Source organism: Schistocerca cancellata, chromosome 1 (genome assembly GCF_023864275.1).
Source record: "Schistocerca cancellata isolate TAMUIC-IGC-003103 chromosome 1, iqSchCanc2.1, whole genome shotgun sequence".
Taxonomy (NCBI): Eukaryota; Metazoa; Arthropoda; class Insecta; order Orthoptera; family Acrididae; genus Schistocerca; species Schistocerca cancellata.
In genome coordinates, this window is record NC_064626.1 from 365,918,616 (window position 1) to 366,206,973 (window position 288,358).

The window sequence follows — 288,358 nt, forward strand, 5'->3', positions numbered from 1 at the left end:
CAACACTGAACAGGAGGGGGTACTATTGATCATGAATCCAAAAGTTACACTAATGAATGAAAAGGAAGTAATTAATGGTCGCCAGCCCAATAGGGCGAATTACATCTAAAATCCTGTACAAGATGATGGGAAAGAAAAACATGTATTATTAAACACTGACGTGGCAACTAAAGGTTGCCACTTCTTTTTACACTAATTTTAAGTGGGTTGTTGTTGTTATGGTCTTCAGTCCTGAGACTGGTTTGATGCAGCTCTCCATGCTACTCTATCCTGTGCAAGTTTCTTCATCTCCCAGTACCTACTGCAACCTACATCCTTCTGAATCTGCTTAGTGTATTCATCTCTTGGTCTCCCCCTACGATTTTTACCCTCCACGCTGCCCTCCAATACTAAATTGGTGATCCCTTGATGCCTCAAAACATGTCCTACCAACCGATCCCTTCTTCTGGTCAAGTTGTGCCACAAACTTCTCTTCTCCCCAATCCTATTCAATACTTCCTCATTAGTTATGTGATCTACCCATCTAATCTTCAGCATTCTTCTGTAGCACCACATTTCGAAAGCTTCTATTCTCTTCTTGTCCAAACTATTTACCGTCCTTGTTTCACTTCCATAAATGGCTACACTCCATACAAATACTTTCAGAAATGACTTCCTGACACTTAAATCTATACTCGATGTTAACAAATTTCTCTTCTTCAGAAACGCTTTCCTTGCCATTGCCAGTCTACATTTTATATCCTCTTTACTTCGACCATCATCAGTTATTTTGCTCCCCAAATAGCAAAACTCCTTTACTACTGTAAATGTCTCATTTCCTAATCTAATTCCCTCAGCATCACCCGACTTAATTCGACTACATTCCATTATCCTCGTTTTGCTTTTGTTCATATTCATCTTATATCCTCCCTTCAAGACACTATCCATTCCGTTCAACTGCTCTTCCAAGGCCTTTGCTGTCTCTGACAGAATTACAATGCCATCGTCAAAACTCAAAGTTTTTATTACTTCTCCATGGATTTTAATACCTACTTCAAATTTTTCTTTCGTTTCCTTCACTGCTTGTTCGATATAAAGATAGAATAACATTGCGGAAAGGCTACAACCCTGTCTGACTCCCGTCCCAACCACTGCTTCCCTTTAATGTCCCTCGACTCTTATAACTGCCATCTGGTTTCTGTACAAATTGTAAATAGCCTTTCGCTCCCTGTATTTTACCCCTCCCACCTTTAGAATTTGAAAGAGAGTATTCCAGTCAACATTGTCAAAAGCTTTCTCTAAGTCTACAAATGCTAGAAACGTAGGTTTGCCTTTCCTTAATCTTTCTTCTAAGATAAGTCGTAAGGTCAGTATTGCCTCACGGTTTTCCAACATTTCTACGGAATCCAAACTGATCTTCCCCGAGGGCGGCTTATACCAGTTTTTCCATTGGTCTGTAAAGAATTCGTGTTAGTATTTTGCAGCTGTGGCTTATTAAACTGATTGTTCGGTAATTTGCACATCTGTCAACACCTGCTTTCTTTGGGATTGGGATTATTATATTCTTCCTGAAGTCTGAGGGTATTTCGCCTGTCTCGTACATCCTGCTCACCAGATGGTAGAGTTTTGTCAGGACTGGCTCTCCCAAGGCCGTCAGTAGTTCCAATGGAATGTTGTCTACTCCCGGGGCCTTGTTTCGACTCAGGTCTTTCAGTGCTCTGTCAAACTCTTCACGCAGTATCGTATCTCCCATTTCGTCTTCATCTACGTCCTCTTCCATTTCCATAATATTGTCCTCAAGTTCATCGCCCTTGTATAGACCCTTTATATACTGCTTCCACCTTTCTGCTTTCCCTTCTTTGCTTAGAACTGGGTTTCCATCTGAGCTCTTGATGTTCATACAAGTGGTTCTCTTTTCTCCAAAGGTCTCTGTAGGCAGTCGCTATCTTACCCCTAGTGAGATACGCCTCTACATCCTTACATTTGTCCTCTAGCCATCCCTGCTTAGCCATTTTGCACTCTCTCTCTCTCTCTCTCTCTCTCTCCGCGCGCTCTGCGCAACAACTCCCTACCCAAAGACTTTACAGCGCACGAGCACTGCTATTATCGTTGCTAGTCGATGCAAAGAACTATTCCTTTGGCTTTTTCCCAGAGCTTATAAGTTTCATAGTAAAACACAGATAAATACAATGAAACGTCAACAGACTTCTACCTAAATATACACATACAGTGAAGCAATCTCCTTACTTATTAAAAGAAAGCATTTAAATTACAAATATTTACAAACAATTAAAAGAAAGTTATATATCGGTAGCAGGTGCCATGCATTCTGCATCTTCGGTGTTACAAAGTGAAAGGGACGAGCAGGGGTGCGTCCGCATCTCTTTCGCCCAGTGTCATCTATTCCACTAACTCCTCGCCCTGTCGCCTCAGGGTGAGGGGACAGATCGCCTGTAGCTGACAGCTGGCGGTGTGGCTATATGTGGTGGGGTTACGTCTCTCGCCCGGAGACGTCCTCCCTGCTGTGACGGTACGCCGGCAGCCGGGCCCAAGGTTGCACTACTACATCAGGCGGCTCCGCCAGCTGCATTGCAATATGGCTACCTGCACTCCGCTGAGCCTAGCCCAGCCATTGCCTGCTACTCGCTTTCCGTTTGTAGCGCCATAGCCCTCTGCACAATCTTTAGTGTACGTTTTACTGCTGTGTTTTTAGAATGAATGTTTACAAAACATATACATAGAAAATCATAACAAAAATATGAACTCATGGTCGTTAAACTTTACAGTATTATTAATGGAACACAGTGCTTACTGCTTTCTTTCATTTAAAATAATGCTCCAATCGTCGATTATTAATCACTTGTCTAAAATACATAAACTAATCATTTTCTAGTTGTGAAGCTGTGTTGCTGTTGTGACTGTTGTGTCATGTTAGATTCCCAACACCTGTCAAGCACGCCAATGTTCTAAGCCAGCACAGCCTGCACATTCATACTTCAAACACTCTCGCACGATGCAAAACTTACTTCTAATTATTCTACCATGTTTAGCTACTTTTTCTGCTTTACGCTAATCTGGACTTTTATACTCGTCCTGATGCCATCTTATTGGATGGTGACGCTGATGCTGATACCTGGTCAGAATCTGGATAGAACACCGCTCACCAGCCATCTGTACACTCCTCTCTGTGCTGTCAGCATAGATGAGATATCGTCACGAATTTACTTTCCTGTGAACTGACAAGGCCGTGGTGTTGCCAGTTGTTTCATGTTTATAAACGTCTCGTATAAATAGACAATAACAAGAAACCCACAGACTTGTTTTAGAGCTAATGATTCGATAAATATAGACGTTCAAAGTCGATAGCTTCTCACTAGAGTACCGAGAAAGAAACAGTAACATAAACAAAGGATTAGCCAAAGCGAAACAAATCCTATCACACACTGGCAGGAAGACATGTCCTAAAACAAAAAAGGGGTAACAAATGAAGCGGAGAACACAACGTCGCTTGCTACGATGCTGACAATGTACGCGTAAAATAAAGAAGAGGGGTAATACGGAAGTTACGTCATTCCACTGACAAACTGTTCGGAATTATTACGTAAAAAGTATGTCTCCTTCATCTCTTTCCACATCCTTCGGAAGTTGTGAAGCATTGGGGCAGTGGTCCCACTTGCGGTTTTCTTTCCTCTCTTCTTTATTGTGCGAGTTAATGGATTTTAGCTTCCTCTTTTCCCTCTTCCGACACAAATTTAATATCACTGAATATAATCGCATGTGCCTGATTATGAAGAATTTTCGCTACACATTTAGTGCGTGGAGGCTGCAGTATCATAGCACATAGTAAATAGAAAGGAACGAAAACGATTGAACTTCATATGATGGCAGCAACATGCTCTTATGGAGGCTAAGCACAGTACGTACGTATAACGGGGTGGTTGCTCTGGGGCTACAGTAGACCTGAACATGACCTACAATTGAATAAAAAGGAGAGCCATTATAAAAACAAAAAGTGTCTATAGAGTTAAATAAAACATTTTAGCATATGTTACTGTAATTCAACCTAATCTACTGTAATTAATATTGGCTGATTGTCGTCGTATAAGATGTTTAAGATAAATTTTTCTACTTTCATCAGCGCCGCAACACTCCTAGTGTTTTAGAAACGTAACTTTACTGGTGGGTGAATGATCGGGTGAAAAGTGCATTGAGTAACATTTTGAGTGGAGGGAAATGCGTTCTCATTAGCAACTAAACGAAGATTGTTTCCTGACACATGTTACTGCAGTTCTGTACCTGTGCGTTGCTGCAACTTACATTGCTCGGCTAATCTGAAGAGAAAATGCAATTCTTTCGTGTAGGATTCTGATTAGAATTTCGAGGCACCTTGACTTAGTGTCACCGTGTGACATTGAACTAGCCAGGTTGCGCCGAAGAATTTGTGTAACCTCTGCACAGTTTCACCGCCTTTTGATTCCGGAAAAATACCGCAGATTGAAGTAAACTATGAACTCCAACTCAGCCTCAAACAAAACAGTGAAAATGTGATTGCCAGCTGACCCCAAGTATCCGAGCTTTGTGTCCTGAGTACAATCAAAAAGACACGTAGTACCGAGGGCAGCGGCTGCATCCTGGACAAAGGACACTGTGAAAGACGTGTTGGTGGACAAAAGAAAAACAAAAACGGCGCGTCTCGCCGCTAAACGCCACCGTAATGACTTGATGCTAGGTGTCACACACAACAAAACTGACGCTGATGGTCTGGCGAGCCCACAAGGAATTCGCGAAGTCCTTGGGAAAGGAGGTGGAACGCAACAGCCAAGACAGTCATCACGAACGGAAGAGTACAAAGCAATAAGTAACGAATAGTGGCGCTGGGACGGACTAGTGAGAACTAGTCTCTGTGACGCGACTCGATATGCTTTATAAATCTTGAAATTAATAGGGATGGGTGAAGGTTAATTCGTCCACTGATTTCTAGCTAAATTGCTGTAGTCAGAGACCTAGCCAGAAACGAACGGGACAAATCACAGGAGACCGAAGATCTGCAGAAAGGCACCTGCTACAAACAAATTTACCCACATTCACCGAAGGTCCCATAGTACCATGAAAAGTGGCACACGAAATGTAACTCAACTCAAATAAGCAACGAAAGGCAATTCGTAAGTATCATTGATAGGTTGAAAATCAACCACGACTGCTACCGACAACACTTATATAGAAGCCACGTCATGCCACCAGCATAATGCGACTTTGGGGAGACCCACGGTGTCATGGACGTAAACTTTAGCTGCCCTAGATACAGCAGAGAGAGAATCAGTCTGGCTACTTACGGAGTTAATCCACATGAATCAAGAACTTCCATAGAATGTTTTAATACTCTTTAACAACAATGAATAAATTGCTTGTGGGACTCTTGTTAAAAGTTGGGATTAAATTGCAACAATGTAGTGCAGGCTTTTGTGTGTGTGTGTGTGTGTGTGTGTGTGTGTGTGTGTGTGTGTATGGTAGGAGTTTATTTCTCCTAATTAGATATTATTGACTATGCCAACGCGGTAATTTTGAATTACGCAATGTGAAGCAGCCAAGACAGACCATCCAAAATGAGTAAATATGTCGAGGTTCACTTTTCGTCATGTCATAGCAGAGAGAATGTGGCGAATTTTCTGACGTACGCAGGCAATTTTTAACGTTTATAGCTGATGATTTATGACACTGTCTTTGCCTTTTTTAATATTTCTTTTGCAGCCTGTCCCGAAAAATTCGTGTTGTTAGGCCATTATACACTGTCTAATCAAAAGTATTCTGACATGTGTTAGTGGACGTTAACATGGAGTGGGTCCACACCAGTGTGCGATTTGCAGGGGGGGATGGGGGGGATTTCCCCCCCTCTGCATCATACCATCCCCTCCTCTGGCTTTAGTTTATGCATCCCAACCTGGGACGTTTATTTCCCAAGCACTGGAGTAAAACCTTACATATAATTTAAATTTGTGGAGCCGAACACTGAAAGTTTTTAGTAAGTCTTACTATTAATACTATTAATAAGTTTCAGTTTTCTAACATCAGAATAAGTACAGCTTTTCACAAATGTGCCTCTACTGTTTGAATTCCTCTCGTATACCTGTATGTAGATGATTTTGTAAATAAGCTTTACCTATAATGTACTTTTAAAAATATAACAAGGGATGGCTTTTCTGATAGTGCATACGCGTGAATAGTGAGTTTCGGCATTAACATCTATTTATAAATAGCTGTTTAACCATGCGTAACACCACGGTCCAAGCTAGTAACATATATAATTCTACTAACCCCTTAAGACATCTCCCCCCCCCCCCCCCACTGGTAAAAGCAGAAATCGCACCCTGGTCCACACTTCGCGTTTATGACGGTTTTAACTTTGCTGGTAACACTTCCAGTGAGGTAACTGGATGTCTGTGCACGCATGGGAGCCCATTCTTCAAGACCCGAAACGAGAGAAGGTAGCAGCGTCTGACGCTGGGGTCAGCAGGAAGGTCGACGTCGTAACTCGCCCCTAGGGCACTCCAATGGGTTCAGCTAGGGACTCTGGGCAGGTTAGCCCATTTCACGCATGTCATTCTCGCGCAACGACCACCCCGCAGACGCAGTTTTATGCCAGAGTAGATTGTCATGTTGATACAAAGTAGTCATCATCTCCGAACTATTCCTCTACTGTACCCAGTACATAGTGATGTACAATATACAATGTACAATGTACAATGTTTCTGGATTGAAGAGTTTTTAGCAAACAGAACACAGCATGTTGTTATCAACGGAGAGACGTCTACAGACATTAAAGTAACCTCTGGCGTGCCACAGGGGAGTGTTATGGGACCATTGCTTTTCACAATATATATAAATGACCTAGTAGATAGTGTCGGAAGTTCCATGCGGCTTTTCGCGGATGATGCTGTAGTATACAGAGAAGTTGCAGCATTAGAAAATTGTAGCGAAATGCAGGAAGATCTGCAGCGGATAGGCACTTGGTGCAGGGAGTGGCAACTGACCCTTAACATAGACAAATGTAATGTATTGAGAATACATAGAAAGAAGGATCCTTTATTGTATGATTATATGATAGCGGAACAAACACTGGTAGCAGTTACTTCTGTAAAATATCTGGGAGTATGCGTGCGGAACGATTTGAAGTGGAATGATCATATAAAATTAATTGTTGGTAAGGCGGGTACCAGGTTGAGGTTCATTGGGAGAGTCCTTAGAAAATGTAGTCCATCAACAAAGGAGGTGGCTTACAAAACACTCGTTCGACCTATACTTGGGTATTGCTCATCAGTGTGGGATCCGTACCAGATCGGGTTGACGGAGGAGATAGAGAACATCCAAAGGAGAGCGGCGCGTTTCGTCACAGGGTTATTTGGTAACCGTGATAGCGTTACGGAGATGTTTAACAAACTCAAGTGGCAGACTCTGCAAGAGAGGCGCTCTGCATCGCGGTGTAGCTTGCTCGCCAGGTTTCGAGAGGGTGCGTTTCTGGATGAGGTATCGAATATATTGCTTCCCCCTACTTATACCTCCCGAGGAGATCACGAATGTAAAATTAGAGAGATTAGAGCGCGCACAGAGGCTTTCAGACAGTCGTTCTTCCCGCGAACCATACGCGACTGGAACAGGAAAGGGAGATAATGACAGTGGCACGTAAAGTGCCCTCCGCCACACACCGTTGGGTGGCTTGCGGAGTATAAATGTAGATGTAGATGTAGAATGTACCCATATTCTTCCACATTTAGCGTTTTCTTCAGCCCAGTCAGCCCCCCACCACACACTCACACACACAGACACACACACACACACACACACACACACACACACACACACATATACCGTAAAACCATCTCCCTCGAACTTAATTATTGGCGCTAATCGTGATTGCAGTTAAAGTTGTCGAGGCATTCGCTAAGCCAAATCCTTCCAGGCCACAGGGTAAAACGTGACTCATCACTCCAACTCACTTGTTTCCAGTCATCGAGTATCGCTCTTTCCGCCACCTCAACCGTCACTTAGCGCTGAATACAGAAATGTGTGGGTTATAAGGATCTGCTTGACCATTGTGCGCCATTGTTTTTGACTGCCTACGTGCCGTCCTAGCTGGACTGCTGGCAGCACTATGGTAGCCCTGAGTAATTCCTTCCTCTGATTTCATGCAGTTTTTTTTTAAATCTCCTATCTGAATACAATTTTGTGATACAATCCGGTTTTTTTTCCTTTGATGAATACGATTACAATAAATACGAAATATCAGACGGGTATTATCACAGGTGATGCAGGGAAATTCGAATTACGCACTGGATACATGAACATCTCTTTCAATGCTCACAGCGTTATCAGCAAGCGACACCCATTTCCAGTTGATTTCATGATTTATTTTATACAGCGTCCTCTAAAAGACTTAATATTCTGGCCGTGCGGTTAAAGGCGCTGCAGCCTGGGACCGCAAGACCGCTACGGTCGCAGGTTCGAATCCTGCCTCGGGCATGGATGTTTGTGATGTCCTTAGGTTAGTTAGGTTTAACTAGTTCTAAGTTCTAGGGGACTAATGACCTCAGCAGTTGAGTCCCGTAGTGCTCAGAGCCATTTGAACCATTTGAACTTAATATTGCAGTTCAGAGGCTCTGTGCCTGCAGTTTTTGCCAACGTTATTTGTGATCATTTGGCCCGAAAATAATTTTATGTAGTGGCGAGTCTGTACTAATCCGCCGAATGACTGACAGTCAGTGGTAAAGCTTCGTGGTAAACTCCGATTGTGAAATTACAATGAAATGAATACCCCTAGCTGCATCCAGGCGTTTATATAAGTCAACGGGGACAGTTGAAAATGTGTGCCCCGACCGGGACTGGAACCCGGGATCTCCTGCTTACATGGCAGACACTCTACCCATCTTTTTTTGTTGTTGATCTCATTTTGTTCGTTATAGTTTGTTCTGTGTGTTCGGGGTGACGTCTTATGACGTCCGTTCAAGTTCTTCGTTGTTCCACTCACTTAATTTTTTTATTGCAGAGGGCAGCTAACCCTCTGAGCGAGCACGCTGATCTAATATGCCGGCGATCCATCTGAGCCACCGAGGACACAGAGGATAGTGCGACTGCAGGGACTTATCTCTGGCATGCCTCCCGTGAGACCCACATTCGCAACTTATTGTCCCGCACTATACTCATAGTACCCCCGCCCATCGTACTCATTACTCGCGGCTTTAGTGTCGATTCCCGCAAGAGTTCGGGCACTGTTTGTGCATCCGCACAGAAGATGGTCAAATGGTCAGTGAGCTTTAACTACATATATATATGAAGATGGTATCTGTTCTTTCGGACACGTCCCAAAGAACAGATAACATCTTCATATACACTCCTGGAAATTGAAATAAGAACACCGTGAATTCATTGTCCCAGGAAGGGGAAACTTTATTGACACATTCCTGGGGTCAGATACATCACATGATCACACTGACAGGACCACAGTCACATAGACACAGGCAACGGAGCATGCACAATGTCGGCACTAGTACAGTGTATATCCACCTTTCGCAGCAATGCAGGCTGCTATTCTCCCATGGAGACGATCGTAGAGATGCTGGATGTAGTCCTGTGGAACGGCTTGCCATGCCATTTCCACCTGGCGCCTCAGTTGGACCAGCGTTCGTGCTGGACGTGCAGACCGCGTGAGACGACGCTTCATCCAGTCCCAAACATGCTCAATGGGGGACAGATCCGGAGATCTTGCTGGCCAGGGTAGTTGACTTACACCTTCTAGAGCACGTTGGGTGGCACGGGATACATGCGGACGTGCATTGTCCTGTTGGAACAGCAAGTTCCCTTGCCGGTCTAGGAATGGTAGAACGATGGGTTCGATGACGGTTTGGATGTACCGTGCACTATTCAGTGTCCCCTCGACGATCACCAGTGGTGTACGGCCAGTGTAGGAGATCGCTGCCCACACCATGATGCCGGGTGTTGGCCCTGTGTGCCTCGGTCGTATGCAGTCCTGATTGTGGCGCGCACCTGCACGGCGCCAAACACGCATACGACCATCATTGGCACCAAGGCAGAAGCGACTCTCATCGCTGAAGACGACACGTCTCCATTCGTCCCTCCATTCACGCCTGTCGCGACACCACTGGAGGCGGGCTGCACGATGTTGGGGCGTGAGCGGAAGACGGCCTAACGGTGTGCGGGACCGTAGCCCAGCTTCATGGAGACGGTTGCGAATGGTCCTCGCCGATACCCCAGGAGCAACAGTGTCCCTAATTTGCTGGGAAGTGGCGGTGCGGTCCCCTACGGCACTGCGTAGGATCCTACGGTCTTGGCGTGCATCCGTGCGTCGCTGCGGTCCGGTCCCAGGTCGACGGGCACGTGCACCTTCCGCCGACCACTGGCGACAACATCGATGTACTGTGGAGACCTCACGCCCCACGTGTTGAGCAATTCGGCGGTACGTCCACCCGGCCTCCCGCATGCCCACTATACGCCCTCGCTCAAAGTCCGTCAACTGCACATACGGTTCACGTCCACGCTGTTGCGGCATGCTACCAGTGTTAAAGACTGCGATGGAGCTCCGTATGCCACGGCAAACTGGCTGACACTGACGGCGGCGGTGCACAAATGCTGCGCAGCTAGCGCCATTCGACGGCCAACACCGCGGTTCCTGGTGTGTCCGCTGTGCCGTGCGTGTGATCATTGCTTGTACAGCCCTCTCGCAGTGTCCGGAGCAAGTATGGTGGGTCTGACACACCGGTGTCAATGTGTTCTTTTTTCCATTTCCAGGAGTGTATATGAACTCCGATCTTAAGTGGGTCCACCTAACCTTAGCCTATGTGGCAAAACTATAAGCTGCCTGATAAAATAACCAGCTAAATTGACATGCAAGCCGCCAACACTTATACCAGAGAGGAAGCAACACGATGTATATTTATTTATCATGTTGGACTTCAATCAGAGCACTCGGTCTTAAGGGTGAAAACTTTTGTGTGGGCCCTTTTACAGTCTCAGCTGCGTGGATGGGAACTATAAAACTCATTAAATTTATGCTACATTTACATAGATCCGTCGATAATTAATGCTTTCAAAATGCAATGCGGGAAAATGCATGTAATACTGATTAAAATACAGGAGTAGAAGTTTGTTCTATGTTACTTGAAATTGCACTTACATAACAGAAGTTTAATGGTGGCTGTTTGAAAAGATCAACAGACGAGACGTACCACATATGCAAATTTGTCTTAACGGCGTCTGCGGTTCTTCCCTTGCGTGCAATTGTCGGCAATATATCCCTTTCTCGGATTACTAGATTTATTCTACTTCGGTCCTAGACTATCATTTTCGGCTGAGCAGTTAACGAAACGTACCTTCAGTCGGTGGGCTATCCCGGTTTGCGGGTGCAGAAAAACGAATTCGCCTCAAACCACTCGCTCGTCTCGACTACCGCCGTCCGAATCTTTGTGGCCCGTTGCTATGCAACGTCTCATTGAGAAGGGCTGCTTCTATTTATTGCCGACGCTTTGCTTTTACTCTTTGCTACTTATTTAGAGCAGGAAGTACGCAAGTACCGGAAGCTTTTGTGATTATTACAATGCATGAAAACAGCAAGCTCCATATTACTCGGGTTTATGTGCACCCGAGAACACACGGGTACCTAACAAACACGGATGACCCAACATACAAGGGTAATCCCAAAAGTAAGGTCTTCTATTTTTTTATAAGTACATAGACCTGTTTATTTCTACAATGGTTTACATCAGTTTATAGCTTGAACATTTAGCTATTTTTCGACATGATCACCATTTCTGTCGATGCATTTTTGTAGACGCTGTGGCAGTTTTTGTATGCACATGTCACAACAGCTTGCCGCCATGCTGTTCAGAAAGTTATGAACCTCTTCTTTCACCTCGTCGTCGGAGTTGAATCGCTTATCGACCAAATGTTCTTTTAACCTAGGGAGCAGGTGATAGTCACTGAGGGCCAAGTCAGGACTATAGGGTGGGTGGGTAATTATGTTCCACTGAAACTGTTGCAGGAGAGCAACGGTTTGCCGAGCGATGTGTGGGCGAGTGTTGTCATGGAGAATGTGTATGCCCTTGCTCAACAATCCTCTTCTCCGGTTCTGAATTGCCCGTTTGTGTTTTTTCAGAGTCTCACAGTACCTGTCAGCGTTAATTGTGGTCCCAGCTATTCAGCTCCGACGACGAGGTGAAAGAAGAGGTTCATAACTTTCTGAACAGCGTGGTATGTCATGAGCATACAAAAACTGCCACCGCGTTTACAAAAATGCATCGAGAGAAATGGTGATTATATCAAAAAATAGCTAAATGGTCAAGCTGTAAACAGTTGTAAGCCATTGTAGAAATAAACAGGCCTATGTACTTATAAAAAATAGGAGACCTTACTTTTGAAATTACCCTCGTACATATTTTTTTCCCGGAAACCTATTGCTTGTACTTGCTACAAGTTGCATTGGAAAGCCCACTGCATTACTTACGCCTTAATTCTCACAAACGGACAACGTATTTTCAGAATCACACTTCAAACACACGTATTTCGTGCCACTTGCTTTCTGTTCCCCTTTCGGAGAGTAATCGCAAAGTTATTTACTGTTTTTGTTTTCCATTTTTTTCTGACAGTGGTCTTCATTTTCCACAGAAACAAAACACTGATATATCGGTAGTCAAACTAATTTCATCATAATATTTTAACAACAAATCAATGCGTATCAGAGTCTGGGTGTGCGTGATGGCGGATTCCTCGATCGGCTCGTCTTGGCTCTCACTTTAGCGGACGAACTTTTTTTTTCAATATCCGAGTCACTAAGCTGCTTACATTTCGGTTCATAAGCATCGTCGTTTAACTAGTCGCGTACAGTTTTTTTTCATCTATATCTTCACAACCAGCCATTTCTCTTCTACTAGAAAACATTCGTTATAATTGTGACAGATTTTTTTTCCTTTTTCAAAAATCGCTGAACTGTGCAGGGATTGTTTGCATGTCGGACAGCCCGCGCTCTTATGATTGGAAGCTTGATACGTTACTTAACGTGGTACGATTTGCGCAGTATGAAGCTGTCCTCAGCCCATAGGATGGGCTGAATGCCGCAGTGTTTTACTGGACATAGTTCTGTTAGCATGAATGGAGGAGGGGGTAGATGCACACCCTTGTAATTCTGCAGCCTTAGAACTTGTATTGCACCATCCCTCAAACAGGTTGTAGCGAGTCGGGACGCGCACGTATACGTTTGCGACAGGTCACCAACAAAGAAAGGACCCCAAAATGATTAAAATTCAGTACATTTTATTGAAGCTTACTGACCCATATAAATGACTGCCTCGTTAGTGAACTAGCCATCATGCTATTAATTTCGTCTCGAGGTTCTCCAGACATTAAATACAAATTTACCTCCGATTAAAAATTCATTGTGATAAGTGACTGTAACAGACAGATTCATGACGTACTGAGGAACAATATTTCGAAATCTGAATTCGAATGTGATCATTTTGAGTGGATTTAATTATTCACTCAAGATGGCGCCAACTGCCAAAGACAGACAAAAATGAAATCAGCAATTCTTTTTCCTTGAGGAGGCACAGTGGTTTAGAATACTGCTACGGAATCTTAAACTTCGCAGTTTTGTAGTCGTAAGCGTTCGGAGGTTAAAACTAAGGGAAATACCGTCACTGAAGCTACTATCCTCACAAAGCCAACAGCTTGAAAGGTGACTCTCGTTCTCCATATATCAAAAATACCAACCGATTTACTCACTCATTTTAAATTACTTCCATTTCATGTTAGGGTTTCCTTTGATTCGACGGGTGGAAGTGAAATCTCTGTGGACAGAAAACGTCATCTATTCTTTAAGTCCCAACATGCAGTCATCGGCCACTGCCCCTAGGAATTCACAGTACGAGTCATAAAACCTCACAGTGCTGCTGCTCCAGTCCTACTTTGCCAGTTCCCCTCCGGACCAGCGGTAGTAAATGGTTCAAATGGCTCTGAGCACTATGGGAGGTCATCAGTCCCCTAGAAGTTAGAACTACTTAAACCTAACTAACCTAAGGACATCACACACATCCATGCCCGAGGCAGGATTCGAACCTGCGACCGAAGCAGTCGCTCGGTTCAGGATTTCAGCGCCTAGAACCGCTCGGCCACAGCGGCCGGCAGCGGTAGTAGCAAGACCACTCCGACACGCAAGCGACACAGTCTTAGCATTACCCGCCTTGAGTCAGGTTACAGTTTGCCTGTTCGTTACTCAGAGCAGAAGATATAACGTCGCTCGTCTACAGCCGTCGCCGTTTTCAGTCGGTTAGCGAGGCTACTTCACGCTCTTGCCATACGATGACATCATTCGTCAAGTTGTAAGCCGCCATCACAACCACCTCCTTTGTCGTTTCGATAATTGCCTCGTGATTTCAGCTCTTTCTGTAACGGTTTAAGATTCTCACATGTATCCAACTCTCTCCAGCACTTTAAAATCACGCGGTCGTTTCAGTTATTTTAACAATTATGTATGTTTCTTCCTGGATTCCTTGGCCGTTGTATTTCTACTTCAGAGTTTTATCTTGACAGCGGAGGCTGTTCTCGGCTGTCTGCACTACTATAGAAAGACAAGACGTAGGTTAACGTTATTGCCAAATATCTTGAAAAGTTCTTGACGGAAAAACCTCTCATTAAAAATTTTTTACACAGCGATGTACAGGTTGTTAAAGCTGACTGCGAAAGAGGAAATGCTGTGCTGTGAAGGTGTGCGATTTACTTTTCTTTCCCGTAGTCAGTTTTAACTACAAGAGAGGGCACGGAGACCATAAGACAAATTTGTCTGTTAATCTATCTTGGATACGGAACATCGGCAGGTCACATGTTTACCAAAGAAAAGTCATCAAACAGCATTATGTTTCCAGAAGTTGTTTTATTTATACAACCAGTTTCGGCATCCCATTAATGCCGTCTTCACGCCCCTATGCATTCAATGCACAGACAATCAGATACCTCAATGGATGTGTGGCCTGACGATGCAGTTAGTGAGATGTCGAAACTGGTCGTGTAAATGAAATAACAGCTTCTGGAAACATACCCCTGGTTGGCGATTTTTCTTTGGTAAGTTACGGAAATTGTTTCCCTTTATGTTTTCCTTCAGCTTGAATACTATTTTAAACAAAAATTGTATACACAACAGTATGCTGTTCTGTTTTCTTTTAATGCAAAACAGTAAGCCGTTCGAAACTTTGTAATCGTACCCTTTCGTAGTTCAAATCTACGAGAAATGTTACCAACGAAGCTATTATACTATCCTCACAAAGCCAGCTGCAGAGTTCTTTCTCTCTCCCCGTGTACCAATGATCCCAACCAATTTATCCATTTATTTTAAGTTTGCAGTAACATCAAACAATACTCATGGTCAGAGAGAGGATGGAAGAGGGTATAGACAGGCAAGGGCAGGAAATGGACATAGACATGAAGTGATAGTGAGAGAGAGAGGGGGAGCAGAGATGGAGAGAGAGAGAAGGTAACAAGAGATGGACCGAGGGAGGGGGAGCAGGTGATGGACAGAGGGGGGGGGAGGTGGAGGGGGAGAAGAGATGGACAAAGAAAGAGAGAAGGAGAAGATGTCCAGAGAGAAGCGGGAGAGAAGTAGATCAGGACGTGTATCTATTTCCAATATACATTTGTTGCGAAGAATTACCGGGTTCGCTAGCACTTTTAGAAATATTTGTAATTAGTGATTTATCCTCTGTCCACTTTCTTCGGTCCCATAATTAACTGACGTCCCTGCAAGTAGGAGCGATGAAGATAACCGTCTGTGGCCGAGACTGAGGCAGACCTCAGCTGAACTCCTACCAACTTGAAAATTTCCACCCCAGAAGGTACAGCCAGTGCTACCGCCTGAGGACTCCGTGGAGAGCAGTTTACATCCGGCTGCCCTGCTTTAAAGGACACAGCATGTGGTAGGGGCTTACAAACTGACTAACCGAGCCAGTTAAAGCTGGACCTGCAATTTTCAGTTTAACTTCATAGTTTTCACTTTACGAATCATATCCAGATGTGAAAGAAGCGATAAATGGCAGAAAATATACTAGGCCCAACGGCGGGCCGAACCCTAGACCTCTGGATTTTTATTCCGATACTTAGCCAATACGGTATCAAGCCAAGATTTTTAATCGTTTTGATCAGCAATCACGCTCCCAAAGCATGGTGGATGAACAGAGGGAGCCTGATGGATCCTGTGTATCTAGGCTTCCTTAAATTATTTGACTGTTAAGTGCATGGACACCTAAACAAGAAATGCTTTCTTATTGAGATTACGAGACAGGTTTTGCGACTATATTCAGGACTTCTTGAGTTTCCGAACGCCTGCTGTTAGTACAATTCTTACGTGATCTACAGGTGATTACTGCTTCGAGCAATAAAGCCATAGGTAGCGCGTTCCGAAACTACACTACTGGCCATTAAAATTGCTACGCCAAGAAGAAATGCAGATGACAAACGGGTATTCATTCGACAAGTATATTATGCTAGGCTGACATATGATTACATTTTCAAGCAATCTTGGTGCATAGATCCTGAGAAATCAGTACCCAGAACAATCATATCTGACCGTAATATCGGCCTTGATACGCCTGTGCATTGAGTCAAACAGAGCTTGGATGGCGCGTACATGTATAGCTGCCCATGCAGCTTCAACACGATACCACAGTTCATCAAGAATAGTGACTGGCGTATTGTGACGAGCCAGCTGCTCGGCCACCATTGACCAGACGTTTTCAGTTGGTGAGAGGTCTGGAGAATGTGCTGGCCAGGGCAGCAGTCGAACATTTTCTACACTCCTGGAAATGGAAAAAAGAACACATTGACACCGGTGTGTCAGACCCACCATACTTGCTCCGGACACTGCGAGAGGGCTGTACAAGCAATGATCACACGCACGGCACAGCGGACACACCAGGAACCGCGGTGTTGGCCGTCGAATGGCGCTAGCTGCGCAGCATTTGTGCACCGCCGCCGTCAGTGTCAGCCAGTTTGCCGTGGCATACGGAGCTCCATCGCAGTCTTTAACACTGGTAGCATGCCGCGACAGCGTGGACGTGAACCGTATGTGCAGTTGACGGACTTCGAGTGAGGGCGTATAGTGGGCATGCGGGAGGCCAGGTGGACGTACCGCCGAATTGCTCAACACGTGGGGCGTGAGGTCTGCACAGTACATCGATGTTGTTGCCAGTGGTCGGCGGAAGGTGCACGTGCCCGTCGACCTGGGACCGGACCGCAGCGACGCACGGATGCACGCCAAGACCGTAGGATCCTACGCAGTGCCGTAGGGGACCGCACCGCCACTTCCCAGCAAATTAGGGACACTGTTGCTCCTGGGGTATCGGCGAGGACCATTCGCAACCGTCTCCATGAAGCTGGGCTACGGTCCCGCACACCGTTAGGCCGTCTTCCGCTCACGCCCCAACATCGTGCAGCCCGCCTCCAGTGGTGTCGCAACAGGCGTGTATGGAGGGACGAATGGAGACGTGTCGTCTTCAGCGATGAGAGTCGCTTCTGCCTTGGTGCCAATGATGGTCGTATGCGTGTTTGGCGCCGTGCAGGTGAGCGCCACAATCAGGACTGCATACGACCGAGGCACACAGGGCCAACACCCGGCATCATGGTGTGGGGAGCGATCTCCTACACTGGCCGTACACAACTGGTGATCGTCGAGGGGACACTGAATAGTGCACGGTACATCCAAACTGTCATCGAACCCATCGTTCTACCATTCCTAGACCGGCAAGGGAACTTGCTGTTCCAACAGGACAATGCACGTCCGCATGTATCCCGTGCCGCCCAACATGCTCTAGAAGGTGTAAGTCAACTACCCTGGCCAGCAAGATCTCCGGATCTGTCCCCCATTGAGCATGTTTGGGACTGGATGAAGCGTCGTCTCATGCGGTCTGCACGTCCAGCACGAACGCTGGTCCAACTGAGGCTCCAGGTAGAAATGGCATGGCAAGCCGTTCCACAGGACTACATCCAGCATCTCTACGATCGTCTCCATGGGAGAATAGCAGCCTGCATTGCTGCGAAAGGTGGATATACACTGTACTAGTGCCGACATTGTGCATGCTCTGTTGCCTGTGTCTATGTGCCTGTGGTTCTGTCAGTGTGATCATGTGATGTATCTGACCCCAGGAATGTGTCAATAAAGTTTCCCCTTCCTGGGACAATGAATTCACGGTGTTCTTATTTCAATTTCCAGGAGTGTATATCAGAAAGGCGCATACAGGACCTGCAACAAGCGGACGCGCATTATCCAGCTGAAATGTAGGGTTTCGCAGGGATCGAATGAAGGGTAGAGCCGCGGGTCGTAACACATCTGAAATGTGACGTCCACTGTTCAAAGTGCCGTCAATGCGTACAAGAGGTGACCGAGACGTGTAACCAATGGCACCCTATACCATCACGCCGTGTGATACGCCAATATGGTGATGACGAATACACACTTCCAATTTGCGTTCACCGCGATGTCGCCAAACACGGATGCGACCATCATGATGCTGTAAACTGAACCTGGATTCATACAAAAAAATGACTTTTTGCCATTCGTGCACCCAGGTTCGTCGTTGAGGTTCACCATCCTGCCTGTGATTTAGTGTCAAGGGTAACCGCATCCATGGTCTCCGAGCTGATAGTCCATGCTTCTGTAAACGTCGTCGAACTGTTCGTGCAGATGGTTGTTGTCTTGCAAACGTCCCCATCTGCTGACTCAGGGATCGGGACGTGGCTGCACGATCCGTTACAGCCATGCGGATAAGATGCCTGTCATCTCGACTGCTAGTGATACGAGGCCGTTGGGATCCAGCACGGCGTTCCGTATTAACCTCTTGAACCCACCGATTCCATATTCTGCTAACAGTCATTGGATCTCGACCAAAGCTAGCAGCAATGTCGCGATAGGATAAACCGCAATCGCAATAGGCTACAATCCGACCTTTATCAACGTCGAAAACGTGATGGTACGCATTTCTCCTCCTTACACGAGGCATCACGACAACGTTTCACCAGGCAACGCTGGTCAACTGCTGTTTGTGTATGAGAAATCGGTTGTAAACTTTCCTCATGTCAGCACGTTGTAGGTGTCGCCACCGGCGCCAACTTTGTGTGAATGCTCTGAAAAGCTAATCATTTGCATATCACAGCAGCTGCTTCCTGTCGGTTAAATTTCGCGTCTGTAGCACGTCATTTTTGTGGTGTAGCAATTTTAATGGCCAGTAGTGTAGTCGTGCAAATTAATATAGGAAGTAGAGAATGTCTAAACAAATATATTTCGGTAAGGAACATATGGTCTCTGAAGTGAGCTTGTAATGCTAGGGAACATTGTTAGTGCAGCTGGCGTAAGCTACTGTTACGGTGTAGCTGACTGGGAATGTGCTCAAATACTCATGCCTCTCCTGTACGGATGGCTGGCTGTACCGACTGAACATACTTCTGAATGTTAGACAAACTATGTACTTCAGACACAGTGGGGCGACTGCGCATTTCAGTATAGTTGTGGTGAATCATCTGGGAGCCACGTTCAAGAATCTATGGATCGCTGTGGTGGCCCTGTGTCCTGGCCACCATGGTCACTTGACCTCACGTGTCTGGATTTGTCCGTCTGAAGGCATAAGAAGCAGCTGGTGCACGAAACCGTTGTGGAAACAGAAAAAGACTACGTTGCTAGAACTGCTGTCGCTGTTAGTATCACTGCGGACATGCCGGGAATCTTCGAACAGACTCGACAACCAATGGTTCGACGATCGACGTACTGTGTGCGTCCAGTCCAGTAATCACGCATTCGAGCAGTTTTTGTGAATGCCACTGCTGTAATTAGCGTGCTAATCTACCTTCTGTGTAAATCGTCTCGTATCAGAAACAGACGTCGGGGGCCATATGCACAATAAATAAATATATTTATTTTGATGTTCTCTACCTCCTGTATTAATCTGAACGAATAATTTCGGAACATACTGTATATGAAGAATAGCAGTGCATTTGGTCAAGGGATTTTTTGACTCACAGGAGAATGTCATAGAGATGATGAAAGCTCTACAGCGACAAACAGTTGGCGAATGGTATCCAATATGGTAGGAAGACTGAAAATGTAATAAATAGGCCGTAACGGGGCCTGGGACAGACCTTTTCCCGGTATAAGAAGGAACGAGTGTAGAGGTCCACTCTCTTTTATCGCTATAGTTCTACATACTGTAAGTAGACGTATTTAATTACCTATAGAACCCAATAGATTCTCTTGTGAAATGATCCAGCTAAACGAAGAAAGAAAGCCAAATGTGTCAATATCGCGTTTAATTGTTAGAATTTGTCGCCGAGGCAGCGAGTCAGGCAAATCAGATGCACTGGGCGTAAGCGGTCATGTACATCACGACAATATACAGTACCGACTGAAGCTTCTACAGCACAATAGTCTCCTGTTCTTCCTACCGATAACTGCTCTTATTTGCCTCATATCAAATATATTGAATTTTGCGTATTTAAGTAAATTCTACACTAACAGAGAGCACTAATTACACAAAGCTTTAAATACTTTATAGTCGTCAATGAGAGCCCCATTGCTACTCTTACGTAGGCAGTAACCGCTGCAGAAATCTCTGGCAAACAGCACGTCGTAACATGCGTTCGTATAGAGTAGCACTGAATGCAATCTAAATATCTGACGGAACATTGACTCATGATCAATTGACACATATTTGGCAGCAACTTTAACATCCATAATAGCATTGGAAACAATAACAAAAACTGCGAGAAATACTAGATCCTACATAAGTATAGTAATCACGAAGATGCAGATTTCAATCGTAATGCAGTCTTTGTAGATGTGCGTTGTTTTGTTGATATTTAGGTGACGGCTGCTGGGTCCACTGGTTACTTATGTAAGTTTTATTTTGCAAATGTTTATTTAAAGCTCCTCATACAGAAATTAAAACCACGATATTTAGCTTCTTGAACTTCAAAAAAATTTCTGTTAATTGATAAATTTCAGTGAACAAGAATCACTATTCTGCAAATAATTAACGCATCGTTACATTTCATTGATCTGAAACCCCTGTCCCTGGAATGTAAGCAGTCTGCCTCTGTGCTAGGTATATTCAGAAAAACTCTTGACAGTTTTCCAATTTAGAATAACTCCACTTGTATGCCATGCATGGATTAGTTTAGTTTCTCTCTCGTTTCAAAATTTTGGTGATGGTGGTCAGTTTCTAACATACTCTACGAGGTGCATTCAAGTTCTAAGGCCTCCGATTTTTTTCTCCGGACTGGAAAGAGATAGAAACATGCGCATTGTTTTAAAATGAGGCCGCGTTCATTGTCAATACGTCCCAGAGATGGCAGCACCGTACAGCAGATGGAATTTTACCGCCAGCGGCGAGAACTGTTTTAAATACTTAAAATGGCGACGTTTTCCTTACTTGAACAGCGTGCAATCATTCGTTTTCTGAATTTGCGTGGTGTGAAACCAATTGAAATTCATCGACAGTTGAAGGAGACATGTGGTGATGGAGTTATGGATGTGTCAAAAGTGCGTTTGTGGGTACGATAGTTTAATGAAGGCAGAACATCGTGTGACAACAAACCGAAACAACCTCAGGCTCGCCCAAGCCGGTCTCGCGACATGATCGAGAAAGTGGAGAGAATTGTTTGGGGGATCGCCGAATGACTGTTGAACAGATCGCCTCCAGAGTTGGCATTTCTGTGGGTTCTGTGCACACAATCCTGCATGACGACCTGAAAATGCGAAAAGTGTCATCCAGGTGGGTGCCACGAATGCTGACAGACGCCCACATGGCTGCCCGTGTGGCGTGTTGCCAAGCAATGTTGACGCGCAACGACAGCATGAATGGGACTTTCTTTTCGTCAGTTGTGACAATGGATGAGACGTGGATGCCATTTTTCAATCCAGAAACAAAGCGCCAGTCAGCTCAATGGAAGCACACAGATTCACCGCCACCAAAAAAATTTCGGGTAACCGCCAGTGCTAAAAAAATGATGGTGTCCATGTTCTGGGACAGCGACGGCGTAATCCTTACCCATTGCGTTCCAAAGGGCACTACGGTAACAGGTGGATCCTACGAAAATGTTTTGAAGAACAAATTCCTTCCTGCACTGCAACAAAAACGTCCGGGAAGGGCTGCGCGTGTACTGTTTCACCAAGACAACGCACCCGCACATCGAGCTAACGTTACGCAACAGTTTCTTCGTGATAACAACTTTGAAGTGATTCCTCATGCTCCCTACTCACCTGACCTGGCTCCTAGTGACTTTTGGCTTTTTCAACAATGAAAGACACTCTCCGTGGCCACACATTCACCAGCCGTGCTGCTATTGCTTCAGCGATTTTCCAGTGGTCAAAACGGATTCCTAAAGAAGCCTTCGCCGCTGCCATGGAATCATGCGGTCAGCGTTGTGAAAAATGTGTACGTCTGCAGGGCGATTACGTATAGAAGTAACGCCAGTTTCATCGATTTCGGGTGAGTAGTTAACTAGAAAAAAAATCGGAGGCCTTAGAACTTGAATGCACCTCGTATTTACTAGGTTCTAGTTAAAAATGTTCGATTAATATACTCGTAGATTACGAGTCTGTGTTAAGTTCAGTGAAATCCTTGGAGTGTGTACTTGTCTTTTTGGTTTCGACGACTTTCCTCCTCAAATTCAACGTTATTTGGGGTGCGCAATATTAATTGTTCCACGGCATAAATCCCAGGAGTCAATGTGAAGAGCCGATGATATTAAATTATTTACACCAACATAGTTTGCATTTTGTGTCTATGTTTATATTGTTCCAGAACATTCGCACAGCGCACAGCTCAAAGAAATTGAATTTACAGATCATATACTCAAACTAACTGAAGACAACTACCACTCTACTGCCACTGTACTGCCGAGCTCTTAGGCTCGCAGCTTACATTGTTTCTTAACAGTACAAGTTCTTGGAAAATGTTGTTCAGCGAAGCCACATTAATTGAGTTAAAATTAAAATCAGTGGTTTGATACAAAATTACAATTACTGTTTTGAAGATGATAAACGACTGATTATAACAAATGTTATTTTTAAAATCGCTCTTCAAAGTTATTATCGAAATTCAGCTTGAGAAATGTGACTAACAATATTTGATACAAAATAATTAACACTTCGATAATTACAATAGGAATTTTGGTGATCACATATTTTGGAGTATTTTGCATAATGCTGGAATAGGTTTTAGTTCAAATTTTAAATAATAATATCGTTTTGTCCAAGTGATCGAAATAAGGGTTTGTTTATGTCGGAAAGTTCCAGAACTCGTAATTACAGAATTAATTATAATGAATCTGATTTGAGTTTTTATAGAAACATAGTCTCTTTCAGTGCACTAGTCAGCCAGAAATCTAGCCAAAACATTAATTTTCACGTTTTATGAAATAATCGAATTTGGCAATTAATTTCCGTTTAGTGACAGAATTTAACATTAATATTTCTACGTGATTATTGCCTGGTAATTCCACAAATTAGTTTTCCTGTAAATTTCGTAAAATTGATGATTGTAACAGGATACTTTTCCACTAATTAAAGATTCCTGTTAATTGTATTTAAATGAGCTGTAGTTGACTGGTTCGATGTGTCACATTTCGTATATCTCGTCTGCAGTGCTACTTGATGCAATACAGAGCACCAAAAGTCGTATTTTAAGATTTGCAATAATACATAAAGGCGTGGTACCGAATAGGCCAACTTCATATAAGGGTCACAGTAGTAGGACCTATCACAAGTTCAAATTAACTCTAACAAAGCGATGACTCTCCTACCTCTTCGCCGAATGGCAATACGCGAGCGATGATTTCCGGGACAGGCAAGGTGCCTGGATCTGTGTCTCTAATGTGGAAAGTGCCAAATTTACGATTACCAGCAGTGGAATAATTAAGTACGTCAAGCTCTCCAGTTCGATAAGGGCAAAAAATATGTATTCCGAAAAGTTCAAATAAAATTCTGAGCTGTGTTCGAAACTAGTTAACGACAGGGAAAGCATAATTCAACGCTTGAGCAACGACAGCGGTGTTTACTCCTTAGTTGCTCCCCGGGGCTTCGTATGTAGCAGCTAGCTCTTACTGTGGTGAGTGCGTACTTGCGTCAACGAGTCGTTCTGTCTATTCTTTTGTCATCTTTCGTTAGGCGGCAGATTCGTTCGCTTTATACGTGTGCATGACGTCCAGGGTGATTCCACGTCCAGGTAGAGTCAGTTCTGAGATTGAAAAGTCCACTCGTGATTTGTACTGTGTCGGATTTGACGTACATTAAAGGACGTTGTTCGCCTCCACATACGTGCTGTGGTATACGAGTTATAGTGAAGAAATACGAAGAGTTTTAATTTATTCATCTTGTAGTTGTTGCCTAAGCATTTTTGTATATATGTTGTAAATATCAAGATCAAGAAATGGCTGCAAAACCTATCAACTGTGCGGCAAAGCAGAGATTGGTCACTATATGACGTCCCGAGAGCTATTTTCTACAGTGTGAACATTATTGTGAAGTCAAAAAATCGCTGCATTTTGTCTGTGATTTGGTTCTTGGAGATTATGACACTGTCCCCGTTTTGCCATAGGGCGCAGCAGATCGTCCGACGGGAGATAAATGTTGGAAACAGTTTGCCTTGGTCCGTAAGCCTAACTGCTAAAAGGAGTCGCAGTTAGCTCGTTCCGAAATTTTTACGGTTTAGGAATTTTAGTAGTGTTCCTAACCGTGATGTTCCGCATGTTGGAACTTGATTAATTAAGCTGCGAATGCAGTTACTTGGATTAGGGAGATCGCCTGTTTGAAATAGGAGCTGGTGTAATAAGCCTTGTATTTGTGAGGCCGGATAATTCCAGTGGAAGTTTCTAACATTCTGCGTGGTGTCTGTCCGTTTTTCTATGTCGTGTCTCCCTACCACTTTCGCGCAACGACGCTCTGAGCGTGTTTTTTAGGGAATTGGCTAGTTTGAACCTGGGACCTGTTGCTGGTAAGGAGACGCCAGACCACACATGACATGTAGAGTTCAGAAGAGTTCAGTGAGATTAGCGATGATATAACCAAATACTTAATGATTTCAGCGTCAGCTCCATTGCACTCCCTGTAAAAGAATCTTAATACTAACCAAATTTAGTGGAAGGGGTTCAAGGCTTTCCTATTTCTAGGTAGCTGGTAAAATAACGTCGAAAACGCAGTTAAGTTTACCATTGGAAATTTTATTCTACTCACAAAACATTGTTTATAAATTGCACTATTGATAAAAGGAAATGTTTTAATGCAGGATGATAAAAACCAACTGCATTCAACAAAAATGTGAACGAATATTCCCTGAATGGGTTTCCAAGTTCTACAATGGATCGAAGGATGACCTAGGACATATCACATCTATAATCTAGGTTTAAATTAAGTTTCACAAAAGAGAAAACTATCAAAATGGTCTACAGTGACCCTCAATTATCTTTAATTACTTATCTAACTTGTCGTAAATTACAGTGGCTGATATGGCTTCTCAGTAATTATATAACAGAAAAATCATCGCGTTTCAGATTTTAACTTACGTAGCAAATGTGAATACCATGAGCTTTAATTGACGATCGACACTAGTATTACGCAAAAAGGGGGTGTAACAGATGAGACTTCTGCAGTTCTGAGTGAAGCCTTACGCGCTCAAAAATTCGGCATCGCGTGCGTTCATTACCTTGTCGTTGGTTATGCAGCGTCAGAGGGCGGCGGGCGACGCAGCTCCATACAGCTCGCCGTCTCGGAAGCAACTCTCTCCTAACTTCTCCTTACTACAATTTACCGAAGTTGGTTTAAAAAAAAAATTATCTGGCTGTGTTTTCACCTGACCAATCAGGGTCTCAATGTTAACCTTAAGCTCCGCCTACAAAAATTCTGTCCATCCAATGAGAAACGTTATACTTTTCGTGGTGGGGCAATGTTTTTAAAGTTTACAACGTAGCAGAGACGCGAAAAAGTCTCACGCTAAAACTTGCAGCTGGTGTGGCCCTTTTAGTGTTATCGTAAGATCTATACTGTTCTTCTGGAGGGCTCTATCTTTTATCATGGGCTTGGGGGTGGTCCAGGTGGTTAGCTGGCGACGTGGGTATCCGTCCCTTATCGTAGGGCCTTCTAGCTTAACATGGTTCTGCTCTCGGCTTCTGTTCTCGTTTCTCCCCTCGGAACTGCGTCTGTCACATGGTGGGAAGGTATGACATGCATTTAGGCGTCCTTGTGTTAGTCTGTGGTATTCCAATTGCTCACTCGTTACTCGTAATACTTTGGTTAATTTAATGTCACGATTTATTCGGAGCTATGTGACATTATACTGGATTTGCTTATCATGTCAGGGTTTTCATGGAAGGTATTGGATTTGCCTGACACGTTACAAGTTAGTGTATTTGGATTTTTCGGGTCCTACAGTTCCGTGAAAGGGTGTAAGTGACTCTGTAGGCCGACTCTGAGGTGATAGAGTTTGTGCTTATTTGGTGGTTGTTGGTTGTGGAATTATTGTGGTTTCCGAGCGGAGATCTCGTTGTAAGTTATATTTTGTTTGGCTTGGACTGGGAACTAGTCTTATTTTGCTACTGCACGCACCGTGTTATGTGAATTTTGTGATCTATCCTAAGGTGCAAAGAAAAGGAATTGAAGGTCAGAAAAGGTGGAACTATATTACGAGGCACTGTGTATTGAAGAGATCCGTGACGAGTGACTTTCGTAACTTGTTTGTAGTAGTAGGACCGCACATTGTCAACGCCTGAAGTGATTGAGCTTTGAATTACCGTTCAATTGCAGTATTTAAAACGGCGGTGACACGTAGGTTTCTTCTTTTTTTAATCCGTTCAAGTAGCCATAGTTTTCTTGTCACTCGATCAGACGTTTGTACGAAGTGTGTAAATGATAACTGAGCTTTTATCAATGAATAGAAAGGAAGATAGCCCAGACTGGCAAAAGATTTAAAATCTCGTCTTCTAATTTCGTGGCGTGAGTGTGTTAACGTGGGCTGTGACAAGCAACAAATTTTAAATAGTAGCTTCCAGACCCTTAGCAGACATCGGACTAATCCCCTGAGTGTCCGGAACTTCTGCGGGACTACCGGCGCACAGTTACCGTTCTTGTAAAACAGCTTTACCAGCAGCTCGAGATTCTATATGGAGACAGTCTCGGACGCGGACTCAGCACCAGCCGTGTGCAGCGAGTCTATTGATGTATTGATGCGCACGTTATGACGTTTACAGCGCCATCTGTTGTGGACTTTAATTACGGACGCCCTGAAGATTAAGTAGAACTTTCAGTTCATCTCCAGATTTGTGGTTGTGGGGTCTATGTTGTTTACAGTGGTGAGCTTGGGAAATTCTTCTTATGTAATGAGATTGGTCAGCAAAGTCTCAATTGTCCGAAGAAGGTTTTTGCTCTCAATAGTTCTCTCTAACAGTGGCTTGAATTGTCGGTAGCAGATCTCGTTCCGCCTCGTGCTAATTCTAGTGGCAAAGAACAGCCCGATTTTGATTTATCAGCGAGCGATTTTCCCTCGATATAACCGAAGACGGATTCTGTACAATCTGTTCCCCATACCAATGCTCAGTTGTTGCAGTATCAGCGACGTCGCACCCAGGATGCAGATGTTTCTGATGTGGGATCAACCATGTTACCCTTCCCTACGTCAAGTGTCTCTTTTGCTTATACAAACTGCACATAGCTTCCCGTTCTCCTGTGGAGGTTGTGGGAGCGGTAGATTCGGGCTCTCGTTCGGACTCTGGCGTTGATATTATGGACTCGTATCAGATATCCGGTACGTCTGATCCATACACCCCGCCACCCTCCTTCCCCCACTAAGATAATACAGTCTGACGAACAGCGAGGCATCCCTGGCTGCGTGTCGATCGCCATTGATGACGATTCGGCTACGCAATCTTCAGAGCTTCCGCCGATAAATCTTGCAGCGCAGGAGTATTCCCAGGTTGTTTCTTTCTTGTCGTCTGCTGAGCCTGTCGTTCCGTCCTTGTCTGTCATGCGAGATACTGCTCTATTTTATCGTGAAGATACTCCCGTCACTGACGTTGAAGGTCCCGAACCTGGACGTGGAACTGGTTGTCGTCTTTTTGACCTTACCCTGGTTGTGCTTCATGCACCGTCTGACATAGGTCAAACGGTGGCGCGCTCGAAATTTTACAGGGAGGAGCTCCCTTACCTTTTGCGTTAAGACTCCTCGGGACTTTGTGCCGGGTGCTAATTTCAACTGCATGTTGCATCACGTTAACTAGTCCCCTCATTTTAATTTTAGTCCTGATCTCCATGAATTGGTTCGTACGATGTGTTTGAGGGAAGACTGGGAACATAAATTTCCAACGTTGGTGAAATTCACGTTTTTGACTGCAGACTTGATAGGTTTTTTGGCTTCTACTTTTACTTCCATCTTGCGAGGGAGAGCTGTGTCTGCAAGCTTCAGACTGGGGAAAATGGTTCTCATACCGACTCGCCAAGGCCGTTCCACAGCAGCTGATTTTCGTCCCTCCACGGCATTCAGTTTGAACTAAAAAACCGTTGCACGGTCTGTGAACCAGCAGATCGTCATTATTGTTTGGTAGAGCGATTGACAAACATCAGTGTTACCTCCCTGCCCGTACACTTTTGACTCCAGTGGCAGAACATAGGGATGTAGTTTCTGTGGCTGCTGTTACATCTGTTCATTGTGCATTTCCCTTCTTAGATTTATCTAAGGCATTAGACCTTGTTACGATGATGACAGACAACTTGTTCAATGACTCACCATGCTTATGTTCACTGCCAGGCCCCCGTAGACATTCTGCAAGCGCCTATAAATATCTGCGATGCTCTGGTTTTCCTCCAAAAGAAACGCAGTGATAGCTCTCTGCTTGTAACGCAGCTCTGTTACAGACGCTAGTTTAAAAACTAACGCCGCCACTTACCTGAACTCCATGGAACTATATGGGCTGAAGAGAGAATATCGGTCGATGTCCCACAAGAAATATCGTGTTATTTTAGCAGAAACTGGCCGAGAAAAAAAGTCTTGCGTTTCTTATTAAACATCACTCGAAGATTTCCAGTACCTCTCGGCTTGGCATCAGCTACTCTTACAACTAGTTTTAAGTGGTCGTTTCACTTTGGATCGCTTCTAATGATCATTCCGCAGTATTTTACAGCGGTTATTGTTTCTAGTGATTTATTTCCAATACTGTAATCCAATGGCACTTGGTATTTCCACCTATCTATACGCAATGCATTAGATTTACGTTCAGGGTCAACTTCCTGGCTACAACATAAATCCTCAGCTCTCTGCAGACCTTCCTTCATTCCGCAACAGTCTTATGTCATTACAACCTTCTTTTATATGTGGTTTTTACTTTTTTTTTCGTTAAATTAAAATCGCAGTGAAAATCAGTTGAAGCTTTGCATATAAGTGTTGCGCAATGTCTCTAATACGCCCGTCGATCGCATCATGTCGCACTTTTCAGATGTTGTTGTGGTCTTCAGTCCTGAGACTGGTTAGATGCACCTCTCCACGCTACTCTATCCTGTGCAAACTTCTTCATCTCCCAGTACCTACTGCAACGTACACCCTTTTGAATCTGCTTAGTGTATTCATCTCTTGGTCTTCCTCTACGATTTTTGCCCTCCAATACAAAATTGGTGATCCCTTGATGCCTCAGAACATGTCCTACCAACCGATCCCTTCTTCTAGTCAAGTTGTGCCACAAACTCCTCTTCTCCCCAATCCTATTTAATACCTCCTCAGTAGTTATGTGATCTACCGATCTAACCTTCAGCATTCTTCTGTAGCACCACATTTCGAAAACTTCTATTCTCTTCTTGTCTACACTATTTATCGTCCATGTTTCACTTCCATAAATGGCTACACTTCCATACAAATACTTTCAGAAATGACTTCCTGACACTTAAATCTATATTCGATGTTAACAAATTTCTCTTCTTCAGGAACGCTTTCCTTGCCATTGCAAGCCTACATTTTATATCCTCACTACTTCGACCATCATCAGTTATTTTGCTCCCCAAATAGCAAAACTCCTTTACTACTGTAAATGTCTCATTTCCTAATCTAATTCCCTCAGCATCACCCGACTTAATTCGACTACATTCCATTATCCTCGTTTTGCTTTTGTTCATATTCATCTTATATCCTCCCTTCAAGACACTATCCATTCCGTTCAACTGCTCTTCCAAGGCCTTTGCTGTCTCTGACAGAATTACAATGTCATCGCCAAAACTCAAAGTTTTTATTACTTCTCCATGGATTTTAATACCTACTTCAAATTTTTCTTTCGTTTCCTTCACTGCTTGTTCAATATAAAGATAGAATAACATTGCGGAAAGGCTACAACCCTGTCTGACTCCCTTCCCAACCACTGCTTCCCTTTAATGTCCCTCGACTCTTATAACTGCCATCTGGTTTCTGTACAAATTGTAAATAGCCTTTCGCTCCCTGTATTTTACCCCTGCCACCTTCAGAATTTGAAAGAGAGTATTCCAGTCTACATGGTCAAACACTTTCTCTAAGTCTACAAATGCTAAAAAGGTTTGCCTTTCCTTAATCTAGCTTCTAAGATAAATCGTAGCGTCAGTATTGCCTCACGTGTCCAATATTTCTACGGAATCCAAACGGATCTTCCCCGAGGTTGGCTTCTACTAGTTTTTCCACTCGTCTGTAAAGAATTCGCGTTAGTATTTTGCAGCTGTGGCTTATTAAACTGATAGTTCGGAAATTTTCACATCTGTCAACACCTGCTTTCTTTGGGATTGGAATTATTATATTCTTCCTGAAGTCTGAGGGTATTTCGCCTGTCTCATACATCTTGCTCACCAGATGGTAGAGTTTTGTCAGGACTGGCTCTCCCAAGGCCGTCAGTAGCTCTAATGGAATGTTGTCTACTCCCGGGGCCTTGTTTCGACTCAGGTCTTTCAGTGCTCTGTCAAACTCTTTACGCAGTATCATATCTCCCATTTCATCTTCATCTACATCCTCTTCCATTTCCATAATATTGTCCTCAAGTACATCGCCCCTGTATAGACCCTCTATATACTCCTTCCACCTTTCTGCTTTCCTTCTTTGCTTAGAACTGGGTTTCCATCTGAGCTCTTGATATTCATACAAGTGGTTCTCTTTTCTCCAAAGGTCTCTTTAATTTTCCTGTAGGCAGTATCTATCTTACCCCTAATGAGATAAGCCTCTACACCCTTACATTTGTCCTCCAGCCATCCCTGCTTAGCCATTTTGCACTTCCTGTCGATCTCATTTTTGAGACGTTTGTATTCCTTTTTGCCTGCTTCATTTACTGCATTTTTATTTTTTCTCCTTTCATCAATTAAATTCAATATTTCTTCTGTTAGCCAAGGAGTTCTACTACCCCTTGTTTCGACTCAGGTCCTTCAGTGCTCTGTCAAACTCTTTACGCAGTATCATATCTCCCATTTCATCTTCATCTACATCCTCTTCCATTTCCATAATATTGGCATGCTACCTTCGCTACTTCATCCCTCAAAGCTACCCATTCTTCTTCTACTGTATTTCTTTCCCCCATTCTTGTCAATCGTTCCCTTATGCTCTCCCTGAAACTCTGTACAACCTCTGGTTTAGTCAGTTTATCCAGGTCCCATTTCCTTAAATTCTCACCTTTTTGCAGTTTCTTCAGTTTTAATCTACAGTTCATAACCAATAGGTTGTGGTCAGAGTCCACATCTGCCCTTGTAAATGTCTTACAATTTAAAACCTGGTTTCTAAATCTCTGTCTTACCATTACAGAATCTATCTGATACCTGTCAGTATCTCCAGCCTTCTTCCATGTATACAGCCTTCTTTTATGATTCTTGAACCAAGTGTTAGCTATGATTAAGTTGTGCTCTGTGCAAAATCCTACCAGGCGGCTTCCTCTTTCATTTCTTAGCCCCAATCCATATTCACCTACTACGTTTCCTTCTCTCCCTTTTCCTACTACCGAATTCCAGTCAACCATCACTATTAAATTTTCGTCTCCCTTCACTATCTGAATAATTTCTTTGATTTCATCATACATTTTTTCAATTTTTTCATCATCTGCAGAGCTAGTTGGCATATAAACTTGTACTACTGTAGTAAGCGTGGGCTTCGTTTCAGATATGGGCACGAAAATATGCCTAGAACAATAGCGCCTCCCACCAAGTGATAAAGTGTTTGCTGTCATTCGATTTCTTCATGCTGATGGGTTCCGCCTGATTTGATGCAGACGACATAATGTAACTGTCACGTGCGACAGCAAAGTGCGGCAATGACGCAGGAACTTCGAAGCAAGATGTGCAAACGTTTGTGATGCAGTCAGTAAGGGAAGGAATCGATTGCCAACCAATGATCTTGCTCGGGAGTGGATAAGGCGACTCAACAAATTATGTATTAAGAACAATTCAGAACAATCGAAGAGTAATGACGTCATCATACATTGTCCTTCTTCATGACAATGATCGGCTGCACACTGTAAAGCCTCTCATGTAGCGTTTCAGACGGGAAGTGTTTAATCACCCACCATACAGCCCATCTCATTTTCACGTCTTCACTCACATGAACCGCTGTTCACGAGGACAGCATTTCGGCGCAGACAACGAGCTGCAGACCAGCGTAGAGAACTGACGGAAAGCACAGGTGGCTGGCTGCCTTCTGTGACGAAGATACGACAAATGTCTTAACTCAGAGTGGCGACTCTGTAGATAGGTAGTTGGAAAATGTAGTTAAATGTTGCAAATAAGATATTTTTGATTTTCATTGTGGTTCTCATCTCGCAACCGATCGGACCTTTACATAAAGCTTTCATACAGTGCAGACAACTTTGTAGATGGGGCAACTGCAGCTGCGAGTATTCATCTTGGGCGTTAATAATCGCTTCAGCTGTATTTTGGTCCTTTATTATTGTCCACTACCGGTTTCGTGGGGTTAAATCTACATCTTCGGCCAAGCCCGCTCTTCATCAGCGCATGCGCCGAGGCGTCCGCAGGCAAGCTGTTTACTTTCTTGCCGTCAGCATGACACAACACGCTGCCGCGTCCCCAGTACGCGGTTCCATATAGACTGGAGAAGCGATCACTATGTACTATTTGTTTAGGACCCATACACTATATTGGAATTTGGCAGTTTTTAATCCATGACATAACCTCTTTTAGCGGTTTACTTGAAAAAAGAGACAGCATTGGTCGTATATTTTTTACTATCGGAAAATCGATTTTCTGTCACTGAGTGACCATCTTCAGTGCTATATTGTATAACTTAAATTAGGATGCACTGTTGTCACTAAGCTTACGGCAATCACATAGACTGAGAAATTTTGCGATAGTAAAAAATATACGACCAATGCTGTCTCTTTTTTCAAGTATACCTGTTATCTGGTCGTAGTGCACAAGACAACATGGAGTCGCCAATCAATAAAACTCTTTTAGCGGTGTTTTGTATTTGACAGACAATGAATTTTGGGAAAAAAGATTCCGAGCTTTCCCGCCCTAATGTTTTAATCATATGTCACCTGAAGATGTGGCTTTAACGCCACATAACCGGCAGTGGTACAGCAATAAAGGACCAAAATACAGCTGAAGCTATTATTAATGCCTAAGATACTTTCATACAGAACCTTAGTCTGCAAGTAGCCTCGCAAAGCTTCAGACGTAATGATGTAATCCACTAGAGCATTGTACGCATTGTAAATAATAAAAAAAATGGACCTGAACACTATGGGACTTAACATCTGAGGTCATCAGTGCCCTAGAACGTAGAACTACTTAAACCTAACTAACCTAAGGACATCACACACATCCACGCCCGAGGCAGGATTCAAACCTGCGACCGTAGCAGTCGCGCGGTTCCGGACTGAAACGCCTAGAACCGCTCGGCCACAGCGGCCGGCAATAATAAAACACTACAAAACTGCCTTGTAGTAGTCACGAAGTTAATTTTGCATCTATCAGTTTTGCCCTTTTAAGAAGTTAGGTTCCATCTGTCAGAAAGTCCTGAATCCACTGACTAATCTGAAACGATACTCGGTAATACGAATTTTGTTCGCTGAATGACAATGCAGAAATGTATCGATACATTGTGGAAGTTAAGGTACACGGCATAAAGCTGATTGCCGTTGTCTCAGCGTTGTTATATACACTACTGGCCATTAAAATTGCTACACCAAGAACAAATGCAGTTAATAAACGGGTATTTATTGGACAAATATATTATACTAGAACTGACATGTGAGTACATTTTCACGCAGTGTGGGTTCATAGATCCTGAGAAATCAGTACCCATAACAACCACCTCTGGCCGTAATAACGGCCTTGATACGCCTGGGCATTGAGTCAAACAGAGCTTGGATGGCGTGTACAGGTACAGCTGCCCATGCAGCTTCAACACGATACCACAGTTCATCAAGAGAATTGACTGGCGTATTGTGACGAGCCAGTTGCTCGGCCACCATTGACCAGACGATTTCAGTTGGTGAGAGATCTGGAGAATGTGCTGGCCAGGGCAGCAGTCGAACATTTTCTGTATCCACAAAGACCCATACAGGACCTGCAACATCCGTTCGTGCATTATCCTGCTGAAATGTAGGGTTTCGCTGGGATCGAATGAAGGGTAGAGCCACTGGTCGTAACACATCTGAAATGTAACGTCCACTGTTCAAAGTGCCCTCAATGCAAACAAGAGGTGACAGAGACGTGTAACAAATGGCACCCCATACCATCACGCCGGGTGATACGCCATTCTGGCGATGACGAATACACGCTTCCAATGTGCGTTCACCGCGATGTCGGCAAACACGGATGCGACCATCATGATGCTGTAAACAGAACCTGGATTCATCCGAAAAAATGACGTTTTGCCATTCGTTCACCCAGGTTCGTCGTTGAGTACACCATCGGTGGCGCTCCTGTCTGTGATGCAGCGTCAAGGGTAACCGCAGCCACGGTCTCCGAGCTGATAGTCCATGCTGCTGCAAACGTCGTTGAACTGTTCGTGCAGATGGTTGTTGTCTTGCAAACGTCCCCATCTGTTGACTCAGGGATCGAGACGTGGCTGCACGATCCGTTAGAGCCATGTGGATAAGATGCCTGTCATCTCGACTGCTAGTGATACGAGGCCGTTGGGATCCAGCACGGCGTTCCGTATTACCCTCCTGAACCCACTGATTCCATATTCTGCTAACAGTCATTTGATCTCGACCAACGCGAGCAGCAATGTCGCGATACGATAAACCGCAATCGCGATAGGCTACAATCCGACCTTTATCAAAGTCGGAAACGTGATGGTACACATTTCTCCTCTTTACACGAGGCATCACAACAACGTTTCACCAGGCAACGCCGGTCAACTGCTGTTTGTGTATGAGAAATCGGTTGGAAACTCTCCTCATGTCAGCACGTCGTAGGTGTCGCCACCGGCGCCAACCTTGTGTGAATGCTCTGAAAAGCTGGTCATTTGCATAACACAGCATCTTCTTCCTGTCGGTTAAATTTCGCGTCTGTAGCACGTCATCTTCGTGGTGAAGCACTTTTAATGGCCAGTAGTGTGTCTCATGCAGGAGCACTCTCCCTTATGCAAGATTTTCCACGCTTCATAACTACTTCAAGTACACATAAATTCGGTAATTATACTATTTTCATTCTCATGCAAGGGGTGTTCAATAAGTAACGCAATCCTTTTTTTCTTTCCCAGTTTCGGTGAAAACACACTGAATTTGTACTTACATACGGTGTCTGGTCTTTCAGACATGTCCGAAAGAACACACACCATATCAGTATAAGTATATAGTTCTGGCAATTCCGGCCATGACCTTCTTCTTCTGTGCGGATGCACACATATTACCCGAACTCTTACGGTACTTGGTAAGAATGTCTTCCACGAGTAATGAATGTGTAGTGTGTGGACATATAAGGTGAGAATGTGGGTCTCGCTGGAGGCGTGCGCAGGATACTCCTTGCAGTCGCACTATCCTGTGTGCCCTTGGCGGCTTAGATGGATGCCGGCACGGTAGCTCAGCGTGTTCGGTCAGAGAGCCGTTTGACCTCTGTATAAAAAAACTGAGTGGAAGGATCAACCACCGAACTTGAACAGGATGTCTTGCGACGTCCGCAATGACCAAACACAACGATCAATAACGAACAAAAACAAAAAAAAAGAAAACAAAAAACAAAAAAAGGAGGGTTGATGTCTTACGACGTCCGCTCCGAGCAAATGCAACGAACAAAAGCGAACAAAATGAGATTTAGAAAAAAAAAAGAAAAAAAGAAGGATAGATCGTCTGCCATGTAAGCAGGGGATCCCGGGTTGGGGTCCCGGTCGGGGCACACATTTTTACCTGTCCTCGCTGATATATATCAACGCCCATCAGCGGATGAAGGGATTAATATATAATTCTAATCACCGAATTTGTTGTGGGACATAGCGGAATATTCAAGCTTCAGCCCCTATAGTAACATGAAGTTCCGACAGGTCACGGCGGTGTACGCAGCCTTCAGAATAGTGTTTGCAACGGAGGTCTGCTCCAAGCAGCGAGCTGTCGTTGGGACCAGACCGTCGTAGATATTCATAGGCGCTCGCGGAATGTCTACGGAGACCTGGCAGTGAACAGCAGCACAGTGACTTAATTCTTAACATTTTTATGCAGCAACAGCAACTGATATTGTTTATATAAGAATATACAGCCTACAGTTGCAGGTTAACTTTATCGTTTACCTAGGTTTCACCGTTAGTAATAACGTCTTCTTCAGAACCTGCAACAAGTTAATATTATAATGCGCTACTAAATTATATTAGATATGGTCATCCTACAGGCTGCAACGTGTAGTACTTACATAAAACATTATTTAAATGTTTGCCTAAAGTAGGCCATGTCCTAAGTCAACTTTATAAAGTCAACTTTATAAAGTAAGTCAACTTTATAAAGTTGACTTAGGACATGGCCTATTTTAGGCAAACATTTAAATAATGTTTTATGTAAGTACTACACGTTGCAGCCTGTAGGATGACCATATCTAATATAATTTAGTAGCGCATTATAACATTAACTTGTTGCAGGTTCTGAAGAAGACGTTATTACTAACGTTGAAACCTAGGTAAACGATAAAGTTAACCTGCAACTGTAGGCTGTATATTCTTATGGAAGCAAAGTGACTCGTTGGGCGAGGCACCTGTCATCGCAACAAGGTCGTGCAAATCTGTCCAATCTTTCGCGTGCCGGACAGCCACACACAGCTGTGTCTCCTTCAGTGTTGGAACATGCGGACACTCTCATTCGAGGTGATCAAGGGATCACAGTCAAACACCTCGCTGCTCAACTGTGCTTTTCCGTTGTTAGTGCCGACACACTTGTCCACCAGTTAGCGTAATCAAAGGTGTGTGGCCGCTGGGTTCCTCGCCGCCTAACAGAAAACGAAGGGGGATGTGCGTGGAATTGCTTGCTGATCGTGACAATTCTTTGCCGAACATAGTCACAGGCGATGAAATATGGGTTCATCACTTCGAACCGGAAACAAAACGGCTGTCCTTGGCGTGGCGACAAACCACCTCCCCCCTGGAAAACGGTCCAAAGCAGCACTCTCAGCTCGTAAAGCCATGGCGACGGTATTCTGGCAGTCTGAATGGGTTATTCCCTCTGATATCCTCCCTCATGGTGCAACTGTCAACTCTGAAGTCTATTGTACTACTCTCAGGAAACTGAAGAAACGACTTCGGCGTGTTAGTCATCACAAAAATGCAAATGTCCTTCTTCTGGACCACAACAACGTGAGGCCTCAGACAAATCTGCGCACTCGAGAGCAGCTCGAAAAACTTTGTTGGACTGTTCACCTTCATTCACCGTACAGCCCGGACCTCGCATCTTCCGAATTGCATCTGTTTGGCCCGATGAAAGATGCACTCCTCGGGAATCAGTACTTCGATGCTGGGGAGGTCATTGGTGGATGATGGGGAGGTTATTGTTGCAGCAAGACGTTGGCCTCGATGTTTACCAGAAGAATGGTACCATGTGGGCAAACAGGCTCTACCTGTAAGGTGGCGCAAGGCCGTCGCGCTGAAGGGAGATCGTGTTGAAAAACGGGCTTTTGTAACCGAAAGAGTGGGGTATCACATAGTATATTGAAATACTGAATAGAACCAATCTGCTTTTACAAAAAAATGTGTAAAAATGTGTTACTTACTGAATGTCCCTCATATATCAGCAATATTGGGGCAGAAACCTAGTGGTCATAAACCGGACATCTCTCTTCGACCGAGGTTAGACTGGGTGAAGCCAAGCAAACGCAATATGGTGTTCATCAATCGTATAAGGCTGCGACACCGATGTTACCGTGCGAATTTACATCGTCCTTGCACGCCTGCAATATTTTCAAACTCATTATGACACTGGAAACATCAGTTTTTCTAGCGTTTGTTACGTAGGTCTTACTTCGTCCACAACACTATAGTTTTAGGCATTGGCTTTCTTCTATTGGTGCACCATGCCAATATGTTGATTACGTCACGTATTTTTAGGTATTGATTTTATATCTGCATTTGCATTTATGACCCTATAAAAGTACTTTCTACAAAATACTTGATTTGTGGTATACAGCTATAGATGTATACGCATATGTATTACCAGAACGCTATTTCTCTATTTCAATAATAAGTTATAATATTCTTATGCATAAAATGTGGTCTCCATCTTAAATATTGTGAGGACCATACATGGACCCCAGCCGCTTTCTATGGGATACGTCCGACTAAAACAATGAATTCAGGTGTTACGTTGATATGTGATGAAGCTAAGAATATTTAGCATCATAACAATGTGTAGAATATGAGGAGTTTAAGGTACTCGATGAAAACTGATTGGTACAGCAGTTCCCCAGTGGGCGGGGTCAGAGGTCAATGCTTTGAGTCATCTATCGAGAGTCGCTGTACCTCGCGGAAAGGTCAAGTAAACCTGCACAGTTCAAGGGGAAAATCCCACTGCAAGGCTCTTCAAAGGAAACCTTCTGTGTTTCCCATTTGCCTTCTAATCCCTGACACGAATAAGACTAGGCCACCAACGTCGTGGTAGTCCTGAGTGCTTAATTTCCTGGAAACCCTGCTGCTGCGAGAAATAACACTAATAGCTTTAGAGTATGAAAAGTTTGTGGATAGCATTTGGCTGTGTTCATACTCTAGGTAACTGGTAAACACTGTTTGCTTATGAGTTTGCACAACTTCATCTCCTGACGTTTACTTTCTGATGACAAAATAGCACACGTAAAGGAAAAGCTGAAATGTTGAGTAATTGTACTTGACAGCCACGTGGAAATAAGTGCCGTACGTTTGCCAAGATGACAACTCTACAAATATGAGTGCTGTTCTTTAGTAGTTCTAAAAGGTTCTAATTGTACTGAATATATTTTTGGGCCAGTGGACCAATAGGCACAATCACTGGACAAGAGCAGGCAGCGAGAACATTGGGTTGTGGTAATGACAGAACAAATTTTCCAAATAATGGCAGGTAGATTTGATTTGTCCAACTATAGTACGAACACCTTGTACTTTATTCAAGAATTCGTCCTGTGTAAGTTAGTGCAAGTTAGTGTAAGAAGCTGAAACTGAGATATGACGACCTGAAGTTTGTATCTCGCTTGCAGTAATTTTAACTCCAATACGTACGTTAGCTGCCAAGAAAAGATCATTTTCCTTGAATTGTAGTGTCAAAACATTTTACGAAAAAGTCGTCATGAAATTCATCGCCCAGAAAAACTGACCTATTTTCATACAAATAAGGTCCTGTAAAGACACAGAAGGAATGAATGAAACATTGTAACGGGGAATATGATAAAATCGCTGAAAGAGACAACTATGACTTGGTATCTCATTTACAAAGTTAAGTCTTCCAAGACATATTTTCGAAGTTTTCCGCTTGCAGTTTTCTTTTTATGTACGTATTACAGTTTGTTTTTGTATTATAAATAATGTATCGAAATAATTTAATAATAAATTCTATTTGGATGAAATGTAACTATTTGTCTGCTGCCTTCCATTGTTACTGAAACGTACAGCACTTCCCCGACACAGATTACCGCACACCACAGTCAAAACAACTCTAATAAGACAGATTCTGTGGTAAACTTATTTTATAAGCCTGGTAAGGAACTGAAGAGAAAAATATGTCTCAAATTATGATTCTTCCACTGTTCCTGAAGCGGATTATCTAGTATGAATCACATGCAAGCTCAATGGAACGACATCGCTGAAATAACGATGACGGCTATTAGTTTTCTCACGCTACCATGACGTCATAGACTTAAAAGTCGATGGCAAGAGGCCAATACGTCTGCAATATGGAACTAGTATTGTAGTGTGATTGAAGTGTGTCGCTGAAACCATTTTACTGCCGAGCACTATGTCTTTGACAATATTGCTCAACACTACAGTAAATAAGTGTTGTATAACTACTGGTAACTACTTGTTTGGAAATAAGACACCAATTTTTAAACTTCCAAAGGAGCCAGAACTAAAGAAGAAATAGACTCGGGGAATTCGGGCTGAACTTCAGGCCGTCATGCCATTCTGTGTTAAATACTTTATTCGTAACGTAAAACGCGAAGGTAATTTAAGTATGCATTGGGAGAGCCAGTCCTGACAAAACTCTATCATCTGGTGAGCAAGATTCATGCGACATACGGAAAACCCTCATACTTCAAGAACAATATAATAATTCCAACACCAAAGAAGGCAGGTGTTGACAGATGTGAAAATTATCGAACTATCAGTTTAATAAGTCACGGCTGCAAAATACTAACGTGAAATTTTTACACACGAATGGAAAAACTGGTAGAAGCCGACCTCGGGGAAGATCAGTTTGGATTCCGTAGAAATGTTGGAACACGTGAGCCAATACTGACCCTACAGCATATCTTAGAAGATAGATTAAGGAAAGGCAAACCTACGTTTCTATTATTTATAGACTTAGAGAAAGCTTTTGACAATGTTGACTGGAATACTCTCTTTCACATTCTGAAGGTGGCAGGGGTAAAATACAGGTAGCGAAAAGCTATTTACAATTTGTACAGAAACCATATGGCAGTTATAAGAGTCGAGGGACATGAAAGGGAAGCAGTGGTTGGGAAGGGAGTCATACAGGGTTGTAGCCTCTCCCCGATGTTGTTCAATCTGTATATTGAGCAAGCAGTAAAGGAAACAAAAGAAAAATTCGGAGTAGGCATTAAAATCTATGGAGACGAAATAAAAACTTTGAGGTTCACCGATGTCAGAGACAGCAAAGGACCTGGAAGAGCAGCTGAGCGGAATGGACAGTGTCTTGACAGGATATAAGATGAACATCAACAGAAGCAAAACGAGGATAATGGAATGTAGTCAAATTAAATCGGGTGATGCTGCGGGAATTAGATTAGGAAATGAGACACTTAAAGTAGTAAAGGAGTTTTGCTATTTGGGGAGCAAAATAACTGATGATGGTCGAAGTAGAGAGGATATAAAATGTAGACTGGCAATGGCAAGGAAAGCGTTTCTGAAGAAGGGAAATTTGTTAACATCGAGTATAGATTTAAGTGTCAGGAAGTCGTTTCTGAAAGTATTTGTATGGAGTGTGGCCATGTATGGAAGTGAAACGTGGACGATAAATAGTTTAGACAAGAAGAGAATAGAAGCTTTCGAAATGTGGTGCTACAGAAGAATGCTGAAGATTAGATAGGTAGATAATACAATTAATGAAGAGGTATTGAATAGAATTGGGGAGAAGAGAAATTTGTGGCTCAGCTTGACTAGAAGAAGGAATCGGTTGGTAGGACGTGTTCTGAGGCATCAAGGGTTCACCAATTTAGTATTTGGGTAAAAATCGTAGAGGGAGACCAAGAGATGAATACACTCAGCATTCAGAAGGATGTAGGCTGCAGTAGGTACTGGGAGATGAAGAAGCTTGCACATGATAGAGTAGCATGGAGAGCTGCAGCAAAACAGTCTCAGGACTGAAGACCACAACAACAACAACAATGTAAGTATCTATGTAGAGTTTGTTCAGCTAACGGCCTTGCTGCAGTGTTAACACAGGTTCCCGCCAGATCACCGAAGTTAAGCGCTGTCGGACTTGGCTAGCACTTGGATTGACGACCGTCCGGGTCTGCGCTGTTGTCTAGCGGAGTACACTCAGTCCTTGCGAGCACAACTGCAGAGCTACTTGACTGAGAAATAGCAGCTCCAGTCAAGAAAACTGACAACGTCCGGGAGGATGGTGGGGGACCACATGCTCTTCCATATCCAAATGACGCCTAACAGCCGAGGATGACACGGCGGTCGATCGGTACCCTTGGACATTCCGAGGCCTGTTCGGACAGAGTATGTACAGTTTGTACACAACGTTCTCAACGAGGACATCCTAGTTCTGTATCGGTCGATGCCGGTACAAGTCTGCCGATTTCGGGTCACTAGTGTTTCTCGTCCGGCCGCTGCCAATATATAACAATAAAGTACTGCGTAAACTGTAGCCGTTACGATATGACTGTCATGCCGCGCCAAACAAGAAGGGCGTCCCCCACCCCTACCGATTTCTGCCTCCCCTCCACCACCAGCCTCTCTGCCGCTGTTGACTTTGGTAGTGAGGGCTTGCTTCCTCCGCTCTCCCCTCAACCTACTAAAAATTCGTTCAAGATGTCGTGAACAAACTGTACAGCGCAGAGCAAAAATAGCAATAAAGGCTTTACTATCTACATACAGTTTCAGTTAACGTCAGACAAGATTCTTGTAGTTCGAGAGTTTAAGCACAATTTAAATAATACACAAGTTTAACGTAACACTAAAGTACAATATAACTGACTGAAAACAGCTGATGTCATTTTGTTTCGGTGAACCAATTTCCGTCTATATTGGTCTTCAGGTTTTTCGTGGATGATTCGTTCGCAGTGAACTGATTCAGCAAAGCACAGCAATTTACTGTGAAACAGGTAGAATGGTGACAGTGACTTTGGAGAGATTCAGATAGAAAAGAGGTGCAGTATTAGCAAATTGTGCCGTTTACTTGAGCTCAATTCAGTTTGGTGGCTAATAGGTAGCACCAAGTGAAAGAAGAGGAGTTGCAACAAATGTTTTGAGAACAGCAATATTTTAAAGTCTACAAACAGCTTCTGCACAAGCATAAACATCAAGCTTCTGTGATCATGAGAGCCGCGTGGGGTTAGCCGAGCGGTCTGAGCGCTGCAGTCATGGACTGTGCGGCTGGTCCCGGCAGAGGTTCGAGTCCTCCCTTGGGCATGGGGGTGTATGTTTGTCCTGAGTATAATTAAAGTTAGGTAGTGTGTAAGCTTATGAACTGATGACCTTAGCAGTTAAATCCCATAAGATTTCACACACATTTGAACATTTTTTGTGATCATGAGACTTTCGTAAAAAAATATGAAAAATGTTGCAGTGAAGGGTAACTGTGAAAAAAGACTGTCTAGCCTTCCTGCATTTTGACTAAATCACTTTACACTGTATATGAAACAGTTGCAGAAACCTCGTTGAGTACTGTAAGGATTGTTGATAAATCATTTTCAAGAGCAGTTTACATTATACATAAATTTGTAAATGATGTTAAGGTATGCATGGATTCAATTAGTGGAAAGAAGTGATTTTCACATAGCAGTTCTTCGCTCTGATCTTGAGACAAAGCAAGGTAAAGAGGATAAAGAGAAGATTGTTTCATTTCTTATTGCAAAAACTGTGCTTCGTGTTTACTCCAGCGCTCATCATATGCGTGACGCAGAGTTTCTTTCTTTGGTCATTATTGCTTACAATTTCTCTACACGCTTTGCAGTTTTTAATTGGACGTCACGCAAATTCTTTGATGGAGCTTAACTGCAATATAAAGGTAACTCAAGTAATAATTCTTTGTTCACTTGAAGGCTCAAGTGCCATGTTTGCGGCAGCATGAAATTTTTGTGACTATAATGTTAAATAAGTTGTACATCAAGCTCTACGCATATTATCCAAGATGCTACTCCAGGTGGGTGTAAAATGAATGTGCGCAACGGAAAATATTGAACGCGAAAACGAAGATTTGGCCCTGTCTGGCTACCCCCTGAAGCAGATCTCAGGATATCTTAATGATGATATTATCTCCTCCTTCTTTCTCTTTAACATATAAATTACAACACAAACAGAAATGAATGATTAAGGGAACTAGTAACAACAAAAATTATAAATTCTATATCTGCTTATACATTTATTGTAGATTAAAAAACCCTTTATATATTACAAATTTTTATATGCCAATGTCCAATGGACATAAAGAGATACAAATGAATTTTCTAACTAATATGATTGATCAATTTCCCAAATCTGCCCCTTTTTATGGCTACGCGATTTAATAGAAATAACGTGAGACAACCGACATCATCTACATACCAAACACTAGCAGACGCTACTGTCAAAGATGATCTACAGTGATGTGCAACCTCAGTGGAAACAAAATTTACGTGGTCACAGCTGTTTAAGCAATTAGCAATATCGCCGTATGTACTGCGTCCGGTGCGTCGGAGTGATGGTTCTCGTATATGTGTGCGACGATGGAAGAACTCCAGTCAGAAAATAAACTCTTTCAAACACTAGGTCCGCAGAAGGCGGTCCTCTGACTAGTATACTCTAATGCTGTCTTCTCCTCTCTGTGTTCTACAGACAACAAACACGAACTCCCTGCCACAAGGACGGAATTCAGTCTCTACATGAGTTTGGACAGAAGCAGTGCCCTCAGTCGCTGACCTAATCGTCCTAGCTATAAAATCTCCTGAGAGCAAAGACAGCAAGTTTGTCTGTACCAACAAAATCTGATACTGAGCGACCGTCAAACACGGGCGTTCACAACAGAAGACCTCTTTCTCTCCACCGCTGGCTTCCCAGCAAAGCTCGGCTCCCCTCCCTCGTAACTTCAGAAGAGGAATCATATTTTCGAAACCGCAGAATATTCTGTCTCTGTACAGATTCTTCCGAACGCCGGCCAACCATATTTTAGTCTTTTTTCGTCCAACGCGGAAAGTTTGCGAGGAAATACCTATCCCCGTTAACTAGGAATTCATACAATGGTACGCTTCTCAGAGTAAAAATCCTCGGAAATAACGCAGCCTGCGTGATTTCCAAGTAACGCTTCCTCGTTCCTCTCTACTGCGTCCAAGATTTTCAGAGTTTCCGGTTATCCTTCCGGCCTAGCTACAAAACCGGCCAACCGCCACTGTATTGTGCTTCACCGCTCAGGTTCCCCGGAGCAGGACCAACACACCCGTACGGGCTTTTCCACCCAGGGCCTGAGTTAAGCCTGCCTTTTCATTTCCACTGGCGTTCCAACCTCTGCTACTATAGGCAGTCATTCGCTACGTCGTTTTGATAATAAAGACGAGCCATCACCTTTCTTGCAATAAGCATTAACAACTATTTACAAGGTGTACGTGACAATGTCAGTTTTCTTTAAATATTCAAACATACGATGTACAACCTATCAAATGACACCTAAATCCGGTTGTAAATCACGGCAAAGTATGTAGATGAGCGCTTGTAAGGTGCGAAACAGTAGCCACCTTACAATTATAAAGGAGAAAGTGTTGCTGGAACAACAGAGCAGAACAGCAGACTACACATGAAGTTTGTTGCGAGGTATGCCGATGTTCAAGAACGATATGTTATCGCTAAAACATTTATACTGTCGAATGGAAATTGATATTCTTTTTTACCGTTTAACTGTTTTTCCAAGTGAAGCATGTATTAATACGCTATTAGACTGTGGAAGAAGTGCACCAAGGTCAGCAGAATTCTTGCCATCGATAAGGCAGGTGCAATAGTTATTATAACTGCCGCAATAATGCAAACATAACTGCTCTTTGTATTCTACATGGTCGTAAACATCAATATTTTATCAATGTGTCACCAAATAAATTACAATGAAGATTTCCTTTTGTAGTCGACGTTAGTTTTCTTTCAAAATAGCAAATTTTTGGATGAGGTGTCATTCAGCTTTTTTGGTTCTGCAAACTATCAGTCAAAAACCTGAAGTAATTCACATATTTCTTTCGTAAAATGACATTTTAACGTAATCTGTCGATTTTTTCCGTGTGGTTCCAAATCGAAAATCACATTTACTAGCAATTGTCGTATATTCGTCTTGAAATTAATGTCAAAACACGTAAATTATTATCTGTAACTACTGTTTCATTCGACATAAAAATTAAGAAAAGTACTGTGTGAAATGTACGATAATTTTTTCATAAAACAGAGAATCGTGCGTTATTTCTTAATGTTTTATTCAAATACGAGGCGGAAAGCGTCTGGCTTAAAAGAGATATGCATTTCAGCACATGAAAGGTAGCGTTATCTGTTGTAAGCAGCTCATGTAACTAAATCGGAAACGCTCGCGACTTGTGACTTCTTTCTCAGTCTTATCTTTAAACACAGTGTCATCACATTGGAATCATCCGCCTTTTCTTCCTCCCGATCATACGTTCTCTTTTTCCTCTCCAGCCTTGATTTTCTTTTGGGTTCATTCTAACAACTTTATCGCTTTGCTAATTCACATTCTGTTTCACAAAAGCAGCTATATCGCCACTGACATTGCGTGATCTTTGCTTTAGAGCTCATTCACATCCAGTAGGCTATCGAGGCTAATAAATTATAGCTGCTACGCCGCAGTATTGCCGGAATTTACAAACGATTTTTTTTTCCTAACAGAAAATTGCTTGGTTATTAATATTTGTTTCAGTGGTGAAAGGGATGGTTAAAATGGCGCTAAGCAGCATGGGACTTAACATCTGAGGTCATCAGTCCCGTAGACTTAGAACTACTTAAACCTAACTAACCTAAAGACATCACACACATCCATGCACGAGGCAGGATTCGAACCTGCGACCGTAGCAGCAGCGCGGTTCCGGACTGAAGCGCCTAGAACCGCTCGGCCACAGCGGCCGGCTGATGCAAGGGAATTTACAACGAAAAACTTGGAGAAGCGTAATTTATGAAGGGCCTTCCCCTCTTCTTTAGCGGAAGAACCGCTGCACTGCATAGAGGTGACAAATTACAATGTGCCAGACCAGAACTCGACTCTGGTACTTTGCCCTTCGTGGTACGTCAGTTACCAATTGCGCTACCCAGCTCAATGTTTCAAGTCGCCGCTTGTTTCCGTGCATAGCTTCCATGTTCCATAGGAATTCCCTTCACTAAAATGAACCGTAAATACCGCACAGAGAGAACAAGACAGCCAGTTAGATTCCAAATATGAGTTTGCGATTACTTTGAACTTTATGAATAATTCTGTCTGTCTGTTATTATCACTTTTTATTTATTGCATTATTTCATATAACGTGTTCAATTGCTGTCATCATTGGGACCTGTGATTATGAACAAGAATAAAATGAAAATGGTGCTACTGGGAATACGCTACCAGTTAACAAACGTTATTGAAGCGTAAGGGAAATTTGCCAAAATGGTAAAGAATTCTTTTTGGAGAGGTTAAACAGATAATGTGGAATTTCGAAATAATTGTTATACACTGCACTATGCAAAACTTTTCTAATAGTTAATAAACGAAAAAATAAAGACGAGGAGATGCTCGCCTCAATATCGCCACCGTACTTAATGTAGGGGACAATGTGACTACAAAGATGCCATCCGGGATGAGCAAACGCCAATCACGGGTGAATCTGCGAGACGACAGGAATCCATACGCAGCAGCTCTCACAAGAAAGGCCACCCATACAGACAAGAACAAAATCAGTCGTAACAAATGCGCTACTTGTTCCTCATACATGATGCCTTTATCCACGAGTCTCAAATGCTAACATGTAGAAATCATGAAGCGCAATTCATTCAAAATTATTAGTTTTTGCGTACATTTTGGGCTTCGCGGACGTACAGTTGTGTCAGTGGTTCATAGAAATATTGCAGTATAATGTTCCCAAGAGCCAGAGCCATTCATAAAGGGTAGCTTCCATAAAAAAAATCTTACATCTAACCGCAGTTCTCTTATGACCGGATAATAATTACTATCGACGCTGATGCATGAAGCTTCGTGTGTTCAATCAAACGACCGCAAGGCAACGCGACTGTTTTTATTTTAAAATGCAACAGCAAAAGACTGGAGACCGTCTTTTTTATTTCTTTACTGATGAGCTTCCTCGACGAAGAAATGTCATATGTGAGCGTAGATAATTACGCCTCACTTACAGCTTAACCTTCAGAACGAGTCAACACCTGGAGTCACGTGCCAAGTGTTCTTTCTTGGTGACCATGGAAGAGGTACATGAATATAACCACGCGTGGGACTGTATAAATATACTTAAGTAGTTCGTTGTCGCTGAGACACTGAATCTACTCGTAATCAGTCCATTGCGTCTCTTCCAGCAGCGGTTTAGTGTAGGTCGCTTGAGCAGGGAAGTATTCCTAGTTGTTGTAGAAAGGTGCAAGTCATTTTCGTTTTCAAGTAGGATCATTGAACAGATGCACAAAACTATTGCCCTCTACCTCTGACGTCTATCTACTGTAGAATTTTCGAACATGTTTTATGTTCTCGTATTATGACATGTCTGGAAACCTCTGAAGTAATCAACATGGACTTAGAAAACAACGATCGTGTGAAACCCAACTAGCTGTGTTCGACCACGAGACCCTAAAAGCAACGATACTGCCTTCTTCCTCGGCATCCTGAAGGCGTTCGCTGTAATATCGGGCTGTCTCCTAATGAAAAAAAAAGAGTGTACCGACTTTCATACTAGCTGTGTAATTGGACTGAAGAGTTTCTAGGAACCAGAATACAGCATGCCATTCTCGACGGAGAAAAATCTTCAAACTTAAAAGCTACTACCATTGTTCCAGAAGGGAGTGTTATAGGACGATGTCATGACCCAGTGGGTAGCATTAGCATCAGAAGTTCAATGAGGTTTTTCACAGATGGTGCTGTAGTGTACTGTACAGAGAAGTCGTAACAATTGGAAATAGTAGCGAAATACTTGGTGCAGGGACTGACGACTGACGCTAAGCAGAAACAGATGTAAAGTAATGCGCATAAACACGCTGGTAGACTCATTACCGGATGGTTACATTGTCGAAGAACAATCACTGGGAGCAGTCACATCTATATAATATGATGCAATAAGTGGACGGAGTGAGTTAAGGTGGGACGGCCACATAAAACTGTTCACAGGTAAGTCAGAGGCCAGACAGATTCAGTGGAAGAATTCTCAGGAAGTACAACACAGCCTCCTTACTGATCACTCTGTTTAATCAAAATGAAGCCGAAATCATGATCTAATATGCGCATTTCCTGATACATTTTATGACTCTGATGGTTTTCAGTTTATCAGTGGAAAACTGAATATAATATGCAGATCTTTCCCTTCCAGTGAAGATGATCACAACGTCAGAAACCGACAGAAAATAAATAATAAATTTCTACAGCAGTTTTTTAAATCCCAAACGGCTGTACAGACTCACCTCATTGAACTGTTAAAATCAGAGAAGTTCCAAAGAAGAACAGCGCGTTTCCTTACAGGTTCATACAGTAAGCACGAAAGAATCAAGGAGACGCTCTGTCAATTCCAGTAGCACACTCTAGGAGAGAGGTGAACCGCATCATGGAGTGGTGTACCGAGATTATACGTTTCCAGAAAAGTCGACCAATATATTTCTTGTTCTGACGTATATCTCATGGGAAGATTCTGAACGCAAAATTAAAGAAATTCAATTCACGCGGAGCGTTACCACTAATTGTTCTTCCTGTGAACCATTAGTGAGTGGAGTGGCAAAAGCGGGAAGGCATAGATGTACACGAAGCATCTGTAATGTGGCTTGCGGAATGTAGGTGTTGATGTGCTAGTGGCCATAACCTAAGGGGAAAAAAAAGAAATGATGAAAGTAGTATACAATATAATTCTTCGTAAACGCCGGGCTCATTAAAAGCGGAACAGTAGCTCTGTTGGAGAGAAGTGAAGGAGGAAATGATGGAGATCTTTTCAGGAAGCCATCCAGTACATGCCATGAAGTGGTTGAAGAAAATCACGGAAACCCTGAATTGCGATAGACAGAGACTGATTTGAATCCCGCTCCTTCCGAATGGGAATCCAGTGTTTTAACCATTGCTACAACTTTCTTAGCAGCAGTAGAAGCCAGCAACTGTTGTTTCGGTATTTGGAATTGAAACTGTTGTAAACGCATATAAAATGATTATCGAAGCACCATTCATTAGCATTTTCGTCATTGAGATGTTAATGTATCTAAATAGACTTCTGGTGTTGCACGCATTAGCAGAAACACATGGAAGGTAAAGTAGTTCGCGATGCTGCACCGTTGATGAATCTTGTGGTCGCCAAGAAAAGTTATTACTGTTCAGTAACGAGCTGTCAGCGCAAGAAGATTGTGGCGAAGGAGGTGTAACACGGAAGACTGTTACAATAAAAGCTGTGTACTCCATCATGCTCTCTGTTTTGTTAACCTTGACCAAATAAATTGTAGTTTTGACATAATTCATATAATTTGATGTACATTTAATAATTTAATTTTTTATTCATTTTGAACAAAATATATAGAATAAAACCAACATATGGATATAATCATTTTCGTTAAATGAAGACTTGATGTCAACATGCTTCTCAAGAGCATTGAATCGTGCATATCGTCACTGTATTTTACAATGAATCGCCAAAGAAACTGCTATTGGCATGCATATTCAAATACCGACTCCGGCATGTGACACGTACGTAAGCACCCTGTCTAATCACCTGCATCCGTTCATGTCCATTAGCGTTCCGACGCACTTGGGCAATTCCAACAGGACAATGCGACACCCACGCGTCCAGAATTTGTTACAGAGTGGCTCCAGGAACACTCTTCTGAGTTTAAACACTTGCGCTGGCCACCGAACTCCCCAGACATGAACATTATTGAGCATATCTGGGCTGCCTTGGAACGTGCTGTTCAGAAGAGATTTCCACCCCGTCATACTCTTACGGATTTAAGGACAGCCCTGTAGGATTCATGATGTCAGTTCCCTCCAGCCTTAGTTCAGGCATTCGTCGAGTCCATGCCACGTCGTGTTGCGGCACTTCTGCGTGCCCGCGGGGGTCCTACACGATATGAGGCAGGTGTACCAGTTTCTCTGGCCCTTCAGTGTAATACTGCATAAAATAGTACAATACGTCTCATACGATACAGGAGAGGTTCACGAAGATATGAAAATATTTTAATACGTTATTCTACAACCGAAACTAAAGAAAAAAGTTCATAGAAACATAGGTCCGCAAATGTTTTATTACGGAGTTACGGCTAATAAAGGATTTTGCCTGAAATTTAACAACTTCGCTAATATGAAGCCATCGCAAACTGTAAGAGGTTAAAGTAAAGCACGATTTCCATTTATTTTGTTGTTATTGGTGTGGTGAATCTAATAAAACATGTCCCAGGCGTGTATCTGTGGTAGTTTTCCAGAACATCCAGAGAAGCAAAGACGTAATTTCGTAAATTTTTTAATTTGTTAACTACTTGGCCCAATTCGTCTTTTATATTCCAGACAACTGCACAAAGTTTTCAACAGAAGTAGTAGAGAATTTAATTTTGAAAAAATTATGGTAATAACGTTAACTGAAACTCCATAAACGTGTCAGATAATCTGCTTTTATTAAAACCATAGCACACGTGAATTAATGTTAACCGAGAAAAAACAAATCTCACTGTTAAGGAAGTTCTACATTATACATACAGTTTCACAATACATTCACAATAAATGTTCAAAAATGTCTCCGCCAAGTTCAATGTATGTAGCTGCACATGTATGAACAGATTTTGTTGCTCGTTTCAGTTTCACAGGGTTGTCCTTAATTTCGTCTATTGCATTCATCATGCGAACACTGACCCTGTATACAATCGGCAACACACGACGTTAATACTTCTCTGCAAATATGATGAAACTGCCATAAGTGTTGGAAGCAAGTCGCACATTTAGCAGTTATTTAGAGTTTTGTTCAGAATTTAACGCGAATTCTCTTTAATTTATCGTAAACTGTATGTTTGCATTAAAGTTTGAAACTTTCAAAATCTTATTGCATTTTTGTGTGCTCTGTTTACGCTTAAACAACTAACGATCCCAGAGATAAATTACCGCCGGCCGCGGTGGCCGTGCGTTTCTAGGCGCTTCAGTCCGGAACCGCGTGACTGCTACGGTCGCAGGTTCGAATCCTGCCTCGGGCATGGATGTGTGTGATGTGCTTAGGTTAGTTAGGTTTAAGTAGTTCTAAGTTCTAGGAGACTGATGACCTAAGATGTTAAGTCCCATAGTGCTCAGAGCCATTTGATAAATTACCTGAACCGAAAACATATAGACGGCTATAGTTACATATTTGTATTATAGTTTTTATTGAAAGCATCTGAAAGGACTAAAAATGCCCATGGCTTGTAAAAATTCAGTCACTGAACATTTTCGATTAATGAATGTCACAAAACCACCACATAATTACAATGTTAAATAAACGTTCTTTTACTATAATTGTATATTATTTCCCATATTATTTCAAGTTTATGTACTTACGTATGAGAACTGAAATGTTGCTTGGTGCTTAGAACAGTGCTTATAGGTTTCCAGGCACTGCAAACTTTTTCAGTATACATTTCGAAGAGTTCCTCTCCATGTTTTTATGTGTCTACCTAACTGAAAATGATTCTCACAATTATAGCCAGGTAGTGGGTAGCATTTTAGTAGAATTCTATAGTCCACAGTGAGGCAGTTGTTCTAGTATGTCACGCTACAGAAAATTTCAAGTAATTTGTCCGCGATTAGCCCGTTTGCCACATGAACCAGTCATTGTTAACAGCTTGGGTAATACACTCACAAGTTACAACATACAGTGACATGCGGCACTGTTAAAGGCAATGTAAACAAGCTCCTTATACTGCGAACAACATTTTTCTTGAGAAGTTGCTCTCAAGTTCACACACGCCTGCTGACTTCGCATGCCTACCGTGGTAGCCGAGCGGTTCTAGGAGCTTCAGTCTGGAACCGAGCGGCTGCTGCGGTCGCAGGTTCGAATCCTGCCTTGGGCATGGATGTGTGTGATGTACGTAGATTTAAGTAGTTCTAAGTCTAGGGGACTGATGCCCTCCGATGTTAAGTCCCATAGAGCCTAGACCCATTTTTTTGACTTCGCATACATATCAGCTCCGCTAAGTCTCCAGCGTCAAGCCGTTGATAATATTATCCCTCCGGTAGCTGCAACAAGGGCAGACCAAAATTGTGATGGAAATCCGGAAACATTTTTTGAAGAAAAAAAAATAGTGATCATCGCTTCGCGTTAAAATCGAACCTGTCGTTAGAAACTGTTGCCACAAGAGGATGGCGAACACTAACCACCTCTTTCTCTGAGTTTGTCCTGCCAGTGACTGTGCATCAGGACTCGTCCAGTAAACGGTATCTCGGCGTCATGCGACAAAAGATAGTAACCCATTTGCGTCTCTATATCACAGCTTATAATGACCTACAGAATGAAATTTTCTTTCGAGATGGATTTCCCCGAGCTTCACAGACCGGCCGGCAATATCTAATCTCTGACCTCTCTTGCAATGACTGCTAGAACAGCCTGTGTGTTCAATGAGGCAGCTGATGTCTAGATGAAAAGGAAACTCTTCTCAGTTGGCTACATAGTGCGCACAAACTGTACAATCTGTCAGATGTCATGAATTCATGTGCGTAATTCTTATATGGACTGCGAAGTCCATCTGCTTTCACTCTCCTCCCGTGATTGGGAGAAGAAGGCCGTATGGTGCTACAAGGCAACATAAACTATGAACATCCTAAGAAACGATGCGTTGCGTATTCGAAAATAGTTGTTTCCTGAGAAAGGCTGAGCTATGCATACGATGACTCAAGCCTGCATTCAGAGTGAACCTAATGCCGCAAGTGTGTACACCGGTCGCTTTCGCAAGAGAACGCGTTGTTAATGAGATCACCGTGCGAACGCTGTGAGTTGCCGACAAAGAGGTTTTCCGTAAGCTGTAGCCGCCAGTAAATATTTTCTCGTTTGTTTAGCCGACCACTTTGCAACACGCCTTTCACGCATAAGTTACCGTATCGAACACCATCCTTCCGAGTCACGCTTTAGTAATGCCTACATACGTAACTACATTATCTAAATGCAATAAAAAAGGGGCTTTCCTGCCTCTTCGCTGGAGGCTACGGTTATGCGAATTGATATAAAAACTTTCTGGTAAATTAAAGACATAGTTCAAGACCATTACCCAGCCTTTACATTTTTGTTTTTCTAGATTATTCTCCTTTAGGAGACCGTGTGAACTTGAGCCAATCACAGCTTCACTTCCTTTCCTTCTTTGCTTTTCTTTCCAAAACCTCTTCATTAGTTCATTGTGTATTTTTTTCTTTTCGTCTGTCCATTTTTTCTATTTTCTTTTGTTGATACTAGTTCAAGTCTCTAGTTTTTGATTTTACTTCTGAACTGTTTTGCATCCTTAATTTCCTCTTTCAAAATTTTCAGTTGTTCCAGGTTGCTTGCCTTTCTTTTAAACAAAAGATTTTTAATTTTCTTTCCTTTGTGAGTCTGTTTTCATCGATCGTACATAGATGTCTGTAGAACTGTAGGAGTCCTTTCTTCAATTTGTCTGTGACGTTGTCTGTGGTTTGTAGAGTTCCCCTGACCTAACTTCCGTCTCGGAGACCAGCACCGTAGATTTTTCTAAGGATTTTTCTTCCATGTTTCTCTATGTCATGCATTTTTGTCATCCCTCTAAGAACTGTGCTTTCTGACTCATACAAGACCTCTGGCAAAACAACAGTGTTTTAGTGCTGCAGTTTTGCATTGCTGTGAAATTGCTCTTTGGTTGTAGTGATTCCGTGCGAGTTTGTACGCCTTTTGCAGTTTGAATATTCTTTCTGTGTTGGAGATTGTGTTCAGCCTTGTGGGTTGGGTGATTTGTTCTAAGTACTTGAAGTGAGTGACCTACGAGATTTTTTCATATTGTGTTTTCAGTGGAAGTTTTCCTGTTGATTTGATGTCCATATACTGAGTTTTCTCATACGAAATTTGGAATACGGGTTTGCAAGAGATTTCATGTAGTTTATTTAGCGCTAGTTTGGCTTCAACTCTGTTATTTGTTAATATATCCACGTCATCAGCAAAGACCAGGCATTTCACAGTGACCCACTATTTCTCTTTTTCAGTATGATTCCTTTGACATGCTTTTCCCATTCTCTCCTTTTCGGCCTCACGAATTTAGTCTAGCGACTGTTTGCACAACGAGTAATTCATTATGCAACGGGGTGAAAATTTTGATAGAACTCCCTAGTATATTAAATCTGTGTTCCAGACTCTACACTGGTTATTTACCTTCCTCGTGTCCGCCCCATTAGCTGAACGGTACCCGGCACGGGAGCTCAGCGTGTTCGGTCAGAGGGTTAGCTGCCCTCTGTAATAAAAAAAAAACTGAGTTAATGGATCAACGACGAACTTACACGGGTGTCTTACGACGTCCGTCTCGAGCAGATGCAACGAATCAGCGCGTTGGAATGCCACACCCGGGAGCCCTTGTTCGATTCCCGCCTGGTTGTTGTGCTGTCCTCATAATCATTACATCCCCATTGTCGACGTGCAGGTCGCCCAATGTGGCGTCGCACTCGATAAGACTTGCACTTGGCGGCCGAACTTCCCGCCTGGGAACTCCCGGCCTCTGACGCCATACGATCATCTCCATTTTCCATTTTGCCGGTCGCTCGTGGGCGAGCGGTTCTAGGCCCTTCAGTCTGGAACAGCGCACCGCTATGGTCGCACGGCCGAATCCTGCCTCGGGCATGGATGTGTGTGACGTCCTTAGGTTAATTAGGTTTAAGAAGTTCTAAGTTCTAGGGGACTGATGACCTGAGATGTTAAGTCCCATAGTTCTCAGAGCCATTTTGAACCATTTTCCATTTTACCTTTCTAGTGATCCACCTTTACCAACTGAGTTATCGGAACGTAGTCCGTTGCAGGTAGTGTGATTTCGGAATAAAGGCAAAGATTTCTGTTGGGCCATTCTTTCCCGTATCAGTCCTATTCGGTGTTAGTCCACGGAGGTACACAGAAGAGCTTCTATGGTATGTGAAACAAGAACTACTGTCAGACTGAAGCGGCTGTTAGTCTGACCACTCCACCTTCAAGTCACTTTATCGCAAGTTTTCAGCCACTTGCCATAGAGTCCGAGGCACTCGTTCTAGTTTAGTCAAGTTGGGGAGATTTCGGGTTGTGTTTATAGTAACCTAAATGAGTCGATCCGAGTCACAACTCGAGAAACATCTTGCCTCAGCTATACTCTGAAAAATACTGCGGGTTAAAGAGCCTATCGGGCCGTCGGTCATCTGGAATACGTTTGGAAAGAGATAAAATAGCGACTCGTTCACCACACTACAATAACTAATTGAACAGTTTCTGTGTTTCAGTGGAGAAATAACACAGCCAAACAGTTGCAAATAATTGTTTAACACAATCATCTTGGTTTCGATGCCGTTAAGAATATCTTCATCATAATGAAAATTTAAAAGCCCTATAAAATAATACGTAGAAAACAAGTTTGACAGAAACATTAACCAAGATGAAAAATGTAATAACATACAAAAGTTACTTACGTAAAGTTATATTGCGAGAAGGCAATATTGAAAGTTTAGAGCGCACATGTTCAAGTCAAAAAATTAAAAATGAAAGATGGTATTTAACCTTGCGGGGAACATCAGACTGAGCGACCCAGTGGCTTACATTGCTGCTACGAAAACAAGAAACAAGTTGTGCAGCCAATCGGGGCCGGACGTATGCCCATTTGAGACATCATAACAGAAATAATCGAATTAAACAACAGGTAATCATAAAACAAAACGAAATTCAAATGATGAGAGCTTAATGTACCTTAGAAAATACGAAGTACTCAAGTGAATGAAATACAACTAAGAGCCATCTATCAGGCTTTACTGAAATGCCCACTACGTAAAGTACAGAGTATTTTAGAATATTTAGACAAACAGATGCACAGTCCGCAGCTCGTGGTCGTGCGGTAGCGTTCTCGCTTCCCGCGCCCGGGTTCTCGGGTTCGATTCCCGGCGGGGTCAGAGATTTTCTCTGCCTCGTGATGACTGGGTGTTGTGTGCTGTCCTTAGGTTAGTTAGGTTTAAGTAGTTCTAAGTTCTAGGGGACTGATGACCATAGATGTTAAGTCCCATAGTGCTCAGAGCCATTTGAACCATTTTTTGAAACAGATGCACAGTCCAAAAACATCTTCATGATGGAAACTTTAGTAATACAAATCTATATGAAATTTGAAGAAAAAGATATTTCGTAACTATAGGGAGGAAAATACAGTACAAAATAAGAGAATGAAAAATTCACGAGTAGTGGATTAAAGATATTGACAAAATTTTTGTTAGCGAGTTGAAACTGTTCGTTGCGGATGAGGCCGTCGTTCTTACAAATATGCTTGAAAGTCTGCTGCTCTTCGAGCACGCCGAGCCTGTGACCTTTCTTTTACCTATGTAAAACTGAAATTTCTTCAACACTTTTCCGTTTGTGACCGGACATTAACAGATGATCAGCAGAAGTGGAATTATGTACATTAGTGCCTCTTTTTCCCAATAAACGTTCCTTATACCTCACATTGAAAGATCTTCCAGTATGTCCTATACAATAAACAGAAACGCATCAAAAGTGAATTTATAAATTACTGGACAGTCTATAGCTGGAGGTGAGGACATGAGATGCCAAATAAGATTTTTCAGCGTGTTATTGTTGGCAGAAAAGGTAGCTTTGTATCTGTACTTCTTGTAACTAGAACACGACAAATTCTATAAGAAATAGGGACTGTGTTTCTGTGTTGTTTGACCCACTGAATACGTGCTGCTTTACGTACCGCTGCGATCAGTGGCCTTTCGTGAGGTACCCGACTCTAAATGCCCACCGCATGGCGTTACATTTGCATTGTTCGCTGGCTGAGATGGGCCTGCATTCACTGACAGCAGTTGCTCCCCGCTGCCTTGATACCGATTGTCGTTGACAAACTGGCCCCTGTCAGCTATACTCTTATCACGACCACTGTTCGTCGCCGTGTTACATGGCTGCTGGTGGTACGGAATTCGTTATACATACGTCGGATATTCCGACTAAATATACACTCATGCTCATAAATTAAGGATAATGCTGATACATGGTGAAACAACGCTCTGGTGGGCGGTTTGCGGGTTTAAATCACCTCGGGTATGACCATGTGGTGCATTTGACCTGCGGTCGTCACACGATGGCGCTGGCAGCAGTCCACATACGCAGAGATGTGTTGGTGCATGTCAGAATACGGTGCAGCGAGTAAGTGTGCAGACGTTTTCAGATATGCTAATGGTGACTGTGTGTTGAAAATGGCTCAAAGAACACATATTGATGACGTTATGAGGGGTAGAATACTAGGCCGACTGGAGGCTGGTCAAACACAGCAGGTCGTAGCACGGACCCTCCGTGTGCCACAAAGTGTGATCTCAAGATTATGGCAACCATTTCAGCAGACAGGAAACGTGTCCATGCGCTACAGTATGGGACGTCCACAGTGTACAACAACACAATAAGACCGATATCTCACTATTAGTGCCTGCAGACGGCCACGGAGTACTGCAGGTATCCTTGCTCGGGACCTTCACTGGAACAGTTGTCTCCAGACACACAGTCTACAGACGACTGAACAGACATGGTTTATTCGCCCGGAGACGTGCAAGGTGCATTCCACTGACCCCTGGTCACAGAAGAGCTCGTAAAGCCTGGTGTCGAGAACACAGTACATTGTCATTGGAACAGTGGTCCCAGGTTATGTTCACGGAGGAGTCCAGGTGTAGTCTGAACAGTGATTCTCTCCGGGTTTTCATCTGGCGTGAACCAGGGACCAGATACCAACCCCTTAATGTTCTTGAAAGGGACCTGTATGGATGCCGTGGTTTGATGGTGTGGGGTGGGATTATGATTGGTGCACGTACACCCCTGCATGTCTTTGACAGAGGAACTGTGACAGGTCAGGTGTATCGGGACGTCATTTTGCACCAGAATGTCCTCCTTTTCATGGATGCAGTGGGTCCCACGTTCCTCCTTTTGGATGATAACGCACGGCCCCACCGAGCTGCCATCGTGGAGGAGTATCTTGAAACAGAAGGCCTGCCTGTTCTCCAGACCTAAACCCCATCGAGCACGTCTGGGATGCTCTCGGTCGACGTATCGCTGCACGTCTTCAAACCACTAGAACACTTCAGGAGCTCCGACAAGCACTGGTGCAAGAATGGGAGGCTGTACCCCAGCAGCTGCTCGACCACCTGATCCAGAGTATGCCAACCCTTTGTGCGGCCTCTGTACGTGTGCATGGTGATCATATCTCATATTGATGTCGGGGTACATGCGCAGAAAACAGTGGTGTTTTGAAGCGCATGTGTTTTGGGACTGTTTTCTCAACTTATCACCAATACCGTGGACTTACAGATCTGTGTCGTGTGTGTTCCCTATCTGCCTACGCTATTAGCGCCAGTTTTGTGCAGTGCCACTTTGTGTGGCACCACATTCTTCAGTGATCCTTAATTTACGAGAATGAGTGTATAAACAAATTGGGCAATTTATTTCACAGTGTAGTCATGCGCACGTCCAAAAATGCCTTTTTGTCATTCTGTCGCTTATCCACGTCGGCCCTCGTTACTACGCTCGTTCCACACAGCTGACTGCTACGTAAGCAAAACTTCACTGACATGACTTAGCAGCAGTGCAGGGTGGCGTGTCAGTCTGATAGCAGTTCTACACGTTCTCCAGCTCTCCAAATCGACCAGTGTGCTCTTAAGTGGGTGATTAACATTTTGTCTGCTGAGTTTATGTTTACATAGGGTGTAACGGATATAAGTACATATACTTCTGTTCAGACAGAGGACGGTGTACTGAACAAGCTTACATCAGTCTTTACGTCATTTGCAAACTAATAATTATGTTTATTTGGATAGTATGTTGTTAGGTTGATTAGTACATCCAATTACACGTGGCAGGAGCAAGCTTATTTTGCCCCGGACGTAGAGAAAAAAAAACAACCAAGACACTGAAGTGTGTCCATATATACCGCATATAAAAATATCTGCACTTATACCCACTACACCTTTTATAGTGTTGGACGTAAAGTTGAGATTCTCACCGATATGTTTCAGGTATGTGTGTGTGTGCGTGTGTGTGTGTGTGTGTGTGTGTGTGTGTGTGTGTGTGTGTGTGTGTACAAGATCAGATTAGGACACAGTGTTGACGAACATCATAACTTAGAGACTGACTGATAGAATGATATCCAAAGACCAAACGTAAAATAACTACAGTAGAACTAGATAAATCGGCATGCTTGGGGATCTGTGAAAGCCGGATTATGAAATACGCCGGATTATCAAGGTAATTTTTAAAAACTTGATTTAAAAAAAGGTAATATAAGAAAAAACCCATAGTTTTAACTACAAAAACAAGTGACTGTTATTTATTAAACACAAAAGGAAAGGTTACAGTATGAGAAAATTAAAACTATACTTAATTTTTCTGTAGACACAAAACTGCATTAAAACTCGAATACTGTACTGCTCTATAAAATCTGTTTAACACCCAAAATTTTAGAAACGTTCAATACACGTAAATACACTGCTGGAAATTAAAATTTATACATCACGAAGATGGCGTGCTGCAGACGCCAATTTTAACCGACAGGAAGAATATGGTGTAATATGCAAATGATTAGCTTTTCAGAGCATTCACACAAGGTTGGCGTCGGTGGCGACACCTAAAACGTGCTGACATGAGGAAAGTTTCCAACCGATTTCTCATACACAAACAGCAGTTGACCGGCGCTGCCTGGTGAAACGTTGTTGTGATGCCTCGTGTAAGGAGGAGAAATGCGTACCATCACGTTTCCGACTTTGATAAAGGTCGGATTGTAGCCTATCGCCATTGCGGTTTATCGTATCGCGACATTGCTACTCGCGTTGGTCGAGATCCAATGACTATTAGCAGAATATGGAATCGGTGGGTTCATGAGGGTAATATGGAACGGCCGTACTGGATCCCAATGGCCTCGTATCACTAGCAGTCGATATGACAGGCACCTTATCCACATGGCTGTAACGGATCGCGCAGCCACGTTTCGATCCCCGAGTCAACAGATGTAGACCTTTGCAAGACAACAACCATCTGCACGAACAGTTCAACGACGTTTGCAGCAGCATGGACTATGAGCTTGGAGACCGTGGCTGCGGTTACCCTTGACGCTGCATCACAGACAGGAGCGCCTGCGATGGTGTACTTAACAACGAACCTGGATGCACGAATGGAAATTCGGATGGATCCAAGTTCTGTTTACAGCATCATGATGGTCGCATCCGTGTTTGGCGACATCGCGGTGAACGCACATTGAAAGCGTGTATTCGTCATCGCCATACTGGCGTACCTCCCGGCGTGATGGTATGGGGTGCCATTGATTACACGTCTCGGTCACCTCATGTTCGCATTGACGTCACTTTGAACAGTGGACGTTACATTTCAGATGTTTTACTACCCGTGGCTCTACCCTTCATTCGATCCCTGCGAAACCCTACATTTCAGTAGGATAATGCCCGACCGCATGTTGCAGGTCCTGTACTGACCTTTGTGGATACAGAAAATGTTCGACTGCTGCCTTGGCCAGCGCGTTCTCCAGATCTCTCACGAATTGAAAACGTCTGGTCAATGGTGGCCGAGCAACTGTCTCGTCACAATACGCCAGTCACCACTCTTGATGAACTGTGGTATCGTGTTGATACTGCGCGGGCAGCTGTACATGTGCACGCCATCCAAGCTCTGTTTTACTCAATGGCCAGGCGTATGAAGGCCGTTATTACGGTCAGAGGTGGTTGTTCTGGGTACTGATTTCTCAGGATCTATGCACCCAAATTGCGTGAAGATGTATCAAGTGGTTCAAATGGCTCTGAGCACTCTGCGACGTAACTTCTGAGGTCATCAGTCGCCTAGAACTTAGAACTAATTAAACCTAACTAACCTAAGGACATCACACACATCCATGCCCGAGGCAGGATTTGAACCTGCGACCGTAGCGGTCGCTCATCTCCAGACTGTGGCGCCTAGAAAATGTAATCACATGTCAGTTCTAGTATAATATACACTCCTGGAAATTGAAATAAGAACACCGTGAATTCATTGCCCCAGGAAGGGGAAACTTTAGTGACACATTCCTGGGGTCAGATACATCACATGATCACACTGACAGAACAACAGGCACCTAGACACAGGCAACAGAGCATGCACAATGTCGGCACTAGTACAGTGTATATCCACCTTTCGCAGCAATGCAGGCTGCTATTCTCCCATGGAGACGATCGTAGAGATGCTGGATGTAGTCCTGTGGAACGGCTTGCCATGCCATTTGCACCTGGCGCCTCAGTTGGACCAGCGTTCGTGCTGGACGTGCAGACCGCGTGAGACGACGCTTCATCCAGTCCCAAACATGCTCAATGGGGGACAGATCCGGAGATCTTGCTGGCCAGGGTAGTTGACTTACACCTTCTAGAGCACGTTGGGTGGCACGGGATACATGCGGTCGTGCATTGTCCTGTTGGAACAGCAAGTTCCCTTGCCGGTCTAGGAATGGTAGAACGATGGGTTCGATGACGGTTTGGATGTACCGTGCACTATTCAGTGTCCCCTCGACGATCACCAGTGGTGTACGGCCAGTGTAGGAGATCGCTCCCCACACCATGATACCGGGTGTTGGCCCTGTGTGCCTCGGTCGTATGCAGTCCTGATTGTGGCGCTCACCTGCACGGCGCCAAACACGCATACGACCATCATTGGCACCAAGGCAGAAGCGACTCTCATCGCTGAAGACGACACGTCTCCATTCGTTCCTCCATTCATGCCTCTCGCGACACCACTGGAGGCGGGCTGCACGATGTTGGGGCGTGAGCGGAAGACGGCCTAACGGTGTGCGGGACCGTAGCCCAGCTTCTTGGAGACGGTTGCGAATGGTCCTCGCCGATACCCCAGGAGCAACAGTGTCCCTAATTTGCTGGGAAGTGGCGGTGCGGTCCCCTACGGCACTGCGTAGGATCCTACGGTCTTGGCGTGCATCCGTGCGTCGCTGCGGTCCGGTCCCAGGTCGACGGGCACGTGCACCTTCCGCCGACCACTGGCGACAACATCGATGTACTGTGGACACCTCACGCCCCACGTGTTGAGCAATTCGGCGGTACGTCCACCCGGCCTCCCGCATGCCCACTATACGCCCTCGCTCAAAGTCCGTCAACTGCACATACGGTTCACGTCCACGCTGTCGCGGCATGCTACCAGTGTTAAAGACTGCGATGGAGCTCCGTATGCCACGGCAAACTGGCTGACACTGACGGCGGCGGTGCACAAACGCTGCGCAGCTAGCGCCATTCGACGGCCAACACCGCGGTTCCTGGTGTGTCCGCTGTGCCGTGCGTGTGATCATTGCTTGTACAGCCCTCTCGCAGTGTCCGGAGCAAGTATGGTGGGTCTGACACACCGGTGTCAATGTGTTCTTTTTTCCATTTCCAGGAGTGTATTTGTCCAATGAATACCCGTATATCATTTGCATTTCTTCTTGGTGCTGGAATTCCTATGGCAAGTAGCGTAAGTTTTTGTACCGTTGCTACTAAATAAAAAGAGCACCACACACCTGAAAAGATCAAGAACAAGCTAATCAATTAAACTGTTACCAAGAATTTTTAGTAGTTTCATTGGTATCACTATCTTTAGGAATAACACAGATACCCGACGCTGTCGAGGACGTGGAATATGTCGAACTGATATCTACCACTGACTGTTTAGCTGAAATTTTCTCCTGAGTCCTCTGGAACATCGCAGAACTTGTTTCTTGGATTGAGCTCCTTTTCGACAGACATGACTTTGTATGACATTCAGATTCTTAACTTCAGAAACGTTGTTTTGTTGGCTACCCTCGACGAGATTGACAGAAGTGTTTAAGCCTCAGCACAAGAGATGAGAGGTGTAAGCATTTCTTCTTAGTTACTCTCAGTTTCTGGTGTCTCCTTTGGATTGAAAAAACTTTACAATATCACATCTTCAGTCAGCTAATTTTCTATCAATATAGATCGGTTCGTCAACATCTTCTGCTGAAAACGCACTCAGTTGCTGAAAACGCACTCAGTTCGTTAGTAGATGCAGAATTTATCAATCGTAGAATTTCAGAGCGATCATTTGTCTACTCATCATTATTTACATCGCTTTCCTCTCTCAGTTTAGGCCATAGTTTTCTCCAGGATCTGCACAATGTCGTCTTTTTCACAGAGATCCAATAAATTGGAGCCATGAAAATAGCGCCTTTAATGTTAAAGTTGCATTGAAATTCGTTGACGCTGCAATTTGAGTTTTGCAGCTTTTGCACAAACACGTCTCTGCACCGGAACCTGAAAATTTTTATGACCCCGTGGTCCATGGGTTGAATGAGTGAGATAATATTGGCAGGAAGCTATCTGTAGACCTCACGCAAGCTCCTATCCTGGATGATGAGTTTGACAGTTGTTAATGATGAGAACCGCCTTAGATTTTGTAAGTAGCATAGTTTTTCGAAATGGTAAGTAATGTAAATTTAGGTCTAGTGAACGAAGAATATTTGATGCTAGCACAAAGCTGACATTGCAACTGGCTTACCTTGACGAGAATATAATCGCTCAGTCAGGAAGACAATTTATTGTTACTGATCAATCGCCCCGCCGAAAGGTTGGGACGTATCTCGAAGGCGCCCGACTGTAGCGATCTTGTTGTAAAACTTACCCGTAGACAGCGTTCACTCTGTATGCGCCGTACAGAATTAATTATGCGCGACGTTGAATTACGAAGATACCATAACGTTTCTAATATTGTCGATTGACACTGCGGTCCAAGAATTTTTCTACGTCATAATTTTTTTTTTCCTCATTGCCTTAGGCCTGCCTGCAAATCTGCGTATCCATGTTCTTGTTTGCAAAATATATTCCCAGTGTGTTTCCTTTTTACCGTTTGTAACATTGACAACGCGCTTCTTCCGTTTTTGTGCCATTGCTCAATGTCTGTTAACCACAATGGACAGTCTTGTGAATCGGACAGGATGCTCACAGTGATTACGATTTTCCTTGACATTTACGGACCAATGACTCAAGTTAGAAGTTGTTCACATATAATTGCTGGTACCACGTGGATCTGTTTACTGGAAACTGGGAAAAAGCCACGATTTCTCGTCTCGGGTTTCCCCGACCTCAACTATTTTATTCGCTTGTTAAGTCCTTTTTTTGCAATTTAATTGGAAGAAGGAGGTGTAAAACATGTCAAGTGGTACTAATTAAAGAAGTTTATGTCGTGAGAAAATTCATCAAATGTATATAGTTTGCAACATGCTAATCAACGGAAGGCTGAGCAGCTGTATTTAAACGGCGCACTCACATAACGTAAATCATATTTAATATCAATTTTGTATTTATTTGCCGGCCCGGGGTGGCCGAGCGGTTCTAGGCGCTACAGTCGCAGGTTCGAATTCTGCCTCGGGCATGGATTTGTGTGATGTCATTAGGTTAATTAAGTTTAAGTAGTTCCTAGTTCTAGGGGACTGATGACCTCGGCAGTTAAATCCCATAGTACTCAGAGCCATTTGAACCATATATTTATCTCCTGATGATGACTGAGTGTACTCTTTGAAATATTATGTATTTACGTGTTTTATTTCTGTTTAATCATGTGGACATAATAAACTAACGGTTTCTTGAACACACTATCATGTGTTACACGATGTTCCTGATTAATACTGACCTGGCAGCAGATAGTTTATCTCTTCTACAGCATCATGAAATAGTGTACTTTGGATCACGTGACAAACGCGCAAAACTTCTGAGGAAATAAAAGAAACAGAAACAATCAGAATTGTTGCAACTAGTAATAAACAAATGAGAAAGACTCTCAGAAATAACACAACTAAATTAGGACCTCCAACCCTTTTCGTGCCAAAAGTCAGTTCCAAGAGAACAAGTATCACTCGTTCAGTTTTAATCAAACAATGGAAAATCCAGTACGGAATAATTACAATATTTTGAAGTGGATAGATTGCTGCTCACCGTACTGCACAGATGTTGAGTTGCAGACACGTGCAACAAAAAGACTACTAAACTCGTGACTTTCGGCCAGAAAGCCTTCTTCTGAATTAGAGAACATACGCACACATGTTCACGTAATCGCAGCTCACACACACATGACGACTGTCTGGCTCTTGATGCCAGACACTGTGAGGCATTTGTGTGAATGTGTTTGTGTATGTTTTCTATTTCAGAAGGCCTCTGGTCGAAAGTTCACGGGTTTAGCAGTCTTTTTGTTGTGCCTGTCTGCGACTCAGCATCTCCGCTATATGGTGAGGAGAAATCTACCCTTTTCATAATATTGTCATTCAGTTTTAATGAACATCTAATGGTTCAAATGGCTCTGAGCACTATGGGACTTAACTTCTAAGGTCATCAGTCCCCTAGAACTTAGAACTACTTAAACCTATCTAACCTTAGGACATCACACACATCCATGCCCGGGGCAGGATTCGAACCTGCGACCGTAGCGGTCGTGCGGTTCCAGACTGTAGCGCCTAGAGCCGCTCGGCCACTCGGGCCGGCAATGAACATCTGATACAGAAATTGTTACTGTGTCCCACGGCAGAAGAAAATAAAATGCTTTTCACTCATAACAAACTTGACGCCATTGTGCGAAATACCAGAAGACCAAATGAACCATCATGGACATACATCGTTACATGTATTTTCCATGTCTTCTGCTCTCTCGGGCAATTTGTACATCATAATCCGAGAACTGTTCTTACGCTTACACAAATAGTAGTGAATGTTGATGTTAATACTGTTATTGCTAATCTTGAATTGCTCCGATGTGTCTCGCCGATTTTTGCAGGCAACTGGTCATAACAATACCCTTAACACCGGTTTTCTGGGGACTAATTGAGCATGTTCTGAGTTCGAATATAATGAATTTCTTTGAGAGAGAAAGGCTTCTATTCACAAATCAACGCGGATTTAGAGAGCATCGCTCGTGCGAAACTCAACTTGCCTCTTCTCGCACAATGTTACGCGCTCTACAGATGAGGCGAAATTTGTATGTGTGCTGAAACTGTGTGTAACTGAATTTCTCGCCAAAAATCTGTAATCTGCCTCAGTTCTAAATTCCGATTACAGATTCTCATCTAGAATCGGCGTAGCTGCCATACTTTTAAACATGAACGTACTTATGCAAATTATTTTTAACAAATCTGGTTTTAATTAATCTGAATTGCAAATTTATGTTTGTAAATTAGATTGCATTACAAAGAATGATTCACAAGAATACCCATAATAACTAACTGTTACGTAATTTAAATGTGACCAATTACAAAAAATGCATCTCTGCAAGAATGGTGATCTGAAATAAATAACTGCGCGGCAGTTTGCCTTCTTATTTATTTTAACTTGGTGCAAATTAGTTGTTGCTTCTCTTTTCAAAAATATTAATTACTGTCCACGCAGACGTGGAACGTGTGACAGTGCAACTTATACCAGGCACAGTTTTCTTTGAACAGTCGGGCATGCGCTTTGTGAATTATTTGTGAATGACAAAACGGACTATTTTGAAATTATATTCATCTCTTTTAATGACACAAAAGTAAAGTCAAAGTAATATGAAAATCCCAATTGTCTTTCTCCGCATTGTCATACACCATAATTTTTGTTTCCAAACGTATTTCTATTAGAAAATATTACCAAAAAGTAATTAATGCAGAGTAATGAAATTTCGGGGAAACATTTGTGTAGGTAACATACTTAAGAGATTAACATTGTAAGATCACAGGTTAATGTAAACGCGAGATAAGTCAATGCAAATGCAAAATTCTGGCATATTAATAGCCGATGTAACACCAGAATGTTGAATGAAAGCTTGAAAACGTGCATGTATTGTGTTGTATACGTGCCGGATGTCAGTTTTTGGGATGGAGTTCCATGCCTGTTGCACCTGGACAATCAATACAGTGACGGTTAAGTGGTTGTGAATGACGCTGGTGTTGGCGGCCGATGATGTGCCTTGTGTGTTCGATTGGAGACAGATCTGGTATTCGAGTAGGTAAAAGGATATGTCGACACATGTTGGGTGTGAACAGCGCTATGTGGGCGAGCGTTATCCCATTGGAAGACATCCCCTTGAACGCTGTTCATGAATGGCTGCAGAGCAGGTAGAATCATCTGACTGGTGCACAAGTTTTTAGTCGGACGCATGGGATAACCAATACAGGCCAGGGTATCCGAGAGCGCTAATGCGCTGCTTCCTGGACTCGGGAAGGCGCGCCGGCCTAGGATCGAATCCGCCCAGCGGGTTAACGACGACGGCCGGTGCGCCGGCCAGCCTGGATATGGTTTTTAGGCGGTTTTCCACATCCTACTAGGTGAATACCGGGCTGGTCCCCACGACATGGCTCAGTTTCACGACTTGCAGACATTTGAAACACATTCACACTATTTCATGATTTACACTGGACGCAGACAGCTGGGGTACACTAATTCCGTCCCTGGGGGTATGGTGTGGCGGCAGGAAGGGCATCCAGCCACCCTTTAAAATGCACCATGCCAACTCTGTACTTAACCCTGCTGACCCTGTGCACAATGCGGGATAATGGCGGTAGCAAAAGAAAGAAAGAAAGAAAGATGGAATAACCACGCAAGTGTTCCTGCTGTCATGAGTAATCACATCTCAGACCATAGCTCTAGGTGCATGTCCATTGTGTCTACCACACAGACAGGTTAGTTGCAGGCCTTCAACTGACCTCCTTCTAACCGACACACGGCTATCACTGAGGCGGAACCAGCATTCATCTCAGAACACTACAGACTACGACCCTTCATTCCAACGAGCTCTCACGGTGGTTAGGGTCAGAGGACGCTGCGGGGCGTCTGGCTCGTTGCTGCCCACGAAGTAATCGATTTGTAACAGTTCGTTGTGTCACTGTGGTGCCAACTGCTGCTCAAATCGCTGCTGCAGATGCAGTTCGACGCGCCAGGCCCATACGCCGAACACAAAGTTCTTCCCTCTCGGTAGTGCCATGTGGTCGTCGGGACCTTGGTCTTCTTACGACAGTACATTCCCGTGACCACTGCTGCCAGCAATCACGTACAGTGGCTACACTGCTGGCAACTCTTTCTGTAATATCTCAGAAGAAACATCGAGCTCCTCGTAGCCCATTACACGACTTCGTTCAAACTCAGCTGAGGTGTTGATATGACGCCTTTGTCGCCTTAAGGGCATTCATGACTAACATCGACTCACCACATCCACTCTAAAGGATAACTAACGCTCACGATTTTTGACAGCACGTGTTTAAAGAAAACCTCGTTTACACCTTCATAGTGGTGCTACTTGCGCCAGTCTTATGCAACTAGCGCGAATTTGAAATAGAATCATCTTTCAGCTGTAGAAACACGCCTACCAACTTTCATTTTTGTCGCATAATTCCTTCTTGGCGATTTTTTCCATCAGTTTACTTAGGTAATGTAAATGAGTGTAGGCCAATTAGAATACTGAACACATGATTGGTAATTCTCTCTGATTATCAACACTTAGATATTATTAGACACAATGACGTCTTTGTACAGCAGTACTTTCGACCATACGCTTGCAGTTAAAAAACTCAAAATGACTTACTTTCTTCTGAAGTGGCGACTACTTATGCAGTCATCTTAAAAATCATCCTTCAATTTCAGGTTGCACATAATGGGACACCTCAAATATAAATCTCTGGGCGGCACATGCCCTGTCCAAGCTGCTCACTCTGCCATAATACAACACCCTCTCTCCACGACCCAACAAGTACTACTGCCTAGGGCTGCGACTCGACTCGACTGTTACGCTCTAGGGTAACGTCGGCTGCATCGGGTCAAAATTTGTTAGAATCTAAATAAAAGACATATTTCAAAATGAACATATTTTCATTCTAAATACTTAAGAACTATGTCCTTTCGCCTACAAATTCTAACATGTACCACACCACGTAGACGTTGTCCATAGTTTTACAGAAGTAATCAGAAGAATGAGCTGCATAAACCAGTTCGCCTTCTTCTACAAGGGCGAAACGGGTCATAAGCCCAGCGAATAGGATCAGTACAAAAATGTATGCACAACATTCAAACAGAAACCCATTTTCCATAACTGAAATTTTCCCACTTTGCCAACACAGTTCTCATGTTGCCATTCCTCGTCATTGCCTAGACACTGAAACCAGTCACCAAGTTTCGTCGATATTGGATCGATGCATTCAATCTCGCAGAGTTCACTAGATATGTCATTATCGTCATCCGTTTCTTCAGAGGATTCTGATGAACTTTACCCTGATGATTCATGCAGTAGCTGCTGTCTGTTCTTAACCTGGTGTTTTTTCAAACTATCCGACTGGAATGACTTTTTCTTTTCTTTTCCAGTCTTTTCTTTGTTGCATTTATATTTTCTGGGGATGTAAGAAGTAGTACTTTCCGTTCCATAGCAGAAGATTTTGCTGTAGTTGTCCTTTGAGACTACAACAAGTCGTGGAATGAAACAGAAGATGTTGGCGTGTTATTGTTTGAGAGAGAAACTGAAATTCAATTTCCTTTAGTGTATTTTCTTGGCTCGACGATATACTAGCAGGTAAAAACTCGGGTTCAGCCACTGCGTTTTCATTCAACAGAAAAACACCAGCTGAACGAAATCCATTTTCTGAACTTGCTGGTGTCGCTCTCATCCACGCAGCCTTGAAAATATTTCCAAACGTGAGCTTGTTGATCTTTCTTGTTTCTCCTGTGTTACAAATGAATTTCAAAACCTACAATCGTTGTCGTAATATGATTTTAGTGGCTTAAAATATGACCTGTCTAATGGCTGCAGGCGGTGAGTTATGTGGCTTGGTAGGCATGTCATACTTATGTTACTTTCTTTACAAAACTGGAGCACTTCAAAAGTTTTGTGAGGTGCATAACTATCCACAAGTAAAATGCAATACCTAGGAACCGGGTGTGATTGAAAATCTTCCAGCCATTTGACGAATGCTTCTTCATTAACCCATCCGGAATCTGTCATTGTTATCATGGACCCATTTATAAAACCGTCAGGAAATTCAGGTAAAAATATTTTACCTTACAATTTGGCCATAGGAGGGATAGGGTTTTCTGCGGAATTAGCACAAGCTAAGATGGTGACATGGTCTCCTCTTTCTACAGAAGTCTGTGCATCGAGAGCTCTACCCCCTTTTTCAAAAAATGGTTCAAATGGCTCTGAGCACTATGGAGCTTAACTTCTGAGTTCATCAGTCCCCTAGAACTTAGAACTACTTAAACCTAACTAACCTAAAGACATCACACATATCCATGCCCGAGGCAGTATTCGAACCTGCGACCGTAGCAGTCGCGCGGTTCCAGACTGAAGCGCCTAGAACTGCTCGGCCACACAGCTCTGCGCGCTCCCTTTTTCTGCAAAAACTTTTCTTGTGGGCTTGGTGTTCATTCGGCAACCTGATTCATCTGCATTATAAATCATCTAAGGTTTGTCCAGTAAATCAAGATCCTCCATAGTTTTCCTCAGCAAGGAAAAGAAGTGAGCCACATCCTCTTTATTCAAACCACTGGATTGGGAATACCCTTCCACTTTTCTCAAAGATAAATTTTGGTTTCGTTCATTGAACCCTTTTAGTCACTCTTTACTACCATATTGTTGGCGTCTGAAAATGTATGCTTTAGTTTGTTGGATTCTGCAAGCTCGTAGGCAGCTCTCCCTACAGTATCTGCTTCCAACGGGAAGCCACATGCACATAACCACAAGATTGATGCAACAGGTTCTTTTTCTCAACCCTTTTTAAATATTGTTTGACCGCCTTTTACCTTTCCCGGAGAATCTTCCACACTTGATAGACATCTTTGTAGACGTGAGTGCGACACCCCACATAATTCTGCTGCATGGCGCTGATTTCGACCCTCTGTTAAGACTTAATTGCATTTTGCATGGTATAGTCAGTCCAGAAAGTAACAGTTTTTCTTTTATGTTTTCCCATCTCCAACAAAAAACGGAAACAAAATATTAAAAAAGAAAAAATATAATAAATGCAACGAATAGAAATAAAAGTGTTGTCCCCTTTCATCCAGGTTGTATTGACCTGATTCGCCGAAAATGCAGAATATTTTTGCACTACATTGGCAGCCCTGCTCAAACATACTTGCGCACCCGTAACACTATATCGTCTCCTCCAGCATATAAATTTATTGTGTAACGAAAACTTAAAAAAATTACTAAACGAATTATCAGAGATGTACTAATTTGAATCAAATGCTATTTACAAAGCAGAATATTTTCAGAACTTTCCACAAAGAGCACACCTTTTTACACAACAGTCAATACACCAGACAATGTTTTCCACTTTCCATCTCATACACCGAGTTCCAACCATCACCGGTATATGGCAGCACTTCCTATACTACTCTGTACACTCCGTGTGTGACGATCAGACGAAAATTTGTAAAATCGACCCGTTTCATCTCCCAACCCGATTCGGCCGGCCTCACCTCAATAATGCAAGCTCTGCAAACCAGAGACTGGGTATCACTCCTGTGTTCACCATTCAAAGTCGTTTAAAGTGGGAATATTGCGAATAAACAGATCATTGTCACCGTAACTGCATTAAAAAACTCAGAAATTGTTAACGTACTAAACGAACTGTGATTTAATACCATTTCACTTCATGTATGAACCTTTAAAAGACAACCGGTAGATTGTATATTCCTAGATTTCTGGAAAGCGTTTCAAACAGTGCCACACTGCAGGCAGTTAACAATGGTCAGACTATTCGGCATAGGTACTGAGATATGTGTGAGGCTCGAAGACTTTTTAAATGATAGAACCCTGGGCGGTTGATTTTGGAGACAAAGGTATTGTGGGGCGGTAGGTGGAATGATTTTGTTATAAAAAATGTTCCTATTATTTTTCCTGTTGTTTATCGTCCTCAACACTGGCTCTCTAACTACAATATGTGCAACCAGAAAGTGATTAGCATAACGTGAAGCCTGTAATTAGAATTCCTGGTGCCCACTTCATCTGAGAAATACATTTATAGCTGCAGCTTGTAGCTCTGAGGAATTAGGAGATTGTCTGGGATTCATAATCAAAAACCATTTTCTCTAAAATATTCACTATATTCTGAAAGTCACAGACCAAAAAGAATCCACACAACCCAACTACCACAGCAGTTCAGAGTCTAATGCGCTGACGCAACTATAACTGTTCAAATTAAATGTTTAAGTGAATGCTCACCATAATTTGATGATAATGTGCATCAAACGCCACGCTAAATAATGGTAGAATGTCTGTCCCGCGGCGGCACGTGAAAATACGACATACGCAAACTGAAGATAGATCATTAAAGTCATCCCAGATTTAACACTTCACTCGAAAACGATTTCATGGTTACGTGTATCCCAAGTTACTTATTACGGCATCTGAGGCTGTTTATAGCAATGATACCGACGCGACGCGACTCCCTCACAGGTGGTGCGCTAATCAGCGTCTGTAGAGAACTGGGGCATTTTTCTCTCGCGCAGCGTTCTCATATATAAAGCCGAGGTGCGGACGGCTAAGGGAACGCCTGATCAAATCCGCTCTCCCGACTAGTTCTGGGCTAGTAATGCACCACTTTAAGTTATCGAATATATCATTGTTTCCTTTGCTGGTGGCCGAGGAAGCTCTCAATTTCAATGTGCAATCAGCACACAGGTAAGTAATCATAATAAAAGTCTGGCGTGGCTAAGTCAAATATTTTGGGCGAGAGAATTAATTTAATTACACTACACGCAGTAGACGAACTCTGAACTTGCCCTTTGGAGATACGCTATCGCTATAGTTTTATAGTTATTGAGTTGAAACTTCTCACATCTTTATGATTATAGCGGATCTCCCTTCTACTTAAATTTAAACATCCTAGCTTTATTTATTCGCCTACTGAATCTATCTTGCTTCCTTAATTTTTAAGACAAAAACCAGAAAACCATGAAGTTCAACTAAAATTTTAATTTGTGAGATCCAGAATACTGTTTCTACTAAATTATTATGAAAAAGGAATCCAGATATAAATTTTTAAGTTTCTAGCTCTCTTCTGTTGCGCCAATGATTTTTACAGAAAAACGTCCAAATTTCGAAAATGGTTAAAGTTATTGAACTGATATTCAACACATATTGATTTAGTATTACTCCTGACATGCTAGAAACGTTTCAGGTTATTTACTTGATTTTTAAAGTATTGCGCAACATTTATGACGTCAGAGCTAGTTACAGCGGACTAGGCTGGCACACAATGGAAAGACTGATGTGAATTTTATAAGGCGTGAGTAGGCTGCTTCCCCACAGTATCATCAGCAGTGCACCGTCACGGAAGTGTGACAGGACCGCTATTCTTATATATAAGCCATCTGAGATGTGGGTTATGCAGAAAACTGACTGTTTGCTATTGACGTTGTTGTGTAAGGAGAAGTGTTTTTGATTGATTGTAAAAGAGTACTCGATGACGTGACAGAATTTCTATTCGAAATGAAGAAGGTCAGATTGTTTTGGATGGGGAAAAATATAAATTAATGTAGATGAGTGGAAAACAATCCCGTAGTCTTCTAATACAGTCATGTCTATTAAATATTTGAACGTCACGCTGCAAAGCTGTATGAAACGAAAGATGCTCGTAATGTCCGTTGTACGGAGGACGACTTTGATTTGCTGGAATAGTTCTAGGGAAGTGTAGCTTATCTGTAAAGGACAATGCGTACATAACATTTGTGCGCCCTATGGGACTTAACTGCTGAGGTCATCAGTCCCCTAGAACTTAGAACTACTTAAACCTAATTAACCTAAGGACATCACACACATCCATGCCCGAGGCAGGATTCGAACCTGCGACCGTAGCCGTCGCACGGTTCCAGACTGTACCGCCTAGAACCGCTCGGCCACTCCGGTCGGCTCCGATGATCAGAGAATATATCAGTTCTAAGTGTGGAAGAGGTGGGGATCAACTCTTCATGACAGGAACACCCCAACTCTGTGTCAAGGAAGACGCTGCAAAGGAAAATGGAGAAATTGTCTGTATTCTGGATTGTGGACAACTGCACAATGGCGTTCATTAAGGAACTGCCAAAAATCAAGGATACATTTCTCGCCATCAGCAAACAAGTAGTGAGCTGCGTGTCCACAATTCCACATCATAGAGTTGATCTTCGCTTGCGGGAAGTATTCCGCGTCCGGAAAGAGAAGCAGTTGAGTAGGTATCTGATGAGGAGTCGTACGGGTAACTAGGGACAACATCTGTCGCACCCAGAACCAGACAACCCTTGCAGATCTGCACAACAGGGGGTGTTCGTCTGTGTCCAGAACACACAGGCGACAGAAAATGGGGTGTGTGCGAGGTGAATTCCGTGAAGGCGTGACCGGCCTATTTGCTTTCCATTGACAATGTCAAGGTAAGGAGGGCACACAGATCGCCAAACGGCACGCCAGTCGACCTGAGGACGCTCCCCCTCAACCACATTCGGTGACCTGTGCTGCTGAAGGAAACCATTGATCGCTGGCGTGAATGTCAAGTGCATTGGCAGTATCAGAGTACAGACATATCTCAGTTCGATGAAAAGTGGTGGAAGCAAAAGAAGGTCGGCGGGACTTCGGAAAGCTGGATAGATGCTGAGGAAGAGTGTGGTACAAGGGCAACCCTCGTCCAAGAACCCCTCTTACAATGATCGAACGCTAACCACTTGACCACAATTCCTTCTTACTGCCAGCACCTTCGCACAAATACATTGGTTACATAGTAGACGTGTAAAACTTCTCTTGCGATATTCGCGGAACTGACAGAGTAGAACACCTTACTAAGTGCACATTGCCGGCCGGAGTGGCCGAGTGGTTCTAGGCGCTACAGTCTGGAACCGCGCGACCGCTGCGGTCGCAGGTTCGAATCCTGCCTCGGGCATGGATGTGTGTGCTGTCCTTAGGTTAGTTAGGGTTAAGTAGTTCTAAGTTCTAGGGGACTGATAACCTCAGCAGTTAAGTCCCATAGTGCTCAGAGACATTTGAACCAAGTGCACATTATACTTGTGATGTTGATGCTTTAATTGGTTCTGAAAGCGGTGCTGATATTCAGGATAATAAAAGCGGATTAAAAGCTGTGAGATATCTGGGGAAGTTATCCTTGCATTACTGAGCAACTGTTTTTTTTAACAGGTATCCAGTTTAGTTTACCAAATTGCCAACCGAATTTAAATAAAAAGAAATAAATCAATTTATATTTGGACATTTATTTTAACATCGATCATTGTTCCGTTAAAATTTCAGCATATTAAACTTGATTCATAACTAACTGGTGCCTCATTTAGGATTGTGAAAATGTGAGTCTGTAATCTTACGGAGCACATCAAATATGGAGCCAAGAATGGGAGACTGCATACAACACTGCATTCATAAAATAACACAAGAAGAACGTTGAAACATATGTAAGAGGAAATTAACCACAACCAACCGAATCTCTTTTCACCTAAAGAAGTTACGTTCGTAGCGCAATCCTGTCCGTCATGAAATTACCACACACTGGTATACTAAATTCATACTAACTCTCTGTGAAATCTTCCCGAAAAGAATAGCTCAGGGCTACTTTGAGGATTACACCACATCCTTCACGTGGTCAACTTGGTTTACACAAGGAGTGTAACTCCACAATAATTCTGATAATTAAAATAAATTACTTCGAAACGCAATTTACAAAAGAAAAACCTCGAACTGGTTACTATCGTCTTACTATTAACCTGATGGGTCAAACAGTTGTATAAGCACGCGGTACTGGTCTCACAAAGTACACCCCATGTGGTTAAAAATAAAGAAAAGTTGCTATATTGAAAAATATTGTCAAGACGAGATGTTATAATCTCACGCACATTCGCATTTAAGATTGATGATCTTAGGTAGAGTTACAGATCCTCAACACGTGGTTCCACTTTACTCACAAAGTAGTGACAAAGCTACTACTGAAAGATATTATGAACTTCACACTCAAATTACATTGCGTTGCAATTTAAGATAACATTAGATATTTTAGATCATAACCTGAAATAAAGGTGATTAAATTTTCAGTTAGGCTGAACTTAAGAAATCTATTGTCCTACGGACTTAGCAGAGACGCGCTTAGCTGGAGATCTTACCACTTCAGACGCTCGCTGCAGACAGACTGACCTGGGCCCCTACCGAGAGTGCTTAACAGATATAAACGGAAGTGACCAGCGAGGCAGCTTCCTATACCAACATGACAAGGGACGGACAGGACCATACTAAGTATAGAAACCTCTCTGCTTTTAGAAAGCATAGCTACCTCTTCCGACGTTGGTACTACTGTTCTCTAGCAGACAGGCTTGTCTGCTACCATCAAGCATGCAACTAGAAATACATTTGCTCATTCATCCTCTCACACAGGCGGGAAGGGGAATGACAAAAAATGGTTCAAATGGCTCTGAGCACTATGGGACTTAACATCTGTGGTCATAAGTCCCCTAGAACTTAGAACTACTTAAACCTAACTAACCTAAGGACATCACACACATCTATGCCCGAGGCAGGATTCCAACCTGGGACCGTAGCAGTCGCGCGGCTCAGGACTGAGCGCCTAGAACCGCGAGACCACCGCGGCCGGCCGGGGAATGACAGTATCTTATCATACATATACAGTATATAAAAGAAAGCGGATGTAGGTTCCGTATGAGACTGTGTGACATGAATTACATTTAACTGTGTTTTAAAGTGTAGTAGTGTGACAGATCGTTCTTGTTTATGTGTAAAAGTAACACGTTCCACTGCTCAGTCTCCTCCCAGATAGTCACAAACACCACAGTAAATTTAGAAGAGGAATTTATGCTGTAAATGACAACAGATTTAAGAAATTAACATGGTAGGAATCCAACAGAGACCTGTCATACTATTTCAATGGCCCAATAAAAGAGTACAATGTTTGAAGTAAATCCATGGTCCCAACGTCGTGGCCTCCCCCTGTTAGTTAGGCCGTGGGTGTTCCTTCGCGCCATCCCTTCCTGTGCGTATGCGGTGCACATGTTTATATAGGTTACAATCCGCACAGTCACCGAAATGTTTAGACGGACCTCAGTAATACAAATGCTTAACGTCACAATGATTACGAAACAGTGTACTCCATGTACGTCTGACATTTGTAGTTAGGAACAACCCTGAAGTTGTTCTTGTTCATAGCTGCGTCATTTTGTTTCCGCAGTTATACCTGAGTACGTATGCAAGCTATTTAATGTTCCCGATGAAAATCTTGTAAACAGACGGCGGGGGAGGTGAAGTCCCTCTTCCCGGCCGGATGTTTCTTGTGATTAGCGGCCAGACGGCGCTAACACCTGGCGCGTCACGGGTATCCCTGGCAGCCAGTTGCAGCCCGTGACTCATATCAGAGACAGCTGGCCGCGATCTGTCAGGTTCAGCGCGCAGCTGACGTCATGGACGGCGGCTGACCCCGGAGCTGCAAACGGCAGTACGCAATAGTGACGTAGCAGCCCCCGCTTACCGGAACTCCGTCGCAGTCGGCGGCAGAGAACGCGGCCGGTTGCGAAAACTGATTTATCTGAGTACTCCGCCTGCGGCCGCAGTAACACAGATGTTTCTAAGCAGGCGTCATTACCTCTAACTACCTACCTTTCAGGGTAGCCGCTGACCGTAGAGAACTTCCCATGCCACAGTTATTCCAAAGGCGGTCAAGGAAAACACAAATCCATGCTTAGTTAAAATACTCTTCAGTAGATATTCAACATTTCTTTTTTAAAATTTTCTAACTGCAGCCCAGTGGGCGAAGCGACTTCTCGTCCTAATTGTCGACGTTTGGCATGGAAGTCTCCTAAATCAAACTGGAAAAGATGTGTAACTCAATTCATTTTTAATTGAGAATCAGACACTCATCCTTATGTCCTTACATGAGGATTCACTAGCAAGTTTTCTTGGTGTTTTCCTGTTTTATTATACGTTTGCAATGTAATAGGCAAGCGGGGAAAGAAGCTGACGTTTTGCCTCCTAATTTTGCTGATTTCCAGTATTTCCAGCAGGGTCATCTGTTTGCTTTTCTTAAGACAAAGGAAAACTTTACATTCTATGTCACACGAATGGTCTCATGTTAAAAGATGATTAGCACGGTTGAATCTTTTTTCATTAATCTCCAGTTTCTCTCGTGGTCAGAAAACCTAGTTGCCACATCTGTGCCTGGCTGACCAATACATACTGATGAGCCAAAACATTATGACCATCTCCTTTATAGCTTGTTTGTCTGTATTTGGAACGAAATACATCAGTGACTCTGTGTAACATTGATACGACAGTTTGTTGCTAGTTTTTTGGAGCTATGTGGCATTGATGCCTATGCACAGGTCATGAAATTCGGATAAATAACTGGCCCGGTAGCGATGCAGATGGGTTCCATAGGATTTACACCAGACGAATTTGATCACCGAGACGTCAACGTGAGTTCATTATAATGCTCCTCAAACCACTGTAGCACGGTTTCGGCTTCGAGACACAGACAGTTGTACTGCTGAAAGATGGCATCGCCTTGGGGGAAATCGCCGAGCGTCAAGGGATGCAGGTGGTTCGCAGCTATCAGCGTGTCTTCGATTACTGCCACATGTCCCATGCAAGTGCAGGAAAATGTCTCCCGTAGCATAATACAGCTTCCACCAGCGTGCATCCATGGCGAGCTGCACTTTTCGAGCCGCTGTCCACCGTGCTGAAGCCGTCTGGGGGGCGACCATCGATCTATTGTCTCATAGGTGGCCCACCCAAAGAGCTAGCACGTTTCCATTAATCGACCGTCAAATGCCGATGATCCCGTGCCCACTGCAGTCGTAACTCACGATGTTGTTGGTTCAACATATGAACACTGAAACACGTATGTAACATAGCAGCGATGGTGAGGCACGTTAAAATCTTTGACCAGAGAGCCTATAATCGTAGTTAGTCTGCGCTTGACCGCGCGAGTGTTGCGAGCAGTTCAGTGGTAGTCGTCGTGGAGTACAGTAGTAGTGCAGTTGAGCAGTACTCTGTTAGTTGTCGTTGAGAGCAGTTCTGTAGTAGCCGTCATGCAGAGCAGTCGGTCAGTAGTAGCAGCCCAGTGCGGTTGTGTGATGTAGTCTGTCGGCAACACTGGTCAAGATGCTGAATGAGGTATATTGTTAATTAAGGTAATCATCAGATAATTTAAAGTTCATTTATTGTAATTAATTTCCAACAAGTGCCCCAATAATAATTATGATTTCAAAAGCAATTTTATTGAACTAAATTTCGTTCCACTTCCCTTAAAGACATAGCAGCGATGGTGAGGCACGTTAAAATCTTTGACCAGAGAGCCTATAATCGTAGTTAGTCTGCGCTTGACCGCGCGAGTGTTGCGAGCAGTTCAGTGGTAGTCGTCGTGGAGTACAGTAGTAGTGCAGTTGAGCAGTACTCTGTTAGTTGTCGTTGAGAGCAGTTCTGTAGTAGCCGTCATGCAGAGCAGTCGGTCAGTAGTAGCAGCCCAGTGCGGTTGTGTGATGTAGTCTGTCGGCAACACTGGTCAAGATGCTGAATGAGGTATATTGTTAATTAAGGTAATCATCAGATAATTTAAAGTTCATTTATTGTAATTAATTTCCAACAAGTGCCCCAATAATAATTATGATTTCAAAAGCAATTTTATTGAACTAAATTTCGTTCCACTTCCCTTAAAGACAAATTTCACTTAAATTACAAAAAAAAAGGAATATTATTATTTGCAATGCAGTTCCTCCAAGCTGTGCGCAAGAATAAGAGCAGAAATTTGACTAGCAGTTACAATGAGGTAAGAATTTAATTCTGATTTTTGTACAGGGCCAAAGACCGATATTTCGGTTTAATTGAATTATCATTATCACTGAGATTTCATTAGCACTGAATTGTTTTTCATTATTTTTGCGGAAGCTTACACTAGAGTCAGATTGCGAATTTCACATTTTTGTTGCCTTTGTCAGTACATTTCATTGCAGGGTATCGGTCTTTGGCCCTGTACAAAAATCAGAATTAAATTCTTACCTCATTGTAACTGCTAGTCAAATTTCTGCTCTTATTCTTGCGCACAGCTTGGAGGAACTGCATTGCAAATAATAATATTCCTTTTTTTTTTGTAATTTAAGTGAAATTTGTCTTTAAGGGAAGTGGAACGAAATTTAGTTCAATAAAATTGCTTTTGAAATCATAATTATTATTGGGGCACTTGTTGGAAATTAATTACAATAAATGAACTTTAAATTATCTGATGATTACCTTAATTAACAATATACCTCATTCAGCATCTTGACCAGTGTTGCCGACAGACTACATCACACAACCGCACTGGGCTGCTACTACTGACCGACTGCTCTGCATGACGGCTACTACAGAACTGCTCTCAACGACAACTAACAGAGTACTGCTCAACTGCACTACTACTGTACTCCACGACGACTACCACTGAACTGCTCGCAACACTCGCGCGGTCAAGCGCAGACTAACTACGATTATAGGCTCTCTGGTCAAAGATTTTAACGTGCCTCACCATCGCTGCTATGTTACATACGTGTTTCATAACCCTCCACTGGGGGGGGGGCAAAAATTTGGCAGCGATGGTGAGTCATTTGGACTTGCCATCGCAAGAAATTTTTACAATTTACAGAATATTCAAATTTAGTACATAAATTAAATGTTGTGCACATGCACCAAGTACAAAACATTTCAGACAAAGACAAAGTGAGTACAAAACATAGTAGCAAATCAGAAAAATGTATATAAAAATTATTTGACAGATAAAGTGCACAGGCACTGAAAAAATTCTTTAGCATATTCAGAACAAATAAACAGACTGGCAAAAAAAAAAAAAAAATTATGTTGACAAGTGACATGAGTGCACATGCACTGCAGTTGAGAACATATCAGTAAATGATGAAATGTATATACAATTAGTAACAAATGACATAAGTGCATACGCACTGAAGTATTGAATATACAGAATGAGTACAAATCATATTGAAAAATGGGAAAAGTGCACAGGCACTGAAGTTCAGTAGAAAACATATTAACACACAACATAAGTGCACATGCACTGTAGTTCAGAACATATCATTAAAATAAAATACTAAAAAAAATGTATATACAATATAAAAGACAAGTGTGCACATACTGTACTTGAGAACAAATCGAAAAAATGTCTTAGGCATTTTTGCAATAAATAAACATAATGGCAAAAATCATATCGACAAGTGACATAACTGTACTCGCACTGGAGTTCAGCGAATCAAAAAAAAATGTATAGTCATGAACATAAATAATGTTAGCAAAAAATTATTTTCACTATGTGACAAGAATTAGGATAGGAAAGGGAAGGATTGCATCATGGTTGTAGCACTTTAGATTGCACACAGCTGTTCTGAAAGTCCATATCTTTCCACAGAAGTACAACACCAAGTGACACAATTTGCAGTTCTTTTCCCATCAGAATTCATCAGTGTAGCCAAGACACTGAACTCTCATAGTAATATTTCATGTTCTCATTTTGGCAGTACATTAGGTACACCAAACAGTGGGACCATAATAACGTCTTCATCGCTCATGGTGGTGGACAGCATGTCGTGTCAACACCACGCTTTTACAAGGCACACCAACGTAGAAGTAGTGCAAAACCAAATAGTGCTCCATGATCACTAGGATAGACAGGACAAATGGACATTGCAGTAATTCAGGGTAGTTAGCTCATGAGGTGAAGGACATTAAGTCACATAATATTGACAATTACAGTTTTCATTTGCGGCATTCATAGCCCAGTGTTGAACATTTCTGTACCAGAATGTAGTATTACAGAAAAATGTTCATTAATTGTTTTACATAGAATCAGTAACCTTCTTTTCCTAGTTACGAAGCATTATTAAATAATCGCATTCTTTTCCAGTTACAAAGTATACCATGGTTAATTAATCATTGGTCATTCCAATAGTATTAATTATTAGCCTTTTCCTAATTACAAAGCATTATGAAGCAATCGCATTCTTTTCCAGTTACAAAGTATGGCATCGTTAATTAATTATTTGTTATTCCAATATAGTAATAATCATTAGCCTTTTCCTAATTACAAAGCATTATTAAACAATCACATTCTTTCCCAATTATAAAGCACAGTTAATCATTTGTCATTTCAATATAGTAAGAATCATATTCTTTTCCAGTTACAAAGTACGGCATAGTTAATTAATCATTTGTCATTTCAATATAGTAAGAATAATTAGCCTTTTCCTAATTACAAAATATTATGAAACAATCATATTCTTTTCCAGTTACAAAGTATCAACATTGAAAACAAGAGCTAATTAATGGCATAATTAATAACCTAATTCATTGATTGTCATTAATTATTGGCACTCAGTGGCCATCAAGTATTGAATAGAATAAAACACTGTTCATCATTCAGTATTATTCAGATCATTAAGAAGTAATAACAATCCATTGAGTCACATTCAGATCATTATGAAGTCATTATTAAAAATCAGCTAATTACAGTCATAGCATTAATAATCATGGGCATTATAAGTAGTCTCATTACAATAAACAGTGGCAGTTATTAGCCAGTTACAAAGCATTATTTTATACATATATTTTTTTTGTATCATTACGAAGTCATTACTGAAGTGACATACTATTCAGAGTTGATCAGTATTATTCAGAACTTTCTCAAACTGGTATCACTATTTGGGACTGGTAATACATTTTTTTGTTAGCAATGCATTGCGTTTGGTAATTATAAGAGAAAGCAAGAAGAGAAAAAAGAAAAAAAAATTGGTAGTGGGTTGTTCCTGTAAATCAAAAATGTGTAACGTCATTCGTCATGAGTCAGCTGTAGCAAGGTTATGTAACAAGGCAGTATATGTGATCACATTTATAAATGATAAACACAAATGGGTTAAAAAATAAAAATGCAAGTACTAGAACAGGTATAATAAGTAATAGGTTTAGTATGTATCATGAAAAACTTCTCCTGGAAAAAGTACAAAATGGATTATTGACCTGAAAGAAGAAACGCACACTATGCTGAAAAGTAGTGAACTTCGAATTAACAAGTAGTGAAATGTGTATAAAATGTGTTCCATAGCTGTCCTTTCCAAAACTTTCCGTCATCCTACTATGCAATATAACACCTGCTGTCAAAACAAACTGCAACAAATACTTAAATAACTATGTAGCATAAATACATAACTTCAACATTATCCTCATCTGTAAAGAAAAAACTTCATTATTCATCACTTCATTATTCATAACTCCATCATTATCATCACCTGTAAAGAAAAACTTCATTATCCATATTAGCACACTCTTCATCATTATTCATCATCACTCATTATCATCTGCAAAAAATCACTTCATTACTCATTACACAACTATTCCTTGTCTCTAACATATTTCATCACTAAAACTAAGATGTGTAGTTCTGTCCGACAGCCTGCATCAATCACCTTGTATTCTGAAAGAAAAAATTAGTTAAGACTGCTATTCTACGATGAGTATAGTATATTCTTGTTAATGCTTGTTAATCCTGATCCATTTACTCTTCCTCATAAAGTTATTGCATCTTCTATCGTTTATTCCGTAGGTGAAATTCCCATTTCTGTTGAATTTATTTCTTACACGCATCATTTCTTTCTGAAATTGATGAATAGAGAATAACGTCTTGTATTTAAATCATATACCCACTAAGTAATTACTGATTAACGGTAATATAATTAAGCATACAGCATAACATGACAGAAAACGTAATATGTCGAAAGCACAGACAGTGTTCAAAGGCAAAAATGTACACGGAATATCACAATGCAGCAGCAAAAAAAATGTAAAAGTCACGATGTTGAGATGTCATAAGGCCAAAAAAAATGTCAAAGTCGACTGGTGTGTGTTATATCTTAACTATTTCACAGTGTATATAGACAAAACTGGAATACAATCGTACATAAAAAAGTGGAAAATGTGCATGGTCTGATGTGTAACGACAAGAAAAGCGACCTGCTAACCTTACCTTGCCGGGCACTTGCCAAGAAAAAATACGATAATCATCAGTAATTAGTCAGGTGAAATAATTGCATTAGTAAATGGCATCATAGCATGTTACATCATAAAGTGATTTCATTCAATAAACGGTTTAATGTTTGAGACATGGTGATTGCCTTTCGATTTTCTGGTTCTCAAAGTTTCGACGTGTACAACATTGGGGTGAGGGATGCTGCGAATCCGATATGGACCTGCGTATAGAAGTTCAAATTTACTGCACTTACCTTTTAATTTGCTGGATAAATAGTGTGTACGTACTAATATTTTCTGTCCAACGTGAAAGTCGCGGCGTGTACAAACCTGTTTTTGCTGTCTTCTCCGGCGCTCTGCGGCACATTTGATGTTGTTCAGCGCAATGTCGATTATTTCGTGGTGTCGTAAGCGACGAGATGTAGGAAAATTTACAAATTCTTTAATTTTGTTTGGTGGTTCAACGTTTTTCAGTATAACAGACGGAGATAGCATAGTGGATTCATTTGGAATGGAATTAATTACATCTTGGAATGAGAGTATGTGTGTATCCCAATTAATATGTCTTTTGTGGCAGTATATTCGGCACAGCTTACCAATTTCTTTCATTAACCGTTCACAGGGGTTCGAAGAAGCGTGGTACTTGGATATATAGATCGGAGAAATGTTTCTGGCTCGTAACATGCGTGTCCATATGCTACTACGAAATTGAGATCCATTGTCAGAAATTACTTTCATCACATGCCCTACATGAAATAGAAAATGTTTTACAAATGCTTTCGAAACAGTTTTAGCAGTAGCTTTGCGTAACGGAGTGAAAGTAACAAATTTCGAAGTGAGCTCAACAGCGACAAAGATGTAGCAAAAACCTCTGTTAGTTCTCGGAATCGGACCAAAAATATCTACTGCGGCCATGTGTCTTAATTTAAAAGGTACAATGGGATATAATGGAGGAATATGTGACGTTGTGTCTGACTTAGCTTTCTGGCAAATTTTACAAGACGCCAAAACTCGTCGTATACGTTTCTCCATGTTGTTAAAATAACAGTTCTGTCTCAGTATAAGAAAACATTTTCGTGCTCCGTAATGTGCGTAACTTAAATGAGTGTACCAGATTAATTTGTTAACCAGTTCGTCAGGAATACATAATAACCAATTGTTGGTGTCAGGGTGAGAGCGGCGAAACAAAATGTCATTGCGTACAGTGTAATGGTTTCTAATCGTAACATTATTCTTATCTTGCCAAAGGCGTTTAATTTCTTTCCACACGTTGTCTTTATTTTGTTCTTGTGCTATGTCCTGTAATGACGATGAAATAAAATTTTCAAATGCAACTTGCTGAATGTACATGACACTGAAATTTGTTTTGCAGAAGTTGGTTGCTACGTCTTGCTGATTGTTGCCGAGAGAACGCGATAGTGCGTCTGCTATAACATTTTGCGTACCGGGAATGTGAACTATTGTAAAATTAAATTCCTGTAAATATAGTTTCCATCTACTTAATCTGTCGTGCGTGAATTTGGCCGAAAGTAAAAATTGTATCGCTCTGTGGTCTGTGTAGACTGTGGTATGTCTGCCATAAAGAAAATGCCGAAATCTCGTAAAGGCCCATACAACACATAATGTTTCCAGTTCTGTAACGGAATAATTTCGTTCAGCAGGTGATAAAATGCGGCTTGCAAATGCGATGTTTTTAATTACTGTCGAACCATCTTCTTCAATTTCCTGGAAAATGTGTACGCCTAAAGCTGTGTTGGAACTGTCGGTAGCAATGGAAAAATTTCTAGTAAGATCTGGGTGCGATAAAAGTGGAGCATTCAACAAAGCATGTTTCAGGTTCACAAATTCAGAATGTGCTTGCTTATCCCAAGACCAAATACTGTTTTTACCTGTCAGTTGACATAATCTAGGTGTGTCTAAAGCAGAGTGATGAATAAATTTTCGAAAAAAGTTAATTAAACCCAAAAAACTGCGTAAGATTTTAACGTGCCTCACCATCGCTGCTATGTTACATACGTGTTTCAACACGTACAGGTGGTCCGCTGCGGAATGCACTGTTCAACAATATACGGTGAACGGAGTGTTCCGAAATACTTGTGCGTGCACCAGGATTGTGCTCTTCCGGTAGAGATACCACATATCACCATCTGTATTAATTTACGGAGCAGAAAAGTCTCCAAATACTCTGTGAAAAGTCGTGGACGTCCAACCATTTAGCGCCTAGTGATAGTTTCACTTCCTACCTCTTTCCGTAGATACTCACGACAGTAGCACGTGAACATCCGATACCAACTTCACCGTTTTCGAGATACTCATTCACAGCTTCTGCGTAATTATAATCTGCCTTTGTCAAAGTAGCTTAGTTGATTTCTCCGTCTGCCGCCCATATCTTCGCTCAAGTAACCCCCTGCCCGCGTATGTTTACATACTTCAGTTACCGCGTCATGTATCCACATCGCCACCAGACTGCATCCGACGCCGTGGTGGATACTGGTCATGATGTTTTGGCTGATCATTGTACCTGATAACCCAGGAGGCACGGACAATATTCAGGGATACAACAGGAACGATCAGTAGAAGTAAAACGTCTGGTAAATATGAGATCAAAAATGGATGTTTTAACTAGTATGAGCACTCATTCACTACAAGAAGATGAAGAACGGCTCATGCCTCTCAAGATATGTCCCTTAGAGCCCATACTTACCGGATTTTTGTTGTTTTGGTACATAATCCACCTCCTATATTGTGTAAACCAAAGAGCTTGCAATAGAAGAGATTTTTTCTTGTACTGAAAGATAAATTGAATGTCCCAGCAGGGGGCTGCTATAATGTTTGGTTGACTCTGAAGGTGGGTAAGTAAAATCGTAGTGTGTCTGGTCTCATACATGTATGAATGCGTGTTGCTACTGTTTAGTATGCTATTTCATCGAAGTCTCATGTAGTTTCCATTGTGTGATAGCGTGAATAAGCATTATCAGCAGGACGTGACAAACGTTTAGACCTGCAATAAGAGACACTAGTGTGATGGACATAACGCCTGGCTGACTCTTATATAGATTTTAGCCGAACAAAGACGAGTTTTTGACAAATCTAGATGTGGAAATGATGGAAATGACAGTGTTTACTTTGGTACAAATATCAAATTATTCACATCGATAAGTCCACTTTCAGCTGAAAGGTTGATCAGCATTTGTGTAGATACGTGTTTTTTAATGTTATAGAACAAATTTTATGTATTTTGATAAATTTAATGCGTGGCAGAGAGACTGAACTTAGCTCAACGACGAACATAAAGTTATATAAATAGTGCCCTTAAGCGAACCATGCTTATTTCGATAAACAATACAGGTCATTTAGAGGTGGAAACCCTCAAGTCCATTGTGCCTAAAAAGTGTGGTAGGGATACTGAACTTTCGTTGTTAATAAGTGCTGCATAACTTGTGAGTTAAAATCAATAGTGACAATATGTAAGCCCTATGTATTTCTTTAATCGTACAGAAGAATTAAGGTACAGCTCGTAATGTTACGTATTTTCATAAATAACACAATTTTCTTTTGGTGCAAAGTTCCAATTTTCTTCCATGATCAGAGGTATGTAAATGGACTTGCATATTACGATCATCAGCCAGTCTGTGTTGTATACCTGCATTTGTTGCACATTTTTATAAACAACTTTGTTTTGGTGTAAAGACAGTATTTTGGAGATATCGATCTTTCATCTCTGTCTTATTGCAGCATCGCCATTGGTCATGTTTGCATCTCGTATTTGGAATGCTATGAACTTATATTTGCGAATTATGATATATGCAGTTTAAGAGTTATTGCACCACAAAAACCTCGTCAAAAACACGTTCTTCTGTCCTAAAACTGTGCTTGGTCTGTTCGTTTGTCTTTGGCTATGTTGTGTTTTACATCTTGTATTTTGGGGCATTGCGAATACAATCTATAAACGTTTTAGAGAGTCTTCATACCATAGTTCCGACTGTTGAATGTTGCAGACTTCCTCGAATGTCTGTCTTAGTACATAACCTTAAGCAGGTCTCGTTTACATGTAATAAAAACAATACTAGCCAGTCAGTAACATTGATTATATGTTTCAAGTGTAGCACATGAAGCGTTATCGTCTTCCCCCTAAAATGATACTTCGTGAGGTGATGTCTTACTGAAAATTTTCTAGAGTTTTTTAATATTCATTTTAGACTTCGAAATACTGGCAGTTACATCACCCTTCATGTATTTTGATGGTCACTTTAAATATAAAAATAACATTGTGCACTTGACGTATTAATTTTGCGTGTTGTTATCTTCCCCCACCCCTAAAATAAAGCTTGTTCAGAATTGTTTTTGTTGATACTCTCATTTAGGCCTAAAATCTCATTAATTGCATTTCCAGTAGGTGGCAGTAATTTAGACTGTCTATTTATTTGTGCGGTTCCCTGCTTTGCAATGTATTTTAATCAATATGTGTTTTTTGCAGTTCTAGAATCTGTCAGCTTCTTTTTGGTAAATCACCTCATTTGGTCATGAAAACGAATGTCAACTACATGCTAAGGACGTTACTTTATAGCCATATGTGTTTTTTAACAGTTTAGGTTGAAACACCGAAGTCATGTTTTAGGCTTCAGTTGTGACACACTTACGCTCATAAACACATACACACGCACACTCACGTGTTGTCGATGTATTTTTTCAGTCATTTTATAACATGGTGACATTTGACAAGCCTCACATAGCAATGTGGAAACACAGGGTGATTCACGAAGATATGCAAATATTTTAATATGTTATTCTACATGTAAAAATAAAGAAAAAAGTTCATATAAACAGAGGTCCGAAAATGTTTTGTTACGGAGTTAAGGCTAATAAAAGATTTTGCCTGAAATTTAGCAACTTCGCTAACATGAAGCCGTCGCAAAATTGTATGAGGTTTAAAGTAAAGTACGATTCAATTTGTTTTGTTGTTATTCACCTGGTGAATCTAATAAAACATGTCACAGATGTGTATCTGCAGTAGTTTACCTAAACATCCGGAGAAGCGAAGAAGTAATTTCACAAAATTTTTAATTTGAACATCTATTGTGCCTTACATCAAGTATGCTATAGAAACTAAGTTATGGATGTTCACAAGTGCTGCATAACCAGTATATTCACTGCGTAAACGTTGTGTGTGTGTGTGTGTGTGTGTGTGTGTGTGTGTGTGTGTGTGTGATGTTTACATATGTTATATGTGGAAACATTGTCAGTTACACTCTTTACATAACTGGTGATAGGTAACTCAGGTCGACTGGATACTTCTGAACATGGTACAAAATTCAGATAGTTTGGATTCTTTTGAACATGGTGCAAAATTCTGATAGTACGGACATTTCTGATCATGGAGAAAAAAATTCAGATTATTCAGACACTTGTGGATATGGAGCAAATTTCAGTTCATTTGGATACGCTGGACCATGGTGTAAAGAAAATCATATCATTCAGATATTTCTGAAACTGATGCAAAATATTAATTTTGTTCAGAATCTTTGGACCTGTTGCAAATTTCAGATGATTCAGACAGTTTTGAACGTGGTTCCATATTGGTTGCTAACAGAAGTGACCTAGCTCGGTCATCTAGTTTTTTATTTTTTATTTATGGATTCAGTGACAGTGGCACCATAACCGCAGCGCCAACATGCGGCGGGTGCTTCAACTGTACGCTGGATAGTTGGTAGTCCTGCTATTTTCTCAATGGTTACCATTTGCGAAACAAGCTGTTGAGAAAAGGTAGGGTCATGAAAATATACGCAGATAAATTGTTTGCTATTTCGTATAGAAGTAGAATTGCAAGAACTGTTCAAAGTCCAAAATAAATGACTTTTACACAGTTAAACGCGCAGGTGTACAAGACTTAAAAAAAAGAAAAAGAAAAAAAAAACAGAAATGAAGAAAGTGAAAATAGAAACTCTGAATAATTGCTGTGAATGAGGTAGGTCAAAGATAAAAAAGTTTTTTAATCAAAGTGACTTATAATTTTTAAGAACTATCCTAAAATGATAACAAGAAGGCGTATGATCTATCATTTTTATTCACATTAAATATTTAAGAAATGCCTTTTTAACGATTTTAATGTTATGTAGTTCAGTATTTCAATTAATAGTATGAATTCGGTAGCAGTCCTAACTAGTATGACAAGTTCTTTGGCTCTTCATTTTTGCTTACTGCTGTTCGTTTTGTAGATGTTCTTAGTACAATAGGTAATCGTGTTTGTAAGAAATGACCTGACCGTTTTGGTACATTTATGGTGATTAAGAAAAATAATTTCGTAACACTGCTAATGAAACAATTTATGAAGGGCTTACACAAATATGGAGAATGTTTTGGGTATCTCTGCGGGAAGTTTCCTCATCTATCAGAGGTGAAACTGAAAGAAGGCGTTCCTTGGACCCGAAAATGATGCACTATTGAAACTTTGGGTCACAAATGACTGGGTAAGATGGAGGCTCTGGTATTCAAGCTGGTTGTTACTTAGTGCTTAGACAGTAAAAATGACACACATTATATTTCTGTTGTCGCTCCCACAAAATGGACTTATTCTGGCTGAAACAAAGCAATGCTTACGTTCCGTAATCTGTGAATTGTGCTTGCAGTTTTGTTGCTAACAGAGTGCTCAACCCAGCCAAGTAAAATACGTTTATCTATGAGGGAAGCACCGTGTCGAATTTTGCTTCCAATTGAGGCAGCAATAAATGGAAAACGGAGTGGTAACTGAAAACTTTCGTAGTTGGTTTTGTTCTCCAACTAACATGGAAAGAAGATTAAAGGTCTAACGCCCCGCGGACGACGAAGCACAAGCTAGGATTGGAGGAAGAGTGGGAACGAAACAGGACGCAGCATTTTTAAAGCAACCATCCGAAATCACGGGAAGTTTAAATCTGGCTGCCGGGACGCAGATTTGAATCACTGTCGTCCCGAATGCGAGGCAGTGCGCCGCTTCTCCCGGTTTACCGAGAAGGTACAAAGCCGTGAGAAATAAAGTCGTATTGGGAGTACTAACAAGGGAAGATCTCCTTCCCATCCCCCTCAGATTTAGTGTTGAGGTAGCCCAGTCGATAGCCCACCAAAAACAGAACACAGAGCAAATATTAAAACAGGAAGCAAGTGCAATGAACTGCGGAAAAAGAAGCAAAATAGAAACAGTGAACGGTCCAAACTCAAGAGGAGCAACTACGAGCGAATTTCGAGAATCCTGCCGTCTTGGTACTGTGGTCACAGTGTTGCACTGCAAACGGAGAGATCTGTGTTCTGATCTCCCTCGTGCATCTTATCCTTCTCACAAAATTGTAAACTGTCCATCAGTTGACGTGTATGTTCGCTGTATTCAAATTTGTGTCTGTGTCATGGTGTAACGTCCTTTTGCAACGGCGAGGTGTAAGGAAGGGACCCCCAGGCGCACGTACCCTCTGTTTGTTCTACACAAGTACCACGTGTTATGACTCTTACGTTTCGTTTTGGAAGTTTCGACTCTAGAATTCCTTTGTTGGAACATACCTCACACCCGTTTATTTGTTGTTTTCATTTGTGAGAGAGGTCTATGTGGCGTCTCTCCTGATCTCACTATACATCACGTTTACTTGCGGTCATATACAGGGTGAGTCACCTAACATTACCGCTGGATATATTTCGTAAACCACATCAAATACTGACAAATCGATTCCACAGACCGAACGTGAGGAGAGGGGCTAGTGTATTTGGTTAATACAAACCATAAAAAAATGCACGGAAGTATGTTTTTTAACACAAAACTACGTTTTTTTAAATGGAATCCCGTTAGTTTTGTTAGCACATCTGAACATATAAAGAAATACGTAATCAGTGCCGTTTGTTGCATTGTAAAATGGCAATTACATCCGGAGATATTGTAGCCTAAAGTTGACGCTTGAGTACCGCTCCTCCGCTGTTCGGTCGTGTGTATCGGTGAGCGCCGGATTACGTAGGGATCCAAAGGGAACGGCGATGGACCTTAGGTACAGAAGAGATTGGAACAGCACATTACGTCCACATGATAACACCTTTTTATTGGTCTTTTTCACTGACGCACATGTACATTACCATGAGGGGTGAGGTACACGTACACACGTGGTTTCCGTTTTCACTTACGGAGTGGAATAGAGTGTGTCCCGACATGTCAGGCCAATAGATGTTCAATGTGGTGGCCATCATTTGCTGCACACAGTTGCAATCTCTGGCGTAATGAATGTCGTACACGCCGCAGTACATCTCGTGTAATGTTGCCGCAGGCTGCCACAATACGTTGTTTCATATCCTCTGGGATTGTAGACACATCACAGTACACATTCTCCTTTAACGTACCCCACAGAAAGAAGTCCAGAGGTGTAAGATCAGGAGAACGGGCTGGCCAATTTATGCGTCCTCCACATCCTATGAAACGCCCGTCGAACATCCTGTTAAGGGTCAGCCTAGTGTTAATTGCGGAATGTGCAGGCGCACCATTATGCTGATACCACATACGTCGGCGCGTTTCCAATGGGACATTTTCGAGCAACGTTGGCAGATCATTCTGTAGAAACGCGATGTATGTTGCAGCTGTGTGGGCCCCTGCAATGTAGTGAGGACCAATGAGGTGGTCGCCAATGATTCCGCACCATACATTTACAGTCCACGGTCGCTGTCGCTCTACCTGGCTGAGCCAGCGAGGGTTGTCCACGGACCAGTAATGCATGTTCCGTAGATTCACTGCCCCGTGGTTTGTGAAACTCGCTTCATCGGTAAACAGGTAGAACTGCAACGCATTCTCTGTTAATGCCCATTGACAGAGTTGCACTCGATGATTAAAGTCATCACCATGTAATTGCTGATGTAGCGAAACATGAAACGGGTGAAAGCGGTGAGGATGCAGTATGCCCATGACACTACTTTGACTCAGTCCACCGGCTCTCGCAATGTCCCGTGTACTCATGTGTGGGTTCATGGCCACAGCAGCTAACACACCAACTGCACCCGCTTCTCCTGTGACGGGCCTGTTACGAACCCGTTTGCGTGATACGACCATACCTGTTGCATACAGTTGGCGGTAGATGTTTTGCAATGTGCGGCACGTTGGATGCTCTCTGTCCGGGTACCGTTCTGTATACACCCTGCAGGCTTCAGCTGCATTTCGTCGTCACTCGCCATAGATGAGTATCATCTCCGCCTTTTCAGAGTTCGAATACACCATGGTCACAGTTCCTACAACACTACACTATCACAGACGTCTGGTAACACGGTGTACTACAGTTGGTCTGCGTGCGGAGACGAATGCAGAATAACAATAGCAGCAAGCGCTACATGCGGACACTGCGACAGCTAGACCAAACCACAACAGTGCACTACAGCCACACTCGTAAACACGGTCGTCATCGTAAACATGTCCCTGCAGATGCTGCTCGCTGACCGTGGCCCGTGTTTGTTACAACACGCAACTGAACGTCGGAGGTTTCAAGCGTCAACTTTAGGTTACAATATCTCCGGATGTAATTAACATTTTACAATGCAACAAACGGCACTGATTACGTATTTGTTTATATGTTCCGATGTGCTAACAAAACTAACAGGGTTCCATTTAAAAAAAACGAAGGTTTGTGTTAAGAAACATTCTTTCGTGCATTTTTGTATGGTTTGTATTAAACAATTACACTAGCCCCTCTCCTCACGTTCGGTCTGTGGAATCGGTCGTCAGTAATTGATGTGGTTTACGAAATAATATCCAGCGGTAGCGTTAGGTGACTCACCCTGTATATTCTTATCACATGACTCATATTCTATAACCAATGTATAGTATAACAGCTGCAAATACAACGTTTTCAATTGGTGAGAGATCTGGAGAATGTGCTGGTCAGGGCAGCAGTCGAACATTTTCTGTACCCAGAAAGGCCCGTACAGGACCTGCAACATGCGGTCGTGCATTATCCTGCTGAAATGTAGTGTTTCGCAGGGATCGAATGAAGGGTAGAGCCACGGGTCGTAACACATCTGAAATGTAACGTTCACTGTTCAAAGTGTCGTCAATGCGAACAAGAGGTGACCGAGACGTGTAACCAATGGCACCCCATACCATCACGCCGGGTGATACGCCAGTATGGCGATGACGAATACACGCTTCCAATGCGCGTTCACCACGATGTCGTCAAACACGGATGCGACCATTGCGATGCTTAAACAGAACCTGGTTTCATCCGAAACAATGACGTTTTGCCATTCGTGCACCCAGGTTCGTCGTTGAGTGCACCATCGCAGGCGCTCCTGTCTGTGATGCAGCGTCAAGGGTAACCGCACCCATGGTCTCCGAGCTGATAGTCAATGCTGCTGCAAACGTCGTCGAACTGTTCGTGCAGATGGTTGTCGTCTTGCAAACGTCCCCATCTGTTGACTCAGGAATCGAGACGTGGCTGCACGATCCGTTACAGCCATGCGGATAAGATGCCTGTCATCTCGACTGCTAGTGATACGAGGCCGTTGGGTTCCACCGCGGCGTTCCGTATTACCCTCCTGAACCCACCGATTCCGTATTCTGCTAACAGTCGTTGGATCTCGACCACGCGAGAAGTAGGTTCGCGATACGATAAACCGCAATCGCGATAGGCTACAATCCGACCTTTATCAAAGTCGGAAACGTGATGGTACACATTTCTCTTCCTTACACGAGGCATCGCAACAACTTTTCAACAGGCAACGCCGGTCAACTGCTGTTTGTGTATGAGAAATCGGTTGGAAACTTTCCTCATGTCAGCACGTTGTAGGTGTCGCCACCGGCGCCAGCCTCGTGTGAATGCTCTGAAAAGCTAATCATTTGCATATCACAGCATCTTCTTCCTGTCGGTTAAATTTCGCATCTGTAGCACGTCATCTTCGTGGTGTAGCAATTTTAATGGCCAGTAGTGTATATCTTGAGCTTGGACCGTTCACTGTTTCTATTTTGCTTCTTCTCTCTGTTCAGTACACCTTGTTCCAGTTTTCATGCTTGATCTGTGTTCAGGTTTTGACGGACCGTCCACTGGGCCATCTTACCACTAAATCTGAGGGGGGTGCGATGTCGAGATTCTCTTGTGAGGACAATGAGTAAATTACTTATTAACAGAAAGTACTATTAGAACAAACAACTTTAAGAGGCGGACAGTAAACATTTTTAAATCACAAGTATTCGGTGGAAAAAAGTTGGCATTACACACAAAATAAAATAAAAATGCTTGATTTATGGGGAGAATTAGTAATGGAAGGGCACACAAATAATCACCAGAATGATTTGAACGCGTGACGTTAATCGCACCACAACCGATTACAGATGACCGCAGGAGTCCTACAGTTCATATTGCTAAGGTACTGTCCTGTAACCCAGTACCAGTTTCTGGTTGGCTATCTAACGGTTTCGAGGGGCGACAAAAATTTTATTTTCGATATTTCACGTAGTTATTTACCGAATTCAAAAATTTAAAATGCTGTCATAATCTACTCATTAAGAAGTATAATCTCATGTTACGTAATAAGACGAGTATTACAGTTAGAAACTGTGTGTTTGGCTTGAGTCAGTATAACTGACGGCGCGCAAATACGCAGACTCAATTCACCAGTGTTTGAGAATGTGACGGCTTAGTGCTTCCAACAAACTTTACATATAATTCCAAACCTTCCCGAAACTTTTCTGGCTGACACATCTCACAAACGATAAAAGGAAAAAAAGTTTATCGCTGATTACATTATCACTGTTCATGTAGTACAACTTGAGCATCAGGTATGACGTTTTATTCCTTGTTTACTACCTACTCTATTCGCAACACCATTTGTAGACGGTAGCCAGTATACCACTGAATGTGGCTGCAAAATTATATCATTGTACCACGCTAGATCAGGAGATATGACGTCATAGACATTTAGAAATGTAAATGACTAGCTTCTGTTTAAAATAGCGCTCAGTACGTCTTCAGCATCAAGCATGACATTTTCATTTATTACTTCTCTACTACTCGCTCTGCTCGCAACGCAGTTTGCACACAGTATCTACATGTATTACTGAACGGATCTGCAAAATTATATCAGTGTGCGACGCATAGTTTAGGAGATATGATTTCACGAACATTGAGATGCGTGAAAAACTTGGTTTGGCTTAGAATGGAGCGCAAATTACCCAGACTATATTGATCTATTATTTTATAACAAGAGCACTGAGTCCGCAGCTCGTGGTCGTGCGGTAGCGTTCTCGCTTCCCGCTCCCGGGTTCCCGGGTTCCCGGGTTCGATTCCCGGTGGGGTCAGGGATTTTCTCTGCCTCGTGATGACTGGGTGTTGTGTGCTGTCCTTAGGTTAGTTAGGTTTAAGTAGTTCTAAGTTCTAGGGGACTGATGACCACAGATGTTAAGTCCAATATTGCTCAGAGCCATTTGAACCAAGAGACTGAGCGACTTCCATCAAATTGTAATCATGATTTCAAACCTTTCCTAAACTATTTCTCTGTTACCTGTTTAACGTTAAATATTTACCTTATTAACTCATTTGCAAAGTAATAAAACGTTTGAATCTGTTTTATACATTAAGTTCGATTCTTCTCGGGTTTATTGCTCTATGTAGATGGTACCGCATGCATGTGTCGGTATGTCTCGTCGGCTGGCGACAAACTTTCAGTAGTTTAGTCGGTGTTCCCTTTAATAATAGAATAGATGCTGACGCTGTATAATATAAAAGGGCGGTTGTTCCTTGAACTGTACATATATTCTAATGGAAGCAGAGCCCGGGCTCCTGACTGTGGTCGGGCTAGGATAACAAGCCCCCGGTGGGCTACAATAATTTATATAATGAGGAGAACATGGCAAGTGTTATAACCGTTTCCTAGAAACACCGCTCAGTGGACGAATTGGTAAAATAAGCGAACACGTATCTCGGCTAATACGTAGATACTCGACCGTTTCTGAGAAAACGACGGTCAAAGTTTTCGAGGTACTTTATGAGACTTTTATAGAGTGAACACTACACCCGCAGCGGTGACACAGTAGCAACCGTCGTGGTTTCACGATTTCGCGCCCCGTGTTCGAAACACAATAACCATTTTCATTTTTCTTTCACCCAAGTCCGTAGAAGATTTCTACATGAATGTTCTCCAGTCTACATAGAAATAACGTTGTCCTTATTCGTCTGCTAACTGTATGTCTGGTGAATGAGTTAAAAAAAAATATATATGGGTTAGAAAATTAATTTGAAATTGTTTTCGGCGAAATTCCTGTAGTGTATATTGATTCATAATCAATTACAATGGCCAGTTTTCGATAAAGTGATCCGTTATGAGTGGTTTGCCTCGAAATTATTGCCAACACCGGAAACCTTTAGTAATGTTAACGACGTTTTCTTCGTGAGTGAGATTCTTATGCAGAAATGTCTCGGTGGGAAACATGCCTTCACGCGATGCTCGGGCCGTTCGTAGTTTCTATGTTTCGAATGTTTCTATGACGAGTATCATCCAAGGATTGCACCAAATATTTCTGAAGAATAGATATAAGAATAAAATATAAAAATTAATATAAGAATTGATATACGAATGGAATATAAGAATATAGAATTCAAAGAAATTGTAACCCGTCAAAATACCACATTCACATAAATTGTATAATAAATGTATGACACTTAATGTGAAGCCCTGTTGTAGTTTACAATTAATATGTCGTCCTCGTATCTCCTGACTTTATAAGAAACATTATATTAGTAACTTTCTACGGACATGGGAAGATAAACAAAATTAAATTAATGTAACATCAATAATCGAGCTTCGAACAAGGGACACCATTTTGAGAGGCTGCCACGCTAGCCACTGTGCCATCATTGCGTTTGACACTGTCACTCACTAAAAGCCATCTAAATTACATCGAAAACTTTTATTCTCGTTTTCTTAAAAACAGTCGAGTGTCTACAGATAGGCCGAGGCACGTATTCACTTAATTTGACTCGTTTTCCACAGAGGGAACCCTTGCCGCGTTCTCTTCGCAAGTGCGCAAGCAAATCACGTGGGACGAGGCATGAACCGGAGCAAGTGTTTGGTTACGAAGAATTTGGTGATAGATAACGAGAACAGTTAAGAAGTAAGGCGAATATTGTCCAGCTGTTCTAACATGCGACATAACTCTTTCAATATTTGTTGCCATAAAACGGCAAGGAATTAATGAGGAGTGCACGAAGTTGTGTGCATTTAACCTAACTTCTACTAGTTAATACTAGTTGTACTAAGCAGCGAACTTTCTGGTTATATTCACTGTATGTGATTGTTTAAGCTTAACCGTCAAAGAAGGGCAGGCTTTAGAATCTGCTTTGCCCTTCATGACCAATCCTAATTTCAGTTTATAATTCCACCAGTCATTGTGTAATACATCTACCAGACATGAAATATGGAACAAAGCAATGGCCCTATGGTTCTCTGCGTAAACGAACTAGGTACAGTGGTCTCGCACACAAACAAGACAATAACTAGGGTATAGCGATGCAGCAAAAATGGTTCAAATGGCTCTGAGCACTATGGGACTCGACATCTATGGTCATCAGTCCTCTAGAACTTAGAACTACTTAAACCTGACTAACCTAAGGACATCACACACATCCATGCCCGAGGCAGGATTCGAACCTGCGACCGTAGCGGTCGTGCGGTTCCAGACTGCAGCGCCTAGAAACGCTCGGCCACTCCGACCGGCAGCGATGCAGCAGTTTTCTTATTCCTAGTGATAAAATATTTCGGGCAGAAGTGTTTTAGTACAGTAAGACCGATAAGCGCTGGTACTCCACGTGGTTCGGCTTCAAGCCGATACTACGTTCTGTTTCACCGAATAAAGTTCTCACGATCAGAGAACAAAGTTCACATGATCGGACAAGTTCAATGGCCCGCTACGCTAACGACGTCGCAATTTTCGGAGGCTGTATCAGCCGTGATTTTATAGTGCTGGAGCTGGTATGGCAGGTCCATCCGGGGACTACTTCTCTAGTGAATTTGATGTCGATTACAAATCATTGCAGGTAAAAGCTAAGTGACTCCAACTACTTCCAATGTCAAGACACTACACCATCAACTTCTCCTTGGAGGCAGAGACTTGAAGTAATCTGCTGGAGTCAAATCACTATGTCTTTACAGACTCAGCGTACGTTGCCATAATTTCATTTCCAAATCAAAATTAATGGCTATCCATATCCTCTTCCTAGAGAAAACGGTTTAGCAAATAAAGACGAAGTGTTGATGCAGTGACGATTGAGATTTTCAGTCAGAAACTTTGTGTGTAGCTAAAGAAAATTCACGGGAAGTTCAGTGGTTGCAAAACAAAAGGCTACGTTGATCTCTGGTGGTTACCTGTACTTCCGTAAGACCGTATTTAGAGGGCATTTAGAGTAACAGCACTATAATCAAGAGCTTTAAATCTGATACTGCGAAAGATCACAGTTTCTAATATGTCGTCAGCTCTCTACACTAAGATCACCCAGATATTCAGTTAAATCTCAAATTTGTTGTATTCGTGTCCTGATAGGAAAAAGTCATAGCTTACCTACTTTATTTATGAACCTGAGTATTCACTGTCTGTTCATCAGTCCTTATCATTTCTTCTGAAAAACCGTACCAATTTTACGAAAGAAAATTTAACGAATGATAAATAAATAAACAGAGAACACAGTTAGATTCATAAATGCAATCTGTAAACGATCACTTATTACTTTAAAATGAATATAAACAGTCTCGACCGCAAATAATCTTTATTTTTGTGGTTACCGGTTTCGGTTTATGCTCGTTTTAAAGTACTAAGAAAAACCTCTGTCCTCCACTAGAAATTTTCTCGTTTATTGCCATTGTAGGAGATTCTGAAGTCAGATAAGAGTAGCACGATGTGGCGTCTGTAAGATTTAGTCACATGCAGCAGGTCGAGAAACGGAAGGGAACCTGCTGCCGTATGTTTGCCATCGATTTACTGATTGCCAGCTTTCTCTGACTCAAAGGGCAACAGACTGTGGTTTCTCCCAGAATTTCTAACACGGCGGTAACCACTGGGAACACATCGAACGTAAGCAAAGTTGCAAATGCATCTGTCCTGGAACTATACCGTCAGCGAGCTGTTAAGTCGGTTGTGGCACTAATGAGCAGCTGCTTAGTTCTCGGAACGAAAATAGCCAGTTGCCGGGAGAAGCAACGGCGAGTATATTAGATCCTAAAAGAATTAAGACAAAAAAAAGGAAATATGTGTACTGTATCGAAGTTCTGTGACAGGATACATTATGATTTTTAAAGTTCGTTAATTAAAAGTGAGTAATGATCAATATTCAATGCCGAAAAACAGGTGCACACTTAAACGGCACGACAAATATTGAGATAACAAAATCTATCTGAATATCTGCAATAAATTTAATTTACCCATTTAAGGCATGTCAGAAGAAGTAGAGATCGTTCACGGCGACGATAAACAATACCGGAGGAAGGAAATTAAATTTGTGATTTCTCATTTGAAGCACTCTCACCTACTCCTTAACCGTTCTGACACATGCATACACCTAGAAAGGCCAGACTTCGTTACCAGTTACGAACAGGTTAGAGAGCGTTAATGACGACCATCAGATTGCGCACATCTATCAGATAAATTAATGATTTGATTAATTTCTAGACTATACTTGATGATTCTCCAACAACGTGCGCCCTACCGCCACACGCCGAGCGAGGTGGTTCGTTTGTAAGTCACTGCATTCGTATTCGCGAGGACGGCAGTTCAGATCCCCGACAGGTCATCGTGATTTCGTTAAATCGCTCAAGACGCATACCGGGATGGTTCCTTTGAAAGAACGTGATCGATTTCCCACCCTTCGCCAATCCAAGCTTGTGTAATGTCTCCAACGACCTTGCCTTCAGTTGAATTTTAAAACCTAATCATCCTTTTATATCATCATACCACCACACTGAGAATCCATTTTGTCAATTAGAAGGTACAGTAGAGTGTTTGTTAATGCTCTGATCAGGAGTGGGTCCATACGCTTTTCAGGAAATACTTGTTCATGGGTAAAATCTGGCTGGGGCATTTTATTTGCTTGAGAGCTTTTGATTTAAGCTCTCAGTTTTTCTTTCGCTACTGAATGGGCCCCATCATATTGTTATGAAGCTTTGTAATTCTGTTGTCCACAGCAACTGTGACCGTAGTATAATAAGGATGGTAATCTCATGTTGCATGGTTTATGCCATGTGAAAGCTTTATTGTTTTCATTTTTTCGTCTTTGATGGTAAAAGACCGTAGCCGTCCGGGGTAAATACGAATTAACAACGACACAACACTGTGATATGCATTTTTTACGATATATTTCTGTTGTCGATTGTCGCTTAAAAAACCTGTCTGACCTCGTGCCCCGCAAAGCACAACAGACGATTACGACGTACCAACGGACAAACTTGAAGTTATCGAAATGTGTTGCTGCTATTTCGATGATCAGAAAATATGTTTCCTGGAACGTTATTGCAGTATTTAAAAGGGTGAAAACAGAGATAAGAAATGTTGTACCCGTGAAACTTCAGAGTATAGCGATAAGAAATGATTAACGGAGGAAATTAATATGAAGTATACATTAGAGGCTATCTTAACTAAGAGTGTTTACATGACCCGACCATTTCTAGGGAAGAATTATTAGATTATGAATAAGAAAATGACTTCAATAACTTAGAGAAACACTGAAGCACACTAAAAAGATTGAAAATTTTATGAGGCAGCAATGTTCTAATAACGCGAGTGTGACTATTGAGTTTCAGTTTTATGAAAAGTGATGAATCTGATTGACAAATTTTTTCAAAAGGTGAGGCTGAAATTTTAGAATAAGGTTTGAAGTACAATCTTAACCCCAAAGTCAACGATAAAAATATAAAAATATTAATTTCCAGCACTAAGTTGGCAACAGATCAGCTCAAAGGTTCCGTAGCACAGAAAAATTTGATACTTAGTAACGCAGCAAAATTTATGAAACAGCATTTTTAAGAAGGTAACAAGAAATGTAAGTGTAGTAGTCATAAGAATTCCTTCATTAAACTGATTGACGGACAAGCATTTCAGTTTGGATAGTTACTTACTATTTGTAAGAAATGTCATACATCATAATCGTTCAAAATCAGCGTTGTGTTTATTAGCAAACCCAAAACTACGTTAACTGATTCTTAGATTGGAAAAAGATGCGGGAATATGAACACCAAAAGCCAGTCTTATAAAGAAGTAGACTTTCGATTGTTGACTGACACATTTTGTGCTCTGAATTTCGTCCGTGAAATTTAGATTAGCTATTAAATACCGAATAAAACTAATTTTTCGTAGAACATTAAAGCTAAAGAATAACGATTGTAGCCTGCCAGCTGTTTAGCGAAAAGAAAGGCACGTTGAACAAAATACAGGTATTTACTTGAGGCGTGCATCTTCACTTAAGGATTCTAACTGGCAATAGAGGAATGTTTCGAGAAGCGTGATATTAAATCACAACTTTGTTCTTATTTGTATATATGGAGTCGTAACTACATCGTTTTATTCAAAATTCATTCCTTAGGACAAACGGTGAATGGATCTAAAAACACCTGAACTAAAAGAAAATGGAGGATTTGTTACCAAAGAAAACCTAGACGGGGATTTTTAAAAAAAAAAAAACAGAACTAAAAGAATGTGTACAATCATTATGAGATACGGTGAACCACTGTGTGCAGTGCTGGTCTATGATGTGTACAAAATGCTCTACTGGAGAAAAATTAGTGATATTTGTGAAGCTCTGTTGCTTGTATATTTATTAAAAATATGAATTTATTGGGAGAATATTACCTTCTAACTGGACATAGACTATAAAAACTTCAGAAACAGTCAAATATGATTACGAAAGTAAAGATGAATCGAGGAAAATTCTATAGAAAAACAAAGGAGATAATAAGTTGTTCTCCAAATGTTCCAACAAGAAAACTATGTTTGCTTTCTTTACTTCAACGCCCTATGATTTTCATCTCGTGCGAAATGTTAGTCACCACGCCAGAAAGGTTCCTGCTGTGAAAAATGCTTTTGCAGCCGTTGGTGCTCTTGATCCGATCTTCCTTGTTAACGCCATTCACGCTTCAAGCAGAAACGGCGCGCCAAAGGTCAAGGCTGTGTTTGGCTCACGGAGGAGGTAGCGCTCTGCTGGATAGCTACTCCACCATGACTTCCTAGCAGCCACGCCGCAGCTATTAGCACACAAAGGCCGACCTTCAGACAACACGAAGTGACCTGCAGGTCTGGATCCCACACGGCTACGTGTCTGAGATTCTGAGTCGTCTGCAGAAAGGAACCAGCTGTAGCCGTGGACAGGACATGACTGCAGTGACGGACACGAACCTGACACGGGTGCAGGTGCTCCTTTCGTCGTTAGATGGCGGACTAGTCGTTGAAAGTTGCCCGCTACCGTAGCGGCCTTTATCGTTTAGAGAGTCATCAGGCTTCCGAAGGCGTTATTTGGAGATGAAGTAGATGATTGTCAAATATAAATACAAATGTGCAGGGACCAGTCTGCAGTCGATCGTAGAATTTTGTCTACCTTCTGTTTTACCACTGGCAACGAGCTATTAACGTGAAAAATGCGAAGTTTCTTTACATGTCCATACAACTGGCGTGGTACGTCATTCAAAGTTTTGAGGAAAGGCAGCGGCTTTTATAGTAAAGTAATGCAGTGTTGAAGCCAGTTTTCGAGTGCCAACAAAGGCTCGTAGGTCTTAAGGTATGGATTTTAGAGTCCCTGTTTACTAGACTTGTTTTCTTGTTTTTGACCATACTAACAACCGTCAAAATATGGAATACTTTTTTTTTTAAGAACCCATGTGTGGATCATCTGTGTAGCGCTGGTACAGTTTTCCTTTCCTAACAACACAGACGTTTCAAATGTTGCAAGGTTCCTTCGGAAATAGTTTAATATTTTGTTTCTGTACACTGCATGGCGACTTGTAGCTCTAGTGAATACAAAAGCCTTTCCATCACATTATATTATCAGTCTCATGTGAGTTAAGGATTTGGGAAAGCGCTGAAAGTCCTAATTCGAAACAAGAATACTGGAGTAGACGGCATCCCACTACAACTATTGAGACCCGTGGGAGACATATCCATGAGAAAACTAATCCACCTGATGTTCAAAGATGTATGAGACAGGTCAGTGCGCTTAGATTTCAAAAATGGTCCAACAACTGCAACTTTAAATGAGACAAGTGCAGAGAAATGTGAATATTAGCGAACTATCAGTTTAATAAACCAAGGTTGCGAAATAGGGGCACGAGTTATTTACGAAAAACGGAAGACACAGTTCGAATCTCACATTGGGGACGACTGTTATCGTAGTAGACTCGAACTAGAGCAGCATTCCGAAATCGTCAACGATTTAAATAACACTCCTGCCGCATACAGAAGTAAACATAGGACATTGCAGTGTTCTATATGATATCTTAAATTATGAGTTTTTATGTTTGTATGTTGTATGTTAATTGGGGACCTAGAAACGACGGAGAGGCTCCGTCCCCGCACCGAACCCGGGGTTATTGTGCTGTTCGGCCCCCGGTGGACCCCCCAGGGAACGTTTCACACCAGACGAGTGTAGCCCCTATGTTTGCTTGGTAGAATAATGGTGGTGTACGCGTACGTGGAGAAATTGTTTGCGCAGCATTCGCCGGCATAGTGTAGCTGAGGCGGAATAAGGGGAACCAGTCCGCTTTCGCCGAGGCAGATGGAAAACCGCCTAAAAACCACCCACAAACTGGCCGGCTCGACATAAGTCCGCCGGGCGGATTCGTGCCGGGGACCAAGCGCTCCTTCCCGCTCCGGAAGTTTTTATGTTTACATTCGTATGTCACAACGTCAAGAGTGTTATTTAAATAGCTGACGAGTATGGAACGTTCTTCGCTTTCAAGTCTACTACAACAGCAGTTGTTCTTTAAATAACAGGTGTCCATGTTGTGAGCAAGCATTTGAAAATGACACATCGCCGAAGTCAGCTGATCGTTTGAAATAAACCAGTGTGATCGTAAATCAACGAAGGTGCAAAACGGAACTGTCTTAATAATTTTGTGGCTATGGCTTTCGACATGAAAAAATTTATTGACTTATTAATAATCATTAAAATTTTATCGTGAGTCTGAATTTCATTTGCAGCATAACGAGAGACAGGGAGGTGAAATACAGAATGGAAGGTGAAGTGAGTAAAGCACAGAAGTGTTTGGCTATAGTGGAGGTAAGAAGTCGATAGAGACAAAGGTCGTTATGTTATTACAGTGTATGACATCAGATCCTTTCCATAATGATTTCATTTGTTGTTTTGTCCAACAGTTACTTCGCCGCGTGCGCAGTGTGAAATTTGCACGTAACGACAATTGCTGTGTTGCGTCGTTGCAAAGCTGCATGTCACCTTTCGCGGAAAGGCGAGTGATAGATGGCAAGATAAGTGCCTCAAATTTTCTGAGCGTCAATAAACACTGGAACCACACCTTTAATATTTCTCGCTCAGCAAGGACGTCTACTCACTGCCAAGAGTCTCTTCTATACGGCTTCCGCTCGAATTTGGGATCGAAGAGAGGAAAGTGAGTTAATTTCGTGTGATTTTTGCGTTCCACGTTTCATCACCTCTAGGAGATTTGAATAGTGGGTTAAAAAAGAAACACCAGAAACTGTAAAAGAATTTCAGTGCTACAGTAACATTTAATTACTTCAGTCTTGCTAAAAGCCAAGTGAAGTTGGGATTCGGAACAATAAAACGCAATGTCCTTGCAGTTTTTAGCAGCTTTCAGTTTGTTGAAAGGGATCTATACTATAGAAGCATCGCGAGGACAACCCAATAAGAAATTATTTTCTGGTAACGTTTCTGTGCATAAAACCACTCGATACGGTTTTCACTATGCCGCAAGTAAGGTTCACTAGCATTTTTCGTTCGCTTTAAACTTCAGTGTTTGCTTGGCATCAGATTATTCCTCCATTGTAAAGTAATCTCCTGTAACGTAGCTGTCACACAGGTGTGGGCTTTCGAATGAAAAATGTGGCCCTCAACTATGTACCCTCAGAGTTGAAATATTAAAAGTTTTGGCTGGCTTCGTTGTCTGGGGGGTGGGATACGTAGTTGCCGCATTACATGCCAAATACTGCTGAGTCTACAGTGTACGATATGAATATACACATGAATCGAATAGTCAAAGGTTTCTATCACTCGGCAACTGCGAATTTTGAATGTAACATAGAAATTTATAAATGAAGGATTGCAATTAAATAAAATCTGCAGTTCCTATTTTAACGACTTTAAATGATGAGTACGATAGCAAAAGTAATTTTAGGAATGCCGTTTATTTCTGCGAAACGCTTATTGGTGTCGATGGTCCAGCAATTAAATAAAATATAAGTTGAATAACAGGGGAACAATAGATTCCTACTTCATGTAATTAATTATGAGCAACAACATAGCTCACGAGATATTCACTTCTAAATGCATACTACGTCTTCACTGCAGAAGGCACGGAAATCTCACAAGTGCACAAGTCGGCACTACGAAATATTTATATCTCTCGTGACCACGCGAAAACTGCGCAACACTCTCCAAGTATTTCCTGCGACCGTCCGTCGCACCTTCCCGTCCAGCACTCCTCGTGTCCTGTACGATCTGATGCTCCTCCCCCACTTCCATACAGTCTCTCCATTGACTTCAGTAGCCGCCTACTGTAGTAACGAGCGCTGTCATTGGCTAGAGCGCCCCCGCCATGTCTCCAAGCCAACGCACACTCACAAACATATTGAAACACGTACGAAATACTGGTTTACATTTAAATAACTTGAAATTAATTAAATATTCCTAAGGTTGGACCATAAACACGCTCTAACACACATTATTAAATACATAAACAAATCAAATAAACATATATCAAAGGAATAGAAACAAAAGTAGGCCACTAGCCTTATGTCTCTGTGCTTCCTAAAACACAATAAATGTTTGACCAATTTCCTCATGAATAGTAAATATCGGATATAAACAAAGACATAGACGAATGACTATTTATATGCATGCTGCTACCGTTTCTTTGTGATTGCGGATTACTGATGGCCTGATGTGATCAATAGTAATTGGCCACTTTGACTTTCAATAACTCATGTACTAACAAGTTATATGTCTGTAATTCATACCAATTTAGGTTTACTTCTAACGACACATTGATCGACAAAATCGGATGAAGCGTTTAGATTTTTTAAATTCATTGCTGGGTGTTATTTGTATAATTTACCATCAGATATTGAACTTTAAACTAATAAAGATATTGAAAATCTGATTACACCATCACAATTGTCATGCAAATAACGGTAATGTACATGTTCCTTTTTAAGGTATCATGATTCCTCTGCCTATTATTAATTTCTACATGAACTGTGAAATGTCTGCCATTATGGTTTCACAAACTCCGCCATCTTTGGCACTCCTGGCATACAAATCTCCTTCATCGACACAAAGCCCCATCCTCGCCACAGCGTCATTATGGAATTCCCATCCACACGTTAAGCCTGGACCATGCGCTGGGGCTACTGCTCTTGCTCCGGCTAATATACGACACCATGCGTTTGCTCCGAGCGGCCCGTGCAGCTATGCCAACTCTGATATTAGAATATTTTCAGGGCACCACAACTCGCCCGTTACCTCAAACACGGTGCTGTGACTTTTTAAATTGAGAATCTGGATACCTTTAATCTGCTTCTGTGCATGTCAAGGTCTGTCCTTGAACACACCTCTGGTAACAATATCAAAATGCGTGTTTAGTTAGCACCAAGAAATGTCGCTGAAGAAGGAAGGACAAACATAAGTTTTCCAAGTAATTATCTCTTAGGCTGTAAGTGAATTAGTGTTTCGAAGAAAATTCTTCACTAATTGGAGAAGATTAACCACACAGCTCTACCACACATATCTGGTCCAACCATTCTACAGGAAAAGCTTCAGCCTCGACAGCTCTCCCTATTTGGGTTACGAGTCTTCATCTGTCAATAGAGCGTGAGTTGCTGTAATGTCGAAAATTGTGAAGGAGAATTGTGACTTTCTGCCAGGAAGTGAAATCCATGGATTTGTTTGCGCCTACAGTACAGGTGAAGAATATATTTTCGTTCATTGTGGGCACCATACTAAGTGAGAGATTACATAACTTCGTATTTGGTGATTTAAATATATTCTCCACTAATCTGAGAGTGACACATGTCTTTTCGTTTTATTGTTATAACGCTGGTACAAACCGAGCTGTAAATTGAAAAGCTAGTATTTTGAGGTCAGAGAGCATCTATACCAATGTAAAAATTTTGGTCTATGTGTTGATGAATGTTTACTGTTTTTTCCACAGCAAATGAGTGCAGAAACATTCAGTGCTCGATTTTCAAAAAATATCACATAGGAACTAGTACATGGGGAAATTCCAGGTAAAAGTATCAAAGGCGATTAAAGTCGTCAATGTAAGATGTGGACCCAACTGTAATATCTCTTTGCAATGATATTTTAACAGACAGGTAATAAGTTCCATAGTCATAATTTAGTGGCAGAGTACTTCACGGTTCTTCAGTGTATCAAACATGGGATTATCTTTGGTTGAAAATCGCATACCATCATTTCACGATGCGTACGACCAGACATAAAGACACTCACAGAAGAAAAGTTTGATCATACTCTTACATTTTCTATTGCTGGCAGATGGTAGATATGTCAGTTGCTCACATATGAAGGGCTTATTTCAATAGTGGTACAAGTCCATTACCTCCACTTTTCTGCCTATAATGATTCTCAAATTAATGATCCAAACAAACAGAAAGAAAGGTTCATCTCTAGTAAGAAGCCATATGCTTGAATATTTCTGGTATCTCAACTGAAGATTTTTCAGCGCTCTTTTTACTTTAGGACTTTGTATCTAAAAATGAACAAAAAAGGACTTGTACCACTATTGAAATAAGCTCTTCATATTCACTGGGGAAAATAAACAAAATTTATTGCCTTTTTTGTAGTTATGTATCTATTTGGCTTCTTTATTATTTTCCCATTTAACTGCTGCTGATTTAAAAGACACAAGCTGACATTATCAGGAACAAGAGTGTGGAAATCTATGTACAACATATTTGCACGAATATCATCTGAAGATGAGAAACTGCTCAACCCTCCATGACTGGAATCTTGTGTCTATGGACGTAGGAGAAAAGGAAAGGGAATAATTAGTTTATATTCCTCGGTAAAAATGACAATTTGTTGAGTGATTTCGAGAGATGAAGGTATGCTCTAATTGTGGTGGGAATCGTTTAGAAAACTTGTCTTGCAAAGCTTTCTAACTGTATATGTGTTTGGGTTTATTATGTTGCAAATATTTAGTGTACATTTTACTGTTATCATGGAGTCTGGAGGATTTAGCTATTACAAAGGCGGAACAATGTTCTTGTACATAATACGAAGCATATATTTTGTGAATAAAGCCATTTTTTATTTATTATGCCATTTCAGGTACTGCTGTCATCAGATCTGTAATTAAATTAAAGGAACATAAAGAGCGATAAGCGTTTGTTATACAACATCAAGCTACAAAAGACAAAAATTAGAAAATTCAAAAAAGTTCACTTACTAAAACGTAGAACTTGTAAAACAATATTCTGTGACAGTATTAAAACTGTCAACTTGATTAAAAAATTGTACAAAGATGTAAGTTCTGGTCGACATTTTGCGCTAGTGTGGGGAACGTTGCCTTCAAATCTTTTCCTCACACACATAAGTTTTAAATTTAAATTTAATAATCAGTTTGCTTTATTCTTTGTAATCGGCTTTACAAGTCTACTGTTTAGTACATTGTTTAGCTAAGTTTTCCATTTTTTGAACACATGTAATTACAACAGCAACTAGCACTTTTATAATTCTAAAGTCATGTTAATCCAAAATGTATTTAATACCAAAGTTTATATGGCTGTTGTCTGCATATTAATGTGTCACAGTACAGTTGTTAAGTGAACTACACATGGGTTATTTTAACTATCTTAGCAGCTAGTATTGTGAGTATGGAGTTATACTCATGAATTCCTGGTTTTGTAATTTGACTTCGGCTGTTTTCAGTTTGGGAAAAAAAGAACATTTGAACGCAGTATCCCACACACTAGCGCCACTTGTCAACTGGAACATAAATATTTGTGAAATTTTTGGTACAAGTTGATAGCTTATAGCGCCAGTTAGGCGCTGATATGGAACCTTTGAACAAGTTCTAAGTTTTGGTGATTGAACTATTTAGAATGTTTTAATTTTTAATTTTTCACCTTCCATGTTTGATGTATCACTAACACATGTCACTCTTTATGATCCTGATGATGGTGGTAGCCACAATGGTATAATAAATAAAATATTAATTAAGTGATCTAGACAGTTTTATTCACAAAATATTCACAATGATTATGGAGAGAAATAGGCAAAACAATTCTTTTCAGAGATTGGATCAGAACTGTCCATTTGCAGGAATGAACTGGCTCTTTTTCATAACTGACCACCCACCATTCACCCACAAAAATAAATAAATGGAAGATACCTAGCCTATTTAATTCAGATCACTATACCTGAAATTCTAATCTTATTTGGTCCCCTTTTTGAAGAAACACAGAAGAAGGCATAATAGATTTGTTATATTTCTAATAGTTTTGAGATTTAAAAGCTCTACATTTTATCTGTCATAAAAATTGAAAATATCACAACAGAAGTCCAAATATTTTTTATCAGATGGAAAGATTTTAAATGTAAGACTGATTCTTATTATGTTCTCATACTTTTACTGTAGACAGAATACAGTACATGGATTTTAACATACTGTAATTAATTTGGATCAATACATGTACCCAAAAAGCAAAACTTAATCGATACTGCGAGTTGTAAATAAAATTTGACCTATTTTACTTGAAGCTATACAGTTTCTTTTCTTGGTGCATATTTGTCCTGATTTTGAAAAGATGAGTTCATAGGGCACTGATATACCTGGGATACAAAATATTTTCAGAACAGACTGGCAAAGCATTGGGTACAGTACGTTTCTGGTTTCCCATCAGTTTAAGGAATCTCTTTTTCTAGGCAAATATGTCTATCATAAATATTTTTCACGTCACATGTTGTGACTTCTTTGATGCTGAAAGCACACTCCAAAAAACGGTTCATATTTTATCTACAACAACTGAGATGCATAATATGTTTCTATCTGCAAACAAAATAGAAATTCTAACATTTAGGAGCCAGGATCCAATGCCCAGAAACATAATAATAAATGATTAGAAAATAAAAAGGAGTAACTTGTTCAGAATCTTAGAAAATACTCTCTCATAGCTGACAGAGATGACTATACAAAATAAAGTATAAAGATTTAATTAAATTATTGGAACAATCTATAGAACCCTCAGAAATAAAGTAAGAAAGGAAACTCCACCTAAGTTCTACAAAACGATGCAGTACCAACTATAACACTTGGAAGTGAGTCTTGGCCTGTAACAAAAGAAATGAACAAAGAATACAAGCACTGGTGATATGATTACTGACAGGGTAGCTAGGTACAACACATCTGACAGTAGGATGAATGCCGACACCAAAGAAGGAATCATCATGAAAACCCTAAATGGGTAGATTAAGGGACATAGGAACAATTTAAAGGACTATGTCATAAGAATGGAAGACTCCAGAATACCAGAATTAATGATGAATTTTTACATAGTTGGGCAGAAGATCTTGGAAGACTGATGGAAAGATAATTAAAGTCCAAGACATAACAGGGAAATGCTTAATACATACAGAAAGAAGAATACCCCTCATATGAAAAATATTATAACTTTTTAAGTAACTGTGATGTAGTAAGTCTAAAAATCTCTATCTATACTACTGCATAAAGACAAAAAAATTTTTACTTTTGTTACCAAAAATCTCGAAAAGATGTTGGTGGAATTACTTCAGATTTTCATATAATACTTTAAAGACTTTTGGACACACACACACACACACACACACACACACACACACACACACACACACACACACATATATATATATATATATATATATATATATATTACGTGTAGGGGGAACATTGTCAGTAAATGACATGAAAGGTTCTTGGCTAATTTACTTAAAATTTTTCACAGTACTCTAATAAACATTCAGATGGACAGACACTACATATTTTTTAATCAACAGTGTTCAAGTTTTCTGTTAAAACAGTGTGTGTGAAAGAAAATGCCGTATTGTAAAAATGTGCGGTTTCGGTTTCTCAAATTCAGCTTTAACTACTATAGCATTTCATTTAAACTATTACACAATTGTTTCTCCCGTATTTAATGTTTTTCTTACACATAATTTTAAACAAAAATTGCACACAGCAATACGCTGTATTGTTTTCTTTCTCATAATCGGTTTTAACAAAGTACAGGAAAGTTGTATTTATGGCTTCTGATATGAATACAATTATGGAATCTGAATCACGTGAAACTTTCTATCCAATGCATTTGCAGCGAGTAAACTGTGCAAAAAGTGTCATTGAAGGTTCTAGCCTCATAGTTCCAGCAGCTGGAGAAGTCTACCTCATATTCTGTATACTAATGAACCCAACCTATATACCCATTCATTTTAAGTGAATTCAGTTCCCAGGAAAGTTTCGTTGCAGTAACTGTAAACAGGGCTCATGGTCAGAAAGTGTGTGTAAGGATGGAAGGAGGAGGTGGACAGAGAAAAGGGGAACAGAAGATGGGGAAAGGGGGAGGAGGTGGTGGACAAAGAGAGGGGCAGGAAGAGAAGATGGACAAAGAGAGGGTTGAAGAGGAGATGGACAGAGAGGGATCGAAGGAGATTAGGATATAAATCCAATTCCCATACATATTTAGCTATAGTGGAGCATTGCCAGGTTCGCTAGTCACTTTCAAAATCCTGGACTGATATATGAGAGTTCTTGAAGGCATTGATCTGATCAGATTAACTAATTAATTAAATAAAAATAAACTATATATACGCACCATCATAAATTTAAAAATAGTTATGTAAATACATTCTCTTATTATTGTTGTTGTTGTTCTGGTCTTCAGTCCTGAGAATGGTTTGATGCAGCTCTCCATGCTACTCTATCCTGTGCAAGCTTCTTCATCTCCCAGTACCTACTGCAACCTATATCCTTCTGAATAACCATACAGTAAAGCTGCATGCTCGGGAAAAATTACGGCTGTAGTTTCCCCTTGCTTTCAGCCGTTCGCAGTACCAGCACAGCAAGGCCGTTTTGGTTAGTGTTATTATTATAAAAAAATATATCTAATAGAGCTGAACTTGGATGCAGAGGCGATTAGTCGAGAAAGTGAGCCACAGGCTAAATCAGTGAAAGAGCCAAGAGCGCAGGGAGAAGTGTGATTCCTGAGTCATTCTGTGATCTGCTCCATCTGAGCAGTAGTGAGCAGGATCATCCAGTGAGAGAGATCAGTCAGTGAGCTGGTGGAAAGGAGTCACTCCTGAGTTGCTTTTCTATCTGATCCACATGAGTGGTGGGTTAAGACCACTGCATCTTGTGACTCACATGGTCATCAACCACCTATTTCGAATATGATGCAACAGCAATGTATAAGAGGTAGCAGCTCTCTAAAATTTTATGCCCATCGCACCCTCCTCAGGTTTAGCGGTAAGATGGCCCAATGAATAGTCCGTCAAAAACTGAACACAGATCAAGCATGCATACAGGAACAAGGTGTACTGAACTGAGAAAAATGAAGCAAAATAGAAACAGTGAATGGTCCAAGCTCAAGGTATACATCATCGAGCGTGTTGAAAGAAGTGCGATGTCATGGCTGCGTGGTCATGATGTAGAACTGCAAAGCGGCAGGCCTGTCTTCAAATACTTCCCCCCCCCCACCACACACACACACACTTTTTTCTTTTTTTACAAATTTATGAACTGTCCGTCCAATCATTAACAAGTAAATTCTTCTGCTGTTGTATTTGCAGTTGTTATACTATACATTGAATACAGAATATGAATCATGTGATAAGAATGTATACGGCCGAAAGTAAACGTGGTAAATAATAATAAATGTCGTGTGCCCACGGCCTCTCGTCGGGTAGGCCATTCGCCGGGACAAGTTTTTCGATTTGACGTCACTTCGGCGACTTGCGCCTCGATGGGGATGAAATGATGATGATTATGACAACACAACACCCAGTCTCTGAGCGGAGAAAATCTCCGACCCAGCCGGGAATCGCACCCGGGCCCTTAGGGTTGACATTCTGTTACGTTGGCCACTCAGCTACCAGGGGCGGACAGTAAACGTGATGAATAATGACAGCAGGCGAAACACTACGTAGAACTCTTACACAAATAAAAACAACAAATAAACGGGTGTGAAGTATGTTAGAACAAAGGAATTCTAGAGTCTAAACTTCCAAAACGAAACGTAAGAGTCATAACATGTGGTACTTGTGTAGAACAAACAGAAGGAACGTGCGTCTGAAGGTCACTTCCTTACACCACAATGTTGCAAACGAACGTTACACCACGACACAGACACAAATTTGAATACAGCGAACACATACCTCAGTTGCCAGACGGGGAGTTCATAATTTTGTAAGAAGAAAAAAATGCACGAGGGAGATTCGAATATGGATATACCCGTTCACATTCCAACACAGTGACCACAGCACCAGGTATAGTGACCTGAATTAAATAGGCTAGGTATCTTCTTTTTATTTATTTTTCTGAGTGAATGGTGGGTGGTGGGTTGTGAAAAAGAGCCAGTTCATTCCTGCAAATGGATAGTTCTGATCCAATCTCTGAAAAGAATTGTTTTGCCTGTTTCTCTCCATAATCATTATGAATATTTTGTGAATAAAACTGTCTATGTCACTTAATTAATATTTTATTTACTACGCCATTATGGCTACTACTATCATCAGGAACATAAAGAGCGACATGAGTTAGTGATACATTAAACTAAGGTGAAAACTAAGAAGTTAAAACATTCTAAAAAGTTCAATTACCAAAACTTTGAATAAGTTCTAAGGTTCCATGTCAATATTAAAAACCTATGCCTAATTGGCGCTATAAGCTATCAACTTGTATCAAAAATTACACAAAGATTTATGTTACAGTTGACAAGTGGCGCTAGTGTGTGGGATATTGCGTTAAAATGTTCTTTTTTTCCCAAATTGAAAACAGCCAAAGTCAAATTACAAAACCTGGAATTCATGAGTATAACTACACTCATAATATTAGCTGCTAAGATAGTTAAAATAACCCATGTGTAGTTCACTTAACAACTGTATTGTGACACAATAATATGCAGACAACAACCATATAAACTTTGGTATTAAATACATTTTGGATTAACATGACTTTAGAATTATAACAATGTACTAAGGAGTAGACTTGTAAAACCGATTACAAAGAATAAAGCAAACTGATTATTAAAAAATGGTTCAAATGGCTCTGAGCACTATGGGACTTAACCTCTGAGGTAATTAGTCACCTAGAAGTTAGAATTACTTAAACCTAACTAACCTAAGGACATCACACACATCCTTGCCCGAGGCAGGATTCGAACCTGCGACCGTAGCGGTCGCGCGGGTCCAGACTGTAGCGCCTAGAACTGCTCGGCCAGCCCGACCGGCAAACTGATTATTAAATTTAAATTTAAAAATTATGTGTGTGGGGAAAAGATCTGAAGGCAAAGTTCCCCATACTAGCGCCAAATGTCGTCTAGAACTTACATCTTTGTACAATTTTTTAATCAAGTTGACAGTTTCAATACTGGTACAAAACATTGTTTTGCAAGTTCTACGTTTTGGTAAGTGAACTTTTTTGTATTTTTTAATTTTTTATCTTTTGTAGCTTGATGTTGTATAACAAACGCTTATCGCTCTTTATGTTCCTTTAATTTAATTACAGATCTGATGACAGCAGTACCCGAAATGGCGCAATAAATAAAACAATGGCTTTATTCACAAAATATATGCTTCATATTATGTACGAGAACATTGTTCCGCCTTTGTAATAGCTAAATCCTCCAGACTCCATGATAACAGTAAAATGTACACTAAATATATGCAACATAATAAACCCAAACACATATACAGTTAGAAAGCTTTGCAAGACAAGTTTTCTAAACGATTGCCACCACAATTAGAGCATACCTTCATCTCTCGAAATCACTCAACAAATTGTCATTTTCACCGAGGAATATAAACTAATTATTCCCTTTCCTTTTCTCCTACGTCCAGAGACACAAGATTCCAGTCATGGAGGGTTGAGCAGTTTCTCATCTTCAGATGATATTCGTGCAAATACGTTGTACATTGATTTCCACACTCTTGTTCCTGAAAATGTCAGATTGTGTCTTTTAAATCAACAAATGGGAAAATAATAAAGAAGCCAAACAGATACAGAACTACAAAAAAGGCAATAAATATTGTTTATTTTCCTCAGTGAATATGTTAGCAACTGACATATCTATCTTCTGCCAGCAATATAAAATATAAGAGTTTCATTTAAACTGTTTCTCTGTGAGTGTTTTTGCATCTGGTCGTAGGCAAACACTTCTCACAGATACAAATCTGGGCCCTTCGGTATCAATGGAAGTGACAGCTGGCATTGACGACTTCAGCGCATCATAATACTGAGGCACGTATCCGTTTGTTTAGATAGAGATTTTCTCCCTAACATACCCAAGAGTCCACAACCTAGTAACGAGTGCCATAGTGATCCATCAGGGTGTGCAACTTGCCCTACCTGTCAGCTTTCAGAGCGCTGTCAGCTGAGTCTAGCTCAAGTGACTTTGGAATCTTCATGCTGCTGCTGACTGGTGGTATGCCGTGCTGTCGACACTAGTCCGTTGGAGGAGATGGATTCGGCGTAGTACATATTGGGAAGACATGCTGTAGTCCGAAAAGTAGGGCAAGTGACAGACCATGCCCAGTGGTGGCTAAGGAACTGGCTGCTGGGGACTTCACCCACTGCAGTACTACCAGACCTCCGAGACAGTCAAATGAAATGTGTTGTAAAACACACGCTTTCTGTTGCCTGTGTACCACAGCGAATGACTTTTGTGCACGGTTAATTACAAAACGAACTTTAACTATCCTGTATGGAACTTTTCCAGCTTCAGTTGATTTCAGTGTCATGGCAGTGCGATCTGGCTCTGGCTTGCTTCTCATGATTTTTGCTTTCCATCAACAGTGCTAGGAGGGCTATAAAGCATTTCCATAGAGTTTAAGAAGAGTTTAATGTTTGTGCAGGTGAATGTGCTGTGGTATCAACCTTACAGTCTATTGGATTACTGGATGGTTCTTACATGTTAATGGCACTTTCACTTAATATTATCAGATTTTTATTAGTGTTTATGCAGAGCTCTGAAGACTATTCTTGTTTGTATAGGCTTGGTGTGTATTCTGCAGTAGCCTGTTCTCAAATTTTTATCATTGCACATCCATTATTCATTCGTATGATTAGTGAGAATTGCGTTGTGATTGTTGTAGCTAGCGTGTACGGTCAGTTTATTGCGTGAAATTGTCGAATGTGCCAGGCAGAGTGCACTAGAGTCTTGTTGACAAAAGCCAGTTCTCACTGCAGACTGCCTGCGCTAACATACTATGTTAGCATCGATTTGACACTTCATTAATTTCTTCTATCTATTGTTAAGCCTAACGAGAGTAAAATTATGCAGTTTTTATTGTTTTGGGCACTACTGTTGTTTTGATAAAACAGTTCTATGCGTGAAACCCTGCTCACCTAGTCGATACGCATGCTGAGTGTCTCAAAAAATAAAATTATTTGTTCCTTTGGAATAAATATTTTCTTGGCCGGCACTTCCACTCCCAGCTCGACGCTGTCTATGTTTCGAATACAAATGTATTGAACGATATGGAACGAGTGGTAACTCTATGAACTTCCAAGCCTAATAATTGTGTCAACTACTAAATACGCGATGTTAGATAAAAAAAACGAAGCACCACGAAGAAATTATCCGAATGTGACGGAAATCGCCAGTTGTGATGTACGCGCACAGACAAACAAACGAGGACAGTTTCAGAAAAATTCTGAAAAATTCAGGAGAAAAAGCTTCACAAACTGAGCAAGTCAATAACTGGTTGGTCCACATCTTGCCCTAATGCAAGCAGTTATACAGCTTGGGATTGATTGATAGAGTTGTTGGACGTCATCCTAAGGGATATCGTATCAAATTCCCTCCAATTAGCGAATTAGATTGTCAAAATGACGAGCTGGTTGGAGAGCCCATCTCATAATGCTCCTAACGTTCTCAACTAGGCGGAGATCCGGCGACTTTGCTGGCCAAGACAGGGTTTGGCAAACACGAAGACAGGATGTAGGAACTCTCTCCGTGTGCAGACGGGCATTATCTTGCTGAAATGTAAGCCCAAGATTGGTTGTCAGTAAGGGCAACAGAGCGAGGCATAGAATATCGCCGAAATAGCGCTGTCTGTAAGGGCTGCCGTGGACGACAATCAAAGAGGTCTTGTTGTGAAAAGAAATGGCATTTCCAACCATCAATCCTGGTTTTTGGGCCGCATGGTGGATGATAGGTTGGCATCCCACCGCTGTCCAGGGCGTCTCCAGACATATTCGCTGGTCATCGGGGCTCAGTTGGAAGCGGGAATAATCACTGGGCAGTTCTGCTCCAATCAAGAAGATCAAAGGCCGAAGGTGTGTCTGCAGACGCCCAGAACAGTGGTCGGATACAAACCTGACTGCCGCCCGCCATACGACCCAAGAACTAGTAGTGATGCTAGGGGTGCCATAGCAGAACGCCTTCGGTCGTCACCTTCGGCACCCTTGCAGCACAGAGGTACGCCGACAATATTCCACGTCCCGCTTTGGTACCTTTAATGACAAGCCATCCTGTACTTAACACTTCAGCAAGACATTGCTCTTGCGCAGACGGGGAGAGTTTCTACTGCTTGTCTTCGTGCTTCCCAAATCCTACCTTGGCCAGCAAGGTCGCCGAATCTCTCCCCAATTGAGAGCGTTTGGAGCATTGAGGGCAGCGCCCTCTAACCAGCTCAGGATTTTGATGATCTAACGTACCAATTGGATAGAATTTGGCACGATATGCCTGAGTAGGACATCAAGCAACTCTACTAAACATCGCAAAGCCAAATAACTGCTTGGATAAGGGCCCGGGATGGACCAACGCGTTACTGACCTGCTGAATTTGTGAAGCTCACTCATTTGAATAAGTCATTCAGTTTTTCTGAAACTTTAGTCATTTGTTTGTCTGTACATGTACATCAGATCTATCTATTTCTGTCCCTTGCTGTAGGTGTTTCCTTTTGTTTTCTTTCATTTCCTTTCATTTTACCCAGACCTCCAATCACAAGGATGGACATACTAAAGCACTGAGAGTCAATACGGACGCCGACTTTACAACACTTCTCGCTGGAAAGGTGTACAAGGCAAGATCCCTGCCTGATGTTACATGTCGGGTCGCGTGTCTGGAAGCTTCCAGAATATTGACGTATTAATACAGTCTGTGAATCCTTAGCATGTGGTGCAATTTCCCTGCAAGGACGCCCCTTCATTGCAAGTATGGGACCGTACGACAACCCGACTGGGGCGTGGACGCAAAACTGTGCGCAGCCTTTTAATATTTGTCAAGTACTCCTCTAAGAGTTGGAGGTAAGGAGTCATGGCAAGGATCTTAACACTTTCAACACTGCCCTCTTTACACTCGGCACTTGGCTGTGAACTGGCATATTTAATGGATGTTTGAAATTAGATTGCAAAGAACAGAATAATGATAGCTATATGGTTCTTGCATTATTTAAAAGGAACTAGTAAGAGCTTTACATGAATGTGAGTTTATTTTCCAATATAAAATACAAATGGATGTTACAATTAAAAAAATGAAAACACAAAAATGTCGTGGACAAAAAGGTTTTACATGATCTCTCTCTTGAGTAATGCCATTATACGGTATCTAAATTTTAGAAAAAATATCACTGGAATGTCTAACTGCAGGTACCTGTAAACTAGAGTATTTTAATAGTTCAGATGTAGTTAGGCTTTGTGTGAAAATCCTGGAAACACTGTGGGACGCCACACTCCTTGCACCACCATCTACTTTCCTTCCTGATGCGCTTACCCCTCTCTTTCTTCCCCCTGTCTGAACATACTTTGCAATACCTAGTAGTATTCACCTTGTTTGCAGTGGGTGGGACCTTCTCTGGAAAGTGCCTTGCAAATGTCCTCTCAATTTGTGAGGATGAAGAGGCTTGTTGCTGAAAAAATATTTCCGCCCGTCTACTTGAGATACATTCTTACTAGTCTTCTCTTTATATAACATAAAACTGTTGACAGTTGACATGATAAACAAATGGAAAAACAGCTTTTTCCACCACTTCAAAGTTTTTCGGACAAACGGATAATAGCTGAGAACTGATCTGCTCTGTCAACCCCAGCTTTATTCTTATTGTAATCAATAATAACGTCTGGCTTTACAATTTCTGCTATTCCACCTTTGGCCCTCACTGGAATACTAGTGTTGGTAGAATTATGCTTTGTGGAAAGACAAAAAACATCTCGTTTTGACTTCCACTTCACTGCCAAGAGATGGTGTTTTCTTTGAAAAACTATCTGACCTTTTTTTAGTTTTAGTGTTTTGAATATTCGTGGCAAACATTTCCTGTTTTTCATTACAGTTCCCACTCCAAGAGTTTTATTTTCCCACAACATGTCCAAACGAGATGGACTGGTGTAGTATCTATCCATATAAATGCAATATCCTTTGCCAAAGTACTGTGAACACAACCTTTTTACAAGGCCCTGGATACTATTGTCAACATTCCCTGCAGAACCTGTATATACATCACAGTTTAGCATATAACCAGTTGATGAATCGCAGAGAGCATACAGTTTTATCCCATTGGGTTTGTGTTTCATGTATACTCTGAAGCCTATTCTACCACGAAAGGGACACATTGCCTCATCTATTGTCAGATTCATGACTTGATGAAAACTACTTTTGCTTTTTTTCACAAAGAAATCGAAAAAAGGCCTCACTTTGTGAAGTGGGTCATGCTTTTCTTCGCCTCTGCTAATAACATAGCATTTTCATTTAAGTGTAACATCGACAATATAGCGTAAAATCGATCACGACTCAACAATTTACTCGCAAATACTGTCTGCAAAAACGGGTCTGTTGACCAATAATCACTGATTTTCGGCAATTTGACGACGCACATATGCAATATAATATTGAAAAACCAGTAAATCTCTTGCAGTTTTACTGCAGACCACTTATACCAAATACAGTTTATTTTCAGGCTACCTTTGCGTTTCATTGCCGTAATAACGTTACCAGCGTACCGATTCGTTTCACTTTTGATGAGTCGAATAATGTCGTCATCAAAGAAATAACTAAAATATTGAAACTCTTCAGTGGCATCTGAAAAATGCGACGCTACGCCGACTACTTCCTGGAAATCCAGCAGTACTGGCTGATCGTCTAGGTCCGACCAATCTTGCTCTTTGTGCTCAGTGAGGCACACACGACCAGGTACCACAGTTGGTGACTAATGGTCTGTACCACTGTCTGCATAGAAAAAAATAATGCTAAGATTGGTACTAAGAGGTACTAAATTCAAGTGAAGCAATGAACGCTATTCACAATACAAAATGCGGTAATGAACTCTTCACTATATAAACAATTGAGACACATACATACCTGAATCATCACTTGTACTTTCGTCTGGAGAATACGAATCCTCTTTGTCAGGATCGTCAATTTCAGGTCCTGCATCTCCATAAAGAATATCTAAGATCTCGGCCTCCGTCAACTCGCTGCGGGCAATTTTCACGATCGTAAACACCTGTGAATGAACTGCAGATAACTTCGTCTTTGCAGTGTTCACAACCGCTCCTGTGATGAGATAGCCGATAAATGCTGGCCTCTTGCGTAAGAAGAATGAACTATCTCCACATTAGTTGACGAAACTACTTCGGAAACCCACTAAGCGTGCTTACTGAGCCAAATAAAGGCTCGCCCGTACGGTATACGGGCGTCGTCGCCCGTGTGGCGTACGGGCACCGTGCTGTAAGTGTTAAATGAACTTTATTAAGCTTCCTAAGTAGTTACAGAAAAATGTTTATTCAAAATAATAATTGCTCATCACTTAACAGAAACTATAAGTAGTGGGGCCTTCTGGATTCTGGGGAGAAGGCGTAGCTATAGGGTACTGACAGCAATCTTTGTCGGGGTGATCGACAGAAAAACGACATGGCTCATATACTCGTACATACTTTGGAGCTGGTCCGAATAAGAGTTCCAGGGAAGCTTCCGTGTTATTTCTATGTTCTGTCACAGCGTATTATGCCGAGGGCAGTTCCAGCGTCGACGGAGAATTCTAGCAGCTGATGTAATGCCGTTCCTCGGTGTTTGCGACGGCTATGCAACTCCGCAGGTTACCTCAAGTCATAAGTTTGTCTTCGACGCACTAGCGCTTCGTGTTTACGTCTTCTTGGCGGTAACGCTTAAAAATAATCGCTGATGGCTGCTGGATTGCGATAAATAACGTCCCACAGAAAGTGCGTTGATATTTGATGAAATTTTATGAGTCTTGAAATAATATATGAGACCCGTGTGGCAGAACCAAGGTTAAAGTGAGCAACAACCTGAGTGGTCAGCGGATTCAGAGAAGTGCAAGTATTTATGGGTGTGGAACTTGTTGTGTATATTATATGTATAGCTGAAATACATTTGATAATCGGCTTCCAATTTAATTAGTGACGTAAAAATAAGGAAATGAATTGTCGTAAAGAAACAAGGTGTGTGAAGAAATTTCGACACTGATGCTCCAGTTGTATAGCTGAGGTGCTCAAAGACTTAAAAAAAAAAAAAAAAAGACAGAGTCCTTTGAAATATTTAAGACAGCTTCTGTTAAGTTCTTTGTGAACCACGCTACAACTTGCTTTAATCCCCATCTTTCTATCCTGTTTCACCTGCTCCTTTGTTTCTGGTACTGGTTCATTGAAATGCCGAAATAAGTCCTTCTATAAAGCCAAGACTGACTACCGGTTTCCTCCTCGTCAAACTAGAGCTGCAACTATGTAAATGCCAATACATATTAACCTCCTTTTGTTCTTAATATGTAATATTTTCAGTACCCCTGTAAAGGCGATATACCAATAAATAAAACCATTACTAATTCAAGAGTAGCGTACCTTCTAACGTACCATACAGCTACATCTATATATACACTGAGTAAAGCACTCTGAAGTGCATGGCAGAATGTTCTTCCCACTGTACCACTTATTAAGGATTTCTCCGTTCCATTCCCGTATGGAGCGCGGAAAGAATGACTGCTTAAACGCCTCTGTGCGCTATAAATTAGTCTAATCTCGTATTCACGATCCCTACGGGAGCGATACGTAGGGGGCTGTAGTATATTCCTAGATTCATAGCTTAAAGCTGCCACTTCAGTTCCTTTAGCACCTCTGTGGCACCCACACACGGATCAAACAAACGTTTGAGTTTCCGTGCTCCCCTTCTCTGTATACGTTAAAAGTCCTATGTCATTCCTATTTGGTATGGGTTCTAAACACTTGAGTAATATTCTAGGATGGATCGCACGAGTGTTTTGTAGACAATCTACGTTGCAAAATGGTTCAAATGGCTCTGAGCACTATGGGACTTACCTTCTGAGGTTCAAATGGTTCAAATGTCTCTGAGTACTGTGGGACTTAACTACTGAAGTCATCAGTCCCCTAGAACTTAGAACTACTTAAAGCTAACTAACCTAAGGACATCACACATATCCATGTCCGAGGCAGGATTCTAACCTGCGACCGTAGCAGTCGGACGGTTCCAGACTGTAGCGCCTACAACCGATCGGCCACCTCGGCCGGCTCTACGTTGCAGACTGATGGCATTTCTCTAGAACTCTACAAATAAATTGAATACAGCCACACGGAATACCTACAGTTGAGTCGATGTGATCGTTACATTTCATATCCCTTAGAATTACTGCAATCAGAATTTGTATGATTTAAGCGATTTCATTTTTGATTCACTGATACTGTAGTCAATGGATACTACGTGATTCGTTTTGTGAAGTTGGTAGGTTACTAGCTTATTGTTTGATATTCAATGAAAGTGATATGAGCTCTGTTTTTATTCGATGTGTCATATTTCGTATTTGTACGCTGGTAATGTTTCAAGTAGCAATGTTCAATAGTCGATATGTTACGCCACAGAGGTTCTGCGTCAAGCAGTGTGATGTTTGTTTGTTAAGCAGTGCGATGTTTGATTTCCAGTGCCACTGTCGTTGCCAGCAGAATTCAGTGAGAAGTGAGTGAGTTAGGTGTTGATCATGCTACTGTGCTGTCTGGAAATCTAGCAGAACACAGAGATGCAAATGCAGAGGATGATGAATTTTAGAAATATGATATTTTAAAGACTGGTTTGAGATTTTCAGCTAATGTAGTCGCTGTACTGCTTGCTGTCACATAACTTAACATGATATTGTGAAAGGTAAATTTTCGGTGATTCTTGTTTACTCGTTGGGTTAGTCAGCTTGATTGCACAGACTTGATCAAATGGAAGTATCTCTTCACATGGCTTGCACTCAAAGTTATAAATACACCACTCCTTTAGCATTCTGTTAACTATTTTCATGGCAAAGTAATGTTTATTAATTAGAAGTAATTGTTAAGGATTGAGAATGTTGCAGTACAGTTTTTGAATGAAAGTCTCTTTCAGTCATGTAATAAGCCAAGTTTCTTTCTCTACCTTCTCACGAAAATTTTGTTTTGTAAATGTGTATCGCTACACTACACTGAGCGGAACACAGTTATCCAAATGTAACGTATCACATGCTTAAGTTAGCTGCACGTCCTCGCATTAGACTTGCGCAAGGCTTTCTTTCCTTTAACTTCTTTGCAGCTACGCTCCGTTCTTATTTTCGCCGCTTTCGAGCAGTCCCCAGTTTCTGTTGCCACAGGTAAGTCACGAAAATTTGTTAGCGACAATTTGACATTACAGTCAGGACACGAAAAGATAATTTACAGTTGAGCTTTGGATTTCAAAGTTACTATAAAGTTCAATTTAGGTTAACTTCAGTACAGATCTTATTTCTCGATCAGGCATCTTATTCTTATAGTGCAATGTTACATGTTCGTGTGTATCATTTAATATTTGTTGGTTTTATGTAATAAGTTTGTGTATGTAAATTTACAGGGCATTTTATAGAAGCATTTTGGACATTTATTCTTTCAAAATTCGATTTGTGATTTTATGTAGAAGTCTTGCTCTGTTAGTTATGTGTGCTGGAACTGCAAGTCATGTATTGTGACGTCAGGCACTGTAGCAATGTTCAATACATTGCACAGCAGGGAGTTTCACAGAGTTGCTTATTTAGTACACAGCTTTACATATTCTAATTATTTTTGGTAAAAGTTAACTGCGACACAATTATATAGTTTGAATTGGATTTGGCAGCTCTTTCTGCGAGAAAGCGTTTGGGTAAGCACACTACATGTGCTGCTCAGGATCACAATACAGACACACACAAAAATTAAGGAATAGGAAACCAGTCCGCTCTAGTTTACAAATACAAAGATGCAATAAAGGACAACGCAAACTAAAACAAGTTGCAAAGTGCACAGCTCATCACTTTTGAACATTTAAAGAAAGTTGCCAATCTTTGTACGAATGTACACTACTGGTCATTAAAATTGCTACACCAAAAAGAAATGCACATGATAAACAGATATTCATTGGACAAATATATTATACTAGAACTGACATGCGATTACATTTTCACGCAATTTGTCTGCATAGATCCTGAGAAATCAGTACCCAGAATTACCACCTCTGGCCGTAATAACGGCCTTGATACGCCTGGGCATTGAGTGAAACAGAGCTTGGATGGCGTGTACAGGTACAGCTGCCCATGCAGCTTCAACACGATACCACGGTTCATCAAGAGTAGTGACTGGCGTACTGCGACGAGTCCATTGCTCGGCCACTATTGACCGGACGTTTTCAATTGGTGAGAGATCTGGAGAATGTGCTGGCCAGGGCAGCAGTGGAACATTTTCTGTATACAGAAAGGCCCGTACAGGACCTGCAATATGCGGTCGTGCACTATCCTGCTGAAATGTAGGGTTTCGCAGGGATCGAATGAAGGGTAGAGCCACGGGTCGTAACACATCTGAAATGTAACGTCCACTGTTCAAAGTGCCGTCAGTGCGAACAAGAGGTGACCGAGACGTGTAACCAATGGCACCCCTTACCATCACGCCGGGTGATACGCCAGCATGGCGATGACGAATACATGCTTCCAATGTGCGTTGACTGTTATGTCGCCAAACGCGGATGAGACCACCATGATGCTGTAAACAGAACCTGGATTCATCCGAAAAAATGAGGTTTTGCCATTTGTGCACCCAGGTTCGTCGTTGAGTACACCATCGCAGGCGCTCCTGTCTGTGATGCAGCGTCAAGGGTAACCGGAGCCATGGTCTCCGAGCTGATAGTCCATGCTGCTGCAAACGTCGTCGAACTGTTCGTGCAGATGCTTGTTGTCTTGCAAACGTCCCCATCTGTTGACTCAGGGATCGAGACGTGGCTGCACGATCCGTTACAGCCGTGCGGATAATATACCTGTCATCTCGAGTGCTAGTGATACGAGGCTGTTGGGATCCAGCACGGCGTTCCATATTACCCTCCTGAACCCACCGATTCCATATTCTGCTAACAGTCATTGGATCTCGACCAACGCGAGCAGCAGTGTCGCGATACGATAAACCGCAAGCGCGATAGGCTACAATCCGACCTTTCTCAAAGTCGGAAACGTGATGGTAAGCATTTCTCCTCCTTACACGAGGCATCACAACAACGTTTCAACAGACAACGCCGGTCAACTGCTGTTTGTGTATGAGAAATCGGTTGGAAACTTTCCTCATGTCAGCACGTTGTAGGTGTCGCCACCGGCACCAACCTTGCGTGAATGCTCTGAAAAGCTAATGATTTGCATATCACAGCATTTTCTTCCTGTCGGTTAAATTTCGCATCTGTAGCACGTCATCTTCGTGGTGTAGCAATTTTAATGGCCAGTAGTGTACTTTTTTCAGACAGCTCTTTATTATAGGTAACAGCATCATCTGCGAAGAGTCTGAGGTTGCTATGAATATTGTTCGCAAGGTCATTAATATAGAACACGAACAGCAACGGTCCTGACACACTTCCTTGAGAGACGCCTACATCGCCGGCCGTGGTGGCCGTGCGGTTCTAGGCGCTGCAGTCTAGAACCACGGGACTGCTACGGTCGCAGGTTCGAATCTTGCCTCGGGCATGGATGTGTGTGATGTCCTTAGGTTAGTTAGGTTTAATTAGTTCTAAGTTCTAGGGGACTGATGACCTAAGATGTTAAGTCCCATAGTGCTCAGAGCCATTTGAAGCCATTAGACGCCTACATCTGTCGACGACTCTGGATGCAAGATAACAAGCGTATTCCCGCTATACGACCGTCAAGTTCGTGGAAAGACCCGCCGGCGAATTCGGCAGGCGCCAGGGAGAGCGTAATGGGCAGCGGCGCCGCGGCCGTAAGCAGAACTGTTACAAGAGGCGTACCCTTGAGCGGGCGGCGAGGCTTCTCAGAAGGCACACATCACGGCTCTGTGGGCGGCCGCTGTCCGCCGGCCTCGGGCCCGCCTGGCGAGACGGCGCGGGCTTCCCTCTGACGGACCAGCGGCCGCGGCGGCAGAGCTATTTGCGGCGATGAATAGCAGGTAGCTGCATGGTCAACGTGCCGGCGTATCTGTTACTTGCAGACGCTCCGCGAAAAAAAAAAAGAAAACCAAAACACTACCCTGTGTTCTATGAATGTTATAAGTGCAACTTACGTAATTACGTAGATCATGGTATACGGAGACGAGTACTTCACTGTATGTGACAGCAAAGGTGGATGTGAGAAGTGGGAAACAACTGAAATAGAATGTTACAGAAAATATGTTCAGAGTCTTAACACTTCAGATCTCAGATAGGACGATAGATCATTGTTGAATTTGCGCCAGAGAATAATTTTCCGTTCACATAATAATAATTATTATTATTATTATTATTATTATTATTATTATTGTTATTATTACTATTACCGGAAAGCTGTACTCTAAAGTCGGTATGAGTGCCTATGCAATAAAGCATTACATGAATAGATTTTGCAGAGCACTGAAGGCAAAATACACTCATAAAAAAAGTTTTGCATCACCCCAGTTCCCAGAACTCCTGAACATAGACGTTGACTCTGGATATTGTATCACAGACACAGTCCCTTTGACTGTTCAGAGATGTCACTAAACCCGCCGAAAGATGTAAACAACCATGCGTGAGCAGGGCCTGTTAGACGTAGGGTGTCCATCAGCCGATCAGCTCCAGTCATTCCACCAGGAAGGAGGTACACGGCTCGTGTTGTCTGTAGTTCAACCATACCTAGACGGTCAATACCGCGGTTCGATCGTGCCCGCATTATTACTTTGTGCACGGAAGGACTCTCAGCAAGCGAACTGTCCAGGCGTCTCGGAGTGAACCAAAGAGATGTTGTTCGGACATGGAGGAGATACAAAGAGACAGGAACTCTCGATGACATGCCACGCTTAGGCTGCCCAATGGCTGCTACTGCAGTGGATGACCGCTACCTACGGATTATGGCTCGGAGGAACCCCGACAGCAACGCCACCATGTTGAATAATGCTTTTCGTGCAGACATAGGACGTCGTGCTACGACTCATAGTGTGCGCAATAGGCTGCATGATACGCAACCTCGCTCCCGACGTCCAAGGTGAGGAGCATCTTCGCAACCATGACACCGTACAACGTGGTCTAGATGGGCCCAACAACATTCCGAATGGACCGCTCAGGACTGGCATCACGTTCTCTTCACCGATGAGTGTCGCATATGCCTTCAACCAGACAATCGTCGGAGACGTGTTTAGAGGCAGCCTGGTCAGGTTGAACGCCTCAGACACACTGTCCAGCGAGTGCAGCAAGGTGGAGGTTCCCTACTGTTTTGGAGTGGCATTATGTGGGGCAGAATTATGCACGCTGGCGATCATGGAAGGCGACCGATAGCGCAACCATTTTAGCAGCACACTGGCGAAGCATTCGTCTTCATGGACGAAAATTCGCGCCCCCATCATGCCCATCTTGTGAATGACTTCCTTCTGGATAACGACATCGCTCGATTAGACTGGCCAGCATGTTATCCAGACATGAACCCTATCGAACATGCCTGGGATAGATTGAAAAGGGCTGTTTATGGACGACCCACCAACCACTCTGATGGATCTACGCCGAATCGCCGTTGAGGAGTGGGACAATCTGGATCAACAATGCCTTGATGAACTTGTGGATAGTATGCCACGACGAATTCAGGCATGCGTCAATGCAAGAGGACGTGCTCCTGGGTATTAGAGGTACCAGTGTGTACAGCAATCTGGACCACCATCTCTGAAGGTCCCGCAGTATGGTGGTATAACATGCAGTGTGAGGTTTTCATGAGCAATAAAAAGGGCAGAAATGATGGTTATGTTGATCTCTATTCCCATTTTCTGTACAGGTTCCGGAACTCTCGGAACCGAAGTGATGGAAAAGTTTTTTAGGTGTGTGCATGTAGAGAAAAGACCTGGTCTTTGATGACCAACGGAACCGAAAGAAGAAAACTGAAGGACTGTTTCTTGTTGTATAGGAACAAGCCATCATACTACTGGCATCAAATACAGGATATTGAAATCAGCATAAGTACTAAAGTGCAGACTCCGCACAGAAACTGACGAAACAATTCGTAATATATTGAACTGCTGCAAAAAGATCACTAACACTAATTTATTACTAGCAGTGGCACAATGATGTAGCACGAATCATCCACTGGGACTCATGTCAAAGTTACCATCTACCGGTCAAAGGGACGACACGCCAGAAAAAGTTGTCGAAAATCAACACCCAAAATTATTGTAAGACATCCGCTACAGACAGATCTAATGCTGGAACATGATACAGCAGACAACACAATGGGCTATGTTATTATGTTAAAAATATGGTTCGGAATGTCGTTATTCGGTGCGATTAGAACATTCAAATCGCATTTACGGCAGATATGCTCACAAAATATATCTTTTTTTTATGTAACTTAAGCTTAAAAAATCATTAAACATCAATAGTTGGTCACGTGATCGAAAACGCTCTGTTATTGGCTGAAGCACAGGCGACGTTACAGACTAGGAGTCAGGCGAAGCTACACCTATGTTGAAAGAGTGTTAACGGAAGTTTGTAGGTTTTTATGCACTTTTTCTGCCAATACTTTAATTATTTAGTGATGTAAACCCCAATTACGACTTTTAAGTACAGATAGAAAGGAATTCTGTGAACGTTGATGGTGGAAACCTTACGAAAATTGATGCATTTATGTTCAACTCATTTATAGTGGCGATATGTGCAAGGACAGACATTCATTTCCTTGCTTCCTGCAACATTATTAAATGCGCTCAAAACTGAGGAATTGTGGAACTTTTGTGCAAATGGTTCCCTATCTTGTATCTAGATTGTCGAGTATCGGTCATGAAATACGACTTAAAGCACAATAAAATTATTCTTCTAAATCTTAGTGATGATTTCCGCCAGAGAAGGTTCTCAGCAGAGATACCCCACTAGTGCGCGATCTGGGACGCAAGGGATAGCGTACGTGACTACGGATATGTAGAACACGGATTTAAATCCTGCGAGAATCGTAAGTTTTAAAATATGAAAATAGCGTTAGCAAGATTTTCTTGTAGCGGTTGTTTCGATGGTGGGATGTATTGTGCATAGCTTCCCATTAATATCAGTCAGAGAAATGAACAACAGTGGATAAATGCATCTCCTTTGTGTAGAAGCAATTACCTCTTTTGGAAAGCATTGCTAGTAGTGATGATATCACCATACTCCCACAGTACAAAGAGGTACACGGCGGTGAGGTTCTGTATCGGAGTGATATAAAGCATATACAAAATGCGAATAACACAGACGTAAAGGGTTTTTGCTGTTAGTGAGTGTAAACTAACGTCGGTGTCTGAAGTAGACCGAACTTCATCTTATGTAAGATGATGAAATTTCAAAAGCTTAAACAATAATGATTCTTGCTGGACAATATGAAGATTAAAAAAAAAGAAAATCTGATTTTTAGTAAAGTAAAAAGTGTGTGGTGTCATTTACTAGAAAATATCTTTTTGAATGTGACGTTTGTGAACAGATATTGCAAATGTAAGCGCATACGCCAAGGAAAACACATTAATACTCCGTTTCTATTCGGTGTGGTAAAGTTTTGTAATTGTTATTTGCTGTGCTGTGCAAGAAAGTGTGTATAACGAAAATTTTTACTAAGAGTTTAATTCCATCGACTCACGCTATCCTTCTTTGTAACAGTGGGAAAGCGTATCTCGGAGGTAAATTATTAATAGTTTCAGAGTATAAGACATTTTTAATTAAGTAAGGAAACTTGAATGGTGCATCGTGGTGCCATTTTTCCGGTATAGTGAAACCAATTTTTACGTACCTTCTCATTCTCTGAAACATTAAAAAATAATTTTTCAAGAGTTTTCATGGGTGTATTCGTACAGTGTGTTACTATACATCATTACTAATCAATTTTTCGAAACGTAAATTCCAAAACCAAAACAAGACATCACTGTGATCTAGCCTTATGACAGAAGAAGCAGCGAGCTAGCCAGTGAGGTCACAGGTATCATATGACTCGAAAGGAGCGTTTTAATTGACTTACAAATTATTTGAATTTTATTTCCATTTTTGTAAAAGAATACTGAAATTCAAGAAGGAGAAAAGCATGTTGCGAGCGTAAAATAACATCATCATCATTTTTCATTGGGCCTTTGTTCCACTTCAACGCGGGGTCGGCCTTGTTACCATGGATTTGGCGATGTTAGTGACAGGGAGTGGCCGGATGCTCTTCCTGTCGTCACCCCGTACCCCCTGGGATGGAATTAGTGGACCCTAGCTGTCTGCGTTTAGTGTAAGCCATGAAATAATGCAAACGTCTGCGAGCCGTGTAACTGAGGCGGGACGTGGGGACCAGCCCGATATTCACCTAGCGGGATGTGGAAAACCGCCTTAAAACCACATCCAGGCTGGTCGGCACTCCGGCCCTCGTCGCTAATCCGCCGTGCACATACGATCCGGGGCGGCGCACCTACCCGAGTCCAGGAAGCAGCGCATTTGCACTCTCCGCTAACCTGGCTGGTGAGTGTAAAATGACATAATTAATTATTTAATACGATTTCCAGAAAACGGTCAAATATCTTATTCTGGACAAAAAGAAAGAGCCGATCGCTGACACTGCAATTCCAGGCGACAACAGAATCAACGAGAAACAAATTGAAAAACTTGCCAGACACGAGGAAGTGAAAATCGGAGTAATGTGACTCTGGCGTAAACCAGTGAAAGTGGTCTCAGCGGTTCTCGGCCCCCTGGGAGCAGTCTCTCCAGCCATCAGGTGTCAACTGATTCTGTCTATAACTGGTTTCCACAGATAACCTGTAACCGCTTTGTTGTCTCTCCAGTCACCAACTATCAGTTTGAGTCAGTTGATAGTTGACGGTTGGAGAGACAACATCGCGTTTACACGTAATCTGCGAAAACCAGTTATAGATGTTGGTCTCTGAACCATCGTGTATGGGGGTGGTGTTAACCCCCTCTGCATCAGGTAAGGCTTGAAGATGGTGCACTGATTCACCGAAGCTGGTTGCCATGCAATGACCTCATAAGGACGGCTGTAGGTGTTTCATTTCCTTGTTGTTGTTGTGGTCTTCAGTCCTGAGACTGGTTTGATGCAGCTCTCCATGCTACTCTATCCTGTGCAAGCTTCTTCATCTCCCAGTATCTACTGCAACCTACATCCTTGTGAATCTGCTTAGTGTATTCATCTCTTGGTCTCCCTCTACGATTTTTACCCTCCACACTGCCCTCCAATGCTAAATTTGTGATCCCTTGATGCCTCAAAACATGCCCTACCAACCGATCCCTTCTTCTAGTCAAGTTGTGCCACAAACTTCTCTTCTCCCCAATCCTATTCAATACCTCCTCATTAGTTACGTGATCTACCCACCTTATCTTCAGCATTCTTCTGTAGCACCACATTTCGAAAGCTTCTATTCTCTTCTTGTCCAAACTAGTTATCGTCCATGTTTCACTTCCATACATGGCTACACTCCATACAAATACTTTCAGAAATGACTTCCTGACACTTAAATCTATACTCGATGTTAACAAATTCCTCTTCTTCAGAAACGCTTTCCTTGCCATTGCCAGTCTACATTTTATATCCTCTCTACTTCGACCATCATCGGTTATTTTACTCCCTAAATAGCAAAACTCCTTTACTACTTTAAGTGTCTCATTTCCTAATCTAATTCCCTCAGCATCACCTGACTTAATTTGACTACATTCCATTATCCTCGTTTTGCTTTTGTTGATGTTCATCTTATATCCTCCTTTCAAGACACTGTCCATTCCGTTCAACTGCTCTTCCAAGTCCTTTGCTGTCTCTGACAGAATTACAATGTCATCGGCGAACCTCAAAGTTTTTACTTCTTCTCCATGAATTTTAATACCTACTCCGAATTTTTCTTTTGTTTCCTTTACTGCTTGCTCAATATACAGATTGAATAACATCGGGGAGAGGCTACAACCCTGTCTTACTCCTTTCCCAACCACTGCTTCCCTTTCATGCCCCTCAACTCTTATAACTGCCATCTGGTTTCTGTACAAACTGTAAATAGCCTTTCGCTCCCTGTATTTTACCCCTGCCACCTTCAGAATTTGAAAGAGAGTATTCCAGTTAACATTGTCAAAAGCTTTCTCTAAGTCTACAAATGCTAGAAACGTAGGTTTGCCTTTTCTTAATCTTTCTTCTAAGATAAGTCGTAAGGTCAGTATTGCCTCACGTGTTCCAACATTTCTAAGGAATCCAAACTGATCTTCCCCGAGGTCGGCTTCTACCAGTTTTTCCATTCGTCTGTAAAGAATTCGCGTTAGTATTTTGCAGCTGTGACTTATTAAACTGATAGTTCGGTAATTTTCACATCTGTCAACACCTGCTTTCTTTGGGATTGGAATTATTATATTCTTCTTGAAGTCTGAGGGTATTTCTCCTGTCTCATACATCGTGCTCACCAGATGGTAGAGTTTTGTCATGACTGGCTCTCCCGAGGCCATCAGTAGTTCAAATGGAATGTTGTCTACTCCCGGGGCCTTGTTTCGACTCAGGTCTTTCAGTGCTCTGTCAAACTCTTCACGCAGTATCTTATCTCCCATTTCGTCTTCATCTACATCCTCTTCCATTTCCATAATATTGTTCTCAAGTACATCGCCCTTGTATAAACCCTCTATATACTCCTTCCACCTTTCTGCCTTCCCTTCTTTGCTTAGAACTGGGTTGCCATCTGAGCTCTTGATATTCATACAAGTGGGTCTCTTTCCTCCAAAGGTCTCTATAATTTTCCTGTAGGCAGTATCTATCTTACCCCTAGTGAGACAAGCCTCTACATCCTTACATTTGTCCTCTAGCCATCCCTGCTTAGCCATTTTGCACTTCCTGTCGATATCATTTTTGAGACGTTTGTATTTTTTTTTTGCCTGCTTCATTCACTGCATTTTTATATTTTCTCCTTTCATCAATTAAATTCAATATTTCTTCTGTTACCCAAGGATTTCTATTAGCCCTCGTCTTTTTACCTACTTGATCCTCTGCTGCCTTCACTACTTCATCCCTCAGAGCTACCCATTCTTCTTCTACTGTATTTCTTTCCCCCATTCCTGTCAATTGTTCCCTTATGCTCTTCCTGAAACTCTTTACAACCTCTGGTTTAGTCAGTTTATCCAGGTCCCATCTCCTTAAGTTCCCACCTTTTTGAAGTTTCTCCAGTTTTAATCTGCAGTTCATAACCAATAGATTGTGGTCATAATCCACATCTGCCCCAGGAAATGTCTTACAATTTAAAACCTGGTTCCTAAATCTCTGTCTTACCATTATATAATCTATCTGATACCTTTTAGTATCTCCAGGATTCTTCCAGGTATACAACCTTCTTTTATGATTCTTGAACCAAGTGTTGGCTATGATTAAGTTATGCTCTGTGCAAAATTCTACAAGGCGGCTTCCTCTTTCATTCCTTCCTCCCAATCCATATTCACCTACTATGTTTCCTTCTCTCCCTTTTCCTACTGACGAATTCCAATCACCCATGACTATTAAATTTTCGTCTCCCTTCACTACCTGAATAATTTCTTTTATCTCGTCATACATTTCATCTATTTCTTCATCATCTGCAGAGGTAGTTGGCATATAAACTTGTACTACTGTAGTAGGCATGGGCTTTGTGTCTATCTTGGCCACAATAATGCGTTCACTATGCTGTTTGTAGTAGCTAACCCGCACTCCTATATTTTTATTCATTATTAAACCTACTCCTGCATTACCCCTATTTGATTTTGTATTTATAACCCTGTAATCACCTGACCAAAAGTCTTGTTCGTCCTGCCACCGAACTTCACTAATTCCCACTATATCTAACTTTAACCTATCCATTTCCCTTTTTAAATTTTCTAACCTACCTGCCCGATTAAGGGATCTGACATTCCACGCTCCGATCCGTAGAACGTCAGTTTTCTTTCTCCTGATAACGACGTCCTCCTGAGTAGTCCCCGCCCGGAGATCCGAATGGGGGACTATTTCACCTCCGGAATATTTTACCCAAGAGGACGCCATCATCATTTAATCACACAGTAGAGCTGCATGTCCTCGGGAAAAATTACGGCTGTAGTTTCCCCTTGCTTTCAGCCGTTCGCAGTACCAGCACAGCAAGGCCGTTTTGGTTAATGTTACAAGGCCAGATCAGTCAATCATCCAGACTGTTGCCCCTGCAACTACTGAAAAGGCTGCTGCCCCTCTTCAGGAATCTCAACAGATACCCCTCCGTTGTGGTTGCACCTACGGTGCGGCCATCTGTATCGCTGAGGCACGCAAGCCTCCCCACCAACGGCAAGGTCCATGGTTCATGGGGGGTTCATTTCCTTACTCAGTGCTTTTCTTCATACACACACCTCTGCTGCATAATTCGCACTCACAGTAGCTTATGAAATCAATTACACACAAAGAGTTATTCAATAACTATTTCCTCCCACATCGTCTTTCATATCCAAATTACCATTCGCAGTTTAATTAATTATGTAATAACTGTCGTCAAGATGGAATGAGACGGAGTCCAAATCAGATCCACGCTACACGACCATGCTGCTTAAGTTTCTGCGATTTCCCTAAATCACGGTCACGGAATGTTTACCGTGCCTAATGCGTTCCCCTAAGCGAGGTTGTGTTCTGTGTAGACCCGATGCAACATTAAATCTTATGCTTACTACTTTTATTCCTCCGTCGCTTCTTATTAACGTTGTTTACTCGTTATTCGAATTCCATGGTAAATACTATGTACTCGGCATTTCAAAGTCCTACCCCTCAGTCATATCTACAGGGTGTTTAAAAAATGACCGGTATATTTGAAACGGCAATACAAACTAAACGAGCAGCGATAGAAATACACCGTTTGTTGCAATATGCTTGGGACAACAGTACATTTTCAGGCAGACAAACTTTCGAAATTACAGTAGTTACAATTGTCAACAACAGATGGCGCTGCGGTCTGGGAAACTCTATAGTACGATATTTTCCACATATCCACCATGCGTAGCAATAATATGGCGTAGTCTCTGAATGAAATTACCCGAAACCTTTGACAACGTGTCTGGCGGAATGGCTTCACATGCAGATGAGATGTACTGCTTCAGCTGTTCAATTGTTTCTGGATTCTGGCGGTACACCTGGTCTTTCAAGTGTCCCCACAGAAAGAAGTCACAGGGGTTCATGTCTGGCGAATAGGGAGGCCAATCCACGCCGCCTCCTGTATGTTTCGGATAGCCCAAAGCAATCACACGATCATCGAAATATTCATTCAGGAAATTAAAGACGTCGGCCGTGCGATGTGGCCGGGCACCATCTTGCATAAACCACGAGGTGTTCGCAGTGTCGTCTAAGGCAGTTTGTACCGCCACAAATTCACGAAGAATGTCCAGATAGCGTGATGCAGTAATCGTTTCGGATCTGAAAAATGGGCCAATGATTCCTTTGGAAGAAATGGCGGCCCAGACCAGTACTTTTTGAGGATGCAGGGACGATGGGACTGCAACATGGGGCTTTTCGGTTCCCCATATGCGCCAGTTCTGTTTATTGACGAAGCCGTCCAGGTAAAAATAAGCTTCGTCAGTAAACCAAATGCTGCCCACATGCATATCGCCGTCATCAATCCTGTGCACTATATCGTTAGCGAATGTGTCTCGTGCAGCAATGGTAGCGGCGCTGAGGGGTTGCCGCGTTTGAATTTTGTATGGATAGAGGTGTAAACTCTGGCGCATGAGACGATACGTGGACGTTGGCGTCATTTGGACCGCAGCTGCAACACAGCGAACGGAAACCCGAGGCCGCTGTTGGATCACCTGCTGCACTAGCTGCGCGTTGCCCTCTGTGGTTGCCGTACGCGGTCGCCCTACCTTTCCAGCACGTTCATCCGTCATGTTCCCAGTCCGTTGAAATTTTTCAAACAGATCCTTTATTGTATCGCTTTTCGGTCCTTTGGTTACATTAAACCTCCGTTGAAAACTTCGTCTTGTTGCAACAACACTGTGTTCTAGGTGGTGGAATTCCAACACCAGAAAAATCCTCTGTTCTAAGGAATAAACCATGTTGTCTACAGCACACGTGCACGTTGTGAACAGCACACGCTTACAGTAGAAAGACGACGTACAGAATGGCGCACCCACAGACTGCGTTGTCTTCTATATCTTTCACATCACTTGCAGCGCCATCTGTTGTTTGAAAATTGTAACTACTGTAATTTCGAAAGTTTGTCCGCCTGAAAATGTACTGTTGTCCCAAGCACATTGCAACAAACGGTGTATTTCTATCGCTGCTCGTTTAGTTTTTATTGTCGTTCCAAATATACCGGTCATTTTTGAAACACCCTGTATGTACTTGTATATACTGGAGACATCTTTGTTCCGAAGTCCTAAGTTTGAGTTTGTAATTGATAATGCTATTGTAGCAAGTATTGCTCGGCGGAGGAATAGGCCCATACGACGTTTACTTTAATGAAATTATTTTTCTTTCCCAATTAAGATTTGATAAAGAACAGAAACGCTTTATATTGCCAAAGAATACAGACCCCTTTTTTAGTTCTGTCCACAGCTCGGATTAACAACTAAAATGCAAGGGAAAACGTTGACAAATTCATTTTTTAATTGGATGTGGCGTTTTGCAGTACCATGCTATTGCAGTCCATCTTCATGACATAAACGGTAGAACAGATTTGTAATAAAAAACTGGGTGGGGAGGAGGGAAAAAAGGACGCTCGAGAAATGTGAAAGTGTAGCCTGTCATTGTGTACCCCCGTAAAGCGAGTAACGGCTTTGCGTGGAAAGGCGTGAATATACCCGTGTCAGACTCTGGAAGTGGACGCAGGTAGGTTCGCTGTAAGCAGTTACTTCTCAGAGGAAACACGTTCCCAGAACCACAAATCGATCGTCACGCGCCGATAGCGCGAGATGCGTCGGTTTGGACCACGGGAATAAGAGAATGCGGCCGTAGCTAAGAAACGTTCCAGTGGTATCTGCGTCATTGGTACAAGGTGTAGCAGCCGCCTGTACTTCAAACAGCGCTTCATCTCCTGCATACCACTTGGCGGACGCATTTCCGATCATTAAAATTTCCATGAACTGAGGAAAATTACAGCTAAACCGATACTCTATTCCACAGGCTATGTATCTAAATTTGATTTTTCTACATTTATATTCCGCTAGCCACTGTAAATTATACCGTGGAGGACACTTCGTACAACTATTCTGGATTTTCTGTCTCATCGTATTCGCGTACTGACTAATGGAAAAATGACTGCCTCTATGCATCTGTACGCATTCAAATCTCTCTTATTCTCAAGATTGCTGCGCGAGGTATCATAAGAACAGTCGCACATTACTTCTCGAACACAGGTCCTATAAGCATCACTAGGGCTTTCACGAGAACTAGGTCACCTTTCTTCCAAAGATTCTGACTTAGGTCACTTGCTAGTGAATCTACTTAAAAAATTCGAATTTTTTCCCGTCTAAAACCAATATTTAGAGTTTTGTGAACAACATGGTAGTTAAATGAATCGATTCGGACATCAGGAACATCTTTAAAAACAAATAATATATATGTTGGTATGCGACAACGACCGTGTTTCCACTGCGGTCATTATTATTTTGCCACTTCGAAAAAATGCACGGCGTAATCGTTTTTTGAGTTAGCAGCCCTGTTAGCACACACGCTTTCCGATGTTCCTTTGTTTTCCTTTGTACATCTATGGTTTTCGAGAGTTGTTTGTGTTCAAACTTCTGTACGTTGTTGAGTTGTTGGTGCTGTGTCATTCTCGGAAGTAGGTACGCCTCCAAAAAAGTGTTTTGAACAGGAAAACGTAAGTTTTATGGTAATCGGTGTACTTCATTTGAAAGTAGAGATCGTGTAATTACATCCACAAACCAACTGAATGTTATGTCGACTCAGGCAAGTGCCTCAAGACAGAAGCTAAAGTATTAGAGTACCCAGAGTGACATTTCTATAAAATGTGATCAAAACACTGTAGTGGAATGTGTTTCTATAATTGCTGAATTGACTGATTTATGTTTGCTTCTAAAGAATGCTGCTGTGTGTGCGCTTTGTGGAAAAGGTGGTATTAAAATCGTCGAAGATTTTGAAGGGAGGAAAGGTGTGAATAGTAAGTTACAAGTGTTTTGTGATTTCTGTGGGGTAAGTAAAACTGGATATTCTTCCGGACTGGGCAAAGGAAGAGTTTATAACACAAATATCAGACTTGCATATGGAATGAGGTGTATTGGGAAGGGTAGAAAGGCAGCTCAAACATTTTGTGCTGTCATAATTTGCCCCCACCTACAAAATTTGAGAAGTGCACACAGTTACTTCTTGAAACTCTTGGTCAACTAAGTGCTGTGTCAATGAAGAAAGCAGTAGAAGAAACTGTGTTATGCAATGAAGGTGACACTGATATAGCTGCAGCCTTTGATGGGACATGGCAGAAGCGTGGTCACCTATCATTGAATGGTGTTTGCACCGCAACATCCCTAGAAAATGGAAAGGTGATTGACATGATAATGATGATGATGTCCTCCTCGCCATGTCCGGCGACAGCGACTCCGTCAGTCTTCTCTGTCCTTGTTGTGGTAGGCTCGGATGTGGCTCGCGAATCCGAATTTCGCTTTGAATATCCTGTTGCATGAAGCACAGTGAAGTTGACCAGCAGAGTTGTAAGTATACGTGTGGACAGGCTTGAGCTGAGATTTTCGGAGCTCTCTTTTAGCATCCAGGTTCATTAAACGCTTTTGCTCGAATTGCTCGATGCTCTTATGTACAGTTGATCGCCACTCCGATCGGCGCAATGCTAGCTCCTCCCAACGATTGCTTGGAATGCCACAGGCTGCAAGGTGGCGCTTAATGGTGTCTTTATATCGCAGGTGTTGACCACCTTTCCTCCTCTTCCCGCACGAGAACTGCGAGTAGAACACCGCTTTAGGTAGCCTGCTGTCATCCATGCATACTATGTGACCACTCCATCTCAGTTGAGGTTTCATTATTAAAGCTTCAATACCAGCCAGTTTCACGCGGCGCAAAATCTCCGTGTTTGGGACACGGTCTTCCCATTTGATTCGCAGAATTGATCTCAGACATCGAATATGAAATTTATCTAGCTTCTTAATGTCAGCTTTGTAACAGCACCAGGTTTCCGAGGCATAGAGTAAGGTGGATAATACTACTGCTTTGTAGACTGCAATTTTTGTTTGTAGTTTGAGATCATGTGATTTCCATACTCGGTCATTAAGCTTACCGAAGGCTGAGGCTGCGCTGGCTATACGCGCTGCGATTTCCGTTGTCAGGCTGTTGTCACTTCTAATTTGGCTTCCCAGGTATTTGAAATTTGACACATTTTGCAAGGGTTTGTTATTTATCTCAATACTGGAGTCATCTGCATTAAGACCTCTAAGTGGCTGTTTGAGAACATGCGTCTTAGTGATGCTAATGGCTAAGCCAAATCTTCTGCAGGAGGCATTTAGCAGATTTAAGTAAGTCTGAAGAGTTTCGCAAGAATTAGCCATCATGCATACATCATCCGCGTAGAGAATCTCTAAGATGGATAGTTTGGTTACGCGACTTTTTGTTCTGAGGCGAGAGATGTTGAAGACACTTTTGTCTGTCCTTGTCTCGAGACTAATTTGATTACTACAGGCTTTGGTCGCGTCTCTCATAACAACTGCGAAGTAAAGTGAGAAGAGTGTGGGAGCCAGAACACAGCCTTGTTTTACACCACATGTCACGGGAAACTGTTCTGAGAGCTTGTCCTCATGGCGGATTTTTGCCATCATGTTTTCATGAAACTGCCGAATCAAATTGACAATTTTGTCAGGGCACCCAGTTTTCTTTAGTATGATCCAGAGAGCTTCCCGTGGGACACGATCAAAAGCTTTTTCCAGGTCTACAAAGCACATGAACAAAGGCCGATGTTGCTCTAAGCTTTTCTCTTGCATTTGTTTGACAACAAATATGGCATCCACTGTGCCTCTGTTTGGGCGAAAGCCACACTGGGTCTCTGGTAGCAGTTTTTCTGCAAAGTGTGTTAACCGGGTGTTAATTATGTGGGCAAGGACTTTTCCCGCTGCTGAGAGAAGAGAAATGCCCCTATGGGAGCTGCAGTCTGATATGTCACCCTTGCCTTTATAGATCTTGGAAATACAAGCATCTTTCCAGTCTTGTGAAATCATTTCATACTCCCAAATCCTTAAGATCAGAGCAAACAATGGTTTCTTGATGTTTGGCCCCCCATATTTATATAGCTCTGATGGCAAGTTTTCTAATCCTGCTGTTTTGTCATTTTTCAGCTTAGCCAGTGCTGAAATGAATTCACCGTAGGAAGGGGCATCCGCAAGTTGTTCCTCAACTGGCAGGTCTTCAAGTGCTTCTATGTATGGAATATCGGTTGTCTGATGGTCGGTATTAAGAACGTCATTAAAATGTTCCGCCCACCCAGACAGGATGTCACTCTGTTGCGGCAGCCGACAACTTTTATCTTTGTTATAGACTGGTGCTAACTTCCCAACTCTTGGACCAAAGATAGTTTTCAGGGACTCAAAGAATCTGCCCGTTTGGTGTGTGTCGGCATATAACTGTATTTCATTTGCTTTATTTGCCCACCAACTGTCTTTGAGAGCACGTACCTTCACTTTCAGATTGTAATGCGCTGTTCTACGCTTGTTATCATCAGGGGTGCGAAGAGAGGTCGCTAGCGTATGCACTCCACTGTTCATCCACAGGGGCAGATTCAGATATCAAAAGGCCATCGACACCAAATTTTTCATCCAGTTTTGCTCTCATAGTCTGATCATTGGCCAAGATTTTGCAGGACAATTTTGTCGGTATTTTGTGTGAAGCTCGGCGTGGTGCGTTCGAAGTTATCTTTAATTTGGACCTCACGAGTCGATGGTCTGTTCATCCCTGAGCGCCTCTCATTGCACGTGTGACCAGTGACCAGTACGTCACCAAGATCTTTTTTCCGTACTATCACATAATCCAGAAGGTGCCAGAGTTTAGATCGCGGATGCATCCATGTCGTTTTATATTTTTCAGGCAGACGAAAATATGTATTTTTCAGACAGAGTTCAAACTCGGCACATAGAGTTAGAAGATCCAAACCATTCGAGTTGCATTTTCCAATCCCATGGCGACCGAGGACTGACTCCATTCCAACACTGAAATCATTCCCAACACGAGCATTAAAATCACCAAGTAACAGAAGTTTATCTGCAGAAGGAATATCCCTAAGGACATGTCGGAGGCCTTGGTAGAACTTGTTCTTCTCTTCATCCGGAGATGGCAATGTAGGTGCGTATACATTGATCAAGTGAAGATATTTCTTGGATGCCAGGTGAAGTCTGAGTGTTATTATTCTGTCACTGATACCTTTTGGGAGTTCTGTTAGTGAGCATGCCAATTTATTGCGTATGGCAAAGCCTACCCCACTTTCCGCCCTTTCAGTGGATGATTTTCCACTCCAGTAATAGGTATAACCTCCGAGCGGTTCACATAACTGTCCAGAGTCACTAAGATGTGTTTCACTTATGGCGGTAATGTCGATGTTATATCTAGCCAATTCCCTTGCGATAAGTCCTGTCTTTCTCTCTGGGCACTGATTATGGTCGTTATCCTGTAAAGTACGGACGTTCCAGACTCCAATCATTAGATGTTTAAGGTAACTGTTTATTTTATTATTTTTTTGACCGCATATGTTAGTGAACAAGTGACCGCAGTTTGCCACTTGTGCTGGGTTGAGACGGGCTATGTTTAGGCCATCTTTTCTAGGCCCCTCCCTGGATTAGGGAAAGCAGAGCGATCCTAAATAGGGCTGCTTTGTCGTCTGACGAGCTGCCGAACCAGTCCTCCCGTCTCTCACGAGTAGCAGAACGACCATCACCGTCTGACCGCCTAACGTGCAGAGCACCAACTAAGGTTCAGGTACACCAAACCCTTGCCTCACCATCAGTACTCCATCGCCGCAGGACATTCAAAGCTCATAGTCCATTGAAACTTTGCCGGAGTCATCTGCGCGTGAAGGTATTTAAAGTGGACAAGCAGTTGCGCAGATGCAGATCCACTCTCTCGTCCTCTGCCTCTGGTTGGCAGTGGATCGTAGGGCCGATACGACTGGCAAGAGGCAGGGGATGCAGTGAATGGCCATATGCCACTGGAAGTATCCTGACATACGCCCTTAAGGCACGTCACAGGTGCCTTGCTTCGTCGGTACAGAAGCCGTAAGTGTTTACCTATCGATATTACCCGCCTCCTACACTGATGAAAAGACTGACAGAAGGGAAGAAGGAAAGGGAAGGGACTGGAAGGGAAAGGGAGGAAAGGACGATAGGTCGTTGTGAGGCACACTTCGTCTGGCTCCTCTGCTGAGACCTGACCGGCTAGGTTGAACCTGCCAGTAGCTACGCTACCACCGGTATAGCTCTCAGCATCACAGGAACACGCAAACTCTCCCACCCGCACGGACAGTGCTACGATAAGGTGGTGCCTACAGGGAGAGAAATAGAATGTATGACAAAGTACTGCCATGGATGCAAAGGAAATAACTAGGATCATACTTGTGTTAAGAATTTTTCTGGGTACAGTGGTGGAATGGAGCCAGAGGGAGTTCTCAGAATATTTCAAAGGTCAGAAGAGAATTATGGTGTACAATATGTGAAGTACCTTAGAGACGGAGACTCCAAAGGGTTTGCAAATGTGTTGGAAAAGATGCCTTATGGAAGAACTGTAAAATTGAAAACTCAGAGTGTGTTGGTCATGTCCAAAAGAAGATCGGCACACGTTTATGTAAGCTAATAAAATACACTCCTGGAAATGGAAAAAAGAACACATTGACACCGGTGTGTCAGACCCACCATACTTGCTCCGGACACTGAGAGAGGGCTGTACAAGCAATGATCACACGCACGGCACAGCGGACACACCAGGAACCGCGGTGTTGGCCGTCGAATGGCGCTAGCTGCGCAGCATTTGTGCACCGCCGCCGTCAGTGTCAGCCAGTTTGCCGTGGCATACGGAGCTCCATCGCAGTCTTTAACACTGGTAGCATGCCGCGACAGAATGGACGTGAACCGTATGTGCAGTTGACGGACTTTGAGCGAGGGCGTATAGTGGGCATGCGGGAGGCCGGGTGGACGTACCGCCGAATTGCTCAACACGTGGGGCGTGAGGTCTCCACAGTACATCGATGTTGTCGCCAGTGGTCGGCGGAAGGTGCACGTGCCCGTCGATCTGGGACCGGACCGCAGCGACGCACGGATGCACGCCAAGACCGTAGGATCCTACGCAGTGCCGTAGGGGACCGCACCGCCACTTCCCAGCAAATTAGGGACACTGTTGCTCCTGGGGTATCGGCGAGGACCATTCGCAACCGTCTCCATGAAGCTGGGCTACGGTCCCGCACACCGTTAGGCCGTCTTCCGCTCACGCCCCAACATCGTGCAGCCCGCCTCCAGTGGTGTCGCGACAGGCGTGAATGGAGGGACGAATGGAGACGTGTCGTCTTCAGCGATGAGAGTCGCTTCTGCCTTGGTGCCAATGATGGTCGTATGCGTGTTTGGCGCCGTGCAGGTGAGCGCCACAATCAGGACTGCATACAACCGAGGCACACAGGGCCAACACCCGGCATCATGGTGTGGGGAGCGATCTCCTACACTGGCCGTACACCACTGGTGATCGTCGAGGGGACACTGAATAGTGCACGGTACTTCCAAACCGTCATCGAACCCATCGTTCTACCATTCCTAGACCGGCAAGGGAACTTGCTGTTCCAACAGGACAATGCACGTCCGCATGTATCCCGTGCCACCCAACGTGCTCTAGAAGGTGTAAGTCAACTACCCTGGCCAGCAAGATCTCCGGATCTGTCCCCCATTGAGCATGTTTGGGACTGGATGAAGCGTCGTCTCACGCGGTCTGCACGTCCAGCACGAACGCTGGTCCAACTGAGGCGCCAGGTGGAAATGGCATGGCAAGCCGTTCCACAGGACTACATCCAGCATCTCTACGATCGTCTCCATGGGAGAATAGCAGCCTGCATTGCTGCGAAAGGTGGATATACACTGTACTAGTGCCGACATTGTGCATGCTCTGTTGCCTGTGTCTATGTGCCTGTGGTTCTGTCAGTGTGATCATGTGATGTATCTGACCCCAGGAATGTGTCAATAAAGTTTCCCCTTCCTGGGACAATGAATTCACGGTGTTCTTATTTCAATTTCCAGGAGTGTGTATGAAGGGGAAAAAGCTCAGTGATAGCAAATCAATTGGTGGTTGGGTTCTTCTTACTGAGGAAGAGGTGGACGAACAGCAGCTCTATTATGGCTTAGCCATAAGAAGGAACCGAGACAATATTGAGGTCATGAAGAAAGCAGTATGGGCTACCTTTTTCCATAAAGCTTCTAAAGATGAACATCCATAGCATGCTTTCTGCGACAGTGGTGTAGGCACATGGTGTGGAAACAAAAAATCAATCGCAAATGGTGAGACTTATGCATACTATCACTCCCTACCATTTGAGGTATTGCAAGCAATTAAGCCCATATACAGAGACCTAATCGACACTAAACTATTGTTACGGTGCTTACATGGAAAGACACATAATGTTATTGAATGTTTCAACCATGTTATATAGGAACACCTGCCCAAAACTGTGTTTCTTGGATTCAGTACAGTTGGATTAGGTGTATTAGATGCAGTTTTTTTTTAATGATGCGGCAGTTAGCATATGTGATGTTTTAGAGTTGTTGGGACTAACTCCTGGTTTCAATACGAGACAAGCACTGATAGCAATTGATTCCTTGAGAGTGGCCGTAGGCGAAGAATGGGTTCTTGAGACAAGTAATGGGCTAGAATAGCAAAGAGGAGCAAGAAAAGAAGAGAGAAGATGAGGAACACACAAACCAAGACTATTACGTAACTGGAGGGTTTTAAGAACAACAGAGGTGAGTAACAGTTGAAATGTACCTTTAAACTGAATTTCCCAAGAATCAAATTTTCTGACATGTTTATTTTATGCAATTAAAAAAAAACTATTTGAGCTAGACGTCTGAAATTTTTTGTGATATTTCGGGGCACCGTTTGGAGAAAAGTAGACTACAGACACCAGCTTACTATCACCAAGAGGAAAAATATACCCTTGTTAATTATAAAAAATTGCCTTAATTTTGATTGTCTAATCTATGTATTTATAGTATAAAAACTATTGATGGAAATCATTAGATTTTAGTCTAAATTTTAGATAACAAAGACATAAATTTGTGTACAAAGTTTTAAGCATCTAAGAAAAATAGTTAATAAGTCTATAGACTTCAAACGTAGACTGGCAGGAAAAGTTTTAAATTAGTGACCGACATAAATGTTTATATAATAAAGTTTATATCAAAGCTATTCTGATTATTCTTATACCAAAATCTTCATCCTTAAAACACTTTCGTTGTCCTAAAATTTCTTTGTATTCAGAGTTCACATTATGTAGTTAGACCCTCATAAACTTTATGAAAATTCTTACTGTTTTTCCAGCCATTCACTGGCAAGTTACCTTAAGTTCCCTAATAATTTCTGCTACACTTTCGTATGGGCTGTGTAGATCTGTTACGATACCATCAATGTGTCCTTGAATTCGTTTCATGCCTCTCGCTGTCCCTACTCAATAAGAACCAAAACACTGGAACAGCACTCTAAGAACGATCGCACAAACTACTTGTAAGCGATATCCGTCACAGATGCATTACACTTTCGCAGAAGCCGTCCAACCAATTACATCGCCTTCAGCTTAACTCAGTGAGTAGTCAGCCTTTTCTATCTACTGTCCGCTTTTATATCTCTGTTAACAGCACGATTTTCTAACCTCCCACCGGTTGCTCAGCAATGGTGATTTATAAAATTTATAAAACAGAGTTAGAGGAAGTTACAGCATATAATAATAATTATTTAGCAAATTGTTCATGTCAAAATTTTATGAAAAGCCGATGAAAATTTTTTCAAAACCTCAACCACCTATCACCCACTATGAAAGTTGGAACACCCACTAGTGGACGGTTAGGAGGACCATGTTCATAACCACTGCCTTAACTGGTACTAATGTTCCCCATTCATCCTATGTCATATTAGTTCGTAATATTAGTCCTACATACTTACATAAGAGACAGTCAAATGAAAGTTGACAGGTAAGAAAAGTAAGTAAACTGTTTATTATTTCAAAAGTAATTAAGATGTGTTAATACACTCATCCCACTGTAAGAGAAGATGGTCAGCGACGTTATGGAACAATGTTTTCGGTTGCATAGGGAACCACGATTGTACCCAGGCATGCACTCCTTCATCTGAAGAAAATCGACGGCCGTGAATGTCTTTCTTCAGGGCCCCAAAAATATGAAAATCGCATGGAGAGAGGTCGGGACTTTATCGAGGATGTGTAAGGGCTTCCCAGCGAAACTTCTGCAGCGTAGTCGAAACAACCTGAGCATTTTCCCATGAAGCAGGTGACCGGCTTGTCTCACAGTGGCATAAATATATCCACAGTTATGGTGATTAGTTTTGAAATAATCAACAGTCTATTTAGTTTTTCAATCCGTCTCATTTTCATTTGCCTGCCCGATATATGATATGGCGTAATCAAGAAGTTCACCAGTAATATTTCAATCGCATAATAGCAGGTTATTTTTCTTTGTTATGTGTAATATCTGTTACTTTTTTCACATAATAGAGCCACTCAGTGTAGTAACTGAGTGGAAATAAGTCGCTGGTATCTTAATACTCACATGACGATTTTCACTTAAAGCTAACAGTAACCACAGAGTTAGTTCAGAGATCCCATAAGGTGGTGTCAACTATGCTACTTTATTGCTGTTGTCGTTAGACTCATCGGTTATACAATTCACAGAAGATAACATACGAAATATAAAGTGGCCTTAAGGATGTTCAAGATTTAGAATCAGATGGGAGTTCTCTCTTAACATCAGGCATGTGCAAAGCTTAAGAGTGAATAAGTGCTGCCAAGTAACTTAGTTCGATGATACTTATATCATACATAGCTAGAATTATTACCATATGCTACAGAAGCTAAGTCCAAGAAACGTGCAATGAGAAAAAAAGGAATGTTCATACTAACATTGAGATCACTGCGATTCATGATGATCCCTTCAACATTACATAAAACGAGACATGGTCCTTAATAGGGTGTGTGGCCACCACGAGCGGCAACGCATACTCTGCAACGTGCTCGCAAGCCGGTCACAAATTTTATAAGGAGCTCTTGTGGTACGGCGTTCCATTCCGCCACTTGTGAGGCTGAAAGTACATGTGGACGTGCTAGGGTGCTCCTCCCTAACACTTTCCACCGTTGGAGGAAGCGGCAGGTCAGTTCTTTGGTGGAACAACCTCTCGTTCCAAGAGCTCCTCCACCTGTGCTATTCAATGCGGTCGCGCACTGCTGTCTGTAAAAATGTAGTCAAGACTGAAAAGACGCACGTGGGGAAGAAGCATAGCGTCACAATAAGACATTAAATGTATTCACAGTTGCGAATATGAGCCGCCTCCAACTGTATAAGGGAATGGTGACAGTGAAAATTAGTGCTGTGCGGAGCTCGAACCAGGATTTTCCGCTTTACGCGAGCTTCCACCTTAACCATCTTGGCTATCCGAGCATGACTCACTGCCAGACCAAAACATCAATATGTCGTGTCATACCTGTTCTAGTACATCCCATTAAAGTTATTCCCGTACAGGGGAGACAATTTACACTACTGGCCATTGAAAATGCTGCACCACGAAGATGACGTGCTACAGACGCGAAATTTAACCGACAGGAAGAAGATCCTGTGATATGCAAATGATTAGCTTTTCAGAGCATTCACACAAGGTTGGCACCGGTGGCGACACCTACAACGTGCTGACATGAGGGAAGTTTCCAACCCATTTCTCATACACAAACAGCAGTTGACCGGCGTTGCCTGGTGAAACGTTGTTGTGATGCCTCGTGTAAGGAGGAGAAATGTGTACCATCACGATTCCGACTTTGATAAAGGTCGGATTGTAGCCTATCGCGATTGCGGTTTATCGTATCGGGACATTGCTGCTCGCGTTCGTCGAGATCCAATGACTGTTAGCAGAATATGGAATCTGTGGGTTCAGGAGGGTAATACGGAACGCCGTGCTGGATCCCAACGGCCTCGTATCACTAGCAGTCGAGATGACAGGCATCTTATCCGCATGGCTGTAACGGATCGTGCAGCCACGTCTCGATCCCTGAGTCAACAGATGGGGACGTTTACAAGACAACAACCATCTCCACGAACAATTCGACGACGTTTGCAGCAGCAACTCGGAGACCATGGCTGCGGTTACCCTTGACGCTGCATCACAGACAAGAGCGCCTGCGATGGCGTACTCAACGACGAACCTGAGTGCACGAATGGCAAAACGTCATTTTTCCGGATGAATCAAGGTTCTGTTTACAGCATCATGGTGGTCGAATCCGCGATTGGCGACATCACAGTCAACGCACATTGGAAGCGTGTATTCGTCATCGCCATACTGGCGTATCACTCGGCGTGATGGTACGGGGTGCCATTGGTTAAACGTCTCGGTCACCTCTTGTTCGCATTGACTGCACTTTGAACAGTGGCCGTCACATTTCAGATGTGTTACGATCCTTGGCTCTACCCTTCATTCGATCCCTGCGAAGCCCTACATTTCAGCAGGATAATGCACGACCGCATGTTGCAGGTCCTGTAAGGGGCTTTCTGGATACAGAAAATGTTCGACTGCTGCCCTGGTTAGGACATTCTCCAGACCTCTCACCAATTGGAAACGTCTGGTCAATGGTGGCCGAGCAACTGGCTCGTCACAATACGCCAGTCACTACTCTTGATGAACTGTGGTATAGAGTTGAAGCTGCATGGGCAGCTGTACCTGTACACGCCATCCAATCTCTGTTTGACTCAATGCCCAGGCGTATCATGGCCGTTATTACTGCCAGAGGTAGTTGTTCTGGGTACTGATTTCTCAGGATCTATGCACTCAAATTGCATGAAAATGTAATCACATGTCAGTTCTAGCATAATATATTTGTCCAATGAATACCCGTTTATCATCTGCATTTCTTCTTGGTGTAGTAATTTTAATGGCCAGTAATGTATTTGTAAGTCGCAGGCCCAGTATTGGACAGTGAACTCGAAATTGCATGAATGTCAGAAGGAACATTGCATCGTACTTCTTCACAACACAGGCACGGCAATTTCGTGTCACAACAGCGTTGACCGATGAGACTACCGTGTACAAAGATTTGGAGGGAAGCACGCCCACGCAAGATTATGTCTCCCCACAGCGTAACATCTGGGCGACATCGTGTGCGACAATGTTGCTGGGTTTATTACATTCTTCCGCCTGTCACCATATGAGGGTACGTTCAGTAATGGCGTACTCGATCGTTTTGGTATTTCACGTGTGCATGGCAGTGCTGACCCCCAAATATTTGACAGGATACCCTCATCTGTCAACGCCATTGCCACACTCTACTCCCTAGGCATTTGTTCTTTTGATGGGTGCACTCGGATCTGACTTCATTTTTATGGGTGTGAATGCACTACCGCACCGAACACTGCAGGTGCAGGAGCTGTTGGAACGAGAGGACATTCGGCGAATGCACTGGCCTGCCCGTTTGCCAGTGAGTACGTGTAAGGTGCGCTTGGGAGGTGTACTGTAGCTCGCACACAAACACCTACAACCATCTAGCAGTGTTCAACTGCGCTGATGGGGGAATGTAACGCCATATCACAAAAACTCCTTAACAACCCTGTGGCCAACATTTGAGCACGTTGCAGACCGTGTGTTGTCGGTCATGGTGGCCACACACCCTATTAAGAACCATGTCACACCTTTTGTAATGTCCAGGGTACCATAATAAATGACGGTGGCTTCATCGTAATTATGGTCTTTGAATAAAAGTGTCGTTTCAGTTCGTCTCATTGTGTATGTGTTTCAGTTACCTTCTATACTATACTGTTGCAGCTCTTTCTACATCTAGCGAAGGTTACACTCGTCATTAAGTTTTGCACTCCACTGTGTTACAGAGTAAATCAATTGCTGTCGAGTTAAATATCAACACTGTCCAAACTAAGGAATTGAGAGATATCATCGTTGCTGAAAAACACTGTAGAAGAATTGAAGCTATAAAAAATTTAAATCAGAAGAAGACCTCATAACATGAAATCAGAAAACTAATTTCCGACTTTAGAAACTATGCAAATGTAATAACAACTCCAGAAGAAATAAGTATCTGAATATTCGATGGTAGTGTGAAACCTACCCTCCTTCGTCTTCAATAATTTCCAACTCCATGGAAGGTGAAGCTTTTGTCTTCCATGGTTTCGAAACATGGAACGGCATCAAATAAATCATGCAACAATTCTGTTGCCTCACAATCTGTTGTCTTTGGTAAATATTTCATGGCAGATCATTTTAAATAGTGCCCTATGAATGACTGCTGAATAAAGCCACGTATGAATAGAGCCAAAGAAGACATCCTACTCGTAGGATACACATTAAAAACACTAGACAGACCTGCTGAAGAGAAGTTTTAGGATTGGAATATAACATACTGTATAACAGGCAGAAGAAAGTATAGGAGAGAAGAAAGACCTGGAAATGCACCATGGCAGCAGATTTACGAATTGAAGGAAATATGAATAAATGTCTTTACTGAAATCGAAGCGAACTCAGAATCTTTGGGTGATAACACATTTTTCACAAGCGTTGTCAGAAATAGATGGTCGTTGTCTTAAACCATATTGTGTGAATTCCGAGACTGTTCCTAATTTAAGCAAACCACCGCTTTGTTGTCTCGCTCAGTTATGCTTCCTTTTCTACTGACCACGATGTCAAGAAACCATTAAATGTAACAGTGTTTTTCTAGATCTGACGCTACTGAGTGCGCCCGGTGCATTAATAAAGCTGCTACTGGAGCTGACAGCTCCTGCTTTGGACTCACGAGGTTTACAAGTGCGGACTAGACACGACTGTCAGAGGTTTTGATTCGTTTTCACGGGACTGCTGTATATCACTAATAAATGAGTTCAGTAGAGAGGTAATTACCACTTTTTTCTTTTTCTTGAGGAAACTGCATTTTGGGTTTTGGTGACAAATCTGGTCAAGGTATGATGGGAGCGATACTCATTGCAGAAGTAAAATTCTTTTGTTTATAAATGGAGTCTACAATCACATCGCTTTATGGGAATTTTATGTAGCTCGCGGTATTCCGCGCCAATTTTTGTGTTGTGAGCTGTTATCGGAGGCAATAAGGACTACACAGTCTGCTAACAGATACAGTAAATGTTGGAAACGCAAAAAGTTGAATGTTTTATTGCAGCTCGTATAACTGCTGCGTCACTGAAGAAAGAAAACACATTACTAACAATGATGACATCGCAGCTGAAAACATTACGAAAATTCGTTACACTATCGGCATAAAAAGGAATCTGTGCAGAAAAAGGAAACTGTACTGTATTTAGAAGACAGCATAAAAAACAGATCCCCAACTCTTTAATCACAATAGAATTACTGAAACGACGATATGTTACTCCGGCTATTTATAGAGACACTAAACACGTCACCAATTAAATTCGTCCGGTTCATGTACCTAATTAAGACATTGTCCATACCATAGTTCAAAATATCAAAATAAATTTTTCGATTACTTACAATATCGAAAGGTGCAAGAGTTGTTCTGTTATGACTGACACTTTTAATTTTTGTCCGCCAAAATATTACGTCTTTTTTCTGGAGTGGAACAATGTAGTCTTTCTAAAGGCAAATGAAAACTTTTGGAATTAATGTAGAGCAGTGCTTGCAGTAAAATTCTTAGAAAACTGTGCTGTAGGCACAGTTCAGATTCGCCAACTGTACAACAGAAAAATTGCAACAATACGAAAAATACCACTCAATCTTTATGTGACTATCATGGTCAAGGCGATTCTCAGTTATTTTTGCCAAAAGTCTCAGTGTAAACATTTAAAAGAATTACGTTACTGTAAGCCTTATTTGAAAAATTATCCAGTTCTGTTAAATCACATTCACTTAACTGATAACAGAACCTTAGCTACTTCTGTGATTTGATACATAAGCGAACTGCTTTTTTAATCATAATCTTACTCTGTTATACTCGTTCGAAAAGTTGTCTTAGTGACATGGAATGGCCGGCCTGGGCGGCAGAGCGGTTCTAGGCGTTACAGTCTGGAACCGCGCGACCGCTACGGTCGCAGGTTCGAATCCTGCCTCGGGCGTGGATGTGTGTGATGTCCTTAGGTTAGTTAGGTTTAAGTAGTTCTAAGTTCTAGGGGACTTATGACCTCAGAAGTTAAGTCCCATAGTGCTCAGAGCCATTTGAACCATTTGACATGTACTGTTTGTGAACTGCGTAACCTGTTACATTCTGTATCTAATTTCTTATATTGTATTAAAATATCATTTTAATTATGCTACAATCCAAAAAACATAAGAAATGGTGACCAACATCCTCGCTTATAGATAAATATCCTAAAGTTGTTCACAATAAGCACCAAATGGTCTGATTAGTTAAAAAAAAAAACATTCACCCAGAAAAAAGTCTCAGGACTCAAATATTCTAAAATTTTATCTTTCTTAAACAACATTTTCCAGCAATGTGATGGTCTGACAGTGGAATCAGTCATTTACTGGTAGCGAAAGACCTATTTTTAAACGAACTCAAATTATTGCTCTGAAGAAAGACTCAAGTAAATGTTACAATACTTTAAATACTTGAACATTTTAGGCAATATGAACGAGTCATACAATCTACACGAGAGCTATGGTTTTGATAAAGAAAGTCAATAAAATGCTGATACCTTGTATTAAGCCACCATAATAGAGCATATCTCAGTATTTTCAGCAACTAGAAACAGGATAAGTGTACCCAGATAACTGCAACTTTCGGTATCCTGTTGAAGGAAGTGTCAAATTAAGTTTACATAGGAGCCATATCAGGAAAAAATTACTTCATTAAGCTACTACAAATGAGGAATGGATATAAATAACAAGTAGTCAAAATGATGCTTAAGAGTGTCGAATGCGACAAGGTACACGGAAAATGATTAGATGACATTCAGTAATACAGTAAGATACAAAATTATTCAGAAGTAAAATCTATTAAAGAATTTCAGATCGTTAACTATGCATAACGTTAATGCTGTCTCTTTAAAAACTGGAACCATAACACTTTGTTCCTGAATTCTAAGATAACAAAGGTTTTTATTACTCATTTCCCATTTGGTCTCCAGAATGTGTCTGCTACCGTTCAGTCAAAAACACAATATAAACAGGGAAAACACTGTCGCAGGATTTCGACTGCTCCTGTCATTGCAACCACCTACTCTTAAAACATATATAAAACCTACCAAAAGTTAATTCGATAAATGCACGTACAAACAAAATTGTTTGTACTTGTTTGTCAGTTAAATTACATGAATCTTCGCTGGCTCTGTGTTAAACAGCAGTTGTGTGTATTATAATCTTGTTCGCGTATGTGACTGAGCACTTGGTACAACTATTAACGAAATACTAAAACCTCTCCACTCCGAGGACAGAGCGGGTTGATAGAGACTCGACCCACCGAACAGCATATTTCCTTTTTTCATCCAAATACCAGACTAGATGGTAGTGTGGTAAAGGGAGTCTCAGTCGGAACATTTGGAATGAAATTTACAGTTCCAGGACGTGTCTCCAAATGAAGGGAAATTTCCCGAATACATTGATTGTAACCTGGTGGTGAGAACTAATTTTAAAGTTCTGAAACCTCCTGACAATCTAAAACCGTGTGCTAGACTGGGACTCAAACCCTAAACCTTCGCCTTTCGCGGGGAAATGCTTTACCTACTATACTTTCCAGGCATGATTCATAGCTCGCCTTCACACCTTTACTAGGGTGGTTTGTTACATCTGGGAAATTTCCATGGAAGAATGGAACATTTTTGCTGTGCCTTCATGATTAGTAAGCGTGATTATTTCAAGGACGGTATAAGGAATTACAACTATGTTCATTGTTGACAGCCGTTTGATTTGGTCAACGTAACGACTGCGATTGAAAATGGAGTAAACCGAATTTCGTGCTCTTATTAAACATTTTCGTTTGAAGGTTTGGACTGCTGCACAAATCAGAACAGAAATGGATGAAGTTTGCGTGGATGGCACTATTACTGAAGACCGTTTAATTTTGGATAAATGAATTTAAACGTGGCAGGAAAAGCACTGAAGATGAAGCTCACTCTGGCCGTCCAATTGAGGTCACACCACAAGGAAAACTATTGACGAGATCCATGATACTGTAATGCAAGACCGCCGAATAAAAATTCCCAAGGAATAATCCTCATAGATTATTTGGAAAAAGGAAGACCAATCTGCACCCCATTATGCTTCATTGTCAGATCGTTTGAAACTTACGTTGGCTGATAAAAGACGAAAGTTGGCATGCAGAAAAATGCTCATTTACCAGGATAATGTACCACCGTACACATCAGCGATAACAATGGCGAAAGTGCATGAATTGGGCTTTGAGTTCGTTCCTCATGCAGCTTATTCACCAGACTTAGCCCCAGATGACTTCTTCCTGTCCCCTAACTTGAAACTTTGACTTGCAGGGAAGAAATTTCCATCAAATGAGAAAGTGGTAGTTGCAGTCAATGAGTATTTTGCAGAGTTTGAGAGAAGCTATTTTTCCGATGGGATGAAAGCGTTGGAGGATCGCTGAACCAGAAGTGTATCCATCAAAGGAGTCTATGTGGAGAAGTAAGGTGAGCTATCCATGAAACAAACATATTTCTTGCCTTTTTATTTGACTTATCAAACCACCCTTGTACTTCTGCCACTACCAATCGACAAGCTTCCAAACTCATAGATAGTTTCAAAAAAGTGGGCACGCCCTTGCAAAGTGTAAAATCGCTCTGGAAGCGATCTCCCCGGTCACGGCTAGGCTTTTTCTGCGCAATAATCTTTTTTCCAAAAGTGGTATTCCAGTGGGGCATGTGGGGGCGGGGCAGGGCCGGAGTTATTGTGGTTTTGTGTGGTGCGGACTGTTCTGGATTCACGCTTCAATCCAGCATCGTGTGCTCGCTGTTGAGTAGGTATTCAGTCCCTTGATATAAGTGTCTTTATGTGAGAATGTTTCACATACAAAACTATGTAGGCATATTAAGAGTGTGCGAACATGGTAGATGACATTTGGGGAGAGTCTACGTCTAATTAATTTCGTCCTTATCGCCCCTCCCTATAACAAAGGATCATATCGTGGTAATAGTTGTATTATCCTTGGTTGGATTGTTGAAAGTTAGCTGTAAGTAAGTTATGGTAAGTTATAGTAACTTATCTTACCGACTGCGAGAAATAAAGCAGAAGTCTTAAACTGGCGTTAACTTACACTGTTACACATAGGCTTGAGCTGTCAGTTAATTAACACAATAGTTGACATTCCGTGACGTGGCATGGTAGAAGACGAATGTTTCTTGGTCTTCTTATCTTGCGTTAAGACTCAGATGATGAAATGCAAAATTTTTGGGATCTCTGCAGCTCAGAACTCATTAAGGCGCAGACTGATTTCGTCAATTTATCTAATTCGTGGTTCCCAAAATTTAAGCTTACCTGGGCCACATGGTAAGACAGCAAGAAGACGAGTAATTTTGGGCCGCACGTAATATACTTAACACTAAATGCAGAAAAACCAATAAATAAATAAAAAGGGGATGTACCAATGGAAGAAAGGCTTTCTGTGGCTGGAGTTTCAAACTGAAAACATTCAGTTTGTCGCAACTTCACAGAAATTGAATTTTATGAATTTTTTTACCGATCGTGTGATAGATGCGCACTTCTTCAGCTGTATTCATACAGCATACGTCCCGCGGGTTGGACACGCATGATCTAAATTATTTCAAAAATTATTCCAGGCTCTTCAACTGTTCATAGGTCTACATAATAAGTTATCTGAAATAGTGGAAGCCTCATAGCGGTATCAGAGGTAATACGAGACAAGAAATACAATTATTTGATTCGCAAAGACATCGTTGCAGAACATTCGCGAGCTCCGTGTCACGTTTTCCGTCGCCTCAAGGTTAACTGTAAAGCGGAAACAGTAATGCTGAAACATATGACTTCTGCTCTTACATTAAATAGCTATCAAGTCAGAATTTTGCACCATTTATGCCAAATAACGTCGGTCCAGCATGAATATTCTCGTCATTCTTGGTTGCTTACTTTCAATGCATCAGTTGTACTCGCTTCCATATTTTTTCTTGACACCTAACAAGGTACTATATAACCAATTAGAATTATTCTTCCGTTGTTAACTATTTTAACTTCCTCTGTTCACAAAACTCCACCGTCCAACACAGAAGCCAGGCACAAACCAACGGAAAACAAATTTTCAACTGTTGCACAAAAAGATCTCTTTATTGACGTAACCATTCTACTCTGAACGATGCAAACTTTTCACGACATTCATACAAAATTGACATTCAGATTCATTTTCCTCATTCGTAAAAAGAAATGAAACATTGAACGAATATTACAAGATAACTTTATTACGAAAGCTGCCATATTTAGAAGTTAGCGACAACCAATGATTGTCTCTGTATGCCTAAGTTCAAAATTATATATAACTACCATTAAAAGCAGACAAAGTAACAAATACAGTGATGTATAAATTTAAATACGGTACATGTTGCTGTGGCATTTACTACGTTATAGCTGTTGAGAAGTTTAAAAATAGTTCTGAAGAGCACATCAAATAAATTTGCACCTGAAACTAAGTTGGATGAAATTGAAGGTCAAAATAAGCTATGGAGCCGTTAGAGATAGAAACACACCATATAGTAGAGGTAGCCACGTGTTATATGATTAAAATGACCACCTGCTACCTGAGTGCGTCGTTGAAAACTACATAGAACAGATAAGAGTTAACCAATTATATTGTCTCTAATGGAGTTCGCAGTTTCCCTCAGTTTTCTCTATTACATCATCCAGTGTTTGTGGCTTTGCGACGTATGATGTATTCATGACAGAACCCCAAATACTGAAGTCCAAAGGTATAAATCCAGTGATACTCCACAGAACTTCCGCATCGTCCGATCCATCTCGAAGGGAATGTACGATTGAGAAATTCCCTCACATCAAGTTGAAACTGAGGTGGCCCCTTACCCTTTTTAAAGTAATAATGTTCGTTGTCAAAAACCTCGATAAGATATGGAAGTATCAAGTGCAACTTTTCTAGATACGGGTCACCTGCGGCAGTCTCTTCAAAAGAAGCATGGCCCGATTAATCGTCTAGGCGGCAGACCACACTGGGTACTCCTGTTAGATAAACATACCTTTTTTCGATTATATATGGTTTTTCGTTGGCCCAGCACACTAAGTTATGGCGACTAATTGTTCCGTTAAATTTAAAGGTCGCCTCAACTGACCAGACAATTAGGTCTTAGATACGTTCATCTTCTTCACGCATGCTAATGAACCGCTCAGTAAATTTAATTCGTCTGTTGGTGTTATCTTCGTTCAGAGCATGGAGAATGGTCGGAGATGAAGGTTTCCATTTCTAGTCTGCAAAATTATGTGAAAACTAATGTTGCTGGTCCCAGTCTCACAATAGCATTGCCTCACAGACTTTCTCGGGGATTGCGTGTACGTCTGAATCAGTTCGTGAACAATTTCGTTGTTTGCTTAACGTTTCCTTTCTTCCGCTAGGTCCCTTTTTCACAACAATAATGGTTACACCGTTTTCAAGCTTATCTCGGATTATTGTAACTATTAACCGTGAAAGTGGCGGTGTTCCATATTCAACTGTCCAATATCGTCGAACATCACTCACATTCTCTGTAGTCCAGCAACACTTCAGCAACCACTACAGTCCTCAACAAACGAATGTGTTGCTAAGTTTTTCGCTACCTTCTGAAATAACACTCACAAAAATTATTTCTAATTTAATTGAAGAGATATTCGTTTCAAAGAGGGTATATATTATTTAGATATACACTCCTGGAAATGGAAAAAAGAACACATTGACACCGGTGTGTCAGACCCACCATACTTGCTCCGGACACTGAGAGAGGGCTGTACAAGCAATGATCACACGCACGGCACAGCGGACACACCAGGAACCGCGGTGTTGGCCGTCGAATGGCGCTAGCTGCGCAGCATTTGTGCACCGCCGCCGTCAGTGTCAGCCAGTTTGCCGTGCCATACGGAGCTCCATCGCAGTCTTTAACACTGGTAGCATGCCGCGACAGCGTGGACGTGAACCGTATGTGCAGTTGACGGACTTTGAGCGAGGGCGTATAGTGGGCATGCGGGAGGCCGGGTGGACGTACCGCCGAATTGCTCAACACGTGGGGCGTGAGGTCTCCACAGTACATCGATGTTGTCGCCAGTGGTCGGCGGAAGGTGCACGTGCCCGTCGACCTGGGACCGGACCGCAGCGACGCACGGATGCACGCCAAGACCGTAGGATCCTACGCAGTGCCGTAGGGAACCGCACCGCCACTTCCCAGCAAATTAGGGACACTGTTGCTTCTGGGGTATCGGCGAGGACCATTCGCAACCGTCTCCATGAAGCTGGGCTACGGTCCCGCACACCGTTAGGCCGTCTTCCGCTCACGCCCCAACATCGTGCAGCCCGCCTCCAGTGGTGTCGCGACAGGCGTGAATGGAGGGACGAATGGAGACGTGTCGTCTTCAGCGATGAGAGTCGCTTCTGCCTTGGTGCCAATGATGGTCGTGAGCGCCTTAATCAGGACTGCATACGACCGAGGCACACAAGGCCAACACCCGGCATCATGGTGTGGGGAGCGATCTCCTACACTGGCCGTACACCACTGGTGATCGTCGAGGGGACACTGAATAGTGCACGGTACATCCAAACCGTCATCGAACCCATCGTTCTACCATTCCTAGACCGGCAAGGGAACTTGCTGTTCCAACAGGACAATGCACGTCCGCATGTATCCCGTGCCACCCAACGTGCTCTAGAAGGTGTAAGTCAACTACCCTGGCCAGCAAGATCTCCGGATCTGTCCCCCATTGAGCATGTTTGGGACTGGATGAAGCGTCGTCTCACGCGGTCTGCACGTCCAGCACGAACGCTGGTCCAACTGAGGCGCCAGGTGGAAATGGCATGGCAAGCCGTTCCACAGGACTACATCCAGCATCTCTACGATCGTCTCCATGGGAGAATAGCAGCCTGCATTGCTGCGAAAGGTGGATATACACTGTACTAGTGCCGACATTGTGCATGCTCTGTTGCCTGTGTCTATGAGCCTGTGGTTCTGTCAGTGTGATCATGTGATGTATCTGACCCCAGGAATGTGTCAATAAAGTTTCCCCTTCCTGGGACAATGAATTCACGGTGTTCTTATTTCAATTTCCAGGAGTGTATCTTCTATTTGCTGATTGTGTTGAGCACAGTTTTACAGCGTAGTAGCATATAAGAGGCCACACTTTTAAGTCGGCGTAAATTTTTCAGTATGCTTCAACAACAGATCAATTATTATTTTCAGAGCTATTTTCATTTTACAATTTTACTGTTCTACTTTTTTATTCTGATATTTTCTTTTAATAATTTCTGGATTTATAAGGGTTTATTTTGCAACGCAATTTCATGCATTATCATCAGATGATTTAATTATCTTCTTCACAATTTAGAATTGTTATAGAAAATATTTATTTCCTGTAGACTAGAAACCACCGCGTGCACTGGACCCCCTTTCAATCCACTCAATCTTGCCTTTTCGCCATCTATTTCAAATTATAAATCTTCATTGGCTCCTTTGATCTCTTCCATTGACATGCTTGCTATTTATTATGATTTATTAATTTGTACTGCGAAATGACTGGAGATAATTTTCCAGCAAGCATTTAATTACTATATGTAGGACTTGTATCGTACGTGAACGATCAACTGACACCCCGTCTATTGGCGAGTGGCGATCTATTTCGCCCTGATGACGTTGAGAATATTTCGTTGTATGCTCACCGCAAGATTTCTGAAGAGTCAGAGAACTATGTTCATACATGACGAGTAACAACTATCCACAATTCTCAAGCGTCAGTTCAGTATCATCGAGGAAGTAGTATATGCTTACGTTTAGGCTAATGTCCTCACTTCCGGAAGGTGTTCATACAGGCCCACACTTTCGCCTAATGAAGAAAACAAGAACTCATCCAGCGTCAGACCAGTTTTACGATTCGGTTGAAAACTTCCTAGAAGTCAGCAAGGCGTATTTAACTGGATGAATCTTAAGATGTGAAAGTAACTGGGCGTACAAGGGAGCGTTATACGGCCATTACTGTGCAAGATTTATGTAGATGACCTAGATGATAGCTTTGAAAGCTCCGTAAGGCTGTTTGCGGGTGAAGATGCTGTGTACAGGGAAGTTACATCAACTAAAACTTGTAGAAGTGTACTGGAGGCCTGCAGACAATCGAGAGTTGTTGAAGGGACAGGCAGTTGAGATGTAACACAAACAATTACAACTTTTGTGTCAAAAAATGCAGAAAACCCGTTTTTTTATGTTATTCATTAAAATGTATAGTGAAAGTTTGTTACTGTAAAAACAATAGATTTGTTTGTTAATAAGTAAAATTTGCTGCTGCTGGTTACAATTTTCCTTAATTTATTTTCTGCATGACAAGTTATGGGAACTAATATCCATTGTCAAGGCGTTTTTCGTTTCTTATTGCACTTAAAGACGTGATATCAGCGATATGTGAACTCCTGTATTACTCCGCTGTTTTTACTGTAATATCAACAACTTGAGTTTTAAAACTGCTGATCTTTCTCTGTAAATAATGGTGAATTTGGAAGTAAATTTTAGTTACGGTTTTTGTTGTTGTTCTTTTATGCTAAGATATGTTTGTGACTGTTTGTTGTTGACACGGAGATAAAAATAAGGTAAGATGAAGTTACAGACTTACAGTACGCTACACGTTGTTTTGAAACCAGCGCCGCCATGTTAGATGCCCCAAAACATCAATAGTCTATTGTTTACACGAGACAGTCTGTGGCTGGCGTTTGTTCGTAATCTCTGTCGTGCGCATGCGACGGATGCTTCGAATAGTAAACGTTATAGTGTTTATGCTAATAATGTAGTGGCAGGAAAGCATTTTGAAACGTTTTTCTGGTCATAAATGCGTATTTGATTCAGTAACACTACGCATTGCCCTCTAAATGTAACTTTGTTTATACATGTAAAATAACCAAGAAGAGAAGTAAGTGATCAGAAAACGCTGACGAAGCTAAAACTTCGAAATAATTGCTGTTTGCTTACTGATACTGATTCTTCGCCTACTTGTTACATTTATAACTTCAAAATCATATGCATAGTATGTTCAATGTTCACGTTTACAAAAACTGACCTACGTTTTCTTTGTTACCAGATAAATTTGTAGAATGGGAAAAGAAGTAAACAAGGAATGCCATCATGACTTGTACATGTCAAAAAAGTGAAAGAAGTGAAGTGGTATACCACTACCCAGAACTGAGTTGTATTAGACTGTCAGAGCGTCAGTATCACGGTACTTCATTCATCTCGCTTTGAAATCTTAACTATAAAGTGTCACTCACTGTGTGACCAATAAGAGCAAAAAAGGTGAAGTCAGTTTTGAAAACATGTTGCACTAACTTGCGATCCAATAAATGTCTTCAGTAGGCAGTTCTGACGGTATGTATTAATGAGCATTTCAATTAATACTCCCTAAGTGACCAGTGCAAAAGACCGCACTGTGAATAAAGGAATGGTCTCAATAGCCGATAAAATGAACAATTATCTTCAACAAATATGCAACTCATTTTTAGTAATAATAGCCTAACCTCTGCAAAACGTACATTTTAAGACATATTTTAATAAAGATTTAACTAACAGCATGTAGTTTCACACTTGGTTTTCACAGTAAATTAGTGTATCTCTTTAATAGTAATCCATTTGATTCATTTCCCAGAATATTTGTTACCAGCACCTCTCTGTGTCAGATTTACACAAGAATAAACCTTTTTGATTTTAGTTCCGAATTTCATTTTGAGGTTTTCATAGTACAACAGCCTGCACCAAGCTTTGTGATAGACCGGTAACAATACTAGTATGCCTTGCAACTACTGAATTTATTTATTCTTTCATCCATCACGCAGGGGATAAAAGCTAGCACAATCTACTTGCCAGATATGGTCGCGAACATGTGTGAATAATATGAAGGGCTATGTATACATGATGGGTACATTGCAATAACGATCGAGGTCCACCAAACTCTAACATGTAGGTCAGCATGCCATCTTATAGAGGAACAGAAGATCTATAATGTGGCAAGATCTGCTTTCCGTAAAAACGGTCAAAGTGCTTGAAAATCTGTTCCTAAGTTTTGATGTACTTGAGACAAACGATCAAGGTCCATTTGCTGCCGAGGAAGAAGGATCAAGATCCATTTTCTACTTAGAGGTTTTTCTTCCCCTTTTATGTTTCATCTTACGATGCTGTATCATAATGTAGCTTTCCAACAATACCTGCCACACATTCACACATTGAAAACGAAGTTCGAACTGTTACGTTGTTCGGTAATAAAGCAAAGCTCGATATAAAACTGTGTCGCACTGTGTATTTATAATGAGCTGGAAAAGGAGTCTTTCTTGGTAAGTTGAGCAGAAACGCACATGTGTTACTGTTACCGAGATTGGGCACAGCCTTATTTCTGAAGTGAGATGAAGGCATCAGGAACGTCTGAGAACGAAACTGAACATTCCAGTCCTGCGCAGAATTCGAGTACAGGAAAAGAAAAGTGTTGATGCAAATTTCTCATTCTTCAAAAAGATTGCAGGCAATGAGTCATGCTGCAGGTGACGGTTGTAAGTATTTACGATTGGGATGTTTTCAGGGTGTTTCATTTATGGAAAGGAATAGATTAATGAAGGAATTCAACAAAATGGATTCCTATGTTACACAAAACCCACAAGACTGGGATTATAACTGTAAATCCTGTGATGCGAAGATGCTCAAAGAAAAGTCCAGATTAAGCTGCATGTTATTCAGGTCTGTCAACCATCATTTTTGGCGTCACCAACAGACGTTTTATGGCTGTTACAGTAGCATTGGATACAACAATGAAAGCGCATGCGGAGACCAGAGGAAAACACTAAACCAAATGGACTTAAAGGATAAACTGTATTTAAAGTGAATAGAGGCCGCAATTCACATTATAGAATTCACGGTAGCAAACGGTTATATTTACCAGAAGGACTTAATTTTAGAAATTTACACCTGTGTAGTCAGAGAAAAATCTTCCAAACCCTGTGTCATATGAACAGTACCGAATGATTTTTGTGACTAACTACAACATACGTTTTGGGTACCCCAGAACTGACACATATCCCGTGTGTGACAAATTTAGAGCCGACTGTTCTAAACTTACTTTACAGATAAACAACAAGAAAGATGCAACTCAGATACAAACCGAATAAGCATAAATAACATATACTGAACTACATAAGAGGAAAGCAGATAGGTTTTACAAGATTAAACGTTGCGAACGTTTGAAATCCAGAAAATCGGCGATTAAGAAAGCAATCTCTGTCGATTATCGGAAGAAAATCAGTACACATGGAAAGAGGAGGTCGACTTTGATCCTATGACGGCATATGACACCTGAGGGTGTGCTGATAATGGTTCCAACGCCTCCCACCAACAAATAACCTAGTGGCGTAGCTACCAGACAGCCATCTGTGCCTACCCTTTAATAGGGAGTGTTCACAGCCGTGGCACAGGGATGCACTCGTGCCTCATACAGCTAACTGAACGAGTTTGAAAGTGGTCAGTTTGTGGCCTTCGGAGTGGAGGGATGGTCCTACTGGAGAATTACTACACAAGTTGGACGTACTGTGTCCGTTGTGCAACGATGCTAGTATCAGTAGTCACATGAACATTCTCACACCAGTAGATGAGGTTCGGGACGTCCACGAAGCGCATAGGTCCGACAGTATTGGCAGATCGTACAGCTACCATAGCACACATAAGAGGGCTTGTGGAGCCAGAAGTCTCAAAACGAAAGTGTTGCGAGCCGGTTATTAGCAGTGAGACTACAGGAACTCACACCTCTATCCCGTATTTCACTCACGCCACAGAATTGGCGTGCATATCTCGACTGGGGTCGTCAGAGGATCACTATTAAGATGGAATGGCGCAACCGTGGTGTTTGTTCAGCGATGAAAGCAGACTCTGCCTGCCCGCAAATGCGCTGACGAGTATATCTAGTGAGTGCTGTCTCGTAGAGTACATTCGGCCAATAAACATTGGCCGCACCACATGCCTTATGGTCTGGGGTGCGAGAAGCTTCAACTCTCGTTCACCTTTGCTGTTTCTGGAGGGGACCTGCCCTCGGTACGTGCAGAATGTTGTTTGCCATTTTATTTTACTGTTCTTGCAACAGATGGGCAATATGTGGTTCCAACAGCATCATGCTCGCCCACACACTACCAGTGAAACTCAGCGTGCTCTGCAGGACATGCAACAACTTTCCTGGCCAGTGCATTTCCGGAGTAGTTTCCAAGCGAGTATGTGTGGGATGTGATGTGACGAGAAGTGACTCGTGCGACTCCTCAACCAACAACTCGTGCCGAGCTACGTGTCCCAGGACTGTATTCGCCTACTGTACAAACAACTGGATGCCAGAGTCAGCGCCTGCATTGTTGCCTAATATGGATATTTCTGCATGGGTCGGAGTCTGGTAGCTCAGAACCGCTTGTACTATTGATCAGTAAATGGTTGGTTGTTTTTGGGGAGAGGAGAACAGACAGCGAGGTCATCGGTCTCATCGGATTAGGGAAGGAAGGGGAAGGAAGTCGGCCGTGACCTTTTAAAGGAACCATCCCGGCATTTGCCTGAAGTGATTTAGGGAAATCACGGAAAACCTAAATCAGGATGACCGGACGCGGAATTGAACCGTCGTCCTCCCGCATGCGAGTCCAGTGTGCTAGCCACTGCGCTACCTCGCTTGGTATGATCGGTAAATGAAATCATTTCATGTACTCCATAGGCACTGTTGCAATAATAGATCTTGAGTGAACTGTAAACCTTCAAAAGGTGTACTAATTTTTTCCGGCGGTGTATTTCAACCAAAGGAAAATATTACCGCATGCAGCTATCATTTTATTCATTCAGTATTCATTTCCTTCTTCTGGAAAATGTGAATTTTATACATAAGACGAAGCACTTCCCAACAAAATCTTTGTACTACGATCAGAACGAATAGTTCACCCATGAACGACGCAAGCTGACATTTCTGATCACACAACGTTCAGGACTCGAAACAAGCAAAACAACAAATCAAGGTCATGTTTTGGGGCAACTAAGATGGCGAACGTCTGATTCAAGCTTTTGATGTCGTAACAGCTCCTGTTAAGTGTACCTCCCTTATAAATTATTGCTGTGCTCCACTTCCGAGAGAAAATTTTTACTGTACCGAGATAAGTGCAAGAATAGTTGAGGGCCACAGTTATACAGCTATACTAAGCATACAGAACAATGTCATTTCACAGTTAATCACCCTTTAGGTTATTCGCATTGTTTCAGGAATTAATTTCGTTCACTTACACTCTTCACTACACACACACACACACACACACACACACACTCACACACACACGCACACAGATGCATACAGTTGATAATTACACCATTCTTTAGCACATTTTTGGAGTGTTCGTATGTTTATTGTGTCAATGTAACTCAAACTACTTCCTCATTGAGACACACTGGTTTGATGATAAGGAACTTAGGTACTCCTGCAAGGCCTTGGTGGTCTCAAGGTAGACATATACGAGTGTCACTCCAAAAGAAATGCACACTATTTTTGTAAAAATACAGTTTTCATTCTGCATGTGTGAAAGTTTTACAGTGTGTAGATACATCCTTCCCGCTTGTTTTCAAACTTAGTTCAACCTGTTCCCGTGAGTGGCGCCGTCACAGCATCTCTTCAAGATGGCTGCTACACTTGACGTTCATCAGAAGCAAACGTGCTGTCATAGAATTCCTGTGCTGTGAAAACGAGACAGTGGGAAACATCCACAAGAGATTGAGAAAGGTGTATGGAGATGCTGCTATCGATCGCAGTACAGTTAGTCGATGGGCAAGCAGGTTACGTGATGAAAGCGGGCACAGCAGTATTGAGGATTGTCCTCGCAGCGGCAGGCCTCGTACTGCACACACACCAGACAATGTGCAGAGAGTTAACGAATTGGTGACTGCTGACAGACGCATCACAGTGAACGAATTGTCACGCTGCGCTGGGATAGGAGAAGGAAGTGTTTGCAGAATACTAAAAGTGTTGGCGTTGAAAAAGGTTTGCGCCAGATGGGTTCCAAGGATGGAAGCGATCACAAAACTCGGATGGACAACACTGAAACACTCGCCTTACTGTCCTGACCTGGCTCCATGTGACTATCACCTCTTTGGGAAACAGAAAGACTCTCTTCGTGGAACAAGGTTTTAAGATGATGAATCCCTTGTGCACGTTGCCAAACAGTGGCTCCAACAGGTTGGTCCAGAATTTTACCGAGGGGGTATACAGGTGCTGGTTTCAAGATGGCGTAAGGCAGTTGAGAGGGATGGAAATTATGTGGAGAAATGAAAATATTGTTCCTAAAGGATGTATCTACACACTGTAAAATTTTTCAAATACGTAGAATAAAAAGATGGATTAAAAAAAAGTGTACATTTCTTTTGGAGTGACCCTCGTATATTCAAGAACCAGAAATCTGTCTTACAGTTTATAAAAGAGAGCGCTCAAATTCGTTACTATCAAACCAGTGTGACGCAACAAGGAAGTTAAACTGGCACGTTGAACACATGGACATTCAAAAATTTGCTAAATAATGATGTAACTTTTCTGCTTTATATATATCTCTGTGTATAGTGCAGGGTGTACGTGCACGAAACTAATTTGTATGGATGCCGTGGCGAGAGCGGAAAACTGGTTAGAGGTGTGCGTGCCCATAGTTCCCCTGCTAATAGCCGGTTCGCAAAAGTTTGTGTTGACACGTCTGAGCTCACAAGTCCTCTTATCCGTGCTGTTATAGCTGCACGATCTGCGTCTGCTGTCCTTACAATGCGACGATCCTGACGGGATCGTGTGCTGCGTGGACATCCAGAACCTCGTCTAAGGGTGTGAGAATTTTCACGTGACCCCTGATACTAGCAATTATGAACCATGAGACAGTTTCCAGAGTACAGTGTGTAAGTGTATGCCTGATATCCCCTAACGCCTTACAGGAGCACTCTAGCCGGCCGCGTTGGTCTCGCGGTTCTAGGGATGTAGTCCGGAACCGCGCGACTGCTACGGTCGCAGGTTCGAATCCTGCCTCGGGCATGGATGTGTGTGATGTCCTTAGGTTAGTTAGGTTTAAGTAGTTCTAAGTTCTAGGGGACTGATGACCACAGCTGTTAAGTCCCATAGTGCTCAGAGCCATTTGAGCACTCAAATGCCTTACCATCAAACCAATGTGATGCAACAAGGAAGTAGTTCGTACTGCATTGGCACGCTGAATGTACGGACACACCAAAAATGTGGACTGTGAAATGTGTAATGTATAATGTGCGTGAATTTTCGAATAAGGAGACCCCAAGAAATTTGCAAGTAAAATCTACACTCCTGGAAATTGAAAAAAGAACACCGTGAATTCATTGTCCCAGGAAGGGGAAACTTTATTGACACATTCCTGGGGTCAGATACATCACATGATCACACTGACAGAACCACAGGCACATAGACACAGGCAACAGAGCATGCACAATGTCGGCACTAGTACAGTGTATATCCACTTTTCGCAGCAATGCAGGCTGCTATTCTCCCATGGAGACGATCGTAGAGATGCTGGATGTAGTCCTGTGGAACGGCTTGCCATGCCATTTCCACCTGGCGCCTCAGTTGGACCAGCGTTCGTGCTGGACGTGCAGACCGCGTGAGACGACGCTTCATCCAGTCCCAAACATGCTCAATGGGGGACAGATCCGGAGATCTTGCTGGCCAGGGTAGTTGACTTACACCTTCTAGAGCACGTTGGGTGGCACGGGATACATGCGGACGTGCATTGTCCTGTTGGAACAGCAAGTTCCCTTGCCGGTCTAGGAATGGTAGAACGATGCGTTCGATGACGGTTTGGATGTACCGTGCACTATTCAGTGTCCCCTCGACGATCACCAGTGGCGTACGGCCAGTGTAGGAGATCGCTCCCCACACCATGATGCCGGGTGTTGGCCCTGTGGGCCTCGGTCGTATGCAGTCCTGATTGTGGCGCTCACCTGCACGGCGCCAAACACGCATACGACCATCATTGGCACCAAGGCAGAAGCGACTCTCATCGCTGAAGACGACACGTCTCCATTCGTCCCTCCATTCACGCCTGTCGCGACACCACTGGAGGCGGGCTGCACGACGTTGGGGCGTGAGCGGAAGATGGCCTAACGGTGTGCGGGACCGTAGCCCAGCTTCATGGAGACGGTTGCGAATGGTCCTCGCTGATACCCCAGGAGCAACAGTGTCCCTAATTTGCTGGGAAGTGGCGGTGCTCCACCAACTGAGCTACCCAAGCACGACTCATCCCCCGTCCTGACAGCTTTAATTCCGACAGTACCTCGTCTCCTACCTTCCAAACTTCACAGAAGGTCTCCTGTTTTTGGAAGCTAGGAGACGAGGTACTGTCGGAATTAAAGCTGTCAGGACGGGGGATGAGTCATGCTTGGGTAGCTCAGTTGGTGGAGCACTTGCCCGCGAAAGGTAAAGGTCCCGAGTTTGAGTCTCGGTCTGGCACAGTTTTAATCTGCCAGGAAGTTTCATATCAGCGCACACTCCGCTGTAGGGTGAAAATTTCATTGTACCTTTAACTGATTAATTACTCAAAAATTTATCGCTGTGAGCAGTACTTGAGATAAATGCTTCAACCAAAACTCGGTGTGACAATTAATATTACTACAGAAAGATAAATACGCGCAATTATGTTAAGTTGAGAATTTACTTGAATCACAGTTTTTCACAAAACCCTTTTCAAAATCCATAAATACTCTCATCATCAACTTATTCAATCATTTCCAACAAATTCGAATTCAGTGCTTAGCAGCTCAATTCCAGATAAAAAATTCCTAACCATTAAGTTTCACATACGCTTCTCAACACACCGCGACTGATAATAATAATGGTAATTTTGAAGAATGATTGCGTATCGAACGCGCGTCGCTAACGATATATATGGAACATGAGGGTCTATGTACACCATATGACTATGGTGGTGCGTGGTATAGATACTGTTTACAGCTTTCACTAGCGCCGCAGTAAAAGACGAACGTTTACTTAGTTACAATTAATTACAAATGAAAGTAGTAACTTTACTTACTGGTACTTTATTCGTCAATCAAGTCTTCTTCAAGTGCTATTCTTCGTGTTGCATAAGATGGATAGCTTGGAACTGTCAAACCACGTGTTCTTTCTTATAGATGTTCTCTTGTGACGCTGGCCGCAGTATAATTGCATAAGAAAATCAACATCCACAACTTTCTTGCGAAATTTCACGGAGCTGAGTCCATTACACTCGACAGAATTCCTGCTATCCTCATTTGGAAGCAATCCGAAGTTACAACAAAATTTCAGATAACTTTCTACGCTGCATAACGGAGAAATTAGATTTTGCCATGTGAGACTGCAACGTTTTCACTCATTGTCATTCACGACAGAAAACGATAAATTATGTTCTCGTGGCAACGCACTAAACATTTACCAGAATTCGCGCCACCTGGGTCGTGTAGTCGACATACAGTCGCACTTTCGATGTCTTTCGATACATATCGTTAAGGGCCCTCGCGTTCGATAGACAATCATTCCTGTATTGCCATAATCTCTCTCTGTTCGATGTCACGCAGATACGATGTAACAACACGACCAAAGATCGCGGATCATCATGGCTTCCTTTCAGACATGTGGATATCGGTATATGACAGTAAGAAAATGTAATAACCAAGGCGAATCACACACCTCACGTAGTCTCCTCCTTCCCCCAAGTAGAATTTCGGTTATTTGCAAATGGCAGTGAGAAACAAGAAATTCTAAGAAAATGTAAAGAACTGTACTACAAAGTCCGATTTCAGAATAACATGAAGACATAACTCAAAAGTTTTGTTGATGCTAAATAAAATGACTTTACAAGAAATAGTAAGTAAAAATCTGACAAAGAAAAACCTACAGGTAAGACAGTATATGTAACAAGTAACCAGTAACCAGTACATGAATGAAATCTAATCTTCCTTACATATTTTGAAGTTATTGCCGTAAAAATTAATAGAGCACGGTTCTGCGTCACATGGGAAAAATGTATACACGTTATTCTGCACAGGGGTAAAGCGAGTACTTCACAACACAACTGGGCACACACAGCACTGTAAAAAACTGCGTAACAAATCTTGTTGTGTATAGAGATAGTAGGCAAACTAAGTGTTTGTTTGTTCGCACCGACAACCAACTATCACTGATGAGTGTAAGGTTCTTGTTTTGGTGAACAGACTCGTTGAGGTATACTGATGTTTTCATCTGACAACCCATTCACTTCTTGTAGAAAATGTTGATAAACATGGTATATTTTGTACAGCACTGAAAATCGTCGTAGCTTCATTATGTCTCCTTCGACTTTATCATAATATCCAAAGCATGCATGGAAAAATAAGTCTCTCCCTAGCAGATCTCAGTGATCAATATTGTGTGTTATGAAACAAAATACAGAAAAGATTACAATCTCTAACACTCACATTGTACAACGAAAGTTAATATCGTGAGAAGAAATGGTGATAAAAGCATGTAAACCATGAAGATGTACACCACATGCAGTATTTTTTAAAACATATAAGAAAAGAAAATCTACCCTCCAGGTTAGCCAGAGCGCTAATACACTGCTTCCTGGACTCGGGTAGGTGCGCCGGCCCCGGATCGAATCCGCCCAGCGGATTAACGACGGGGGCCAGTGTGCCAGCCAGCCTGGATGTGGTTTTTAGGGGTTTTTCCACATCCCACTGGGTGAATACCGGGCTGGTCCCCACGTCTCGCCTCAGTTACACGATTCACGGACATCTGAAACACATTCGCACTATTTCATGATTTACACTAGACACAGACAGCTGGGGTACACTGATTCTGTCTCGGGGGATACAGGATGGCGGCAGGAAAGGCATCCGGCCACCCCTTCATATTAACCTTGCCAAATCCGATTGTAACCACTGCGAAAACTGCGGGACAAAGGCGCAAGAAAAAAAAAGAAGAAGCTAGGAAAAGAAAATCTGATGATATGGTAATCTATGATGTTTAGAAGTATGATATAGCGAAGAACATAGTTCTGTGATAGACAAAACAGATAAAAATATCAAATACATTGCGTGATAAGAACATGAGAATTATTGAAAACTATAAAATCATTACCTACAATATCGTGTGCACATTATAGCATAAAAAGCTCCGTCTTTCCAATTAATTAGAACCTATAATATCAGCAATTACTAATTACAAATATACATAAGTGTAGGGAGCAATGGTGGCATAAACACATAAAGATAGGAAACACACATAAATGAGGAAAGCATAAACATGTAGTCAGGAGAAAACGTCAACACGTAAGGACAAGGGATAAAAGACAAATAAACGAGAAATCAATAAAAAAAGGGAATGTTTAAATGAGAGGGTAGCCATGGCTCACATAAATACAAAAAAGGGCTTGCTTGCACTTCAAGGAAGGGTTTCCCAAAGTCACATAGCCAATTTAGTCATAACACTAAAGATACCCAAAGACATTATCAATTAATATTTTTGTGGAGTACTGTCACTGCTGCTCTACAATAACACAATAAATCGGTGCAATGGAATCTCTATAGTAACTATAGTATAACAGAAATCAATATAGAATAAAATGTCAAGAAAAATGTATGTTATGGTCTGTACAAAATGTTTGTCATCTGAAAAGAGAATATCATTACATCATGCTTGTCCGCAGCTCGCGGTCGTGCGGTAGCGTTCTCGCTTCCCGCGCCCGGGTTCCTGGGTTCGATTCCCTGTGGGGTCAGGGATTTTCTCTGCCTCGTGATGACTGGGTGTTGTGTGATGTCCTTAGGTTAGTTAGGTTTAAGTAGTTCTAAGTTCTAGGGGACTGATGACCTTATATGTTAAGTCCCATAGTGCTCAGAGCCATTTTTGAACATCATGCTTAAAAATTGAAAGAAAATGTAAGAACAATATTTACATTCAGATAATTACAAACACAGAAATTCGTAAGTTAGTACAAGAATAATTATTCATGATAAAAGCTATGCTATATCCAAGACAATAAAAAATAAATAAATAAAATAAAACTAGAAGATACTGTGATAGAAAAATCTGGCAAAAAATTAGATGATGATGGTGAAAATATTTGTTAATGATCTTTGTTACTCCTGCTCTACTGTATGATCAGCTTGTATCACTTTAGTTTTTCTTTTTTCTCTAATTTTATTTCTGTGTCACTGAGTTGCTTATTATTCTTCAACATGTTCCTTAAATGTGTAGACACACAAAAAGAAAATTTTTACTATCAACTTTTGCCTTTTTGATTGTTTTATCGTCTGTTAAACAAAAAGTATCTGGTTAGTCTTACAGTATTCAACAAAATATGAAATTCTGAAACTACGTAACTAAACTTCATCACGATATGCTCGAAGAGAACTGATGCACCGAGAAAAAAAGAAATCTGTGTCATACAGATGTTCAGCAGGATAACACGTCTCTACACTTTGAAAATATCATTCGTCACCAAAATTAAGCACAAAAGCTTCAAAGAAACATTTCGTGCTCAGAAAAATTTTCATGGCAGCTGGGTGGCAACAAAATTCACTGCAATTCAACGAGACTCGTAACTGTAAAAACCGTTACTGAATTTTTGGTAATGAAAGAGAGAGGGTAAAAAAGCACATATTTTCTCAAAATTCCTCAACAGCGGTGTATAACATCATTTGATGGTGAACATTCTTTACTCCATTTAGTATTTTCAAGATTGTCGCTGTATCTATACCATTTGTACCTGATCTCACGAAAACTTGACGTAAAAATAATAATTGTGTTGTCTTTTATCTTATTGGTGTTACTTAACATTTCAGGTTTCTGCTGTGTTACTAACCAAGTAGTTGCTCATCACTTTTCTTTCACTACATACAAGTTAATGAAATACATTATATCCATGAAAAGAGAGAAATGAATTTCAACAAAAACAGCGCCCATTACCTGTTCATTCCCAACAAATACATTTCCTGTCATAGTATAATCATTCTCCTCATAATCATTATCATCAAGAACACTAATACTTACTGATCGAAATGCATGAGATAATTCTGTAAAACCTCGAATTTCTCTCCCTATAGAGCGCATCTTTGTAGCTCGTTCATTATCTAGGTATCCGCTCATGAATTCTAATTTGTGACAAAGTGACCAATTAGGAGGTAATGGAAATTCAGATTGTCAACCTAAGCTTTCGAGTGAATCTCGTTATCAAAATTTCAAAGTACTTTGAGTTTATAAATGTCAAGAAAAGTTTGTATTCGAAATTATCACTCTTCCTTGTTTTCCAATGTTTCTTACAGCACCACTGCGGTTGCCCACTATAATGCCTATGAAAGTAGTTTTGTTCTTTGGGGTAATCACACAGATGCCATAAATTTGCATGTTCCTCTACACTGTCTGAATGAGAATGAGCAAAATCACTAATATCATCCGGTAAGACGACGGTTCAATCCCGCGTCCGGCCATCCTGATTTAGATTTTCCGTGATTTCCCTAAATCACTCCAGGCAAATGCCGGGATGGTTCCTTTGAAAGGGCACGGCCGACTTCCTTTCCCGTCCTTCCCTAAACCGATGAGACCGATGACCTCGCTGTCTGGTCTCCTTCCAAACACAACCAACTAATATCATCGCTTCGAGTAAGCTTTCTTTCGATATTTGTGAGCTGATCACGTGCTGTGTTTACTTCTCGTTCCTGTCGTTGCTTTATTTTCATTTGACTGTCTGTCAATCGTTTCAAAGTACAGTATTCGTCTGATCCCGAAAAATGAACCGGTAAAGTATTGTTAGTATCCTTATCTGCGCTGGGTGTCAAGTTTGTCACTTTTGTGTTAAGTTCGTAAACTTTTTCAGAAATATCATCTAATTCATCGTTCTGTTGTTCTACCTGAGTGACCACAGCATTCGGCACTACATTGTTTATTCTTCCTAACAATTCCTTTTTATCCTGAAGTGGCTTTGTTTCAACATCTTCTGATATAATATTTTCTCCTTTTCTGAACGTACTTTATTCTGTTGACGCTGTTATTTTTCAGTACCGGTAGTACGAAACCTGGTCTGAGTTCTATTTATTACTGGCTGCAAGTCATTAAAGACCTCTTTCCTAATTTGAACTGACATTTTCTGCATCTATGAACCTGTCTCTTCCTGTGATTTATTGTTTTCTCCAGTTTCTTATTTTTCTCCTCCCGTGCCTTTTCGTGTGACCTTTTCACAGACAGCAACAATTCTGCGATATTCATGTTACTACTTTCAACATGAATGGCAACAGAAGTCGACGCGGGTATAGTTTGCACAAAAGAAGTTGACGCAAAAGCGGAATCTACCGTTGCGGTCTACGTTTGTTGCGAAATGTCATTGTGTTGCGGTGTCTCGTCCCTCATGGATTCTTCCTAAAAGACTAAACCTCCATTAGCGATGTCCTGTCCTATACTTCGACTCGACAACGTATTTATATAAGAAGCCAGCACGTCTGAGATGTTTTCAAGATTTTCGATCATGCTACTAATTTCTGGTAATTGTTCAAAAAGTTAATTTCCCTCGTGTAGAAGACTCATTTTGCACTTCTCTCCTTTCTCTTACACGATGACTGAAGTATTGCTAGCCATAACGCTAGTTCGAAACAAGAATGAAATACAACACAAAGATTTCTATTACCCACAAAAATGAAACTTCCTGTCACACGCTATTTGCAAAAACCGAAAATAAACGAGTCTAAAAATCTTGCATAATCCAATGGAAAATGCAAAATTACAACTACAGCAACTTCAGGTAGCACAACTACTATTTACCAAAACCGCGAAAAGTCACGCAAATACCAACAAATTCTCACAAAATAGCACATATCAGGACATACAAATAACAATACGGAAAGAGAAATACACAAAATTTCTTACACTATCTTTAGCCAGCAAAGCAGCGCATGCGCAAAAATGTTACCCAACGTGGTTGTCACTGCTTCAGTATCGAAACCATACCTGAATATGACTGCAAAGTACCAAACGTTTGTATGACCTCGCATCTAGGCAAAGTGTTTGCCAAGCATAACTTCTCTTCACTATAACACTGTGTGTTTGTAGTGTAGAGTGTAAGTGGACGAAACTACTTACTGAAAAATGTGGTTATTTAAGCCCTGTCTTGTGCAATCGAGTCAACAGTCACGTTTTGCCTGAAGTCACTGTGGACACTGTTCAACATCTCAAAAATATGCACACCTCTCAACGAGAGCACGTCATCTGACGTTTACTTCAAAGAGTCAAAAATAACGGAGGTTCCAGTTTATCAAACATAAACATGGCTTATACTAGGATACAACTACCACTTTTATAGGAAAAATCCATCGTGTGACTTCTGACACGTTCATAATCCTTTTGTCGACGTATATTAATATGTATCGTGACTTACGAGGTTAAATGAGTTTTCCAGGCGTTCGTGTGGTCATTTATTATATTCCGGAATATGTGCTACACTCTTTACGCTGTGATAGGCCTCTAAAAGAGAATCTAGGATGCAACAGCGAGTAATTGTAGCCGGATATAAGAGCTTGTTCTGGACGACCTGGATGATCAAGAGCTTTTGTTGTTCATTGATTTGACGAGTTAGACTATGGGTCGCTGACTAATGTGCATAACTGTAGCGATAGATCTCGGACTTCTGTTAGTTTAGATGACGTAGACAACACTTTAAAATACAGTTCACCATGTTTATTTCCTTAGTATTCGGTGGAGCCGGCAGCAGTGGCCTTGTGGTTCTAGGAGCTACAGTCTAGAACCGCGAGACCGCTACGGTCGCAGGTTCGAATCCTGCCTCGAGCATGGATGTGTGTGATGTCCTTAGGTTAGTTAGGTTTAAGTAGTCCTAAGTTCTAGGGGACTGATGACCTCAGAAGTTGAGTCCCATAGTTCTCAGAGCTATTTGAACCAGTATTCGGTGGTGTTTATAATACCACGATGTTATATGTATTGCCGGACGTTCCAAGTACCACGTCAGCTTTCCTCAAGATTTCGAGACAGAGTAATTTATTCTACATTAGCTGTTTCTTTTTTTCTGGTTTCAGCATATATACGACGAAAGAGAGTAGCCAGCATAAGCAATTTCTCTGCTTTATCGCTCACTGCTAATGCAAAAATAATTACCAGAACCGACTGAAACTTTTATTATTTTATTAAAATGGCAAAAGAACTTCCGCTGCTGCCGGTTGTGGTGTAGTGTTATAGAGGTCACGAGCAGAGCTGTTGCCGAGCAGCGGTGTCTTCAGCATCTTGATCAACGCCTGAATTCGTTCGGAAGCGATGACATTCCTTCGATTAAGGTAGGCCTACACACAGCAGACAACAGAAAGTAACAGCTGTGAGGAGTGATTGCACGTATTTGGCGATGAAATTTGCTGAGTGCCGATGATGTTGCCTCGGTTGAATCCACTGTGATCTTGTGTTAACCTAAACTGGACATTCGCCGAGGCTAATAGAGCACCATCTCTTCGAACTCGGCGTCGGTGAATCACGATTATTCTTTCAAAAGCTTTACATGGCAGCACAATTTTCAACAGCAAACGCATTCAAAGGCGTAGCGCGCATTGAATTTTCTTGTATTATAGTGATCCTGTTGTAAACTTTACCCTTCGATGCACTTTTTGTTATTTCTCTCTTTTCTGTTGTAAGAAATGAAGTTGCATACTGAAGTGACTCATAACTACAGACGCAAGAATTCTGCTTAAATCGAGTATTGTCCTCAATATACGCTGAAAACCGTGGTGTATTGAGACGCATAGTTCTGTTATGCTGTATTTGGTAATGAAATTTCTTACAACATAACGCTTAATAATCTTGCATAATCGATGGCTGATAACTGATATTTGTATGTATTATTTTTAATTCAGAACTTAATTAAGTAGTTCTTAATTGGGATACCATGAATCACATATAACCGGTTTATCGTGCACAATCCGTTATTACTAAAATGTGTTGTCTTTTAAGGCTATGAGAATGAACGGAACTGATGCTGAATTTTTACCTTTTCAGTTTCTGGCGAGGTCGGGCTTCGTGCATGCGAAATTTATTCCTAGCGATGACGTCGGAACAGATGAGAAACGAGCGTGAACGGAGGTGCGAAACGAGCGAACAAAGCATGCAAATAAGCAAGTTGGCGATTCGTTACGTGCGAGAAGCCGGACTGAAAAAACAGCCGCAGTCAGCGTCGCTTCTCCAGCTCCGAGTTTACAGGAGCCCTGCGTGGACGGTTACTTACGAATGTGCGAAGTTAGCAGGAACTCTAAAGAATAATTATGTGAGGGTATTGACAAGAAACTGAAAATATTTTATTTCATTTTTAAATAGTGGAATGTCCCAGCAATAATTACTGTGCGCTAGTGTCTTGGTGACAAACAATACTAACCACCGTTTTACTATAAAAGTTATTCAATTTTTGTTCGCGTGTAATTGGAGCGTATGTTTATGTTGTAAAACATGCTGTAGAACCACGAGTCACAAAACCTGTCACTGTGGACTGATTGAAAAGAAATGATGAACACTTCGATTAAATTTCGTCAAGGATGTCTTCGTTATCTCGTAGCCGAAATAATGGTGGAAAGCACGGCACTGTATTTGACCATAAGTGCACGCGCCGATTATGTTTCGGTTGAAACGTCCCCTTAGAAACATTAGTGAATTACTGTGCTGGTAAACCCCTTACGTTATTTGATCTTCAAACAGCTGAGCAAAACTGAACGTACTCAGACATTTCTCTCTTTACTTGTTCTGATCATCACTAAACTGACACACAATATTTTTTAGCGCAACGCAGTCTGACTTTCAATAATCCCTAAAACAGAATGGCCCTGACTAACAATAACCTATACCTTTCATGAATCACTTACCTCACAAAAATCTTCGTTACTCGAACTACTGCAATACAGCGAGCGCCAATACTGCCAGCTAAATAAAGGATTCTAACTACTGAAGGCACTAACTACTGATAGACATAGTTAGCAAATGAGTTTACTAAATGCTGAACAATGCTACATGATCTGCTAAGAACTTAATTTAACTTAGTAAATCTAGAACAAAGTCAGTGTAGTACCCATTCTATATATTTAAAATCTTAGTTTTGTTAATGAAAATACTGGCCCAAAATAGTTTTGATTTGTACTTAAAACCTCGTCAGTACTCCAAAAGTCGCCAGATAAGTCGCTAAATAATTTTTGTCGCTAAAATGTTTTTTTTGTCGCTAAGACGAAGGCAAACGTCGTCATTTCTAGCGACAAAGTCGCTACATTGGCAACACTGTGCGCAACGCTACGCGCTGTTAACAGCCAATTGCCCAACACTACAACAGCAAATTCCAACAATGCAAACCAGCCACAGACTGCGCACAGCATAGTCAGTGATTTTCATACAGAGCGCTACGTGACGTTACCAACATAAAAACCTAAGCAGCCTACTTACACAGTAGTGTTACTGCTCAGTTAACATTTGAGTGACACGTATTCGAAATAATACTTTGTTTTACTGACTTAGGCGCTGTCGACGCATATTAACGTTTGACTCATATCTAATGACATCGCTGTCGAGAAAATGTGCAACTCTTAAAGTCAAGCATCTAAGCCAATTCTCACTCTGTGAACAGTATTTAGTGAAATCTTCTTAGCAACACATAATCTTTAATGAACAGTTCAACTCCCAATAAATTCCTTCTCCGTGGGACTGCGTCACCCTTCCTCAACGTTCAAGAATGAGGGTAAAGTTCTGCTAACAATAATCAACCTTTCCTCGAGATACTCGCTGACTTATACTACGAAATCGTTATCAGATGGTGCCACTGCAGGATATCAAAGAAGTTTACTTGTAAAACTAAAGCTACTGTAGATAATTTATGACCACAAAGGATCCATTACAAAACAAATCGGCTCTTGTGCTTTCTTTCGGTTACTCAGCCGTGTCTCCAAAGAAAACGGACGCACGTTTAGCACTAACCGCTGAATGTCTTCTTTTTAAATATGTAGTGACTAATTTTGTGTTTACTGCTGCTTTCAAGTGACTTATTCCTTCGTTTCAAGCAATATTTTACCAGAAAACTTAAATTTATGAAAGACACTTATTAATAACGATTTGCTTTTGACAAGAGCCGTAAGAAACGATTTTCAAACTCATTTACAAAATTTGAAAATCTTATTTCTGCTTCGAAGAAGAAATAACAGACCTAGTCGATAGCTTTGAATCTTCCATGAGGCTGTTCGCGGATGATGCTGTTGTACATAGAGAAATCGCACTGTCAGAAAACTGTAGCGAAGTGCAGGACGATCTGCATGCAGAGAATCCAGACTTGATGCAGTGACTCGTAGTCGACCGTGGACATAAAAAAATGTAAAGTATCGGGATAAAAAGGCGGAAAGGCCAGTTATTGTACTGACCAATCACGTACAATTAATTGTAAGAAAGGCATTTGCAAGACACATTGATTGGAAGAATCCTCATGGAATGTAGTTCCCACACGAAGAAGATAGCAAACATTACTGTCGATCGACGATACTTGAATATTCATCGTCAGTCCGGAACCCTTACCAGATACGATTAACAGAGAAAATAGAAATGATCCAAACAAAAGCAGTGCATTTCGTCACAGTAACGTTTAGATAGTGCTCCTGCATCATAGCTCCGACTCCAGAGACAGACGTTACAAGAGAAACGTAGGGCATCACGGAGTGGTTTATTGGTAAACTTGGAGGCCATACAGTACAAGAAGAGTCGACAAATATATTTGTTGCTTCTATATATACTTCCCAGAAAGACCATGAAGGTAAAATTAGAGAGATATTCGACATCATACCGATCGTACATCCAGCACGCAATTCGGAACTGGAACAGGAAAGGGGGCAACTGATAGTGGTACACAAAGTACCCTCCGCCACACAGTAGAATGTGGCTTGCGGAGTGTATATGCAGGTGTAGTAGAATTCCTGAGCACTACATACACAAAAATGGGCATTCATTTTTAAGCCCCTTTGCTGGAATGTTACACAGAATTCTTTCTTCTTTCGTTGGTGCCTTGTCCCGCAGTTTCGCAGGCTCGGCATGGTTAGGACGGATTTGTCAAGGTTAGTTTTAAGGGGTGGCCAGATGCCCTTCCTGCCGCCACCCCGTACCCCCTGGGATGGAATTTGTGTACGCAAGCTGTCTGTGTGTAGTGTAATCCATGGAATAGTACGAAAGTATTTCAGATATCTGCGAGTCGTGTAACTGAGGCGGAACGTGGGGACCAGCCCAGTATTCACCTAGTGGGATGTGGAAAAACGCCTAATAACCACATCCAGGCAGACCGGCACACAGACCGACGTCGGTAATCCGCCAGGCTGATTCCCTCCTGCCCGAGTCCAGGAAGCAGTGCATTAGCGCTCTCGGCTAACCTGGCAGGTCTGGAATGTTATACGAAATATTTGGTTTAATATATTTTGTGGGCCTCTTGTCCGCAGCTCATGGTCTAGTAGCTAGTCTCTACATCACAAGACCACAGTGTTCTATTCCCTGCTGGGTCGGACATTTTCTTCGTCGGGAAACTGGGTGTTTGCGTTGTCCTAATTACACTCCTGGAAATGGAAAAAAGAACACATTGACACCGGTGTGTCAGACCCACCATACTTGCTCCGGACACTACGAGAGGGCTGTACAAGCAATGATCACATGCACGGCACAGCGTCGAATGGCGCTAGCTGCGCAGCATTTGTGCACCGCCGCCGTCAGTGTCAGCCAGTTTGCCGTGGCATACGGAGCTCCATCGCAGTCTTTAACACTGGTAGCATGCCGCGACAGCGTGGACGTGAACCGTATGTGCAGTTGACGGACTTTGAGCGAGGGCGTATAGTGGGCATGCGGGAGGCCGGGTGGACGTACCGCCGAATTGCTCAACACGTGGGGCGTGAGGTCTCCACAGTACATCGATGTTGTCGCCAATGGTCGGCGGAAGGTGCACGTGCCCGTCGACCTGGGACCGGACCGCAGCGACGCACGGATGCACGCCAAGACCGTAGGATCCTACGCGGTGCCGTAGGGGACCGCACCGCCACTTCCCAGCAAATTAGGGACACTGTTGCTCCTGGGGTATCGGCGAGGACCATTCGCAACCGTCTCCATGAAGCTGGGCTACGGTCCCGAACACCGTTAGGCCGTCTTCCGCTCACGCCCCAACATCGTGCAGCCCGCCTCCAGTGGTGTCGCGACAGGCGTGAATGGAGGGACGAATGGAGACGTGTCGTCTTCAGCGATGAGAGTCGCTTCTGCCTTGGTGCCAATGATGGTCGTATGCGTGTTTGGCGCCGTGCAGGTGAGCGCCACAATCAGGACTGCATACGACCGAGGCACACAGGGCCAACACCCGGCATCATGGTGTGGGGAGCGATCTCCTACACTGGCCGTACACCACTGGTGATCGTCGAGGGGACACTGAATAGTGCACGGTACATCCAAACCGTCATCGAACCCATCGTTCTACCATTCCTAGACCGGCAAGGGAACTTGCTGTTCCAACAGGACAATGCACGTCCGCATGTATCCCGTGCCACCCAACGTGCTCTAGAAGGTGTAAGTCAACTACCCTGGCCAGCAAGATCTCCGAATCTGTCCCCCATTGAGCATGTTTGGGACTGGATGAAGCGTCGTCTCACGCGGTCTGCACGTCCAGCACGAACGCTGGTCCAACTGAGGCGCCAGGTGGAAATGGCATGGCAAGCCGTTCCACAGGACTACATCCAGCATCTCTACGATCGTCTCCATGGGAGAATAGCAGCCTGCATTGCTGCGAAAGGTGGATATACACTGTACTAGTGCCGACATTGTGCATGCTCTGTTGCCTGTGTCTATGTGCCTGTGGTTCTGTCAGTGTGATCATGTGATGTATCTGACCCCACGAATGTGTCAATAAAGTTTCCCCTTCCTGGGACAATGAATTCACGGTGTTCTTATTTCAATTTCCAGGAGTGTATTTCATCTCATCTTCATAGACACATAAGCCGCCGAACTGGCGTCAAATAAAAACGGTTATACTAGGCGGCCTGACAGCGCTAGATGGGGCCTCCCGGTCATTAATGCCATACCATCATTTCATTCTTTTCACCTATGGAAAAGTTCCGATACTAAAAACTAAAATTCCTTATCGTCACAGGCAGTTTGGTTATATAAGGTTGTTACATAAGTTCGCAGCGTTTTTTATAAGTTTGATAAATGCACTAAATACACATAACAATACTTAAGTCATGAATAAGATATTCTCCTTCACTGTTAACAGCAATCTGTCAACGCTGGGGTAACTTTCCGATTCCGCGACTGTAGAAATCACGTGATTTTGAGGCGAAGAACTCGTCGAGCCATGTTCGGAGCTCATTTTCATCTGGAGCGCAAGTTCCTTAGCTGTTAGATAGAGAACGGAAAAGGTGAAAATCTGAGGGCGCAAGATCCACGAATACGTTGGGTGCGGAATGACTCCACAACCCAACTCCTGTGTAGTGTTTTTTGTCAGTCTAACAGCAATCGGGCGGGCGTTATCACGGAGTAGCATCACTTCACTCAATCTTCCTCTTCGTTTGGATTCCGGCTGCAAGATGTCTCAGCTGTCGACAGTGGTTACACTCCGGTGAAGGAATTCGTAGTCACCACACTGCCACTGTTCCGCCAGATGCGTAACATTTTCTTTTGTGGATGCGCGAAGGTCTTTGTACGGGGCGCTGCTGCTTTGTTTGGGTTCAACCATTAGTTTCTTTTTCTCGCATTAGCATAAAGACACCACACCTCGTCAGCAGTAACGATACTGGGTAGTAATGGTCGGTGCTGGTCACGAGAGAAATGAAGACGAGCAAGCAGAAATGCACATATGACCTCCCGTTAATTTTTGTGATTCTGGCTTAGAGCATGTGGTACCCATACACCCAATTTTTGAACCTCAACCATTGCATGCAAATGTCGCAGGGTGGTGGAATGATAACAATTCATCACATTTGCCAGTTCTCGAGTACGGTGACGTGGCTCATTGTGGATTAATGCGATTAAAATCATCAAACCCCGTAGGTCCTCCTGAATGTGGAGTCACTAATGTCAAAACTATCCTCTTTAAAACGAGAATATCGTTTTCTTGCCGTGTACTGTCCAATGGCATTATCCCCATACACGGCTGCTACCACCCCTCTATTGAACTGAAACTGAATAAGTGGGTTGGCTCAAATGGCTCTGAGCACTATGGGACTCAACTGCTGAGGTCATTAGTCCCCTAGAACTTAGAACTAGTTAAACCTAACTAACCTAAGGACATCACAAACACCCATGCCTGAGGCAGGATTCGAACCTGCGACCGTAGCGGTCACGCGGTTCCAGACTGCAGCGCCTTTAACCGCACGGCCACTTCGGCCGGCTATAAGTGGGAAATTATTCGATTTCTCCTCCTGGTACTCCATTTTCTAGCGTCCACAGCATTTGGGGGGGGGGGGGAGGGGGGTTGATTTGGAGGGAAGAGACCAAACTGCAAGGTCATCGGTCTCGTCAGATTAGGGAAGGATGGGGAAGGAAGTCAGCCGTGCCCTTTCAAAGCAACCATCCCGGCATTTGCCTGAAGCGATTTAGGGAAATCACCGAAAACCTAAATCAGGATGGCCGGACGCGTCCACAGCACTACTGTATAGATGTAGTGGAAATGAGAATTCATATCTGTCCCATTTTTCTTTCGAAGTCTGCAATTACATTCAGTCACGAAATGAGCACATATGCCTAATTAATACTGTGCTGTTTACTCGCGTAGCAATAATGACACCGTTTTTCTTACCTTGAAATACAAACCTCAAATTAGATTAACAAACCTTTAGTGAGTTCTCATCTTCCATACAAAATAAACAAGGTGCAAATGGGTCTAAGCACTATGGGAGTTACCATCTGAGATCATCAGTCCCCTAGACTTAGAACTACTTAAACCTAACTAACCTAAGGACAAAACACACATCCATGCCCGAGGCAGGATTCGAACCTACGACCGTAGCAGCAGCGCGGGTCCGGACTGTAGCGGCTAGAACCGCTCGGCCACAGCGGCCGCAGCGGCCACAGCGGTCGGCAATAAACAAGGAAAATATAAGTTAGATTCATCTCACAAATAAAACGAGAGACCAAATAAGGCAAGGAAGGAAACAGGAAGGCAATTAAGCCTTATTTTAGATCATTCAGTTCTACTGCTGTCTGTCAATTGGCGGGATGTCTTGTAGCTTAGATACATTTCATGTCATAAAGAACTGTTGTAAATTGAATGTGGCCTTCAGTTATAAAGGAAGTCTTTCGTCATTCATTCACAAATGTAGCAAATGACGCAAATGCAATCCACCTGTCTTCAGGTATAACATCGGTTGTTCATTAATTACGCACAACACGGAGTGATGGAGAGGTCACGGATACTCATTAGGTATCCTCGGAATGCTGCAATTGAAAGCAAACATTTCCAACAGTGACAGCGTATGTTCAGAGTGAGGAAATTGTCTGCGCTGAACAATGCGGCAGGAGCAATGAGGAGTGAGTGTGGAGCGTGTGGATTTATGGAGACTCGGCTCGCCGTGCTGCCGTGCCGTGTTATTACCATCCCCGCTGGCAAGGCAAATGCCCTGGGCGATGTTTATCGCCTGCACACCCGGCTCTGAGGACGGAACGCGTCTCACGTTCTGCTGCTGAGTCCAGGCGCTCAAGGACGAGTGTAGGGCAACCTGCGGCACGGTCCTGGAACTAGTGGAGGGAGCTGCTGGCGTCGTGACTCACCTCGGAAGACGCAACGTAAATCAGCGGGCCACTCTCTGCTGCGCTCCGTGACAGTCACGGGATGCGATAAATATTCGACGGGGGCAGCATTACCGGTACTCAACTAAATTTTTTCGCTATATCATGCACAACGTTACAGTCCTTATGTCGCCTGCCCAGTTAGCCGTGCGCTCTAACGCACAGCTTTCCGGGTTTGGTAGGAGTGCCTGGTCCCCGGCACGAATCCGCCCGGCAGACTTGTGTCGAGGTCCGGTGAGCCGGCCAGCCTTTGGATGGTTTTTAGGCGGTTTTCCATCTGCCTCGGCGAATGCTAGCTGGTTCCCCTTATTCCGCCTCAGCTACACTATGTCGGCGATTGCTGAGCAAACAAGTTCTCCACCTACGCGTACACCACCTTTACTCCACCACGCAAACATAAGGGTTACACTCGTCTGGTGTGTGACGTTCCCTGGGGGAGTGGTGGGGGGGGGGGCAGGAGGAGGAGGAGGCGGGGGAGGGGTTTCCACTGGGGACTGAACCGAACAGTACCCCTGAAAGAGTGGTTCGGTGTGGGGCGCCGGAGGGGTGAAGTGGACTGCGGTAGTCGTCGTGCGGTTGCGGACCACTGCGGCTGCGGCGGTGATGGAACCTATCCGCCGTTTCTAGGCCCCCACTTAACATACAATACGATACGAAATAAAGGGTGTTTCAAACACTTCCATTCGATTTTAACAGACGTCTTCGATATTGCAGAGCCTGTGTTGTTCACAATACGATGCAAACTTCCTTCGGACATGTGTGCATGTCCGAAGGAACAGGCATTGCGGCGACTACAGCCGTTATGGAATACATGAAATATGGGCAACCGTCAGCTTTATAGTGGAATAACGACAGAGAAAATTTGTGCCCCACCGGGACTCGAACCCGGATTTCCCGCTTATCGCCAGCTGTCGCCTTACTATTAGGTCACCTGAGCACGAACACGTCGTCAATCATGTGTCTTATTTATCATCCGACATTGGGCAAGCGACTTTCAGTTAAAATGTCTACTCTATACGGGAATATACGTAACAGATGGACGAGTTAAAATTTTTTGTTTATTTATAGACGCAATCACATTCTTATGACTGTCATAAGAATGTGATTGCGTCTATAAATAAACAAAAGATTTTTAATAAATAATCAACCACTCACTCCAGGCCAAAATGTCGTTTTTTCCAAAATGTACGAGTGCAGGTTGTAGACGCATGGTTGACGACGTCTGGATTTGTAAGTCTCGACATAGGCCGCGCGGGGTAGCCGTGCGGTCAGGGACGCCTTGCCACGGTTCGCGCGGCTCCCCCCCGTCGGAGGTTCGAGTCCTCACTTGGGCATGGGTATGTGTGTGTTGTCCTTAGCGTAAGTTAGTTTAAGTTAGATTAAGTAGGGGCCGATGACCTCAGCAGTTTGGTCCCATAGAACTTACCACAAATTTCCAAATTTCTCGCCATAGGTCGTGCTCGGAGTGCCCAATAGTATGCAACCGCTCGCAATAAGCGGGATATCTGGGTTCGTGTCCCAGTTCGACACAAAATTTCGTTACCATCATTCCATTATAAAGATGATGGTTTTCCATATACGCAACTGCTAACACATTTCATGGGCTACATCTTCTATTTGAACAAAGAAAGGAACTTGAGGTAAATTTTAAGTTGCATACAGGACTACAAAGCATTTATTTTCAAAAGTATAAATCGATTTTACAAGGCTTTGTACAGGGTGAGAAAGTTAAGATAGGTCACATCAAATATATCCAGAATAAATAAATATATCGAGGTGCAGTTTTCGCCAAGTTATAGCAGACAATATGGTGAATTTCCCAACGTCCGCAAGTAATTTATATCGTTCATAGTTGCCAAATTACATGACCGACTTTGTTTCTTCCTGATGGAATTAAATATTTGTTTCTATGGCATGTGAAAGAAGCTTCTTAGGGAACTTGGACCTAACATTTATGGTAATTGGTCAAATACTCTCAAGGTAACAGCGCCACAAATCATTGCCGCTCCATCATAGAGCTGCCACAAACTTCTTCCCAGTTATGCAAAATATAAATAAGCACCTTACCGAGGTACGGTTAATGTAGGTATTATTATAACTCCCATACCAAGTGCTCAATACTTTCACCTTGAGCACTGACACATGCTATAAAGTGATTCTGCAAAAATAACACTACACACCGAATTTCATCTGCTGTTAAGGGCATCACAGACTCCAGACCCATGTCATAAGGCATTTCATGCCTCCGGGAGTCGTCAATGTTTCCTAATAGAACTCTTGTTTTTAATTTTCGCCGCAGATTAAACTGTAGAGGTGTTAAGTTGGTTAGTGTGTAAACCATCTTCTGTTGCCTGAAAGACCACTCCGGTATTCTCCAAATGTTCTCTTATCGTTAACTATGTGGAATGGCAGGGACATCCGTCATGTTGGTACCATACTGGATGAAGTACGTCCAGTGGGATGCCTTCCAGCTGCGTATCTAACGAACTCGAGATACCTGAGTGTTGTTAGATACCCTTCAATTAAAAAAGGACCAATTATACGGATCCCGAAAACTATGCACCAAATCTTGGTAGACCAAGAACGTTCTTTTTATCCGATTCTTTGTGTCAGCGTGGATTTTTAGCTGGCGATTGGTGCATATTGCGAAAATTGACTTACATAGGGTTTGTAAACGATTTATCACCTTAAACCAAATTTAGCGGAAATATGTCACATTATTTTGCCCTTTCCTTAGATAAATTTCGGGGAACTGTAACCAGTTTTGGAGGTTATTGCTAAGTAGCTGTAGAGCAGAGAAGTGTGAAGAGGACGAAATGCGACGAAATGTACGTTCACAGAAAACGCGTTTGATTGATACGTCTCGTACTTCCGATATGTATCATAGTGACATTTGCATTGTGTCTTACTGCTGCTAAAATGATAGTTTCACTTCTTACATCAGTTGCTCTTCTTTTTCCTTGGCGTGTTTTACTCCTCGCGCTTCCAGCGTTTAGAACATTTTTTATGATGTTTCAGTGAACACGTAGTGTGTTGAGGGGCGATCACTGTGTTGTAGAAATAATTCAAAAGCCAAGATCGCTTAAATACTGATTACTGGATAACCGGTTTCAACACACTAAAGGTGCCATCATCGGACCCGAATGCAGCTTAACATTTACAAACCATTTGGATATAACGATACATGAGACAGACCAGCTGATATGAAATCATTGTCCCAGAAATAAAAAATGACAACAACTGCTTTCATCGTCATTCTATTCCATCAGATATATAAAACCGAAGTCACAAGATGCTCTTTTATATATCTGATGGAAGTTTTATCTTGTGACTTTGTTCCAATAGCCTGGCGACATTCGCCTTAAAGGATATTCACTTTTCTACTGTCGCATACAACAAGGTGACGAAAGGTATGGGATATCTTCGAATATCGTGTCGAACATCCTTGTGCCCGGCGTACACCTACATCATACTCCGCAAGACACCTAATGGTATGTGGCGGAGGGTACTTTCGGTACCACTATCTAATCCCTCCAACCCTGTTCCACTCGCGAATAGAGCGTGGGAAGAACGATTGTCTGTAAGCCTCTGTATTGGCTCTAATTTTTCGAATTTTCTCCTCGTGGTCAATACGCGAGATGTATGTCGGGGGGTGGGGGAAGGAAATTTCAATACTACATCTCTCCGTGATGCACAACGCCTCTCTTGTAACGTCTGCCAGTGGAGTAACACTCTCTCACCAGCTGAACGACCCTGTGACGGAACGCGCCGCTCTTCGTTGGATCTTCTCTTTCTCTTCTATCAGTCCTATCTGATAGGGATCCCAGATAGATGAACAATACTCAAGAATCGGGCGAACAAGTGCATTATAAGCCACTTCTTTCGTGGATGAGTTACATTTCCTTAAGATTCATCAGATGAATCAGAGTCTTGTGTCTGCTTTTCCCACTATCTGTTTTTTATGGTCATTCCACTTAAGGTCGCTCTGGATAGTTACGCTTGGATATTTAACGGTAGACACTGCCTCCAGCTGTTTGTCGTCAATAGTGTAGCTGTACAGTAGTGGATTTCTTTTCCTATGTACGCGAAATATGCTACATTCATTTACGTTCAGGGTCAACTGCTAGAGTCTGCACCATTCATCAATTCTCTGCTGGTCGTTCTGCAAATTTTTATTATCTTCTGGCGTTGCTACTTTGGTATAAACAACTGCATTTTCGAATAGCCTTAAAGAGCATCCGACGCTTTCTACTAGATCATTTATATACCAGGTGATCGAAAAGTCAGTATAAATTTGAAAACTTAATAAACCACGGAATAATGTAGATAGAGAGGTAAAAATTGACACACATGCTTGGAATGACGTGGGGTATTATTAGAACCAACCATATTGCTAGACGCGTGAAAGATCTCTTGCGCGCATCGTTTGGTGATGATCGTGTGCTCAGCCGCCACTTTACTTCATGTTTGGCCTCCGGGTCCCCAGACCTCAGTCGGTGCGATTATTGACTTTGGGGTTATCTGTAGTCGCAAGTGTATCGTGATCGACCGACATCTCTAGGGATGCTGAAAGACAACATCCGACGCCAACGCCTCACCATAACTCCGGACATGCTTTACAGTGCTGTTCACAACATTATCCATTATGCATTATTGAGGAATGATGGTGGACATATTGAGCATTTCCTGTAAAGAACATCATCTTTGCTTTGTCTTACTTTGTTATGCTAATTATTGCTATTCTGATCAGATGAAGCGCCATCTGTCGGACATTTTTTGAACTTTTGTATTTTTTTGGTTCTAATAAAACCCCATGTCATTCCAAGCATGTGTGTCAATTTGCACCTCTCTATCTACATTATTCCGTGATTTATTCAGTTTTCAAATTTATACTGACTTTTTGATCACCCGGTATATTGTGAACAGCAACGATCCTATCATATTTCCCTGTGGTACTCCGGATATTACCTTTACATCTGTCGATTTAGTTGACAGATGTAAAGGCTGAGTTATATGTGCAAGAAAGTCTTGAATCCAATCGCAAGTCTGCTCCGATACTCTGTAAGCAGGTGTTTTTTTCATCAAACGGCAGTGCGGGACAGTGTCAAATGCCTTACTGAAATCAAGGAACACGACACCAACCTGAGCGCCGTTGTCCACTGCGTTGTGGATCTCATGGAGGAACAGAGCGAGTTGAGTTTCGCGGATCTCTGTTTGACGAATCCATGTTGATGTTTATAGAGGAAATGTTCATTTTCCTAAAGAGTCATAATTCTTGAGCATAAGTCATGTAGCAACTCAACGTGGCATGGACTCCACGAGTTGCTGGAAGTCTCCAGTAAAATACTGCACCATGATGACTCAATAGCCCTCCATAACTGCGAAAGTGCAGTATTTGGTGCACGAACTGACCTCTCTATTGTTCGATGGGATTCTTGTCGATCAATCTGGGTGGCCAAGTCGCTCACTTGACCTGTCAAGAACGTTCCTCAAACCAGTCGCGAACAACTGTGGCCCGATGACATGGCGCATTGTCCCTCATTAAAATTTCATTGTTTTTTTTTTTTTGGAAACATCAAGTCAATGAATGGCCGCAATGGTCCTGAAGTAGCAGAATGTAGCTATTCCCAGTGTCAATGATTGGTTCTTTGGGCCAGAGGACTCAGTGTATTCACTGTAAAAACCACACACACAATTTTGGAGCCTTGTGGACAAATTGGGCCTATGGCTTCGTGGGATCTGCGCCACACTCGAACCCAACCACCAGCTGTTACCAACTGAGATCGGGACTCGTCTGACCAGGCCACGGTTTTCCAGTCATCTAGGGTCCAACCGATATGGTCACGAGCCCAAGAGAGGCGCTGCACGCAATGTCTGCTGTTGGGAAAGGCACTCACGTCAGTCGTGTGCTGCAATAGCCCATTAAAACCTAACGGATACGTTTTTCGAACGTCCCATATTGATTTCTGCTGTCATTTCAAGCATTGTGTCTTGTCTGTTAGCACTCACAACTCTACGTCACCGCCGCTGCTCTCGGTCGCTAAGTGAAATCTCTCGGCCACTGAATTATCCATGATAAGAAGTAATGTCTGAAATGCGGTTTCCTCGTCACACCCTTGGCACTGTGGATCTCGTACTGAATTCCCTAAAGATATCCGAAATGGAATGTACCAAGAGTCTAGCTCCAACTATCATTCTGCATTCAAAGGCTGTTAATTCCTGTCGTGCGTCCGTAATCACGCCGGGAATCTTTCCTCATGAATCACCTAAGTACAAATTACAGCTCCGCAGTTGCTGCCCTTCTATACCTTGCGCACGAAATACTACAGCCATCTGTATATATGCATATCGCTATCTCTTGATTTTTGTCACTTAAGTGTACAATGAGAACGTTTCAGTAGCCTTACGAGCAAGTTATCTGATTGCTGCAATAGCAGAACACAGACTGATGGGCTTCAAGCGCAGAGGTAACCACGAGAACCTCACCTGAATTACGTACTTGATTACATTTGGTTCGACAACACAGACGTTTGTGAAACTTCTTTTGACAGTGGGACAGTGGTATGTGGCACTGTTATCTTATTTGATTACGGCACGGCGAACAGTTTGAAAACTTAACCGTTCCAGAAATGCTTCCACCCTTGGCATGAAAACCAATGATCATCCACTTTTGGACGTCAGATAAATCGCTCCGTTTCCACAGAACGACAATGACTGCACAGGTCTTCGAGTCCTTGCCGGCCCCCAACACGCTTTATATACCTGTCACTGGCAGTGGTGCCACCTGCCGTCTGTGAGTATTTATTGGTCGTTGACGTCGAACATAGGCGGGAATGACTGGACCTTGTGTACGGTATCGAAAAAAGACGCTTTCTGTAAAACCAAGCACTGTGTCTCTGCCAAAACGTACAGTCAATTCCACAAGAAAGTGCAAGCCGTTGTCTGAATGAAATAAAAGAAACTATTATAAATATGTGTTTACACGAAAATACATGTTGTTACTAATTGCACAATTACCTAATGGTTAATCCAGTTGCCCTCATTATCGATTGTAGCATGGCCCTTAGCCCTCTCTCCGGTAAATCATCCACGATTCAAAACTCTAGATATCGTTTGACCTACTTGGCAAGGAACGTCATTGACTTTCTAATAATTTTACAGCAGCTCCATTTGAAAGCTTTGGTCCCTTTGGATGATTTACAAGAAACACTGCCTCGTGTCGCTTCAGATATTTTGCGTTCATTTAAAACTACAATCAACAAAACAAAACATTAACTATCACGCTGTTTATCTATACACTGTGCAAAATCACATTGATTACAGATTCGAGACCACTAACATTGATGTCGCTGCCGACGTTACATTTGAAATTATGGCATACACTTACTTGCCGAACTGACTGTACCTTTCCTGCTCAAAATATGTCCATAAACGTGAAGTATAATATCAGTCATGATTACCACCATTGTAGACGTCTATTGCAATGAGGAGATCGGAAAATTCTATAGCTCCAGATAGCCAAGTAACTCATTTCACATCAATTTATCTTGCACCAAATGCTGGGTACAAACCTACCTAATTCATTTATATAGGAAAATGAATGGCAAGGTCGATGATTGTAAAGAATGTTCAATTGTAAATTGATGTAAATGAGCTCAACAAAATGAATAAGTCATAATAATACAGGTGTAACTTGTATCTAGTGCTCACATGGCACACAGACAACGTGTAAGGAAATTTTACGAAGTATGGTGCAATACACATGGCAAAAAACTTTCAAAAGTTCACAATAAGGAGTGACTAAACTAGCTGCATCAACAGTCGGATCAGTTAATAGCAAGCAGATTTTGTGCCGAGTCTAGAAACGTAATCTCCTCAGAAATACACAAAGATCCGAGAACAACATGTGAGACGCAAGCCCAGCACGTGAAAGTTATAGCAATTCCGCGATGCAAACCAAGGAAAAGTTGAGCATGAAACAACCAAGCTACACTCCTGGAAATTGAAATAAGAACACCGTGAATTCATTGTCCCAGGAAGGCGAAACTTTATTGACACATTCCTGGGGTCAGATACATCACATGATCACACTGACAGAACCACAGGCACATAGACACAGGCAACAGAGCATGCACAATGTCGGCACTAGTACAGTGTATATCCACCTTTCGCAGCAATGCAGGCTGCTTTTCTCCCATGGAGACGATCGTAGAGATGCTGGATGTAGTCCTGTGGAACGGCTTGCCATGCCATTTCCACCTGGCGCCTCAGTTGGACCAGCGTTCGTGCTGGACGTGCAGACCGCGTGAGACGACGCTTCATCCAGTCCCAAACATGCTCAATGGGGGACAGATCCGGAGATCTTGCTGGCCAGGGTAGTTGACTTACACCTTCTAGAGCACGTTGGGTGGCACGGGATACATGCGGACGTGCATTGTCCTGTTGGAACAGCAAGTTCCCTTGCCGGTCTAGGAATGGTAGAACGATGGGTTCGATGACGGTTTGGATGTACCGTGCACTATTCAGTGTCCCCTCGATGATCACCAGTGGTGTACGGCCAGTGTAGGAGATCGCTCCACACACCATGATGCCGGGTGTTGGCCCTGTATGCCTCGGTCGTATGCAGTCCTGATTGTGGCGCTCACCTGCACGGCGCCAAACACGCATACGACCATCATTGGCACCAAGGCAGAAGCGACTCTCATCGCTGAAGACGACACGTCTCCATTCGTCCCTCCATTCACGCCTGTCGCGACACCACTGGAGGCGGGCTGCACGATGTTGGGGCGTGAGCGGAAGACGGCCTAACGGTGTGCGGGACCGTAGCCCAGCTTCATGGAGACGGTTTCGAATGGTCCTCGCCGATACCCCAGGAGCAACAGTGTCCCTAATTTGCTGGGAAGTGGCGGTGCGGTCCCCTACGGCACTGCGTAGGATCCTACGGTCTTGGCGTGCATCCGTGCGTCGCTGCGGTCCGGTCCCAGGTCGACGGGCACGTGCACCTTCCGCCGACCACTGGCGACAACATCGATGTACTGTGGAGACCTCACGCCCCACGTGTTGAGCAATTCGGCGGTACGTCCACCCGGCCTCCCGCATGCCCACTATACGCCCTCGCTCAAAGTCCGTCAACTGCACATACGGTTCACGTCCACGCTGTCGCGGCATGCTACCAGTGTTAAAGACTGCGATGGAGCTCCGTATGCCACGGCAAACTGGCTGACACTGACGGCGGCGGTGCAGAAATGCTGCGCAGCTAGCGCCATTCGACGGCCAACACCGCGGTTCCTGGTGTGTCCGCTGTGCCGTGCGTGTGATCATTGCTTGTACAGCCCTCTCGCAGTGTCCGGAGCAAGTATGGTGGGTCTGACACACCGGTGTCAATGTGTTCTTTTTTCCATTTCCAGGAGTGTACATGTTATTACCTCACCCTACAGCAACACAATAACACGCGGCACTGGACATTAAACACCTCTTCCTTCCACACGAGGGAACACAATAACAGCTATCCAAACCGAGACTCCAGCATTTTCAGTGAACAATCTCGTTTGTTCGCACACCTAGAACTCAAAGACGACTATCAGGTGCTTCACAGACCAGTCCCAAAGATAACTAGGTTGTTAGTAGAATAGCATCTCTGCTGTAACGTTGGGTTAATTAGCACGCGAAAACGATTGAATTGTAGAACAGCGTTACCTCCGCCTAGAGAGACCTTTTCTGGTTACGTACAATCTGAAATCGCGATTTTTTTTTGTTGAATCAAATTCTAAAATACTTAATCTTGAACGCGGTATGCCTACATTCATGGGACAGCTGATAGTTGCGTTCTAAATTATCATTCCCTGACAATTAACGAGACACCTGATCGTGATATTCTAAATTATCAGACTCCTCATACCATAAGCTATTACGCGAAGTCCTACTGCAATGAAAGCACTCGAGTATGGAATAACTTTGCCCGTAACATCATAGAACTTACACACTTCTTCATTTTGAGAAACAGTTTATCTCCTGAAACAACGATAGCTTCCCCTTACCTCTTAGTTGGTCCAAATACTTCACTAATCACAACCTCAATACTTTGCCCTAAGTATTAAGGAAGTTGGAATTCCATGTCTGCTCTTTTTCTTCTCTTTCTTCACTCTGTAAGTTTTGATTTTGTATGACAGTTACTGTAGTACAAATGCATGCACAAGTTCCAGTTCCCGTCTGTATCTGACAAAACGTGACTGCTATTGCACTGTATTTTCTCCACTCCCGTCCTAGGCTCTTGCGTCGTTGATGAAGACATATTGGCAGATGGAATACGCAAGATTAGCGCACTGCACATCTCTATTCACTGTTTCTCGGAACTAAATTTTTGTTACGACCTGCTTTCAGTTCTATATTTGCAATTTTGCCGCTTATTATGTTTGAACCGTCTGTTTGAGTATTCTTTGGCGCCATTTAGCGAGCTGTTCAACCTTCACACCTGCAACTTGTAGTGCCTCATGCTATGCCTGACTGCATCCTTGAAACGAAATCTTCAACTTCTCTTTCTGTAGCTCACTATACGAATATAACATCTTCTTACGCAGGCGATAATGCTGCATTCGAATCCTGTATCCGTTCATATGTGTTGGTTTTTCAACAAGAGTGTCTCGATAGATGACATGTTTATCGCCTTAAGCGTAGCTCAATTCCTGATATAATCACGATGTTTCTGAAACGTAAGGAAGACCAGGAGCGACAACGGCTCTGCGTACGGAGGGTTTCGTGCGTAATTGAAGGTGATATGCGATCAAGACACGTTTACGAAACATAGCGGCCATTAGCTTCAACGGCATGCTATTTTATTTTAGTTTTTTACATCAATAAGCTATTCGGGTTGTTAAATTTATCCACGAATGTAAGTTTCCTGACGTCATTGTGGACAACTACAGGTTGTTGAGTTTTAGTCCAAATCAGCTGTATGATTCATATAGTCTTTTACACTGCAGTTGTGGCATTATTAGATAACACCACTACGTTTATTTCTTCTAATTGAGTTTTCCTTCATTTACGAAGCTTTTGCAGATTAAAGAGATCTCGTTAACTGTATTTGAATAGAAGAGGCATTATAATATTTGAAATATCTTATAACAGATATCCTTTAGACATTTACACGCAACATCTTTAATTGTCAATTAATAATATGTAAGTCTGCTTTGTGAATTGTCTGATGAAAGCTCTGCTCAGCAACAAAGTACTATCCAAAGAGAGCTTCGACCCTCTGATTATCAATAGCCTTGGACCATATGGTAGAAATTAAATAAGGCAGCGTATTGGAGGTCATCCCACCGAGGACAAACCATGAATTGGGGACTACCACAACCAGGAGATGATCTTCCGTGTCAGAGGTATTAGTGTCCCACTTTTTGCGCTGGAGCTATAATCCTCCCCAAACACAAACTGAGAATGTTTTGACATGGACTTACATACAACGTAACTGATCAAACATCTCAAACACAAGTGATGAAATGATGCCATTGCTTCGAAAACAGAATTCAGCAGCGACCTGTCTGTAGCAAAACAATGTACACATTTTGTCTGTTGTTTTGCTTTGAATCCTAGCTCTTGAATTTTCAGTGTTCTGTTACGATACTGAAAATACACAGCACAATTTTAAAGAACGGCTGTAGAATGTGTCCATCAAGCTCTATCTGGTGTTCCAACCGTTTTAAAATAATGTAAATTAGAGATCTGATGTCCATGGCTATCAAATTTCCAATTTACCACAAACATCAGGACACAACGACATTGCGTGCCATCTATGCACACAAATTTAAGAATCCCTCAATAATGCACACTTTAGCTGCCGACTTCCAGGTTCGCAATTGCTTCCTACCACAGACCAGTCATACCATATTCACAGTTGGTGTTCAGTTATCGCCGGCCTAACACGATCCTATATAAAAAAAATCTAATAATACATTCGAAGAGTGAACACAACTAAATCGGCAAACTGTCAGACTACTTCTACTTTCAGAAATCTGTTAGGACATACATGATAATTATAAGTGGTTTGCTTCAACATTGACAACTGAACTTGGTTAATCTAGTCGAAGTTGCGTCAATCATTCATTTTTCCATCGACAAATCGTACTTCGTAAATACCATCATGAATAAGAATCTTATGAGATGTGAAACTGGCAGAGCTATACATTAAAGGGCAGAAGCAGACCATGCGGGTTAACTCAGTAAAGTATGCTAACAACAAATTATGATAAAAACTTTCTAAAGCCAAGATCGTATACATATTTATTCAGTTACAAACAAATGTTAAAGCTCATCTACTCACAGATTCCTTTAGATACATACATGTACATTAGCATGAAATCTGATACTTTGAAGAAAACCTACGATTCCTTCTCCTGTATTACTCTTCTTTCGACTGTGTTTGACTCTTCGAACAAAGCATTTGCGTAGCTTTTCACGGAGTAGTATCAGCAGTACTTGTAATGTCAAGATACGTTTAACACAAACATTGGAGTTATGCAAACTTGCTTCTCTGACGTCATATAATCTGATAAATTGTAGAAAGAGCAGACAACGAAGTAGCTAATTACTCAGTTTTTGATTATCTGGGTATATGCAGTTTTCTGCATGATGTCTGCTGGTAACTTGTTATAGACTTTAGTACAAAATTACATTCTGAGCCCTAGACAGGGATGCATAGTCTATATGGAAATTATTTTTACTTCTAGTATTGTAGTTGTGAATTGCACAGCTCATCACTAATTCACTTCTTGCTCCTAGCCACTAATACCATTATAGAGTATATGTACTGGCAATTTTGACACATAAGTGTATGAATTCTTAGATACCTGAAGGAGCTTCGGAAAGATGTATTCTTATTGCATGTTTCTGTAGAATAAATACTTTTTTGACCTTAACTGCATTGCTGTAAAAAATATTTGCCGAAGGAAAATACTGAGTAGAAGCATGCAAAGTGTGCCGGTTTGCAGGTGTGCATAACGAAAGAGATTTGTGAGCGCAGAGCAAACAAAATTGGTCCTTTTGGTGAACCCAGCCACGTATTGGTGCAGCCACAGTTACTTATAAATTTCTAGGAACTTCACTCGTGGTATCTCATTCACCTCTGCATCTGGTTGTTTGGAAGTAAATTATACGATTTTTTCTAAAATTAATGGTCAAGGTATCAGCTGTAAACCAGTTGTAAGCCTGCTCCATTATTCTTCTGCCTGTGTCTGTTACGAATGTGCTTGCTCCCTTTATCAATATACTTGTGTCATCAGTAGACAACACAGATGAATGTGAGATAAACGAGATATGTGCTTCAAAAGATACTGAAACCACGTGAAATGCAAAAAGAACACCTTTAAATACTTGAAGTAGAAATATTAGATTTGCACGGTCCGCTTTTAATGGGTTCTAAAGGCAGTCACCAAAGCGCAAATGTGTGTGCGACGTAGGACCAATGTAGTGAGCATGAAAACTCTGTGACCAGAAGAATGGTATGTGGTTTTCTGAAAGAATGATCTCTCTTTCCAAGTATCGTATTAGATTAATTAACATTTCAAACCTACTACAATGTTTTATAGGAGCATAATTTGTGCATGTAATTAAATTTGAGTGAGCTCTGAGGGATGTTGGATAGCCACTCCGAAAAATTGCCTGTAGCATTGGACATGTGTTTTCATATCTGCATCAGTGTTCGCGCTAGTGCTCCCAGGAAGATGCTGACGCTTATCGTCTTTGTTACGATACACGGCTGTATCCAGATACAGATATACGCCTGGACCGCAATGTCAGACTAATTCAAATCTGATTCAGAGACGGCAGCACAAATTGAGACTAAATTCAGCCACACTGTTACCAGGACCTATTTCCAAGAAGTTAAGATGCAATCCACAGCGCCAGTTTTCCTCTCACACCTCATTGTTATGTGGTTCTCCTCGAATGATATACACTGATGTGAAAAAGTCATTGGATAGCCAGATGCACGTATACAGATGCCGGTAGTATAGTGTGCACAAGGTATTTAAAACGGAGTGCATTTGTGGAGCTGTCTTTTGTACTCCAGTAATTCATGGGATCTGATGTGATTAAAGCCATAAGATGGGAATTAACAGATTTTGAACTCGGAATGGTAGTTGGGGCTTGATACAAGGGACATTCTATTTCGAAAATCATTAGGGAATTCAGTATTCCGAGACCCACAGTGTCAAGAGTGTGTCGAGAATACCAGATTTCAGGCAGTACCTCTCACTACGAACAAAGCAGTGGCCAGTGGCCTGCACTTAACGACCGAGAGCAGCGGCGTTTGCGTAGAGTTGTCAGTACTAACAGACAAGTGGCATCCGTGAAATAACGGCAGAAATAAATGTGGAGCAAACGACGAACGTATCCATTGCAACAATGCAGCGAAATTTGACGTTAATGGGCTATGGCAGTAGACGACCGACTCGAGTGCCTTTGCTTACAGCACGACATCGCCTGCAGTGGCTCTCCTGGGCTCGTGACTATACTGGTTGGATCCTAGATGACTGGAAAACCGTAGCCTGTTTAGATGAGTTCCGATTTCAGTTGTTAAGGGCTATTAGGGTTGGAGTGTGGCGCAGACCCCACGAAGCCATGAAGCCAGGTTATCAACAAGGCACTGTGAAAGCTGGTGATGGCTCCATGAAGATGTGAGCTGTGTTTATGTGGAATGGAGTAAGTCCTCTGGTCCAAATGAAAACTATCATTGACTGGAGTGTACCAACTGCAGCCAGTCAAGGAGTTCGTGTTCTCAAAAAAAGATGGAAATTTTATGGATGACCATGCGCCATGTCACAGAGTCACAACTGTTCACGATTGGCTTGAAGAAAATTCTGGACCATTTGAGCGAATGATACGGCCATCCACATCGATCGACTTAAATCCTATCGAACATTTATCGGACATAACCCAGAGGTCAGTTCGTAGACAGAATCCTACGTCGGAAACACTTTCGCAGCTATGGACGGTTGTGGAGGCAGTATGGCTCCATACTTCTGAGAGGATTTCCAACGACTTGTTGAGTCCATGCCGTGTCGAGGTGCGGCATTACACGGGGCAAAAAGAGGTCCGGCGCGATATTAGAAGGTCTCCCAGGACTTTTGTTACCTCAGTGCAGTGGCGGTATACACAATGCAAGAGTTCAACACGTTTAATGATGAGAATATTCTTTGGTCTCACTAATAATCGTCTGAGACTGCGACATCGATCAGGCAGATAAAGCAAGGTGGCGCAGTGGTAAATTCACTGGACTCATATTCGGGAGGCCGGCGGTTCAAATCTTCATACGTTCATTTATAATTGGGTTTCCTGTGATTTCTCCAAGTTATTTGAGGCCAATTTTTGGGTAGTTCCTTCGACAGAACATGGCTGACTTCCTGCCGAGGCCTTCCTCAATAAGAGTTTGTGCTAATGACCTTATCATTTGCAGGACGTTAAACAGTTCCCATCATTGTACGGCGTACAAAATAAAATAGGCGGGTTATGGTATGAAGAGACATAGACATACAATGAGTGCACACTTCCGGTGATTGTTGAGTTGACACTCGACAATGTAGGATTCATTAAGAGTATCATACACACCATCTCTAACTATTCCTACAACACTAAAAAGACATGCAGTTCCAGCTGGTCAGTAGCGCTCAATTTACATAATACATTCTCCAAGACGTGCAGTACGCTCATTATATTTATTCCCCAATAAGCATCTAAGGGAACTTGTGAGGCGTCTAGCCTAGTCTCAAATTCATTAGTATAACTTCACCAACCAACAACTGGAGGCTGCGTGGGGCACTACCACCCTGGCTACATTCGACATTTCTACGATAGTCTCTTTGTACTACTGCAAAACCGCTCTGTAGCAACAGAGGGTTACTGCAGACAATGGAATTTTTATCCGAGGTATCCCTGTGATTGTAATTACTACAAATAATTTATGCAGTATTTGGCACTTCCTCCTCCGTTATTCCATCTTCTCATCATCCAAACCCTAACATAATCTCGCAAATGGGCCCTGCTCAGTATTCTTCCTATAGTAGTGTAATGTTCAATGTAGCATAGTCAGTAGTGATTAGTCACGTATGTGTGTTGCAGAGTTCCCTTCCTGATGTTGCATTGAAGTCTCCAGAGCGTTGATAGACATCTCCGTACTACCTCCTCCCAAAATATGAAAACCAAAGAGTTTGCAGCAGAAGATGTCCACCGACAGAGGTATCGGAACAATTTTCACACACAACTGTCAACTCGGTCATATCCGGACCAGAGTCGAAGATCTGAAATGATACATCATCCCTGAAAGTCTGTAACATCGTCACCTGGACACACTATAAGTGAGAAAAATACGAGTCTGAGAAAAATTAGGTCCGTTGCTGACGACAGAGTTGTGCGGTGCAGCCCCCCTGGCCCCTTGACCTCCGGCAGCGGAAAGCCCGGTGTGCGGGCGCGGCCACTGAACTGAGGCGGGCGGCAGCGTCAGTGGCGGCGTCAGCGCCGTGTGTTCCCGGTAGCGGCGCTGCGCGGCCGCGGATATATAGGGCCGGCCGTGGCTGCAGTCGCCAGTCCACCGGCAACAGCACGATGGCCGCCAACGCTCACAGACTGCTAGCCGCGAGCGCAACTCTCCTGCTGCTGCTAGCCGCCGTCACGGCACGCCCAGAAGAAAAGGGTGAGTCCGACAGCAGCACCGTACTTCTCATACGTGACAGGACCGCAGTTCCATACTCCGGGATGTCAGTACTAAGTTACGCTTGTGGTCAGAGTGTTAGGAACATCGAATTTAGACTAACTGTCTCACAAACTGCCCAATTTCAAAAAGGGATCTACGATGACCTTCTTCTTGCCGACAAGAGTGAAAGATTGTGAGCGCACCGCTTTTACAACGGCTGCAATGCATGACATGTGTTCAGCTGCTTTACTCGGCTAGTTTATGTATTAACATATTTTAAATTCCGTTTTAGAGAAACAATACGCAAACCCGTAACAGAGAAAGACCCCAGAAAAGATGGGAACATCAGTTTCGAATCTTAATAAGTGTAATCGTTGATTACCATTACCTGTGTGGTGTCTGTTCTTTCGCGAATGGCGGAAAGAACAGACGCCACACGTAAAATAGTATCATCTAGGCCTTGGTGGCATTTCATGATATCTTCATTGTGGATGCATCCTAAGTCCGACCGCTCTGCGGGAAACATGCGAGATGCGAGCAATGAGGAAAGCGTACTGGGGGCGCTACGAAAGGAGTGTCCGACAAGTTGGGAATTCGGTTGGCCGTGAAGCGTGCTCGGATATCCGAAGCATTTAAGGCGCGTAGGCAAGAAATCCGGTTTGTAGTCCCGGTCCGGCGCCAATGTTCACTTGTCACCATTGAATATTTCGACGCCCTCATGCGACTGATATCTGTATTTCTCTTTCATCGTGTAATCGTCGATATTGATGATTAACACGACAGTAGTAATAGTGTAGATGTCTACAACCTTTAAAGAAAACGAACATATTGGAAGAGGGTATCATGAGATTGAAAAAAAAAAAAAACTGTTTACTAGAGTAAGGGAGACGGAAATTTAACTGTGGTGGGAGGCTGGAATTCGACACTAGGAAAAGGAGGAGAAGGAAGATTACTAGGGGAACATGGACTGATGGAAAGCAATGTACTGGGAAGGCACCTGGTAGAATTAAATACAAAGCAAGGTTTAATTCTTAACACTCAGTTTAAGAATCACGAATGATGGGTTGTACGTGGAGGACATCTGGAGCCACCGAAAGGTTCCAAATAGGTTATATAATCGCGAGAAACAGATTGAAAGAACAAATTTTAACGGGCAAACTGTTTACAAGAGAGGATGTGCACTCTGACCTAGTTTATGAGTTTCGAAATACAGATTAAAGACTTTCGAGTTGCACAGATTCCCTTATAGCACCTTGTGCATTGTAAAAATATTAAAACCTACCTGTCGTTAGTCATCACGATTTCCTTTTTTTCGTGCCTTTGTCAAGCATTTTCCCAGGCTCGGCATGGTTATGGTTGGATTTGGCAAGCGTAATTGAAGGGGGTGTCCGGATGCCCTACCTGTCGCCACCGAGTTAGATGAGATGATGATAGCCGAACACAACACCCAGTCCCTGAGCGGAGAAAATCTCCGACCTAGCAGGGAATCGAACCCGCCCCCTTCGTAAGGCATTCCGTCGTGCTAACCACTCAGCTATCAAGGCGGACTCGATTTCTAACATACATTGTATTTAATACCAGTTCAATCTCCTGGAAGTGAATGTTCCGATATCCGTCTCCAATACGATCCACGAAAACAAGTCGTTCTTGAATCTCATAGCATTTTTCATCTGTTGTGCTAGTTAACCGCCAGGTTTGTTTGTCTCAGTAATCCATTGCTAATGTACCTGCAGTTTAAAAATGTACGGCGTTCCGCTGAACCGATGGATGTATTGTATAAAACTTCGTTACCTGGAAAATCTTTCGTTTCTATCACAGCTCGTTTTTTTGCGATCATTTAATATTTAAAAAAATCTAATGTCTCTGCTTATCTCATTTCGAGGCTATGGCTAGCGGCTCATTTTGCTTACAAAAATCTCATTATCGATACTTCAGACACCTCTTCACTCGACCATTATTACCAATCGGCTTCAGTATTCCATTAAACTCCACTCCTGCATGTACGTTAAGAGACGCAACACATTCCATGCGTTTCATATCATCGATGAACTATCAGAGTAGTTGCTGCAGCGCCCAACTATCAAATAAACTGATGGGGACGCGTCTGGGAAATCGCTTTTTCAGTTACTACATTTCTGTACATTTGCTACTAATAACCGTTAAATCTCACATTATGGAAGTGGTTGCTCTCAACCTAGCCATTTCCAAGTGAAAATCCCGATCTACGAAATCTTTCTTCGCGAGTTCAAAACTTTTTGTAAGTACCTTTTTCACAAGTAACGCCACGTTCGTGCGGCTCGCTGTGTAGGGGGCAGTATTAGCGAATAAAAGAGCCCGATGACATCAGCCCATCTTCAGAGCTGCAATAAACAAGGTTCTGCACGTCATACGGAATGATTGTGCAACTCTATTACGAAAGGTCAGTCCACATGGGTGTCACTAGCAAAAGGACGACACGTGCCTCAGAAAAACACGGTTCTTTACCGTAGCAGAAACCTCTCTCGCAAGAAGACTAATTTAACGGGACTTGCAACGTCTACAGAACTGCGATCTATGTGACTTGCTTTCCGTTACACACTCAATATTTTCTCATTCATTGCTTCCCCCACATACACTCATTTTGAATATAAAGTGATTTATCGACGCGGTACTGGTCTTCCACAGAATGAAGCAAGCTCAGCGTACGTCCGCGCCTCTATGCAAATTTTCAGCACCGTAAAGGCGTTTAACACGTACTGTGAAATGTTGCTTCAATCTTGCAGAGACGTCATTTATCCAGTGTCAGGAGCAACGCGTATGTTATTAACAAAACTGCGTTCCTTAACAAGTGTAAAACACCATTTCACTACATACACTGTCCGAAGGACAATGCCGGAAATTAGAGGTAACAAACTCGCACAAGTTAATTTTATTCCGTTCTAATCACAGAATAGAAAACATTTTCCCAGTGCATAAAATTTCTGTCTGGTATCAATAATCCAGAAAACAAGTACAGACATAATTCTCTTTATAGTGAGCGGAAATATATCTCTTCCAAACTGGACGTTGAAACTAGAAATCATTTAGATTTTTTTGAAATAATTTCTTTATTTTAGTAAATGATTTCGAAAAGCGTCAGGATACTTGTGTTCTACTGAGGTCGCCACTAAGTAACCCGTATACTGTGTACACACTACACATAGTCTAAATCAAACTGAACCCACATGATGTTAATGTATGAGAAACCCACCGTCAATTGACTTGTATTTTATTTATTATGCACACTGCATTCTGAGGCCTGTGGTTTCATTATCCGGTACAGGTTGCTGAAATTATACGTTTCAATCCTCTGTGGGCGAACAGGTTTGTTAGCTCATGATATAAGATTACAGGTTGTCACAGATGAAATGTAATTAGATTAGTTACAGTACTTTACGGTGAAATGATACATCTGCCGTGACGTTTTACTGTACAGAAATTGAGGTAAGTGATATTTATAACGTACAGTTGCGTTATCTGAAAACGAAACTGAAGTCTATTGCGGAACGAGAGATATGGAATCTATTATCTGCCGCAGTGGTCTCGTGTAGCCTGATAATAAATTTTTAGTAATGCAATGTGATTTTCATTTATCGTGTGTTATTAACTTAAACAGAACGTATCTGAAACAGAATAATGTGTCATTTGAACTGAAAGAACTAGAAAGGAAAAACGAGATAAAAATTAATAATTCCTCTTGTGAAGATGCAAATGAGACACTTCGGTCATATGCACATGTCTTTATGCATTTATGCTTGTTATTACAAGCGGTAACATCGTGAAGCATCACAACCGACTGTAAATCCAAAAATGGAGGTGATTAGTAAACAACAACCTGTATGAACTGTCGATTTTCATACTCACTTGTGGTGCAAGAAATAAATAAAAAGTAAACTCGAAGTACTTAACCTCTGTCTTCTCTCACCATTGTCGTTTTCGATCGTTCACAATAGACACTGTCTCATCCAAGATTTCGTATTTGTGTCGCTTTACACCAGTTTTGTCACCACACCGTCGTTTGCCCTAGGTGTCCTAGGATAGAAGAAACAGTCATATATTAAAGCTGTATGTCAGTTGTGCAAATTTTCTCTTTTTGAGACAATGTTAGTGTCCTAGTCTGTTTTTTGGCTAGAAGGTTGAGGAGACTGCTTAAAAGTTCACACCCCTGCGGATCATTTTACAGAGACAACAGTTGTTAGTATGGTGAACGGTTTCAGTCCGGGTGTGGCTCACCTCCCTGTCTCGCTAGTTGGGCCACTGCTCTTTAAGTGTTCTGAAATACTCGAATTTCAGTAGTAATGGAGAAAGGGACTAATGGATGATTAAGAGCCCACTGGCAACGAGGTAGTTGGAGATAGAGTGCTATTTCAATTTGAGATAATAGGAGAAGTAATCTATTATGTCCATTTTCAAGGAACTATCTCATAATTGGTCTGCGATGATTTAGTAAAATCAGCAAACGAACAACTCAAAGAAACTCTGAAAGAGATTAGAACTCCGCTTCTCCGAATCTGAGTGTATTACAGGAAAAGCCGCCCCACCTCGCTTGATTACTAGTATTGTAAGTGAACGCACGGGACAAAAAGCGGATCACATCCAGGAGACATTACGCTGATACTTTGTAGCTCCGCGTCTAGTCAATAAAACCTCAAATTCAGTAACAAAGTATATCATACCAAGCTGAGCTCAATTGTTGAGCCGGCCGGAGTGGCCGAGCGGTTCTAGGAGTTACAGTATGGAACCGCGCGACCGCTACGGTCGCAGGTTCGAATCCAGCCTCGGGCATGGATGTGTGTGATGTTCTTAGGTTAGTTAGGTTTAAGTAGTTCTAAGTTCTAGGAGACTGCTGACCTGAGAAGTCAAGTGTCGTCGTGCTCAGAGCCATTTTGAACCATCAATTGTTGATGATAATATTTCTTAGCGCAACTACACTGCAGCGACATTGATTGCTAACTTTGACCCGTTGATTCAGGCAGGACCAGACATTTGCTGTGAAATTAAGATCGGGTGGCTTAGTGTGCCAATTCAAATGCGTTTTCGTCATACCAGGGACATGTGAATACGGCAGTTGTCCTCTTGGGAGACGGGAGTGGCCACAGCTATCGGTCTTGGAGAAGTAGAAGAAAAGGTAACAGTTATCCACAGAGAATGTTGAAGTAAACAAACCGGCTCACGTCCCGGTAATCTGTCGAGTTGGCCCAAGTAACGGCAGGAAAACATCCCCAAAAACCATTTCCGGCATGGATTAAAACCTCCACACATTGCACGCTAAACAGCCAAGATTTGCATCATTTGAAAAGTGCCAAAATGGCGACTAGTCGGCCCATGCTACACGCTTCCGCTCAGCAAGTAACCAGTTTCTTTGTTGGTTAACGCACTGACAACGTGTAGCATTATTTGTCGTTACTAGCATTGACCTTTCGCGAGGTACCCGAATGGTTTCACGCAGTACGCTTATCAGTGTCGTTTGATAGCTGGGTGAGCTGGATCACCACTGGGTGTCCACTGACAGGTGAAGTTAGTATTGGGTTTGAAACCGACTGTAATTGACAAACTACGATCTCTTAAGGAGCACTGTTCTTACACTGTGTTAGACGGATGGAAGTCGTAGACAATTTCTCGTAGATACGTAGGACTGTCTCCGTTGATACACCAAAAAATAGGGCAAAGTTGACGGTGTAGTCAAGCACGCTAGCTTCTTTCTACCGCCGGTCGGAGTGGCCGAGCGGTTCTAGGCGCTACAGTTTGGAACCGCGCGACAGCTACGGTCGCAGGTTCGAATCCTGCCTCGGGCATGAATGTGTGTGATGTCCTTAGGTCAGTTAGGTTTAAGTAGTTCTAAGTTCTAGGGGACTGATGACCATAGCAGTTAAGTCCCATAGCGCTCAGAGCCATTTGAACCATTCTTTCTACCATTGTGTCTCCATGTTCAACCGCCTAACGACGCTGATTCCATACAAGCAACTGACGCACTCAAGGGGGGAGATTTTGAAGATCCGCCTGGTAATAGTTATGCACCATCTACACCGGTTCAAAGCGACCATTTGTTCTTTTAACGAGATTTTGGCTGATAAGCTTAGGTCGCATGTCTGATAACACTTTTAGGCAAGCAAACAGCCGTCATAGCTGATTCTATGCAATGGGTCTTCAGCAAAGAGCAGAAATGCGTTCCGCTGAGAGACGTAGCGTCAGCAGCAAGTCATCGTGCTACAGGTGGTTACGCACTGCAGCCAGTTTCAAGCGAGCATCCGTCCTGTCAGACAAGGCCGCTTGCCCTCTCTCACGGTGTTTATTGCGAGGGATTAGCATGTGGCGCGGCCTTGCCAGTAGCACTGCGAGTGTGTGCCCCAGCGCTGGGATTCCCAGCAGCATTCAGCGAGTCGCTTGTGTCAAATGCACCAGTGACTCCGGCCGGCACGCAACAGTAATGGTAACACTTTCCATTTGTCGGTCAGCTGCAGCCGTCCCACAGTGCCTTTAAATTTATCTTGTAACGTTCTTTATGTACCGTACTTGTTTACGTTAAGACGTTAAATTATTGTAAAACGTTTACATCTGTGTTAGCTTCCCTATTGCTGGGATTACTCCTGTAAAAATGAATATCGTATTAAGTTTCCTTTACTTTACGTCTATGGTCACTAACTTTTTGTCAACAGTTTACCGGTTTCGGTCTATAACGACCATCATCAGATCTGTTTCGCCGGCGGGGGTGGCCGAGCGGTTCTAGACGCTACAGTCTGGAACCGCGCGACCGCTGCGGTCGCAGGTTCGAATCCTGCCTCGGACATGGATGTGTGTGATGTCCTTAGGTTAGTTAGGTTTAAGTCGTTCTACGTTCTAGGGGACTGATGTCTTCAGATGTTAAGCCCCATAGTTCTCAGAGCCATTTGAACCATTTTTTGAAGATCTGTTTCATAAAAACAAAGTCCTGATTCTGCGTTTAATATTGGACGATGCCACTATGGCTGCAGTACATTAGGACTTTGTTTTTATGAAACAGAACTGATGATGGTCATTACAGACCGAAACCGGTAATCTGTTAACAAAAAGTTCGTGACCATAGACGTAAAGTAAAGGAAATTTATTGCATATACAGGTCACTATTTTATTCGCAACAATGTCGCAACTTGTGAATACCGCACTGTTAGTTGATTCAAGGAGAGTAAAATTTGTAATGATAAACTACGCGTTGTAGAACTACAAACCTTTCTCAGGAAACTTGGCTAAATTCCGATAGAGAGAAACAGGGAATAGTCTTAATGTCACTTCGATGTTACAGCCGTTAGAGACACAGTTACAGCTCAGTCAAACCAGATCGTCTTGGCAGGGATGAAACTGCCGTTGCAATGTCAAAACCACCCCGGCGTTACCTGTGACGATGTTCACTCAGTCACAGGCATTCGATGTTAGGAAGGCAGACGGACTTCTGAATCTCACTTCTTTCGTATCTTAACCAGTGCTACACTTCACCTAGAAATTGCTCAACCGTATTGTTGGCCAAAAGAAATCTACTTGTATGAAACAAGTCCTTAATTTGAGGAAGAAGTATCTGAGAATGTACATTTGAAGCACAGCAGTGTATGGTAGTGAAATATGCACTGTGAAAAAAATCGAGGAGGAAGAGAATCGAAGCGTTTGAGACGTGGCGTAATAGAAGGATGCTGAAAGAAACTTATGGAGAACAGTGACAAGAAGAAGGGACGGGATAATAGGACGGGTGTCAAGACATCTGGGAATAACTTATAAGGTTGTAGAGGGAACTATAGAGGGCAACAACTTTAGAGGAAGACAGCGACTGAAATACATCCAGCAAATAATTGAGGACGTAGCTTGCAAGTGGTAGTCGGAGTACTCCGAGATAAAGAGGTTGCACAAGTGAGGGATTGATGAAGTGCTGTATTTGTTACTGGAGTAATATAGGGTAGATGCCCGTTCGGTTAGCCATGCGGTGTAACGCACCCCTTTCCGGATTGGGAAGGAGCGCCTGGTCCGCGGCACGAATCCGCCCGGCGGATTAGCGTTGAGGTCCGGTGAGCCGGCCAGTCTGTGGATGGTTTTTAAGGCGGTCTTTCATCCGACTCAGCGAATGCAGGCTGGTTCCCCTTATTCTGCTTCAGTTACACTATGTCGGCGATTGCAAACAAGTTCTCCACGTACGCATACACCATCATCACTCTACCCCGCAACTTGTCTAGTGTGAGACGTTCCCTGAGGGTCCCCCGGGGGCTGAACCGCACAATAACCCTGGAAGAGTGGTTTGGGGCGTCGGAGGAGTGAAGTGGGCTGTGGTACTTGTCGTGGGTTGTGGACCACTGCGGCTGCGGCGGGGACGGAGCCCCTCCGTCGTTTTTTAGGCCCCCGGTTAACATACAATACAATGTAGGGTAGATACTTCCAAAAGCTGCAACAAAGTATCTGTTTCATTTCAACTGCAATGCTCACGTATTGTATACTGAGGAAAGAATTGGCACATCGGCTCTAATAGACTGTCTCGCAAAAAGTTCAAATAACCAGGCCATGCCAGATCTTCGCGCCCATAATGCAAGACTAAAGTAAAACGACTGCCCAAGTAAATCCAACGCCGTTAACATTGCTCCCAGTGTCATATGTAACTTAATTTTATAGGAGAGAAGCGTTACAAACGCGCAACGAGAATAAAGCTAACAAAAAGTCGCTACTGACAGGTAAAGTTCATTGCAAAATACAAAATTCAGTACAGCTGTGCTTTAGTGTTTAAGTATTCCAGCGCGGAATACATCTGTTTATTCTTACTCTAGAAGCGCAGCACGTTTCTTGAACTAAGCGTGACGCAACTGCTCACGATCAGTTCTCTTCTGCTAAGTGCAGTGCTGCTGGCTGCTGTTTGACGGATGAAGTCACGAAGTGTGACGTCATTCGGTGGTCTTACAGCAAGGCCGACGGCGCCGAGGGAGCGCTGCTGCATTCGCTCTTGATGACGCAAAGGCCGGTTGTTGACGTTGTTGTTGTTCTGTTGTTCCAGGCGGTGTCAAGGGTGGCGTCAAGGGCGGCGACAAGGCCGGCGACAAGGCCAGCGCGGACGGATTGGGTGAACGCTTCGGAGGCGGGCCCTTTACTCCAGAAAGTAAGCATATACATACTCTGTCTTGCGTTGGAAAATAGTAAGATTCTGCTTTAAATCCATAGAAGCCTAGAGGAACAGATCCATACGACGCTAATCACATATCACGATTTGTATGTGTATTCCTGTAGGACGTCATGGTATGCACTCGTGAGGGCTCATATCAGGTATCCCTTTGCTGACGAACGTACATACCACCCAGAAATCTACCTTTATTTGGGTCTCATCAGTTCAATTCTTCTCATTTCCTAAGGCTGACGGCCATCTGGGGGGGGGGGGGGGGGGTCTGGAACTGTAGGTGAGAAGTAATGGTTGATTGAACGTTTTACGTGTGAGTGAGACGTTTTTTGGATAACTCAACTAATAACACAAGAAAAGAGATGAAACCTCCTGGCAGATTAAAACTGTGTGCCGGACCGAGACTCGAGCTCGAGTTCGAGTCTCGGTCGGGCACACAGTTTTAATCTGCCAGGAGGTTTCATATCAGCGCACACTCCGCTGCAGAGTGAAAATCTCATTCTGGAAACATCCTCCAGGCTGTGGCTAAGCCATGTCTCCGCAATATCCTTTCTTTCAGGAGTGCTAGTTCTGCAAGGTTCGCAGGAGAGCTTCTGTAAAGTTTGGAAGGTAGGAGACGAGGTACTGGCAGAAGTAAAGCTGTGAGTACGGGGCGTGAGTCGTGCTTGGGTAGCTCAGTTGGTAGAGCACTTGCCCGCGAAAGGCCAAGGTCCCGAGTTCGAGTCTCGGTCCGGCACGCAGTTTTAATCTGCCAGGAGGTTTCATATCAGCGCACACTCCGCTGCAGAGTGAAAATCTCATTCAAGAAAAGAGTTCCTCGGGTGACCTGCCGTAGGGGAGGTCATTATCATACTGAGAAGCTGCTTTGGATATGGCCAAAGAAGATGCTGCAGAGCTCTCATAGATGTCGTTATTATCTACAGTAGTATTAGATGAAAGGATTGCACGAATATTCAATAAACATTCACATTATTTCAACCTTCTGTGAGTTTGGCTAATGATCTGAATATAGGGAGTCATGCCAATACACACTTATGAATCTTAAAAATGTTTTAGCTTTTGATTATACTTTTCATGACACGCGAATAACACTCCGATAGGAGTAGCAACGTGTGATGCTACGGAATGGAATGTTCAGATTGGTTGAATAATGAGTGTAACAAGGAACTCTTTTCCATCCACCCAAAAATTCTAATCAAGCAGGAGCGTTCCGTTCCAGACTGAACTAACACAAAACTTCAGTCATATACAAACATGGACAGCATTAATTCGTGTACGTTTCTGTTCCTACAAGAGAGTGAAAAGCACTGAAAAATATGAATTGACCAATGCTCTACGGAAGATGACAATCATCTGGCAAAAATCTACTTATAAATTTTCAAGATTTCTGTTTTCCACACCTTGCAACAAAGAATATGCTATAGTCGGTATAGTACCTTACATTAAATACAACTCGCAACACATAAGCAGTGGACCACCTGAGGGTCTGAAGTTCGTGATTTATTAATAACAAAGTACTTAGAAAATTATTTCTCAAACTAAATCATTCATAGTATAACAATACCAAAGTATATATGAATATAAACACAGGCGAACAAATTACATCCTACTAGTGACGTTGATCTGAAGAGAATATTTAATATGTAAGCAGTCGTTCTTCCCATTTTCCATACATTTGTATGATACTTCAAAATGTACTGTGTCCTACGCACTTTCAAATCGGTGAGGTGTGAACGTTATGTACAATTTACCAGACTGCTTTCTGACTCTGTATAATGTTACAATCACTTTCCACAGTGTCAAAACAACGTTTGCTGCCATCTCCGAGGAAGTCCATGTGACTTGCAGGAGACTCGAATCTTCTTTCGATACTCCTATACTCGTGAAACTGTTTTGATAATGGTTTAGAGACTTAGTTTCACTCGGAAGACAAGTTATATTACTTAAAACTCCTTTAACACTGACTCGAGCCCTGTTTCTATGTAAACTGAAAATTACGCGCCGTTAACTGTCTCCACCTCATATCCTAAATTATTCGTAGAATATCAGAAAAGAAAAAGAGTAGGAGTAATATTAAAAAGTTTCGAGAGTTCAGTATTCAAAACTTACTTTAGTTCTCTTGGTAACATTAAAAATTATATGCACTTTTACAGACGCAGCCAAATCCACTCCTCAAGTCAAAAACTTCTCTATCTGTCCACGAGACTTATCATTTATCGCCTTGTTACCACAGAACAATCACTGTAAATTAGAGCCCGCTCTTTCAGTAATCAGAAGAGCCAAAATCATCTCCACTCCGCTCTGTTAAAGTTTACAACTGGCTCTCTGAAATATCGAGTTCATAGCAACTCTCAAAACTTAATCAACATTCGACCTATCAGGCAATTAATCCTTCACTCAGAAACTCAAAGTTTTGCCCCTATAATGGTTATTCTCATTATCTTCCCACTGGTTGGCATAAAGAAAACTCATCGTATTTGTAATGGATTCCATCGAAGGAAGCGCCCATCTGTTCAGTTTCGTCCGACTTGTCTTACGCGGATGGGCTATATAAATTATTGCCACCATCTCAGTGACAGAGAATTATGTTCATTCTACAGTGGTATCTCGTTCAACATATAGGGTCCGCAGACTGCAAAAAAATTCTATCTGTACCCTTTAGGTCAGAGCGAGTTGTTTGAGACCCAGTCCACTGCACGCATCAGTTCGTTTGGGCTAGGAGTGGAGTGGAGAGGGTCCCAATTAAGAATGTTAGGAGAGACTTACCAGCTCAGGTTTCTACCTTACAACTAAGGGAAGTCACTTCAAGACCTTGGTCAGAACCCAGGGATATCAGTTACGGTTTACTTATTTCTATGGTAATATATGCTCACCAAAATATTATGGTGTAGTGTACTTTCTCAAAAAAGAGCTCAGTCGGTGACTTACATGTGCTATGTATATAGCTTTTTAAAACGTGTGTTTTATTTTCTGTTGCAGTTGATATTTCTTTTCAACAAAATACCAGCAGAGCTTGTAGTTGCATAGAAAAGACTCAGTTCGGAATATTTGGAACAGATTTCAAATCTGGAATTTGCGTTAAAAACAATGGAAATCTACCACTAACCTAGGACAGAACTGCAGGAATGGATCAATTTAAATTATTTCCTCGACAATACGCCTCAGACATAATTACAGAGTCCTAGTGTGTGTTTGGATATCTGTATGTGTGTGAGAGAGTCAAGAATATAACTAGCTCCATTTATGCAGTCCTGCTGTCTTCCAATAACAATATGAACTTTCTCAAACCTAAAACCTGGACTAGACAGTTCAATACTGTGTAAGACTGTTTTCTACAGGGACGAGAACAATTTTAGAGTATCATAAGTGGAAATCAATTATTTTGGTTACTGATAATGTTTATTCCTTGTCTGCTGCAGGTTTCAAGTTCGGATTCGGCAACTTGGGCACTGGCTCGGGCAGCTTTTCTAAGTCGTCGTCGTCCTCGTGGTCGTCTGGCGGCGGCGGCGGCTCCGGAAGTGGCAGCCAGTCGGACAGCAGCTCAGGGTCCTTCGGCACTGGAGGCTCAGGCTCCGGCTCCAGCAGCGGGTCCTCTTCCTCTGCAGGCTCCCTCGGAGGTCTCGGCGGCTCAGGCTCTGGAAGCCACAGCTCCAGCCAGGCTGGATCCCTGTCCGGAGGAGGTGAGGGTACACTCTAGTACAGTGGCTCGTCGTTACGTCTTTATCTCGTGTTACATGAGTGACGGAATAGAGCGCGTGAGTGTAGTATTCCTAAGATTCTGCATAGCACCTGGCAAGTTCGATCACCAAGTATACTGCGCTAACAGTAGTTCGTTCGTCATGCAAAACGGGCTTCACACATTGCTCCAGGAGAACTGCAACTGTGCAACTTTCCGTAACTAGAAGCTTATTGGTGATACTTAATTCATAGTCACAGAGTCATAGGATGTTATGTATGAGACATATCTTCTGGTATCGAAATGTAATAGATAGGTTTTTATTGATCTCTGAGGAAAAATAATCACCCTCGTCCCTCCTGAAATACGGTCCACATCGTAACTATGAGACTCAGTCGTAGAAAGCCAACAAGTCATTGTTCTGCACAATTATGCAACTAGTTTGAGAGTATTTATACATACATCATCAGGTGAATAAAATCATTGGTAGCTGTTAATGAGGTGGATTTATCAGTAAAGAGTGACAGTATCGCCTTAATGATGATGGGACCGTCCATAGGATTGACATTTATGAGATACTAACAGTTCAATACGCCTTACGATGGAAGTATAAATACTCCAAAACTGCCACTGAAATCAGCTCATATAGTCACAGATCTAGTGTATAAAACTCATATTCAGAAACATTTTAAAAGGTGTTTGCAAATTACAAACACATGACATCTGTTTGTATCATGTTCATATGTCCTTACAACTTCACTGAAGCATGTGATCAAAACCACGAAAAAATTCAAAATGTCAAACGACATCTCACGAATTGGACACTTTTCAGCTTCCAAACACGTTGGTGTAGGTTTCTTGCTGCTACAATCTCGTTTCAATGGCAGAGTCAATTGGAAAAAATACCTTAACGCTTCACTCACATCATGGTTACGCACCTAGAGTGTTGCATAGAAGTTAGGTCGCCAGCCTCACATTTAGGAGGTCAGGGTTGATGTCTCCAACCCTTTCACAAATGAGACTTTCTGTTTCCTAAATTTATCAAGTTCATGGTAGCATGGTTCCTTTGAAAAAGGATGCAACCAATTTCCTTCCCTACTCTTTTCCTGACGACTGGGTGTTAAAGTCTGAAGCTAATTTTTATGGGCAACTAGAGGTGGAAAAGTAATTGATATGGATAAGAACAGACAAAAACAGATGGTGCTGAAAGCATAGTAATTTAGGGAAATCATACAAATTCTCAGCAGGAAGCTTTAATGTTGTTTAAGCGCTCACCTCTCCTCAAGAAAAAGGGTTTAGTATCCAAATCACGGTGCCACCTAATTTGGTAGACCATCTGAAATCTCGGATACTGAGGTTGTGAAATGTCCATTGAAGGGAAAGAGCAATAGAGTCGTGATTCCTGCTATAACTGGCCATGATATTTAATGTATTTTATAATTTATAATTTATTAATTTCTTAGTAACGATCACAGCCTGCAGATCAATGTTCACAAAATAAAATATTTATTCCATCCATATCTTACAGTCGGATTGGTTTCAGGCACAGTTAGAATTACATATCTTTCCATCACATGAAGGCAAAAAGACTTTTCTTTGAAGCACATTTGACAACAAAAACTATCTTAAACTCATTGCATTTGGATATTTCAATGAATACATATTTTAGCTCTGATGCATCAGATGCAGAATGTATCTGTAAGTAAATGCCCTACACAATATGTTTTTGATTTGATACTTTAATTACATCATTCAAAAATTTCGTTGCGTTCAGTCACAACACACAGAAAAATTGATACAAATATAGTGCAAAATAATGGCAAGAAAAACATTATATTTATTTTTTTCTATCTTTCAATCTTTCTTTCGTGTTAGTAGTCAATATTGTAGCACTGTGATTGTTCCAACAGGTGGCAGCAGCTCAGGGTCAAATTCGGATTCGGCAGCAGGCTCTTTGGGAGGCGTCATTGGTGGTGGTGACCTAGCTGGTTCAGGACCCTTTCCTGGACCTGGCTCAACTGGAATAGGAGGTGGATCAGCTGGTGGGCATGGTGGAGCCATTGGTGGTGGAATTGGAGGCGGACCTGGTGGCTTAGGTCATGGTGGACTAGGAGCAGGTGGTGTTGGAGGCGGCCCTGCATCTGGAGGAATTGAATTTGGAGGTCCTAGTGGACATGGAGGTATTGCAGGTGGACATGGTGGTGTAGGAGGAGGATATGGCGGTGTGGGAGGTGGACATGGTGGCTTAGGAGGTGGACATGGGGGTATAGCTGGTGGTCATGGAGGCCTAGGTGGTAGACCTGGAGGAATAGCTGGAGGACCTGGAGGCATAGTTGGTGGTCATGGTGGATCTGGTAGTTTTGGCGGTGGTAGCTCTGGCGCTGGAGGCTATGGCACGTCTGGATCTGGAGGTATTGGAGGAGGATTTGGATCTGGAGGTATTGGAAACAGTGCAGGTGCGTCATCTGGTGGATTTGGCACTGGTGGTGCAGTTGGTGGCACAGGAATCTCTGGGGGTCATGGTGGTGTAGGTGGCATCGGAGGCATTGGTGGACCTGGGCCAGTTGCTGGAGGACATGGAGCTGGAGCTGGTGGCCATGGAGCTGGATCTGATGGCCTAATATTTGGCAGTGGACCTGGAGGCTTTGGCCCAGGTGCTAGTGGCCCTGGAGGCTTTGGCCCAGGTGCTAGTGGACCAGGAGCCTTTGGCCCAGGTGCCGGTGGACATGGAGGCATTGGTTCTTCTGGTGCAAGTAGCTCTTCTGGTGGAAGTGCAGGAAGCCTTGGAGGAGCTGGCGGTATTGGAGGTGGGTCAGGATTTGGTGGCATTGGTCACAGTGGTGCTGGTGGAGCAGGAGGCGCTTTAGGACACTCTGGGTCTGTTGGAGCAGGACATGGTGTGGGAGCTGGTGGAGCAGGTGGTATTGGTGGCGCTCAAGGAGGATACTCAGGAAGTTCTAGTGGTGGTTCCTCTGGATCTGGCGCTCTGGGTGTTGGTGGAGGAAATTTGGGTCATACTGGATCTGGTGGAGTAGGTTTTGAACATGGAGTAGGTGGATCTATCGGTGGAACAGGAATTGGTGGCATAGGGGGCCCTGTAGGGGGTGGCTCCCTGGGTCATGGTTCTGCAGGTAGCCATGGTGGAGCTGGAAGTGGCAGTTTTGGTGGTAGTGCAGGTGACTTTGGCACTGGAATCGTAGGAGGTGGCCCTGGAGTTTCTGGGCCTGGCCTGATTGGTGGTGGGCCTGGCCTGATTGGTGGTGCTGGAGGTTATGGTGGATCTGCTGGAGGTGCTGGACTTGCTGGAGGCGCTGGACATGCTGGTGGCATTGGACATGGAGGTCTCGGAGGTGGTGCAATTGGGCATGGTGGCGGCACTGGCTTGGACTCTGGCTCCTTAGTCGGTGGTGGGGCAGGACATTCAGGAGCCGGTTCTTCATCTGGAAGCTCAGCTGATTCCAGTTCTGGTAGCTCTTCTGGAGGGCTCGGTGGCTCTGGTGGCAGCTCAGCTGGCTCTGAGGCAAGCTCTGGTAGCTCTGCAGGTGGTGGTGCTGGCGGTGGAGCAGGTTCTGGAGCGTCTTCGAGCAGCAAGGCCAGCTCCAGTGCAAGCTCTGGTAGTGGTTTTGGCCGAGATGTAGAGGAGCTGGGTGTTAAGGGCCACGGCCATAAAGGAGTCAAGGGTGGCTACCACTAGAAGTGTCTACCCTCTTATTTTTTGCACACATGTCAGAAAATGTTTTCTAAAGTGTTTGAGCAAGACATAAACACATGTGTGTAACTAAGTACTAGTACAGGCTCAGTATGATGTCATTTCATATACCCACTTCCCACTGTTTCATAACTCACCGTTGCATTTCAAAGAAATTCTCGAACTGTATCAGTTCTAAACTGCACAGATTGATATGAACAAAATGTCGAGGAAGTTTTGTAGTTGAATCAGCTGAATTTGTTGATCAGTGATTACATTACCGCATTGATCGCATATAATTGTTATTTAATTTGATCATACAGAATACTGATGTATGAATGTCGTTTGTGTGAGTTTAAAGATACAGAACATTGTTGAAAATACATTTTTGTTGTATGACATTGTTCTAAAATAAATTTTTTATTACATTTATGTCTATTTTTTATATTGTAGCCAATACTAACCTTTGAAGACACTAGTGTACATGATCCCTTCCAATAACACTTTCTTATGATATTCAGTCATTATTTCATTTATATTGCATAATGTTTCTAAATTATTAGTCTGTATCATCATTCGATTCTGTTTTTTAATGAAAGAACATAATATATAACGAAAAAGTGCTAACAATCACATAAAATACATTGGATAAATAAGAACATAGAACGCCATTATTGTCTTACAACATAAGTGCTTTGTCATATATACAATGAAAGTCTCATGCTGAAGAGTTAAAATAGACACCTAGAGTTTAGGTACACACAACAAACGGTAGGTATTGAGTAGTCTAACAATAATCATTACTATAATCTACAAGCCTGAGTAACTTCAGCCATGTGTACGTCAAATTGCAGGAACACAAACAGTGTGAATTTAGCTTAATCGACAAAACTTTGCGAGTTGCTCAGGAATGTTTTCTGAGTGTTTATGTATATGGAGACCTGGTTCCCAGCCGCCCTTTACAGAGCAATAACGTAATTATAACAGCACACATCAATAAATTTTTTCCGCGTGTGTGTGCCTGCTTCGTACGTTGTAAAATTACCGACGTATCGGCAGCTGTTGCAGGCAATGTTCATCATGGTGGTTAGTTGTGGCTAGCGTTTGCTGCTTCATATTTGTTATTTGAAAAGAGCAGAGCTTTATCACATACTGTGTTTTGACTGGGTGGCAAGGGCTGTCAGATGCTATTGCTTGGAAATTTGATGTGAGATTTTATCGATTGTCATTGGCAAATCTGGTGAAGGGTGGAGCGGTGCTTCACGTGTAGTGGGTTGTGGCGCCTGCAGACTCTCAGTGTTCGGGACTGCCTGTAGTGCGTTCCACCAGCAGCGTCGGCCCGCTGGCATATAATTACTGGTAACCATAATGACGAAAATATGTAGCCCTCCTTGCACTTAATGCTGGATGGATTCTTTGCTATCTCGACAGCCTCGCTAATATTCTGCTTAGTGTTAAGTGACTGTCTAGCTAAGACATGGGCTTCTTTGACTTGTATGGACACGTCATACTTGTCTGCTTGTTGTTCCTCCGCCTATTTAGTATGCCAACCAATCCACATGCACTGCTTGTGCTCTGCAATACGTGTTTTAGTGGGACATCCCGTCTCACAAATACAGATCAGTCCACAATCACAGCTAAGCTGATATACTGCTGGCATATGAAGTTGGTCCACACAGGTCTCTGAAAGCCCAACAGTATCTCAGCTGACAGGTAGCAGGGATTGCAGATATAAGGGGGCTGTGGTCAGCACTGAGTCTCCTGTCCGTTGTGAGTTTTCATGACCAGCCAGAGTCATTGTTTCTCAATCAAGTAGCTCCTCAATTGGCCCCACAAGGGCTGAGTGCGACCCGCTTGCCAATAGCACTTAGCAGATTCGGACAGTTACCCATTCCAGTGTCATGTGGCCAAGCCCGCTGGTACTTAACTTCAGTCATACGCAAGGCCGTTGGCAGTGGAAACGAGGAAGTCTCTTATTTTGTGTTGCTCGATAGGTCGGTTGGATTCCCTGCAGTGTTAGAAGCTTGTCCACCCCATCTAGAATTGTACATATGATAGGTGGGCAGTTTGCTGTGGTGGTGCTTTCTGGGTAGTCCTCATCTTGTCCCTTGTTATCACAGGTTTCCTTGTGGTACACTCGCTTATAATTTTCGCTGAAAATGGTAAGGTGATTGCTAAATTCACTTCTCAGACTGTCGGTATTGCTGATTCGGTGGGCTCTTGTGGGTTCTGTGTGAATTACAGAGTTCTTTTGATTGAAATGATGATGGGACGTGACCTTCAGGTATCTTTCCATGCTTGTTGGCTTCCGAAACACTGTACTAGTTCCTCTCCACATTTGCTAAACATCTCATCATACATAACAGGTAGAATATCGACCTTTTAGGTTTCCACAGTGAACTACATCTTGTCATGTTATTGTTGATTTAAATGCTAGTGGAAACAGTACGCTATGATTTCTCCATACTGTCTCATATCGAAACCTGAATTTGGTGGACGGTAGTGCGGACGGCAGCGCTGCATCCCGAAAGCTATCATAAAGAGATCCAATGCTATTGATGAGAGACTCCATGCCATTCTACACAGTCTGCCCGTTCATAAAACTTGCCTTTTCACTGGAAGGAAGTAGTCTTCAGACAACTGCATGTACCTGAAGCAGTGGTCTCCTGCAGAATATTCACGGCGTGCTGTACTGGCATTACGTTGGCAAACAAGTATTTGACTTCAAAGCTCACCGTTAAGTCTGTGGGGGAGATGGATAGGCCGATGAGGCGTTCAATGAGATGTGCAGAGTCTGAACATATTATTCTGTATGACCCATCGGATATCTCAGTTTGTTCAGAATTTCGACCGTAGGTGTGTGGTGGAGTTAACGTTGTTAGTTATGGATCTTAGTGCATTATCTCCCTTATGTGCCTCAGGTAGTCCATAGATGATCGCTGCTTTGGGAACTTGAAGGATAACTCTTTTTGCTATGTTGTTTTGTAATCTTGGGTTCTTAACTACAGATTGCGCCAACGACCTTGTCACAGTGGTAACACCGGTTCCCGTCAGATCACCGAAGTTAAGCGCTATCAGGTTGGGCAGGCACTTCGATGGGTGATCATCCGGTCTGCCGAGCGCTGTTGGCAAGTGGGGTGCACTGAGCCCTTGTGAGGTAAACTGAGGAACTGCTTGATTGAGAAGTAGCGGCTCTGGTCTCGTAAACTGACGTATGACCGGGATAGCGGTGTGCTGACCACATGCCCCTCCATATCCGCATCCAGTGACGTCTGTGGGCTGAGGATGACATGGCGGCCGGTCAGCCCATTGGGCCTTCAAGGCCTGTTTGGGCGGAATTTAGTTTAACTACAGATTTCGTCTGCCCAGTTATGTTGGCTGTACAGCCACTCGTGTGTTCTTTTCACACGGTGAACATTTATCTGAGACAACAAAATATTTCAAAACCTATACAACGGATTACAACACGAATAAATACGTGTTCAGTATTTTTAAATGTGCTATCTGGCGACACCGATGTTGATCTCCTCCTCTGTACCACCCCAAGCGGGTAGAGCGGATGGCAGCCTTGAAGTCTTAAACAGCAACATCCTATTTCTATTGCAGATTACGATTCTATGGAAAATATGTAACTTTTGTATGTCACACTTTTGTCAGTGGGCGATACACGGAGCTATAACACAATTGGAGTTCCAAAACGGTATTATTTCGATAAAAGTGCATTGGCTAAAAATAAAGGCAGACGTGTTCAGCAATTGTAATAAAAAGCTTGGCTGAGGTATGTCCTCTCACTTCTCATCAATGGGGTGCTGGTTTAAGGTGTGCTGTCTCACCTCTCGCCAATGAGGTGCTTGTTTGTAACAATTACTTCACAGAAAGTGCTCAAAAATGTCGCCCCTCATTTTGATACATTTGTATGTCCGCACATGGAATTATTCTACGCAAGTGCGAAGTGTTCCCGATGTAATTTGCTGACAAGCATTGGTGATTTGCTGAATAACGTTATCGGACATTGTTAGCAGCTCATTGCAAACTTCGCTCTCCGAGTAACACCACAAACAAAAGGTAGATGAAGTAAGATCTAGCGATCTTGCAGGTCAAGACACTGGACCACTTATTCCGATCCACCGACGATTGTTCAAGCGATCTAATACTTCCCCTGCTATTACAGAATGATTGCTGGGCAAGCAACATGTTGAAACCGGACTGGTTGTCCCAAGTGCAAGGGAAGCTCTGCAAGCAATACTGGAAGTTTGTCGTCCAAAAATGTTCGATATTTTCATCATTTAAGGCGCCATCGGTAAAGAATGGACCAATTAAATTTTCATCAGTTATGCCAGGCCAAACACTCGCATTCCATGGTTCAACTTTGCGAAACCACTGTGGGTTTTCCATATCCTAGTAACACATGTTGTGTCGATTAATCGTACCGTGGTTAGTGAAGGTCCACTCGCCGAGAACAATACTCCAGCAAAGAAACTGGGTTCTCTCGTAGTATTTGCTGAAGCTACCACCGGCAAAATGTTACTCGGTTCTGGATACTACTGCCATGAAGTTCCTGATAGAGGGGAATTTGAAAGAGATGATACTCGTATTTTCTACGTTTTAAAATTGGCAACAGTAGCTGACTAATTCCCGATTAACGACATAATCCCGAGTGCTAGTGTTGGAGTTATGATTCACTGCAACTTATATCGCAATTCTGTCCAGCAGCTGTTCTTCGACTGTTCCTTTTCCGTGGTTGTACAGTTCCCCCCCCCCCCTTTCCAGTGGAGGACTGCAAAATAATCCCGCAAAAAGAAGCGCGTTAGCGCACTATGTTTGGAAAACGTTGAGCATAGTGTTACAGTATTATTGACATTCGTGCCTTTTTTACTATGGCAATAGCGTACATTCTAACTAATAATGCAGTCAGGTTATGAAGTGCAACATTTAAGAAATGAGGGACGGAGTTCATGCAAATATATCATGCCATGTGATGAATGAATGAATGTTTCGAAACAGCTACACGGAGAAAACTGCGAGCGCTGAGTTGCTTTTCGCACGCGTCTGTTTTTCTTCCATTGTTTTTTCTGGAGATAATACCGGAGGAGCGGCAGGGAGGAAGATAAGAACACTGGTATCACCGGATAGCATTTAAAAAAATAATAAACGCGTATTTTCCCGTAATTCGTAGCGTAGTTTTTGAGATATACCGTTTTCTCCAGATACAGAATTCACCCTGTACAATATCTCATTTATGCCGTCCCTCAATCACTGCCCGTAATGTTCAGAAATGATGGACGTGTTTTTTGCCAGAATGTAACACCACAATATCGGGATTATACCTCAGTTCTAATTTCGCAGGTGAGGCTTCCCTCGAGGTATTAGCACATGGAGGCTTGGTCAAGCTGAGAAACGCTGCTAAAACGACGGTTGTTTTATCAGATATGGCGCAGAAACTCATTTACGAAATGTAATTATGATTCTATGACTTTTGAAGATAATTTCGTTTAGTTTCTGGGAAAACGTGTTGACAAAAGTGTAATATTCAAGCGCCGAAACGTACAGCAAAAAACACTAAGTAGTGCAAACAGCCTTCAAATGGTGGAGAATGTGATGTGGCCGCTGTAGCTGCGGGAACACTCCACCGTAGTGTCGAGGCACAAGTCTTCCATTACCTTCAGTTAACCCATGCATGAGATTCATATCTGTCAACTCTTCATCAGTAAAACTACCCATTCTCCTTTGCATCACTGTTTACGTGCAGCTAATACTGTCGGAATGGAATAGTCTCTAGGCGGAACCGAGCAGTACTGAATGCAAGCTTAAGGAAGAAGAGTAAAGTGGACATTACCGTTCTCAACAACAAGTAGTGTGAGTGAATAAAACGAGTTTGTTTCTAAACAAGACACACAGTGTGTACCGTCCGTATTTGCTCTCCTTGGATGATATTTTCAGTGCAGTATGGATAAAAACATAAATGGACATACGAAATCAAGCTAAATGTTGTCATTTTGTAACGAGCCACGCGCCTCTTATACCAAAATCATAAAAAGATCGAACTTCAGGCTCACCCTGTACAGTGAGAAGATCTTCAACAACGTGGAACGTGTTACAAAAGCAAAAACAAAAAACATATAATACATATGTATAGAAGAACAGATAATCTAACGTTCCTTCTACAAATCTTAAGTGAAATGATACCCAACGAAGTGGGATATGTAAAAAATGTGAAATTGTTTCGTTTAAAAATTAATGGCGTTTTTTTTACCAACATCAAAATGATACCCTGTTAATATTGTAGTTTTGAGCGGGTCTGTTGCTGCCTGTCGATGGCGCTAGTTTCATGTATTCTATGAAATACATTCTTCTTGTATCATCATACACTGCGCATCAGGATTAGATGATCTCTAATTCGAAATCCCGTAAGTCCCACACAATGCGAGGCCTAAGTTTCAAATTTGGCTCAAAGGTGTGTACAACCTTTCTCTATAATGGTACAAAAGCATGTCGCCCTGCAACGTCACCCACGGACCCTATGACGCTTCAGACAGCAAGGGGTCCACACATACGGAAAAACGGCCACAGCTCAGAAGTTCAAGTGACGTGTAAGGTGGGGTAATGACGTCACACTGGCACCAGATTTCACCACAACTCTGTCCAGTTCCACAGTGGACGTGTCACATCATTTGAATGTCGTCTCACCGCCCCCCTGCCCCCTCTCACTCACATTTCATTCTTTCTTAGACGGCTTTGGCGTTGGAGTTCCTAACCGTAACACCCAGCTATGAAGTCATGTGATTTTCTTACGATTGGCCAAGGAAAACATTTGCGACACACCGCTTCTCAGAATCGGCACCAGAAGGCCACAGGGAGTGGCATAAAGGGCATAAATGAAGCTAGACTCTTCCCAAGGGCGTTGATTCCCACACATTTCGCGGTCGAAAATGGCAGTTCGCAGTGTGATGAGCAACACGAAGACTTTCTTCACACTCTTTGACACTAATGACACTCTCGGGCGTTTCGGCCTTTCTCTAAGGACATTGTGGTGCTGCGTACCCATCGCACGCGGCCGTATCCATTTGTAGCATAGCGCGACCACAGCTTTTGTTCTCGAGTACAGGTTGGAGCCACTACCGGTCGTTCAAAAACCATTCGACGAAATATGAACTTGATCCAAAGCAGCTAAACATGCTTATGATATTCCAGCGCTGCTACTTTGTGTCGTCCTGTGGCTGATCACAGGGGTTTGCGACGTTGACACATATGTGAATAAAACTGATGAGGGTCGATTTAAGACCCCACCGTTCGGCTAAACCCTCGATGGCACCCGTCCACCTCTACTGAGAATTTTAAAAATGAGCCTGCACAGACAGAAGCATTGATGAGAGTGCCCGGCGCCTGCAGGCAGGCTGCGCTGCTGCGCTCTCGCTCGCAGCCACAATGCTGCTCTCGCTCCTGATGGTACGTCATGCGGAGCTGCCAACCTGCAGACTGCTGAAACGTCGAGCTGATACGAGCTGATACCGAATTGCGGCCTGTGTGGAATTCACTCCTCGGCCACAACTTGAAAATCCTTGTGATTGCGACACTGTGCGTCGCGGCTCAGACCTCATCGCAGCCGCTCCAAGAGAGGGGGCGAAATTTGAGTAAGAATGGTTGTGACGATCCTCCGATCGTACAACGTCGTATTATTTCCCCACACTACACGTCACACGAACTCCTGAGCCGTGGCCATTCTTACGCAGGTGTCGATACCCTGCTGTCGGAAGCACCGTCGAGCCGGAGCGTGACGTCGCAATGGAACCCCGATTTCTCGCTGCCACGCCATAACCAGATTTGGCAACCCGTGCACGATTCGCAGCCAGACTCAAACATCCGTATGTCGTCCTTCCTGGGTCACAAAGTGTATTCGTACACAAATTATGCAATTCCCATTCAGGGGAGGACATTTTAATTGAAAGTTTCTGCCTGGTATCGGCGGATGAATACGATATTGTGGTGTCTGTGTTGTTAAGAACGACGACATAGTGTTCCTTCGAACAAGCATGCAGGAAGAGAAGTGCAATATGGTATTGCGGAGGAAGATTTTATACACTTTTGAGTCAAATTTCAAACTTGAGTATCGTGATGGGCGAGAATTACGGGCTTTCGAAAAAGTGACATGCATGAATGTCCGAAAACAGTGAATCATTCTCCTTAACAGCATAGGCACTACAAGCCGTATTACAGAGGAAAGTTGTACGCACGTTTGAGCCAGATTTGAAACGTAAGCGCAATGTAGTGTTCCTTGTGTTAGAATACAGCGTAAAGCAATTGTCCTGCATGCAGAGATGTTAAAATGAGAAATTAAAATTACTGTACAATTATTATTTAAAAAGGCGCTAAATATGATCCTGCAACTCCCCATACTAACATAAGCGTAACATTAAAAGACCAATTTATTAATAAAAAAAACAGTTCTCGTAGTGTAACAACTAGCCATTGCCAGGTTACATGATCTCTAATTAGGAGACGACAAGGGCATAATACAAGTTACAACAATAAAGCTACTCCAGTGACTAGTGCATCAGTATATAGATGCTGTATTTTGTCTTCACAGGTTACACATCAAGTTCCTTAGGACCAAATTTAGGACCAAATCTCCAAGGACATGGAACATGTCAGTACATGAAATTACAACATTAAAGTAATAACAGATACAAATAAAATGTATAAGAAACCGACAAAAGTCGATCCATAAGTTTAAGTAAACGCAATCAACAATACAACCAGAATTAGCTTAATTTTTCAAGAAACACCTCGACAAAATAGAACCAGTGACCCATGAGGAAACTCTTCAGTTACCATTTCAAATATCCTTTTAGAATCGGAAGAGTTACCCCAAAATATAATACGATACGACACAAGTGGATTAAAATAAGAAAGTAGACTAATTTTCTTGTCGAACGATCACTCACTTCAGATACCGTTCGAATAGTAAAAATGGTAGCATTTAGTCTTTGAACAAGATCCTGAACGTGGGCTTTCCACAACAGTTTACTATCTGAACACCTAGAAATTAGAACTGTTCAGTTTCACTAATCATATGCCCATTCTGTGAAATTAAAACGTCAGGTTCAGTTGTATTGTGTGTTAGAAACTGTAAAAACTGAGTATTACTGTGATTTAGCGTTAGTTTATTTTCTACAATCCATAAACTCAGGTCATGTACTGCACTATTTGAAACCAGACCAATGTTGTACACATCTTTTACTACAAAGCGAGCGAAAACAAAAATATTTTAGAGTTACCCATAATAGTAGAGAGCATATCCTTTATATAAATAAGGAACAGTAGTGGCCCCAACACTGATCGCTGGGGCACCCCCCACTTGACTGTATCCCACTCAGACCCCACATCACAGCCATTCTCGACATTGCGAATAATGGCCTTTTGCTGTCTGTTGCTAATAAAGTAAGAGGTGAACCAGTTGTGTGCTACTTCCCGTATTCCGTAATGGTCCAACTTCTGGAGCAATATTTTGTGATCAACGCAATCAAACGTCTTAGTTAAATTAAAATACAATCCTAGCGTTCGAAACCTTTTGTTTAACCCATCCAGTACCTCACCACATTTTCAGTTGTTAAACGACTTCTCAAGTCAAACTGTACATTTGATAGCAAATCGTGAGATACAAAATGATCAATTATCCTTACATACACAGCCTTTTCAATAACTTTTGCAAACACTGATGGTATAGAAATAGGTCTAAAATTGTCTGCATTATCCTTTACCCCCTTTTTATAAAGCGATTTTAGTACTAAGTACTTTAATCGCTCAAGAAACTGACAATTCCTAAAGGAAAAATTACAAATATGGCTAAACACAGGGCTAACATGCAAAGCACAGTACTTTAATATTCTGCTAGGCACTGCATCATATCCATGAAAGTCATTAGTCTTCAGTGATTTAATTATTGACTCAATCTCCTCCTTGTCTGTAACACAGGGGAGTATTTCAGACATCAATCTCGGAAAGGCATTCTCCAAGACAGTTATATGATTCCTTGCAGAAAGGAAATATTTATTTAATTCACCAGCAATGTTCAGAAAATGATTGTTGAATACTGTACATACATCTGATTTATCAGTAACAGAAACATTTTTACTACAAACTGATTTTATACCTTCGACCCTGCTGCTGACCAGTCACTTCCTTCACAACTGTCCATGTGGTTTTAATTTTATCCTGTGAACAAGCTATTCTACTTGCATACCACATATTCTTTGTCTTCCTAATAACATTTTTAAGCACCTTACGATACTGTTTGTAATGGTACACTGTAGCTCGATTTTGACATTTTGATACAATTCCCTCTTTGTTCTATATGATACCCTTATCCCACTTGTCAGCCACCTGGGCTGCCTATTACTGCTAGTACCCCGTTTAGAACGTTCTAATGGAAAGCAAATCTCAAAGAGCATGAGAAATGTGTTAAGCAAAGCATTATATGTATCATCTATGTTATCAGCACTATAAACATCTGCCACTCTTGTTCCTTGACAAGGTTTAAAAAACCCTCTATTGATGTTGGATTAACTTTCCCACATATTTTGTAATTATATGACATTTGTTACAGTATAAAAGCCTTTTAGTGTTAAAATTTGTGCATCATGGTATGAAAGGCAATTCACCCTTTTTCTAACTGAATGCCCATCTGTGCACGTGTGGTTTCGCCAGCAGCCAGTGTACACTGCCCTAGACCATATTGTTTAGCGGTTGATGCACATGAAAATCTACATGTTATTTTGTTAGCACACATATCATAGTATTCATAATTTCATTTTCGTTTTAATTACTATTACACTGGGAACTCCTTTTCGAACGCAGAGCAATAGTCTTGGGAATTTTTTTGTTCCAGTGGTGACTGGTGGGCTTGCCCTATCGAAAGTTTGATTCCTTATTCAATTTTTTCATACCTCATTAATATTGATAATTCCCTTCCTTATTACTGATTCGTTAATATCGATTTAATTAATGCGAGACTCACTTACCCAACTTACGTCTTATCCCTAATAGCGACCATGACTTCTAATTGAATTTTGACTATATGTTTTGACACAGAGCTGCAGCATAGCTCCACGCGTCAGAGAAATAATGCAGCAGCCTCAGGATGAACGTCCAACAAGCTGCTGATGGCTCAGTCTACCGGCTATCAAGTGAATGAATCGGGGTGCATCCAGGACGTTACATGAACGGTATCACAAAGTAGCAGAAGACAAAAAAGAAGATAAAAACAAAACACTTTGATTCATGTTTACTGTAATATCTGTTTCTGAGGATATTCTTTTGTAAAAGTTTGCAAAGATGCTGCAAATAGTTAACGTAGTAACTGTCATGATCCAGAGAGTGTTTCTTTATACTGGTTTCACTAAGCAAAACATTTCCACCTTCCACATTGGTTATCTATTATAGTTGCAATTTCTCGTAATACTGTTGGGAATAGAAAGCACTAAAGCTCAAATCACCATAGATTTTGAAAGCTGGCTAAAGATGTTGACAAGTGCAGACGATGGTTTTACCAAGGACGTGATGGTGTTCAGAAGTGACAGATTAAATTCGGTTGGTAGTGGCGTGTTTCTAGCTGTTAGACGTAGTTTATCTTGTAGTGAAACTGAAATAGATAGTAGCTGCCAGTCAGTATAGGTAGAGATTATACGTGACAACCGGAATATATTAATGATTGGTTCCTTTTACCGATCTCCGACTAAGATGATAAAGTTGCTGAACGGTTCAAGGAAACTTTGAGTCTCATCTCGAACAGGGAGCCTACTCGTGGAATTATAGTTGGTGGTGACTTCAATTTTCTCTCGATATGTTGGTGAAAACACATGTTTCAGGTTCATGGTAGATATAGAACGTCGTCCGAAATCGTGCTAAATGAAATCTCCGAAAAATATGTTGAATAATGAGTTCAGGAGCCCACTCCAATTGTAAATACTTGCGATCACGTACTAGATCTCTTAGCAACAAATAATTCCGAGCAAATAGCAAGCACCATGGAGGACACAAGGTTGTTGTAGCGAGACTGAATACCATAACATCGAAATCCACCAAACATGCTCGAAAAATGTATCTATTTAGAAAAGCAGATAAAAATTCACTTGGCACCTTCCGAAGAGGCAGTCTCCATTCCTTCTAACGAAGGACTACAGTTGTTTCTGCTCTTGTAAATCAAATATATCCCTGTTGCTATTTAAATAATTTTGGGAAGGGAAGCCATGTATCATACAAAGCTGCGGCTTAATTTGTCTGCTGTGACAAGAATAACAAGCGCAAACGTTATCTCACTAAACCATGGCCTGTAGAGCCATGTATTACATAACATACACAGTTGTCTTCTCTCTATACACAAATTCAAGTCGTCTCGTGTCCATCTGTACGTGCAAGCTAATTTCAGACACTGATTTAGGGATTTTGATTCGGTTTTCACTTATAATATTCTGATTTACGAGAAAGGTTTCCGAATACAATTTGTAAGTATTTCGTACAAATTGTCTGATTTATTATGAATTAAAATTAAATTGTGAAACGATGCCATGCCACACAGCGAACAGCCATCAAAAATCAGAGAGTTACGGTGCCTTAAAGCAGCAGAAACGTGACCAAATTTGCATCTGGTGTACTGTTCTAGTGGTAGAACGTTTGGCTAAAAAGTGAAAGGCTGTAGGATCGAATTCTTGCAAGGGCACTTCCTTTCACTGTGCCTCTCAACATAGCAGCCACCTCTTATTGTGTGAAGACACGCCAAAAACGAAATATAACTCGGGATATCACGTTAAATTGTAGCTGCCCTTTTCCTAGTTGGACCACTGGCAAGAGACATGCAAGTCGCCTAAGTGATATTCAGTTGTTGCAGTCGTTTCAGAACAGCTGCATAGCTAAAAACATGTTAGTTCAAAACACGTAATGTTCAGTTATTTATGCGAACAGTGAAACACAGTACCGGATGCTGCTTTTCTTCGTTTACATAAAGTAAGTTCTGCAGCAGCGTTGCAGGTGACTCAGGTTTCAGCTTTTGGCTTTCCTTGAGTTCAACAGAGATGTGAACACCATTCTCTGCATAGTGGGGCAAAGTTATTATTTTTTTGAACACTTTCCATTGGCGAGAAAAAGATTTAGGCTTTTTAAAGATCATAAGACATGAGAGCGATTATCTTGAATGGGGTTCAGAAATTTCTTGCTGATGAATACACAAGAATTCGAAATACTTGTACAGATAGCTGAGAGACACACTTCGAAATATGACGGCAATTTCAGACCGCCAATTTCTGCTTCCCTCAATTTGAAAAAATCAAATATTTTTAACCAGTAGTTTCCCCTGTCATTGTTCGAGAACAATTGGAAAACTAAAACATATGCGAATGTAAAATATGTGGCGTTTTATTTTTTGTGGTTCATTTAAAGCGTTTTTCGGTAAAGTAATTCTACAACTTTGCTTCATTTGTATACGACACATTCTTTCAGCAGCTAGCAGAACTCAGCTTTCTGCTTTCCTTGAGTCAACCCTACATGTGGACACAATTCCTTGCGCGCTACGGCGAAAGAGTCCACGCAAAGAATTGTGGCAACGAGTCCCAACAGTGCATCACAGTGCGTACTAAGCTTCACAAGAGGTATGCTGTAACACGAGCCAAACATGTAAATTATGCGTGTTTTTCTTATTTTTTCTTTTATTTTTGCAACCTCGCCTCCGATGCATTGCTTACATGATGACGTGATAAAAAAAAGTGGTTCAAATGGCTCTGAGCACTTTGGGACTTAACTTCTGAGGTCATCATTCCCCTAGAACTACTTAAACCTAACTAACCTAAGGACATCACACACAGCCATGCCCGAGGCAGGATTCGAACCTGCGACCGTAGCGATCGCGCGGTTCCAGACTGTAGCGCCTAGAACCGCTCGGCCACCCCGGCCGGCTCACGACGTGATCCCATCATTGCCATCAGAGTGACTCAAACGACAATCCAATATGGAACACGGAACATTCATGGCTCCAGACATCTTTCCTGGCATGGGGTGGTTACATCGCGCAATTTGTATGAAGGTCATGACATTCAAAATACGCTACGCCAGTCAAGTTATCTGGCCGTACATACCTAATGCTACCCGTTCGAAGCTGGGCCGGGTCACTAGTAGCTTAATAAGTCTGTGTTTCAAATCAGGTTTCATCTTATAGTCCCAGTGCGGAAAGTTATAAATACCTAGAAAATTTTGTGACAGTTTGTTGTATTTAATGTGGCCGCGTTTCCCATTAAATCTGACAGCGTTTTATACATCTGACTGCGTTTCGTAACTGAGTGTAGCTGCAAACTAAAGTTATTTATAGTTCCTGCACTACGAAAACACCTTAGATACAATCAATGTATCTTGAAACATTGCACCCTCCGCCTGGAAAAGGTTGTACCAACTACTACAAAGTACTTTATCTATGCGTTGGTTGGTTGCCTTGTGATGATTTGTCGCTGTGATGCGTTGCGTCTTTTCTATCTGTGTGTTAATTATTTGTCAATGGGCTGGATTGAAAAACAATAAATAGCGGTAATCACTTCCTTTTATTACCCCCATTCTGATTCCACTTTAGTTGTAACACAAGCTATCAGCTGACACTTTATTAATTGATTGTACAATTCTTGTTCACTCAGTCAAAAATAAACTCGTTCAGACCACTACAGGCACTCGTCAGTTCCCTTTTATCGTTCCCTTAATTTGTCTTGGCAATATCAGTTAACGCCTTCATTCAAAGCAAATTAACCACTAATAATCCGCCGTATCTACCGCCCTCTCCCGCCCCTGTGACCCATAGTCCGCCCTCCCAGCGTCGCCACTCAGTGTACCCTTATGGTAGTGTCGTAATGCTATCCACGTCGCATGCCACGTCTTGCACAATATATGCCCATATCATTCAACGCTACGTTAATTACGTTTTGATATTAACTGTCTTTTTGGATTGATGCAATATTTAACAGCAATTTCTACGTCATGTGAGGTTTGATTTCCTTTGTGTTATATACCCTACTTCACACACGCAAAGTTCTATTTCTTTTAATAGATAAACCACACAGCATAGCGAGAAAGCAGAATTTATCGAAGACGTTTACACGTTACAGTTCCGAATTAACTATGTAGGCGAACATCAGACATGCCTTAATTTAAAAGGACTAGTATTGTTGGTGCCAACGGTCTTGCTGCAGTGGTAACAACGGTTTCCGCCAGATCACCGAAGTTAAGCGCTGTCGGGCTGGACTAGCACTTGGATGGGTGATCATCTGGTCTGCTACTTGATTGGGAAGTAGCGGCTCCGGTCTCGGAAACTGACATACGGCCGGGAGAGCGGTGTGCTGACCACATGCCCCTCCATATCTCATCCAGTGACGCCTGTGGGCTGAGAATGACACGGCGGCCAGTCGATACCGTTGGGCTTTACAAGGCCTATTCGCACGTAGTAGCGGTATTGATGGCAGTAGAGATATTTATACCAAATAAGAGACGAAACAAAAAAACTGGTCAGAACATTGTAGCAGAAGCAAAGAAAAAAGCTTGTCAGATTTAGAAGAACGAAAAATCTTCTAGACTGGCGATGTCTTACAGAAGCTCGAAATTTAGCTTTTAGTACTTGCCACAGCGGAACACTCTCTCCAAATCTGGCAGAAAATCCAAAGAGATACTGGTCATATGTAAATTACACCAGCGCCAAAACATAATCAGCATTTCCGCTGTACGAGAACAGTGGAAATGTTACCGACGACTGTGCCACTACAGTGGAGCTACTTAAACGAAGCCTTTTCAGAATTCGAATCAAGAACAGCTGCCAACGTAAGTAGCTTAGAAGTAGATCCCCTTACGTGACAATGCAGCTTAAATTATTCAAAGAAGGCAAGTCTTCCAACCCAGACTGCAATGTTTCTTTCATTGTTGATGTAGCAATAACTGCTCGATGAAAGACCCGTACCTAAGAATCGGAATGTTGCGCAGGTCACACCAGTATACAAGATATGAACTGCAGTACAACACCAATTATCTAGATGATATATTTGAATAATTGGATAAATCATGAAAGCAGGTCACTTTACAGTGTCAGTTCTCGAACATTTTGGTCAGAGTCAGTTGTTTTGCTGTTTTCAATCGCTGTCGTGTAGCCAAGTCTCACATCTCCCGTCCACTTGATGGTGAGCAGCTGCTTGATGGTGAACAGCTGAATATGGGCTCACTTGAGCTGCCGCTCCATCCATTTTAGCGCAGAGTCAAGACACTCCCGTCTTTATTCTCAATGACAGGCACACAATTTAAATCTGAGGTCTTGTTTTTTATGACCGAAATCGTTGATGTTTCCACGCTAAACATCTCAGCTAACTGCTTACCACTCACGTCTTTGTCTAATTGTTCAAGGACTTTTATTTGGTCTTACAGTGATAAGACAATGCGTTTCCTTTTAGAATACATATGCCACACAGAAAGTTGAAACAAACGCGCGCAAAAAAGCACTGAAGACAGAACGCAAAGTGACAAATCAGTGGACACGTTAACTTCATGACACTGATGTAGCCCGCTCTGAATGTGGGACACCACAAATGCAGTATTGCGCATAGTGCATGAGACATCCTGCATGGGAGCCCAGATGAACTCAAACGCACATTGACAGAACTTGCAGGAGTTAAGACTGGTATTGGTACTTTTAAAAATTTGATGTATAAATTTAGGGTCAGGAGAATAATAAGATTTTCATGAGGCCATATACTATTCTACAAAGAGCTCGTGGAGTAACAAATCAAGAAGTTATTGAAAGGGCAAGCAGTAGCCACAGCAGCCGTCTTCTTATCGTGCCAAAGAAGGATGAAACGATCACACAGGTGTCCGAATCTCGCCAAATCATTGTGCCAAAAACAGATCGTCTCGTCAAACTTTCTGCTTGAAAGCCAGTATTGACGCTGTAGGGGGACACCTTGCGCTGCATAGAAAGTGTGTGTGGGGGGAGGGGGGGGGGTCGGGGAGGGGAAGGGGGAGGGAGGGGCAGTTCATTTTTCAGCAGCGCATGATTGCTGACAGAAACTACACATTTTGCATCTACATATTTAAGGTATAAAATCAAGTATCGCATTCGGGAGGACGACGGTTCAATCCCGCGTCCGGCCATCCTGATTTAGGTTTTCCGTGATTTCCCTAAATCGCTCCAGGCAAATGCCGGGATGGTTCCTTTGAAAGGGCACGGCCGACTTCCTTCCCTGTCCTTCCCTAATCCGATGAGACCGATGACCTCGCTGTTCGGTCTCTTCCCCCAAAAGACCTAACCCAACCCCAAATCAAATATTTTTACGTGGAAAACAAAATAATTTATTGGAACTATATCCATTTTTGTGAAGGCTTACACAATTACCCATTTTCCGTAACTAATTGGCTACTGTGGCCAGTGCCGTCGTTACAGGATCCCATGTTTGTTTTCCTGATTTCGGGGTACATTTTCTAGTATTTAAATGAATATCAAGTGGCTGTAGCAGACCGCTTACATTCGGGCATTTGTATTGCGCCAAACAGAAGAGAGACAGTTTTAAATAACTTACTTAATTCAGAATTGTCGCCATGACGTGGAAAGGCAGATGACAACTTTGTCTATAAAAGGGTTCATAAGTCAGTTTTATCTGTTGTATTATTCGTTTTTTTTTTTTTTTTTTTTTTTGGAAGTAACTAACTGTTATCCGCCGCTCGTGGTCTAGCGATAGCTTTCTCTCTTGCCGAACACGAAGTCCCGGGTTCGATTCCCGGTTGGGTCAGGGATTTTCACCTGCCCCGAGATGACTGTGTGTTGTTGTCTCGTCTTCATCATCATCGTTCATCCCCGTTACGGTCGGAGGAAGGCAATGGCAAACCACCTCCATTAGCACCATGCCTAGTACAGCGGTGCGGGTCTCCCGCATCGCTCACCTACGCTCTGTCAGGAAGCATGGGACTTCATTTCCATTTCCAACTAACTGTTATTGGAGTGAACACCTCGGCCACTTTTCCCGATCGGACACCATGTTGGCATTAGTGATTCACAGAAGAAACTTCCAAACTGAAGTAAGTAAGAAGAAATTATATTTACAGGTGGAAGGAACGTTGTTTAAACATTGATATAGTAAAAAATTATTACTCTCCAAACAAGTGAGGTATCAAGATTGATATAAATGACTTACTTGACATCAGACGACCAAAAGGTTTTATTAAAAAATAACGGAACAAGCTTTCTCTGTCAGTCTCATTGACACCAACGACGTGTATTAGACCTACACTGAGCGCCAAAGAAAGTGGTATAGGCATATTCAAATACAGAGATATGTAAACAGGCAGAATACGGCGCTGCGGTCGGCAACGCATATATAAGACAACAAGTATCTGGCGCGGAGTAGCCGAGCTGTTCCAGGCGCTACAGTCTGGAACCACGTGACTGCTCCGGTCGCAGGTTCGAATCCTGCCTCGGGCATGGATGTGTGTGATGTCCTTAAGTTAGTTAGGTTTAAGTAGTTCTAAGTTCTAGGGGACTGATGACCTCAGCAGTTAAGTCCCATAGTGCTCAGAGCCATTTTTTTTTCAAGTGTCTGGCGCAGTTGTCAGATCCCTAACTGCTGCTACAGTGACAGGTTATCAAGATTTAAGTGAGTTTCTGCGTAATACTATAGTCGGCGAACGAGCGATGGGACGTAGCATCTCCGAGGTAGCGATGAAGTGGGGATTTTCCCGTATGACCATTTCACGATTGTACTGTGAATATCAGGATTCCGGTAAAACATCAAACCTCCGTCATCGCTGCGGCCGAAAAAAGATCCTGCAAGAACGGAACTAACTACGAGTGAAGAGAATCGTTCAACGAGAGAGGAGTGCAACCCTTCCGCAAATTGCTGCAGAATTCATTGCTGGACCATCAACAAGTGTCAGCTTGTGAACCACACAACGAAAAGTCACCGATATGGGCTTTCGGATCCGAAGGTCCACTCGTATTCCCTTGATGACTGCACAACACAAAGCTTTACACCTCTCCCGGGCCCGTCTACTTCGACATTGGCTGTTGATGACTGGAAACACGTTTCCTGGTCGGACGAGTCTCGTTTCAAATTATATCGAGCGGATGGAAACAATCTCATGATTCCATGGATCCTGCATGTCAGCAGGGGACTGTTCAAGCTGGTGGAGGCTCTGTAATGTTGTGGAGCGTATGCTGTTGGAGTGATATTGGCCTCTTGATACAGCTAGAGACGTCTCTGACAGGTGACACGTAGTTAAGCGTGCTGTCCGATCGCGTGTATCCATTCCTGTCCATTGTGCATTCCGGCCGACTTGGACGATTCCAGCAGGAGAATACGACACTCCACAGAGTAGTTCGAGAAACACTGTATTGAGTTTAAACACTTCCGTTGGTCACCAATCGACCAGACATGAACGTTATTGAGCATATCTGGGATGCCTTGCAACGTGCTGTTCGGAAGAGATCTCGACTCCCTCCGTACTCTTAACGGATTTATGGACAGCCCTGTGTCATTTCCCTCCAACACTACTTCAGACATTAGTCGAGTCCATGCCACGTCGTGTTGCGGCACTTCAGCGAGCTCGTGGGGGCCCTAGACGATATTCGGCAGGTGTGCCAGTTTCTTTGGCTCTTCAGTCTAGTTTGACCACTTCTCGGCATACAGCAGTGCTGTTCAGAGCAAAACATACGGAATGGCCGCTTTTCCCGTCCTGGGCACTTTGCCATACAGTCTCCTACCGATGTTACTGTCAATTGATAACCTCCATAAATTAATATATTATATTAATTAATAAGAGTAATTGCAATATGAGACACCCTCATAAACATTGGAATGACTTTTTTTTTCTCATTGCCTTGTATTAAATCAACCTTAATTTAATTGTGTATTACTTACTACAAATATGTACCATATTTTAATATGACCGTCTCTATAACTGCCGGGTATTCACGATTGCGTTACTTCTGTTTGACATCTGTATCACAGCAGCTGATCGTTTGTAGTTGCGCACGCTCTTGAGTTGTCAGCATTGGAAGACAATCAGTAAAACATTCTTCGTCTCCCTTCTGTTAGCCCTTCAGTGGCCGCGCTACGTGCCATTCTGCACCTGAGGTAAGTGGCAAACTTTACATAGCTCACGGCCGAATTCACAACCGTCAATTAAAATCAAGCACATTTTTGTTTGTTACTGAGCAAGAAAAAGACATTCTTAAGAATTCCTTAATGTTGGTTGACGTTTTCGGATTCGGGTGTTAGTTGCTTGATGCGTATTATATAATACGGTTCGCGGCCGCATGACTGCTTGATTCAGGGCACATGCTGCCTGCCGGCCGCAGCTTGACGACCACTGCATTAGAAGAGTTTGTAATATTAGTAATTTTCGCATCACAAACATTAATATACGCTCAATAGTAAATGCCTGATGGCCTAAAGTTATCGAACAATTGTAAAGTAAATGAACCATCGCATAGCAGCGACAGAGTCTATTATTCTTTATCTTTGCCGTTCTTGCGCGGTGCCTGTAAATCTCTATGTACATGTATCGATTAATGGTATAAAAAAGAATTCTGTTGTTTCAAGACAAATGAGGCTTTTGGCGCCTCACCTTTTACTGTTTGTATTCTATGAAAGGCGGACGCGGACTTGCTGCGTTCCGCAACTGTATTTTATATTCTATGTGAAAATATTGAGTGAATATGCTAAATGTTATTTTTTTTCAATCAGAAAACATGTAGTTTCTTGTAACTGATTACGAACAGACAGCATCAAGAGGACATTTTGACTGTTATGTATAAAGTATTTAACCACAATGGTTCAAATGGCTCTGAGCACTATGGGACTTAACATCTGAGGTCATCAGTCCCCTAGAACTTAGAACTACTTAAACCTAACCTAAGGACATCACACACATCCATGCCCGGGGCAGGATTCGAACCTGCGATCGTAGCGGTCGCTCAGTTCCAGACTGAACCGCTTGGCCACACTGGCCGGCTAACCGCAATGGTCATCTATTGTAATTTAATATGAAAAGGTACATAGCATTAAAAAAAAGGTGTGTTACAGATAAGTGTGCTTATTTTAGTAAATTAACCTTGATGATAATCTTTCTTCCGAACGATCTCAAATGTATATATCAATATGCTGCTCTTATTCAGGTATTTAATGCTCAACGTCTGTTATTATAATAGTGTAATCAATCCCTGATTCTGTTGCCAAGTGCTCACCAAAATATTCACTTTTTCGACATTTTTCAAAAAAAAATATAAATAACAATTCTTTTTCTTTTCGTCCCCCAAGAGCAACGCTACACCTGGCGCCCGAACAGGGACTTGATCAAAAATCATTTCATGTATGTGTCTAAAAAAATTTTCAGTGCTTGTTCTAATAATTGTTTCATTTTTTCATGTGGATGCAATTCAACCGAGAAAGAGAAGTGGGAAAACCTTTTAATTAATTCAGAAGAACGATTGATGAAATTACCAAAAAACGCGAGTATCCAGCCGTATCACCATCAAGACAGCCATAGTAAGTCAAATTTTTATACGCAGTACCCAAGCTTTCGTAGTGACGTTGCATCTTTCGAGTTGATCAGAACGTAAACCTGTCTTTCCTTGACTTGAAACAGCTTTATTTCAATTTGTCCATAGTCCATTCTTATGTAGTTAAATTCAGTGAAAGTGTACCACTGTCGTCAGTGCATACAAAAAATTACGATATGGCGGATAACTACGCTCAAAACTGGTAAAACGTGTGATACTTCATTTGTTTGTAATTAGTAGGCTCCATCTTGTCTTCTTGGCGTACATGAACGTCAGTTGTTACCCAGAGTTAAAATTTCATCTTAGGTCCCAGTAAGCCATAGCACTACGTCAGAGACAAACGACTGACGGCAGTGACAAACAATATCTGTAGCATTTTGACGTTTGACAAATAATTCATGAACATGGCTGACGGTAAACAGCGGACACAAACAAAAGCAGACGATAGCGGTGATGCGAATGGACCTCACTATCCATTACGATCACGCGCGATAGGTACACGGGCGGAGGCAGAAGCAGCCTCGACCGAAGTTTTAGAAGCCGGTCCTAGTGTGCAAACTATTCCCGCTTTTGAAAAAAAATGACTTGGCCGCAATGATCGAAGCAATAATGGAACGCAAGTTCGAAAGTCAAAGACAGAGAGAAGCGCAAAGACAGGAACGTGAAAAGCAGGAAAAATTAGAAGAAAAGGCCCGCGAAGAAAAAGAGAAGGCCGGAAGACGGCATAATAAAAATCAGGTCCTTACAAATTTGTGCAATTCAGTAAAAGCAGACATAAATTCAGTAAAAACAGATCTGCAAACGGAGATAAATGACCTAAATACACGTTTAAATTCGGTAAAGGCCGAACTAAAGGCAGACATAACAGCTGATTTAAATACCCTGTTGGGTAATGTCCAAAGCCAAATCAGTAGTCAGATCACGACCATGAGGCTAGAAACTGACACACAAGTAGAGTCAAAAATAGAGGATATTTCAAAACGGTTAGATGAAAAAATCGAAGCAGCCAAGGGAGAGATAAATTCAAAAGTGATGGAATATCAAAAACAAGCTGCGACCTTAAAAGAAGATTATACTGCAATCTCTGATGAAGTCAAAGGAGTTAAAACCGCAGTAGACACGATCGAGAATGTTGTTGATGATCTTTCCAAACAGATTGAGACTCTTAATGTAGAGGATCAAATAAAGAATACTGTTAGGGCCCATGCTGAAGCATTGTCCGACCACTACCAAGAGTGGATCAAAAACAAAGACGGATTCATAGAAAACAAGGTCAAGAACGAACTCAGGGAAACTGTCAAAAACGTGACCTTTGAAATATAAGCAGCCCCTGGAAAAACAGGAGACACGGTGATGTCAAAATTAGGCCAGATAAGACGAACGTTAGCTCAAGATTTACCTGAATGGCGTCAACAGATAGTTGATGAAGTTCGTACACTAAAATGTCAAGTTGAAAATTCCCCATCTCCCGTGTCAGGAGAGTGGAATAATTCACCACGATGTAATGAACAACAGCAGGTACATTACCGTTCACCATTTGATAACGCTCAAACTCATAGTTCTATAGAAGCACAATTTAACCACAGTACCAGCCCACCCACTTTTGTCAGTTTGATGCAGGAGGAAAACGTGATCAAACATCGTGTTTTTCCGACCTTTCACACACAGAAAAGAGAAATTCATCCTATAGTGTTCTTCCGAAATTTTTCAGGAATTTTCCCGAATAGCTGGAGTGACCGCCAGCGAATTCAATTAGTTACTGGATTTATCGTAGGCGATGCTGCCTTATGGGGAACCGAAATGGTCGACTCTTGTAAAAGTTACAAATAGTTTGAACACATGTTTTTAGCTAAATTCTGGAGTTCTGGTGTGCAGCAGCGCCTGAGAAAAGAGGTTTACACCACCGAAGTGTTTAACAGTAAGCGCGGTAGTTTGAGAAGATATTTTGAAAAGTATTTAGCGAAAATCAAGTTCTGGGATTTGCTGATCACCGCCAAAGACGTTATTATGATTTTAAAAACTAAGCTACCGATTGCGATCGGAGAAAAGTTAGTAAACGTGTCTGATGGCGATACGGACACTTTCCTGTGTTAGACTCGTTAGATCTGATTTACGACGACGCTAGAGTTGATGTTGGCAACGCCCAAAGTGCAGGCGGCCAGCACAATACAGAATACGCAGGCAACAATGGTGGCCGAGCGAAAGCGCGTCACAGCGACGGCCAGTACCAACGCCGCAACGGTTTCAAAAATAAACACACTACGTACTCCAACAATAAATACAAAAATAAGTACAATAACGGCCAGAGATACAATCCAATATATAATTCGTCACCACCTCAGTACGGAAATGCACTTTATAATACACAGCCCCAGCAATATGGAAACACGCAACCGATCAACGGTAATTATCAAAACGACCAGTCTTAACGATTCAAATCGTCAGTGGAAAGGAAATAAATGGCATAATCAAGGTGGAGACCAACGTACACCTTTCTGTAACGGTTACAATCAACACAAGCCACAGCAAAATATCTTTCAGCCACAAAATATACACTTCACGCAACAAGCGAACGGACCTTCGGGAAGTCTGAAGCCTAAACACCCGCATAATACGCAAATTTATTATGCGCAAGCGAATACGCCCAACAAGATCCATTTCCAACCGAGTTCGTACCACAAAACCAACACCAGTTCCAGACGGAAGAAACTTTAAGAAATATAAATCAGCAGGAAAGTAAGCGTCGATCGGAAAATTAAAAGCAGCGCCTTTGAGCCTCCTAGAGGATGCTGCAGGTTTGAATGGGGGCACGCTGTCCCTTAGTCCACACGAAACTAAAGCAATTAGGTATGACAAAGAGACAAACTTACGGGATGATCTAGTAGCAGACACTGAGACGAAAGACGATGATGACGTATGGGACGAACAAGTTCAAGCTTCCGTAAGAGTATAAATTGCCAACATACCAGTAACAGCCATTGTAGATACAGGAGCTAATATAAATGTCTTATCTTTATGTTTATTTAAGCAAATATCCTCTGTATGCAAAGTTTTATCCTTCCAATTCAAGGTTGCACCGTTTCGGGAGCAATTGGTCCACTAACACAACGTGTAAATCTTCAGACTCAGCTTCAAATCCAGATAGAGTCTATTTCAGTAACGTGCATTTTTCTTATTGTTAAAAACCTATCAGTGCCATGTATCTTGAGTATGGGATTCTTCAGGCAGACGAAAGCTAAAATTGACATCGAGTGTGGAATCTGTACTCTAGTAGCGATAGCGAGCCAGCAACAAGTAACTGTAAATTTGTTAAGAAGTAAGGTGAAGACAAACTTTGGGGTGCTTCAAATAGCAGTACGGCCATGGACTAAAAGACAACAGTACAGTCAGACAGAAGACATGACAGATCTTGCAAGTGTTAATGACGATGAGTATAAAGATCTAATTCCCGGTCAGAATGAATTATACGGTAAAGGTAGTGAGTCCACTGAATTATCCAAACAACAGAAGAATGAGCTTTACAATTTGTTAACAGATTACGTTCCAGTATTTTCTAAGAAACCTGGACTAATAAAAGGCTTTGAATATCGAATGGATGTCCTGCCCTATTCAACCTACTGTAGAGCAAGCTATTCCATTCCATATGCGAGACGCGAAGCTGTCAAGTGCGAGATCAGGAAAATGTTACGCTGGAATGGGATAGAAGTATCTCATTCACCTTATTCGAGTCCTTTGTTGTCTGTACTAAAATCAGATGGTAGCGTAAGGCTAGTCCTAGATGCAAGATTAATCAATAAAATTATAGTACCCATAAGAACGAGACCAGAGGCTCTTGAAGAGCATCTGCAGAAGTTTCTTGGAGTTAGATATTAGTCAGGACTCACTTTAAACCATCCCGGTTGTTAAAGAAGAATCGTAAGTGGCAACACATTTATGAAGGTCCCTTTGTGATAATGAGGAAACCACACATTGGTAGCTATTTGTTATCTGACCCTGCCACGAATAAAATCAAAGGCTTGTTCCACCATCATGATTTAAGAAAATTTTATAACGCCTGGAATTAAGTTAATTTAAGCTGTAAGAAAATTCTAAGGTATTGGAGATCAGGATTAACCAATGAGTAACAAAAACTGAACTGAACTGACTACGGACGTTAACCGGTGCTAAAAGGAAACCTTATGTATTAAAACAATGCGTCCGGAAAATAAAATACAGAATAAGTTGTAGACAAGTATTTACATGCATAATCTTTATGTAAACAGGAGGACATGTCCTAGAGGCGATTTTCAATTTTAGTTATAAGTAAGAAAAATGATGTACTCGAGAGGTATTAATTAGCTTCGAGGTACTAAAATGAGGAAAGAGGAAGGAGCGAATAATGCACTTCTCTCGCTAAATAGTAATTTGAAAATGAGCAGGAAGGAGCGAATAATGCACTTCTCTCGCTAAATAGTAATATGAAAATGATGATTATATGTGCTTAGTATTAGTAAGTGAAATTTAATCGAGGACAAATTAATGACCTGTTTTGAAAGAAAATACTTAACGTCCAGACAAAAGAGGAAAGTAGTATGAAAAGATTCGATTCCATGAGGCTATTCCCTATTTTCAAATGTGACATAAATAAGGCACCACCTGTTAGCGCAAAACAGTCAGTAGATTTAACTTGTAAGTTCCAGCACAGTGCTGTGCCCGAGATAAAATAACATCTCTTTGAAGTACCTAGGATTAAGCATGAACAGATTGATAACGCACTGCAATTGTTCTAAAAAGGCCTGACGTTAGCCTTAAGTAAAAGCGTGATGGAATAAAAAGGAAGTTTATTATATAACGCAAAGTAAGATGAGTCCAGACTATAAACAAGCTGAGTAAAAACATATGAGTAACATGGTTTAGTATGGCAACTTCGCGGTACTATTGAGCATTAGCGATACTGCAAATTCACAAGCTTGCAGCAAATAAAATAAGAATCTCGCCCAAGATTCACAGGTCGCGACAGCAGCAAACAACAACACTCTAGTGAGAGGCTTATATATACAAATGATAATTAATACCCAAATGCGTAATGCATAAACTTGACTTAGTCTAAGAAATGAACAAAGAGCAGTAAGCAAGCTGCAGCGAGATACATATAAGATATACATGGTTGAAGTGATAGATTTTATTTTAAGTGCGTACTGCAATATTTATTGTTTTCTCTGTGATTATGTGATTATTGTACCCCTTTCCTAAGTGCAAATCCTTTAAGATCCTTGATCCTATCCATTCCCCAGGATCAACTTGTAATGATGCACATGTGCTTGGGAAGTGAGGCACTACGTATAAAAATGAGTAGGTTCGCGACGCGCATATTGCTTTTGTAATGCGCAATGTAAATTAAATTTTCGACCTGGTTGAGGAGTAGTTTAAATTCTGTCGACGATCCGCGAGTAGGCCTGCTTTGCCCACTTTTCTTTTTCGACTGTTTGTATTTCTACACGAAATCCAGAGGCGGAATTCATATTTTCAAATCTGTCCTCGAACTTTATTTACAGACAAGCCCATACGAGAGAAACTTTGACATAAATGAAGCTCCCCTCAACTCAAGTCACTAAATAAGATGAGCATTAAAAAAATGTTTTGGGCCTACAAAATGAATAAGCAAGCGTGATAAAGATTACTATGAATGAAATTAATTTGTAAAGGAGATTGGAATGAAGTTGGTCAAAGAAAAAGGACTTACAATAGCTTACCTGTGACCGTAGGCATAAATAGTAAAAAAAAGACTAATTAAGAAACAATTGTTCTGATTCAAAGTGGTCAATTAGATTATTTCTCGATTTATATGAACTCTTGTAAATATTAGTATGTAAACCAATTTGCAAACACCGTGTGATGTTATGAAGCGAGAATTTCTTTTAATACACCGTTCACGCAGACGCTCACCACAGTGCAAGGGAAGTTTTAAAGTTCGACGATTTTCAGTGGCAGTATTCTACTGCACCATATGTGTGAAAAACTCATTGACGTGTGCAGTGTGTAATAACCAGTGTCGTTCCGCACATGCAGTTGCAGCGGTAGCTACCACTTACCTGTGAATCCGTAATTGGATAGTGGACAGGAAGTGATGTGAGGCAGTTTCGGTGGCAGAAGCTCCCTCCAGCAATCTAAAAAGCACAAAGCCACGATCTGCCGAACAAAAGCGACGCACGGCTCCTCAAACGCGAAATCAACGCTCTGCAAGTAAGCTCCGGTCACGTGCGCGCGCACAGACTGAATTTCAAGATTGCTCGCAACAGTGGAGGCGGACAGCCACCATGTGACGAAATAATGTAAACGTTCAACCGCCAACAGCAGTTGCTGTGCGCTATATTCTGTAGCAAAAACATTCACATCCAGTACTGAAAACATTTTTGTATGTATCATAAACCTTCTGAGAGACTCTAAGACAGACAAGTTAGCGTAATTAGTATAATGACTGATTGTACACAGAGATAAGTCGCAAGATCACCTCTGAACACTGTTGAAATGTAAACTTTAACGAGAGGTCACGATACGAATGAAAATAAGCACACGAAAATACGTCAAAGGATCCGATCCTTCCTATATCCCATCCCACATGTATATAAAATTAGTTTTGTAAGCTATTCTAATATAAGATATTTTATCTGTTTCATATGTGAAATAATTCGGAGAGCCACACTCGAGCCATGAAAGTGAAAGATATGGCCTTCCTTGTCAAAACCATCACCAGTGGCCGCTCTACAATCCAAGTCTATCATAAATAGTGTATGTGCGACGAAAATAAATGTATAATTAAGTGCGACAACGGACAAGGCGATCAATCGACAAGACGATGACAATATAATGAATACAGTCAAAAAACAGAAAGTTGTGTACCAGTTGTGATAGTCAAATTACTTTTGCAACGATGAAAAATGAAGTGTGACTCTATTTCCTTATAAATTTTGTAAATATGTGTACTTATTGCCTTAATTTTAAGAATCATCAAGAAAGACTGAATCCATGCAAACACTGATAGAAACACAGAACAAATTCACAATGATCCACCGTCACTAATTACAAATTGAAACGTTAATTCTTTTATTATGGAATGAATGTGAAATGAAACTTTTAATAACCTGTATGTTACACCCGAAAATTACAAATATTCCAATGGGCATGAGGATGAAAGTAATACCTTCGATATTCCTTCCCTCCTCATGGGAGGCAGTGTAATATTAGTAATTTTCGCATCACAAACATTAACATACGCTCAATAGTAAATGCCTGATGGCCTAAAGTTATCGAACAATTGTAAAGTAAAAGAAATGAACCATCGCATAGCAGCGACAGAGTCTATTATTCTTTATCTTTGCCGTTCTTGCGCGGTGCCTGTAAATCTCTATGTACATGTATCGATTAATGGTATAAAAAAGAATTCTGTTGTTTCAAGACAAATGAGGCTTTTGGCGCCTCACCTTTTACTGTTTGTATTCTATGAAAGGTGGACGCGGACTTGCTGCGTTCCGCAACTGTATTTTATATTCTATGTGAAAATATTGAGTGAATATGCTAAATGTTATTTTTTTTTTCAATCAGAAAACATGTAGTTTCTTGTAACTGATTACGAACAGACAGCATCAAGAGGACATTTTGACTGTTATTTATAAAGTATTTAACCACAATGGTCATCTATTGTAATTTAATATGAAAAGGTACGTAGCACTAAAAAAAAGGTGTGTTAAAGATAAGTGTGCTTATTTTGGTAAATTAACCTTGATGGTTTCCATCTCCTCATTTACTTGCATTATAATTATTTTGTGTTACTTCGTCACCAGAAATTACGATCACGCTGATGGGCCGAACGCAGCATGAGGCAGAAGGAATATTATCGTTTTCCTATTATTTCTGAAGCAACTTTTTGTGTAGTGTTGCATTTCTTTTAAAGTCTATAAATCTTCTGGTCCCTTAGTGTTGATCCGGGTATGACTACATCGCGACTATAAAAATGCACAGAAATGATAATGTTTCTTCCGGACGATCTCAAATATATATATCAATATGCTGCTCTTATTCAGGTATTTAATGCTCAACGTATGTTATTATAATAGTGTAATCAACCCATGATTCTGTTGCTAAGTGGCCCACCAAAATATTCACTTTTTCGACATTTTTAAAAAAATATATAAAATAAACAATTCTTTTTCTTTTCGTCCCCCAAGAGCAACGCTACAAGTTGTTTCAAAAATTTAAAGGCAAAAGTATCCTTTCGGCAGTGGCAGTGGATTTGCAGATGAGCCTTTTGCAGTCCAAACTAGACCCCCGTTGTCGACAGTATACTGCGTTTTTATGCTATGATAAACGTTACCAGTTTAACAAGGTACCTTGTTCTATGTTACATCTTCGTGCATATTAGTTCAGGTCCTAAATATAGAATTCAAGGAGAACGTTGAGAGTTTTGTCACCAAATATACTGATGACATAATGTTTGTTATGGATTACAAAGATGGACACTATTATTGTGGGCAGAAGTTGTTGCAGGCACTGAAGGTGGCCAGACTGGGCGTGAACTTAAATAAGTCTAGTTTCGGAAAGAAGGACATTGAGTTTCTGCGTTATGGAATCCGTTCTGACGGTGCAAAATCAAAAGCTGTACAGGAGTGCAACCCACAATGGCCAAGAAGCAGATAAGGAGTTTCCTTCGCCTATTAAATTTCTGCTGAAGATTTCTGGGGACAAGATCTTTGCGTCGCCCAGACTGTGCGCCCACACAGGAAAGAACTCGCTCTGGAGGTGGGATGAGGACGCAATTAAAGAATCCATAGGTCTAAAGTGAGCTTTAGCGAAAAGACTCATTATGGCTACCCTAACCTGAGCCTTACATACTGTGTTGTCTCGGACTGGGGTTAGGGTGGAGGTGACCCAGGTGGTGAATGTGAATGGTGTAAAGCAACCTAAAGCAATCACGTTTGTCAGCCGTGTCCTAAACAACAGTGAACATTATTCCGTTACGGAACTGGAGACATGCATTCCAGAAATTCTGGAACTACTTGCGTGGAAAAATTACAGTCGTGTTCATGGACCAGAAGGTCTTGGAATTTATGACCGCAAAACTCACAAACAGACAGCTATCATATTGGGCACTATACTTAAAGGTATCCTTTTTTAAAACCAAACACATCTCCGGTAAAGAAAAGTCGTTATCAGTTGGCTACTGGGTTCGTCCATTGTATTAACTCGTGGCACGATGCAGGAAATCTGCAAGAACGGATTTGAAGTCATGTTCTTGAAAGATGTGCTGCATGAGAAGTTCATTGGTGATGCCCTGCAAAATATGGGGAAGGAACAAAAAAAATGTTCAAATATGTGTGAAATCTTACGGGACTTAACTGCTACGGTCATCAGTCCCTAAGCTTACACACTGCTTAACCTAAATTATCCTAAGGACAAACACACACACCCATGGCCGAGGGAGGACCCGAACCTCCGCCGGGACCAGCCGCACAGCCCATGACTGCAGCGCTCTAGACCGCTCGGCTAATCCCGCGCGGTGGGGATGGAACAAGATGGACGACCAGTGCTAGATGAAGTAAAAGAGAGGATGAGTAACAAGGATTTCCCAGCCTTGAGACAGGTTTCTTGGCTAAGAAAAAATACATCAATCTGTTGTAGGAATGTTCTATCGTAGGGATCCGAACACATTAGGATGGGTGCCATATATGCCGCAGGAGCTGATCAATAAGTTGATCATGTCACCCACTAGAGCTACGCTTATTTTGGTCCAACCAAGTCCATTAAGAAAGTGAAAGAAACGACATATTTTATCAGCGTGGACTAGCGAGTGAGAAAGATATTGGCACTTTGCGTGAAGTACCAGAGAGCAAAACCTTCTTCCACAAACGCAAGCCATTCCCTTGTACCTTATTATACCTACGAAATTACGTGAGTATGCGACATTCCATTTGTAGGGTCAGATTGTGAGGACAAAAGTGTTAGACTGATACCACTGAAAAAGACTACCAAGAGCTCTGTCATGAAGGCGTTCGTTAGGGACTACCTAATTGTGGTTGGGAATGTGATACATATGATTTCAGACAATGGGAAACAATTCATTTTGAAGACGTGAAAGGGTGAAGGAAGACAACGGGAATTTACACTGCCGAGTACCACCCACAAACAAACCTAGCAGGCAGAATCATGAGGGAACTGGGAAAGCTTTCCAGGACCTACTGCAACGAAAGACATGACATTTGGGGTGAGGACGTCAAGGATTTCGAGTTTGTGATGAATCAACTCCGTCATGACTCAAATAAGGTATCACTGACTAAACTTCTGATGAATCAGGAACCGGAGAACAGAATCAGCGAAGTGGTTGCGTTTCCGCCAAAGTAGCTGGTCAGCGACAGGCAGGTGATTGGCGAAGCAACTGCAAACGTCAGGAAAGCAAGATTTCTACAACACAGAAAGAATGCGAAGAATGTGAAGCAACGTTTCTTCTAAAAGGGTAGAAGCTACTGGTGAGAAACCACCACGTCTCCTACAAGGCGAAGAATAAATCACAGAAGTTACTCTCCCTGTACATTCAGTCATTCTAGATTAAATTCTGGTCGTCTCAGTTGCATCCATCGTAGAGATGTTACGGACGAAGAAGGAAACTGGGAAATACTACTTCTCAAATCTGAAGGCATTCATACGTTACGGTTATTTTAGTTAACGTGGTATAACTTGTTTTAATTATGTGGATTGCTTCGTTTAATCACGTTCTTCCTACCCATAAGTTCTTGTTTGTGTTTAGCAGTAAGTTTTGATGTTACCTTTTTATCCCTTCTGGTTTCTGTAGTTTGTGTAGATTTGTGCCTTCTGGGGAAATTCAGTGTCGCTTTGCAGAGGGAATCGCAGCTAGACACAACACAAAGGTTACATTTCTTTGTTAAACATGAGCACCAATATGTCCACATTTGCCAGTCTCAAAATCGAATGGTACCATGAGCCCACTTTGCATGAACGTAATGCCTGCTTTGCACGGGCTGAGGTAATAAAGTGTCGCTACCGTCAGCGAGAATCGTCGGTGTATCCTGACCATACGCATGATTTTTGTGTTTCAGAAGCGACGAAGATGTAAACTAACAAAATCTATTGTATCGTTTCTCTAAAACTGTATTTTGTGTCATGATGCTTTGCCTCATTTTCCTTTGGTTTTCAGTCCATGTGGTCATGTAGTGTGTTAGGTTTTGTTGTGAGTTGGTATACCTTTCTTTGAGGGAACCATTGGTTTCCGGCAGTTTAGAGTTCTAAAGGTCACAGCGAATCGTGCTGTGACGTGAGAGGTGACTTTTGTGTGTGACATGAGGCGTATTTAGCAATTTTCTGTTCTGCTTGGTCACTGAATGCATTGCACATATTACGAGATTATTTTTGGCCTACCGCCATCTGCAAATTGTGCGCTGTGGCGTGCATCTTTATGTTTTCGTAGCGTAATGATTGCTCCATTAAATTTTCGGAGAGCAACTACATAGATTCCGCTTCTTCTTCTAATATTTCAGCTGCATATCGTTCAGCAATCAGCGAGCCGAAAGCCTTTCAGATCACTCTGAATATGGCTGAATGGTATACAGCTGTAATATTAGATAAAAAAGCGGAATTTCTGCGTCTTCATGATAGAAATGTATGGAGTAAGCCATGTGGTATTTGCAAAGTCGTTTTGAGGATTTGTCAGATGCTATGTTTGCCAATTATAGCACTAAGCGATCCCGACCGCCGGCCGCTGTGGCCGAGCGGTTCTAGACACTTCAGTCCGGTACCGCGCTGCTGCTACGGTCGCAGGTTCGAATCCTGCCTCGGGCATGGATGCGTGTGATGTCCTTAGGTTAGTTAGGTTTAAGTAGTCCTAAGTCTAGGGGACTGATGACCTCAGATGTTAAGTGCTTAGAGCCATTTGAACCATTTTTTTGATCCTTTCCATACCTGTGTTAGGAACTGAGTCTTCTTGTGTATCATTTTCGTACGTTTTCTAGCCTTCATTACTGGAACATGTTGTCTAATTAGGATTACGCCACCCTCTCAGAACTTATTATGGATAGCACAAGTCCCACTTAGGCCACCGCACAGGCAGACATATAGCGGAGCACCGGTATTTTGTTAAACTTATGTTTTTGGGGGTAACGAGATTTCAGAATGATAAAAAGTAACGAGTTTGTCTCTGTTAGGATTTTCACTTAATTTTTGCAGTAGAAAACATATTTTGATAAGCTTTGGATTTTTAGTGAATAAATGGAACTGGATCATCAAGCCAAAGTACTTTCACTTTACATTTTTACACGGTTACATAGTGTCATTCACTCTGAGAACCAGTCATTGCAAACTGTCAGTACAGGATTACCATGACCTGTGTTACGTTGTGCACAGTTGCAAAATTTGCTGATTGAGTCATTTTAGGGGCGGACATACTGCAGTAAGTCGTGAGAAGTGGACCAGGCAGCAGATGTAGCGGAGGGCTGCCCTCCTCTCCTGCGAAGCTGCTGAGGTCTAGCAGTCCGCCTCAACCACTGCCCCACTTCCCCAGCCAGCCCCACCACCTCGCTGAGAGGTTTGTCGAACCATCTGACCATGTGTGGATGTTTGGGCACACTGCGTCTACGTGGCAGATGCTCCCTACCTGTGCCCAGTCATGTGGCGGCTTTCACCATGCCAAAACAGGAGGGAAAAGGATGGAGGGTGGGGTGGTAGGTAGCGGTCGGAGCTAACAAGTAACAGGGCGCTGGTGGAGCCACTGCACCCAAACCGTGGACCGACGAGTATAATATCGCCCACACGAATGGGCAGAAGTACTCTGTGGGGAGGGGGATTTAGCCACAAAAGCAGCTGTCCCCTCAAAGAAGTGCAGCTACACACAACGTTATTATGAAGCTGAGTTGCATCTGAGATAAAAACTTTTATTGTTTACCGTAATTTTGTGAAGGGCAGTTTTACGTAAAACCACAAAAGACGATGTAATTTTTCACACTCATTTGCTTTGCATTGTATACACGTGCCAGATGCCATCTTTTGGCAAAGAAACACGTTTTCACTCACTGGGTCATTATTACCAGATTTCATTAAAAAAATATTTCATTTATTTTCTATCATTTTGCTGTCAGGTCAATACATGACATAACTTCCAAGCAGTAAAATTTAAACCAACAGTTTTTCTCCACTGTAAGGCACATCAGATGTTGTGTTGGTTGATATTAATTCTTGGATTTTCTTGCCCATAAGAACGTCTTCTGACACAAATTTTTAGGGCATAAGCCTTCCCTGTGTCATTTTATGCAAACGGTCTATCTTACTGCTGTAATTTTGAGATTCCATTTTGGGATAACATAATTGCGTGCTTTTTCTGGACATCGTTTTGTTGTGGTAATCGCGTAGCGGAATGCGTAAGTCACACACAGATCTTACATTATCTAACATAAAATTTTTTGATTAATCACTTCAGTTCGGATTATTCTCATAGTATCAAGTCCCGACGGCGAAACCAGGCTAAAAGACAATTTTATAGTTAATCTAAATGGAACAAAGATTCCTAGTATTATACAAGGCAACCTAAAAGTCAGTTAAATGTTCAAATGTGTGTGAAATCTTAGGGGCTTAACTGCTAAGGTCATCAGTCCCTAATCTTACACACTACTTAACCTAAAATATCCTAAGGACAAACACACACACCCGTGCCCGAGAGAGGATTCGAACCTCCACCAGGACCAGCCGCACAGTCCATGACTGCAGCGCCTCAGACCGCTCTGCTAATCCCGGGTGGCAAAAGTCAGTTAACATTGAAAATACACTAATCACTAATTAATGTAGATGGAGAGGTAAAAATTGAAAAACATGCCTGAAATGATATGGGATTTTCTTGAAACCAAAAAACGAGTGCAAAAACTGTCCAACAGACGGCGCTGGACAGCAAAACTCTGCATGAAAATCGTGTGTAACATGAACTGTAGTGAGAGCGGGAGTCATATCATCCGTAATCTGGCTGATAAACACCTGCTGGATGGTACGACTTTCATGCAGGATGGCGCTCCATCCACACTGCTACACATGTGAAAGATCTAGTGCACACAACGTTTAGCGAGGATCATGTGCTGACCCGCCAAGTCTATCATGCTTAGCCTCCCAGACCTCAATCTGTGTGATAATTGGTTGTGAGTCTTCCTGAAGTTGTAAATCTAGCGCAATCGTCTGACCTCATTAGGGATGCTAAAAAACAACATCCGACGGCAATTTCTCAACATAGCTACTGACATGCTGTAGAGCAGGGATTCCCAACAAAATTTTCTCGAGGACCCCCTCATTGAGCATGATTGGTACCTTGTCATATCATAGTATCAAGTGCCTAAAAAGCCAAATTAAGAGTCTTTTTATACGTTTTCTAGTTTTGGTACTTAGAAAAAACATTGACATATTCATTATTGAAAAAATATTGAGAGGCCAAAACAAAAATCTGTTGTCGTACGAAATATATTTAATATATTTTTTATTCTAATAGCATCTTACGGACCCCTGTGGCATTGCTCGCGGACCCCTGCGGGTCCGCGGACCACCTCTTTGGAACCACTGGTGTAGAGTGTTGTTCACAACATTGTCCCTCGACTACAGTTATTAGTGACGAATGGCACCCGAAATGCTGAGCGTTTGTTATAAAGAACATCGTCTTTACTAAGAATCAAATGTTTTGCTAGGTATTGCTTTAGTATCATATGAAGCATTATTTGTTGGATATTTTATGCACTTTTTTTTATTTCAATAAAACTTCATGTCATTTCAACCATCTGTGACAATTTTTATCTCTCTACCTACACTATTCCGCGACGTTTTTTGTTTCTTTTAATACAAACTATCTATGCATAAGTAGGAGCTACTATAGTTTTTTCACATGATAATGTTACAAGTAATCAAACAGGTAATCAAACACGCCATATAATGTCTTGCCACATTCTGTATCATGATGGAAAACTATACGCAGTCATTTTCTAATTCCATACGTTGTGTGAATTAATTTATTTGTGGGATATCTAAACCGCGTGGCAAACGACAATTGCATTCTGTGGAGCATTTTGTTCCGGTTGAAAGAAGTATGAAGGGGTATATGACATTACCATTACATAGCACTAAATGATTCTGTTTCATTTCTGGTCATCATCATCAGTTATCTGCTATATTAGCAGGTCCTTTGCCTCTCCATTTTCTGCGATCCATTGCTTCCTTCTTAAGGCTGCTGTATGTTGTACCGTCCATCATGTCATCCAGTATCTGGAATCTCTTCCTTCCTCGCTTCCTTTTCCCTTCTACATAACCTTCTAAAACTGTTTTTATCAGTCCGTCATTCTTTCTTAATATATGCCCAATCCAATTTCTTTTTCTTTTCTTTATTACATCTAGTAACTGTCTTTTCTCTCCCACTCTTCTCAGTACCTCTTCATTTTTTACTCTGTCCATCCAACGTATTCTTTCCATCTTCCGCCATGTCCAGATCTCAAAAGCCTCCAGCCTTTCTCTGTCTTTTTTCCTCATAGTCCATGTTTCAGCGCCATATAGAAGAACACTCCATACAAGACATTTTATGAGTCTCTTTCTGAGTTCTCTGTCCAGACCGCTGCAGAAGATTCTCCTTTTCTTATAAAACGCCTCTTTTGCCATTGCTATCCTTGTTTTAATTTCTGTGGTGCACTTCCAGTTGGTGTCTATCCTGCTTCCAAGATACTTAAAATTTAGAACTTGTTCTAGTGTTTCTCCATTCAGCACAATTTTTATTTCCTTATTTCCTCCTATTGCCAATACTTTTGTTTTATTTGTGTTAATTTTCATTCCATATTTTTTTCCGTTAGTTGCATTGGTGTCCACCAAATCCTGTAATTCTTTTTCCCCTGTGGCTAGAAGGACCATGTCATCAGCAAATCTCAAGCATCCTACTCTTCTTCCTCCAATTTCTACTCCTTTGTCATCTAATGAGCATTGGTCAATCATATTTTCCAAGTACAGGTTGAAAAGAGTAGGTGATAAACAGCATCCTTGTCTTACTCCTTTCCCTAGTCTGATCCAGTTTGTACTTTCTCCTCTCACTTTAACTGAAACTTTTTGATTAAGGTATAATGAGTTTATAAGTCTTCTGGTTTTCCAGTCCACTCTATTTTCCCTCATAATAGTCGCCAGCTTGTCCCAAACCACATTGTCAAATGCCTTTTCTAAATCGATGAAGCACATATATAGGTCTCTTCCTTTTTCAATAAACCTTTCTCCCAAGATTCGTAGGAGCCCTATTGCATCTCTGGTGCCCGTATTCCGTCTAAAGCCAAACTGTTCCTCTCCGAGATTCTCCTCCATTACATATTCAAGTCTTTTATTAATTATTCTTAACATCACTTTGGCTGCATGTGAAATGAGGCTGATAGTCCTGTGCTCGCCGCATTTCTTGGTTCCTTGTTTTTTCGGTAATGGAATCATTACTGTTGTCAAAAAGTCCTCAGGCCATTCACCACTGTCATATATTTTATTACATAACTTCAATATTTCTCTTATTCCATTGTGGTTCAAGCATTTTAGTATTTCTCCCGGTATTGTATCTGTACCTACTGCTTTGCCATTTTTCATTGCAGCAATGGCAGACTTTACTTCTTCCATTATGATGGTCGGTCCTTTCTCTTCATCACTTACACTGTTGTGTGATTCAAGTTCCAGAGTTTCTGGTTTGCTATTTGTGTCATATAGCTCTTTTATATATTCTTCCCATCTCTGGAGGACATCGTCACGATCTTTGTACACTACCTCTTCGTCTTTACTAAAAATTTCCATAGTAGCACTTCCTGCTCTGTTTTGTTCCCATGTCATAGTCTTTACTCTGTTGTATAGTAAGTCGTATCTTCCCTTCCTGTCCAGTTCTTCAATTTCATCACATTCCTCTTTTAGCCATTTCTCCTAGCCTGCTCTGTTTCTCTTCGCAGTTCATTATTTAACCTTCGGTATATCTTTCTTGCATCTTCAGTGTTCTTGTTTTTCAATTTTCTTCTCTCCTCCATCTTGGAAATCATTTCTTGTGTGACCCATGGTTTTTTTGACCTTTTCCCTTTTACATATCCTATATTTTTCTGTCCTGCTTTAATGATTCCTTCTTTCAGCATATTCCAGTACTCGTTGGCATTATCAGGTGCTTCTTTGTCTCGTAATGTGTTTAGAAAGTCCCGAGACAGCATTTCTGTAATTTGTTCTTTGTTGGACCTTATCTTCTCTAGATCCCACTTCTTCACCATTGTCGCCTTTTTCAGTTTTTTCATTCTTATTTCTATTTCTGCCATAAGTAAGTTGTGGTCACTATTAATATCTGCACCTGGTAATGTGTGCACCTTCTTGATTCCATTCCTGTATCTTTCTTCTACCAGTATAAAATCTATTTGGTTTCTGTATTTATCCCCTGGTGATTTCCAAGTGTAGAGCCTCCTCTTATGGTTCTTGAACCATGTGTTTGCCGCTATCAGCTGTATTTCCTTGCAGAAGTCAATTAACCACTCACCTCTGTCATTTCTCTTTCCAAGACCATGACTGCCTACTATGTTTCCCTCTTTCCCTTCTCCCACAATGGCGTTCCAGTCCCCCGTTACTATTTTGCAGCATTTTTTATTTTCGTCCATTATTCTCTCTATTACATTGTACGTTTCCTCTACAATTTGGTCATCATGATCTGAAGTTGGCATATACACCTGGACAATCAGTAAATCTTTTTGTGCTCCTTTCAGCCTTACACCAATAACCCGGTCATTTGCATAGTCTACATATTCCACACATTTAGCCAATTCCTTTGTCATAATCATTCCTACTCCATTAATTCCTTTTATTTCTCCTCCTGAGTAGTAGAATACATATTCATCTGACTGCAACTCTCCATGTCCATTCCATCTTACCTCAGCAACTCCTACGAGGTCCATATGATTCTTTTCCATCTCTCTTTTAAGGTTTTCTAGTTTTCCTGCGTGCAGCAGAGTTCTGACATTCCAAGTACCAATTCTCGTTTTGGTTTTTTGCCTCCTTTCAAGTTGTCCCCCCGGAGATCCGAATGGGGGACTATTTTACCTCCGGACACTGATTTAACATGAGAGGAAGCCATTTTTTGTGCATAAAATGGAGACTGCATTATGCAGGGAAGACAATCTGCGGTGGTATTCCGTTGCCTTCCGCAGTTCTGGAGGCCGCCCCTAACATGGGATACAGACGCCTTTTGCAGCCGCCCGCTCCGGGTCAGACGCTGCATGAGAAGTATAGGTTGGAAAATGAAAGACCCCTAGCCCTCGAAACCTAATAGCGTCAGGGTCGGAAAAGAAAAAGAGCTGGCCGAGGGTGGCCAGATAGGAAAGATAAAAGTGAGGAGCCCGGCATAAGTAAGTGGAAGCAATGCCAGGACTCAGCTCGGGACCCCGTGGTCGCCAGCCACGTATCACTAGGTGTGACTCCCTGAGGAGTCTGGTACATGATTATTATTTTATGGGTATTGGATCAATGTGCTTGCGAAATAAGCTTTGCTTCTTCGCGCTGAGACATTGCACTACTGTGTGATCCCAGATTTCTTTTGTAGGTAGAAGGCATTCAGTGAATCTTATTAGGAGAGACGAGAAACTTTGTAATTTGATTACCTCGAAGAGAACTGTCTATTAACACAAAGTCAACCAGAATTTAGAAAACATCGTTCTCCTGAAACACAGCTAGCTCTTCACTCACACGAGTTGTTGAGCACTACCGACAAGGAATTTCAAACTGTTTCCGTATTTTTAGATTTCCAGAAGACGTTTGACACCGTACCTCACAAGCGACATGTAATCAAATTACGTGCTTATGGAAAATCGTCTCAGTTATACGACTGTATTTGTGATATCCTTTCAGAGAGTTCACAGTTCGTAGTAATTGACGACAAGTCATGGAGTAAAAGAGAAGTGATTTCTGGCGTTCCTCAAGGTGGTGTTATAGGCCCTTTGCTGTTCCTTTTCTATATAAACGATTTAGGAGACAATCTGAGCAGCCGTTCTTTGCAAATGATGCTGTTGTTTATCGTCTAGTAAAGTCATCAGAAGACTAAACCAAAATGCAAAACGATGCAGAGAAGACACCTGTATGGGCCGAAAATTGGCAGTTGACTCTAAATAATAAAAAGTATGAGGCCATCCACACGAGTGCTAAAAGGAACCCCTTTAACTTCGGTTACGAAAGCAATCAATCAAATCTAAAGGCCGCAAATTCAGCTAAATACCTAGGAATTACAATGAGAAACATCTTAAATTGGAAAGAACACACAGAAAATTTTGTGGGGAAGGCCACGAGTAGACAGTATTTTATTGCCAAAACACTTAGATGTAACAGTTCTACAAAAGAGACTGCCTACACTACGCTTGCCGTCCTCTTTTGGAGTAATGGAGCGCGGTATGAGGTCCTTACCAGGTAGGATAAACAGTGTACATCGAGAAAGTCCAAACAAGGGAAGCACTTTTTGTATTATCGAGAAATAGGGGAGAGAGTGTCATGGACATGATACAGGATTGATGGGGTGACCTACAAATAATAGAGATAACCTACTGCACTTTTTTTATTATCGAGAAATAGGGGAGAGAGTATCATGGACATGATACAGGGTTGATAGGGTGACCTACAAATAATAGAGATAACCTATTGCACCATCAGTTTCTTGTTCTCGTGGAGGCGATGTTTGCGTTGAGTGCAGTGGCCAAACTCTATTGTTCAGTTGAATCGCTGAGAACCGTAAGTGCTAAAGCACACAGTCAACGATTTTGAATTTATAGCACGTATGCATGAAACTGATATTTGTTGATCTTTCTTGCGAAGCAGATTTATCTATATCTGTAGCCCCACAGTGTATATTTGAACGTTCACGAAAAGCTGTCTCACCGATTTCCCGGACATTCATTTCCGTATGAGCCCAAGCACAAATAATTATTTTGTTACAATGCGCTACTCGATTGTTATCCACGACTGGCAACGTAATTTAGTGTCTATGTTAGCTACGTAGTAGTAATACTTCACTATTGGACGTATATCAGCAGTTTTATCTCATCCTGAGCTCACAGAATGTGCTTAACCCTATGGTACAGTTGTCCACTCCAATGGATACTCCCTAAGGGGTCTATGCCCTGCGCGCATTTGCAGCCTCGATACTATGAAAATAATTATAATAACGAGGTCCATGAAATGTAGGAATACCTCATAACTATGTGGGTGTGTGTGTGTGTGTGTGTGTGTGTGTGTGTGTGTGTGTGTGTGTGTGTATGTGTGTGGTGCATTTAGTATCTGTTCTTTATGTTCTGAACCAGTTTCATGTTAATTACAAACTTTATAGCTGTCAAGAGACGCTATTGTCATCAGCCCCTATACTGAAACCTCGTGAGTTAAAATTAATAATGAATATAATTTTAAATATTAACCAATATTTCGTAACAAAGTGGTTACATAATTTTTTCGTAGGAAGTATAGAATGTTGAGACTGGGTTAAAAACTATACAGACATATGAAGCTGAAGAATTGTTTCGAAAAATTATGTTACATTCTTATTTCATTTATCTAATCAGTTTAAAGCTAAATTTATTATATTGTCATTAATTTCACTATATCTCTGCACTGATTCGACTGTTATTAATTGGTAATTGAACATAAGACATGAACAGTTCTCATTTTGTAATTCCAAAATACTTTACACAAGAAGTGAAACTAGCTTTTCGTTAGTATTTATGTAAGAAATATATGCGTATGTTAGAAAAGTTTTTCAACTATTAACTTTAGGACATAAGCAGCTTCGTAAAAACGTTTGACGAACTGATTTTATTCATTTCAACATCAAAAGCTAAAGTGTGTAAAACATTATGTTGCAATGTAAGAGGTATGAATTAATACTTAATTCAGTGATGTCGCTCTGTATACATCAGCACGTTTTTTTTGTGACCGATAAAAAATCTGTTTTTAATAATGGATACCGCAACCAGTGATTGTTAAAATAATAGATAAGCACTGGTGGATCAGCCAGCTGGGTCTCAGTCTACCGACAGTTTTTGTGAGGCTGTTTTGTTAATGTTTTGTAGACGTATTACTCAATAAACGTGTAATTATGAAACAGACACATCCTGACAACTTGAATTTCTTTAAATTTCCCTTGGTACTAGCAAACCATTAGCTACACTGTCAAGAACTCAACAAGTTGCAGCAAATTTTGTTGGAGCAGATAATCGCCGCTAATTCTTTTGCAGCCACACCAACATCAGAGATCGCCTAGAAACGAGATGAGTCTTTGTTACTAACTGTTACGGCCTGTTACATTTCATTTGTGATGAATGATTCTGGAATAAAAGCTGTCATCCTAATGAGGTTTTTCTAACATTATTTTGAATTTCAGGTAGATTTGTCCAGTAATGGACGCTGATACAATGGAAATCTTAAAAGAAAGCAGTGGCATGGGATCTGAAATGGACTGTAACTACTGACGCAAAAAGGAGGTTATAGAGACAATAACTAGAAAATGGACTCAAAACAAAAAAAAGTTGTTTATGGCAGAGAAATACGTCGTCATGAAAACTGAGATAAGTACTTGGATTGTTTATTCCTTTCGTCTGTGTCGCAAAAAATTTCGTGTGATGGCTAGAATTTTATCATAAAGACTGTAATTTTCATTTAAAGTTTTATAACTTTGTTTATAAATCGGCGAACAATAGTAACAAAGACTATATATCAGTAGAGAATCAGGATCAGGTACTAGAAAATATTGAGAGTTTAAACAGCCGCATTACCGGTAATAAAAGTGAAGCCGATGTACACAGTGAGATAGTACCAGATTTGTGACAATGAATCAGTAGGAAGTTTTAATGCGAATAATTGTTCACCATTCCTTCGTTTTGGCAAAACTGAAGCAGGAGGTTCGAACAGTGGAATTGTAGAATTATTGCCAAGCTTATTAGCTGAAACAGCTAATACTTTAATTAGTACTTGTGGAGGCAGACTTACTGAAACAGCTAATGCTTTAACTAGTATCTTCTGTAGCCAAATTACTGAAGTAAAGAATACTTTGAAGTGCCTTAAAACACAACTGGAAAATGGTAGTAGAAGAACAACGTAGAGGAGATACCAAGTCTTAGAAATGAGGTAGAAACAGATGGGAAACTGACTGATACTCAAGTTGTGTCTGTGGAAACTAACTATGGTGTTTTGGAAACAAAGCTCAATCTAGAAACTGCAGGTACTAAACGCAATTTGAAGGTTGTTCATAAAAAATGTAGCAGATGGTTCTGATGTGTTGAAAAATGTAATAAATAACAAGTCACATCTAGATATTGAAATTCAAAATTTAGAAGATCATTGTCATAACAGATGATCAGAGTTAGACTCCAGAGTCACTAACTTAGAAAAACTTTTAACTACCAATATGAATGCATGTAGCAGTGAAATGAATAATATGAACAAGAAATTTATTCATCTGCAGAAAAATTGTGTAGCTAAAAGTTTTAGACATAACTTTGTTCTCTAGTGGGCGGCGATATTTCAATTACGCAATTTCCAGGTGACTGTAAAGTCCACAGTGTTGATTTTTTGCATCAATGTAGGAACATCTTTGTTAGCAGTATGACTAATAATTTAAAAACCAGATTTGTAAAGAAGCTTTTCGACGGGGAGACTTACCATGGGCAAACCAAAATGTTAGTACTGAAATGTCTTATGAGGAATCTGTGAGGTGTTTATTAAATAACTTTTGGTCTGGAACATTGCAAGTAAGAATAAAGAGTTGATTTTTGTATGGACTGATTTATGATTTATAGAGAAAGGCAAATAGGCATGAAGACATTTTGCAAAAAAATAAAAAAAATAGGAAACTAATTAATTTGAACAAACAATTTGATGAACTCACTAGGAATGATGCCTTGTAAAGGAGACTTCTAAGTAAAGTGCCAAGGGGCTTATGTTTTGACTGGATGAATATGTAGTGGAATTCATAGAATAGTAGACAAACTTGACAGAAACCTAGAACAGAATGGAAATAAAGACAGTAAATTAAGTACAAGTAATAGATATCAACCAAATGGATGGAATGAGATTAATAACTGGGATAATCACATGGAGAGAGAAGGGAATAACTTCACAGATGATTATTATAGGGGATGAAATAGAAAGGATAATCAATGGAGAGATCGAGACAGGAATAGAAACAGAGAAAAAGAGAACAGAAACAGACCCTGGAAGAGAAGGAATAGGGAATACTGTAAGTTGAGAAAAAGCAAAACAGGCAATGATCAGGAAAACTGAAGGTCGCCTTAACAGGTGACTATCACTTTGAGGTGAGGGAAAACCACTGGAAACGCTACAGGATTAGAGAAGGTAATGCAAAATACCACAGACTCACCAATTTGGCAGATTACGTTTCGATAGAAAATTTTGGAGAGTACTGAAGTTTGATGAACACAATAGGAGAGAATTAGAATCTGAGGAAAGATGCGAATGTAGGCTGGATGCAGAAACTTTTCATAATCAATGTAGTCAAGAAAATGATAAGAATGTGGAAGTGGAAGCGTTAATGACGATGATGACAACTTTGATCTTTATGGTATAAATAATCTAATAATTAATGAAGGTATGAGAAGTTGAATGAATCTGTTTGTTCTCATGTTGAAACCAGTGAACGTGGTGATCTTATGCCAAAAGCGGAAACAAAGAGTGTTAATTGTAGTACTGAGACTGAGAAGATGTCAGCTACATTACTGGCACCTTAGTACTGCCATAGACAATGACAGACTTCCTTTGATATTTTCCGAAAAGTCACTAACGCAGATAAGGTTGTGGCCCTTGTTCAGTCCATTCTCGTTCCCATAAAAAATAATTTTTTCCATTCAGCCATTCATCTTGCATTTTCTGTACCTTTGGCACGAGAAAGTATTAAGGATTAGACGAATTTAATAAAGACTATTGTAGTCAATAACGGTTATGATACCTCGTTAGTTGGAAACATTATCAGAGTGAAAACTGACGCTAAAGTTACTGGTCTAGGCATCAGTCTTGTTTCTGACAGTAACGAGGGTAGAAAAGTCTTTCCGATTTCATTTTTAAGCACTATTTCTTACAGAATGCATTGTCTTCTAGTTAAAAAATATGGATGCAAAGTTGCCTTTTCTACTAACAATAACTCGCAGGAAAATCTTATTGACAATCTCAAGTCAACAGATGCTCCCATACACAGTTCATAAATTCATTAAATCACTTGTCATACGTGTCCTGTTTATTATATAAGACAAATTTGAAGATCTTTCAGTATCAGGTATAAGGAATATTAACTGGGAAAAACAGGCACTAACATACATAATTGCACTTTTGCTGATCATCTGTCAATCTCCAACCGAAAAGGGTTGAAGAAATTTCCGTTTTGTATAGAGGAAAGAAAGGTCGCAGGCTTGATGTACTCGAAGAGCAGGAGCTTTTGAAGAATATTTCTAAGAACAATGGCCTCAACATCAAGGAACAGTTAAAATTACGTAACAAAAACTTTTCAAATGGTATTCGCAAAATTTTGGTTCCTTTATTTTTTACTACGTTTTCCTGCCTGTAGTTACGAAACTACTTTTTCCTCATATCTTATATACATATGTACTACTAAAGTTCCCTTCATGCAGTTGTTTAATTCGATTATTTCTGTCATACTGTCTCAAATTCCCATATGTAACTGTCCACACTCGATAGGCTGTGCAACTTGTATCCTGTTTTAGTGCAGCTACGTAAGCCACTAGGCCATTCAGCCTGATGTTGCTCATTACAAGGTATACATTCAAAACGCTGGAAGATCTTTAATTTTTATGAGGGTCACTCCAAAAGAAATATACATAATTTTTTTAAAGTCCTTTTATTCTACAAGTTTTACAATGTGTAGATACATCCCTTACGAACAATATTTTCATTTATCCACATAATTCCATTCCGCTCAACTGCCTTACGCCATCTTGGAACCAGCGCCTGTATACCCGCACGGTAAAATTCTGGACCAACCTGTTGGAGCCAATGTTTGGCAGTGCACAAGGGAGTCATCATCTTCAAACCTTGTTCCACGAAGAGAGTCTTTCAGTTTCCCAAAGAGATGATAGTGACATGGAGCCAGGTCAGGACTGTAAGGCGGGTGTTTCAGTGTTGTCCATCCGAGTTTTGTAATCGCTTCCACGGTTTTTTGACTGACATGTGGCCGTGCATTTCTTGCAACGGCAAAACATCCTGCTTTTGCCGATGTGGTCGAACACGACTCAGTTGAGCTTCAAGTTTCTTCAGTGTCGTCACATATGCATCAGAATTTATGGTGGTTCCACTTGGAATGATGTCCACAAGCAAGAGTCCTTCGCAATCGAAAAAGGTGTGGTTTTGAATTTTTTTTTCTTGGGTGGATTTGCATGAGGTCACTCCATTGATTGTCTCTTCGTCTCTGGTGAAAAATGATGGAGCCATGTTTCATCAACTGTCACAATTCTTCCAAGAAATTCATCTCCACCATTCTCGTACCGTTCCAAAAGTTCGCTGCATACCGTTTTTGTTGTTTCTTTGTGAGTCACTGTCAACATCCTGGGAACCCACCTGGGACAAACCTTTTTTAACGCCAACACTTTCAGTATTCTGCAGACACTTTCTTCCCATATCCCAACGTAGTGTGACAATTCGTTCACTGTGATACGTCTGTCAGCTGTCACCAATTCGTTAACACCCTGCAGATTGTCTGGGGTGTGTGCAGTACGAGGCCTGCAGCTGCGAGGACAATCCTCAATATTGCCGTGCCCGCTTCTGTCACGTAACCTGCTTGCCCACCGACTAACTGTACTGCGATCGACAGCAGCATCTCCATACACCTTTTTCAACCACTTGTGGATGTTTCCCAATGTATCCTTTTCACAGCACAGGAATTCTATGAGAGCACCTTGCTTCTGACGAACGTCAAGTGTAGCAGCCATCTTGAAGACATGCTATGATGGCGACACTCACGGGAACAGGTTGAACTAAGTTTGAAAACAACCGGGAAGGATGTATCTACACACTGCAAAACTTACACACATGCAGAATGAAAACTGTATTTTTACAACAATAGTGTGGATTTCTTTTGGAGTGACCCTCGTAATTTTTGATTTGAGCATGTTTACTTGTAATTTTGACTACTGCCTACTCACAAGGTAACTGCACATACATAAATTTTATGCAATGAAATTTTCATCTTTGTTAATTTGTTTGCCACACTGATTTTTCTATGTATTTTGTAGGGTTATTAAAAGTTCATTCTGATAAAGACATTCGTTAAAGGTGTCAAAACCTAGGTCAATGTATTAAAAATTATTTGCAACCGGTTGTCTGAGTAATTTCTCCAATGAAACTTGTATACAGCTACTGAGTGACAGCTATGTTCAGAACTATTAGATGAAATGATTCATGTGGAGAAGGAAAATGTGGAAGTGCTGATCGTAAGTAAGAGGGAAGATTAGTTTGCATTGATCATGAGATTTTAAAAGTTTTTTGGAATCATTACATAAATGTGGATGATAATGTTAATGTTGTTGAGAAAAGAGAACACTTCTAATATTGTGAAAAGAGAAAAATGAGGGAAATTTAGAAGAACATAATATGTCTATAGGAGTTTTGCAACCAGTGTCTCATAATGAATGTGATAATAATCTAGGTGAGCATTGCAGTAGGTATGACGAAGTAGAAAACGATTTTTTATTTGAAAAAGAATGCAGAGATGATATCGAGTTATGGGGCGTCCTTACATCTTCGTTAAAACTGATAACTGGGAAGGGAACGGTTTGGTAGACACTGGCAGTCCAGTCTGTGGAATTTCTGAGGAATTGAGAGACAGGATTATAAATACAGCAAGGCATTAATTCAATTACCTGTTGTTGGTGTCAAGATTAAGAGAGCTATTTAGAGGTACAGTAAACAGTGAATTTCAAGTAAGGTTAGATCTGAGGTTGATGGTATACTCCTTCTGTAAGGATACCTTGTTATTCCCGAGCTTAATGAGGATTTAATTTTGCGGATTGATTGGTTTATTAAAGCAAAGATATTTTTTACTTGGGAAACTGAGGAGCTCAAATTCTTACAGACTAGTTTATCCTAAAACAAGAAAAATATATTGGTTTCGTACTGTAGCACAACTGAAGGCGTAGAGGCACAGAAAGACACAGTAAATTGATACGTGATGTGGAGCGCAAAAGTTAGAACTCTCTTACATATTTTTTCGAAAGTACACAAAGAGAGATAAATGACTTTGTTTTACAACAGTGTTAACATTCTCTCAGACAAATATGTTTACTTTGCACATTAAGATTGTGGCAACCTCTACAGACCCAGCCCTGTACCATTTCCTTCTGTAATTTAGACTTCTGATGGTACAGTTATTCTCTGACTATTCTTTTATTCTGTCCTCGCTGCTGATGACTGACGTGTGAATGTCAATTATCACTTTACTAATGTTGTGAAACTACGCTCATTTTGAATACTTAAAAAAACTTAAGTCATGTAGAAAAGTAACTCAGTAAAAAAAGATGAAATGTTAATTTTACAAACAATGTTAGTCTGTGTGCTGAAATTTTATTTTCTTTCCTTATCGATTTCATCTTATTGTATTTTGTGAGCTTGTAATCTACACAAGCACATATGAAAGTTTTCCCAGAAGTAAAATTATATGTCTGAGGCACGTTTTCCTTGATACTGGAACAGATTGTATGAAAATGAAGTCTTTCGCGAAGGCAATGTTAAATAAAACATCCTCAGACGTCACGCTGCGTCACTTCAGGGTAACACCTCGAACTTTCAACGATTTCCACTACCGTCTTCGTCAGGATCAACTGACTGTTTTACACTACTGGATGAGGTTGTTGAATGAATGGATTTTACGCACTTAGTAACCCACATATAGACACTGTTTAAAACTAAACTGTGCTGAGTTATTTTGATGTGAGTACTCAGTCACAGACACAGAATTTTATACTTGAAATCAGTCAGTTGTATTAACAACTTTAAGAAAGAGGCCACATACATGAATTATTGTTGATACTTATTTCCTTAGGTTATTAAGAGATAAGGGAGCTACTTTGTTTATTCAGTTACTATGTGAGAATTATTTTGATGCAAGACTCTATATTATAGTGAGAATATAGCTGTAAATTCATGTTATGTACCTTTCATAGATATTCTGGATAACTTTGTGGTTCAGTTCTAAAGAGTAAGAAGGAGATTGATAGCGTTTTGAACCAGTGTACACATATTTCCTTTGAAGTTACTTTTTAGATACATATTGTCTTTATATGCTATTTCATATGAAAAGGAAAATGAAGTCAGTAACACACAATGAGTGTGATCAGTATTATCTTACGCTATTGTCCTTCCCATCTGCTATCTAGCTATGCAGGAAAAATGTTTCAAATATGTCACATGAAAGGGTTCTACGTTGCTTATGCTACACACTACTAAAAACTGGTTATAACTGAACTGAAAGAACACGCCCTATTATGTTACTGGAAATATGTTATTGCCAAAACATGAATTATCTATGTTTCATGGTATACACACAGAATGTATGCAAAGGCATATTGAATAGTATGCAGAAAAGATTGTCTGAGTAATGTGAGTCACAGGATTTTATGACTTCATTTAGTCAATACTCTTGTCAGGCACACACATTCTTATTTCCTTGTATTTGTGAATTGTTCACATATAGTAAGATCAATAGTCAAGGACCAGTATGATTGCAGAGTTTTGTTGTCCGTTATGGTACTTTGGTACACTTATATTTCATATTTTACCATGGAAGAGGCACTTAGCCCTAGTGGCACGCTTGTAAACTTACAATTGAGTTCACTAGTTTGTCGACGTATACATTTGTATGGAAAAATTTCACTTCTATTGCATTTTGACAGGTACATTATGTGATCAAAAGCATCCGGACCTCTCAAAAACAAACATTTTTCATATTAGGTGTATCATGCTACCACCTACTGCCAGGTGCTCCATATCAGCGACTTCAGTAGTAATTAGACATTGTAAGAAAGAATGGGGCTCTCCGCGGAACTCACGGACTTCGAACGTGGTCAGGTAATTGGGTGTCACTTGTGTCATACGTCTATACGTGAGATTTCCACACTCCTAAACATCCCTAGGTCTACTGTTTCCGATGTGATAGTGAAGCAGAAACGTGAAGGGACACGTACAGCAGAAAAGCGTACAGCCGGATCTCGTCTGTTGACTGACAGAGACCGCCGGGAGTTGAAGAGGGTCGTAATGTGTAATAGCCAGACATCTATCCAGACCATCAAACAGGAATTCCAAACTGCATCAGGATCCACTGCAAGTACTATGACAGTTAGGCGGGTGGTGAGAAAACTGGGATTTCACGTCGAGCGGCTGCTCATAAGCCACACATCACGCCTGTAAATGCCATACGACGCCTCGCTTGGACGATTGAACGGTGGAAAAATGTTGTGTGTCGCCGATGGCAGGATGTGGATATGGCGAATGCCCGGTGAACGTCATCTGCCAGTGTGTGTAGTGCCAACAGTAAAATTCGTAGGCAGTGGTGTTATGGTGTGGTCGTGTTTCTCACGGATGGGGCTTGCAACCCTTGTTGTTTTGCGTGGCACTATCACAGCACAGGCCTACATTGATGTTTTGAGCACCTTCTTGCTTCCCACTGCTGAAGAGCAATTCGGGGATGGTGATTAAATCTTTCAACACGAGCGAACACCTGTTCATAATGCACGGCCTGTGGCGGAGTCGTTACATCACAATAACATCCCTGTAATGGACTGACCTGCACAGAGTCCTGACCTGAATCCTATATTACACCTTTGGGACGTTTTGGAACGCTGACTTCGTGTCAGGCCTCACCGACCGACATCGATACCTCTCCTCAGTGCAGCACTCCGTGAAGAATGTGCTGCCATTCCCCAAGAAACGTTCCAGCACCTGACTGAACGTACGCCTGCGAGAGTGGAAGCTGTCATAAAGGCTTAGGGTGGGCCAACACCATAGTGAATTGCAGCATTGCCGATGGAGGGTGCCACGAACTCTTAATTCATTTTCAACCAGGTGTCTGGATACTTTTGATCACATAGTGTATGTAATTGCACAACTTATGTGAATAACATAAGGATGATCACAGAGGTGTTGGTATGCAATTTTACTACTGAGCCACGGTGTGCACATTTTCAGCATATAACGTCAAAAGAGTGTTTGTATTACAGATGTAATGAATATTATTTACAAAGTACACTTAAAGTAATTCGAAAGGAGCGTTACTTTGGGTGAGCTATGGTAATACACTGTAATGCAACTTTAATCAAACAATGGAAAATTCGGGATGGAATGTAACAATATTATGAAAAGGAAAGTTGCTACTCACCATATAGCGGAGATGCTGAGTCACAGTTAGGCACAACAAAAAGGATGTTACAAATAATGCTTTCGACCATTAAGGCCTTCATCAACAATAAACGTACACACCCACCCACCCACCCATCCACCCATCCACACACACACACACACACACACACACAAACACAAACCCATACGCAAACAAGCACGCAAACGCAACTCACATAGACGACTGCAGTCTCAGGCAACTGAAACCACACTAATTTTGCTAGATCAGAAAAGGAGTTGAGCTAACAGACTTTGCATATAATTTATCACTTGTAGAGACTCAGCTGACTGAATTAGTAAATGTAAGTCTATAATCTGGACGCTGAATGTAACAATTTGTCATTATATGACGCTTTATCACATATCACTTGCACAAAAGCATATGCCTGTACAGTGTTCCTTACCTTAGCTGATCGAAACTGTGTGGTACCGAGAACCTGAAGGAAGGAATTTATTAATTGCACATTACTTTGCTGACGTGTAAGGGACTCTAGCACAAAAGCTTGTACCTGCATAGTGTCTCCCTCTAATGAACAAAAATAAATTTGTTATTATTTTGATGATGTATAAGTTTTGCAGTACACTACAGAGAGAGCAAGTGCAATACCAAAACGAATATAGAAACATGCAATGAAACTGCAAACAACTTATTTCAGTGGAAACACAAACTAATTATCGTGCTATCTACAAGCTGTTTCAGCTTGTATTCTCTCCTGGTGGTGGTACTTGACCATGAATGTCATTTAGGCAGTCATGAACCCATACTAGTAGAACTGACAAAACATATCTTGCTAGAAAGCTATTGTTTATGAAACCATATTTATATAATGATAATGAAACTATAGACTATTTAATATAAACACTATATCAGGATACTTGAGCATCAGCTGTGTGTAATTATTTCCTATTCTGTTTCCTTGGACTCTGTGTTATGTATGTTGGAGTGGTGAATAGTGACTAAAAGTCAAATGTATGTATTTGCAGAAGTTACTGAACACAGGGACTGTGTACCTGGGAGCATCAGAGGACTATAAAGGGACTGGAATGAGATATTACCATAAATGGACTGGAATCTTCTCAGCACTGAAGAATGCACGCGCCTTTTATTTTTTGTGTAATTGATTCTTTTATTTCTTTTCCAAATTACATTGAAATGGTCAAAGTTCAAATTTGAATATTTTTGCTAAGCTATACTTTGAACATGTACTCACAGTTCCTACATGTCTGATTTACTACACTCACTCTTATATTTTATGTTCACTGATACCTGAAATCAACTTCATGCTGTGTTGAACGGTAACTTTTGGTGAATATTGTACTGTGTTTCTAGAAATTGGTTGACGTTATATTTTTTGACGAAGTATCATCTCTGATTCTCATCTACCTCACTCTGGGGAGAAGGGGGGTGTTGAAACGTACATATAGATGATCATTAGGATAAATATGAATGAAGTGTTGACCTCAGCTATCAGGCTGGCATAATTACAGGTCTATAAACTTTTGTTATTTTCCTGTTTCATTTATCTCATCGCTTTTCAGCTGAATACATTATACTATCATTAATTTCATTACATCTCTGCTCTGGTTCGACTGTTATTGATCGATAATTGAACAAAAACATAAACAGTTTTCATTCTGTAATTGCAGAATATTTTTCATAGGAAGTGAAGCTAGCTTTCCGTTAGTATTTATACAATAAATGTACATGTTAAAACATTTACCAACTACTACCCTTTATGATATAAACAACACTATAAAAAAGCCTTATTGACCAACTGATTTTACGAGTATCAATACTAAAAGCTAAATTCTTTGTAAAACATTATATTAACATTATATATATACATATTAAGAACGAATTAATATACAATTCCATGTCAGTCAGTATACACCAGCAAATTATTGATTGTAATCCGTAAATAACATTTGTAATAATGGATGACATAACTATTGATTGTTAAAACAATGTATAAGCAGTAGTGAATCAGCGATCAGGATCCCTGTTTTCTGTCAGTTTTGTGAGGCAGTTTTATTACAGATTTGTAGCCGTATTATGCAATAAACATGTAATTCTGAAAAAGAAACATCGTGTCATCTTGAATTTCTTGAAATTTCTCTTGGCACTACCAAACCATTAGCTACACTGTCAAGAACTCAGAAAGTTGCAGCACACTTTCGTGAAGCAGATACTCGCAAATTATTTTTACAACCACTGCAGCATCGAAGATCTCCGAGAAACGAAGGTAAGTAATTGCTATTAAATTTATGCCATATTGCATTTCAAACTATAAACGTGATTTTCATAAACTTCCACGTTTCTCAAAACTTTGTTCTCCCATTTCGGTGACTTATAAGCACAACTCTGAGGTAACGATCCTATTTGTTTGATATATTGGACAAGTGTCTCATCTGAACCTGGGAAAACTGCTGAAAAGCCTGGACAAATTCTCCATAATGACCTATTCATGTAAATCTCTCAGTGTGACCACTTTATGCAAATCCTAAGCAACCATTGTGCACAAACTACCTTGAGATAAGGGTTATGTTACTTGATGAATAACTTATTGAGAAATATTAATTACACCAACATGGTGTTCTAAACAAGAAACACAAGGCATATACGCTGGACACCACTAAACGGGGAACATGCCTTGAGAGTGAGACACTAGCTAGTTGTAATACCGGTCGTTGCTAGGTTACAGTGTTGTAAGAAATAATAGAGAGAAGGCCTCTATTAAAAATAGTTCATGAGCCAATAGATGGCGCAGTTAACTAAATACTTACGGATTACAATTAGGAACCTTGAATTACAATATGTATTGAATGTATAGTGCAAAAAGCGAACCAAGAACTATACTTTATTGTTGGAACAATTGCATCCACAAACATACTACACAAATCATCATACCATGCTTGGTGGATGGCTCCTGGTACCATTTCCAGTCGTTGCCTTCGTTTTCCAGTGGCAAATAGAACGAGGGAAAAACCACTGTCTGTATTCCGAGGAACGGGCCTTAATTTCTCTGACCTCGTTTTCGTTGCCCTTAAGCGAAATTTTTGTTGACCGCAAAAGAATCGTGATGCAGTCAGCTGCAATTGCCTGTTCTCTAAATTTTCTGAATAGTGATTCGCAAAACGTACGTCTATAAAAGAGCTGCTCTTTTCTAAAACTCTCCCATCAAACAGAAATTGACCATTCGCCGTCCCTAACGCTGTTCTTGTGTGATCGTTACATTTCATATTGCTTTGCAACGTCTCTCCTAGATACTTAATCGATGTGACTGTGTTACGCAGTACACCACTAATACTTTATTTCCACGTTTCAGAATTCCTTTTCCCACTCATCTGCTTTAACTTATATTTTTCTACATTTAGAGCAAGCTGCAATGCATGAAACCAAATAGAAATTTTATCTAAGTCATCCTGTACCCTTTTACAGACACTTAATAACGATACTTCCTCGTACACTACAGCATCTTCACAAACAGTCGCAGACTACTGTTAGCTCTATCCGTCAGACCATCTACACACATAATGAACAAGAGTGAAACGATCTTATTTTTTACAAAATGCGTAACATTGTGCTATCTGTGCTAATGCTATTTATTCTGCTACCGGTTTCTGTTCTAAACCATCATCAGCGGCAGCTTTACAACAAACACAAGTGTACAGTTGCCGTTGATGATGGTTTAGAACAGAAACCGGTAGCATAATAAATAGCATTAGCACAGGCAGCACAGTCTCAAACATTCTGTAAAATTTGTAAATACTGCTCACCATCGCGTTTGCAAGATGTAACTATCTTACTTTCCTGGATTAATCCTGATGATATGTCTGTCTCTGATGAACACTCTCTGTCGACGACAACGTACTGGACTATATTACTTAAGAAGTACTTCGGCCGCTCACATTTCTGAGGATCTAATCCGTATAATCAGATCTTCGCTAGCAGTCTGCAGTGGAGCGCCATGTTAAACGTTTCCCTGAAATCTAAGAATATGAAATCCAACTATTGCTCATCATTCATGGTTTAAGATGCCAGCCAAACTAGCAACTACTGAATTCAAAGTCGTGGTCCAATTTCACCTCATCTTATTACAGTGATTGAAAGTAAGCACTTATACAATCAAGAATGCAGTAATTAGGCATTAATGTTGTAAGTAGGCTGTTTAGGTTTTTATGTTGGTAACGCCACGTAGTGCTCTGTATGAAAATCACTGACTGCGCTGTGTGCAGTGTGTAGCTGGTTGGACTCGTTGTTGGAATATTCGCTTGTGCAGTGTTGGGCAGTTGGATGTGAACTGCGCGTAGCGTTGTGCAGTTGGAGGTGAGTCGCCAGCAGTGGTGGCTGTGGAGAGAGAGATGCCAGAGCTTTGAGAGGTTACTATGAGCGGACGATCTGGACATGTGTCCGTCAGAAAAAAGAAATTTGTTTAATTGGATGTCACAAAATTACACACACGCACACACACACACATATATATATATATACACAGGGTGTTACAAAAAGGTACGGGCAAACTTTCAGGAAACATTCTTCACACACAAAGAAAGAAAATATGTTATGTGGACATGTGTTCGGAAACGCTTACTTTCCATGTTAGAGCTCATTTTCTTACTTCTCTTCAAATCACATTACTCATGGAGTGGAAACACACAGCAACAGAACGTACCAGCGTGACTTCAAACACTTTGTTACAGGAAATGTTCAAAATGTCCTCCGTTAGCGAGGATACATGCATCCACACTCCGTCGCATGGAATCCCTGATGCGCTGATGCAGCCCTGGAGAATGGCGTATTGTATCACAGCCGTCCACAATACGAGCACGAAGAGTCTCTACATTTGGTACCGGGGTTGCGTAGACAAGAGCTTTCAAATGCTCCCATAAATGAAAGTCAAGAGGGTTGAGGTCAGGAGAGCGTGGAAGCCATGGAATTGGTCCGCCTCTACCAATCCATCGGTCACCGAATCTGTTGTTGAGAAGCGTACGAACACTTCGACTGAAATGTGCAGGAGCTCCATCGTGCATGAACCACATGTTGTGTCGCACTTGTAAAGGCACATGTTCTAGCAGCACAGGTAGATTGTCCCGTATGAAATCATGATAACGTGCTCCATAGAGTGTAGGTAGAAGAACATGGGGCCCGATCAAGACATCACCAACGATGCCTGCCCAAACGTTCACAGAAAATCTGTGTTGAAGACGTGATTGCACAATTGCGTGGGGATTCTCGTCAGCCCACACATGTTGATTGTAAAAATTTACAATTTGATCACGTTGGAATGAAGCCTCATCCGTAAAGAGAACATTTGCACTGAAATGAGGATTGACACATTGTTAGCTAAACCATTAGCAGAAATGTACCCGTGGAGGCCAATCAGCTGCTGATAGTGCCCGCACACGCTATACATGGTACGGAAACAACTGGTTCTCCCGTAGCACTCTCCATACAGTGACGAGTGACGTGGTCAACGTTACCTTGTACAGCAGCAACTTCTCTGACGCTGACATTAGGGTTATCGTCAACTGTACGAAGAATTGCCTCGTCCATTGCAGGTGTCCTCGTCGTTCTAGGTCTTCCCCAGTCGCGAGCCATAGGCTTGAATGTTCCGTGCTCCCTAAGATGCTGATCAATTGCTTTGAACGTCTTCCTGTCGGGACACCTTCGTTCTGGAAATCTGTCTCGATACAAACGTACCGCGCCACGGCTATTTCCCCGTGCTAATCCATACATCAAATGGACATCTGCCAACTCCGCATTTGTAAACATTGCACTGACTGCAAAACCAGGTTCGTGATGAACACTAACCTGTTGATGCTACGTACTGATGTGCTTGATGCTAGTACTGTAGAGCAATGAGTCGCATGTCAACACAAGCACCGAAGTCAACATTACCTCCCTTCAATTGGGCCAACTGGCGGTGAATCGAGGAAGTACAGTACATACTGATGAAACTAAAATGAGATCAAACATGGAAATTAAGCGTTTCCGGACACATGTCCACATAACATCTTTTCTTTATTTGTGTGTGAGGAATGTTCCCTGAAAGTCTGCCGTACCTTTTTGTAACACCGTATATATATATATATATATATATATATATATATATATATATATATATATATACTCCTGGAAATGGAAAAAAGAACACATTGACACCGGTGTGTCAGACCCACCATACTTGCTCCGGACACTGCGAGAGGGCTGTACAAGCAATGATCACACGCACGGCACAGCGGACACACCAGGAACCGCGGTGTTGGCCGTCGAATGGCGCTAGCTGCGCAGCATTTGTGCACCGCCGCCGTCAGTGTCAGCCAGTTTGCCGTGGCATACGGAGCTCCATCGCAGTCTTTAACACTGGTAGCATGCCGCGACAGCGTGGACGTGAACCGTATGTGCAGTTGACGGACTTTGAGCGAGGGCGTATAGTGGGCATGCGGGAGGCCGGGTGGACGTACCGCCGAATTGCTCAACACGTGGGGCGTGAGGTCTCCACAGTACATCGATGTTGTCGCCAGTGGTCGGCGGAAGGTGCATGTGCCCGTCGACCTGGGACCGGACCGCAGCGACGCACGGATGCACGCCAAGACCGTAGGATCCTACGCAGTGCCGTAGGGGACCGCACCGCCACTTCCCAGCAAATTAGGGACACTTGCTCCTGCGGTATCGGCGAGGACCATTCGCAACCGTCTCCATGAAGCTGGGCTACGGTCCCGCACACCGTTAGGCCGTCTTCCGCTCACGCCCCAACATCGTGCAGCCCGCCTCCAGTGGTGTCGCGACAGGCGTGAATGGAGGGACGAATGGAGACGTGTCGTCTTCAGCGATGAGAGTCGCTTCTGCCTTGGTGCCAATGATGGTCGTATGCGTGTTTGGCGCCGTGCAGGTGAGCGCCACAATCAGGACTGCATACGACCGAGGCACACAGGGCCAACACCCGGCATCATGGTGTGGGGAGCGATCTCCTACACTGGCCGTACACCACTGGTGATCGTCGAGGGGACACTGAATAGTGCACGGTACATCCAAACCGTCATCGAACCCATCGTTCTACCATTCCTAGACCGGCAAGGGAACTTGCTGTTCCAACAGGACAATGCACGTCCGCATGTATCCCGTGCCACCCAACGTGCTCTAGAAGGTGTAAGTCAACTACCCTGGCCAGCAAGATCTCCGGATCTGTCCCCCATTGAGCATGTTTGGGACTGGATGAAGCGTCGTCTCACGCGGTCTGCACGTCCAGCACGAACGCTGGTCCAACTGAGGCGCCAGGTGGAAATGGCATGGCAAGCCGTTCCACAGGACTACATCCAGCATCTCTACGATCGTCTCCATGGGAGAATAGCAGCCTGCATTGCTGCGAAAGGTGGATATACACTGTACTAGTGCCGACATTGTGCATGCTCTGTTGCCTGTGTCTATGTGCCTGTGGTTCTGTCAGTGTGATCATGTGATGTATCTGACCCCAGGAATGTGTCAATAAAGTTTCCCCTTCCTGAGACAATGAATTCACGGTGTTTTTATTTCAATTTCCAGGAGTGTATATATATATATATATATATATATATATATATATATATATATATATATATACTTTTGAACGCTATTAAGGTAAATACATTGTTTGTTCTCTATCAAAATCTTTCATTTGCTATGTCTATCAGTAGTTTGTGCCTTCAGTAGTTAGAATCTTTTATGTAGCTGCCAGTATTGGCGCTCGCTGTATTGCAGGAGTTCGAGTAACGAAGATTTTTGTGAGGTAAGTGATTCATGAAAGGTATGGGTTATTGTTAGTCAGGGCCATTCTTTTGTAAGGATTATTGAAAGTCAGACTGTGTTGCGCTAAAAATATTGTGAGTCAGTTAAGTGATGATCAGAATAAGTAAAGAGAGAACTGCCTTAGTACGTTCAGTTTTGCTTAGCTGTTTGATAATCAAATAACGTAAGAGTTTTTCCAGCACTGTGATTCATTACATTCAAAGGGGAAGTTTCAATGTGAGCAATTAATTACAAAGTGAGGGGAATTACCAATATGAATGTTGAAATGTGCTTAAAATGGAGGTAGACTGATTTATTAAAGTCTACAAGGAACAAGTGGGATGGCAGCGACCATGGTCTCAACAGGTCATTCTCGAAAATACATTATCATGGATGATGGATGTGCAGCGATCAGCTCAACTGTACCAGAAAACCCATGCAAAAAAAAAAGAAAAGTGCTCCACCAATTAGAAGGCTAGACAAAAATCGGCCAACCAGATATATTGTGAAACAGTGATCCAACATGCCAAGTAGAAAATGCTATATAATTCATTCAACTTCTGGCACATAAAATTTCTGAGAAAACTGAGCTACAAACTCCCTTTTTTCAGCTATCTGTTTTACATCACCCAACGGTCTGTTTTCCGCATCCTGAAATCACACAGATATTGTTGTATACTATTCAACAAGGCCCCAGGGGTAGACAATATTCCATTAGAACTACTGACGGCCTTGGGAGAGCCAGCCCTGACAAAACTGTACCATCTGGTGAGCAAGATGTATGAGACAGGCGAAATACCCTCAGACTTCAAGAAGAATACAATAATTCCAATCACGAAGAAAGCAGGCGTTGACAAATGTGAAAATTACCGAACTATCAGTTTAATAAGTCACGGCTGCAAAATACTAACGCGAATTTTTTACAGACGAATGGAAAAACTAGCAGAGGCCGACCTAGGGGAAGATCAGTTTGGATTCCGTAGAAATATTGGAACACGTGAGGCAATACTGACCCTACGACTTATCTTAGAAGCTAGATTAAGGAAAGGCAAACTTTTTTAGCATTTGTAGACTTAGAGAAAGCTTTTGACAATGTTGACTGGAATACTCGCTTTCAAATTCTGAAGGTGGCAGGGGTAAAATACAGGGAGCGAAAGGTTATTTACAATTTGTACAGAAACCAGATGGCAGTTATAAGAGTCGAGGGACATGAAAGGGAAGCAGTGGTTGGGAATGGAGTGAGACAGGGTTGTAGCCTCTCCCCGATGTTATTCAATCTGCATATTGAGCAAGCAGTGAAGGAAACAAAAGAAAAATTCGGAGTAGGTATTAAAATCCATGGAGAAGAAATAAAAACTTTGAGGTTCGCCGATGACATTGTAATTCTGTCAGAGACAGCAAAGCACTTGGAAGAGCAGTTGAATGGAATGGATAGTGTCTTGAAAGGAGGATATAAGATGAACATCAACAAAAGCAAAACGAGGATAATGGAATGTAGTCTAATAAGTCGGGTGATGCTGAGGGTATTAGATTAGGAAATGAGACACTTAAAGTAGTAAAGGAGTTTTGCTATTTGGGGAGCAAAATAACTGATGATGGTCGAAGTAGAGAGGATATAAAATGTAGACTGGCAATGGGAAGGAAAACGTTTCTGAAGAAGAGAAATTTGTTAACATCGAGGATAGATTTAAGTGTCAGGAAGTAGTTTCTGAAAGTATTTGTATGGAGTGTAGCCATGTATGGAAGTGAAACATGGACGATATATAATTTAGACAAGAAGAGAATAGAAGCTTTCGAAATGTGGTGCTACAGAAGAATGCTGAAGATTAGATGGGTAGATCACATAACTAATGAGGAGGTGTTGAATAGGATTGGGGAGAAGAGAAGTTTGTGGCACAACTTGACTAGAAGAAGGGATCGGTTGGTAGGACATGTTCTGAGGCATCAAGGGATCACCAATTTAGTATTGGAGGGCAGCGTGGAGGGTAAAAATCGTAGAGGGAGACCAAGAGATGAATACACCAAGCAGATTCGGAAGGATGTAGGTTGCAGTAGGTACTGGGAGATGAAGAAGCTTGCACAGGATAGAGTAGCATGGAAAGCTGCATCAAACCAGTCTCAGGACTGAAGACCACAACAACAACAACGAGCTTGCTTCCCATCTTGCAAGAGAGAAAAATGATAACTCCATGTCGAGTTGTGTCAGGCTGTGGCATTTCCTTCCCCATAACAGGAGAGTAAAAAATTTTAACAATAAACAGTTACCGAACTTCCTACTAGAAAGCAGCGATGAATATCTCCGGAGAAGACTGGCATCCTCCATTTTTCTAGGAAAGCATTACCAACTTGTGAGAATAAGTAATACTGCACAGTGCACAGACAAGAGATATTTCATTACCTGGTCCCTTTTTAGACAGATTTCGGCACCCCACGGCACGTAGTTACAGCGGGAGGAATCTTGAGCGGTCGCGTAACGCCAGTGCCAGGCCGGACAATATAGGCTCCTGCAAGCGCCTATCTGACGTCCAGTGTCTGGTCAGTGTCCCTGCTCCCAGCGAACTTCCCTTCCCTAGGGCTCCATGGCTGGCGACCAGCGGCCCGTGCTCCCTACTTCCGTGGGGACCTACATAAGAGTGCGTCAGATTCATAGAACGGAACAAGTACATAACATGCAATTAAGTTCAGAGAAAGAGGGAAATTAAGACATATCTTATTGGTTCGATCCTCTCAATCACTGATACCAGCCATATTACTAGCACCCGATATTCATCGACTGGTAGAAACATGATACGGATTTAGTTAAAATGAATCAAAGCAATGATGTATGAAACATGTTAGCTCACCACTTCACTGATACGTTTCAGTGATTCATAGTGTGTCATGTGCGAAAAGGGTAAGCTGAGTTTCCTGTGAGCGATGCTCTGTAAATCAGTTGTGATTTGCCATCAGAAGTTTTACTGTCTCAACGAATTTTGTTATATTCGGCCTTAGAAGATGTTCAAGAATTCAGCAGTAAACCGATATTGAGGGCACTGGTCTGTAATTTTACCGTTCTGTTCTTTACACTTGTTATATGCAGGAGTCACTTGCACTTTTTTCCACTCGCTTGGGGCCTTTGCGCTGAGCGAGAGATTAGCGATAAATGAAAGCTAAGTAAGTGGCCAATACCGTAGAGTACTCTCTGCAAAACCGCGTTGATATTACATCCAGACCTCTCGCCTTATTCGTTTCAACTCTTTCACTTTCTTCTCAACGCCGTGGATACCTATACTATGTCGTCCATGCTGGAGTTTATGCAATTGTCAAATGATGATGCGTGAATGATATCTTAAAAGAAAAATTAGGAACTTCAGCCTTACTTTGGCTGTATTCTATTGCTACACAAGACTGATTGTCGAATGACTGGAAAGAAGCCTTCGACCAATTTACAACTGTGTGATTTTTTGTAGTACCAAAATTGCCATGAGTTCTTGGCAAGATCTTTCGCTATGGTATGATGGTAGAAGTTGTATGCTTCGTGCATCAGTTATTTTATAGACACAAGAATTTTTACTAATTGTTGTTCGTGGACATTTCCACCTTCTTTTCTGAACCGAGTGTGCAACAATCTCTACTTTCTCGGCGTTTACCGAATACTGTTATTAAACCACGGTGGACCTTTCCCATCCAGAATCTACTCACTTGGCACAACTCAAGAACGTGATTTACAAACTGTTTAAACTTTGTCCATAATTTTTCTACATCGATCATATTGAAACTAAATGTTGTCTGTTCATGGTTAAGTAGGACACTAACAACTGCTTAACTGCCCTTCCCTGCATAAATACTCTCTTAGACTTCTTGATGGATTTATTAATTTTAGCAACCACCATCATATTGTAGCATCATGAGCACTAATCCTCATCTCTTTGCAAACACTGTCGATAAGGCCAGGGCTATTTGCAGGTACAAGGTGTAAAATATTGCCATTGTCAGTGGGTCGGCGAAGTACTTGCTCAAGAGAAATTCGGAAAATGTGTTCAGAACTACTTCACAAGACTTACTGTCTATTCAGAAATGGTTCAAATGGTTCTGAGCACTATGAGACTTAACATCTGAGGTCACCAGTCCCTTAGAACTTAGAACTACTCAAACCTAACTAACCTAAGTACATCACACACATCCATGCCCGAGGCAGGATTCGAACATGCGACCGTAGCGGTCGCGCGGTTCCAGACTGGAACGCCTAGAACCGCTCGGCCACACCGGGCGGCATTTACTGTCTGTACCACGCGCATTGATCCATAAATGTTCAGTCTGTACATGGCTGGTGAAAATAACCAGTGAACAACCAGAGTTCACTTAAGCTGGTTAGTCGTTACAGATAATTTCGCAGTTACACTGATTTTCGGTTTCGATAGACTCAATATTTTTGTCGAGTCAAATTAAGAACGATCGGTTGCGAAATGGAAACCACAGTGAAAATCCGATGAAGTTTTGCGTAGGTGTGTTGGGAAGTGTCTCTAATATGCCCATCGATCGCATTACGTCGTTCGTTTTAGTTATGAGCACACAGGGAGCACACAAGAATACCTAGAACAATAGTGTCTCCCGCCAAGTACTAGGGCCTGGTGAGAAATTTCGCCTGAAGCTATGCAGCCAACTTTACATAACTGTTGTGCGTTTTCTTCTTCAAGACAATTTTCAGCCGCTTTCTGCAGGGGCAGTGAAGATGCTCCGCTGGCTGTGAAGACAACATTTTGGCACAGACAACGAGCTGTAGGCCAGCGTACAGAATTGGCAGAAAGCACTGGCGGCTGTCTTCTATAATAAGGGTATTGGAAAGTTGGTACAATGCTACGACAAACGTCTAAGTCGGATCGCCCACTATGGAGATAAGTAGATGGAAGTTGTAGCTAACTGTCGCAAATAAAACAGTTTTGATTTTCACTGGTGTTTCCATTTCGCGACTTATCGTTCCTTAGTTTCTGAATAGCCCTCGTAACACTCTCCCTCCTATGGTGCCTAGTCCATCTTCCCGACATAAGTTCCAAATCTTGTTAAATATGGTTTATGTCAGTTTCATCCTGGTCTCTGTTCTGAGAATAATTTGGTGGCGATAACTTTCCTGGAGGGCAGTAAACTCAGGAATATTTTTAGGAATGCTTCGAAAATTTAATCCTAAAATTTTTAGACTTCTGCAGAGTAATTCAAACTATTGCCTTGCCCATATACGTGCCATGTACTGTCAATTACTCTGCTTACCCAAGTAGCTGCTTCCCCTGCGTAGTGCAGCTCTGGTCTATCGAGGAGAGTCCTACAATTCTCCACTCCATAAAGGACGTCCAGAAATATGCAAACAACACCATCACAGAGTCAACAAAGCCTGTGGCTGAGACCCTTCACCTTGCTTCAAACCAAAGAACTCCAATTAATTCCGGATACTATACTGAAAATTGTGAGCTCTTCTTGCACCCTGTGAGAGAGACCAGCATTCTTCATCTATTCCACTAGCTGCCTGCACGAATTTATGATGGCCTGGGTAAGAGGGAACCTAGGAGACAGGCATCATTGGTGCCGACATAAGCCTTCTCCACATTTCGAAACAGACCCATTCCCCCTGATAACTAGCAAACTCTTTTCCCTGCATGCCTACTCGGACCTCGCTGAAGGAGTGGTAACTTGTTTACTCACAGAGTGAATAGACGAGGCCAGACATCCAATCATTACACTGACTCTCTGCCAAGAACAACACTAACGTGTAAAAACCACTGCTCGGTCTGTCGTGAGTGCGGAGTGCCCATGTTGCATACGTTGCAAGGTGCCTTGGTACAAAACCCTTGCTCGAAACAAATGAAACCTTATGTGTCCCACGCAGCTTGGTAGATGCTTCGCCGCTGATACACCTTGAGGCAGCAGCCTGCAGACGGTTGACCACAGCTAACAGCTTCTTCAGCTGTCTGTGAACTATGGTGCACTCTTCCTGTGTCGACACACAGCATGCACATCTACTAGAGTAGTCATCACGAAATAAGACACCTCAAGGTCACACTCTCTCTCTGCAGTCTCTGGGCGCTAAGTGCTGTGATTCGAGCACCTTTTTGTTTTGTTTCCACATATACACTGTTGACAGAGAAGTAGGTCACCATTAGCTCAACTTTCAGTGTTCCCGTGGAATATGCAATATCGTGTGTTCATGTGTGGTTTCAGCCTTTCGTGGAAAGGTGCATTGAAGTGTGTTTGTTAGTGGGCGAAATGCAGGAAAAAATGCCTGCCTGTAGCACTATTACGGATGGTGCACGTAAAGAGCGACAAGACGTTCGAAAACAGACTGAGATTGTTGTATCGACAGCACTGCAGAATTGCTGTTGATGTGGTCAACAATGAAAAATTCAGGAATAATATAAATTTTGCGCAAGTTCATTAGATGACAACAAAACCTCGTGGTATTTCCGAATCGTCTATATTCCGCATACAAATGAAAACGGAACTCTATTTAATTTGACGATTTTGACTGAAAGACAGTGCTTCGATACAACAAAACCGGAGAGTATCAGAATGCCAAAAAAAATCAGGGTGAGCTCCTTGAAAAAGTTAATTATTCTGGCTCTGTTCTTTGTCTTCTTCCCTCACTTGGTTTTTGATTCAGAAAGTAAACTGAAGCGCCAAAGAAACTGGTACAGGTATGCGTATTCAAATACAGAGATATGTAAACAGGCAGAATACAGCGGCCGGCCGAAGTGGCCGTGCGGTTAAAGGCGCTGCAGTCTGGAACCGCAAGACCGCTACGGTCGCAGGTTCGAATCCTGCCTCGGGCATGGATGTTTGTGATGTTCTTAGGTTAGTTAGGTTTAACTAGTTCTAAGTTCTAGGGGACTAATGACCTCAGCAGTTGAGTCCCATAGTGCTCAGAGCCATTTGAACCATTTTGAACCAGAATACAGCGCTGCGGTCGGAAACGCCTATATAAGACAACAAGCGTCTGGCCCAGTTGTTAGATCGGTTACTGCTGCTACAATGGCAAGTTATCAAGATTTAAGTGAGTTGACGTGGTGTTACAGTCGGTGCACGAGCGATAGGACATGCTCCGAGTTAGCGATGAAGTGGAGATTTTCCCGTACGACCATCTTACGAGTGTACCGTGAATATCAGGATTGCAGTAAAACATCAAATCTCCGACATCGCTGCGGGCGGGAAAAGGTCGTGCAAAAACGGAACCAACGACGACTGAAGAGAATTGTTCAATGTGACAGAAGTGCAGATTTCAATGCTGGGCCATCAATAAGTGTCAGTGTGTGAACCGTTCAACGAAACATCATCGATATGTGCTTTCGTAGCCGAA

The 288,358-nt window shown here is 42.1% G+C and overlaps 1 protein-coding gene across 1 annotated transcript; it reads left to right on the top strand.

Moving 5' to 3' along the window:
• The first annotated feature begins 204,667 nt into the window (after nucleotides 1-204,667).
• Nucleotides 204,668-221,719, top strand: LOC126174753 (uncharacterized). The gene is made up of 4 exons (XM_049921083.1): nucleotides 204,668-204,787; nucleotides 213,807-213,908; nucleotides 217,343-217,603; nucleotides 219,510-221,719. The coding sequence occupies exons 1-4, from the start codon at nucleotides 204,700-204,702 to the stop codon at nucleotides 221,291-221,293; spliced, it is 2,235 nt and encodes a 744-aa protein (XP_049777040.1). The 5' UTR covers nucleotides 204,668-204,699; the 3' UTR covers nucleotides 221,294-221,719.
• The last annotated feature ends 66,639 nt before the right edge of the window (nucleotides 221,720-288,358 follow it).

What these genes read in the sequence shown, in the direction of transcription:
- LOC126174753 (XM_049921083.1), top strand. Translation starts at nt 204,700, where the DNA reads ATGGCCGCCAACGCTCACAGACTGCTAGCCGCGAGCGCAACTCTCCTG. An exon ending in GGCACGCCCAGAAGAAAAGG is followed by an intron (nt 204,788 to 213,806) that starts GTGAGTCCGACA and finishes CTGTTGTTCCAG; the next exon opens with GCGGTGTCAAGGGTGGCGTC. An exon ending in CGGGCCCTTTACTCCAGAAA is followed by an intron (nt 213,909 to 217,342) that starts GTAAGCATATAC and finishes TGTCTGCTGCAG; the next exon opens with GTTTCAAGTTCGGATTCGGC.